At 38.7% G+C, this 288,358-nt stretch overlaps 2 long non-coding RNA genes across 6 annotated transcripts; both read right to left on the reverse strand.

Annotated features, from left to right (window-relative positions):
• Positions 1-10,274: 10,274 nt before the first annotated feature.
• On the reverse strand, positions 10,275-20,395 carry LOC113898176. Its single transcript, XR_003512554.1, has 3 exons — positions 18,551-20,395; positions 15,759-15,790; positions 10,275-11,660 (listed from the first exon to the last, which is right to left on the reverse strand). It is a non-coding gene; the product is annotated as an uncharacterized LOC113898176 (long non-coding RNA).
• Positions 20,396-48,776: 28,381 nt separating this feature from the next.
• On the reverse strand, positions 48,777-211,089 carry LOC113898177. Of its 5 annotated transcripts, XR_003512558.1 has the most exons (4): positions 210,645-211,089; positions 163,093-163,129; positions 53,444-53,619; positions 48,777-49,085 (listed from the first exon to the last, which is right to left on the reverse strand). It is a non-coding gene; the product is annotated as an uncharacterized LOC113898177 (long non-coding RNA). The 5 variants fall into 5 exon arrangements; XR_003512555.1 differs by lacking the exon at positions 163,093-163,129 and having other exon boundaries at positions 210,645-211,083; XR_003512557.1 differs by lacking the exon at positions 163,093-163,129 and having other exon boundaries at positions 53,556-53,619; positions 210,645-211,074.
• Between the last annotated feature and the right edge of the window lie 77,269 nt (positions 211,090-288,358).

Genomic DNA, 288,358 nt, shown 5'->3' on the forward strand with positions numbered 1-288,358 from the left:
AGTCTTCTCCAACACCACAGTTCAAAAGCATCAATTCTTTGGCATTCAGCTTTCTTTATAGTCCAACTCTCACATCCATACATGACTACTGGAAAAACCATAGCTTTGACTAGACGGACCTTTGTTGGCAAAGTAATGTCTCTGATTTTGAATATGCTGTCTAGGTTGGTCATAACTTTCCTTCCAAGGAGTAAACATTTTAAAATTTCGTGGCTGCAGTCACCATCTGAAGTGATTTTGGAGCCCCTCAAAATAAAGTCAGCTACTGTTTCCACTGTTTCCCCATCTATTGCCATGAAGTAAGGGAACCGGATGCCATGATCTTCATTTTCTGAATGTTGAGCTTTAAGCCAACTTTTTCACTCTCTTCTTTCACTTTCATCAAGAGGCTCTTTAGTTCTTCTCGCAATCTGCCAGGAGGGTGGTGTCATCTGCATATCTGAGGTGACTGATATTTCTTTCGGCAATCTTGATTCTAGCTTGTGCTTCCTCCAGCCCAGCGTTTCTCATGATGTACTCTGCATATAAGTTAAATAAGCAGGCTGACAATATACAGCCTTGACGTACTCCTTTTCCTATTTGGAACCACTCTGTTGTTCCATGTCCAGTTCTAACTGTTGCTTCTTGACCTGCATACAAATTTCTCAAGAGGCAGGTCAGGTGGTCTGGTATGCCCATCTCTTTCAGAATTTTCCACAGTTTATTGTGATCCACACAGTCAAAGATTTTGCCATAGTCAATAAAGCAGAAATAGATGTTTTTCTGGAACTCTCTTGCTTTTTCCATGATCCAGTGGAGGTTGGCAATTTGATCTCTGGTTCCTCTGCCTTTTCTAAAACCAGCTTGAACATCTGGAAGTTCACCGTTCACGTATTGCTGAAACCTGACTTGGAGAATTTTGAGCATTACTTTACTAGCGTGTGAGATGAGTGCAATTGTGCGGTAGTTTGAGCATTCTTTGGCATTGCCTTTCTTTGGGATTGGAATGAAAACTGACCTTTTCCAGTCCTGTGGCCACTGCTGAGTTTTCAAAACTTGCTGGCGTATTGAGTGAAGCACGTTCATAGCATCATCTTTCAGGATTTGAAATAGATCAACTGGAATTCCATCACCTCCACTAGCTTTGTTCATAGTGATGCTTCCTAAGGCCTACTTGACTTCACATTCCAGGATGTCTGGCTCTAGGTGAGTAATGACAGCATTGTGATTATCTTGGTTGTGAAGCTCTTTTTTGTACAGTTCTTATGTGTATTCTTGCCCCCTCTTCTTAATATATTTTGCTTCTGTTAGGTTCATACCATTTCTGTCCTTTATTGTGCCCATCTTTGCATGAAATGTTCCCTTGATATCTCTAATTTTCTTGAAGAGATCATTAGTCTTTCCCGTTCTATTGTTTTCCTCTATTTCTTTGCATTGATTGCTGAAGAAGGCTTTCTTATCTGTCCTTGCTATTCTTTGGAACTGAGCACTCAAATGGGTATATCTTTCCTTTTCTCCTTTGCTTTTGCTTCACTTCTTTTCACAGTTATTTGTATTGAACATTAGTAGATACCTAAAAGGGCTTCCTAGGTGGCACTAGTGGTAAAGGATCTGCTTGCCAGTGCAGGAGATATAAGAGATGTGAGTCCAGTCCCTGGGTCAGGACGATCCCCTAGAGGAGGGCATGGCAACCCACTCCAGTATTCTTGTCTGGAGAATCCCATGGACAGAAGAGCCTAGCAGGCTATAGGGTCACAAAGAATCTGGCACGACTGAAGCAACTTAGCATGAAACCACTTAAAAAATCTTCAGTGGTGGAATCATTGATTTTGGTATAACCCAGGCTTATATAGGTTGAACTCATGTGAGTTGGTTCTTCCCCTAAAACCCTAAAGAGCTGACAATGAAGTTATAGATGTTTAAAACTAAGGCTCAGAGGGGTAAGAGGCTTAGCAAATGTGTTAAGCCTAAAGTGAATCCACAAAAATGCACGTGCCAGATAACACTAAATTAAATGACAAATCATGAGCCACCCCTACTTTCTTAACCTTTGACTCTTGTTCCTTCAATTCTAAATCTTCCACTTAGAGCTTTTGTGACCTAGAAGAGACCTGGGTGCGGCATTTTTTGGACTGGTGCTTTCCATGGCAATTCTAGTTAGCAAAAGGTGCACCTCGACATGGTCTTCTCCTGCTTCTCCTCCTTCCCTCTGCTCTCCACGATTGTTCTGTTACTGGTAGTTTCTCTCCAGGCAGCCGCTCCTGTGACAGCTGTTTCCTGGGACAAACCTCTATACATCTAATGCTACATCTTACGCCCTCTAAAATCTTTAGTTTGGTACTGAGTCCCTTAGAGGCTAGATGCTAGTGTGATCATCCCTATAGGGCGATTTAGTACATGTATTTCCTTCTTTAACATTCATCAAGCACCTGAAATGTTGTAAACATTGCAGATTCAGTAGTGAATATTCCAGATGGGATTTCTATGACAGGAACATACAGCGGGGTAAGGAGAGGCACTTGCTCTGCAAAGTTCTATAGACAATCGTGTTCAGCACTCCCCTGAGTAGCATCAGGAAGTTGACCTGTGCATCATATTCTTTTCAGATTACACTGCCCTGGACTCTACATTCTCTTAGAGTGGCTCCTCCCACTAGTAACAATGCCAGGATGCTCAGTCCTCAGGAGTTTCAGTGTAAAGTCACTCACTCTCTCCTTGTAGTTGTTTAGTCACTAAATCTTGTCAGACTCCTTGCAGCCCCATGGACTTTAGCCTGCCAGTCCCCTCTGTCCTTGGAATTTCCCAGGCAAGAATACTGGAGTGCTTTGCCATTTCTTTCCCCAGGGGATCTTACCAAGCCAGGGAACACATCTCCTGCATTGGTAGGTGGGTTCTTTACTACTGAGCCACCAGAGAAGCCCTGAACAAAGAGAAGGTAGGTCTTCACAAATGAGATGCAGCCATAAATCTGCCGCTTCGCTGAACCACTGGGCACAAGTAGCCACAGTAACTGCACCTGGTTTCTGTTCATCCTTATATTAATCATCCAATAAAGCAGCAGATTTCTCAGGGTTTCTTTCTTGCAACTTTATTATAAAAGTGATAATTGCATGTAGTAAAATGCAATTTAAAAATATTAACATGAAAGTTTTAAAGGATATATAAATTGAAAAGTAAAATTTTCCCTTCTCACTAGTATCTCATCCTCCACTCTTCCTCTTGGTAAGCTCAGTGGAAATTCTGGCCTTTTTCTTCTTGAATTTGTTTTTTTCTTTAAAACTTTAAATGTCAGCCTAAGAGAGAAATTACTGTAATAGGGGATGTCAGGATTTTACAAGATAATGGAGGCAACAATAATATTTCAAAAAGATAAGCCAGGTCCAAACTCAGGTCACCAGAGGATGCATGGCATATGCAGAAAAGAAATGTTGATGTACCTTTGACTTTCCTGTAGTTTCCCAAAATATGCAAAATGAACTAATGGCTTTTCAAAAATGATGAGCACTTAACCTGTGTTTCAATCTTCTTCATGAGACTCTTCTTCATGATCTGTACCCAATGTAATCAAAAATAAAAAACTATAAAAGAGGAAACTCAATAATGTTTCTCTCTGTTACTTGACAATTTACATTTTGAGTAGAGAGAGGCAAGACGGAAAAGGAATGTATGAAATCCATTTGACTCAATTACATCTCAATGGGTTTCATGTAGATTCTAGGGTTTAACCCTGAGTTACTTAGGTCAAAGTAATGCTATTGTCGACTGTTTCCATATAAACAAAATCAGCACATTAATTGTGTTGTCATATTCCTTGTCTTCTTCTAAAATTTTAATAGTTTATAAAAACATAATGTGTGCATTCAAGAGCAAGCACATAAATTCAAATAAATTATATATTAGAACAATTCTTCATGGGATACCAAAAGGATTTCCTTTGTGTTACATTACACATCACTGCTTATCATTCTAGATTTGTTTGCAATACATAGCTCTATTGTTTCATATGCATTGCTTATTTCACAGAAGATGATAGATAGGTAGAACTGTGGGCACACACATCAGGCTACATTCTGCAGAACATTTTATATGTATCATTTTCTAAAGAATAATCCCAACTAAGACATCCAGACTAAGTACGAAAGCCTACATTATGCTAACACAAAAAAGCAATAAAGTAAAAATTGCCAAAGCTTTTAGTTTTGGAACTCTTAATGTGGTCAACTAAAAATGATTTCCTGTTTCCAAAAAGTTTTTTTTCCCCCCTACAAGAAAATCCTCTCTCTGGAAATATCAGATGTCTTCATAGTTATTTGATATTTCTGCCCAGAAGAATCTGGGGAGAGAAAGAAAAGAAAGAAAGTGGGAAAGGCCAAGAGAGCACAGGAAACCCCTCTTGGAATTTCAAAGGCAAAGAAATGTGGAATAAGTTAGCTATGCCAAGGCAGTTAATATAGAAAGCCTGAAGAACTGAGTAAAGAAAAGAAATATTCATATGAAGAACCATGTATCCATTATACATGCAGGTTCATATAAAATAAATGAAGCTGAAAGAAAACAATTAAAAACCGCTTATAAGAGACATTTAGGAAATATTTAGTACATATAATTAGAAGACATAAAAATTAGAAGGCTGGGATCAATGAAGTAGCCACTCAAATATGCTCCTGAAATAGGCTCTTGCTATTGCTGCTTTTCTTAGTTTTTTATAGGTTAGTGTAAACTAATTGCAATTTTGCATTGTTGAAACTTGAAATTTGATATTGGAATACATTCTTAAATAAATGTGGTTATGTTATTTTGTTGTTGTTGTTGTTCAGTCACTAAGTCGTGTCTGACTCTGCAACTCTGTGGCTACAGCATGCCAGCCTTCCCGGTCCTTCACTATCTCCTGGAGTTTGCTCAGACTCATGTCCCCTGAGTTGGTGATGATATCCAACCATCTCATCCTCTGCCACCCCCTTCTCCTTTTGCCTTCGATCTTTCCCAGCATCAGGGTCTTTTCCATTGAGTCAGCCCTTCACATCAGGTGGCCAAAGTATTGGAGCTTCAGCTTCAGCATCAGTCCTTCAAATAAATATTCAGGGTTGATTTCCTTTAGGATTGACTGGTTTGATCTTGCCACACAAGGGACTCTCTAGTTCTTCTCTAGCACCACAATTCAAAATAATTAATTCTCTGGTGCTCAGACTTCTTTATGGCTCAACTCTCACATCCATACAGGACTACTGGAAAAATCATAGCTTTGACTATATGGATTTCTGTTGGCACAGTGACGTCTCTGCTTTTTAATATGCTGTCTAGGTTTTTCCTTCCAAGAAGAAAGCGTCTTTTAATTTCCTGGCTGCAGTCACCATCTGCAGTGATTTTAGGGCCCCCAAAAGAAAATCTGTCACTGCTTCTACTTTTATCCCTTCTATTTGCCATGAAGTGATGAGATCAGATGTCATTATCTTCACTTTTTGAATGTTGAGTTTTAAAAGCCAGTGTTTTTTTTTTTTCCACTATCTTCTTTCACCCTCATCAGGAGGCTTTTTAGTTCCTCATCACTTTCTGCCATTAGAGTGGTAATATCAGCATATCTGAAGTTGCTGATATTTCTCCCAGCAATCTTTATTCCAGCTTGTGATTCATCCAGTCTGGCATTTTGCATGATTTATTCTGCATATAAGTTGAATAAGCAGGGTGACAATATACAGATTTATAGTACTCTTTCCCCAATTTTGAACCAGTCCATTGTTCCATGTTCAGTTCTAACTGTTGCTTCTTGTCCTGCATATAGTTTTCTCAGGAGACAGGAAAGGTGGTCTGGCATTCCCATCTCTTCAAGAATTTTCCAGTTTGTTATGATTTATACAGTCAAAAGCTTTACATAGTCAATGAAGCAGAAGTAGATGTTTTCTGAAATTCCCTCACTTTCTCTATTATCCCGTGAATGTTGTCAATTTGATTGCTGGTTCCTCTGCCATTTCTCAACCCAGCTTGTCTGTCTAGAAATTCTCAGTTCACATACTGCTGAAGTGTAGCTTGAAGGATTTTGAGCATAACCTTACTAGCATGTGAAATGAGCTCAATTGTGTGGTAATTTGAACTTTCTTTGGCATTGCCTTCTTTGGGATTGGAATAAAAACTGACCTTTTCCAGATCTGTGGTTATGTTTCACATCATTTTAATGCACATTTCTCTTTTTATGTTATTTTGCTAATAACTTATCACTTGCGGTTTATTTTATATTTATTTTAGACTAAGGAATTGATGTTAGACAAAAAGCACATTCAAGCGATTCTCTTATTCAAATTCAAAATGGGCAGTAAAGCAGTGAAGACAACTCATAACATTAACAGCACATTTAGCCCAGGAACTGCTAATGAACATACAGTGCGGTGGTGGTTCAAGAAGTTTTGCAAAGGAGATAAGAACCTTGAAGATGAGGAGAACAGTGGCTGGCCATCAGAAGTTGACAACGGCCAGTTGAGAGGATCATCAAAGCTGATCCTCTTACAACTACCAGAGAAGTTGCAGACTAATTCAATGTTGACCATTCTATGGTTATCTTGCATTTGAAGCAAATTGGAACGGTGAAAAAGCTCGATAAGTGGGTGCCTTGTGAGCTGACAGCAAATGAAAAAAGACATCATTTTGAAGTGTCATCTTCTCTTATTCTACACAACAAGGAACCATTTATCAATTGAATTGTTACGTGTGATGAAAAGTGGCATTTCTACAAGCAAACAGTGATGACCAGCTGAGTGGTTGGGCTGAGAAGAAGCTCAAAGCACTTCCTAAAGTCAAACTTGCACCAAAAAAAATCATTGTCACTATTTGGTGGTCTGTTGCCTGTCAGATCTACTACAGCTTTATGAATCCCGGCAAAACCATTACATCTGAGAAATGTGCTCAGCAAATCAATGAGATGCACCAAAAACTACAATTCCTGAAGCCAGCATTGGTCAACAGAAAGAGCCCAATTCTTCTCCATGACAATTCCTGACTCCACATCTCACTACTAATGCTTCAAAAGTTGAATGAATTGGTCTACAAAGTTTTGCCTCATCCACCATATTCACCTGACATCTTGCCAAATGATTGCCACTGCTTCAAGCATCCTGACAACTTTATGCAGGAAAAATGCTTCCACAACCAGCAGGAGGGAGAAAATGTTTTCCAAGAATTCACTGAATCCTAAAGCACAGATTTTTACTCAACAGAAACAAATAAACATTTATCATTGGCAAAAATGTGTTGATTGTAATGGTCCTTATTTTGATTAATAAAGATGTATTTGAGCCTAATTAAAATGATTTAAAATTCAAGGTCAGAAACCACAATTACTTTTTCACCAACCTAATATTTAAGGTAGTTGTAGTAGAGTTCTCTTGCAGCCATCAAATTAAAAGACGCTTACTCCTTGGAAGAAAAGTTATGAGCAATCTAGATAGCATATTGAAAAGCAGAGACATTACTTTGGCAACAAAGGTCTGTCTAGTCAAGGCTACGGTTTTTCCTGTGGTCATGTATGGATGTGAGAGTTGGACTGTGAAGAAAGCTGAGCACCAAAGAATTGATGCTTTTGAACTGTGGTGTGGGAGAAAACTCTTCAGAGTCCCTTGGACTGTGAGGAGATCCAACCAGTCCATTTTAAAGGAGACCAGCCCTGGGTGTTCTTTGGAAGGAATGATGCTAGAGCTGAAACTCCAGTACTTTGGCCACCTCATGTGAAGAGTTGACTCATTGGAAAAGACTCTGATGCTGGGAGGGATTGGGGGCAGGAGGAAAAGGGGACGACAGAGGATGAGATAGCTCGATGGCATCAGCGACTCGATGGACATGAGTTTGAGTGAACTCCAGGAGTTGGTGATGGACAGGGAGGCCTGGCGTGCTGCAATTCATGGGGTTGCAAAGAGTCAGACATGACTGAAGAACTTAACTGAACTGAACTGAACTGAGAGGAGACCTGGGTTGGATTCCTAGGTTGGGAAGATCCCGTGGAAAAGGAAATGGCAACCCACTCCAGTGTTCTTACCTGGGAAATATCCTGGACAAAGAAGCCTGGAATGTTACAGTCCATGGCGTCACAGCTGAGTGACTAAGCCACCAACATCAGAGAAACAGAACCAATATTGTAAAGTTTAAAAAAAAAAAAAAAAATAATAATAATAATAATAAAAAAAGAAAATATATGTTTATATATATAACACATTTTAATAATTTAAAATTAGCATATTATATTTAAATTTTAATAATTTAAAAATTCTATAACATACTAGAAAGAAAGAAATAATATAATAATCAGAAGATCAAGAAACAATCATGTATATATTAAAATTTAATATATGACAGAGGTACCATATCAAATGATTAATAAAGAAATTTTTATTTAATAAAAAAGCTAGACAACTACTTGAGGAAAAAATCCCTAACCCATACCACATAGCAAAATAAATTACAAATTTACTAAAATTAAATATTAAAAGTTGAAATTTTGAGATGCAAGAAGAAATGTGACAGCTATTCAATTTTGAGGTGAGAGATAGTATTTTAAATCATAAGTAGTATATTTATAAAAATTTGTCATGCTTTCCAAAACACACTCAAATTAGTGAGAAAAGTAGCATTGTTTCACATTTTTGCAAATCCCTTTAATGTCTGGCTTAACAGAAGACATCTGGATTCTCATATCTGCTTCTGCATTCATCTGTAGTGATATCATATGTCATGTAGCTTCTGGAAATCTCCACTGTAAACTTGTGAAAGAATAAAAGTGGAAAAGGCAGATATATTTTAGTATTATAATGAAAATAGCTTTGACCTTTTAGGACTCCAGAAAAGGTCTCGGAGACTCTGAGGGGACTCTGAATCATACTTTGGAAACTCCTGTTATAGATTGATGTGAATCTTTAAATTAATAACACATCTCTGAGGGACAATTTCATCTGCATCGCTCTGGAAAAGATTTATCTGCATTACCTGTAGTTTCCTATAAATTATCAGTTTCCTTCCCCTCTGGAGTTGCAAAATAGCCCTAAGCGATCAAAGATCAAAGATGTACACTCTTAAGGAATTGGATAATCTCTTAAAAGGTACAGAAGGGCAACCGTAGACCTATAATCCCTTCTGCCCATTTCTCAATCTATCCTTCCCCTGCCACCTTGCATCACTAGCTTCTACCATATTAAACACACTGATACGTTAAAATTAGTTGAGGACCTTGTTGGATGGTAATAAAATCAGAAGAAAGGAAAATTGGAATTCCTCCCAATGTAGTTAATGCAGTCGCTTCTTTATACTTCTACACATAGATTCTCATAGAATTCCTTCCTTTCCAATTCTCTTCAAAAAAAAATTAATTTTCCTAAAGCAATACTTCTTTACCTTCCTATTTCAGTCCTTTGTTCATGTTTGGGGAATCTTACCACTTTCTTCCGTGGTAGAAATTTCTCTTTTTGATCTCTTTTATATTTGGCAACTTGAATGGCACCTCAAACTTTGGTCAAATGTTTATAGGAATCTCTGGTTCAAGAAGTTGGGATGTATTCCTGTTACATGATTAAATACGACTGTTTCAGTTCTAGTTCAGCAAGTACGCAAGAGGAAAATGTGTTTTCTTTTCCCACTAGATCATCTAGTAGATAATGCTTATCATGGTGGGCACCAAGATTATAAAACCAAATCTCAAATCCAAAATATATTCATGCACACCTGCATACATGCATGTATGTATGTCTGTGTCTGTGTGAAGAATAAAAGGCTACTGTTAAAACTTTTATCTTTACCTTTACTTCCTCAGAAAAATGGGCTCCGCCATTATTATTCTAAGAAGTATTTGACACTTTCATGCCCCAGCTTACTGTTATATTATTACAGAAGACATAACACTAAGTATTAAAAAGTGGCTTAGCCTTTGTTCCCTTTCCTGAGAAGTGCTTGCCTGCGTATGTGCTCAGTTGCTCAGTCATGTCTGACTCTTTTTGACCCCACAGACTGTAGTCTTCCAGGCTCCTCTGTCCATTGAGTTTTCCAGCTTCAATTAAAATTTTTATGATTTACCCTTCTAAAAAAGTGTGTGTTTGAAAAGGGAGTAATTTCAGGTAGGGAGTACTCCATTTTGTATATAAGGTCTGTTGGTGTTTAGTTGCTAAGTTGTGTCCGACTCTTGTGACCCCGTGGACTATAGCCCTCCAGGCTCCTCTGTCCTTGGAGTTTTCCAGGCAAGAATACTGGAGTGGGTTGCCATTTCCTTCTCCAGGGGATCTTCCTAAACCAGGGATTGAACTCGCATCATGTATTGGCAGGTGGATTGTTTACTGCTGAGCCACCAGGGAAGCCCCTTGTATATAATACATGAACGAAACAATACATGTGAACATGAGTAAGATGGAGAGGACATTTGGAAATGTACCAACATTGCACTGTCTTACCTTGTGATTTACACTAAGGCAGGGAGGACAAATCAATGCTTACTCTCATTATCAACAATCCTAAAAGCTCATTAATAATAAATCTGACCTTAGGACGATGGGAGCTACTTCTTCCTTTCCATTGTCAGTACAAAACAAGAGTAACGAGAAGGTCTAGTGTCATTCTAGAGATTGAAAATTGGCTAACTTTGACCACAAAGAGCAGACTTCAGTGAATTATGCTATAAAAATCCCTTCTCCTTTCCCCCCTCTCTCTCCTTCTCCTTCTTCTTCAGGAACAGAGGCAGAAGTTGCAGCAATATGAAGCTTTTAGTTTGAATGAGGATTGGCAAAGTCTGATCCATGGATCAAATCTGACCCTCTGCCTATTTTGGTATAGTCTGTGACCTAAGAATGTTTTTGATGTTTTTAAATAGTTGTGATTAATCCAAAAGAATAATGACATTTCATGATACATAAAATTCAAATTTCAATATTTATGAATATAATATTGGAACAGCACACTCGTTTGTTTATATATCATTGCTTTCATGCTATATTGGCAAAGTTAAATAGCTGCAACAGAGACCTTATGTGATACTCTCATCACTTCACATTTTTATTTTTGTACATTACAAATCACAGTGATGTAATTATAACTCAACAGCACTTCAAATGGCATGCATATTGCTGTACCATGACATGATTTTTAAAAATTGCCAGTGTGTATCTATCATGTCAACACAAGAAAAATGGAGAAAACTGGACTTTGAAAGTTATACTTTTAAGGCACAGTGTAGTATGGATTATTTTATCATTGAATTAGATGCTGAAAGATGGTATTTACTGTTATGTGACACTATAGCTGTACTAAAATAATACAACATGCATCAACATTACCAAGCCAAGCATTCTATATAGAAAGAGTGTGTAGCTGGACAAATTTACCAAGCCTGTTAAAGTTTCTTGAACAAGAAGAATTGCCTCGATCAGTATTATTGAATACTGAATAGCTTTGCAAGGTTGTTTTTGCTGTAGCCCTGATAATGTCTCTTAATGAATTAAATCTAAAGCCATGAGACAATACAGACTTTATATGTGAAACGTACACAGCAGCGATGACATTTGGACAACTGTTTTTGTGAGTGACAAATAATTTTAAGCTGCTTTATACACATCACATGCTGGCAAAAGTTAAAACAAGAATCAAGGTTTTTATCCCCATCCAAACTTACAGTGAGTATATTTTTGGAGCTTCAACTCTAGTTCCAGCAGCATTTTTCAGACCTTGAGGCAAGTGGAAAAGAAGTTTCATTATTTCAAATCCATTTAATTATACAATTGAGAAACTTTCACCTAACCTTAATTGGAAGTGATTAATCTGAAGTATAAGGACATGCTAAAAGGCAAATATCAAAAGAGGAATCTAACAGAATCTTGTTAATGTATTTCAGTCTTTAAATATGATTAAAATCATATGCTGATGGATTGATAACAGTAGTTGGCAATATTGTATCTATGAAAAGACATTTTGAAAGATGAAATACTCTATAAAATCTCATTAGAGATAACATTAACAGATTATTATTTATAATTGATTTTGATGTTAGGGGACACAACTTTGAACTCCAGTGAAGCAAAATGTTACACCCCTTTCTCAAAAAAAGCTAACTCCATTTTTTCTATTTGCAATCCTGTATGATAAAACATTATTTTGTAATTCTCAAAATAATGTGACTACGGAGTACTCAATGATCATTATTAGATTTAAAAGCAAATAGAAATGTGTTTTCTCTGTTATTATATAGGTACCTACATACTTAAATCCTTAATGTTTTCACTTAGTTCACATACTTTAAAATATTTATTATCTGGGCCCTTACAGAAAAAAATTTTCTGATCTCTGATCTAAATGAAGTAAATTTGAGTTCTGGTTTCATCATCATAACACAGAAGAAACTGATGGCAGGAAGAAGATGCTGAAGGCCACAGACCACTGGGCTTGGGATGGGTTCTGTCTTGAGGACTGCAGGGAAAGAGATTGGCTGCAAAGGTCGTATCTGAGGCTTTTTTCTCTTAAAGAGAGCAGAGGTTAGCATGGGATTAATTCTTCTATTGTCATAATTAACCAGGGGTCTTTGGAAATCTTTGATCTCAAGACCTTTAAGAAAGACTAGACCGAAGGGTTGTTTGTTTTTTTTTTTTAATTTGCACAAATAAATAAAGCATTATTATTTCCCAATATTGTTAAAACCAGAAATTACTTATACATACACTAAAATAAATTCTGAAAGGTGCCCACCAACTTGTTAATATGGATTCTCTTTGGGTCACAGACTTATACATTATTTTACTATATTCTTTTCTTTAACCTAAGAAAGCCTTCCTCAGCAATCAATGCAAAAAAATAGAGGAAAATAACATAATGGAAAGACTAGAGATCTCTTCAAAAAAATTGGGAACATTTCATGCAAAGATGGGCTCGATAAAGGATAGAAACGGTATGGACCTAACAGAAGAAGAAGATATTAAGAAGAGGTGGCATGAATACACAGAAGAATTGTACAAAAAAGAGCTTCACGACCCAGATAATCACAGTGTGATCACTCACCTAGAGCCAGACATCCTGGAATGTGAAGTTAAGTGGGCCTTAGAAAGCATCACTATGAACAAAGCTAGGGGAGGTGATGGAATTCCAGTTGAGCTATTTCAAATCCTGAAAGATGATGCTGTGAAAGTGCTGCACTCAATATGCCAGCAAGTTTGGAAAACTCAGCAGTGGCCACAGGACTGGAAAATGTCAGTTTTCATTGCAATGCCAAAGAATGCTCAAACTACCACACAATTGCACTCATCTCACACGCTAGTAAAGTAATGCTCAAAATTCTCCAAGCCAGGCTTCAGCAATATGTCAACTGTGAACTTCCAGATGTTCAAGCTGGTTTTAGAAAAGGCAAAGGAATCAGAGATCAACTTGCCAACATCCGCTGGATCATCAAAAGAGCAAGAGAGTTCCAAAAAAACATCTATTTCTGCTTTATTGACTATGCCAAAGCCTTTGACTGTGTGGATCACAATAAACTGTGGAACATTCTGAAAGAGATGGGAATACCAGACCACCTGACCTGCCTCTTGAGAAACCTGTATGCAGGTCAGGAAGCAACAGTTAAAACTGGACATGGAACAACAGAGTGGTTCCAAATAGGAAAAGGAGTACATCAAGGCTGTAGATTGTCACCCTGCTTATTGAACTTATATGCAGAGTACATCATGAGAAACGCTGGGCTGGAAAAAGCTGGAATCAAGATTGCTGGAAGAAATATCAATAACCTCAGATATGCAGATGACACCACCCTTATGGCAGAAAGTGAAGAGGAACTAAAAACCCTCTTGATGAAAGTAAAAGAGGAGAGTGAAAAAGTTGGCTTAAAGCTCAACATTCAGAAAACTAAGATCATGGCATTTGGTCCCATCACTTCATGGGAAATAGATGGGGAAACAGTGGAAACAGTGTCAGACTTTATTTTTTGGGGGGCTCCAAAACCACTGCAGATGCTGATTGCAGCCATGAAATTAAAAGACGCTTACTCCTTGGGAGAAAAGTCATGACCAACCTAGATAGCATATTCAAAAATAGAGACGTTACTTTGCCAACAAAGGTCCATCTAGTCAAGGCTATGGTTTCTCCAGTGGTCATGTATGGATGTGACAGTTGGACTGTGAAGAAAGCTGAGCACCGAAGAATTGATGCTTTTGAAATGTGGTGTTGGAGAAGACTCTTGAGAGTCCCTTGGACTACCAGGAAGCCCAGCCAGTCCATCCTAAAGGAGATCAGTCCTGGGTGTTCATTGGAAGGACTGATGCTGAAGCTGAAACTCCAATACTTTGGCCACCTCATGCGAAGAGTTGACTCCTTGGAAAAGACCCCAATGCTGGGAGGGATTGGGGGCAGGAGGAGAAGGGGACGACAGAGGATGAGATGGCTGGATGGCATCATCGACTCAATGGACATGAGTCTGAGTGAAGTCCGGGAGTTGGTGATGGACAGGGAGGCCTGGCGTGCTGCGATTCATGGGGTCGCAAAGAGGACACGACTGAGCGAATGAACTGAACCTTTTTCCCTCTGATCTTTCTACAGCGGGTATTTGTTATTTTACTCTTTCTCTTTGTCTTGAATCTTTTTTCCTTGATGTTTCCACAGTGATTATATTTCATTTTAAAATTTATACTTAAAAAAATTATCCTGACAAATTTTTACAATTTCTTTTCAGAAACCTTATAAGGATCTTTCTTTCTTATAATTGAAAGAAAGATCAGTAAGCTAGCTATCTTGTGTCCCCTGTAAACTCTTTCAATTTATTTAAGAAAACCAAATTTTAAAAAAATTAAAGGAATGCCCACACACAGAGTAGAAAATAATGTTCTTAAGTAACTGAATATACTCATATCATTAACAAACACAGAAGGCACCATTGTTGCTAAAGGAAATATGAGCATTTTTTCCCTTAAAAAATAAAAGATATGTAAGAGAGTCTAAAGAAAAGGAATTAATAGGTTTCTTGTCATGACATTTTTAATAAAAAAAAAACAAACTTTTTTTTCTTCTTTTTTTTTTTTTTAGTTTATTTGGCCACATGGGGGTCTTGGTTGTGTCAGGCTGCATCTAGGTCCCTAACCAGGGATCAAACCTGGGCTCCTTACGTTGGGTGCACAGAGTCTTAGCCACTGGACTACCAGGCAAGTTCCCCCAAGAACAACTTTTTTAATAGAATGAAAAATTACTTTTATGTGCATCAGTAAGCATTGTCTATTTTAAAAATATTTTCATTATCTTTTTAAATATCTTCAAATTATATTTTAAAAAATCGAATCCATTTATATTATTTAAAGTTATACACAGTCCTGACCATGATACATTCTTCTCATATTATGGCTTATAATATGTCATTATTATGACATAATATGTGCTAAATGTCTATCACATGCTAACACAGTCATGTGTACATAACTGTGAATCTGAGAAAGCATCAGGTTTTATAAGTTATTTGTCTGAGATGCACAGCAGCAGGGCCAGGTTAATTACATCGTCACATCCCAGAATACTGAGATACTATCACTGTTCCTGCCGATGATGTTTTCTTTGTTTCCATAGAGTTATATATTTACAGCAAAACTGTATATTTTTCTAAACAGATGTTTGTGTTTGTTTACTCCATTGATGTAGAGAACACTTAACATTTTTTGATAATTTTAATGCTAAGAGATGGCATTGACTAATGTGAGTATCTTTAAAGCTCACCACAGCTGTCTAATAAATTGCATGTATAAAATCACAAGTTTACTTTTTCTGAAACTAAGGTCAATTCTTCATGTCTTCTTACTAACCTTCAATATTTTCAGGAACAAATATGGAAGATCTAGAAAAAATCAGAACAGGGACTATTAAAATAGTTTTTCACTTCATTTCCCAACATCTTAGGGAAAAAATAAAAATCAGACTTTGTACAGACCAGCATGAAAAGATTATGTCTTGTCTGAACATAATCAGGCCAGGAAAATAACCACTTTTCATGTAGCTCTTGTTTGCAAGTTTATAATCAAAAAGATGATATTTACCATTCCTAAGTTCTTCAAAGACTTAGAGGATAAAGGAGGACTTTTTATAATAATGTCTTTAGAACAGATTTTCATGTGAAGGCAGAATAGAATCGCCAGTATTCTTTTTGTCAACATACCTCTGGGAGGTACATTAGGATTAAGTCTACTCTAATTACCATTTGTTAGCTGACAAAGGTGGGTTTTAAACTAATGAGTTCGAACATGAAGTTTGCATGTGTATGAAAAAAAGAAAGAAACAAGATCAAGTCAAGCTAGTCTTTATCACTTGTCTGGCAATCAATCACATGCCTTCCATAGAAAGCTGTTAGTTTTCTATCTGAAGTATTCGCTTTGATATACTTAGAGAAAAACAAGATGTGCATTGAAAATAATCTGTCTTCCTTCATCTTCTTGGCTTTGTAACTTTTAAAAGTAGCTCACGTTTTTAAAGATAGTAATTTCTTTATTACATTTATGTCATTATTCTACAAGTTAAGTCTTACTTTTCTAAGATTCAATAACAAAATAGTAATAGTCATAAGAAAGGAGGTTCCCTTGAGGATAAGATATATATACCATATTCGATTTGCTTATTAAATATTTTACTATGCTTATCCAATTATTACTTCTTTTAAAGGGTACCTTTTGGAATATGGAGTTTAAATAGTCATTTACTCTAAGTAGTAAAAAGAAGTCTGCACATCTTAAGTGGGTTTAGTTGATAATTTAAAACAATCACTCTTTAAAGAACTGGCCAAATTTTCCATCATGGAAGCAGCATCCCCAGGCAACATGAAAAGCAAGGCTGTAAAAGAATTGAGAGGGAAGGACAGAGGACAGTAGGCCCAAGACAGAGGATTCCCTTACTTGGGGCACGTTTTGTTCAGTGGCGTCAAAGGGGAGAGGGCTACAAAGTTAATGATCTGGCTCTCTGGTAGTAAAGATTTGCTTGGCAAAATTTTTACTAAAATCAGAACTGGTAAAGAGTTCCACTTTACTTTTCCCAATGTCCGATCAGTTACTAAACCCTGGAGTTCTTATCTAAAAATTTATGTTGGACACATTAACAGAATGTATAAATGTATTATTTAATACCTGGATAAATGAATAAGCAAACAGATGAATGAATGAGGCACAGTGATGAAGGCTCTTTTCACTTACTATCTCTCAGGTAAGACGCTGCATCCTGATTCTAAGAACACCTTTCCAAACACAACAAAGTTAGTGGATGAGCCCAAAAATCAGCTTGCAATTCTATGAACGGGAGATGAAATCAAGTTCAGTATCAAGACCTTCATTAAAGGACAGAAAAGCATTTTGAAAAATCAGAATAGAAGAGAATGTTGAAACTAAAAACCTAGTTAGTAAATACAGCTTATCTCTGGTACACAAGGCATCATGTCTTGCTGGTGACGTGACTCCGTTGTAAGGGCCACCCCCTGGGGGTGCTGAGATTCCTAAAAAAACTTCCTAGTCATCCAAGAAAAACTTCCTAGGCAACCAGGATTATGTCTTTGGATCACATGCGGCCAACAGGTGGGTAGAGTGGCAGGAGGCTGGAGGAAAAAAGGCAGGAGATACAAGGCAGAAACCAACCAAATTCATTTAACTTCAACTACTCTTCTCATTTTTTAGTGTAGCTCAGGCTATATTTTAAAATTATTATACCTAGGCTTCTGTGGCGGCTCAGTGGTAAAGAATCTGCCTGCCAATGCAGGAGACACGGGTTTGATCCCTGATCCTGGAGGATCCCTCATGCCTCAGAGTAACTAAGCCCAGGTGCACACCTACTGAGCCCCTGTGCCGCAGCTACTAAAGCCCTCAAGCTCTAGAGCCCAAGGTCTGCAACAGGAGACACCTCTGCAATGAGAAGCCCTTGCAATGCAACCGGAGTAGCCTCCACTTGTTGCAACTAGAGCAAAGCCCACACAGCAATGGAGATCCAGCACAAACAAAAGTAAATAAATAATTATTTTAAAAATTACTATGCCATTATTTTACTATATTTTATCATTTAAATGCCTACAGAATTTATGTTGGCGTGTAAGTTTTGTTTTTCCTTTGAAACACAACTAATTTGTTGACCATTTGACCACACACGAACTGTAAAGTCGCAATCTGTTTTCAAAGATCTTGAGCTATCTTCTACTAAGCTGAAAGCAAGAAATAAGAGAATCTTGCAAAAACTTCACAGTACTTTGACATGAGTGGAGACCTAAGGGGTTTAGATAATTCAGATAAATGCACAAACATGTAAGTGCTTGTCAAATTCAAGCCTTTTCCATTTTTCTCTTTAGTTTTTATGGTATCAGTTGCAGAAGACTGTTTAGCCTCCAGGCAAGACTTGGATATTTCATATTTCTTTTAGCTGGAAATTAGAAAAAGGAACACATTCCATATGAAAGACATTTTTGAAAGACAAGTATGCAGAAATATTTGCTCTAATAGTATCTATCTTACATAGAAAATAACCCTAAGAAAAGAAAAACAAGTTTTGTTGGGATGCCTCGTATGACATGCATGATAATGTTCTTTCTGGTTTATGTCACAATGCTGTACTTTGCTAAAACAATGTTTACCTTGATTTGGGGTTCCTCATCTTGTCTTCCTCTTCCTGGCTTGGCTTTAGCTTTTAAACTAAACATAAAAATAAATGAAGGCAGAGAAAAATTTTTACAAGCAAGTGTCTTATAAGAAATAACAGCAGACTCATTAAGTTTTATCTTTTTTGATTTATTCCAACTTGAGATGTACTAAAAACTGTAAGGCAAGTTTTAACATCATGTCCTTTAATCTAAATGCAGTACTTTCTTACCTACTTTCATTAGTGAAATTTACAAATTTTAAAGTTTAAGTACATGAAAAATATTTAAATCTTAGTACTGCCAGTCTCTGCTAGGATTCCCCTTATAAATTTTTCAGGGAGACAGAGACGACTTGTAGGAAACTTGGCATCACTTCTAATGTTACCAAGTTAGATTGTGTGTGACAGAATGTCCAATTTTCAATAAATACCATTTCAACAAGTAGTAAACTTGAAGATAATCTCACTGAGATCTGAAGTACAATATTCCATATCAGATTGGAAGTTGTACACAGATTTTTGATATTCAGAAAAAGGTAACATTTCAGTTGCAGATATATTTTACAGGCTAAGACTTAAGCATACTCCGAATACTTAATATCAAGTTATGGAAAACAGTATGCAAAGTTTTCATTTTTCCTAGCAAACAGGCACTCTGGAAACTCTAAACAAGAATAAGATTCTTTGAAATGTATTATGCTTTTAAATCAAAGACTTGTTTGAAAAAAAAAATGATGCTCTTCTCTTCACAGTAGAGTTGGAGAATGTTTACTAGTCACTCTTGTGGGCAATATTAGACAAAAATATTAGAAATCTTTTAACATGCCAAGCTAACATTGAATAGTCTTCTGAAAGGTCTGTAAAGCATCTACAAACATTTCTGTAAACAGACTAATTTTTAAATTGAAAAAAAAATTCTTGCTTCTATATTAGTGAAAAGTTAAATGGTCTATGAAACTTGTTATGTCTTTGGAAATAAGCTGTTTCTTGGCCAAAAAAAAAAAAAAAAAAAGACACTAGGCCACTCGAGGTCATTCCTTCTGAGTCACTAACTCAAGGGCAAAGCATGGTGTTTTAAATGCCAGTAAAGACATAGCCCTCTTGACTGTGCTCCTCGTTTTCATGATACAGTCTCATGTTTTGGATATTTCTGGTTTAATGAAATTCAAATCATGTTGACAGGACATTCTGGGAGCTTGTGTGCAAGCAGCTAAGTCTCATTTCATCCTGGTATCTCCCTAAGAATGGCCATATAGCAGAGGCTAATCCAATCTTTATCGAGCTGAATTCATCTCAGATGGGCTTTCTTCTTTCCTAATAATTTCACACTGTGACTTCTACCTGTTTTCTTTGTTGTGTGTCTACATTGGAGCACATCTTACTGATTTCTGCACCATGTAACAGGAACAAGATGTACATGATCGCCTACTCGATTCTGAGCCTGAAGTGAATAAACAGTAAAATTTTGGGAGTTCCAGGAAGGAGTAGTAGGCAGAAGGAATGTGCTGCCAGACATTTTCCTGTCTACTGGGGAATTTGGTGCGGTAGAAGTAAACACAGGTTTAGAAGTAAAATGGGCACATTTTCAAACCGCCACCCTTCCCTCAAAGTGTAACTGTTCACTGAACTTTGGTTATTCATCAGTAAAATGGGAAGAGCAAGAGTTACCTGTTGGGATGTTAGGAAGATAAAATGTTACACGTAAGGCATTCAAAATAATGCCAAACACACAAACAGTAGCTATTACAATTTGAACTATAAAGATTGCATGCATGAGTGCTCATCATCTCAGTTGTGTCTGACTCTTTGAGGCCCCATGGACTATAGTCCGCCAGGCTTCTCTGTCCATGGAATTTTCCAGGCAAGAATACTGGAGTGGGTTGCCATGCCCTCCTCCAGGGGATCTTCCCAACCTAAGGGAGAACCTGTGTCTCCTGCATTGCAGGTGGGTTCTTTACTGTTGAGCCCCTGGGGAAAGATTATGGTGTTACAAGATAAGAAATTTTCTTTTTTTAGGTCACATTTTTAACGAGAAATGCCTCAGCCTGTCAAAAGAGGTCTCAAATTGCTCCCTCTCATTTCGTCAATATGTTCTTAAGGCTGACCTCATCCGAGAATTCAGTTGCCATTGAGAAGACAGCTGAGAGCTCAGTCACTACATATAGCATCTTCCCTCCCAGGGTTGGTGAGCCATTCAGACGCTGCATTTATGCTTAAAATGTTAGAAACAAGCAACATCCCCTAGAATCAATCAATAAAGTCCTTCATCTCTCTGACAAAAGACAAAGAGTCACACATTGGCTTATAAGATAAAGTCCAATAATAAAAGCTAGTGTACTTCCTTGGGTACAACTCCTTGAATATAGTTCCTTTCAACTGAAGATCTAGGAAGTAAGGACACAAATTATATCCCCTCTGCATTAGTCAGGGTTCTCCTGAGAAACAGAACCCATAGGATTTTATGTATATATAGGTATTAGGTTGGTACAAATGTAATTGCAGTTTCAGATCATGGATTTTAAATCATTGTAACTAGGCTCAAACAAATCAAAATAGGAGCCATTACAATCAACACATTTTTCCAATCAGAGATAAGTTTGTTTATTCCTATAGCATACATATCCATGCTTTGGATTTCAATGAACTCTTGGAAAGCATTTTCTGCCTCCTGCTGGTTATGGAAGCATTTTCTCTGCTAAAAGTTGTCAAGATGCTTGAAGAAGTGATGGTTGAATGGTGAGAGATCAGGTAAATACTCTGGATGAGGCAAAACTTCGTAGACCGATTCATTCAACTTTTGAAGTGTTGGTTGTGCGACTTGCGGTCAGGTGTTGTCATGGAGAAGAACTGGGCCCACTCTGTTGAACAATGCTGGCTGCAGGTGTTGCAGTTTTTGGTGCATCACATTGATTTGCTGAGCACGCTTCTCAGATATAAGGGTTTTGCCTGGATTCAGAAAGCTGCAGTGGATCAGACTGGCAGCAGACCACCAAACAGTGGCCATGAACTTTTTTGGTGCAGGTTTGGGTTTGGGAAACAGTTCGGAGTTTTTCAGTCCAGCCACTGAGCTAGTCATCACCAGTAGTCATATGCATAAATTCTACTTTCAATCGCATGTAATAATCAGATTGAGAAATGGTTTACTGTTGTTGTATACAATGAGAAGATGAAACTTCAAAAATGATATTTTTGATTTTAGGTCAGCTCATGAGGCACCCACTTATAGAGCTTTATCACCTTTCCAATTTTCTTCAGATGCCAAATGACCATAGAACGGTTGCATTGCCAAATTCTTGTGCAGTTGTAACAGGATCAGTTTCAATGATGGCTCCCATTGGTTGTTGTCAACTTCCAATGGATGGCCACTGTGTTGCACATCTTCAAGGCTCTCGTTTCAGTTGCAAAACTTCTTGAATCACCACTGCACTGTACGTTTGTTAGCAGTTCCTGGGCCAAATGTGTGGTTGAATTGTCTCTGCTTATTTAAGACTCATTTTGAACTCAAATAAGAAAATCGCTTGAATTTGCTTTTTGTCTAACACTATGTCCATGGTCTAAAATATATGTAAATTATGCAGTAAGATACTGGAGTGGGTAGCCTATCCCTTCTCCAGGCAATCTTCCCAACCCAGGAATCAAACTGGGGTCTTCTGCATTGCAGGCAGATTCTTCACCAGCTGAGCTATCAGGGAAGACAATAAGTTATTAGCAAAGAAACATAAAGTGAGAAAAGCACATCAAAATGATGTATAACATAACTGCATTTAAGAATGTATTCCAATGTCAAATGGCAAATTTCAACAATGCAATAGCCCTAATTACTCTTGCACCAACCTAATATATGCTCTGGAGTTCCAGAGGCCTGTCTTAATTTTGTGCTGTCTTTATCTTTCAGTTCAAGCTGATATAATGACTTCTAAAACCTATGGGCTTCCTTCTGATTAATTTACTTTCCACTCTGTTAGATAAAAGTCAAACCAATAGATTTCTCTGAGCCAGTCCCTCTCAATCTTGGGCTCCCTGGGCTGGAGATGTAAGCTTGTGAATCATTAACGTAATATATAATAATTGAAGCTATGGATGTGAATGAAACTTCTTGGAGTGACAGAATAAGCAGAGACTAGAAGAATTCTTATGATCAAACTTAGGCTGTTTAAAAAAAGAGAAAAGTTTAGCAAAAGTAAAAGAGAAAGAGAAACTAGGTTTTTATTTTTTTCCTGGTAGCACAGCCTATGGGATCTTTATTCCCTGACCAGGGATTGAACCCAGCTCTCAACAGTGAAAGTACAGAGACTTAACCACTAGATCAACAGGATATTCCTGAGATCATTTGTTTTTGCAAAGACTATGATAGGCTAAGATCTGATAATTTTAATACATAAAATGTTTTTATAAATAAAATTAAGGTTATTTGAACTTTGCCAGGGGAAGGAGATAGTTAGGGACTTTGGGAAGGTCATAGACACACTGTTTTATTTAAAATGGATAACCAACAAAGACTTATTGTATAGCACATGGAACTCTACTCAGTGTTATGTGCCAGGCTGGATGGGAGGGAGGTTTAGGGGACAATATTTTCATCTGAACCTACTACAGCATTGTTAATCAGCTATACCTCAATACAAAATGTTTTTGGTGTTAAAAAAGTAAAAATTTAAAAATAAATAAATAAAACTAAAGTTATTAACGTATCAGAAGAAAAATGGTCAAAAGGAAACATAGATTAGACAATGAAGTACAAGTCCCTTAACAAGCTGTCAATGACCTGCAAATAATTTTTTAAAACCTTTAAAAATATCAAATTGAAAAGATTCTTTTGAAGTATTGAACTCAAACTCAGGAAGGGTGAGAATAGATTAGCACTTACATATACTACTGGTGGGGCTTCCCTGATAGCTCAGTTGGTAAAGAATCTGCCTGCAATACAGGATACTCCAGTTTGATTACTGGGTTGGGAAGATCTGCTGGAGAAGGGATAGGCTACCCATTACAGAATTCTTGGGCTTCCCTTGTGGCTCAACTGGTAAAGAATCCACCTGCGGGAGAGACCTGGGTTCTACCCCTGAAGATCCCTTGGAGAAGGGAAAGGCTACCCACTTTGGTATTCTGGCCTGGAGAATTCCATGGACTGTATGGTCAGTGGGGTGGCAGAGTTGGACATGAATGGGTGACTTCCACTTTCATACTGGTGGGGCTGTAGCTTGATACAAGAGGGCAATATTTAAGCAACATGAAAGAAGACATTTAGAAAGTTTATTTAGTAATTTCTAGAAAATGAATTTTAAAAAGTAGTTAAATGTTTATGTGTGAGAATGTTCATTGAAAACACCATTTTTTACAAGAATGATAATTGAAGCATCAATTTTAACAAAAAAAAATCTGGAACTATCAATATTTTCAATAGAAGAATGATGAACTATATTATGAGGCACACATAGAATTAAGAATTTCAAAACTAATAACAATTATGCTTTAATGAAATAGAAGTATGATCATAATATGATGTTAACTGAGGAAAGCAAGACATAAAACTGTGTAAAATATGATTCCAATTTAGTTTAAAATATATACGTATTATAATCCAGAAAAAATATATCAAAATGTTAATACCATTTACCTTTGTGTGATGCAATTATGAGAGATTTATATTTTCTTCTTTATTCTATCTAGCTTTCTCTTTCATTTTCCCACACTAAGCATGAATTACTTTAAAAAAAATAAAAAATGAGCCTAAAATATGTGGTACTTAAAGGCTTTTCTTTGCACAATTGCACCAGTGAAAACTAAGTGCTCAGTCGTAAAGACCCTGTGGGAAAAGTGGCCATCCCAGGGCAGATGGCAGGATAAAAATGCTGTATGGGGAGCGCAGAGAAATTCAGACTGAATCAAAACAGAGACAATTCCCTTAGGTGGGGTGTTTTCTGAAAATCTGGCACAGAAACCACTTATCCGTACTAGATCTTGCCCAGAAACCTTAAAAGAAAAACAAACAGAGCTGCTCTGGCTGAAGGCTGTACCCCTGATCCTTACTCTCTGCCTTCCTCACTCAAGGGACACTGCAGCAGGCTCTGCTGACACATGAGGTCTAAGAAACACTTTGAAAATCAAGAAAATCATCTTATGCTGAAGTTTCTCATCAACCACTCCCTAATCAAGATGACCTGGAAACTATCAGACTCTTTTGTGTAATTGTCATGTTCGACTATGTATTACAGCCTAAGAACACTTAAACAATTCTCATGTCAGGATAGATTGGTTCCCTAATTCTTCATCAATTCATTAGCCCTCTCTATTTAAGTCTTCCTTAAAAAATATTATACTAGGCATTATAGGGCTTCCTATGTAGTGCAGTGGTAAAGAATCTGCCTGCCAATGCAGGAGACACGAGAGATGTGAGCTCAGTCCCTTCATCGGGAAGATCCCCTGGAGGAGGAAATGGCAAACCACTCCAGTATTGTTGCCTGGAAAATTCCATGGACAGAGGACCCTGGAGGGCCACAGTCCACGGGGTCACAAAGCATCTGAGGCGACTGAGGGACTGAGCACACACACACATAAATTGCATAAGTACTTGGCCCAGAAGGATTCTACATGATCTTCAGAGTTAAAAATGTGAGCGCATCTGCAAATGCCTGTGGCACTGAGACACTGGGTCAGTTCTGGCTTGATCATCCTTGGCTGTGCTTAACACCAAAGGAGAAAGAATCCTCCCTGTTCCCAGGCAGGGCTGCAGCCTGGACAGGGACAGAATGCTGGCTTGCACAAGAATGGCTTCAGTTGGGCGATGCTGGAGCAAAGCTGCACTTAAACTATCAACTCCAATTGTGGTGAGCAGGACCTGCTGACCCCTGAAGCATTATGACAGGTCTTATTTACTGAATCTACTTAAAACTTTTCAGAGGTTTCAACAGGTAACTTTTCCTCACTTGGATGCCAGTGGCTGCAGTGAAAATGAATGGGATGTCTCTTCTGGCTGTGTGGAAAACTATGGCACAAAAGCACATTCTAGAACTATATCAACCAGCATGTCACCATCAGCCACACATGGCTTTAAGCTCTTAAAATATGGCTAGTCTGAACTGACACATACGGTAATTGTAAAGGACACACCATATTTCAAAGTAGGAAAAAGAATGTAAAATATCTCATTAATAAATTTTCCTATTTATTACATGTTAAAATGATATATTTTTGGTATGTTAAGTAAAATAAAATACATTACTAAAATTATTTGCACCTTACTTTTAAATTTAAATACTAGAAAATTTTAAATTACTTCTGTGGCTCACATTTATGATGGGTATTAAATTTCCGCTGGACAGCACTGTTGCAAAACAAACAGAATTGGGGCTGAAGTTGTTAGTCCCCCTGGTCTTATTTGGGATTTTTTTGTGTGGAGAGGAGAAGATTCTTTGTTCTACAGATGAAGAGAGAGAAAACAGCCGTGTCCTTTTGAGTCACTGATGCATCAATTGGGGTTTGAGTTTCTTTGTGGAAGCAGGAAATACCAGTGACATTCCATAATAAATGAAGGAGATGTGGACTAACCCAAAAATGCACTCAGAATGAGCCTTCTGTTGGCTTGGACCATGGTTAAGAACTGTGTTGAGTCCTTTGGTGACTCTGATTCTGCTTTGTTGCCAACATGAAAAGGAGAATATTATCTAAACATATTTTTTAAAAGGAGTGTGGGTACTAACCATCAAAATGAGCTCAGAAGTGCCATACACGATGAGGACTTGTCTTAACTTTTACTCAGGGATATATCTTCTCATACGGGCTTCCCAAGTGGCACAGTGGTAAAGAATTAATCTATCAATCCAGGAGACAGAGGGGAATTGGGTTCCATTCCTGAGTTGGGAAGATCCTCTGGAGGAGGCAAGGGCAATCCACTCCAGTATTCTTGCCTAGAAAATTCCATGGACAGAGTCTGATTGGCTGCAGTCCATGTGGTCACAGAGAGTCAGACATGACTGAAGATGCACACACAAGGTTTCTTATATTTAGATCTAAACCTTTATGCAGAGTACTTTCCTCTAAAACTGAACACGAATCTTAGGGCTGAAGTCCATGAATTCAGACATGACATGGAGTTATTTATCCCTCCAAGCATCTTCATTCATCATTCAATATATTTTGAGAGTCTGAGTAACATAATGAAAGCGAAAGTGAAAGTCACTCAGTTGTGTTATGAGTAATATTGTGGTAGATTCTAAGATGGAGTTTACACTACACAGTCTCATACTTTCAATGGCCTTAGTTTCTTCATTTGTTTACTCAATATTTATTGAGCACTTACTATGTGCCAGGCAGTCAGCCAGGCATCGGATGCAATGGGTATAAAAAATAGAATAAGATCACTGATCTCCTAGAAATCACAATCCAGTGTGGGAAGTAGACACTTATTAAATAATTATGTGTGAGAGTTCTGAGGAGCAGAAAGCAGAAAGAATTCAAAGCCCGAGTGGAAGGATAGATAGAAAGGGTACAGCTCCTCCAAATATAATGCAGCGGGTGGGTGGGGGGAGAGATGCCCTAAATCCAAATAGCTACCCAAAAAAAGCCAGTGTATTTGATATAAACTCTATGAGGAGAACAAATGTAGCTGGGATGCCTAACACATCTCCATCTATATTGTCTAGACATAAAAACCATTCTTTGGCCACCTGATACGAAGAGTCAACTCATTGGAAAAGACTGATGCTAGGAGAAGTTGAAGGCAAAAGGAAAAGAGAGCAGCAGAGGATGAGATGGCTAGATGGCATCACTGACTCAATGGACGTGAATTTGATCAAACTGGGCATGTAGCATGGAGGAGAAGGGTTGGGAATGGGGTGTTGAAGGGGAGAGAGATGATGAGACCTGAAAACCCAGCCACAGGAGCTTTGCTACCGGAAATATTCAGTAACAGTTTTGACTTGGAGAAGATTGTAGAAGCCCAGTGGCAAGTACCAGCAGTGACCTTGATTGTATTAGTGAATGTTAGCAATGCTAGAACACCATGACCAAGGTCAGTCTGTCAAGGAATATTGCTCAGTGCCAAGGTCCCCAGTTTAGAAGAGCGGGTAAGGACAGGCGGTTCCTAGTTTTTTTCTGCTTTAGGTCAGTGTTGCCCCAAGTGATTCTGATACACTTCCAGAAAAATTTCTCATTAGATTCAGATATCTGCTAGACAGAGATATTTTGTGTGTGTGCAGCTGGGTGAGGGTCTGGATTAGGAACAAACACTTCAGAGGAGACTTTGCAGTGATTCTGATATGGACCCATCCCTAGAAAAGTACGACTGCTTTAGGAACGGAGGGGGAGAATTTTAGTGATCTTACCACCACAAAATTAGAAAGACAACAACAGGGGGCAGGCAATGACAGACAGAAGAGATACATGTCATGATCATGACCAAGTTTGCAAAAAGAAGACAATGCTTTAAACAGACCTTGAAAGAAAATCACATTTTAGAAAGTTGGAGGAAACAAGAATACAATATGTAAAAACTGCTTAGTCATTTAAATTTATAAACAATTTTAATATCTGATATATGAATATATTTGTATTATAAAATATACAATACAGAAGTTTATATTTTAATATATAGATCAAGGCTGTAAGGTCTCCAAATAAACACAGTTGACCTTTGAAACACCACAGGAGTTAGGGGTGCCAACTTCAAAAGTCCACATATAACTTATAGTAGGCCTTCTGTATCCTTGGTTCCTCTGCATTCATGCTTCCTCATTATTCCATGTTCCCAGATTCAATCAACCATGGATCTTGTAGTACTATGGAATATACCATTGAAAAAATGTACATTTAAGTGGACCCACATAATCCAAAACTGTACTGTTCAAGAGCCAATTGTATTCTCTATACTTTGTATATCTTGCTTACCAAATATTCAAATACATAATAAAATTCATTCGTCAAGTCATTCTAATGGTTTTAAAATCAGTGGTGTGATTTTTGGTGATAGAGTTAAATGATTCCCCTTTCTTAGCCGAGATTTTCATATAAAGTTCTTACAAAGACTTCTCCATTAAAGTGAATCTCTTTCCAACAACCATCCAATAGCAAAAGACAGTGGCCCTTTGTCATAACCTTATTGATAGAGGTTGGAAAGCCAGAGGAAGAGAAAAAAAAAAGATAAGAGAAAGAGAGAATGTGTCTATCACATTTCTAGTTTCTGTAAACTTGATGGTTTAAAATCTGCCCTACGTGCTTGTACTAGAGACACCTGATCCAAACAACCTGATAATTTTGCTGAGTCACCTTACTTTGGCCTCCTTTGCTTTCCTCCCCGTCAGGAGGAATCATCCTCCCAGGGCCACTCTTTTCAAAACAAACCAACCAATTCAGCGTCCACACCTCTCTCCACCTCCCACATCAGACTTTCACACTCCTGGCCATCATCCAGTAGCCCTAGTCACTGCAGGGCCAGATGTGAGACAGCTGGGGACAGCCCCAGTGCTCCAAAGTCCCGGAATGATTCAGCTTAGTCAATCCCAAACCTGTCTTCCCTGCCTCACCTATTTCTTCTCACGGAAAACATGAGAAAGGCCCTTGCCCACAGGTTTTTCCCCTCTGACTCCTGACTTCCCGCAGCTCCCCTGTGGCCCTCAGTGGCATGCTGTATATTCTCCCACTTGGAACCTGCCTGTATAATAAATTATTTTTCCAGCATCCATTGTCTCCTTACCTGTAGGCCTTATCATCCTGCTGCTGCTGCTGCTAAGTCGCTTCAGTCATGTCCGACTCTGTGCAACCCCATAGACGGCAGCCCACCAGGCTCCGCCGTCCCTGGGATTCTCCAGGCAAGAACACTGGAGTGGGTTGCCATTTCCTTCTCCAATGCATGAAAGTGAAAAGTGAAAGTGAAGTTGCTCAGTCGTGTCCGACTCCTAGCGACCCCATGGACTGCAGCCCACCAGGCCCCTCCATCCATGGGATTTTCCAGGGAAGAGTACTGGAGTGGGTTGCCATTGCCTTCTCCTTATTATCCTAAATAATAATAAATCTTATTAAAACAAAAGTGGGGTAGGAAGAGGGGTCAAGGGAAGTGGTTATCAGCCAATTCTAGTTACCTGAGCTAAGCATGTGCACGGTTTGTCTGCTTTGTTCCATGAAAAAAGAGCAAGATGGTTGCCTCTTTGATGTCCAGTCAGGGAATAACTGGTGCTGGGATGGAAACGACTGGTTGAAGCCTAGCTAATAAGCAGAACAAATGAAGAAAGGGAAAGAAGAGGGAAAGAGAAACAAGGGTAATTGCTACCAGGCTCAACCAGTGCCAGTGCCTGGAAGAGGTGCAGGACCAGACAGCGGCAGAGATGGGAGGGCCCGGGAATCTTGAGGTTCCTCTATGGGGAGAACTGGCCAGAGGCCGTGGGAAGGAGACAGAGAGGAGGTTCCCACAGTCCCTTCTTGCATCTCACTTTCTTTGATCTTTGAAAAGAATCACAAGAAGATCTCCTCCTCATAAACCTTTACACATGGTTCAGGAGTGGTCAGTCAGGTCAGTCCCTTCAGGGAAAAGCTTTCCAGTAAAGCAATTGTCCTGATGCTACCTGAGTGGTTTAAGCCTCATTTGTGCTCTCTGTGCCCCAGGATTCTCCCAGATTCTTTAGCTGTCGCCAAGTTCCTCCATAATGTGATGTGTGATCTCCCTTCTCCCAGCCAAGGACATTTGAACCCCAAAGAAATCCCTCAACACCTGAAACAAATAATAGGATCTCTTCAGCAGGCCTTCCAGTTCTGGGCCTTAGCGCCCACACCTAAACAGTTTTTCAAAAATCTTGGAATCAAAGCAGTGTGTGGTTTCTGAGGAAAAACCACATGTGCTGAAATTCATTAACTAATTTTAGTACTTATCACATGTATTATTATACTATTTCCCAACTCGTGGAAAAATATTTCAATACTTAATAAGTAGTGTGCCTGTATTGACATGTGCCTCCTGAGTATAAGCCCTGGTTTATTCTATTTAAGAGCAATAAATTCAGCACTCTAAAGAAAGAAAACTTTCATAAACCTAACTGAAGAGATTTTAAGCAAAAGATTTGTATATATAGAGACAAATTGTGTGTCTATACACACATACACATGTACACGTATGTACACACACACACACACACTAAACTGACACCACTTTAAAAGTATCCGGTTTTCCTGAATATAGAAATCCCTTTCTTTTCACAGATTCTCAGTTTCACAGTCCCAGTGGTAGAGGTTCTCCATGCCAACAGAAGTACTCTTCCTTGTGGCATGAAAGGCTCTTTGTTGTTATGTTCTTGCGCTGGTTTCCCATTCAGTATTTTGCAGAATCCCACAGTTATTCTCCACTCTATCATAAACAAAAGGAAAGCAAGTGGTACTTCAGAAAACTGGTACAATTGGTAGAAAAGGAGAGGGGAATCTGTAATAATTTTACATTATAACATTATAAATTCTCTTATTTAAAGAGAATTCAAGGTCATGTCTTTCAAAATAATGAAAGTTTCTATGAAAGTTAACAGTGCTCTCTGAGACCCTCTACCTATAACTGAATGTGTTCCATGATTCCTTGGGGACCTCCAGATCACTCTAGAAAGGCTCAGGATGCATGAGTATCCGGGCCTGCAGAAGGGTAGAAGGCATCATTTTCCCACTCCCTGTCACCGTTAGTTTGGTAACAGTACCACCATGTACCTTTAGGGAATCTCCTCACTCTTGCTCTCCTGTCTGTTGGTATAGTTGTGGCTCACAGCCCCTGGGGCTGGAAGTGAGTTCCTGACCCCAAGCCAAACTCATAACATTCAATCTCAGGATATTAACTAGAACTTTTGTAAAAGAAATTCTTTCTCTAAAGCTGCCCAGCTGGTAAAATGTAAGTCTGAAGCTTTGGTGAACACTTTCACCATACCTCTGAGAAAGCTTCTGAGTGAAGCCAGTATATAGGAAAGAAAGCAGAGCCAAAGATGGTGAGGTAGACACGGAGATGTACCTCTTAGGTTTCTCGTCAGGGAATGACAAAATACCCAGTTACAGGGAGCGTGGTCAGCAGATGGTCCAAAGTTGTCAGCTTCTTCAGAGTCTGCCTCAGCTCTGGAGACCTGCCTCACCTGGGGTCATGCCCTTATGGCTCTCAGTCCACGTTAGTGACAGAGCAAGGTCGCATACAAAGCCTGACTATTGTGACTAATCTTCAGAAAGACTTCATAGTCAACTCTGGGTTCTTCAAGGTTTTGCAGAACCTGTCTCATGGTTTCACTTCTCCCCCTGCCTTTCCCTCATGGGTAACAGCTTTCACTCTGAGCTCCATCTCAGCATCTGCTTCTAGAATACTCTATCTGGGGTAGGTAGAAGAAAGCAGATGATTGATTAATTACTTGGAAAATCAGTTATGGCTGAAATAAATTTTCCCTCCATATAGATTGAATCAATAAAGTAGCAACTGAAAGGTTCTTAACAAAACGAGCTCTATAGATCATAGCACAGAATTTTCATGGGAAATTCTGATAGCTGGTTGTACCTGAATATATCCTATTTTTAGAATTTCTAGCCACCAGCTCTCTCACTTTCCTCAAACTAATCTGATAATCCATCTTAATCTTCTCAGGTTTCTGAGGAATGAAATCTTGACACCCAAATTACTGAAGACTACATAAATCATTAATGAAAAAGGAGGACTTGAGTCCAGAAATGTCTTATTTCAAAGCCTGTTGCAGGCATCAAGGGAAAGAAGGCCTGTGAGTTTGTTTCTAAGGTAAGGAACCACTGAGTCCAGGTATAGGGAGCTTAGAAAGGCAGAGACAGAGAAATGAGATTATGACCTCATATTCAGCCCAAATTTATATTTACTTCCATCCATAGCTTTTGTCTATCTCTTTCGACTCTGTTCTATAAAGCTGACTATAATTTGACTGTACCCTTGCTACTAACTGGAACACTTACAGCACTCCTGTCTCCTAATGGAGCTCAACAGAATGACTGTTGAGTACCACCTACATTACTGACATAAAGAATTCAAATGATTAGGATGTAGTTTCTGCTCCTGAGGGGTTCTATCTAGCGTGTGTAACATGGGTTTATAATGTAGTGTTTGTATATGTGTGACAGTGTCTGCAAAACAATGGTTATAATAAAATGTAACTATGAATGACTGATGATTAATTAACCATAATTTATAATAATTTGGGAATGGTAGGTAGGGAGGCAGAATGGGCCTTGGATGGTTTCAGAGCAAAGGTAGCAGTGTTTAAAGCAACATGCTATGCTCAAAGAATACCAAATAGCTCTATTTCACTAGGTTGTCAAATTCAAGGGGTTGAGAAAGGCATGACAAGAACTATCCAGAAAAGGCAGGAGTCAAGTCATGGAGGATCTTGGATGCCCTTGTCTAATAAGGCATTAAATGTTTACCCTTTAGATACAGTCTATATCTAAAGATATAGACTTGAAGAATTTTATACAGAAGAGGGACATGATCATAGTTAAACTTTAGAAAGATTATTTTAGGGCAGAGGTGGATTCAGGGCAAGACTGATTCACAATCCTGAGTGAATCACAAGTGACCACATCATGGTTGCCAAACGGGCACACTTTGAAACTGAAAAAGGAGCACTGTAATCCTTCCACTCAGAAAATCAGCATAAACTGGGATCCTTTCTGGAAAACTAGATGTATGTTTATACCATCTGAAGGGATTTAAGGACACTGGGATCATTTACAAAGTTTCTGAAATGATCTAATTTGGAGACAAACACCATGGAAGCAGTAGCAGTGGGGATAAAAAGGAAAGATGGATTTAGAGATAGAAGATAAAATTGGGGATCTTTGATTAATGATTGTAAAGGATGAAGAAGAAGAGAGACCCTCTGCTTTTGGCTGTGACATGTTTCAGGTTTGGAAGATGTCCCATCTGTCCATACAAGAAAAAAGTAAACAAACCGAAAATCCGTGACTTTCCTTGGACCTGTCAGAGAACTAAAGTCACAAGGCAAACCTACACTCCCCAATTCTAGCAAGACAGAAGAATCCGGAGTCATAGCTGAGATATATTTACTGGGGTGGAAGCCTCTACAACTATAAACTAGTAGGAACACAAACTGTAATTTTGTGAATTACTGGAGACTGTGTGGGCTAGCATGTGAGTGAGAAATTCCTTAAGGGCACTGGCTTAGGGGGACCACCCACTCATTCATGGGTTCTGCTTCCAGAAATCCTACCAGGTTCTTTTTGTGGAAAAACCAAGAAAATCCCCTTATGGCTTTGGCAGGGGGAGGGAAAAGCTTCAATTTGCAAAAGGTGCAGAAATCCACTGTGTTTTCTATAATAAAGCTCTATGTTCAGAGGAGGAAAAAAAAACCAAAAAACTGCCCATGAAGGTCACAGCCCAAGAACTCAAACCTACTATAAGACAGATTTGTTCATAGGATTAGAGAATGTTTTCCCTTCCCATATCTTACCACCAAACCAACAAGGATCTAGAGTAATAACAATGGATTATTGGTTAAAAGACTGAAAGGTGCTTCTACTCAAGGAAGAGTTCTTATGGAAGCCCAAAATGAATGAAAGACAAAATCAAGGGCACTAGAGGAAGTTGAAGCCTACAGCCAAAACAAACAACACATCCCAATCCAGCTCCTAGCAGATGAACATAAAACTTCACATAAAAGCCTATTTACTTCAATTCTTAATATACACTATATCATAGCTTTCAAAACTAAACTACAAAAATGCATGCAAAAAGGCAAGAAAAAAATAGTTTGAAGAGACAAGACTCAGAATGACACTCAGATGTGGCATAAACTTGGAATTATCAGTCAAGAAATTAAAAATAACTGTGGTTAATACATTAAAAAGCTCTAATGGAAAAAGTAGAGAGTGCCCAAGAACAGTTTGATGATGTGAACAGAGGAGAAAAAAAAAAAAGGAAAGTATATTGTACCCATGTATATACTGGATATGATCAAGGAAACAATCAATGAACTTAAAGGTAAAACAGGAAAAACAATCAGTGTGATTACTCAGGAACAGATAAGCCTCCCCATGTTCCTTCTAAATAGCAACATTGCATAAGACAAAAAGAAGGAAAAAAATTATTTTATTTTGAAGTAAGCATCAAAAGAACTTGCTTTCATGGGATTACAAAAAGTCCAATTTGGGCTGAGAGTTACTTACGCTGAAAGCACCACTGCAAGGGAGGGAACAGAAAAGAAGGCAGTCCTTTTATGCCTTTCTCAAGATTTGGAGGGCAGTGCTGTGAGCGTCAGAGGCTACAGTCAGCTCCTTGGCTGGGACACAGGCAGGGTCAGATCCACAATCTCAAGTGGCTCCAGAAGGAATAAAGAAAATGCCTGGTATTCAAGAGCCAACTCTCAACTGGACTTCAGCATTGCCTTTTCTGTTTTTCAGGGGTAGAGAAATCCAACTATGTTTGAGAAAATATGTATATTTCTGTTGTGAGGGGAATGTGGCTTGATTCATCTTTGTTTATAAGGTCTCCATTTTCCATTTTTCCAAGTGGAAAGGAGGAAAAGCAGATAGAGAAAGATTACTGTGAGGCAAGTTTTTTTTTTCCTCTCTCTCTCTCTTTTTTAAAAAACTGAATTGTAGTAGAGGCCAAAGCTGACCTTGGACATTAAAAAAGTATTGGGATGACAGAAAAAGTCTCTGTTGAAGAAGTCGTGATAGATATGCTTCTGATTTCATTCACTCTGTTGCCCACAGACAATCTCTGGTTCAAAGTCCTCCCCAAATTTAGCTCTGCTATAAGTCTTCTCCATACAATCTCAGCCCAAAGTCACCTTCTAGATTCACAGTGCTTATCACTGACAATGCTTATTTCTCATTAAATACTTATGACCTTGAGTTATCAACTTGGGTATGTTGGTTTGAAGTGACTTTGAAACTTTCTTATGGAGAATTTCAGCAGAAAAGTTAAAGAAAGTATGAACCTGTCACTCAAAGAGAAGTTCCGAGCAGAGATATAAAGATGAAACTCTTGAGGAAACAGGTGGTTATTAGAACCAAAATAATGAATGGGAGTATATAAATAAAGGAATGTAAAGCAAGAAAAGAAGAGAATTTGAAGAGAGTTCTGAAGAACACCATTACTTAAGAAGTTACTAGGAGAAAAATTAGTGAAAAATGTCAGGAAAGGAGAAAGAATGTTGCCTTTTTTTTTTTTTTTTTGGTTTCCAGCAGTTTTATACCTTGTCAGAATGTCGCTTTTTTATATGCGTTTAGTTTTCCGAGAGGAAGGAAATATGTTATTGGTGATTTCACTATTTTCCAGAACATCTATGACAATTCTTTGCGTATAGTATATGCTCTAAATATTTATTTGGTGCAGAGGGAATTAGGAATAAATTCACATAAACATTTCTCTTATTTTCCGTTTGATTGTTACGTTCTTAGCAATCATCCCAGTGCCAATCCTCTTCCAGTGTGTTTATCCCATCTTTTCTCAGAAGACAGTTTGAGTGGCCACAGTGGTTGTTAGTGGCAGACTCTCACCTCTAGGGGGAGCTCAAGGAGAAGAGCACTGAGTAAGGGTCACATGTAAGTCCATATAACAGTGAGAGACTTTATTTTCTTGGGCTCCAAAATCACTGCAGATGGTGACTGCAGCCATGAAATTAAAAGACACTTACTCCTTGGAAGAAAAGCTATGACCAACCTAGACAGCATATTAAAAAAAAGAGACATTACTTGGCTGACAAAGGTCCGTCTAGTCAAGGCTATGATTTTTCCAGTTGTCATGTATGGATGTGAGAGCTGGACTATAAAGAAGGCTAAGCGCCGAAGAATTGCTGCTTTTGAACTGTGGTGTTGGAGAAGACTCTTGAGATGCCCTCGGACTGCAAGGAGATCCAACTAGTCAATCCGAACGAAATCAGTCCTGAACGTTCATTGGAAGGATTGTGCTGAATCTGAAACTCCAATCCTTTGGCCACCTGATGCGAAGAACTGACTCCTTGGAAAAGACCCTGATGCTGGGAAAGATTGAAGGCGGGAGGAGAAGGGGACGACAGAGGATGAGATGGTTCGATGGCATCACTGATGCAATGGACATGCGTTTGAGGAAGCTCTGGGAGTTGGTGATGGACAGGGAAGCCTGGAGTGCTGCAGTCTGTGGGGTCACAAACAGTTGGACAGGACTGAGCACCTAAACTGAACTAAGTCCATATTGGGTCAAGGTAGTAGGTAGTAGTGGACGGAGTTTTTGGTAAATTAGAAAGGGATTAGATGGAATTAACCTCCATGGGGCTGAATCTTTAGAACTTTTGAAATCACACCTTCTTAAAAATTTCACATGACAGGGAGCAGATCCACGCTTGACTCTCACTTGGAAAAATCCCTCTAACCTAGAAAAACTAAACAAAACATCAGGGTAGAATTCAGAGGTTAGAAATAATGGCCCAAAGGAGACGTATGTTGACTGATACATTTCACTCGATACATTTCACTCGAGGCATCTGACTCTGAGTGTGTGTGTCTTCAAGAATTTGAACAACTTTGAAACACACACAAACTTAACCACTTCCCCCACATTCTCTACTACCCCATTCATCTGATATCTAGCCCATGTCACAGTCACAGATTTTTATCTTTTTGAAGGCTATAGGCAATTAAGTTTTCAAATATTGTTTAAATTTGTAAAAGTACATTTTTACAGTTTACCTTCTCAAAGCCTTCATGGTTGAGATTTAAGTGTTCAATATCTCATGAATTCTTGCATTTATGAGATGAAAAAAAAACAGCCTTCTTTTTTTTTTTTAATCAGGAAAAAAACAGTTCATTTCTTTGGAGATGTTTTGCTCCATGGAGTGAAGCTTAGCAGGATAGGCAGATAATCCTGTGCGCAGGCCACAGAATGTGCCACAGTCTGTTTTTACTCTTTTGCTTTGAGTTCAGTGTCTCCACTTACCATGTCCACCTAATCTTAGTTGAAATCATGGGAGCATCGCTCTTGAAGGGAATATGTGTGGATCCTTCTCATGGGTTGTGAGTCATTGTTTTATTATCACAGCTGATTCCCAGGTGGCTCAGTGGTAAAGAACCCACCTGCCCATGCAGAAGATGTGAGTTTGATCCCTGGGTTGGGAAGATTCCTCTGGAGAAGGAAATGGTGACCCACGCCAACATTTTTGCCTGGAAAGTCACCAAAAAATGTATTAGAAAAGGCAAGTAAAATCTGAAAACAAAGTATTCAGTGCAACATGTCAGTCAAACCTTGTTACTTTTTTTTTAATACTTGAAAAGAAAGGGTGCTGAAGTGAAAGCCTTCTCTGTAGTTCTGAGATCCCTGCCAAGGCAGGAGACTTCACATCCCAACACAAATGAGCATTCCAAAGCAGGAGGGATTAGGCAACCTCCACAAAGTAGGCACCCTGCCATTGGTTTGGATTTCCCAGTGTAAAAAGCTCTTCTTCTCTTCTAAAAGGACAAATATTTCAGGTCTCACCATGGGTAACTGGGAAAACAGAGTAGAGAAGGGTCTTCCAAATGGGAAACCGCCTATTTGTTTGATGATTGTTTTGCTAGCTCAGTAAACAAATCTGTTTTGTTCACCGATCCAGGCAGAAAAACATTCACGAGGTGTCTGCTACCTGCGGGGCTCTGCACCTGCAAAGAGGTGTAAGACAAGGCCTCCACCCTAAAAAGCTGATATGCTAGCACTGCTGGCAAATGCGAATGGATTTCCTCTTGTCATCATGGCCCACAGCAGTGTTTTGTTTTGAATCCATCTACTTGAGAGCTTCCTGAACTCATCAGTAATAATCTCTATGATAAGTATATGTACCTAATACTAGTTCCCAGGTATGAGGCATTCCAGACATATTTTTAAATGGTGATTTTCAGAGTCCCATGGCAAAGATTTTAAATGGATTTGATCAAAAGTCAAAAGGAGCCCTTTCACATGCTCTTGCTGAGAAACTTGGCATGGAGACTGTACCTAATTGAGAGACTTTGTTGGCTGCAGTGTGCTGGCTTCAAGCCCAATCACAGGACCCCTTGGAACAATGAGTAAGGCCATTAGTTTGCATGCCTAATCCCAAGTGACCTTGCAAGAGTTTCCCTCTTTCTTGGGATTTGCAGGTCCCATGGTTCCGTAGCATGGGAGAGTGACATGTTAATCCTGCTTTTTTCTCTCTCATCCTTATAGATTGCTACAAGCCACGGACTGGCCTATAAATGGAGACTGAATCATTTCTTTTTTTTTTTAACAACCTGACAGTGAAGCTTACATCAGAGTATGTTAAAGTTACTTGTGCTATTAACTGAACATCAATCTGACTGTAATATTTTCTTTTGGCCTTGGCAATAACTCCCCTCTTTTTTTAAACATAGCTTTATTAAAAATGTACCCCAACTATAACTGATTTAAATGCTATCAATTAATTAAAATTTTTCCTTTATTATTACTTATTATCCTTATAGTCTTATTACATATTGGATGTGTACTTTTTATTTTTCAGTATCTGAGTGACTAACCAAATGTAGTAACTAGCTGTCTTAAATACACCCAGAATATTACTAACCCTTCAGAAATTTCCTCTATAGTTTTGTCTTTAAAACAACAAAACAAAACAAAGAAACAAATAAATTCCATACAATAAAACCTTTAAAAGCAATAACATATATATTTTTTTCTTTAGGTAGAAGTAAAACCTAGGCAAGTATAAATTAACAGAACTCCATTCTCCATTACCATGGATTGACTTTGACAATGCACTCTTGCCAAATTCTTCCTGGTTGTATGGAAGATATTTCTACAAAATAACTTGGAAGAAGCATGGGAAATAGTTCTCTAAATAAAATAAATATATATGGTTGTCTAAGATCATTAGCAGCTGGGTTATAGTAGGTTTATAGGTTCAAAGTGGTGGAAGCAGACTTTAAAGGGGGGTTATCTCAAGGGTTTTGTTTTATTTTGTTTTATGAGAAAGTCCTCTCCCTGAAGCCTGGAGAAGTTTGACTAACTCTTCCTACTGAAGACTGATTCCCAGTGAGCTGAATGCCATTGGAGGGTGAACACTGGCACAGAGATCCATCAGAAACTTAAAGATCTTGCCTTGAACTGTTATGAATTATACCTGCAGTCCATGAGGTCACAAAGAGTCAGACACAGCTTAGCGACTGAACAACAGCAACAACAAAACACTTGTTTAAAACTTAAGGAAGAAGCCCCAATCTAGGATTGAGAATCATGGGTTTGTCTAAGAAGAAAACAAAGTGAACATTATCTTGAGGGTCTTTTTTTTTTCCAACTAGAATTAACATTACTGGTTTCAATGAACAATTATGTCTTTTAAAATACATATTTTAAAATTATTTAACCTGAAACAAAAGTAGACATGGCAAGTGTTTTCTCATTCTGCAGCAAATAACCAGTTTTGCCTGTAACATCAAAAGCCAATATTTCTGCAAAAGCTATAGACTTACTTTATCCACATGCCCAGTAGTCCTCCCCCAAACAAATCACATCCTGATTTGTTCCTCCAGCCACTGCCACACCTTCCTCCAGCAGTAGAGGGTTAATCTTGAACCAAAAATAAGTCTCAACACAAGTACAGCCTTAGAAAGATTTCATATAACTAGATTCAAAAGTCCAGTTCTATAGTCAAATTTCTATGGTCTATATAAATCAGCCTTCTGCTGTTTGTGATAAAAAATGAAATTCTCCTCCTTTTTCAGTGCCAAATTTTTAAAAAATGTACAAGTTTTATTAAAAATTGAATAAAAAAATCAGTAAAGAAAACTGAGTTTCTTCATTGAAAGGTACATCAAAGAAATTCATTAGATGCTGTTGAAGTTTAAAACCAAAAAGTTAAATAACAATATAAATGTTTTATCTTTTGAGGTACTTAGGTAAATAACCAGGAAGAACTGAGTAAGGAAATACTATTTAAAAGTGAAATATTTACTGATGGCTCTTGTATGTTAATTCATCAAATGCTGACAGATATGGTAAAAACTAGGCATTGTTCAAAGATCCAATTGATTTAATATTTGAAAGAACTGGGTGCTTTCAGTGTAATCTCCATTTGTTTTTTTCTTTTCTAAGAATTTTTGTAAACTACCCTTCCAGGAGTTAAAATAGTCCACCAGAAAAAACAGCAAAATAAAGGACTATTACTTATTTATAAATAGAGAATCTAACTACAAGAAATTCCTTTACAAAGATTGTGTATCAAGTCTCTTCACATCGTTAGTGACAGATGTGTACTCTCTGTGGACAAAAACCAGGCAGCCTGTTTCTGCGCACCTTTTATCAGTCTGGACACGTCGTTGTTCTTGTTTCTTCAGAAATATGTAAATGAGTAACGCTCCACCTCACTATAATTAGTGTCCTTATCTAATAAAGGTGCCAGGGTTCAGCTCTGTGCCCCAGCTGAACTCACAGCTATTTATTGGAGGGGAAGTCTGGGTACTGTCATCAAGTCCTGCTTAGCGATTGCTGCCACCCTGTACTAATTCAGAGATTTTTGACTGTCTCATAATTCAAGGTGGCAAAAATGGAATCCACTACTTTGGATTTTGACTTATGACAAATGAAAAGTGCTGTTAAATAGATATTAAATTATGAGAATTTCTAAAATGGTCACTTTTTCTTTTTTTTTTCCAACTGAGGCCAAGAAAATTAAACCAGAAGACAGCCTTTGGCAAAATCTAAATACCTAAGCCTTATGATCACCCACTCAGTGGGCATGAGTTTGAGCAAGTTCTGGAAGTTGGTGATGGACAGGGAAGCCTGACGTGCTGCAGTCCATGGGGTTGCACAGAGTTAGAGGTGACTGAGCAACTGAACTGAACTGAAGCTTTTTGATCACCTATCTGAAGTAGCTAGGTCTCGTTTTCCTGCACCATAGTAACACAGCTTTTAGTTTTGAACTTTCTGTTTCTGCATCATAGTTATTACTATTCCTCTTTGATTTAAATTTTATTCCTAACTTTTTACTCTCAATTTCTAACTCCTCTTACTCATTTTCAGTTCCACCTATAGGCACTGAAACGTAACATTCCTAAATCCTTCAAGTTGAACTTCTGGATGCACCTTGCCTTCTCCCAGTGATAACAACACAGTGTTACAGCAGATTTTCCCCTCCTCCTCCATAGATGTTAGACCACTGCTATCCACTACAATAGTTGCCAACCGCATGTGACTACTGAGCCCCGGAGATATGACTGCTCAATGTTAAATGTGCTCTAAGCATAAAATGCACACTGGATTCCAAGTAGTTGGTATGAAAAAAAATAATGTACAGTATCTTAATCATTTTAATATCGATTAGGGCTTCCCAGGTGGTGCAGTGGTAAAGAATCTGCCTGCAATGCAGGAAACACAGGTTCAATCTCTGGGTCGGGAAGATCCCTTGAAGGAGGACGTGGCAATCCACTGCAGTCTTCTTGCCTGGAGAATCCCACGGTCAGCTGAGCCTGGTGAGCTACAGTGCACAGGGTCGCAGAGATTTGGATACGACTGAGCAAGCGCACATGCCACATGCATTGAAATGGAAATTTGGTGACTATATTGGCTTAAATGGATCTTAGTAAAATTATTTTTACCTGATTCTTTTTATTATTTTTAATATGGCTACCAGAAAGCTTTAAATGATCTACCATTGGACAGCGTGGCTTAGAATATGAATGCCTGGATACTGTCTCCCTATGATCTCATATATTCCTTCCTTATTCTGAACCCTTTTGATACAGCTCCTTTTCCACTTGAATTTCTCATCTCTACAGTCTGCTGTTTCACATCTATACTGTAGGCTCTGGGAACTCTCTTACATTCTTGTATTAAATAAGCATGCATTGAAGGCCTATTTGGTATCAGGCATTCTATCAGGAACTGTAGGCAAACTTGAAACTGCAGCATATTTTGGAAACCACAGGTGCATTCCTGTGACTTGAGATGAGGATGCAAGGAGTCAAATACGGAAATACAGGGCACTCAAAGTGCAGCAGCCCCATCTTGGTACTCCTTGTGTACCACACAATGGAGTTCAGCTTTTACACAGCTGGCGGTGGGTATCTACTGTGGAGTCTGAAATGATGGAGTCGTAATAATCAGACATATTTTTTTGAGAAAGTTTGGTTTAGAGCAGGATAAGAAAAGAATTGGCTGTCATAACAGTAAAAAAAAAACAATATTCTTGAACTATAGGCTAGAACTGAAGTGGTGGTAATGAGGATAGTTGAATTCAGGTTTGAGAGTCACAGAAAATACAGAATTTGTAGAACATACTGACAATTTAGATATGGATAGCAACGGGATGAGACAGGTCAAGGATGAGAAATTACCTAAAAATTTTGGTTTGGAATATAACAGTGCCCTTTACCAATATTTGGAATGTGGAGATTGTAGCACCTGACAAATTTCAAGTTTAATTCTTTGATTCTGGACTTCTTAGGGGATCCCCAAGTGAAATGATGTGATAACAAGGGATGGAGGAGGATGGTTGTTGTGGTTTAGTCATTCAGTCATGCCTGACTTTTGTGACACCAAGGACTGTAGCCCACCAGTCTCCTCTGTCCATGGGATTTCCCAGGCAAGAATACTGGAGTATGTTGCCATTTCCTTCTCGAGGGGAACTTCCCAACTCAGGGATCAACTCACATCTTCTGTTGGCAGTCAGATTTTTTACCAGAGAGCCACCTGGGAAGCCAGGAGGAGGATGGTACATAGAATTTAAATCTAGATTAGCAATATTTGTGGTATCAAAACATGGGAGTTGAAAAAAATAATCATTGGATAGAATGGAAATTAATAGCACAGACTCTATGAATCATTTTGTGCATGTGTGTGTGTGTGTGTGTTTGTGAAAAGCTAAAAGGAAAATATATAAGATCCTATATAAATATATTTACACACAAAAAAGTCCATATCCTGAATTGTAAAATGATCGCTTCTGAGATATGGGGTATGAATGATTTTTCTTTTATTATTTTGGCTTGGTATAGTTTTCTAAATTGTCTATATTGGACAAGTATTACTTTTTACGCTCTTCAAGCATTTTGTTTTAATTACAAAAGAAATAACATTAGTAAATATGTTCAAGTCAGGCATCTTTGGACAATACTGAAATGATTGCAGTTTAAAGAAAGCATTTTACTTCAACTACTTCCAATATCATCAGTTCAGTTCAGTTCAGTTGCTCAGTCATGTATGACTCTTTGCAACCCCATGGACTGCAGCACACCAGCCTTCCCTGTCCATCACCAAGTCCCAGAGCTTACTCAAACTCATGTCCATGGAGTCGATGATGCCATCTAACCGTCTCATCCTCTGTTGTCCCCTTCTTCTCCCACCTTCAATCTTTCCCAGCATCAGGGTCCTTTCAAATGAGTCAGTTCTTCACATCAGGTGGCCAAAGTATTGGAGTTTCAGCTTCAGCATCAGTTCTTCCAATGAATATTCAAGACTGATTTCCTTTAGGATGGACTAGTTGGATTTCGTTGTAGTCCAAGGGACTCTCAAGAGTCTTCTCCAACACCACAGTTCAAAAGCATCAATTCTTCGGCGCTCAGCCTTCTTTATTGTCCAGCTCTCACAACCGTACATGACTACTGGAAAAACCATAACCTTGACTAGACAGACCTTTGTTGGCAAAGTAATGACTCTGCTTGTTAATATGCTGTCTAGGTTGGTCATAGCTTTTCTTCCATCCTTGGAAGCGTCTTTTATTGCAGTCACCATCTACAGTGATTTTGGAGCCCAAGAAAATAAAGCCTCTCACTGTTTCCATTGTTTCCCCATCTATTTGCCATGAAGTGATGGGACTGGATGCCATGATCTTAGTTTTCTGAAAGTTGAGTTTTAAGCCAACTTTTTCAATTTCCTCTTTCACTTTCATCAAGAGGTTCTTTAGTTCTTCGCTTTCTGCCATAAGGTTGGTGTCATCTGCATATCTGAGGTTATTGATATTTCTCCCAGCAATCTTGATTCCAGCTTGTGCTTCACCTAGCCTGGCATTTCCCGTGATGTACTCTGCATATAAGTTAAATTAGCAGGGTGACAATATACAGTCTTGACGTATTCCTTTCCTGATTTGGAACCAGTCTGTTGTTCTATGTCCAATTCTAATTGTTGCTTCTTAACCTGCATACAGATTTCTCAGGAGGCAGGTCAGATGGTCTGGTATTTCCATCTTTTTTAAGAATTTTCCACAGTTTGTTGTGATCCACACAGTCAAAAGCTTTGACATAGCCAATAAATCAGAAGTAGATATTTTTCTGGAATTCTCTTGCTTTTTCAATGATCCAATAAATTTTGGCAATTAGATCTCTGGTTCCTCTGCCTTTTCTAAATCCAGCTTGAACATCTGGAAGTTCACAGTTCACGTACTGTTGAACACTGGGTTGGAGAATTTTGAGCATTACTTTGGCCACCTGATGCAAAGAACTGACTCATTTGAAAAGACCCTGATGCTGGGAATGACTGAAGGAGGGAGGAGAAGGGGATGACAGAGGATGAGATGGTTGGATGGCATCACTGACTCAATGGACATGAGTTTGAGTAAGCTCTGGGAGTTCATGATGGACAGGCAAACCTGGCATACTGCAGTCCATGGGGTCACAAAGAGTCGGACACGGCTGAGTGACTTAACTGAACTGAACTGACTTTGCTAGTGCGTGAGATGAGTGCAATTATGCCGTAGTTTGAGCATTCTTTGGCATTGCCTTTCTTTGGGATTGGAATGAAAACTGACCTTTTTCAGTCTTGTGGCCACTGCTGAGTTTTCCAAATTTGTTGATGTATTGAGTACAGCACTTTCACAGCATCATCTTAATTCCATCACCTCCACTAGCTTTGTTCATAGTGATGCTTCCTAAGGCCCACTTGACTTCACACTCCGGGATGTCTGGCTCTAGGTAGTGATCACACCATCATGATTATCTGTGTTGTGAAGATCTTTTTTGTATATTTCTTCTGTGTATTCTTGTCACCTCTTCTTGATATCTTCTGTTTCTGTTAGGTCCATGCCATTTCTTTCATTTATTATGCCCATCTTTGCATGAAATGTTCCTTTGGTATCTCTAATTTTCCAATATCATACACATCACCAAATTGGTGTTACAAGTTTAGCTTGTATTCTTCAGGTACTTTACCAGCTCATTTACAAGAGAAAGCTAGAGAAATGTTTTTTGTTCACTTGCTATGTTTTGGTTTTGATATTGATTCATCATAAATAGATCCTAAGCCTGCTCCTCTCTTTTATAAGTATTCTTTACTTAGATGATTGCTCCTTGTCCATTGGTTTTAAATGCTGGTCTATATGGCCAGTGACACCTAACTGTATGTGTCCAAGCCATGACCTTTACCCAGAGCTCCAGACTCTCTCATAGTACTTGCTCATTTGATATTGACACTTGGCTATGTACCAAGCCCTTTGAACTGAATATGTCCATAATAGAATTCTTGGTGTCTGTTTTTTCCTGTACCCACAACCTCAAACTGCTCTTCTTGACCTCAGTAAAGAGTATTTGCTTTCATTCATCCAGACTAGAGCCAAAAACTCAAGAAATTGTCCTCAATTTCTCAACTTCACATTTAACGCATCAGCAGAACCTGTTGGCTCTACTTCTAAAATATATTCCATATCCATTGACTTTTTTCCATCTCCACCACCATCAGCCTTGTCTAAACTATCAGTCTACTTCTCTTCCAGCCATGTCTTAGAAAAAAAATGATTTCCATGCAAAGAAGTGATTTGTAAAAATGTGCATCTGATCATCTTACTCCTTAACTTAAAACATCCAGTGGTTTATCATTTCTTTTCAAATAAACCTCAGACTCCTTACCATGACCTATGTATCCCTCCATGGCACATGCCTTGGTCTCCATCATTCTGGCCACACTGCTTTCCCTTCATTCCTAAAACAATAGCAATTCATCTGGGCATAGAATCTCTGCATTTCTGTTCCTTCCCTCTGAAAACTCTTCTTTCAAATATAAGTGAGCCTGATTCCTTCTCAACTTCAAGTCTAAACCGTAGTGTCACTTTCTCAGGGAGTTCTTTTCTTACTCTGTGCTCCCTTATTATATATAATTTTATACATGTAAAATATAAATTTTAAGTTAAGGAATACATATAATTAAGTAAGAAGAATGCTGGGACTATCATTATACAATCATTACACATGACTTTACCCACTTGGGGTTTTGTCAACAAATCATTACTACCAGAGAATGCTCATTTATTTGCTTAGGGGTCAGGACCAGATATGTACCCACACTAAAATTTATGAAGGAAAAAAAAAGAGGATCTTTTCTTAGCCTATTAGCTAATCTGATCTTGCTCATGAGCCTGCCCCCAATTTTTTCAGCTAGTAGCAAGAAAAAATAAAAAAGAAATTATATGAATTATATTTCCACTTTGAAACTTAATTCAATCGAACTGCTTAAATAGTCTTTTTCGATGTGGCTTGTTATAATTATTCTCTCTTTTACTTGTATCTCCTCAGCTCTCTTTAATTTCCTCAAGTAGGAGAAGGATTTATATCTCTTCAAAATGGTGTGGAAAAGGGACTCTCTGGCTTCATGCTAGTTTTTGGGTAACTCAACCATGTTTAGTGAATGACTATTATAATCTCAGCATTGCTTTTAATTGATTACATGCACTGTTTAATATAATCCTTGCAATAACACTATATATGTTATAAGGTAAATACTTTCATTATCTTGGTTTTATAGTTGAAGGAACTGAGACAGAGAGAGACAATGTTGTTTGTGTAATTTTACTGCACAGTAGGGTTTCCCAGATGGCACTAGCAGTAAAGAACCCTCTGCCAATGCAGGAAACAAAATGAGACCTAGGTTTAATCCCTGGGTCGGGAAGATGCCCTGGAGGAGGGTATGGCAACCCACTCCAGTGTTCTTGCCTGGAGAATCCCATGGACAGAGGGGCCTGGCGGGCTGCAGTCCATAGGGAATTAAAGAGTTGGACATGATTGAAGACTTAGCACACACTACACTGTAAATGGCAGAGCCAGGACTTGTAGCCAGTCTATAACCCATGCCTTTTGCCACTGTCCTGTGCTGCTTTGGTAATGTACTGGCTGGATCCCGGTGAGCTACGTTGGCTCTGTCCCATCCTTGTGCTTTCTGCTGGTGTCTGTTACTGACATGTATACCTAATGAACCTGGGGTTGAGTCTGCTTGGCTTGACCAGGCACTGGGCTGCCAACTCAGCATTCACATCGCACAGGACCTGAGGGAGGTTTCCGAGGAAAAACAAAACCCTGTTCCAGCCTGTCTGTGCCTTTCTACCCACTCACCCAGTGTGGGCCAGTCTACACTTTCATGTGGCCAATTCTAGTCAGTGGGTTCCTCTTCGACTCCTAATGGGGAATGAGGTCAGAGCCCTTATGTTCTCCTCCATTAAATGCTCATGTCTGACTGTCTCACTCCCCTATTTCAGTCCCATCTTTTCCTTCTCTTTTACTACCCCTAAGCCAAGGGGGATGGGCTAGCACCTACTTTGTAACATTGACTTTCTCTGGCTGTCTTCTGTCTTCCTAAAGTAGCACTTGTCATCACCTCTTTTCCATAGGCTAGACCAACAGAATCACTGTGATAGAACATGGTTCATGGGGTAGAGGGGTAAAAATGCCTTGCTTTAATACTTGTCCAATATTTTCCACACCTCTCTTGCGTGTCTCCCCCAGAGAAACACAGGCTAATGGCAGCAGAAGCTTCAGCTCCTTGTCTGTGTAGACCAGCTGGCTGATTTCTAAATCTCAGTTGTTTACTCCCTTAAAACACATGGTCTGTTTGTCAGGGATATGACCCTAATAAAGACCTGTGCAATACTTAGAAGAATAAAATACATTGTAAAACCTTTCATCCATCAAATGTCTGTCATGCTGCCAGGCCAGGTGGAGTAATAATTGTGCTTGCATGTATCAGCAAATAACAGTGTAATAGATGAAACTACTTCAAGTAATTAACTTACTCATAGCTTTTTTTTTTTTTTTTTGGACAGAAAGGAGCCAGAGAGGCTGAAGTCATGAAGCGTAGGAAAGAATGAGGCAAGTAGAGAAGGTCATCATAGCATCATGCTGTCTGTTTAAACACTGAAAAGACAAAGTCAGCATGATTACACACACACACACACACACACACACACGCATGCATGCAATCACCAGAAAAGAACGATAGTTACTGGGTGAATATAGGAATGCATGAATGAATAAGTAATCTTGATATATATACCTATATTGTAAAAAAGACAAACCAATGTATATTAAACAGTTTTAATTTACCCATTGTGTAAATTTCTTGTGGCTACTACTAAAAATTATTAAAATCTTGGTGACTTAAAATAACACAAATTTACTCTTTCACAGTTCTAGAGTCTAGAGGTCCAAAATCAAGGTGTGGGAAGGATTATTTCTTTCCAGAGGTTTGGGGAGAATCCATTTTTTGTGTCTTCTGGCTTCTGGTGGCTGTCAGCATTCGTTAGCATTTTTTGGCTTATGGCTACATCCTTCCAATCTCTGCTTCTCTCTTCACATCACCTTCTCTGTGTGTCAAATCTCCCTCTCTCCTATAAGGATACATGTGATGGCATTTAGAGATTATCCAGAAAATCTAAAATAATTTCCTAGCCCAGGGAAGGAGAGGACACAGATAAAGAGAAGAGAAACATCTGATTTTCTGGCAATATATCAAGCAGGCTCAAATGAAATGGCCTTTAGAAATTTTTAGATGTCTATGACCAAGGAAATCCTGGCCTTCAATGTTCTAGCTCTATCATAAAGGTGCTTACCACTATTCTTGACCTTGATTTCTCAAGTTCACCTTTCATCATTTTTGTGCCCACTTGAAATTAATCTCTTGGGGGTTTTGACCATTGTAAATATTTACCAAAATATGCAATGATATAAGTACCTATCACAATGCAAATGAGGAATAATTAATATATAATCAAGAAGGATGGAAAAGGAAATGGCAACCCACTCCAGTATTCTTGCCTGGAGAATCCCATGAACAGAGGAGCCTGGCTAGCTGCAGTCCATGGGGTCACAAGAGTTGGACATGACTTAGTGACTAAACCACCACCACCACCAATCAAGAAGGAGCATGGAAACTGATCATTTATTTTCATGTATCCTCCAATTGTGTCCCACCACCACCCCACATTCCACCCAAACTCCAAATAAAATGTAGATGGGTAAAGGAAAAAAAATTGACTATGCATGTATGACTTCAGTATTGCAGATTCCAGGAAATGTTTAGAACTCCTTCAGAAAAAATGAAAAACAACAAAGTTTTCCTAATATAGACATGGTTTAATAATAAAATTTAATTAGTTGTGTTAACTCCCTGGGTACTTTTTGTAAAATTTCTTTTATATAATTTTTATTAGTTATCATATCAAAACAAAGGCTCCTTCTATTTCAGTGTTATAACCTTCAGGACACATGGCTTTCATCTTGTGTTCAATGGATGGCCCACCCCCACCTCCCATCACTGGAAAAGGCAAAGGGAGTAAGGGGAGGACATCTCTTCAAGGAAAAACCCAGGAAGCACATTGTCTTTCTGCTCTAAAAGCCAGAATCAAATCACATAACCACAACTAGTCTCAAGGAAAGCTAGAAAAATGTACTCTTCATTTTGAATGGCCTTGTAAGAGTTAAGATTCCATTGCCATGGATGAGGAGAATGTGTACTGGGGATCAACCCACTCTCTCACAGTCCACCCTTTTGCCTGGGCATACATCTGTGGTACTCTTCTCACACATAGGGCACATTCACGCCCTCTCCAGATCTCATTCAAGCATCTGACAACCTGCTAAAATAAGAGACAAGTTATGTGCCCCTCTATACTAAATTTACAGTGGTGGAATAGGACTAGGATAACTGTCTTAAAATCTCTAATTTTAAATGAGGAAAGATAGGAAATCCTGAACAGTTATCTATCCATAGAGATTACCAAGGACTGTTGGTAAGAATCATGAAAATTACATGCCTTAGATTAAGCTCCTTACATAGACAGTCTCCTGCCCTAATTTGCCTCTCTGTGAGGAGCCCATGACTTTGCCCACTGGGAAGTTAATTTCTAGTCTAGTGTCCTCTGTGGTCATTTCTGAAGTATGTTTGAGGGCTCCCCTCCTTTTTTCAGTTTGATTTCTTCTGGTTCAGAATGATCTGATTTTAGTTTGACTCATAATATCTTTGTAAACTTAATTTGTACATTCTTTGAAAATATAAAGTCCTCAAAAGGTTAGTAGGTTTCCAATGTTTTTGATCCTCCTCAATTTCATTTGGGAGTAACCACAACCAAAGTTCTGGACGTAATTTTAAAATCTGAAATCACTGCTGTTTTTTTGACTTACTGGTGTCTGTATTCTACTATCTTACCCCACTTTCTCAACACAATGGATACTCCTAGAGGATTTTGGAACATTTACCTTGGCTAAAAAAGCAAAGCACTTAATCTGACCTTTACTACTTGTCTGTTCTCAATATCTAGCTGATACTGTGAGGCCCCAAATCACCAGCAGACATATTTCCCACCCATGAGGTTGACAGTCTTGAGGACATATTGAGGAAGGCATTGTATAGAAAGTGATACTTTGAAAGGTAAACAGAATTTAGATGAAGATACAAACGAAAAGTGATTCAGTCAGAGGAAACTACAGGAAAGGCTGTGAAGGCAAGATAAATGTGGTGAAAGAAAAGAAACATTGGCAAACAGACTAAGATTGGGACTTTCTGCTACTGAAAATGTAGCAGAAGCCAGATGATGGAAAATTTATATACTACATTAATAAGGGCCATTTCATACTTTGAATAGTGAGTGGTGTGGCAGTTTAGTTGCTAAGTCATGTCCGAATCTTGCAACCCTAGGGGCTGAAGCCCTCCAGGCTCTTCCATCCATGGGATTTCCCAGGCAAGAATACTGGAGTGGGTTGCCATTTCCTTCTCCAGGAGACCTTCCCGACTCAGGGATTGAACCTGTGTCTCCTGCATTGCAGGAGAGTTCTTTACTGCTAAGCCACCAGAGAAGCCCATGCTTTGAAAAGGGTGGTAGCTAAATAGATTTTTGACAGTCCCTTCTAATCACAGTGTGCAGGATGGATTTAAAAAAAAAAAAAAAAGCTTGAGACAGCACCACCATTTAGAAGGTTATTATAGTAATCCAGAGAAGAGGTGCTGAGAGAATGATAAAAGGCCAAGAAATTTTTAATAAATAAAGTCTGTAAGACTTGGTGGTTGTTTGGCTGTAACAATGTGAGAGAAAGGCAGAAGGCAAAGTCCAGGAACAGCAAAGGGAGACTGATTCTTTCAGAGGCATTAAGATGGAAGAGCCATGAATTCCAGGTGTAAATATTCAGAGGAGGTAAATACAAGACACTTTTTTCTCAGGAGATAATCATATTAGAGAAATTTATTGAGGAGGTTTCAGTAAACAGACAACAGTTAAAATTTTGCAGCCAGAAAGATATCTCTAGGATAGAGTATATGCTGTAAGAAGGAAATCTGAAGATCATCAAAATCTTAGAGGAAAGCAGAAAAAGAGAAGCCTTTCAAGAAACCAGGAAGGAAAGTCAGAGAAGTAATAAGAGGAGAATCAAAGGAGTGGTGTAAAGGAATTGCTCCTGGGAGTGGGGAAAAAGGCCAGATTGCAGTAGGTTGAAGAGTAAACGGGGAAAAAGATGAAAGAGTAGGAAAATGCTGCTATGACATTTACAGTGGGAGAATAGAGTGGGAAACAGGCTCAAGCTAGAACTTCTTTTAAGGATAGGAGAGGTTTATCTCTAATATAAACCAAAGACAATGAGGGTGGGGGAGAAGTGGGGGAAATGGATGGATGAGGTCCCATTCCAAGAAGGGAGGAAATCATGAGCATGGTGGAGAGATTAGCCGTGATCCTGAGGGAGGGCTCGTCCTGGATTGGAAGATGTGCATGTACATCAGTGTATCAGAATTGGGGAAGAGAAAGTTGACAGATGCTACACTTAGGGGTTCCAGCCAGTCCATCCTAAAGGAAATCAGTTCTGAATATTCACTGGAAGGACTGATGTTGAAGCCGAAACTCCAATACTTTGGCCACCTGATGTAAAGCACTGACTCATTTGAAAAGACCCTGATGCTGGGAAAGATTGAAGGCAGGAGGAGAAGGGGACGGCAGACAATGAGATGGTTGGATGGCATCACCGATTAAATGGACATGAGTTTGAGTAAACTCTGGGAGTTAGTGATAGACAGGGAAGCCTGGCATGCTGCAGTCCATGGGGTCGCAAAGAGTCGGACATGACTGAGCGACTGAACTGAACTGATACTTAGTTAACTTGATTTTGCAGATAAGTGTAAAGGAGTTGTGAGTGAGCGCGCTTTGGAATCTACTACTCTCTTCACATTCTCTGCACTTAATACAAGATTTAGATCAAGCCCAGAGAAATGGGGATTAGATGTCCTGGGAGAAGGCAGGAATACAAAAGAGTAAACAAAACAAAATCTTAGAAGTTGATCTCAGCAGTCCCTGCTGTGGGGGTTAGAGTGTGGTCACATCCTTAGGAGGTGCTGCCTGTTCCCTTGGGGTCTGCCTTTACCTCCTTGTCTTACAGAGTGGAGGTTTTGGAATTCCCATTCAATCCACTATCGGTTCAGAATATTCAGCTGGAGCAACCCGGACATAATTATTTTTGAAAATTGGGCTTTAAGGATCAATAGGATTTGACTAAATTTGTGCTAATTTTTAAATGTATAATACTTCTTTGATAGTTGATCAAACATCCTGCACATTTGAACTGTTACTCCTAACCATTTTTCATACTACATTTATCTGAGCTTAGTCAAATATAAGGTGCCATTTGAAAACCAAAAAGAAAAAAAAGAGAGAGAGAGAATGAGAAAGAAAGAGAAGAGACCGAAAATTACCATATGAGCTGAACTTACAGAATCAAAAATAACGTCATCTGGTAAAGAAACGCTTTCTGAGTAACTCTCCACAATTGCTGGTGTGGGTTAGAGTTTCAGAGTTTATGCCAAGGCTTTTTGGAACCCATACCTAAATAGTCTCTTCTTCCTCATTCTTCTTTTAAAGCTACTTCATAACCTGAGTCTTCTGAGATCTATAATGAGAGGGAGAAAATATCAAATTTTAGGAGATTCTGCCACACAGGCACTTTGTGAAAATAAATGCTGCAGAATTGCACTTCTTGTTATAATCACCTACAGCTATTTCTGTGGCCTGGATTTTGACTAAGGCTACAGTGCTGTGTGACTGTCATACAGACACCTAAAGAAAGTACAGCAATTACACCTTAAATATAGTGGCTTGCTTGCTTATTTGTTGCCCATTTAAATGATATTCATTCTTGATTTTATTCCTCCCTTCAGGAAAATTACACAAAATACTATCAACAAATGCAGTCTTTAGAAAATTTATAAAGTATGTTACTGTTCTCTTTTATCAGTGTCTTCATTTTAATCTTTTCTAACTCTGATCAGAATATAATATCAACTCAAACTTCAGATCAACACCAATCTAGTTTCTTCATTCTCACATTTAATCTTTGTTCTCTTCGCTGAGGGATAATTTCTGCTCTACATAAGGCAGGTTGAGTACATTGCCACATATATAAGTACTCTCCCTCCTCACACATGCACACTCCCCTGCACACACACACACACACACACACACACACACAGGATTTCTACAGGAGGAAGAGAAAAACTGAAACAAACAAACTGTGACAAATTTCCCAAACTGGGCCAAAAATAGCCCTTCTGCACGAAAACCATCAATTCAATGCAAAAAAAAAAAAAAAAAAAAAAACCTTACCATCTGGTTACTGTCAGGTCAACAAGGGCATGAAAGAAGACTCTGTTTTTATACTTGGATTTATTTTTCTTTCACCAAACATGCTGGGTTTCTTCCACTGCATGTATTGTGTCTAGAAAGGGCATATTTGGTCTTCCACATTGAGATAGTCTTAGCAGAACTCTGTCGAAGCGCTAGCATTATTTTGTACTTGTCTCTCTCAAATGCAATAAGCTACACTCACTCTTTTAATGACAGAGTCTCAGATTCTGATGAAATAGCCTTTCTTACTGTTTTATGCAGACTTAGGCCATAATAACTCTACCTCACTTTAGCACAGGTTCCTGCACAGAACTCTGGTACCAGGAAAACAGCGAAACCAGAAAGGAGCAAGGCCCTGAATAGCACCCGGGAATTGTCCCCAGTGGCCTTGTTTGAAGATGCTCATGATGTGAGCCCTGGTCTGCACTGCCGGGTTTCCCAGCGTCCAGAGTGTGAAGGCTGCACTGAGAGCTTTCCTCACACACAGGCCCCGCACAGCTGCTCTTATTTCTCTAATAATGAAAAGAGCAGAAACACATCTGTTTTCATGCTCTGCTGTTGACAGTTCACCAAAAAATGTGCATTCAACAGTTTTTATCCAAATAGAGACGTGTTGGGTCCAAAACACAGAGAGGTTATACGACGTTTTGGTTTTAAGTTTGTGCAAGAAATTCAAGTTTTACATTTTTATGTCACGCCTAGAACAAATTTCTCTCCAAATTCTGACAATATTCTTAGTGAGGCTCCAGGCCGTTTGCTGGAGTGTCACTGCAGTCTGTTGAAGCTCGATTCTACTTTTTATAAAGTATATTTTGAGATAGTTATTTGACTAAACTGAATTGTGCAAAACATTTTAGTCTTCAAAGCAAGGAATGGTAAAGAGTACAAACGCATGTATAATGGGCTTATGATGTAATAGAAATATGTGAGCATAGACCATTGCTTCTTTTTGTGATCTGATCATTCTTTAGATTCTCTTCCCCTAAAAAACCCAGCCTGGAAAAAAAAAAAAAAAAGTCATTTCTCTTTGATAAAAACTTGTGTATAAAAAATGTTCAGTTTAACAGATTAATATTCTTCACCGTTTGGGATGACAAAACATGTAGAGTGATTTTACCACTCATGAAGCAGAGAAGGGGAGAGGGGGGATAAGATATATAGCATGTGAAATTGCATATCTCTCAAAGGGAAAACGTTTTCCAACATGTCTTTTCAGGATGCCCTGTGTAAATGAGTGGCGAGTGAGTAGTTGTGATCAATGGAGAAGGATTTGGGAGGAGAACAAAGAAAGGGAAGATTGTTGGCTTTCATCTTAGAGTTCATTTCAACCACATCAAATAGATATTTAAAATATATTACTATATGCTATTAAATAATAATAATAATTATGTCATTATTTTTAATATTTTAGATTATTAGAAACCAAAATATTTTAAACACACACCTAGGTTTTCTACCTATGCTATTAAAATTCAGTTTCAGAACCAAGTCTTCTGAGTAACCTCTTTTTGTTATTAAGAGTGTTCCAATAGCAACAGTTAATTGACTATCAGGATGAAGAAGAAATACAGCCTTTTGTTTCAGAAGGAAAAACTGAAGAACTTAAGAGGAATCTCACAATTATCCATACTTGTCTCAAAAGTTTATACTGAGGAAGAACCTGTGTGTACCTAAATGAATAATTGAAAAGAGTCAAGTTGCTTTTCTAACACATGAACAAATAACATATTTTCAAGGCATTACTTTGAAGTAAAGGTCTCGAACCTTAGCTGCCAGAAGAGCCAATTAGTACAGAAACACCTAGTACTCTTATGGCTGAAGTATGCAGAATTATTCAACCAAGTTTCAGGTTAGTAATTTTTAGAAGATTTGTTTCACAAGAAGTAGAAAAAGTTTCACCTGTTGGCAGAGGCTTTAGTCTATGTCTATACTCCTTTTATCAACTCAGCCACAACCTGTGATCATCGTGAATTTCCAAACCCACATGTACTGTCTTGAACACATTGAGACTCAGCTTCAGATCTGGTGCCTATTCTTTGGATGGGCATTTATTAGCTAATGAACCAACACTGAGTAGTCATGGTCCCTTTATAATTGCTTGTTTGAAAAAAAAATTAAAAAAGCTAAATCATTGTGAAAATGCTTGCTGCATATTTACATAATGTGCTCTACACTGTATAGAATGCACCCTGTTCTCCAAGTGTTTGCAATCTAAATTAAAAAGAAAAAAGTCAATCCACAAAGTTAAAATGTAAAAAGTAGGGAAAGAAGTAATAAGGACCAAATTCTCCAGCTCTAAAGTAGGTGTGAGTGAGAGACCAACAGTTAAAATTTTTTTGTTCTTGATCTTAGAAAAATAGGCATTTTCCAGGAAAGGGAAAAACTAGAAATGGGGGAAGAAAATGGTAAGCAATAGTCCCTTTCGGTTTTTAAATTTCCTGGCTTGCTTCTTCCTGACCTATTTATTTTTAAGTATTCTTCATTGGACAGAATGCTGTTCTCTGTTGCTTCTTTCTGTAGTTTTGCTCAGACCAAGGCTCCAAAACTGTGTTCTGCTAAACATTGTTATCTATGATGATTCATCATTTTCAGAGAGAAAAGGTTCTGTTAGAAAGGATTCTGCACTAAGAAACAAGGGACCTGATTGCTAATCCTAACTCCTGCTTCAGTGGGGAATTCATTTAGCCAAGTTCACTAAACTGCTCCATGACTCAACTCAACTCATTGATAAAATGAGCAAAATAAGATTTGTGTCATCTTACAGAAATGCTGAAAATTGAGAGCATTTTGTACATTACATGTGTTCTATATTATTATTGTTAGTAAACCTGCCAAAAGTTAATTCTAAATTTAAAACTAAAAAGCACAAATGAATTTTTCATTTACTCAGTCATAGGGAATCTTGAAGCACAATTAAAAGATGTCAAAGTGGCTCTAGGGACTAAGTGGTAAAACAAACCAGCTTTGCCAAATACTGGGAGTTACAAAAACTTTACCCTGCCCCCAGGCATACTGGTCTTCTTCCAGTTCTCACGCAGAGCTTTTTGTCTAATCAATGAATTGGCTGATTTATGTACAGGTCTAGGGGAAAGAGTTGTGAGTAGCTATTTTATGGTTCTTACTTCTGTGTCCAGCCATATCTCATGGCGTTTCCCCTCCCTCACTGTGCTCCAGCCATCATAGGTTCCTGTTGATATCAAGCCTTTGCTGTGGTGTCAGTAGCCCTTTGGACTAATCACTCTGGCCCTGGATCTTCATCTGGCCAATCATTGTTATGCCTCAGATCTCTGCTCAAACATTACCTTAACAAGAAGCCTTTCACAACCATGCTATCTACATATAAATATGCTCACCCTTTATTCCCTATCACATCACTCTCATGGCATGACCACCTTTATCTCATCATTTGTCTAGTATATGATCAAAGGAAAAAGAATGATCCTTTGGTCCTCTTTCCCTCACTCCTGTGCCTAATCATCAACTAGTCACTAGTAAACTAGTCTGCAAAATCCACTCAGTAAATATTCATTCATCTCCATCTCTAAGGTTTTTTCTCTTTATTTACTAACATCATTGCTTTAGACTACACCAATACCCTCTATTTGGAGGACCTGCTTCCACATCGATCCCCACATATTCAATTTTTTATAGTAATCAGAATTACTATATATACTATTACTATATTATATATATATAATATATTATATATATTACTATATATACTATTATATATAAGATTACTATCAGTAATCTTTTTTTAAAAAAAAGACTTAAATCAGGAACCTCCCTGGTGGTCCAGTGGCTATGACTCGGTGCTCCCACTGCAGGGGCCCTGAGTTTGACCCCTGCTCAGGGAACCAGGTCTCACATGCCATGATTAAGAGTGCACACGTGCAGCTAAACATCTCTTGTACCAAATGAAAATCAAAGATCCCATGTTCCGCAACAAAGACCAGGCACAGTCAAATAAATCAATATTCATAAATATTAAAACACAAAAAACTAAAGTCAGACTCTTCATGCACCTGTTTGAAAGCCTCTGATACTTTCTCTATCACTTGGAGATCCTAACTCCTTACCATGGCCTGCAAGTCCTGCCTGCTTCTCTAACCTCACCATCTACCGTCCCTCCTCAGCCATACTTCTGGCCTCCTTCCTGTTTCATCAGGGCATGCACTTGTTGCCTGTGCTTTAGCACATGTCTCTCTGACCTTCACATGACTGGTTTGTTCTCACTACTCAAGTTTTATCTCAAATACCACCTTCTAGATAGACCCCTCCTTGACTGTCCTCCACTCTTCATCACATTTCATCACATTACTGTGTGTTATTTTCTCCATAGCATCTGTCACTATCTGAAATAATACCACTCTTTCATTTGCTCATTTACAAGTTTTCCATCTCTCCTACTCACATGTTAGATCTTTGACAGCAGGGACATTTTTTTGTTTTACCGTGATTTCCTTAGTATTTGAAATAAGATATATCCAAATAGTAGATGCCTAATTCAAATATTAATTCAATAAATTAATAAGTGGTTTATTGCTTGTCTTACAAATAAATGTAACTTCCTTGACAGAAGGAACTTGCTTATCACATATATTGCTATAGGCTTATTATCCAACTCAGTGCTTGATGAGTACTCATTAGTATTTTGGAGGGCTATTTGTTGAATGAAAGATAAATAAATGACTGAATCTGAAGAAGATAATAAATGTAAGCATTTCTAGTCTATAGTTCACAATCTATTTGTAATGGACATGTGGCAGCAGAAGTTAGAAATGCTAATATCTTTTAGTAGCCTATACAAAGGGCAGGTAGCCAAGGATTTCCTTTGAAAGATGTGATTGGGTCAATAAGTATAAATTCTCATTTAAGACCAAAGCACCCAATCTCTTAACTGCTATGACCATTGCCTATTGATGACTCACAAATAAGTCCCTCCCTAGGAATTGCCTCCCCCAACCTCAAAGAGCTATCTCACCCAGAGTGATGATGTTCATATCCAGTGATGCTAGATACTGGAGTGTGTGCATGCATGTGCTTAGTCATGTCCGACCCTTTGAGGACCCACCAGGCTCCTCAGTCCATGGAATTTTCCAGACAAGAATACTGGAGTGGGTTGCCATTTCCTTCTCCAGGGGATCTTCTGGACTCAGGGATCGAACCCGTGTCTCTTGCGTCTCCTGTGCATAAGGGCACAAATACCTTTCCTTTGTCTGAGAACCTCTGTAGAAACTGCCTCACATATTAAGTATCCCTCTTCCTAGTCTTTCTCCCCTCTTTCCTTTAGAGGTATTGTTTCTGCCCTTAAATTTTACCAGAGCCTATTCCCTAGGATACTCATCTAAGAGAGCTAGCTTTAGGAATTAGTTCTAAAATAGGATTTTGGAGTTGAATCAACCTTTATCCTGCAGCCATGAGGACCTATTACTGATACTAGGTGGAGTTCAGAGAGCCTCTGGCATACTGCCACTGTGCAGTTGGAATGGGATACAAGTGGAAGGAAATATGCTGATAATAGAAATACCCCCAGGTGTTTGAGAGGGTCAGGAGGAGTCGCAATTATAAAAATATAGAATCAGAGAGTTATAGCCAGAAGCTACTGAGACATTAGAGAAAGAAAATAAAATGTCTTGGGCAATTAATTACCAAGTCAAATGAAATATGAAAGCCAGAGACCTTGGCAGCATACACAGCATACATATTTCTGTAGCCAAAAGCACAAAAAGCTGAGGACCAGACCCAGGTTTGCCCTACACTAGGGTGTTGCAGTGAAGGATGAGTTTTCAATCCTCTCCTGCAGGCAGGGACCTGGCTGGGAAGAAGTGGGACTCTGAAAGCTTACAATGGAAATATCAGGCTCAATGTACCTGAAGGAGAACACTGCAGTGAATGCATTGGTGCACTGCCCATGCCCCATTAAGGGCCCATGCTCTCATTACCACAGTTGCCGGCGGTGTAGCCCATTGCCAGCTCTCAACAGAGTCCTCTCAGAGACCTCTCCTTGTTGGAAGAAGCAGCCTCTGCAAGGTTATGCCTGTTTCCAAGAAAAACCTGTGTCTAATGACTAGTCGACATAGGGTTACAAAGACCTAGCCCTCTTGTCTCAATTTGGAACATCTCTGAAGTGCAATGCCACTTCCAAGACTCTTTGAGGGGATTTACTGAGGCCACTGCTGCTATTGCACTGCTGTTCTTCAGCTTTTCTCTGCCCAGTCCTACCTCTCTTACCTTTCAAAGTGCTGTTACAAAGAGGACTCATCAATTAGACTGCCCTAGTGGCCCAGTGGCTAAGATTTTGCACTCCCAATGGAGAGGGGCTCAGTTCAATCCCTGGTCAAGGAATTACATCCCACATGCCACAACTAAAGATCCCACATGCCACAATGAAGATTGAAGATCTTGAGTGCCACAGCTGACCTACCACAGCCAAATAGATAATAAATAAAAATAAATATTAAAAAAAGAAGACTCAACCAATAGACCACCTCACATCAATTTTCATCTTAGATTCTGTTTTTTTAAATAACTTGCCCTCTGCAGTTATTAAACTAGGATTAATTTCTGACAGAAGGCTTCCTTGGTGGCTCAGTGGTAAAGAATCCACCTGCTAATGCTCTGGGAGTTGGTGATGGACAGGGAAGCCTGGTGTGTTTCAGTCCATGGGGTTGCAAAGAGTCTAATATGACTGAGTGTCTGAACTGAACTGCTAATGCAAGAGACACGAGTTTGACCCCTGGGTTGGGAACATCTCCTGGAGAAGGAAATGGCAGCTCATTCCAGTATGCTTGCCTGGAAAATCCCATGGACAGAGATGCCTTGTGGGCTACAGTCCTTGAGATCGTAAAGTGTTGGACATGACTTAGCAACTAAACAACAATAATATGCATTGTCACAGTTTGTTAAGAGTAACAGAAGAATGGATGAGACAAAATTATTTGGGGAAAAGACAGAACCATAAAGGTTTTGGGCAAATCAGTGTTCAGTAAGATGGGCTCTGAATAGGAAAATATGGGTTCAAACTGTGGCTCTTCTACTTTTGTGTGTGTGTGTGTGCAAATCATTTCACTTGGTCTCCTTTTATTTAAAAAAAAAATCTGAATAATTTTGTTGGCAGAATAATTCTAAACAGATAGGTGAGGAGTTCTCTACAGAAAGAGAACCAGGAATGACTTTCTTGACTTAAGTTATTTTGGCCTAAGCTGTTTTGTAACCTAAGCCTGGTCACAATGGTTGCCTTTGAACAGGTCCCGGTAATAATGATCTTGTGGGGAACAAAAGAGCAAACTGTTATCAGCAAGTAAAGTAACAACAGTAGAGATAATAAACCAACTGTAAAGACTCCCAGTTCTGTTTCAATGGTAAGTGAAAGTCTCTCAGTCGTGCCCAACTCTTTAAGACTCCATGGACTACACAGTCCTTGGAATTCTCTAGGTCAGAATACTGGAGTGGGTAGCCTTTCCCTCCTCCAGGGGATCTTCCCAACCCAGGGATAGAACCCAGGTCTCCCACATTGTGGGCAGATTCTTTAACAGCTAAGCCGCAAGGGAAGCCCAAGAATACTGGAGTGGGTAGCCGATCCCTTCTCCAGCAGATCTTCCCAACCCAGGAATCAAACTGGGGTCTCCTGCATCGCAGGTGGATTCTTCACCAACTGAGCTATCAGGGAAGCCCTTGTTTCAGTGGTAAAGATAATCCCAAATCATTTTCTTGAGCTGTTTTGCAGAATGAAAGCCCTCTTGGGCACTCAACCACTCAATCAACTGGAACCTAGGGAATGATGATGTTGCCCTTTTCGAACTATCAGTGATTTCAATCAACTAAAGCTTAGACTCTGTCGACCTTTGCCCCAATCCCATGCTGAATTCTCCTCTACTCAAGCCGCTTCATGAATTGCATGTACCCTTAACTTAAAACTTCCCCAGTTTTGCAGTTCCAGGAGACATTACTTTGGAAAAGACCTTCAGTGTTCCCTTTACTTGAAGCAAATAATAAATCCTTTCTTTTCCCAATCTTTGACTTGACTGTGTCTTTTGACTCCACATCTACAAAGAGGTGAACCAGTTTTCAGGTAACATTTTCACTAGTGATTCCAAAACTACTGGAGGGCATATGCTGAGCTTTTGTGATTCTCTCTCTCTCTCTTTTTTTTTTTTACAGATCTATGGATAAATGAGTAAATGAAAATAGTGTAGTCATTTTTTTTCTTTAATTGAAGTTTATTCCATTTTAAAAAGGTGGATACTATTCTAAGATGATGATGTTTCTATTTCTTAGTATTCTGATACTTCTGAATAAAATGATGAAGATGGTAGATTGTAGAAGCTGGTATTTTAAAAATGCTCTTATTTAGCAAAAAAAAAAAAAAAAAAAGTCAGCAGTCCAACATCAAATTCTTAGAACATTAAAAAAAAAATAGAGTATTAAATAAGTTCCAATGTTTTTTTGGCTTATCAAAACTGAATAGTGCATATCTAAATTTATTCACATTTGAGCAGAGAATCTAATAGAAAAATATTGCCTTTCCATTTGTGTTTACTTTAGAATTGATTCACCCTTTTGGAAATATCTAGCCCATCAGGCAATTCTGTCCTAATAAATGATAGAAGCAGGTGACAACACATCAGCCCAGCAGGGGACAAACATTCCTATCCCAGGAGAGTAAGTACTTCAAATTCTCAGCTGAATTTAAGTGGCTTTGGAAATGTTTGCAAAAGTTAGAGACTCTTTCTAGTATCTTTTGGCAGCCTATTGGAAGGGCAGGTAGCCAAGAATTTTACTTTGAAAGATGTCATTGGGTCAGTAATTATGGGTGATTTTTGTTGTTAATGTTGCTTACAGTAAATATAAGCAACATTTGTTTGGAAGCAGTGAAAAACACCTCTGCCCTGTGATAAGCAATTTGCATATCTGGAGATATGACAAAGGCAGCCTCTCCAGGGACCTGACACTGGCTTTTCTAGGTTTTGAGAAGTGACAGAACTGTTTTCTTAGCTGCTAGGAAGCATTATACTAGGTAGATTCTTAAATAAAACACAAGGATGTAATTTGAATCCCTAGGCATGCTACACTTAGATTGGTTTACTGTTGTTGTCTGAAAATGAAAGTTTTTATAATTGTGTACATAATGTCTTTGAACTCTGAGCATCTGCTTGAAACAGCTGTTTCTGATTAAAATTAAACTGAAAAATTTCACCAGTGGAGAATCTGCTGCAGATAAAAAGGAAAAATTGTGGGTGTAATGGGAGCCGTGCAAGCTCCAACTACTCACTGCAGATTAAGTTCCAGAAGTCCTTGCTCATTTTATTTGGAGAAAGAGAAGGAGTTTAATGTTAAAAGTTGGAAATCTTTGAAGATTAAGGACCTTTTAGCAGGTACAGTACTAAGACTTCAACCAGTTCAATAACAGAAAAACATTTTTTAATCTTCCCCAGCAACAAAGATCAATATGTAGTTGACTTTAAATGTTCTTAGAAGCATTTTTTAATAGTGACAATTGTGTCTACGGAATTTATATTTCCTACTATAAATGGGAACTGTATGGTTAATTTCAAATTCATATTTTCTAGAATGGCTGGTTTTATCAATATGTGTCAACTAGGCTAGGCAACAGTACCCAGCTATTCAATCAAGGACTAATCAAGGTATTGCTGTGAAGGTATTTTGTAGATGTGGTTAGCATTGTACAGTCAACTGCCTTCAAGTGAAGGAAATTGTTTTCCGTAATGTAGATGAGCCTGTCCAATTAGACGAAAGACTTTAAAAACAAATACTGAGATTTCTGTGAAGAGGAAATTGAAGCTAAAGACTCCAGACTCAACTCCTGGTGTTTACAGTCTGCAGGCCTATCTTACAAATTTGAATTTGCTAGCCTCTACAATAGGATTCCCAGGTGACTCAGCAATAAAGTACCTGCCTACAATGCCAGAGACCTGGGGTTCAATTCCTGGGTCAGGAAGATTCTCTGGAGAAGGAAATGGCAACCCACTCTAATATTCTTGCCTGGGAAATCCCACAGACTGCGGAGCCTGGCAGGCTCTATAGTCCATGGAGTTGCCAAGAGTCAGACAGGACTTAGAGACGAAACAACAAACCTCCATAACAAAAGACAATACCTTGGAGCTTCTCTTGGTGACTCAGTGGTAAAGAATCTGCCTGGCAATGCAAGAGACACAGGTTTGATCCTGATTCAAGAAGATCCCACTTGCCACTAAGCAACTAAGCCTGTGTACCACAACTACCGAGCCAGCACTCTAGAGCCTGTGAGCTGCAACCACTGAGCCCAGTCCACAACCACTGAAGCCCATGCACCCTAGAACCCGTGCTCTGCAGCAAGAGAAGCCGCCACGATGAGAAGCCCACACACTGCAACTGGAGAGCAGCCCCTGCTCGCCACAACCAGAGAAAAGCCTGAGCAGCAGTGAAGACCCAGCACAGTCAAAACAAATAAATAAAGTTATGTTTTAACAAGGCAATACCTTGAAATAAATATCTTTATATGCATACATGTATATATTGTCTACTTGTTCTGATGTTTTGGAGAACATTGATTGTTACATCTTCTGAATAGTAACAACTTTTTATATGGATGAAAGCACCCTTAATATTTGCAAAATGATTTTCACTGCTCATCATAAACCAACAGTTACTATAAATCAAAACCCTCTCACTTATTTTCCCATCAACATGATTTTTATTTCTACATCTCAGTTCCTCATTGGCAATCACACCTTCAGAAATCTTATTGCATGATTAGTTATAATGAGATGTCAAATATCAAAAACAGAGGCAATTCTCTTAAATTTTCTTTCCAAAAAAAAATGATTATGCCTACCTGAAGTAGGGGGAAAGGGGGTCATCTATTAACCTCTTAAAACTATTACTTATCAATAATAAAGATATTTTTAAAACCTTCCTTCACTATCATCCTCAGCCAGTTATTTGATAATAGAAAAAAGAGGATAGAAAGGAAAGAGGGAGAGAGAGCTAGAGAGATTGAAAAAACACTTTTACACTGTTTACTAGAACAGCAATAGACTATCATCTAATTTGGGGACCTCAAACAAAGAGAAAAGTGGACATTTTACTAGCTGCCAGGGAGTAATTCTACCATCAAGAACTTACAGAAAAAAAGTAAAAGATTAAATTACAGTACCTGCTCATCTAGTTCATATCCCTGAAGTTAACGATGAGTTAACTGTGATTCCTATCATCAACTTTTTTTTTTCTTTTGGCTTCATGGTGTGGCTTGAGGGATCTTAGTTCCCTGACCAGGGATTGAACTCATGCCATCGGCAGTGAAAACACAGAGTCCTAACCACTGAACCACCAGGGAATGCCCTATCGTCATTTTATTTACAGAGCAAAATGCTATGGCACCAAACCACAAGGTCACAAGGTCACCATTTCTCTACCATATTTATCTTTAGCCTTGTATATCAATTCTGGTATTTCTCTTATACCTAAAGGAGGAGAAAGGGGCGACAGAGGATGAGTTGGTGGATGGCATCATTGACTGAATGGGCATGAGTTTAAGCAAACTCTGGGAGATGGTGAAGGATGGGGAAGCTTGGCATGCTGCAGTCCATGGGGTTGCAAAGAGTCAGACATGACTGAGCGACTGAACAACAAAAGGATTGTGCAAAAAAAAAAAAAAAAACAAAGAAATGGAAAGAAAAATGTTATGACTAAATAGCTTAAATGTTAGAAGACAAGTGACCATTATGCTAGGGTTATTATTATGCATGGCTCAATACTGGAAAACTTAGTAGCTTAAAATAATATAAATTGTATTATCTTAACAGTTGCTGCAGGAAAATGAGACCAGCTTAACTGGCTTGGTTACAGCTCAAGGTCTCTCATGGGTTGTGGTCAAGGTATCATCCTGGGCTACAGTTAACTGCAAGTTTGACTGGACTGGAAGATCCTTTTCCAGAATGGTTTTCTCACATGAATATTGGCAGAAAGCCTTAATTCCTCATCGCAGGAACCTCTCTGTTGGGCTTCTTGAGTGTCTTTACAATGTCTGAGCTGTTTTCTCCCACAGTGCATGATTCAGAAGAGCAAGGAGAAAGTTTCTCTCTCTTTTTTTCTTTTTTCGGCCAGGTAGGAGAGGGGCATGCAGGATCTTGCTTCCCAAATTAGTGATGGAACCTGTGCCTCCTACAGTGGAAGCTTGGAGTATTAACGACTAGACCATGGGGAAGTCTCAAGGGGAAAATTTGAATGTCTTTTGTGACCTGGCCTCAAAAGTCGAGATCTGCTACTTCCACAACATCCAGTTAGTTATCTGATCTGATTGGGCCCTATTCACTACGGAAGGGTACAGCTAAGATCATGAATATCAAAACAGGAAAATACGTGGGTCTATCCTTGACACTGGCTACTACAATCATTCTTGGTGGCTTCCCTGGTGGCTCAGAGGCTAAAGCGTCTGCCTGCAATGCGGGAGACCTGGATTTGATCCCTGGGTCGGGAAGATTCCCCTTGAGTAGGAAATGGCAACCCACTCCAGTATTCTTGCCTGGAGAATCCCATGGATGGAGGAACCTGGTGGGCTACAGTCCACGGGGACACGACTGAGCACTTTCACCACAATCATTAAATAAGAGGTACAGAAAGCACATTTTAGATCAATAAATGCATATTCATAGAGTTAAAATCTACTTATAAATTCTGAAATGATAGCATAATCAGGATCGGGCAGAATTCGTCATGGAGGGTTTTCTGAAAGTGGCAAGGAGTTTTTAGGTGGATTTTGAACTGATTTTTGGTGGGCAGAGAACATAAAGTGAGGGCAGAATCCAGTTAAATATACATGCCTATTTTAGTAGACTACTAATGGGGTTGCAAAGAATCGGACACGACTGAGCGACTGAACTGAACTGAAAGGGTAAGAGTTATTCCCTAAGAGTTTACAGCAACTTTCTAACTTTGGATAAAAAACATCTCAGGAATTACTGCCTCACATCTGAGGTATTACTACCACAAATATCTAAATGTTTCTTTAAAATACATGTTTTCTTTACATAGATATAAAAAATAAAAAGCCACTGTAATGAGTAACAAATTTAAGGAAATGTGCTTAGCTAAATGCATGTTTTCTTTTTGTGCATGTAAATGTATATTAACTACTAATATCACAAACATGCAAAATACATTTTTAAATGTTCCACTGTGCCTTTGTTTCATGTCAACTAAAATTGGTGAATAAGCTTGAGTTTAAAATCAGGTTAGCAATAGACTGCTGATGTTATCAATCTAAATTATCTACTTTGCCAGATGCTCATTAAATCGTTCTGAGAAAATCATCCTGGATTGTAATTTGGCATCTCTTCTATTTGCTGTTTGTTATTGTTATTGTTCTGTCACTTAGTCCTACTCTTCATAACCCCATGAACTGGAGCACGCCAAGCTCCCCACCCTTTGCTATCTCCTGGAGTTTGCTCAAGTTCATTGCCATTGAGTTGGTGATGAACCCCTTGGATTCAGAGCACGAATATGAGCTCAGACATTTAGTAACTGTATGATCTTGGTCAAGTAACTTTTCAAAGCCTCAGTTTCTTCATTTGTTAAAAAAAAGAAAGAAAGAAAAAAGTTCCTTTTCCTGTGTAATTGCACCTATCCTATATGGTTTAGTTACAAGTAAGTGGACTGTTGTGTGTGAATCACTAAGAATGGTCGTTGGCATTCAATAAATGGCAGATATAATGCACATTAAGTTATTTGGACAGGCAGCATTTGTCACTTTCTTGCTTTGCATTATGTGGGAAAAATAAGACGCGTACAGTGCCTCCCCTCTGGCCTGCTCAAAAACTACCCCAGGCTATTGCCACACAAAGGTGCCTGCTTTGTGACATCATAGAAACATCCCACGGTTACTGTTAACAATCCCATTGGAGGTTTCAAGCTGGAAGCCTCTGCCCACAGCCTTCTTGTGAGAGCTGGCCACAGGAGAAGCCTCTGCTGACAGCTCCTTCTTGTGAGAGCTGCCACAGCAGTCTCCCTGGAGGTGTGGATGCACTGCCTCCCCAAATAACGTCCTCTCACGATCTTAAATTTCAGGGTGTGCAAGCCGTAAAATCCGACCAGAAGGTCCTTTAGTCAGACAACTTTGTAACCTTTTATTCCCTTTGAGCCAGCAGGTGGAATGAAAATTATTCATAAGTAAATGAGGTGTTGTTGTTCAGTCACTAAGTCGTGTCCAACTCTTTGCGACATCACGGACTGCAGCAGGCCAGACTTCCATGTTCTTCACTTACTTCCAGAGTTTGCTCAAACTCATGTCCATTGATTTGGTGATGTTGTCCAATCATTTCATCCTCTGTTGCCCTCTTCTCTCCTGCCCTCAATCTTTCCCAGCATCAAGGTCTTTTCCAATGAATCATCTCTTTGCATCAGGTGGCCAAAGTATTGGAGTTTCAGCTTCAGCATCAGTCTTTCCAATGAATATTTAGGACTGATTTCCTTTAGGATTGACTGGTTGGATCTCCTTGCATTCCAAGAGACTGTCAAGAGTCTCCTTCAGCACCACAATTCAAAAGCATTAATTCTTCAGCTCTCAGCCTTCTTTATGGTCAAACTCTCACATCCACACATGACTACTGGAAAAACCATAGCTTTGACTATCCAGATGTTTGTTGGCAAAGTGATGTCTCTGTTTTTCAATATGCTGTCTAGATTTGTCATAACTTTCTTCCAAGAAGCAATTGTTCAGTAAACTATTTGCAAGTCAGCAAACATAAATATTCTGTTTGTTAGTTTTAGCTTTCGTTACAAATTAGTCACTGGAGTTTCTTTATAAATCAGTTTCCAGTAAGTTTGTTATATGTCAATTCACAAGATTTAATTCATTGTCTCAAAGTATACTGGCAAAAATTTCCTAGGATTTGGAAAGTTGAACAACCGATCTCTGGAATGTAATCCTCACTTTGAAGCTTCTTTGGCTAAAGCACTGTCTGAGAGACCAGTGGACCTCTCAAGATAAATGATAACAAACTGGGACAAAATTTTCCCAACTAATTTTCCCTTATACTTTGAATAAATCAAAACTATATCTAGTAAAAATCAAAATTTTAGGAGGAAGAAAACAGAAACTTCTATTTGAGAATGGAAAGAACATAAAATCCTTTACTCTTTGCACAGAAAAGGCATGATGTCATATTTTCTTTTAAATATAATTAACATATCTGAATGTTTCTATTTTTCATGGCTCATCAGGAAGAATACCACGAAAGATGATCACACAGGGTTCAATTCTTTGTTCTCTCTCTGCTTATCATGTGGCAGAACACCATCACCTCCATTTTTTACATTTATTTCAGTTTCTTCAACTTAAAGAACTGGTGCTTTGGTTAGATTATCTCTAAAATTCCTTTCGGTGGAAAACTTGTTTTCCTACTGACTCCAATTGCAAATCCTTCAGAAAAATAGGATAGTGTAAATAGTTCCAGTAAAACAAAAAGGGCCAAAACAACAATAAGGTATTATTTCCAAAAGAAAAAAAACACAAAACAAACTTCTCCCATTATTGCAGAATTTAATTAGTGTGCTTAAAAACATTCCATAATTATTATTAACTCCCCTAATTTATTCCATCCACATAGAGATTACAGAAGAACAGAACAGAGCTGAATCCAGAATTCCAGTAGCTGAGATACTATAGATCAAGAGACTAAAATGTTGCTAGATTGTGAGAGACACATTGAGGCAAATAGGCCAGATAGCCTTAGTTTTTAAGGTACATTTTGCTCATCTCTATTAACAGATTTGAAACTCCAGAGTGGGTCCTAGATATTTGTACAGGGAAAAAAAAAAGAAAAGCTTCTACAAAACCAGGGTCACCCTAACCCTAAAAAAAAAAAAAAAAAAAAAAAGCATTATGTGCTTCTTCCTTATCTGAAAAATCTTAACTATGCTTTTAAAATCACTTTCTGGTAGGTTTTATGAGAAACTGCCTCCCTTATCCCACTGCTTATTGCATGAGCCTATGTACGTGATAAACATCAAGCATTTTGAAGTGCCCTGACGTCTTTATAAACAAACTTGCCTGACCTCAGCCGCAGATAACAGCATGTATTTTTCATTTGGGAACCATCACGAAATGACTGTTAGAAATTCGGAGATTTGCAGAGAGATCTACAGGAATAATTCCTTCGGTTTTTTAATATTCCTCTTTTAGGAAAAATCATCCTTCTGCTGTGTAATTCTTTTGATTTTTGTAATTACATTTTTCTTTCACAAATATTTCTGCCCTCTTGGAATAGAACTTAAACTGCTGTGTTTTATGGAAAACACATGATGCCTGATTTTTTTCCCCTGAAAAAGAAGTATTTCTCAAGTTATCCCAAAATATACTTCATTTCCTTAAAAGGCAGTTTGGGGGACAAATGGGAAGGATAATGCTCTTTATAATCACTTAAAATATTGACTTCTTATAATACACATTTTTCCTGTCGTGTTCCTATCAGAAATTTTATCAAAGACCTGAGCTTCTAGGCTCTGATGGAGACCTTCCCAAATACATTGTTTTGCATGGTATGGTAACAGAAGTAGGTAAAATAATGTGTAGAGTAAAAGCCAAAATGAGAAATTTTCTACAAGAGGCAATATAATGACATAATGTAAAGTTACTATTTTAATTATTGCCAGTGGAGAGAAAATAGGAAAACAAAATATATTGTAAATTTTAGTAGAAAGAGCACTGGGCTCAGATTTGGGCTGCCATGGTTTCACTTCCTGGCTTACCTTGGAAAGACCTTTGTTTCCTCAGCTATAAAATGAGAAAGTGGACTCTGATTTCCCTTCAGGCTTAAAAAGCTGAGACTATATTTTTAACTCATCCTGTATGTTATGAACTCAATTATATACCCCTGCAAATTCAAATATTGAAGCCCCAACCTCCAGTGCCTCAAAATGTAACTATTTTGAGATGGGGCCTTTAAAAAGGTGATTAAGTTAAAAAGAGATCATTAGGATAAGCCTATCCAATCTGACTTCCTACTTTTGCACTCCAGTCCCCTATAATGAAAAGGACATCTTTTTTGGGTGTTAGTTCTAAAAGGTCTTGTAGGTCTTCATAGAACCGTTTAACTTCAGCTTCTTCAGCGTTACTGGTTGGGGCATAGACTTGGATTACTGTGATATTGAATGGTTTGCCTTGGAAACGAACAGAGATCATTCTGTCGTTTTTGAGATTGCATCCAAGTACTGCATTTTAGACTCTATACAGTCAGCAAAAACAAGACCAGGAGCTGACTGTGGCTCAGACCATGAACTCCTTATTGCCAAATTCAGACTGAAATTGAAGAAAGTAGGGAAAACCACTAGACCATTCAGGTATGACCTAAATCAAATCCCTTATGATTATACAGTGGAAGTGAGAAATAGATTTAAGGGCCTAGATCTGATAGATAGAGTACCTGATGAACTAGGGAATGAGGTTCGTGACATTGTACAGGAGACAGGGATCAAGACCATTCCCATAGAAAAGAAGTGCAAAAAAGCAAAATGACTGTCTGGGGAGGCCTTACAAATAGCTGTGAAAAGAAGAGAAGCGAAAAGCAAAGGAGAAAAGGAAAAATATAAACATCTGAATGCAGAGTTCCAAAGAATAGCAAGAAGAGATAAGAAAGCCTTCCTCAGCAATCAATGCAAAGAAAGAGAGGAAAACAACAGAATGGGAAAGACTAGGGATCTCTTCAAGAAAATCAGAGATACCAAAGGAACATTTCATGCAAAGATGGACTCAATAAAGGACATAAATGGTATGGACCTAACAGAAGTAGAAGATATTAAGAAGAGGTGGCAAGAATACACAGAAGAACTGTACAAAAAAGATCTTCATGACCCAGATAATCACGATGGTGTGATCACGGACCTAGAGCCAGACATCCTGGAATGTGAAGTCAAGTGGGCCTTAGAAAGCATCACTCTGAACAAAGCTAGTGGAGGTGATGGAATTCCAGTTGAGCTATTCCAAATCCTGAAAGATGATGGTGTGAAAGTGCTGTACTCAATATGCCAGCAAATTTGGAATACTCAACAGTGGCACAGGACTGGAAAAGGTCAGTTTTCATTCCAATCCCAAAGAAAGGCAATGCCAAAGAATGTTCAAACTACTGCACAATTGCACTCATCTCACACGCTAGTAAAGTAATGCTCAAAATTCTCCAAGCCAGGCTTCAGCAATATGTGAACCGTGAACTTCCTGATGTTCAAGCTGGTTTTAGAAAAGGAAGAGAAACCAGAGATCAAATTGCCAACATCCGCTGGATCATGGAAAAAACAACAGAGTTCCAGAAAAACATCTATTTCTGATATATAGACTAAGCCAAAGCCTTTGACTGTGTGGATCACAATAAACTGTGGAAAATTCTGAAAGAGATGGGAATACCAGACTACCTGATCTGCCTCTTGAGAAATTTGTATGCAGGTCAGGAAGCAACAGTTAGAACTAGACATGGAACAACAGAGTGGTTCAAAATAGGAAAAGTAGTTCGTCAAGGCTGTATATTGTCACCCTGTTTATTTAACTTATATGCAGACTACATCATGAGAAACGCTGGACTGGAAGAAACACAAGCTGGAATCAAGATTGCCGGGAGAAATATTAATCACCTCAGATATGCAGATGACACCACCCTTATGGCAGAAAGTGAAGAGGAACTCAAAAGCCTCTTGATGAAAGTGTAAAAGTTGGCTTAAAGCTCAACATTCAGAAAACGAAGATCATGGCATCTGGTCCCACCACTTCATGGGAAATAGATGGGGAAACAGTGGAAACAGTGTCACACTTTATTTTTCTGGGCTCCAAAATCACTACAGATGGTGACTGCAGCCATGAAATTAAAAGATGCTTACTCCTGGGAAGGAAAGTTATGACCAATCTAGATAGCATATTCAAAAGCAGAGACATTACTTTGCCAACAAAGGCGGACCTAGTCAAGGCTATGGTTTTTCCTGTGGTCATGTATGGATGTGAGAGTTGGACTGTGAAGAAGGCTGAGCACCAAAGAATTGATGCTTTTGAACTGTGGTGTTGGAGAAGACTCTTGAGAGTCCCTTGGACTGCAAGGAGATCCAACCAGTCCATTCTGAAGGAAATCAGCCCTGGGATTTCTTTGGAAGGAATGATGCTAGAGCTGAAACTCCAGTACTTTGGCCACCTCATGGGAAGAGTTGACTCATTGGAAAAGACTCTGATGCTGGGAGGGATTGGGGGCAGGAGGAGAAGGGGACGACAGAGGATGAGATGGCTGGATGGCATCACTGACTCGATGGACGTGGGTCTGGGTGAACTCCGGGAATTGGTGATGGACAGGAAGGCCTGGCGTGCTGCGATTCATGGGGTCGCAAAGAGTCGGACATGACTGAGCGACTGATCTGATCTCTGATCCAATCTGACTCGGGTCCTTATAGGAAGAAGAGATTTGAACATGCAGGGAGTCACCAGGGTTTCATGTGCACAGAAGGAATAATATAATAAAGTAAACCAGCTTTTATTTCTTCTTCTTTACATCTCTGTGATCACTGTTTATTTTAAATATACATCTAGATGAAAAAATATGTGGTACCATAGGGGTTTGAAATGAACTAGGCAGAAACAAGCTCAAATGATTCCTTATTGTTAAGAATTTACTCTAGAAATAAGTGATGTGGCTGAGTCTGCATGTGTCAGCCCCTCTGTATAACTGGAAGTTCTTTGAATTAACTTACGTATAGAATCCAATGTTTACCAAAAGATAAGTAATAAAAATATGCTTCTTTAAAGGTTACGTGTATTATTACAAATCATCAGTAAGAACAACAATTATTTAGAATTTAGACCACAAACTGTAGCCCCAGCCAAATCTTGCCTGCTGCCTATTTTTATAAATAAAGTTTTATTGGAACACAGACACTTCCAGCCATTTGTGTTTTCTCTGTGACTTCTTTCTTTCTACAGCATCAAGACTGAGTAATTGAAACAGGTTTCTTTTATCCCCCAAAGTCCCAAACAGTTACTATTTGGCCCTTTACAGAAAAAGTTGCTTGCTGATGCTCAACTTAGACCAGCAAAAGACTTTTTCTGGGGAAGAGTATTTTAACACTGATACTGTTTTAGAATTGCTGGTGTTTGGTGATGATACAGGACAAAACACACTAGACAATGTCCATACTGACTGCCTGAACCCAGGTAGACCGTTCCCACCGCTCTGATCTTGGTGCCACTGGTATACAGTAAGCTTTTGACTAAGTAGCCTCCCAGGGCTCAGATTCAGTAAATATTTGGGGTCCTGCAAATTCTCACACAACATGTTGATTAGGCCTTAGATTCCACCTGGCTGATCCCAAAGAACTATTTGAAAACACAAATATAGATGAGGTAGAAAAACCTAGAAGAAAAGAGTTTGAAAGGTACCATACCTTCTCTTTGATGTTTAAATGATTAAAACAAATGGTAGACTATTTCTATTGCTTGAACTGTGCCTTGGATGTAGGAAACACTCATACATATATACAGTGAGACAAAGAAAGAACTGGCCAAGAAGAAATGGTCAAGAAAGGATGATGGAGATGAAAATGTGAAATGGATAATGTTGGTTCTGGCCAACTTGGAGATGGGTAGTAATTCCCCAACCACATCAGCCTGCCTGAAATCTCAAGTGTTCTCAGGGAGTGGGGGAACCAGGCTGGGTGGGTGAATTTGAGGACTCACACCATTAGATCTGTAAACCTTGGGGTCCAAGTTGAGTGTTTGTGTGTGTGTGTGTGCTTTCCTGACTGAAGAAAGTAGTGTCATTCATTTTGTCTTTTTTAAGCAACCTCAGTTGATGGATGCTGGTGACTGAGTCATGGCTTTATTTTAGCAGATTGAAAGAGCAAGATTTGATGGCAGTGAGCCTGATGATAGACATGGAGATGACAGGAGCTAAGCCTATGAGGTTGTTAGGACTTGGCTGTTAGACTGTCACCCCAGGGACACAATAGCCATGGAAGTTCAGGAGCCATTGGTGGCTCCAGAAGACACTGGAGTAAGGACCTCTCGAAGACAGTGATGAGCAGTTGGCTCTGGGAAGAATTGACAGAGTAGGTTCTATGAATTCCTGCTCAGCAGGAAAAAGAGATAGAGAAGAATTGATTCATGAGCACTGAGGAATATTAAGATAATTTGGGCAAGGGAGTGCTGAAGAAGATTGTAAATTCTATAATGGAGCAGGCAGATGCTCCAAAGTATGACAGTTGAGATTCTGATGTAACATGAGATGAATTTTTAGTCTCTGAATATTAAAATCAAAATGTTTAGATTATAGATTTAGGACATATTCAGCCAAAACACTTAAGTAATTATTAGCTGTTGTTTAATAACATCTAAATCCATCCCTCCTCTCTTCAGATATTTTGAAACTTGATTTAGAAGAAAAGCTATAGTCTGGTACATTTTGTTCTTGGAGGTTAATGTGAATCTTTACTGGCAGCAAATGACAAAGACAAATAATATAAGCTCAATGCTGTAAGTAAAGAGAGTCTTACTAATATGTTACCTGAAATGACTATGTGTGGCTTTCTTTTGTATTTTTTGCCACAACACATGACATACAGGATATTATTTCTCTTATCAGGGGTCAAGCCCATGCTCCCTGCAATGGAAGCACAGAATCTTAACCACTGATCACTGAGGAAGCCCATGTTTTTTGTTTTGATGTTATTGATAAAATACACATATTATCCATCTACCATAATTTTACTTTTGGTTATATTCTTGTCTGGTAATAGGGTTGCTCTGTAAATTTACCACAATAGGACTAAAGAGTCAAAGCTTTTATTTTCATTTATTTATTTTTTTGCTTTGCTTACTTTGCAGTTTTCATTCCTAACATTGTTTTGGTGGGACTGAAATGGCAATAATCACTGAGCTCTGTTAACATCCTTTGGCAGAGATGGTTATTTTTTATTTTAGATTTAGTGTATTCATTTCATAAATTTTCTTTCTGGGTAGGATTTCCAATCATCACTAAATCCTGCCAGGGAGGGAAGGCCAAAGAGAGAGAGAGACAGGAAGGGAGGGAGGGAGGAACAAAGAAAAGAGGAAAATCAGGCCAACTGAGGTACAAATTCTGTTGCCCACATTTCCAAAGCTCTCCTGGGCTTTGATTTCCACACTTATAAGAAGATGATGCAGTATGGTGGTTAAAGTATCAGATTAAAATGCTCAATATCTGGTAAGAGTCCACTTTTTGGTTCTGATACAGCTCTCTTTTTTTTTGGAACCTCACATAGTGAAAGGCACAAAGGAGTCTCTTTTCTGGGGTCTCTTTTATAAGGACACTAATCTCATTCCTGGAGAATCTGCCCTCATGAATTAATAGCCTCCTGAAGTCCCCATCTCCAAATACCCTCACTTGGGGGGATTAGGTTTCAACATATGAATTTGGGGGACATAAATATTCAATCTGTAGCCATTTGTTTGTTACAAATTAATTTTTTGAAATCTGAAAAAAAAAAAAAAGAGAGAGAGAGAGAAGAAAGAAGAGAAGAGGTATTGGAAAAATTTGAGAAATCTTTTAGAATCGAAAGGAAATACAAGCCACCTCAAAAGTCACCAGAATTAGAACAAGTCAGCCACCTAGAAACAAAGCAACCTGTCATTTTGACTTTTCTCTCTGGGGCTCTTGACTTTCACTTGCCTAGCTGAGTCCAGCTCATTTCCCCCTTGGTCTGCAGCCTGGCTGCTTTTCCAGCTTCCCGTTGCACACTGCCCACCCTCACGTGCCCCTCAGGGTCTACCATTTAAATTGCCCATGGGCACCTTCCGGGCTGTGTCACAACATCAAATGCCTGCGGAAGAAAACAGAGGTAGGAGGAAGAGGAAGGCCAGGGGAAAAGATTAGAGAAGGAAGTGCTGATTTGAACAATTAGCAAAATAAAAGAAAAGATTTGAGCAATTAGCAAAAAGTAGATTGGGGAATAAAATGGAAAACAAAGATTTTCAACAGTGAAGATGTTACAAGAGCATCTCTCATTAAATATCAGAGAAAAAAGTTACTGAATTTTAAAATTAAAGCATAATTGAACTTAGAGCTGTCTGCTATTTGCTTTTACTTTCTATAAAAATAGCTCAAATTCTGCTTATATATATTGATACAGGATATTTTTACAATCTCTCTCCTTCTTTTCTTCCTTCTTTTTGACTTCTCTTGCCTGATTGAGTTGGAAAATTCTAGACAGGTATTTCTTCTAACAAGAATAAACATTTCCAAGCTAACTTGTAAACTAGAGTGTAAAATTATGTAGAGTTTTATGGACTATCATTTTTATTGGCTTTACCTTTTCATTTCTGAGGTAAAAATAACAAGCAAGACAACTCCTAATTTTTGTAATAAAAATGTGATACATCCATGTCCATATAATTATTAAACTTCACAGTAAACTAAGAAAGAGTTTCTACCATGTAGGAGCTTGAAATGTGCTGCTATATTTTAGTTCTTCTCTGTCTCAGGAACTATTAAGTTTGTTTTTGCTGTTGTTTTGATGTTACTTGCTTTGTTTTTTGGAACAAACCTATGTTAAGTAAAAAACAAAACTGTGTGTTTGTGATATTCATCCTCTTTTTTCACCTAATGTTTCAACTACTTAAGAAAATCAGTGTTCCGTGAGCACAAATGAAGTGGGTGGTACAATGAAAATAAGCCTTGGGTTATGCTGTAAGAAACTGATTTTTAAAAAACAAGGATGAACTCAAGCCCTCAATAGCTTGGATTTAATTTCCTGTAGAGTAAAGCCATTCTCAGGCACCCGTGGATAAGTTTGTTATTTAGCACTTCACTGAGTCTCTTTTTGAACTTTACAAAGAAACAGACTTAGGGTCACGGGGTCCAAGAGCTTTGCCGTGTTCTCAGTGGGAGTGTGGACCATCCCCTGACACATAGCTCTGACCCTTTAATACATGGTCATTGCTTTTCACCCTTGATCACTGGCTAGGAATTATCCATGCACGGAGAACTGCTTTTGTTAACTTTGGTCATGCCATACATTCTTGGTTAAAAACTAAAAAGGGTTACTGGAGAGAAAAGATGGAAGAGAAGCTGAATTAGCAGTTTCTTTCTTTGTTTTTTTGTTTTTGTTTTTTTTAAATGCATTTTCTAAGGGGGGCATAAATTTTGTTTCAGGAATCACACAAAATCATTTTTTTTTTCAGGTTTTGAATTTTTCAACCAGAGATGGTGATTGCAGCCATGAAATTAAAAGATGCTTACTCCTTGGAAGGAAAGTTATGACCAATCTAGATAGCATATTAAAAAGCAGAGAAAATACTTTGCCAACAAAGGGCCGTCTAGTCAAGGCTATGGTTTTTCCAGTAGTCATGTATGGATGTGAGAGTTGGGCTATGAAGAAAGCTGAGCGCCGAAGAATTGATGCTTTTAAACTGTGGTGTTGGAGAAGACTCTTGAGAGTCCCTTGGACTGCAAGGAGATCCAACCAGTCCATTCTAAAGGGGATCAGTCCTGGGTGTTCTTTGGAAGGAATGATGCTAAAGCTGAAACTCCAGTACTTTGGCCACCTCATGGGAAGAGTTGACTCATTGGAAAAGACTCTGATGCTGGGAGGGATTGGGGGCAGGAGGAGAAGCGGACGACAGAAGATGAGATGGCTGGATGATATCACCAACTCGATGGACATGAGTTTGAGTGAACTCCGGGAGTTGGTGATGGACAGGGAGGCCTGGCGTGCTGCAATTCATGGGGTCACAAAGAGTCGGACACGACTGAGCGACTGAACTGAACTGAATGGTTAGTTTTTATTTATTTGCTTTTATATACACAATAGGAAAAAAAAGACCTTTTCTTAAATAATTACAACTGGAATGTAATATGTTTAACTGGAGAAATTTCCTGAGTCATCTGATCCAGTCTCTTTATCTCCTGGATGATAAGTGGGAGGAAACCCAAGGAGGCTGGAGCCTTCCCCATAATCATGCAGTAAGTAAGTTAACAGCATCGCTGGGACTTGAAGTCCTTGGACTCAAGGCAAACCTTCTCACAGGATAACCTCTTGCCTCTAGGTAGAATGAATGATTGGTCCTTTTCTGTAGGGATTTTTCTGATGTTTTACATATCTCAAGCTTTTACAGTTAAGGATGATTTCATAGTCAGTACATCCTTTCTGGTATATTCTGAACTACTGAGAACTGATTCACAACAGAACTCTGGAAAGCTCCTCTCAGGTTGTCATGGCAAATTTGCTGAGTGGCCTCTAAGAGCTGCACAACAGGATTAACACACTGGCTAAATATACGTTTCTAAATTCAGAAGCTTTTGAATTTTTTTCTTATGAAGTGAATCCTCACTTCAGAACTAGTCTTTTTTGCAGAAAAATTTGCTAGAGAATAGTAGTAAGGAATGGGCTTCCCAAGTGGTTGTCATTGTTGTCGTGTCCCACTCTTTGGGCCCGTGTGGACTGCAGCACGCCAGGCCTCCCTGTCCCTCACCATCTCCCGAAGTTTGCCCAAGTTCAAGTCCATTGCTTTGGTGATGCTATCTAGCCATCTCATCCTCTAACACCCTCTTCTCCTTCTGCCCTCAATATTTCCCAGGATCAGGGACTCTTCCAACGAGTCAGCTTTTCACATCAGGTGACCAAAATACTGGAGCTTCAGCTACAGCACCAGTCCTTCCAATGAGTATTCAGGGTTGATTTCTGTTAAGATTGACTGGTTTGAACTCCTTGGCATCCAAGGGACTTTCAGGAGTCTTCTCCAGCACCACAATTTGAAGGCAACAATTCGAGTAGGAAATTGCAACCCACTCCCGTATACTTGCCTGGAATTTCCATGAACAGAGGACCCTTGCGGGCTACAGTCCATGGGATTGCAAAGACTCTGACATAACTGAGCATGCAGCCATAGAAGTGAGATTTCACTCTTTAGAGACTCTTTCATTTTTATATGGTATCAGTTCAGTTCAATTGCTCAGTCATGACCGACTTTTTGTGACCCCATGAACCACAGCACACCAGGCCTCCCTGTCCATCACCAATTCCTGGAGTCCACCCAAACCCATGTCCATTGAGTTGGTGATGCCATCCAACCATTTCATCCACTGTCATCCCCCTCTCCTCCTGCCCTCAATTTTTCCCAGCATCAGGGTCTTTTCAAAAGAGTCAGCTCTTCGCATCAGGTGGCCAAAGTATTGGAGTTTCGGCTTCAACATCAGTCCTTCCAATGAACACCCAGGACTGATCTCCTTTAGGATGGACTGGTTGGATCTCCTTGTAGTCCAAGGGACTCTCAAGAGTCTTCTCCAACACCACAGTTCAAAAGTATCAATTCTCTGGTGCTCAGCTTTCTTTATAGTCCAACTCTCATATCCATACATGACCACTGGAAAAACCATAGCTTTGACTAGATGGACCTTTGTTGACAAAGTAATGTCTCTGCTTTTCCATATGCTATCTAGGTTGGTCATATCTTTCCTTCTAAGGAGTAAGCATCTTTTTATTTTTTATTTTTTTTAATTTCATGGCTGCAATCACCATCTGCAGTGATTTTGGAGCCCCTAAAAATAAAGTCAGTCACTGTTTCCACTGTTTCCCCATCTATTGCCATAAAGTGACAGGACCAGATGCCACGATCTTAGTTTTCTGAATGTTGAGCTTTAAGCAAACTTCTTCACTCTCCTCTTTCACTTTCAGCAAGAGGCACTTCAGTTTTTCTTCACTTTCTGCCATAAGGGTGGTGTCATCTGCATATCTGAGGTTATTGATATTTCTCCCAGCAATCTTGATCCCAGTTTGTTCATTTAGCCCAGCATTTCTCATGATGTACTCTGCATAGAAGTTAAATAAGCAGGGTGACAATATACAGCCTTGACGTACTCCTTTTCCTATTTGGAACCAGTCTGTTATTCCATATCCAGTTCTAACTGTTGCTTCCTGACCTGCATACAGGTTTCTCAAGAGACAGGTCAGGTCGTCCAGTATTTCCATCTCTTTCAGAATTTTCCACAGTTTATTGTGATCCACACAGTCAAAGGCTTTGGCATAGTCAATAAAGCAGAAATAGATGTTTTTCTGGAACTCTCTTTCTTTTCCAAAGATCCAGCAGATGTTCACAATTTTATCTCTGGTTCCTCTGCCTGAGAGTGTCTAAAACAATTAAATGTTTTCATTCTGACTTGCTAAAAATAAAAGCACATAATAGATATGCCCTCCAATAATAAACTAATATCCCAGAATTGTGTCTAAAAATTCTGGAAAATTTAGTAGATCTTAAAATTTGCAGAATATTGATTACTTTTTACTAAATGTTCTATATCTTTGAAATTATGGAAAAAATGTTTAATCTAAAATTTTATTTTTTGTATTCAGTTATATTCAGAGAAGAGACTTTCTATAAATTTAGATACAATATGATTTTATTTCACTTTAGTTCTCAAATTAAGTTTAGTAATATCTAAGAGAAGGAACCAACCAATCTAAAATGTCTGATTGTGTTTAATTGCCTCTTGGGAAAGTTATGAGAATAATTAAATTCCCAAAAGATAAAATTGTTTAAAATTTTATAATTCCAAAAGTATTATTATCAAAATATCTTTTATTTCTATCAACATTACAAAAGAACAATATTTCAATATGCTGCTGCTGCTGCTAAGTCATTTCAGTCGTGTCCGACTCTGTGCGACCCCATAGACGGTAGCCCATCAGGCTCCCCCATCCCATGGATTCTCCAGGCAAGAACACTGGAGTGGGTTGCCATTTCCTTCTCCAATGCATGAAAGTGAAAAGTGAAAGTGAAGTCGCTCAGTTGTGTCCGACTCTTAGCGACCCCATGGACTGCAGCCTACCAGGCTCCTCCATCCACGGAATTTTCCAGGCAAGAGTACTGGAGTGGGGTGCCATTGCCTTCTCTGATATTTCAATATAAGAAAACTTAAATGAAGATATACTTTGATTTTATATGTCAGTCAATTATAGCCAATTTACAGTGAGTTATTGCAAATTGGCTGCATTATATAAACCAATCAAAAATATTTCAAAGTTAGTAGTTAAAGCTAAATACTTTGATCTTTTAAATATTCTCAATGGTGTTTTTTCCTCAACCCTGAGTTCTCTGTAACAATACAAGATGTAGTTAGTAAAATTCTCTTTAGTAATCTTTAGACTACATTACACTGCCAAAGTGTAACAAATACACCTGCTTCCAAACGTCTATATTTGTAGCATTTTTCATTTGATGGTAATAATAATTATACATATATATATAATCTCTCCATAGGAATTTAGGATTGTGTTAGGAAAAGGAGACTCGTGAGAAAATTTTTATCCACTGAACTTTCCCTTTATTCTTATACTTATTACTATTAAAAATGCATTGTTCCAGGGTATTATAGGTTCAAGTAATAGGAGAGATTCTGTCATTCCTTAGTAAGTTTCAGCACTGCCCTTGGCTACGTCTTGGCCAGAACACCTATACCAGCACATACACATCCTGAAAGAGCCTGTTTCCAGCAGCACGGAAGGGACTAATAGGCCATAAAACACACTGACTCCTGGCCTCTATGGAGCTTTCTGATTTCCTGAGTCAGTGAGTGAAGACAAAGACCAAAATGTTCGAACCAAGGATAGGCCAATAGACCATAGGCAGAGGTGCGTAGGAAGAACAATTGGACTCTTTCAATGTCGCAGTCAGCTTCCACGTACTTCCTTCCCTTCTTCCTGCACAACACCCTCTTTGTGATAACCATCCTGTTACCTTCCCCTTTAGCAGCTAACTAATTCCTCTAAAAATCAGCTGATGTCAATGTACAGTGTTAAATCAATGCCTCATGGTATTTGTTTCTTGAAGCATAATTCAATTAAATGTCTCTTTCTGGATTTACTCCATCCAATACACACACACACATATATACAAGTGCCCAAACATATAAGAGAGATATTTTAAGATTGGAGGACTGCTCTACAGATTGAACTATATGCGTGGCTTTTATCCAATCGTGTGGCCTGCATAGGAAGTCCTTTCTCTTCTATTGCCAGAAATTCATGCCTGATTCATCTGGTTCCTTCCTTCTCCTGAATGAAATCATAGAAAAAATGTACGTACAAATGGAAATATAACTTCATTTTCCTAAGGTTGAAGTTTTCATAGATGAATTTTGCATTATAAACCATGCTTTATGATTTTAAAAATAAAGGTCAAGCCAGTGTTTCTTATTTTTGTAGGCCCTAACATATTTTGGAAGCTGGAAGATTTAACAAAAATATGAATTTATTTTTAATGTCAAAGGCAAAAGAACAACAACAAAAATCTATGAACAAATGAGGAATAATTTGGCTTTATTTAGCCATAATTACAATAGGGAAAATATTGTAGGTCTGAAGATCAGAGTATCTTTGCAGGTGGTTTTGCCTAAACTTTTATGGAAAGGAATAGACTTTTATAGACAAGTTATAGTGGTTGGTGGTTTAACCATTTAAGTTGTGTCTGATTCTTTGTTATCCCATAAACAGTAGCCCACCAGGCCTTTGTCCATGGAGTTTCCCAAGCAAGAATACTGCAGTGGGTTGCCATTTTCTCTTCCAGGGGATCTTCCTGACCTGGGGATTGAACCCTGGTCTCCTGCATGGCAGGCCATCTCTTGTATTGCAGGTAGATTCTTTATTTACGGAACCACCTGGAAGCCCAGAGACAAGTTATATATAGGAGTGGGATTGATTTTGTCATCAGACGGATCTCAGTCAGTCAATTAATAAGAAATGTTTATCTCCCTATCTAACTAGTTTCGTCTCTCTTTTTTTTTAATCATGAAAAGGAACCTCAGTTAATTAGGTAGAAGACAAAAAAATGGAAATTTAAAGGGTCTGTTTCTGGGATGGCCACAAGGAAACAAGGGAATCATCTCAAGTGTTAGGGAAGTTGTTAGAAAATGTTGCAGTGAGTCTTACCCAGGTCATATAAGAAAGATGGGTCATTTTAGTAAAAACTGAGATGTTTTGAAAATATTTTCTCATTGGACTTCCCTGGTAGTCCAGTGGTTAAGAATCTGCCTGCCAATGCAGGGGACACAGGTTTGATCACTGGTCTGGGAAACTCCCACATTCCACCAGCCAACTAAGCCTGAGAGCCACAAATACGAAAGGCCTCAAGTCCTAGGGCCCATGCTTCTCAACAAGAGAAGCCACTGAAATGAAAAGCCCATGCACCACAATGAAAGGTAGCTCTGCTCTCACCGCAACTAGAGAAAGCCCATATGCAGCAATGAAGATCCAGCACAGACAATAAATAAATAAATAATTTAAAGTGTTTACTCATTAATACATTGAAAATAACAATAACTCTATTACCTGGGTGACTTTACACCTAATATATAATTTGTAGTTAATATAAATAACATTTTAATGAAAAATAACTATTTTCAAAGAAAAATTACTAGAAAGATTGCCTTTGACATTATTTTAAATTTTAAAACAACTTGTAAACTTTGGCTTACTATAAGGGACCTGGATTATTATATTGGTTTCTGCATTCTTTCTATTGGAATATACTGTTTTGGTTACAGTAAATGCAGAATATCCAGCTTCACACAGATGTAGTTGGAAACAGGAGAAGAGATAATTGTAAATATTCTTCTTTGATACTACATCAAAACTCAATAAGCTATAATTTCTCCAGATTATTACAATAGGGATCCTGAAACCATATCATGAACTTTCCACATTCTGTTACTTTATTTTATACTGATCCATCTTGCATCATTTAAAAACTCTTAACTTTCAAATACAACATACAGTAGTGTCAATTACATTTATCATGTTGTGCATTCAGTTCAGTTCAGTCCAGTCGCTCAGTCAAGTCCAACTCTTTGCCACCCCCATGAATCGCAGCACGCCAGGGCTCCCTGTCTATCACCAACTCCTGGAGTTTACCCAAACTCATGTCCATTGAGTCGGTGATGCCATCCAACCACCTCATCTTCTGTTGTCCCATTCTCCTCCTGCCTTCAATCTTTCCTAACATCAGGGTCTTTTTTTTTTTTTAATTTTAATATTTTATTTAACCAATATTTCCAAAATATCATTGTGTTGACATGTAATCAAAATATAAAAAATTATTGGTAAGATATACTCCTTTTTAAACGTTTTGTTTCATTGAAGTATAGTTAATTTACAATGTTGTGTTAGGTTTCTGATATGAAACAAATCAACTCTTCGCATCAGGTGGCCAAAATATTGGAGTTTCAGCTTCAACATCAGTCTTTCTAATGAACATCCAGGACTTATCTCCTTTAGGATGGACTAGTTGGATCTCCTTGCAGTCCAAGGGACTCTCAAGAGTCTTCTCCAACACCACAGTTCAAAAGCATCAATTCTTCGGCACTCATCTTTCTTTATAGTTCAACTCTCACATCCTTGACTAGACAGACATTTGTTGACAAAGTAATGTTTCTGTTTTTTAATATGCTGTCTAGGTTGGTCATATCTTTCCTTCCAAGGAGTAAGCATTTTTTAATTTCATGGCTGCAGTCACCATCTGCAGTGATTTTGGAGCCCCAAAAAACAAAGTTAGTCACTGTTTCCATTGTGTCCCCATCTATTTGCCATGAAGTGACAGGACTGGATGCCATGATCTTAGTTTTTTGAATGTTGAGCTTTAAGCCAACTTTTTCACTCTCCTCTTTCACTTTCACCAAGAGGCTCTTCAGTTCTTCACTTTCTGCCTTAAGGGTGGTATCATCTGCGTATCTGAGGTTATTGATATTTCTCCCAGAAATCTTGATTTCAGCTTGTTCTTGCTCCAGCCCAGTGTTTCTGATGATGTTAATATTTAATTTATCCCACAACTGGAGTTTGTACCTTTTTACCACATCCATCCAATTCTCTTTTCCCCCATCCTCTATCTTTGGTAACAAAAAATCTGATATCTTCTATGAATTTGTTTTTTTGTTTGAAGTATAATTGGCCTATAACTCTATGTTAATTTCTCTTACATGACTTAATAATTTGATATTTTTATACATTTCAATATAATCATGATGATAAATGTAGTTTCAATACATCACCAAAGATATTACATAATTGTACACTATATTTCCCATGTTGTACAAAAGAATGTATATGTATGTGTGTTTAAGTTTCTCTTAAGTTAAAATGCATTTTAATAATCCTGCATTTTTACTCCCCCTGAAAAGACCCTGAAGCTGGAAAGACTGAAGGTGGGAGGAGAAGGGCACAATAGAGGATGAGATGGTTGAATGGCATCAATGGGCCAATGGCATCAATTGGCTCATTGATGCCCATTGAGCCCACTGACTCAATGGGCATGAGTATGAGTAAACTCCGGGAGTTGATAATGGACAGGGAGGCCTGGCGTGCTGCAGTCCATGTGGGGCAGCAAAGAGTTGGACACGACTGAGTGACTGAACTGAATTGAACTGAACCAGGTTCAGTTTTTGACAACACATTTTATATCTTTTTTGTGTGTGTATCCCTTAACTACTTATTACAGATGTAGATGATTTTACTGCTTTTGTCTTTTAACTTTCCTACTAGCTTTATACATGGCTGACTTACTATCTTTACTATATATTTGCCTTTATCAATGAGATTTTTTCTTTTGCAATTTTAAAAAAAATTTTACTGAAGTATAGTTGATTTACAATATTACATTATTTTCAGGTATATAACAAAATGATTCAATATTTTTATAGATTATACTCCATTTAAAGTTACGGTAAAAATTGACTATGTTCCTTGGGTGGTACAATGTATCTTTGCAGCTTATTTATTTTATATACAGTAATTTGTGCCTCCTAATTCCCTACTCCTTTCCTACCCCTCTCCTCTTTCTTCTTCACACTAGTAATTCCTAGTTTGTTCTCTACATCAGTGAGTTTGTTTCTGTTTTGTTATACTCATTCATTTGTGTAGATTCCATATAGAAGTGATATAATACTATATTTGTCTTTTCTCTGTTTGACTTATTCAGTAAGCATAACACCCAAAGAGATGACTCATTGGAAAAGACCCTGATAGTGGGAAAGATTGAGAGCAAAAGGAGAAGAGGGCAGCAGAGGATGAGATGGTTAGATAGCATCACCGACTCAATGGACATGAATTTGAGAAAACTCTGGGAGATAGTGAAGGACAGGAAAGTCTGGCATGCTGCAATCCATGGGGTCGCAAAGAGCTGGGCATGACTTAGCAACTGGACAACAAAAGCAACAGTACACTCTGTCTATCCATGTTGTTGCAAATTGCAGAAAATCATTGTTTTTATGGCTAATATTCCATTATATACATACATATATATAGATGCTTTATCCTTATATAGGATATATCCTTTATCCTATATATAAAGATGTTTATATATAAACATTTTTATCCTTTCATCTGTTGATGGATACTTAATTTGGCTGTTCTAAATGATGCTGCTGTGAACATTTGGGTGCATCCTTTCTTAATTTTCACGTTTCTAGTTGTGGGCTTTTTTGTTTAGAAAAGTCCCTTCAACATTTCATGTAAAGCCAGTTTGGTGATGCTGAACCTGATTGGCTTTTCCTTCTTTGTAAAACTTTTGTTCTCTCCATCAAATCTGAATGAAAGCCTTGACTAGTATCCTTGGTTGCAGGTTTTCCTTTCTAAGCACTTTGAACATATTGCACCACTCCCTTCTGGCCTACAGTTTCTGTTGAAAAGTCAACTGATAGCTTTTTGGGAGTCTATTTTGCATTTTGAATTAACCTTTAATCCGCACATGGTTTTATAACATGGTGCATCACTCTTATGGAAAATATTGGGTCACTGAGTAATACAGATCTTTTCTAAATGTTGACATATTTTATAACACAATATGAAAAAGCAACATTAATTAATATCACTGCTGCTCACATCAGAAAAGGGTTTTAGTACTGGGAAGCTTCCAGCATTGGTAAGGTGTTTTCCAAAATTTCAAATTTTGTTTGGAAGCCTGGATTTTATCATTGACAGCAAATACTGTCAGTTGTTTCCCCTGAAAATTTTTAAGAACATTTTCCCAAATATCCGAGTCCCCAAATCAGTCAATTAATTAGCTGTTATTTCAAGTAAAGTGATATTCCATGAAAAAATGAGCTAGTTTATTCAGCTCAGAAATCAATTTGCATAAGTGCTTTTCTTCAAAACAACCATTGGTCTTCTTTAGTAGGTAACAGAAATGCTCTGTGCATATTTCTGTTCCTCACACAAAATACTAAGAGGTGTACTCAAGAGTTTAGATCTAGTAAAGTCTATTTATTTATTTATTTTTGGCTGTTTTGGGTTTTCCTTGCCGCACAGGTATTTTTCTAGTTGCGGTGAGCAGAGACTACTCTTTAGTTACACCGCACTGGCTTCTCATTGAGTGGCTTCTCTTGCTTCGGAGCACATGGGCTCTAGGGCATGAAGGCTCGGTAGTTCCAGCTCCTGGGCTCTAGAGCACAGGGTCAATAGCTGTAGCACACAAGCTTAGCTGCTCTGAGGCATGTGGGATCCTCCCGGATCGGGGATCAAACCAATGTCTCCTGCATTGGCAGTCGGATTCTCCACTACTGAGCCACCAGGGAAGCCCTTAATAAAATCTAGAAATCATCAAGAATATTTTTAAGAAGGTTCTTAAGTAAAACTCGCTTCCTCCCTGCCCCCCACTGTGAGCACATAGCAATGAAAAATGCAATGACTCCTAGGACAGTTTCAAGCCACTGTCTTGATTTGTACCAAGGAGCCAACAGTTTTCCTCACCAGTGCTTTTGCACTGCCAATGTAAATGTCAGCACAGCAAAACAATAAATAGTGTCTCAGTATTATTATAAATATACTTTGACCTTGAAAGAGTGTTGAGAATATCCAGGAGCCACCAGAACACCCTTTGAGAACTGCTAATATAGTGTGATCACCAGGTAAATAAGGAGCCAAAAAAATGGCATTCTTGGACCAAACATATTGGTTCCTTCAGTATATTTTTAATGCCTTTAGACAAGGAATGCATTCCCCAGTTTACTGCACTTCTGATATTTTAAAATAAAACTTGACAAGAAAATTCTAAACTTTACATTGAAAAGAAAAATCTCTAATAGCAAAAAACATTTTTAATGAATTGAAGAGAACTCGCCTTACTATATTCCAAAAGAATCTATAACATTAACTGTCATTTTATTTGGTGCAAATCTAGAGAAAGAGATGAATAGAATGGAATAGAGTACAGAAATTTGCTTATATATGCACATGGTTACAACAATGATAGAAAAACGTGGTCTATTTGATTGCTTATAAAAATGCTTTTTTTTTCCTTTAGAAAACCATTAAGTTAGACCTCTACATATCATACAGTATGCAAAAATAAACTCCAAATGAATAAAAAAACTAAACATAAAAAGTAAGCCATAAAATAAATACAGAAGAATGTTTTATAATTTGAGGTATTAAAAGCCTTCCTAATAAGAGTTTAAACACGCCAGAAAACATATGGAATAAGCTAACAGATGTTGCCACATTAAAAAAAATATATTTTAAACAAAATACTTCTAGAGATGAAAAACACCATACAAAGGATAAAACTCAAGTAATAGTTTGGAAAAATGCATATGACTTATTTAAAAGCTAAACATTAATGTCAAACTATTTGAGATTTTATAAATAGATATGAAATCAGCAAGCAATCTAAGTTTTAAAAAATGAGCCCAAAAGATGAAAGATAATTCCAAAAGTAATACAACTACTCAATTGACTTGATTACATTCACTCTCAGTAGTTATCAGGAAAATAAGTTTTTAATGACATGATATTTTCTATCAGAAAAGCAGGCACATTTCAAGTATTGAAAACATGAATTATTGCTTAGAATTTGTTGAAAAAAAACATTCTCAAACTGTTGAAAACAGTCTAAGTTGGGTGAAACCTCTTTGGAAAGCAAATTGTCAGTATCTACTTGTATTTTAAGTGTATGTCTCCTTTACTGAAGAAATTCCGTTTCTGGTAATCTGTTTTCAAAAGAAACAGGCACATGTGTTCAAAGATGTAGATACAAAGATAATCATGTGTCTTTAGCTGTGATAGCAAAATCAACCAAGCAAATAAATAAACAAAAATTACGTAAGAACTTAAATGACTATGAATGAGTGCTTGGTTATTTAAATTAGGCAAATTCAAGTTATGGCATGGACTTCCCTGGTGACTTTAGATGGTAAAGAATCTGCCTGCAATGTGGGAGACCTGGGTTCAATCCCTGGGTCAGGAAGATCCCCTGGAGAAGGAACTGGAAACCTACTCCAGTATTCTTGCCTGGAGAATCCCATAGACAGAGGAGCCTGGTGGGGTATAGTCCACCTGGTCACAAAGAGTCAGACATGACTGAGTGACTAATACACACACACACACACACACACACACACAAGTGATGGAATACTGTGTGTAGCTATTTCCAGTAAACATGAGTTACTGACATGAAAATATCTTCTCATAAACTCTTAAGTGAGAAAAGAACATTATAGCTTCAGTAGGTTTACTGACCAATGACCCCCCCACACTATTTGCTCACTATTGTTCTGCATTATTTGAATTTTTCCAGTAAGAATATATTGGCACTTATGTAACAAATGTACATATTTGTTACATTTGAAATCTAAATTCTTTTCCAAACTTCTGTTGAGTGTCTATAGTATGGCAGACATAGAGGAAGCCACTGAGTCCTCACCTTCCCAGTGTCTCTGATCTGCAATACAATCATGACACACCGTATATGCTCAGTCGCTTAGATGTGTCCGACTCTTTGAGACCCCACAGACTGTAGCCCACCAGGCTCCGCTGTTGGATTCTCCAGGCAAGAATACTGGGGTGGGCTTCCATTTCTTCTAACAGGGTATCTTCCTGACGCAGGGATCAAACACACATCTCCTGCACTGGCAGGCAGGTGGTTTAACTGCTGAGTCATTGGGGAAGCCCCTGCATGACATATTATGCTAAGGAGCATAATCAAAGTGTGTGCAGTGTTGTGTTAACACACTGCAGTGTTAACACTGCAGTTCTTTCTCCAGGGGATCTTCCTGACCCAGGGATTGAACTCAGGTCTCCCACATTGCAGGCAGATTCTTTACCATCAAAAGTCACCAGGGAAGTCCATGCCATAACTTGAGTTTGCCTAATTTAAATAACCAAGCACTCATTCATAGTCATTTAAGTTCTTACCTATTTTTTGTTAATTTATTTGCTTGGTTGATTTTGCTATCACAGCTAAAGACACAATGATTAAAAAGACGGAGGATAAGGTTTGGAGAATGACCAATCCATTCGGAGACTTATAAAACAGTGTAACAGTGATCTGGCTCTTGAAATGAGAAATTTTCTAGGAAGTAAAGAACAGGACATTCCTGGTATGTAGAAGAAACAGCATGTGCAAATGGAGACCAAATGACGAGGCAGTTGGAACTGATGGGGAGGAGGACTATCTTTGTCTTCTGTAAATTATAGTTATAGCAAATCTTCTCTGGTGGTCCAATGGTTAAGACTCCACTTCCACTGCAGGGGGTTGAGGGTTGATCTCTGTTCAGACCTCATGGCCCCCCAGTAAACAGTAACAATAAAATAAAGTATAGTTATAGCCAGAGTACGTATTATTGCTGCTGCTAAGTCACTTCAGTTGTGTCCGACTCTGTGCGACCCTATAGATGGCAGCCCACAAGGCTCCCCCATCCCAGGGATTCTCCAGGCAAGAACACGAGTGGGTTGCCATTTCCTTCTCCAACGTATTATTAGGCTTGCCAAATATTAGACAAGAAATGAGTAATTAAGAGTTTCTACAATACCTTCAATGTCTTCTTTAGTAACCTATTGTGTGTGTGTTTTCCTGCAGCTACTCTAGAGACTTTTCCACTGGCCGCTGCCTTTCCACATTCTAAATAAACAATCTTAGCTTTCACAATTTAAGTTGTTTGGTGCCTCTTCTCCCTGCACCCATCACTAGTTTGTTTGTTTCATCAAGGGTCATTGTTTTAACATTGTGGCTGCCTGGTTTTGTATTGCATCCTGAGAAAGCTTGTGTCTAGGGACTTTTATGAAAACATCCAATTTTTTATAAATATATAATGCTCTGAAAATTTCTAATGTGAGTAGAAGTTAGAGTACATTTTTTCTTAAAAGCGAATAAACTTTTTCAACGAAGACTTAATATAAGGTCATAGAGCTGCAGGAGACTCCATGCACTGCCATTTGTTCATCAGTAAAAATATTTATCCATTTTTCCTTAGTAAGACATTGTATGCTTGGTTTCACTTGTGTATTTTCTAAACCACTGGCATACGCAAAAATGGAGCACACAAAGATTCACTTTAACAATACAATCTTCTGGGCAAAAGAAAAGCAAGACTTGGAGTTCTTGTGTGAAGTTTAAACAGTGAATGCCTGGAACTCTATGCCCTGGATATGACACTGGCGGCAAAGCTGAATCAGCCACAGGGACTGCCTGGAAAGCTGGCACCTTGCCTCCTGTCTAAAGGGATGCCATATAAGCACCTGGTACGTAGAGAAATCCCTTGTGATAGTTTCCTAGGGTTTCTATAACAAATATTACACGCTGGATGGCTTGAAGAACAGAAATGTATTTTCTCATGGTTCTGGAGGCTAGAAGTCTAAAACCTAAGTTCAGATGCAATGGTGGCTTCCAATTGGTCACCTCCTCTCTGCGTCCTCACAAGGTCTTTATTCTATGGGCATGCACTCCTCTGGTGCCCCATTTGTGTGTTCACATTTCCTCTTCTTATAAAGACACCAGCCGGAGTGAGTTAGGGATCACTCTTGGGCTTTTCCAGTGGCTCAGAGGTAAAGAATCTGCCTGCAATGCAGAAGATGCAGGACACGTGGGTTTGATCCCTGGGTAAGAAAGATCCTCTGGAGGAGGGCATGGCAACCCAATCTAGTGTTTTTGCCTGGAAAATTCCATGGTCAGGGGAGCCTGGAGGGCTACAGTTCATAGCGTCGCAAAGAGTCAGACCCAACTAAAGCGACTGAGCATGTACACATGCCCAAACATGTGACCTCATTTAATTTAATTATCTTCTCCAAATACAGCCTTCTGAAGCACTGCAGGTTAGGATTTCAATGTATGAATTTGGGGGGCAGGGCACAATTCAGCCCATAACACCCCTGTCTTTTTTATTTTGCAAGAGCAAGTGATTCTCTTCACACATAAATAAAACAGTCAACATGAAACTTAATGAGTTCCCTTCATTGAGGCAGAACTGCTTACATGTGTTCAAGTGTCTTATCAAGGAGGAAGAAAGAATCCCAACATACTGTAGGCACTGAGGAGGGTAGGTCATATACATTTGTTTTTACTTGATGCTCACAATAATTTAAGAGAGTAAGGTATGATTATTAGTCCCATTTTATGGGTGAAAACTTGGGAGTCAGAGACATAAAGTAACTTGTGCAAGGGCTAATCGCCTCACTATTCACTGAGTCATTTCTCAGACCTTGCTCCCTCCAGCATCCTCAAAGCTCATATTCTTTCCACTGCTCCAGACTCCACACAGCATGCCAACCACCTACACAGCTGCTTTTAACCCTAGTCTAACAGAGGACAAGCATGATATAAATGTTAGGTATCCTCACCACCATCAACAATTGTCATCTCATCACCAGCAGCATCGTTTTCAACAGCAGCTATCATCATAATCTCTCCTCTAAGGCTCAGCATTACTATTCCTACCTTCATGGTGAGAAACTAAAACCTAAAGAGAAAAAACATGTGGGCTTGAGATTTTTAACACTTTTTTATAACTGCCAAACTCTTTCCATGTTCCCTCTCACAGAATTGTTTTCTTGCGATTTGAAGACTTCATCCCTCCCGGTTTTTATTCCTGGGTTATTTCCTCACAATAGGAGTCAGGGAAATGTGAAGTAAGGTCATGATTAAAAGCTAGGAACTGTGAGTCAGGGTTTCTGACTTCTGTTTTTCCCACGTATGTGTATTTCCACATGCAATATCTTTATACAATATCTATTAGTCACAGAAATTTTGCTTGCCATGGAATCCTAAGTAGGGCATTTCAGTATATTGTATTTTGTTTGGGAATATTTAGTCTTTTTTTTAAAATTCATTAGCATATTTGAGATTTGCTTTCAAAATCAATTTCAAATATTGAATTGTACTTTTGTCATGAAAATTTACACATATCATACTTTTATCATGAAGATATACACATATTTTCTCAACTATAGCAGAATTACAATTCCCAAATTGGAAGTTATGAATCCTTTTTAATTGTACTTAAAGTCACTTGTATAGGAGCGTGAGTAAATTGGATTCTGAGTATCTGTTGTTGTTCAGTCGCTCATTCATGTCTGACTCTTTGTGACCCCATGGACTACATCATTCCGGGCTTCCCCGTCCTTTACCATCTACAAGCACTTGCTCAAACTCATGTCCATTGAGCCAATGATGCCATCCAACCATCTCATCCTCTGTCACCCCCTTCTCCTTCCGGCCTTAATCTTTCCTAGCATCAGGGCCTTATCCAATGAGTCAGCTCTTTGCATTAAGTGGTCAAAGTATTGGAGCTTCAGCATTAGTCTTCCAATGAATATTCAGGGTTGATTTCCTTTAGGATTGACTGGTTTGATCTCCTTGCTGTTTAAGGGACTCTCAAGAGTTTTCTCCATCTATTACAGTATTTAACAGTATACTAGAGCCATCGTGAAAATAATTACCTGAATATTTCAGCCCAGATCAGTTGTGTTGTGGCCGTATACACAGTCTGATTTTCAAAACATGCATAATATCCACATCCTTATGAATGTATCATAACTTACCACTTCTGACCAATAACAAACCACATATTTTATTATCCACAATCATAGCTCTTCAGTATATATAACAAGCAGTTCATATGTTTTTAAATAATTTTTGCTACTTTTGAAATTCAGCACTAATAAATATCTTCACATATTGTATATTTTATAGAAAAAGTTTTAGTAATATTAGTATTATTTTTCATTAGATGGGAGTGAAAGTGAAAGTCGCTTATTTGTGTCCAACTCTTTGTGGGCCCATGAAGTATCCATTGGAGAAGGCAATGGCACCCCACTCCAGTACTCTTGCCTGGAAAATCCCATGGATGGAGGAGCCTGGTAGGCTGCAGTCCATGGGGTCGCTAAGAGTCAGACACGACTGAGCGACTTCACTTTCACTTTTCACTTTCATACATTGGAGAAGGAAATGGCAACCCACTCCAGTGTTCTTGCCTGGAGAATCCCAGGGACGGGGAAGCCTGGTGGGCAGCCTTCTATGGGGTCGCACAGAGTTGGACACGACTGAAGTGACTTAGCAGCAGCAGAAGTATCCATACAGTCCATGGAATTCTCCAGACCAGAATACAGGAGTGGTTCTGCAGGGGATCTTCCCAACCCAGGGATCGAACCCAAGTCTCCCTCATTGCAGGAGGATTCTTTACCAGCTGAGCCAACAAGGAAGCCCAAGAATACTGGAGTGAGTAGCCTATCCCTTCTCCAGTGGATCTTCCTCACACAGGGATCGAACTGGGGTCTCCTGCATTGCAGGGAGATTCTTTACCAGCTGAGATCGTTTAATAGGAAAAAAAAAAAAAGATCTAAAGTTTCATACTTATTTCAGGGGCAAGCATGGTTTAATCTGTTTATGAAAATAGAAGGTAAGCTCTGAGAGCAAGGATTGTGTCTGCCACCTAACATGTTGCCTAATACACTAAATAAATGTATATTGAATGAATAACTGGTCGAATGAATAAAAACAACTGACTTTGCTTTACAAAAACATAAGCCATTTCAATAACTCACTCACTTGATTTGTAATTTTTAAGTAGAAAAATGTTGATGTTTCTTGTTAGCAGGGAAGAACTGAGAATTTTGTTTTTGGTAAAATATGGCTCATGCATTTTAGAGGGCTTTGAGGTTTTTTATACAGTCTGTATAATGTAAATGAAAACTTTTAAGATTATTTCTCTTTCCAATGTTTTAGTACACTTCAAGTGGTTTATTTATAATCTTTTCTTCCAAGAAAAATAGAAACACCACAGAACACTTGTCAATATCTATAGAATTCCATTATCCATGATTGAAGACCGTTGTGCTTCCTTTGCACCAGGAGCTGACCTCAGACTGACTGAGCCAGCGCGGCAGTTGAGGACTGTGGCTGAGCACTCACCACCTGGAATGCTGTTGAGTCAGCTATCTGGGTTTTCATTCCAAGCAAAGTCACTGACTCATGGTGTGACTTCAAACAGTCCTTTTGTGACTCAGTTTCTCCAAGAAAAATAGTTCTCACATAATATAACAAAGCCTCAGATGTTAATAGGTATTTAAAAATTTTTAAAGGCAAAACATAATTTATTCAAAATTTTTTATTTCTCTTTCTCTTCCAGGTGAATCATTTAAAGTCATATCATATTTATATTCATTTTTACTTTTTTCTTAAAGATCGTATATCTATATTATATATATATGAGTATGTGTGAGTATATATATAATATATATATACATATGCTGCTGCTGCTGTGTCGCTTCAGTCGTGTCCAACTCTGCGACCCCATAGACCGCAGCCCACCAGGCTCCCCCGTCCCTGGGATTCTCCAGGCAAGAACACTGGAGTGGGTTGCCATTTCCTTCTCCAATGCATGAAAGTGAAAAGTGAAAGTGAAGTTGCTCAGTCATGTCCGACTCTTAGCGGCCCCAGGGACTGCAGCCCACCAGGCTCCTCGGTCCATGGGATTTTCCAGGCAAGAGTACTGGAGTGGGATGCCATTGCCTTCTCCGATATACACATATATGTGTATGTATATCTATGTATGTGTGTGTGTGTGTGTGTGTGTGTGTATATATATATATATATATATATATATATATATGAACTTCCCTGGTGGCTCAGGAGTAAAGAATCCATCTGACAGTGCAGGAGATGCCAATTCAATCCCTGAGTCAGGAAGAATCCCCTGAAGAAGGAAATGGCAACACACTCCAGTATTCTTGCCTGGGAAATCCCACGGACAGAGGAACCTGGTGGGCTACAGTCCACTGGGTCGCAAAAGGGTTGAACATGACTTAGCAACTAAACAACAAACAACTACAAATATATATATATATGTGTATATATATATATATTCTCTTTAGGTAAAAATTTAAAAAAAGAGTGGCTTGTATGGGATGTACCAAGAACTGAAAATACTAGGTCTGCAACCCTTACATAGCTGCAATTATATAATAGAAAGACTACTGATATTCTGGATATAGTGTAGATATTGAACAACAATCCATATATTTTTAATAATTGAATAAATATTGTACTCTATGTAAACTATTCCTAAGCCTTGTGGATGAAATGTGTTTTAAAATATAGCAAGGCAGAAAACAATTTTGCAAAAATTCCCTCATATCTGTTTATCCCTTTTAAAAACATCCTTTAATTTTGATTCTAAGAGAATAGTTTCCTAAAGCCAAGGGCCTTGTGAACTTTTGTGCCTAAAGTTTCTTCATTCCTTTATTCACCCTACAAATGTTGTGCTGGAGGCTGCAGACATAACAATGAAAAAATAGAGACACCACTTTCCTTAATGGAGCTCACCTGCTAGCAGGGACTAAATGGTGTGTGAACAAGCAAATGAGACAAGTGCAAATAGTTATAAGCGTGAACAAAAGTCAGAGTTGAGGCTGTGATAGAGAATAAGAAAGGAGGACATTTTTGAAAGCATGGACAGGGATCACAAGAGTGTGAGGTATGAAAGCATGTTGTGTGTCCCGGGCACTAAGGTAGGGTCAATACGGTTAAAATATAATGAAATAGTGAAATCAGGTCACACAGGGACCATGCAGACCTAGGGAAGCTACTGGGAAATTCATTTTAAACAAAATAAAAGTTTTCATAAAATCTTACAATAATTTTTTTCATTTATTAATTATATTTTCCTTCTTTTGGTGGAATTCAAAGGTCATTCTCTTCATTTCACAGCAAATCAGTCCGGGCAGAGCCCCTTCTCATTTTATTTTTTCCTTTAATTTTTCCTTTCCTTCCCTTTTTCACTCCCCACTCCCACTCATCACTTGTTGCTCACCTTGCAAGCAGCTCTTCTCATGTACCTGCTTAACATACTTGAATATATAGCATTAGTTCTTGTGCTTATGTGGTTTTGCATAAATTGAGCTAAAACCTCATTTTTTCTTCTCCTGTCATTCAACACCATACTTATTCATGTTGTTGATTTTATACCTGGTCCACTATTGTTCAGTCACTCAGTTGTGTCTGATTCTTTGCGACCCCATGGACTGCAGGACGTCAGGGTTCCCCGTCCATCACCAACTCTCAGAGCTTCCTCAAATGCATGTCCATCCAGTCAGTGATGCCATCCAACCATCTCATCCTCTGTCAGCCCTTTCTCCTCCCGCCTTCAATCTTTCCCAGCATCAGAGCCTTTTCCAAGGAGTCAGTTCTTGGCATCAGGTGGCCAAAAGATTAGAGTTTCAGACTCAGCATCCATCCTTCCAATGAACGTTCAGGAGTGATTTTGTTAGGATTGACTGGTTGGATCTGCTTGCAGTCCAAGGGATTCTCAAGAGTCTTCTCCAACACCACAGTTCAAAAGCATCAACTCTTCGGCATTCAGCTTTTTATAGTCCAACTCTCACCTCCATACATGACTACTGGAAAAACCATAGCTTTGACTAGATGGACCTTTGTCGGCAAAGTAATGCCTCTGCTTTTTAGTATGCTGTCTAGGTTTGTCATAGCTTTTCTTCCACGGAGCAAGCGTCTTTTAATTTCATGGCTGCAATCACCATCTGCAGTGATTTTGGAGCCCAGAAAAATAAAGTCTGACACTGTTTCCACTGTTTCCCCATCTATTTGCCATGAAGTGATGGGACCAGATGCCATGGTCTTCATTTTTTGAATGTTGCGTTTTAAGCCAGCTTTTTAACTCTCCTCTTTCACTTTCATCAAGAGGCTCCTTCTTCATTTTCTACCATATGGGTATCATCTACATATGTGAGATTGTTGATATTTCTCCCAGAAATCTTGATTTCAGCTTGTGCTTCATCCAGCCCCGCATTTTGCATGATGTACTCTGCATAGAAGTTAAATAAGCAGGGTGACAATATATAGCCTTGACATACTCCTGTCTCAATTTGGAACCAGTCTGTTGTTCCATGTCCAGTTCTAACTGTTGCTTCTTGACCTGAATACAGATTTCTCAGGAGGCAGGGTAGGTGGTCTTGGTTAGCCCTGCACAGAATTCCACACCGGGCATCCACATTTCATGCATATATTATCTGAGCAAGTGAAGGATTCCAATTCCCTAATAACACACAAAAAACTGCTGTGCTGAACCTTCCTCTGAATGGCTGTTTGTGCTTCTGAGTTAGAAATGACTTGGAAAGTATACTCAGGGGTGGCATTGCCCTTAGGCACACATATACCTAGCTCTCTATGCTTTCATGTTTTTCATGCTTTTTAGATTGGCTGTCTTACTTGGCACTCTCATCAATAGCACATCAAAAAGTTCTTTTCTCTCTTTTCCTGGTGGCTCAGATGGTAAAGAATCTGCCTGAAATGCAGAAGACCAGGGTTCAGTCCCTGGGTCCAGAAGATCCCCTGAAGAAGGGAATGGCATCCCACTCCAGTTTGCCATGGACAAAGGAGACTGGCAGGATTCGTTCCATGGGGTTGCAAAGAGTTGGACACAACTGAGCAACTAACACACTGTTTAGTCTGAGACGAGACTAAGAGAAGACTCAGAAAAATTTCAATAGCTATCAAACAGAAAAGGGAAATTGTAATTTGCTTAACTATTGATTAGTTACTGGGTGCACACATCTTCACCAGCACTTTGTTTTCTGAAATTTATAACTGTAATATTCTGATAAATAGTGGTGTCTGATATTTTGAGTCTTTTTTTTTCTTTCTGCTTATGAGTGAGTTTGATCATCTCTTTATATATTTATTTAGGCTTTCCCTTTGGGGGGTTGTTTGTTCATCATCTTGTTCCTATTTTTCCATCAGCTTTTTTTTTTTTTTCCTTCTTATTTAAAAAAAAACTACTCTATTTTCTAGGTAATAATCCTTTATTATTATTTAATAATCTAGTTATCTTTGTTCTGTTTGTTTATTGGCTTTTTTCTTATTTGAGGACATAAATCTTTACTTTCAATATAGCAACCTCTCAACGTCTTACTTTTGAGTTTGAACTTTTAGAGACTCTGTGAAGAAATCTTTTTTCAATCCTACGTTATAAAAAGATCCTCTTAAATTTCTTTTTTTTTTCTTTTTTTAAATTCAATTTTATTTTATTATTTTTTTAATTGGCCATACCATGTAGTGGGATTTTATTTTTTATTTTTTTTAATTTTATTTTATTTTTAAACTTTACAATATTGTATTAGTTTTGCCAAATATCGAAATGAATCCGCCACAGGTATACCTGTGTTCCCCATCCTGAACCCTCCTCCCTCCTCCCTCCCCATACCCTCCCTCTGAGTCGTCCCAGTGCACCAGCCCCAAGCATCCAGTATCGTGCATCGAACTTGGACTGGCGACTCGTTTCATACATGATATTATACATGTTTCAATACCATTCTCCCAAATCTCCCCACCCTCTCCCTCTCCCACAGAGTCCATAAGACTGATCTATACATCAGTGTCTCTTTTGCTGTCTCGTACACAGGGTTATTGTTACCATCTTTCTTAATTCCATATATATGCATTAGCATACTGTATTGGTGTTTTTCTTTCTGGCTTACTTCACTCTGTATAATAGGTTCCAGTCTCATCCATCTCATTCAATCCATCCATTAGAACTGATTCAAATGTATTCTTTTTAATGGCTGAGTAATACTCTATTGTGTATATGTACCACAGCTTTCTTATCCATTCATCTGCTGATGGGCATCTAGGTTGCTTCCATGTCCTGGCTATTATAAACAGTGCTGCGATGAACACTGGGGTACACGTGGCTCTTTCCCTTCTGGTTTCCTCAGTGTGTATGCCCAGCAGTGGGATTGCTGGATCATAAGGCAGTTCTATTTCCAGTTTTTTAAGGAATCTCCACACTGTTCTCCATAGTGGCTGTATTAGTTTGCATTCCCACCAACAATGTAAGAGAGTTCCCTTTTCTCCACACCCTCTCCAGCATTTATTGCTTGTAGACTTTTGGATCGCAGCCATTCTGACTGGCGTGAAATGGTACCTCATAGTGGTTTTGATTTGCATTTCTCTGATAATGAGTGATGTTGAGCATCTTTTCATGTGTTTGTTAGCCATCTGCATGTCTTCTTTGGAGAAATGTCTATTTAGTTCTTTGGCCCATTTTTTGATTGGGTCATTTATTTTTCTGGAGTTGAGCTGTAGAAGTTGCTTGTATATTTTTGAGATTAGTTGTTTGTCCGTTGCTTCATTTGCTATTATTTTCTCCCATTCTGAAGGCTGCCACCATCACCCTAATACCAAAACCTGACAAAGATCCCACAAAAAAAGAAAACTACAGGCCATTATCACTGATGAACATAGATGCAAAAATCCTTAACAAAATTCTAGCAATCAGAATCCAACAACACATTAAAAAGATCATACACCATGACCAAGTGGGCTTTATCCCAGGGATGCAAGGATTCTTCAATATCCGCAAATCAATCAATGTTATACACCACATTAACAAATTGAAAAATAAAAACCATATGATTATCTCAATAGATGCAGAGAAAGCCTTTGACAAAATTCAACATCCATTTATGATAAGAACTCTCCAGAAAGCAGGAATAGAAGGAACATACCTCAACATAATAAAAGCTATATATGACAAACACACAGCAAACATTATCCTCAATGGTGAAAAATTGAAAGCATTTCCTCTAAAGTCAGGAACAAGACAAGGGTGCCCACTTTCACCATTACTATTCAACATAGTTTTGGAAGTTTTGGCCACAGCAATCAGAGCAGAAAAAGAAATAAAAGGAATCCAAATTGGAAAAGAAGAAGTGAAACTCTCACTGTTTGCAGATGACATGATCCTCTACATAGAAAACCCTAAAGACTCCACCAGAAAATTACTAGAACTAATCAATGATTATAGTAAAGTTGCAGGATATAAAATCAACACACAGAAATCCCTTGCATTCCTATACACTAATAATGAGAAAACTGAAAGAGAAATTAAGGAAACAATTCCATTCACCATTGCAACGGAAAGAATAAAATACTTAGGAATATATCTACCTAAAGAAACTAAAGACCTATATATAGAAAACTATAAAACACTGGTGAAATAAATCAAAGAGGACACTAATAGATGGAGAAATATACCATGTTCATGGATTGCAAGAATCAATATAGTGAAAATGAGTATACTACCCAAAGCAATTTATAGATTCAGTGCAATCCCTATCAAGCTACCAACGGTATTTTTCACAGAGCTAGAACAAATAATTTCACAATTTGTATGGAAATACAAAAAACCTCGAATAGCCAAAGCAATCTTGAGAAAGAAGAATGGAACTGGAGGAATCAACCTGCCTGACTTCAGGCTCTATTACAAAGCCACAGTTATCAAGACGGTATGGTACTGGCACAAAGACAGAAATATTGATCAATGGAATAAAATAGAAAGCCCAGAGATAAATCCATGCACATATGGACACCTTATCTTTGACAAAGGAGGCAAGAATATACAATGGATTAAAGACAATCTCTTTAACAAATGGTGCTGGGAAAACTGGTCAACCACTTGTAAAAGAATGAAACTAGAACACTTTCTAACACCATACACAAAAATAAACTCAAAATGGATTAAAGATCTCAACGTAAGACCAGAAACTATAAAACTCCTAGAGGAGAACATAGGCAAAACACTCTCCGACATACATCACAGCAGGATCCTCTATGACCCACCTCCCAGAATATTGGAAATAAAAGCAAAAATAAACAAATGGGACCTAATTAAACTTAAAAGCTTCTGCACAACAAAGGAAACTATTAAATTTCTTCTATCAGAGTTTTACCTTTCACATTTAGGCATATAATCCTGGACTCTTTTTATATGTGGTATAGGGTAGGGACAGTTTAGTTTTTCCAAGGAGTCAAATTTTTCAGTGTCATCCACCAGAAGTAAGTTTCCCTTTTCATGTTACCTTTTATTGCAGTTATATCACAAGTTATGTCCTCTATGTATCCTTCTGAGCTCTATTACAATGCATTAGTTAATTTCTCTCTTGCTACCAAAACCATACCTTGTTTTTTTTTTATTATTATGTCTTTGTACTACCTCCTTATACATGGAAAAGCAAAATTTTCCTCTTGGTTCTTCTTTAACAACATTAAGAGAATATTTAAACCCATTAGACCTACTCATCTCTCCTAGGGAGAGAAAAAAAGATAGGAAGCCTCAGGAAATCTTCAATAACTGTCAAACAGAAAGGAAAATTGTAGTTGGCTTAACCATTGATTACTTACTGGGCAATCTTTGTAATAACTCAAATGAGGTGCATATGTATAGAATGTGGATACCTATACTTATATATTCATATTCATGTACATATGGATTCATATACATATATGTATATAATCAAATCTGCAAGATGTTAAGGAATTTGAATTAAAAACTCAAGAGTGTCTTACCACCATTCTTTTCATGATTCTTAAAATTCAGTTTTTAAACATTCATTCTTCTAGGTAAAGCTGTTAAGACAAATGCCCTATGGAAGAAGCAATATCAATAACAAAGGTGATATCCAAATTAATCCATTATTTTCAATTGGTTAGTTGCACACATTTAACTTGACTACTATTTAACAGTATTTTTAATAGTATAGAGAAGATAATAAGGCCCATCAAAACCTAATACTCAATTTATCTGTACTCTAAATAGGAAAAGGAGTATGTCAAGGCTGTATATTGTCACCCTGCTTATTTAACTTATATGCAGAGTACATCATGAGAAATGCTGGGCTGGAAGAAGCACAAGCTGGAATCAAGATTGACGGGAGAAATATCAGTAACCTCAGATATGCAGATGACACCACCCTTATGGCAGAAAGTGAAGAAGAACTGAAGAGCCTCTTGATGAAAGTGAAAGAGGAGAGTGAAAAAGTTGGCTTAAAGCTCAACATTCAGAAAACTAAGATCATGGCATCCAGTCCTATCACTTCATGGCAAATAAATGGGAAAACAGCAGAAACAGTGGTTGACTTTATTTTGAGGGGGGCTTGAAAATCACTGCAGATGGTGCTTGCAGACATGAAATTAAAAGACGCTTACTACTTGGAAGGAAAGTTATGACCAATCTGGACAGCATATTAAAGAGCAGAGACATTACTTTGCCAACAAAGGTCCATCTAGTCAAGGCTATGGTTTTTTCAGTAGTCATGTATGGATGTGAGAGTTGGATTATAAAGAAAGCTGAGTGCCGAAGAATTGATGCTTTTGAACTGTGGTGCTGGAGAAGAATCTTGAGAGTCCCTTGGACTGCAAGGAGATCCAACCAGTCCATCCTAAAGGAGATCAGTCCTGGGTGTTCATTGGAAGGACTGATGTTGAAGCTGAAACCAATACTTTGGCCACCTCATGCGAAGAGTTGACTCATTGGAAAAGACCCTGATGCTGGGAAAGATTTAGGGCAGGAGGAGAAAGGGACAACAGGATGAGATGGTTGGATGGCATCACTGACCCAATGGACATGAGTTTGAGTGGACTCCAGGAGTTGGTAATGGACAGGGAGGCCTGGTGTGCTGCAAAGAGTCGGACACAACTGAGCGACTGAACTGAACTGATTTTTTAAAAATGGAAAATTTTGCTAGTAGTGAGAGTAATAAAAATGAAACCTTGATCTAGAGAACATATTTTCCTCATAGAGTATAAAGTATTTTCCTAGTTAATTTTTGTGTTTATTCTCCAAATGCTCCTTCCTTCAGGTCCGTTGCCCACAGTTATATCGTGATGCTCAACCCAGTGTCTGTTGGCATACATATTCATAAACTAATTGCTGAATAATTTAGGACAGAGACACTTGCTGTAAATTATGATTCAACATATTCCTCAAAGAACAGAATGAAATATCACCAGACCCCCACCTCTGAGCCCTGAGACTTACTACTCACATTGGTTACTTCTCTCTGGTGCCAGTTTCTTAGCTGAAACTTAAAGTATAGGTGCCACTGTCCAGTTTTCCTCCTGTGTAAATGACAAGGGCTAATTTATCCTTCTCCCGACACTTGAGATTGGGAAATAACCTTCTGTACATGTAAGAGGACTGGCTTCCTAGGTCCACTTGGTATTGGCCCCCCTGAACACCCAGTTTATTCTGCTCTCCCACTACACTGTCCTGTAACCGTAACTAGTCTTGTGGATTCAGTACTCAGGTTTTGGTTTAACCACAGTGCAGCTTGGTGATAATGCATTTCAGTTTCATTGATCTGAAAACTGGTTTCCAGAGACTCCACGTAAGTGAAATCTCTGCTTTTGGTTTCTTAATATGAGATATCAGCAAACTAAAGTGTTTATGAATATCTGTTAATAAGTATATTAAATGCACATGCATAACTATGCAAAAACATAATCTACTGACGGACTTTAAAGAGACTGAATGCCTTTTAAGTAAGTATTTTCTCTAAGTTTTAATGATGGTACTGATGGTGCCATTCAGTTTTTCCATATTCTTGCTGATTTTTCTATAAATTAATTCTGTTAAAGTTTTTAATAAAAGAGTATAGTGAAGAGGAAAGAGAGTAGAGGATGAAAGAGGGGCTTTCCCCTCCATTCCTCTGACCCCTACTCTTCCAGACTGTCTCTAAATAGTCACTACTGCAACGTTAGTGTCCTCAAGCCTGGTGCTATACTCCTTTAGAAGGAAATAGCAACTTTTGCTGTTTAGGATGCTGGAAGCATCGCTTTCTTATTTGAGGTCAAAATTGAATTATTGCTATTTGATAGCATCTTTTTTACTACATTGCTTGCCCAATATCTTTGTTAAAACAAAACTAAACTAATTCCCGGTTTTCCTGACATGATGGTTGCCCAAGAATCTCCCAACTGGGATTCAATCTAGATATTCTATGGTCCTTATGGAAAAGTCTGATATAATTAAATGTTTAAGATGTCAACCCTGTGGTATATATGCAACTACTGTCATTTCTTTTGCACCACTGCTCTTCTCATCTTGCAGGGTCACATGGTTCCATGAAGGATTGATTATTTTCTTTATGTAAAAATAACAAGTAGGAAGAGAGAAAAAAATGGCACATAGAGAGGGAGAAGGAAGGAAGTATGCAAAGAATATAGAAGAGAATTGGGACACGCTGCTTCTATTATTCTTTAGGAGAAGTATGTTTCATAAAGCTGTGTGTCCTGCATCTATTTCATATGGTTAAGGAAAGTTGGCTGAAGATAACTTTACCTTCGTTATTCTTGTTTTGTCTCCTAATTTCCTCATTTGAAAAACAAATAGAATCTATTATCCATACCCACATGGAAGGCATTTGGAGAATAAACACAACAATTAACTAGGAGAATACTTTATGAAGAAAATATATTCTCTAGATCAAGGTTTCATTTTTATTACTCTCACTACTTGGAAAAATTTCCATTTTTTTAAAAATAGAGCACAAATAAATCAAGTATTAGGTTTTGGGGGGCCTTATTAACCACTTTATTTTTCCTTTCTAAACTGCAGATTACTGTATCCTGAAGAAACTACTTATTTGAAGTTGCTGTTATTTTTTGAGATGATTCAGTTCTAAGCTATTTGGAATACTCATGTGCTAAATTTTCTTCTATTTTCTTTTTGCTTTAGTTTGGTTTTCTTAACTATAACATTTTGCAGACTTAGGAAGACTAGAAAATAAACCACCTTTTCGTTTTTGGAGAAAAATTTTACTATACAGAATGTCCATACCTAGACTGCCCATTCTCTCTAGGGTCACGCTTCAAATAAAATCCATGAATCAGCAATGGCTTTTAATTTAAAGTTGCTGGATTAGTGGACTTCCCTGGTGGTCTAATGGCTAAGATTCCATGCTCTCAATACAGGAGGCCTGGGTTTGATCCTTGGTCAGGGACCTAGATCTCACATGCCACAGTTAAAATCCTGGATGCTGAAACGTAGATCAAAGATCCTGTGTGCCTCAACTAAAACCCTGCACAGCCAAATTAAACATTTTAATGAATAAATAAAAGTTGTTGTATTAGTCTCCATACAAATCAACCAGGCAATGAGTGCTTTGTTCTTTCTACCACTTTCAAAAGTTTAAAATGTTCCAATACATACAGACGTATCTTTGGGTATTGGAGAAGGAAAGAAATGGTGACCCACTCCAGTATTCTTGCCTGGGAAATCCTATGGACAGAGGAGCCTGGCAGGCTACAGTCCATGGGGTTGTAGAGTCGGACGCAACTGAGCCACTAACATACACACACATCTTTGGGTATATTCAATAGGTTTAAAGTCTTTTAATGCCTCATCTCATCATCTAGATATTAGCTTTGCAGACTGAGCGATTCCCAGTGAAAAACTGGAGAAAACTACCAGCATTTTGTGAAGATTATAGATTCTTTACAACCACTATTTTCTTCTTACCTTATTCCTGAGAGGACCTAGATGACCATATTATTGGATGAGGTTAGTCTTGTTCTGGCTTCACTGACCATGAATGGTATCCCTATATTTGCTGAGGGGTGGTGAATGATGTGATAATCACAAAAACTAATGTCTCTTTGAGGCTTTAGTATTCTCATGTGATACAGTGCTGATGTAAGAGATGAAAACTCCATAGGATTAAGGACCACAGAATTTTACACTCTGATGAGACTTTTGGCTTCCTTGGTATTCCATCTATCAAAAATCTTTCCCAAACAATTGTTGACTGAATGATCTATTTAAAATTTCCTAAAGTAGCAATATCAATAAGAATGGTAATATCTGTCCTTGTGACAGGATTTTAATAGATTTATTTTCAGTAAATGCCTTCTCCAAACTATGTCATAGAAGCAACTACATATTCTGCCCAATTCTAAAGTCAGGTCTAATGTGTTTTGCAATTTCTTTAAAAGAAAGCAGTGCCTTTACAATATTATCCTAATTATTTAATGGTGTAATTAATTATTGGTATATAAACATACTGGTAAAAGAATTGCTTGGTGCGATTCATTCTGATGATCTTATTTTGGATCCATCCATCATTTTTAGTGTTTTTAATTTATGGCTCAAATGCATGACTCCCTTTTTCTTTTGGCAAATTGTTATTATATCTGTTCATTCCTTATACCTATCTCTATGAATTTTCACAATCTGACTCATTACCAAGAGTGTTAAAAAATTCAGTCTGTGATTTATTTCATTATCTTGGAATGAAACTCAGCTGGAGACCCAATTCATATAAAATAATTACAAGTTTTCTTTCTCTGAAACACAGAAACATGATGGTTAATTCATTAGGCACTAAAGCCAGATTGCCTGGGATTAAATATTTGATCTTAAGAGAGCTATTTAACTCGTCTAAACACCTGATTCCATCTGGAAATTTTAAGGGTAAAGTAAATATAAAACAAAAGCATCACTACCTTGTATAATGTGACGATTCCGTAAAACACTTAAAGCAGCCCATATTCAGTGATTAAGCAAGTCAGGGACTGACCTGGCACACACAGGCTGACAATACCTATCCCAGAGACCCCGCAGGGTGGCCAAGATCTTGGTGGGTTTTTATCACACAGTTCGATTTCTTCCTCTGTCTAATTCTTTTCCTCCTTCCTTTTACAATTGTTGATACCTAATAAACAGTTTGAACCCAAACAACCTCAGCATCAGAATAGGATCAAATGTTTCCAGAGAACCCAGGATACAATATCAGTTCATCAGAAAATTCCCAGAAGTTTCCTGTAGAAATTTCCTTTCATATTTCTTCAATTCCCTTCATATTTCCCTTCATATTTCACACCCCCTTTCTAAACTGGCCCACCCAGCACTTCAGTGCTCACATTTATCATGTTTTCATATACTTACATGATATAGAATGAAAGCGTTAAAGGAAATATTATCTAATCAATAATACCTAGGAATTTTCAACCCGTAAACTGGATGCTGGGACTTCCCTGGCACAGTGATTAAGACTCTGTACTTCCACTGCTGCAGGCACAGTTTCAATCCCTGGTCGTGGTACCAAGAGCCCGCAAGCTGCAGTGGCACAGCCAAATCCCCTTCTCTCAAAAACAACCCTGATGTTCACGATTGAAATGAGAGTTTAATTTTTATACTCTCCCAACATAATTTTAAGTCAAATTTATACTTTGGGTCTAAATTCATCTCCTACTTCAAATTTGTACTTCTACACATCCTAAATTTCTTAAGAACCATATCTAATATCTCATTATAAACTAATATATGTAGGGAACTATGAAAAAGTTTTTAAAAGTACAAGAAAAATGAAAGAATCAGTAATCATTGTTACAACATTGGAATCAAGCTATAGCTCTTATTTGCAAGTCATTGTCCTTCAGTTTCACATAAAGGGAACACAGTCCTGTGCTGTGCATTCATGTAAGTAGTATATCAATATATTTTTATGACTAATGATAATTGCGAACATACACCAAAAGTTTATGTGCCAGGTGCCATTCTAAGCTTTTATGGGTATGTCTCATTTGTATACCAAATAAGTTTATGAGGTAGTAAGTATTATTACTTCATTTTGATGATGAGGAAAGTGATGCTCTCAGAACTTAAACCATATACTTACTAGAAGTCACAGAGGGAGTAAGTGGCAGAGCTGGGATGAAATCAAGCCACATAACTCAGTCCATATTCTTCCAAAGGTTGAAAGCTACAGCCTTTTTTCCCGCTCTGAGTACTTGACATTTGACACTGTCAGGTGAGAGAGAAGTCTAAAATCTTGGGCCTCTTGAATATTTTTTCTTTCATATTTTCTGTCATACTCTAAAGCTCTGCGTTCCAGCACCAAAGCTTACAGAGTCATAAAACAGAGCCTCCATCTTACAAGTGATCTGATGGGAAAGGAAGATGAGGAAAACCGACCTGAATGGACAAGAGTGAAACAAGTGCCTCTGTGTGGTAGAGCAAGCGTGCTTATTACAAAACGGGGTAAAAATATCTAAATGGGGCTTCTGGGAAGAGGGTTAAATTTCAGAGACTGTTATACTGTGAAGGCAGAGCTTTCTAGACTGAGGTAATCACGACAAAAGATGTGTGAATGTAAAAGAGGGAGCATAAAAGACAGCGAAGGAAACTACTAAGATACTATAGATGTATTTTATTTTACTGAAATTGATTTTTTTCTTGAAAAGGCACATGAAATTTGAATTTTTATAACCAAAACCCCCTTTGAAACTTCTGGGGCACTATCTAAATGAAATCCTCAACCTTAAGTAAAGCTTAGGAATCCTTTGTAGAGTCTAAAATCACACCTTTTCTTTTAAGGAAATCTACTTAGTGACTTTATCTTTTCTTATGTTTGGATTTTAACTCAATAGAATCTGTCCTTTATGGCTTTGTGGAATATTCTTTGTGATTCATGGTTCTGCTTTTCTTTGGGCAGTGCTTTTTGTTTTTATTTTTTTTGAAAAAAAAAATACACAACAGTATTTTTTCGTATTTCCTTTTTCTAAGTCCTGTAAATACAGCATACCAACAAAATACACAAAAAAGGAAACAGTCCCAAAACGATTTCAAAATCAAATTTATTTTTCTGTAATTTGATTTATAGGTAACACTGAAGAAAGAATCAGGGAACATTTTAAAATAACTTCCTAATTACTAACAGATGAAAATATATATTAGCTAAGTTTAGGCATGGAATTTAGGCAGCTGATTATACTGGAAGTGCAATTGCCTGCTTACATAGGTGGAAACGCCCCCTTTTTAAACTGGGCCACCCAGCAATTAGGTGCTCACATTTGATATTGGCTGAAGGTATCAAAAGAAATAATATTATCCAGTCAAAAGTACCTAAGAATTGTCAACCCTTAAAACTGGATGCTGGGAATTCCCTGGCAGTCCAGTGGTTAAGATTTTGTACTTTCACTGCTACAGGCACAATTTCGATCTCTGGTCAGGAAATTAAGAAGATCCTGCAAACTGCATCGGCGCAGCCAAATCCCCTGCTGCTCCTAAGCCGCTTCAGTCGTGTCCGACTCTGTGCGACCCCATAGACAGCCCCCCAACAGGCTCCCCGTCCCTGGGATTCTCCAGGCAAGAACACTGGAGTGGGTTGCCATTTCTTTCTCCAATGCATGAAAGTGAAAAATGAAAGGGAAGTCGCTCAGTCGAGTCTGACTCTGTGCGACCCTATGGACTGCAGCCTACCAGGCTCCTCCGTCCATGGGATTTTCCAGGCAAGAGTACTGGAGTGGGGTGCCATTGCCTTCTCCAGCCAAATCCCCTTCTCTCCCCACAAAAAACCCTGATGTTTTAAAAGATATAATTGACAGAGTATCTTTGACAAGTATTACTCTGCCTGGATGTGTGCTCAGTCATCTCCAGCTCCTATGGCTCCATGGATTGTAGCCTGCCAGGTTCCTCTGGCCATGGAGTTTTCCAGGCAAGAATACTGGAGCAGGTTGCCTTTTCCTTCTCCAGGGGATCTTCCTGACCAGGGATCAAACCTGTGTCTTTTACATCTCCTGCATTAACAGGGAGGTTCTTTATCAGTTGAGTTGCTAAATCTTTGAGAAGTATTAATCCACTTTGTAAAAATCTTTTCTTTCTTCAAAGGTAAGAAACCTTTATCAGTTTCAAAGGTAAAAGGTGATTCTGATCCTGAAGAGCAGTGTCCAAAGAAGATAGGTCTTCTCACTCTCTACAATGTATTAATCTTTAACTTTGAGTTTGCTTCACCCTTGATTGTCTGTGGATAGGCCTGAGACTATCAGTGGTAGGAAATTAGACATAATCTGAAGCTACAAAACTAAAATATTTTGGCATATTGATATCAAGGGTGTAGCTGTGTGTGATCTGGATTTGCTGAAGAAATCTGGGTTTGATACTGGCTGATTCTAAGTAGTAAAAGTGTTTAAATTAGCCAAGGTTATAAAGAGACAGAAAAAAAAAATGCTCCAAAAAATCAAACAAAAAATATACCAATAGGAATCTCATTCCAGGGAAAGCTTTTCTGAAATGTGAAGAAAGAAAGGCAAAACTAGAAGCATGCAAATTGAACATTTTCCATGCACCCAAGATTGGTCATCAATTAGATGATTGTCCATATGACCATCCAGCCTCTTGGTTCCTCTATGTCTTTACCTCCTCACACCAGAAACTTTGAATTCTTTTCCATGTTTATGATCACAGGTTAAATCTTCTTATCACCTATAGATTTTCTATCTCTGAAGTCCATATATTAAACGTCCAACACTGTAAACACAACTTTATTTATTAACTATGTTAACATATTGATTTCACATTTACTATATGCCAGGCAGTGTTATGTATATCACACACACACACACACACACACATAATATAAATGAAGAACAAGAAGCATGCTATATAGAAAAACAAACCAAGAGTTAACAAGATAATTTCTGATAGCTGTAAGTGCTAGAAAGGATGTGGGGAAGAGTGAGGTGACACACAATAATGACGTTGGGGGAGGGAGGCTACTTTACCTAAGGTGGTTTGGGCTTAGCCCCTCTGGGAGGTCTCATCAGCTAAGATACAAGGAATAGAAAGAACCATATAAAGAGAAAAAGAAACTACAAAGAGCAGAGTGAATAACATGTGCAGAGGCTCTGAAATGGAGAAATCTTGACTGTTTCAAGAAAAAAAAAGAATAGAGTAAGAAAAGAAAGTGAGAGAATTGTACAAGATGAGGGTGGAGAATTAAGCAGAGACTTGTAAAATTAAAAAAACATTTATTCTAAATACAATGGAAAGCTTTTGGTGGAGAACAGTTTGATGTGCTTTTTATTTTTGCATGATTACTCTGCTGTGTAAAAGTGCGTGGCTTCTCTAGTGGCTCAGTTGGTAAAGAATCTGCCTGCAATTTAGGAGACAGGGGTTTGATCCCTGGGTCAGGGAGATCCTCTGGAGAAGGAAATGGCAACCGACTCCAGTATTCTTGCTTGGAGAATTCCATGGCAAGAATTCTCGCCGTGAAAAGGTGCATGAAAGAGGTCTAAGAGTAGAAGCAGGAAACAAATAAGAAGGTCTTTGTAAGTATGCAGGCTGATACAAAGGTGTCTGGAATTGTGGTTCAGGTGGTAAAGATGCAGGGTGATAACAGGATGGGTTTGAGAGATATTTTGAAGTGTAACTAGAGGCATGCCAGGATTTGTTCATGGTTTGCATGCTGGATATAAAAGAAAAGATGCAATAGTAAATGGTTTTTAAATTTTTCCTCAACCGCTGGATAAATAGAGACTTAAAAAAAAATTGACATAGAAAAGATTAGAAGTGAGACAATTAGGGAGTAAATCAAGGGTACCACTTTTGGATATGCTAAATTTGAGTTGCTCCTCTAAAATGGAAATGAATGTCAAGTAGTCAGTTGGCTCTATGAGACTGGGGCTCAGTTAATAGATGTTGAGCAATCACTACATGTCCAATACTGAGCAAAAATGACTGAGGAAACAAGGATTTTTAACATGGGAGAGGAAAGCATGATATTTGAATGATCACCCATAATAGAAATGGTAGACTTACTATGTCTCTTTAGAAGACAGACTCTAAAAGAGTGATGGAACAGTATAGAAAGACAGATTATGGTTTAATGTAGAGCTTTCCAATAATTAAAATTTTTCATCTGTGGAAAGGATTTGGTCTTATAATTTAAAGTCAATCACAGAATAGTACATTTTCTTTCATTAAAGTTAAGGTAAAGATGTGTGTTCAGTCAGGTCTGACTCTTTGTGACCACATGGACTATAGTCCACCTGGCTCCTCTGTCCTTGGGATTTTCCAGGCAAGAATACTGGAGTGGGTTGCCATTTCCCACTCCAGGGGACCTTCCCACCCCAGGGATCGAACCCTTGTCTCTAGGGTTGTACAAACTCAGAACTCTGAGACAGGATCATTGCATTAGTAGAGAGCCTGAAGAAGACTGACACCTCTTTGGAAAGCTCTGTTCTAAAATTCTGAGTGCTTTGTAGAGCAGAATGTGGAGGAGAGATGAACTATCTTATACCCTTCACCAACTTGTGCCAAGTGCTAGCACCCAGAAGGGATAAAGGATAAAATTCTCTCCTATGGATGTCTGGGTGGGACTCAAGCTTCACCAAACATGTGCCAAGCATAGTGAGGCAGAATTAATGTTTAATACCAAGTATTTCTTCAAGGTAAAATTGTTCCTGTCTTACACATAGTGAATATACATGAAATAATTGACAAATACAGAAAACAGGTAAAATTCAAAATGTCTAGAAGCTTCTGTGCTGCTAACTCTGGATCAGAGCATGTAAACTGGTCCTAGGGCGAGAGATGTTTCTCATTATTTCCATCAGGGTCTTGCCTCAGCGTAACCCACGCAAAGGAGATTCTAATTCTGCAAGCTTGAGTCCTACACAGACATCCCTAAGAGGAATTTTATCCTTTGTGCCCCTGGGCTCCGGAACTGGGGACAAACAGAGGTAAATTCCCCCATCTGCCTCTAGAACTTGTGCTTGCTTCACAGAAGCAGGAACAGCGCTGAACAAAGCCTGAGCAACAATGTCAACTCTACCAAATGCTCTGTCTGCTCATGATCAGATAAAACAATTCTCTTATAGGAAAGAGTGAGCAAGGAGGGAGAGAGGCCACAGTGTTAGTTTTGTGGCAACCCCCTAATGGAAACAAAGGAGTGATTGTCTCAATATCAGGATTTTTAGATTTCTTTACTTTCTTCTACAGATATTGCTTGACTGTATTAAAATGAACATGTGTTTTCAATAAAACTGCAATGTACATTATCTTCTTTGACTTTGTCTTTCAAAAATTTCCCATGTGTTCTTCCAACAGAATGTGTGTTCTGTGCCTATCCCACTCAGCTGCTACAAAACACCCATGTTTATCATTCAAAGCTTAACTGAACTATCACATATTCTTAAATTATCTCCTGCCCCTATCAAATAATAACTACACCTATCACATTTTAATTACCTGTTTACTTGTTTTTCTACCAATCAGAGAAACTATTAGCTCCTTGGGGACTCAGCCCCCATTTTGCATCCACAGGACCACAAACATTACCAGTACATAATAGCTGCACAATATATTTTCACTGAATTGAAGTAACTATTATTCCCTAGCTGGTTGCTGCTACTGCTGCTGCTAAGTCACTTCAGTCGTGTCCGACTCTGTGCAACCCCGTAGATGGCAGCCCAACAGGCTCCTCTGTCCCTGGGATTCTCCAGGCAAGAACACTGGAGTGGGTTGCCATTTCCTTCTCCAATCATGAAAGTGAAAAATGAAAGTGAAGTTGCTCAGTCGTGTCCAACTCTTAGTGACCCCATGGACTGCAGCCTACCAGGCTCCTACCAGGCTCCTCCGTCCATGGGATTTTCCAGGCGAGAGTACTGGAGTGGGGTGCCATTGCCTAATAACAAAGAAACCAGCCACATTAAGGTCTCAGAACTATCATCCTAATTCCACACTGTTTTGGCCCCAGTGGCATAGTTATTAATACCTATTCAGATGGCTTCCCCTTATCTTGAATTTGCAGCAAGGCAGCATCCCCAACATTTCTGAGAATTAGTAGTATATGGCCATTGGCCCAGAAAGCAAGGGTTGCCTCTTGATGAAACTTTACCATATTTTTCCTTCCTAGTATTTGTCTTTCAAACAAAGCTGCTTTTAAGATAGAACTCTGTGCTCTTTGAAAGTACACAGGCAATTCTCATTCCCTCATGTGTTGGTGTATTTTTAATTAGAGCAGCACAGTTTGCTTTTTTTTTTTTCCTACACTAAAAAAAAAAAATCATCCATGGGGCTGAGAGTTTCACATTCTCTTCTTAGCTGAGAGGTGCACTTTTTAAAATATGTCAGTAAATTTTTATTTGGCCACTTAAAAAAAAAAACTTGTTGAAAAGCAGTTGCAGTTTGCTTGCCTTTTCTGGTAAGACAGCATGTTTTCAAGGCAGCAGTTCGCTTAGTAATTAAGAGCCCAGACTCCAGGCCAAATTGCTTAGCAGCCTGGCTCTACCAACCACCTCCTGGTCTGACTCTAAGCAAGTTATTTGTTTTCTCTGAGCCTCAGTTTCCTCCTTTGTAGGATAAACCCATCTCACAGGATCATAATGGGATTAAGTGTTGAGTTAGTTTAAAAGTGATTGGAAATAGATCAAGACTCCCTAGAAAGCAGGCACTGAGGGTTACCTATTATTAATAGTCTCATCTAGAAAATATGATTAACTTAATTTAGTACAGTTTTAAAGGATAGGCTTAAAAATTAAAGTTAAGTATGTCCATAAGATCCATTTGGAACAGTTTATTTCTTCTCTGCTTTAAACAGAAAAGAAATTTAACAGAAATCAAAAACTTTAAAAAGTGCTCACACGCATTAGGCTCTTGTTTCTGCTCTTTATTGGAGAAGGCAATGGCACCCCACTCCAGTACTCTTGCCTGGAAAATCCCATGGACAGAGGAGCCTGGTAGGCTGCAGTCCATGGGGTCTCTAAGAGTAGGACACCACTGAGCGATTTGGGAATGTGCCCTGCTGTTAATGATATCCTGCCTGGTTTTCAGTCTATTTGCTGCAAGATGCCAGCTTTCAATGTCAGTGTCACGTAAGAAGTGTCTCCTGCTATCACTATCAGGATTTAAGAACTACTTTACAGGAAATCTTAGTCATCAATGTGCAGCCATACCTCCGTGTTAAAACTGAAGAGGATTTGACCATCAAATGTTCATTGAGGGGGAAAAGTACAGCAATGTGCCCTGAAGAGTTGTTTTCAACCACAGCCCAGGGTCAACACTCCACTTGAATGGTTTCCCATATGGTCTCTTACAGTTCACCCTCCCATCCTCATCATCTGTTTCCTGATCCCCTAGGGCCTTGTATGGTGCTGAATGTGTAAAAGAAGGCTGAAAACGAGCCTTTGCTTTCTGGTTTGTCAATTTTCTCTTTGAATCCCTCTCATAAAGTTTGGGTTGTCCCCATATAATTGAAAACACTCTTGTAAAAGTTCTCAAAAAACTCCATTCGCTTCCTATCCTCATCTTACTCTACCTATCTGAACCATCAACAGTACTGACAGTCTAATCCATTTCATGAGACACTTTTTATCTCTTGGCTCTCAGCACACAATGTTCTCCTGGTTTTTCCTCTAACCTCAATGGCTTCTCCTTCTCAGTCTCCTTTTCTGGCTCCTCCTCCTCTGAGAGACTCTAAATATTGGTGTCCTCCAGGGCTTAGTCTCTGGCCTTCTTTCTCTTCTAACTTCAATCTCTCCCTAAGCTATGCCGTCCCCTCTAATGGGTATAAATGTCATCAACATGCCAATGACTCACAAATTTATTTCTTTAGTTGTGATGGTTTGAAAACATGTCCACAAATATTTTGCTGCACCTCTTACCAAACATGGAATACAATTCCCCTCCCTTTGAACATGAGCCAACCTTAGTGACTCAGTATTAACAAACAGAGGCAACTGTGAAGCTGTGGGATTTCTGAGACTAGGTTAGGAAAGGTGATACAGCTTCATATCGATTCTACCTCTCTTGAGACGTGCACTTTTGGAACCCAGCCCCCAGGCTGCACAGAAGTCCAACAGCCAGGGGGATAAGGCATGTGTAGGAGTTCTGGCCCAGCCCCCGCAGATGGCTGATGACCATAATCATCCACCACTACACATGTGAATAAGTGAGGCTTTACACCATCCCAGCATGCAGCCTTCCGGTTGCCCTGGTTAATGCCAAATGAAGCAGAAACAAGTCCCCTACTCAAGTTGAAAGTTTGAAACAGAATACATGTTGCTGTTGTTTTAAGCCATTAAGCTTTGAGGATGTTGTTACTCTGTAAGAGATAACCAGAGAAGGATTTAAACCCTTCCTCTTTTCCAGCACCTGTCCACTCAATATCCTCATTTCAATGTGTTTTAGAAAAATCAACTTGTCGTAAAAAATACTTTGGCTACCTGATGTGAAGAACCAACTCATTGGAAAAGATCCTGATTCTGGGAAAGATTGAAGGCAGGAGGAGAAGGGGACGACAGAGGATGAGATGCTTGGATGGCATCACTGACTCTATGGGCATGAGTTTGAGTAAGCTCTGGGAGTTGGTGATGGACAGGGAAGCCTGGAGTTGCTGCAATCCATGGGGTCACAGAGAGTCAGACAAGACTGAGTGACTGAACTGAACTGTTGCAAAAAAAAAAAAGGACTCTTGATTTCCTCTGCCAAACTGACTCCTCTCCTGTCCCTTCCTGTCTTAGTCTAAGGCACCACCACTCAGGAAAATACCTGGGAATCATCCTTGAATAAGGCCTCCTCCTAATACCACTCATCTAAACTATTGGCAAATCTTGTAAAAATTACCTTCAAAATATACCAAGATGGCCATTCCTAACTGCCTGCTTCAGTACCTCTTGTCGTCAGCACCACCATCTTCTCTTACAATGTCTACAGCAGTACAATAGCCTTCCAAAGTGCTTCCCAAGTTTACCTTGATACAGCCTGTTCACTGGACAAGCATCTTCTGTCAACATGCTGGGATGGCTTTCCATCACACTTACCATAATGATGTTGGGGCCTTACTGTGGCCTATAAGGTCACACGTGAATGGGATCCTACCTTTGGTTCCAGTTTTTGTCCCCTACCATTCACTCACTTGGCTCATTTCCTTTTGTCACACTGCCTTTTTGCTTTTCCTGGAACAATCTACACTTACTACTGTTTCCGACCTGCTGGTTTTATCTGTCTGGAAAGCTCTTCTCCCCAGATCGTATGACTAATTATTTCAGGAAATGAATGTCTTGGCTCATATATCATCTTTTCAAAAAGGCTTTTCTTTAAATGTTAAGTCCATCATTGGCCTCTATTACTTCAGTTCCCTTGTCTTTTTTTTTTTTCCTCTTTAATGCATTTTTCCTTGCCTGAAATCACATTTATTTGTTTGATGTTGATATTCTCTCAGATGTAAATTTAGGTTTCCTGAGCTCAGGGGCTTTCTTTATGATACTATAATCGTCAGCCCCAAGAGAAGTGCCTTCCACAATTGTGCATAGTCTATACATCTCTGATAAATAAGCTTTATTCAATAAAACAAATAGTTGAATCTGTTAATACATAATGCTTGATTAGTTTGGATTAAAAGTTTACAATGTGTTTTATTGATATCCAAGCTATTTCCATCAAGGAGAACTTGTTCTCTCTGTGTTGAAGCCTTCCTGGATGAACTGGTTTGACTCTGGATTATTTTCAATTAATTTACAGAGATGATGTTACACTAGATCCTCAGATATAAAATAATTACTGGAACATTAAAATATGTAATGCAGCATCAATATTGAACATTTCTTTGTCTTGTTTCTCTCTCTCTCTTTTTTTGGGGGAGTCACAGCTGTGTGGCTTGCAGAATCTTAGCTTGACCAAGGACCAAACCTGCACCCTTGGCAGTGAAAGCATGGAGTCTTAGCCATTGGACTGATAGGGAATTCCCCTGAACTTCACTTTAGCCTGGGGTTACTTACATATTAATGTGTAAGTTTTTCTTGCCTTATGACAGTATGCTTGGGTTTCTCTTACCTTGGGCGTGGGGTATCTCTTCACTGCTGCTCCAGCAGAGCGCAGCCATTGCTCCTTACCTTGGACAAGGGGTATCGCCTCATCTCAGCCCTTCCTGACCTTCAACGTGGGATAGCTCCTCTAGGGCCTCCTGCCCAAGGTAAGAGAAACCCAAGCAAGACGGTAGGTGTTGCAAGAGAGCATCAGAGGGCAGACACACTGAAACCATACTCACAGAAAACTAGTCAATCTAATCACACTAGGACCACAGCCTTGTCTAACTCAATGAAACTAAGCCAGCCCATGGGGCAACCCATGATGGGTGGGTCACGGAGGAGAGATCTGACAGAATGTGGTCCACTGGAGAAGGGAATGGCAAACCACTTCAGTATTCTTGCCTTGAGAACCCCATGAACAGTATGAAAAGGCAAAATGATAGGATACTGAAAGAGGAACTCCCCAGGTCAGTAGGTGCCCAATATGCTACTGGAGATCAGTGGAGAAATAACACCAGAAAGAATGAAGGGATGGAGCCAAAGCAAAAAGAATACCCAGCTGTGGATGTGACTGGTGATAGAAGCAAGGTCCGAAGTGGAAAGAGCAATATTGCATAGGAACCTGGAATGTCAGGTCCATGAATCAAGGCAAATTGGAAGTGGTCAAACAAGAGATGGCAAGAGTGAATGTCGACATTCTAGGAATCAGCGAACTGAAATGGACTGGAATGGGTGAATTTAACTCAGATGACCATTATATCTACTACTGCGAGCAGGAATCTCTCAGAAGAAATGGAGTAGCCATCAGGGTCAACAAAAGAGTCTGAAATGCAGTATTTGGATGCAATCTCAAAAACGGCAGAATGATCTCTGTTCGTTTCCAAGGCAAACCATTCAATATCACAGTAATCCAAGTCTATGCCCCAACCAGTAATGTTGAAGAAGCTGAAGTTGAATGGTTCCATGAAGACCTACAAGACCTTTTAGAACTAAGACCCAAAAAAGATGTCCTTTTCATTATAGGGGACTGGAATGCAAAAGTAGGAAGTCAAGAAACACCTGGAGTAACAGGCAAATTTGGCCTTGGAATATGGAATGAAGCAGGGCAAAGACTAATAAATAGAGTTTTGCCAAGAATGCACTGGTCATAACAAACACCCTCTTCCAACAACACAAGAGAAGACTCTATCCATGGACATCACCAGATGGTCAACACCAAAATCAGATTGATTATATTCTCTACAGCCAAAGATGGAGAAGCTCTATACAGTCAGCAAAAACAAGACCAGGAGCTGACTGTGGCTCAGATCATGAACCCGTTATTGCCAAATTCAGACTGAAATTGAAGAAAGTAGGGAAAACCACTAGACCATTCAGGTATGACCTGAATCAAATCCCTTATGATTATACAGTGGAAGTGAGAAATAGATTTAAGGGCCTAGATCTGATAGATAGAGTGCCTGATGAACTAGGGAATGAGGTTCGTGACATTGTACAGGAGACAGGGATCAAGACCATTCCCACGGAAAAGAAATGCAGAAAAGCAAAATGGCTGTCTGGGGAGGCCTTACATTTGTAAGCTGTGAAAAGAAGAGAAGCAAAAAGCAAAGGAGAAAAGGAAAGATATAAGCATCTGAATGCAGAGTTCCAAAGAATAGCAAGAAGAGATAAGAAAGCCTTCCTCAGCGATCAATGCAAAGAAATAGAGGAAAACAACAGAATGGGAAAGACTAGAGATCTCTTCAAGAAAATCAGAGATACCAAAGGAACATTTCATGCAAAGATGGACTCAATAAAGGACAGAAATGGTATGGACCTAACAGAAGCAGCAGATATTAAGAACAGATGGCAAGAATACATAGAAGAATTGTACAAAAAAGATCTTCATGACCCAGATAATCAGGATGGTGTGATCACTGATCTAGAGCCAGACATCCTGGAATGTGAAGTCAAGTGGGCCTTAGAAAGCATCACTACGAAAAAAGCTAGTGGAGGTGAGTGATAGAACTCCAGTTGAGCTATTTCAAATCCTGAAAGATGATGCTGTGAAAGTGCTGCACTCAATATGCCAGCAAATTTGGAAAACTCAGCAGTGGCCACAGGACTGGAAAAGGTCAGTTTTCATCCCAATCCCAAAGAAGGGCAATGCCAAAGAATACTCAAACTACCACACAATTGCACTCATCTCACACGCTAGTAAAGTAATGCTCAAAATTCTCCAAGCCAGGCTTCAGCAATACGTGAACTGTGAACTTCCTGATGTTTAAGCTGGTTTTAGAAAAGGCAGAGGAACCAGAGATCAAATTGCCAACATCCACTGGATCATCGATAAAGCAAGAGAGTTCCAGAAAAACATCTATTTCTGCTTTATTGACTATGCCAAAGCCTTTGACTGTGTGGATCACAATAAACTGTGGAACATTCTGAAAGAGATGGGAATACCAGACCACCTGATCTGCCTCTTGAGAAATTTGTTTGCAGGTCAGGAAGCAACAGTTAGAACTGGACATGGAACAACAGACTGGTTCCAAATAGGAAAAGGAGTACGTCAAGGCTGTATATTGTCACCCTGTTTATTTAATTTATATGCAGAGTACATCATGAGAAACGCTGGACTAGAAGAAACAACAAGCTGGAATCAAGATTGCCGGGAGAAATATCAATCACCTCAGATATGCAGATGACACCACCCTTATGGCAGAAAGTGAAGAGGAACTCAAAAGCCTCTTGATGAAAGTGAAAGTGGAGAGTGAAAAAGTTGGCTTAAAGCTCAAGATTCAGAAAACGCAGATCATGGCATCCGGTCCCATCACTTCATGGGAAATAGATGGGGAAACAGTGGAAACAGTGTCAGACTCTATTTTTCTGGGCTCCAAAATCACTACAGATGGTCATTGCAGCCATGAAATTAAAAGACGCTTACTCCTTGGAAGGAAAGTTATGACCAACCTAGATAGCATATTCAAAAACAGAGACATTACTTTGCCAACAAAGGTTCGTCTAGTCAAGGCTATGGTTCTTCCTGTGGTCATGTATGGATGTGAGAGTTGGACTGTGAAGAAGGCTGAGCGCCAAAGAATTGATGCTTTTGAACTGTGGTGTTGGAGAAGACTCTTGAGAGTCCCTTGGACTGCAAGGAGATCCAACCAGTCCATTCTGAAGGAAATCAGCCCTGGAATTTCTTTGGAAGGACTGATGCTGAGGCTGAAACTCCAGTACTTTGGCCACCTCATGCAAAGAGTTGACTCATTGGAAAAGACCCTGATGCTGGGAGGGATTGGGGGCAGGAGGAGAAGGGGAAGATAGAGGATGAGATAGCTGGATGGCATCACTGACTCAATGGACGTGAGTCTGAGTGAACTCCGGGAGTTGGTGATGGACAGGGAGGCCTGGCGTGCTGCAATTCATGGGGTCTCAAAGAGTTGGACATGACTGATTGACTGATCTGATCTGATGACAGTATGCTTTTTTTGTTTAGATTCTGTCAAGAACTGTGAGGGATCTAAGATTTCACCCTACTTGCCAACTACAAACTAGCTTGAAACAGATTTACAAATGCAGGTTAGCCTGGGCAGAAACTACAACACCTTTGTGAAAAGTTAGGTAGTTTATTGCTCACAGAAATATTAGTAACCAGGACATCAGCATTTTTCTTGCCCTGGTTCCTTGAGTCCAATTCCCAGAGGGAAGCATGACAAAGGTCAGGTGACACCTAGGTGTGTTTCTCTTATAGGAGAGAAATCTGACTGCAAGAAAATCTGCCCAATCTTGCCTCAGAGAGAGGTATTTTCTTTATTAAACTGCATAACAAAAGAAACTACCTTCTCTTTCAGAGGTAGACACTGTCTCTGTCTTTCAAAGCTGTTTGCTTGGTAACAATTTTGAAAGGACAGTCCAGAAAAGTGCTGTCATTGCCTCTGCTTGCAAAACATGCAGAAATGCAAAATTCATACAAAATTGTCTCTTGTTATGGACTGAATATTTGTATCCCCCTGGAATTCATAAGTTGAACCCTAACCCCCAATGGGTTGGCATTTGTGGAGGTGATTAGGTGATTTTGAAAGGTGATTAGGATTAAATGAGGTCATAAGGGTGGAGCCCTCTATATGGGATTTGTGCCCTTAGAAGAAACAGCAGAGAGCTTGTTCTTTTTCTGAGTGAGAACAAAGAAGAGGTCATGTGAATCCACAGGATGGTGGCAATCACCTACAAGCCAAGAGAAGCAGACTTAGAATGAAACCTACCTTGCCAGCACCTTGATCTTAGACTTTCCAGCCTCTGGAATTGTGAAAAAATAAATGTCTATTGTTTAAGCCAAAGGGTATGGTATTCTGTTATGTCAGCACAAGCTAAGATATCCCCCAAAAGATATTTCACTTGTACTGGATTTTTTTAAATTGAAATATTTTTCTTAACACAATTAGCTAGATCAAAATATTTTGGCAGAAAGCTATCAGAAAAAAGTACCATTACTGTAAAATATCATTACATCAAATGAAGATTTCAGTTTAAATTGAGTATGGATCACTTTATATTTTGTTCAGTCATTTTTAAAGAAATGAGTTTTCATGACATAACAAGAAATTTAGAAACAGAATAAAACTGATTCAACAACTCATTGATGCATCAGAGACCTACATGCATGTCATTTTTCTGCTCTTCCCACCTTAGTGTGTTGGTAAGACATGGTGCAGAACATTGGTCTAGCCATTGAGTAAGTACCAGGGGAAGGAACCAGATCAGGAGTTAATGTGTTGGTGCTGCCATTCATTGCCAATATCAGTTTCACCAATTCAACTTATCTCGCCAAGCCTCTCTGTGCTGAAATGTAAAATGGCAATAAAGGTAATATTCATCTTCTCTACTTCAAAGGTTATCATGAGGACCACAAATGCAAACATGAAAGTTGCAAAGGGCTGATTTGAGTCTTGACAAGAACTGATTTTATCATGGCATATTTACCATCTAAATTATAAAGAAACACTCGTTTTTAAAACACTGCAAAGTAATGATTGTCAAGTGACCAAGGAAAAATCACAAATCTACTGTATGTCTAGCTGTCACTTGATTATTCTAAACCTCCAGGTTCATGTACTGAAATCACAGCAAAGTTATTTGCTACTCCAGAGAAGTATTATGAAATTTTAAACCTCTGGGACTTTACACAAACTGCTCCTTCTATTGATAATGCCCTGTCCCTTCAATCTGTACTTATTAGTAAATCTTTGAGGCCAGGTTAAGTATTGTCTCTAAAGTCTCTTTTTCAGATTTCTTGGGCCATTTGGGCTCATCCATTGTGCTCCATTTGGTGGCTATTAGGGTAGCTCACCTTTACTTGCATGTGTATCCATTTATCTCACTGACTCATGAATACCTTGATGATTAGAGATTCCATTTGATTGACCTTAGAATTTTCAGTACCTACGACCAACCTCAGAGAAGGCAATGGCAACCCACTCTAGTACTCTTGCCTGGAAAATCCCATGGACAGAGGAGCCTGGTGGGCTGCAGTCTGTGGGGTCGCTAAGAGTCGGATATGACTGAGCGACTTCACTTTCACTTTTCACTTTCATGCATTGGAGAAGGAAATGCCAACCCACTCCAGTGTTCTTGCCTGGAGAATCCCAGGGACGGGGAAGCCTGGTGGGCTGCCGTCTATGGGGTAACACAGAGTTGGACACAACTGAAGCAGCAGCAGCAGCAGCAGCAAGACCAACCTAGACAGCATATTAAAAAGCAGAGACATTACTTTGTCAACAAAGGTCCATGTAGTCAAGGCTATGGTTTTTCCAGTGGTCATGTATAGATGTGAGAGCTGGACTGTGAAGAAAGCTGAGCACCAAAGAATTGATGCTTTTGAGTCGTGGTGTTGGAGAAGACTCTTGAGAGTCCCTTGGACTGCAAGGAGATTCAACCAGACCATCCTAAAGGAGATCAGCCCTGGGTGTCCACTGGAAGGACTGATGCTGAAGCTGAAACTCCAATACTTTGGCCACCTAATGCTAAGAGTTGACTCATTGGAAAAGACTCTGATGCTGGGAGGGATTGGGGGCAGGAAGAGAAGGGGACGACAGTGGATGAGATGGCTGGATGGTATCACTGATTCAAGGGACATGAGTTTGGGTAAACTTTGGGAGTTGGAGATGGACAGGGAGGCCTGGTGTGCTATGATTCATGGGGTCGCAAAGAGTTGGACATGACTGAGTGACCGAACTGAACTGACACTTGAACAACATGAGTTTGAACTGTGTTGGGTCCACTGAAACATGGATTTTTTTTCAATAGTAAATATTAAAATACTCTAATTTCTCTGGCTGGTTGCACCTGAGGATGTGGAACTGCAGTTAAGGAGGAATTGCACACATGGAGCACAAACTGTAAGCTATATGGGGATTTTTTTGACTGAGCTGAGGGTTGGCACCACTGATCTCCTGCCCCTCTGTTATTCACAGGTCAACTGTATATATTTTGGGAAAACTACCCCATGTCCGAGGTCAGGGGCGGCGGCCAGGAGGAGCTACCCCATGCCCCCGAGCCCGAGGCCAGGAGCTGAGGCCGGGAGGACCAACCCCACGCCTAAGGAGCTGTGGCTGCGTGGGCACAGGAAGGCCTAGAGGAGCTATCCCACGTTGAAGGTCAGGAAGGGCAGTGGTGAGGAGATACCTTTCGTCCAAGGTAAGGAGTAGCAGCTGTGCTTTGCTGGAGCAGCCGTGAAGAGATACCCCACGCCCAAGGTAAGAGAAACCCAAGTAAGATGGTAGGTGTTGCAAGAGGGCATCAGAGGGCAGACACACTGAAACCATACTCACAGAAAACTAGTCAATCTAATCACACTAGGACCACAGCCTTGTCTAACTCAATGAAACTAAGCCATGCCCATGGGGCAACCCAGATGGGAGGGTCATGGTGGAGAGATCTGACAGAATGTGGTCCACTGGAGAAGGAAATGGCAAACCACTTCAGTATTCTTGCCTTGAGAACCCCATGAACAGTATGAAAAGGCAAAATGATAGGATACTGAAAGAGGAACTCCCCAGGTCAGTAGGTGCCCAATATGCTACTGGAGATCAGTGGAGAAATAACACCAGAAAGAATGAAGGGATGGAGCCAGCACAAAAAGAATACCCAGCTGTGGATGTGACTGGTGATAGAAGCAAGGTCCGAAGTGGAAAGAGCAATATTGCATAGGTACCTGGAATGTCAGGTCCATGAATCAAGGCAAATTGGAAGTGGTCAAACAAGAGATGGCAAGAGTGAATGTCGACATTCTAGGAATCAGCGAACTGAAATGGACTGGAATGGGTGAATTTAACTCAGATGACCATTATATCTACTACTGTGGGCAGGATCCCTCAGAAGAAACGGAGTAGCCATCATGGTCAACAAAAGAGTCTGAAATGCAGTATTTGGATGCAATCTCAAAAACGACAGAATGATCTCTGTTCGTTTCCAAGGCAAACCATTCAATATCACAGTAATCCAAGTCTATGCCCCAACCAGTAACGTTGAAGAAGCTGAAGTTGAATGGTTCCATGAAGACCTACAAGACCTTTTAGAACTAACACCCAAAAAAGATGTTCTTTTCATTATAGGGGACTGGAATGCAAAAGTAGGAAGTCAAGAAACACCTGGAGTAACAGGCAAATTTGGCCTTGGAATATGGAATGAAGCAGGGCAAAGACTAACAGAGTTTTGCCAAGAAAATGCACTGGTCATAACAAACACTCTCTTCCAACAACACAAGAGAAGACTCTATACATGGACATCACCAGATGGTCAACACCAAAATCAGATTGATTATATTCTCTACAGCCAAAGATGGAGAAGCTCTATACAGTCAGCAAACACAAGATCAGGAGCTGACTGTGGCTCAGACCATGAACTCCTTATTGCCAAATTCAGACTGAAATTGAAGAAAGTAGGGAAAACCACTAGACCATTCAGGTATGACCTAAATCAAATCCCTTATGATTATACAGTGGAAGTGAGAAATAGATTTAAGGGCCTAAATCTGATAGATAGAGTGCCTAATGAACTAGGGAATGAGGTTCGTGACATTGTACAGGAGACAGGGATCAAGACCATTCCCCCCCCCCCCCCAAAAAAAAAAAAAACATTCCCATGGAAAAGAAATGCAAAAAAGCAAAATGGCTGTCTGGGGAGGCCTTACAAATAGCTGTGAAAAGAAGAGAAGTGAAAAGCAAAGGAGAAAAGGAAAGATATAAGCATCTGAATGCAGAGTTCCAAAGAATAGCAAGAGATAAGAAAGCCTTCCTCAGCGATCAATGCAAAGAAATAGAGGAAAACAACAGAATGGGAAAGACTAGAGATCTCTTCAAGAAAATTAGAGATACCAAGGGAACATTTCATGCAAAGATGGACTCAATAAAGGACAGAAATGGTATGGACCTAACAGAAGCAGAAGATATTAAGAAGAGATGGCAAGAATACACAGAAGAACTATACAAAAAAGATCTTCACGACCCAGATAAACGCAATGGTGTGATCACTGACCTAGAGCCAGACATCCTGGAATGTGAAGTCAAGCGGGCCTTAGAAAGCATCACTACGAAAAAAGCTAGTGGAGGTGATGGAATTCCAATTGAGCTATTTCAAACCCTGAAAGATGATGCTGTGAAAGTGCTGCACTCAATATGCCAGCAAATTTGGAAAACTGAGCAGTGGCCACAGGACTGGAAAAGGTCCGTTTTCATTCCAATCCCAAAGAAAGGCAATGCCAAAGAATGCTCAAACTACCACACAATTGCACTCATCTCACACGCTAGTAAAGTAATGCTCAAAATTCTCCAAGCCAGGCTTCAGCAATACGTGAACCGTGAACTTCCTGATGTTCAAGCTGGTTTTAGAAAAGGCAGAGGAACCAGAGATCAAATTGCCAACTTCCCCTGGATCAGGGAAAAAGCAAGAGATTTCCAGAAAAACATCTATTTCTGCTTTATTGACTATGCCAAAGCCTTTGACTGTGTGGATCACAACAAACTGTGGAAAATTCTGAAAGAGATGGGAATACCAGACCACCTGATCTGCCTCTTGAGAAATTTGTTTGCAGGTCAGGAAGCAACAGTTAGAACTGGACATGAAACAACAGACTGGTTCCAAATAGGAAAAGGAGTTTGTCAAGGCTGTATATTGTCACCCTGTTTATTTAATTTATATGCAGACTACATCATGAGAAACGCTAGGCTGGAAGAAACACAAGCTGGAATCAAGATTGCCGGGAGAAATATCAATCACCTCAGATATGCAGATGACACCACCCTTATGGCAGAAAGTGTAGAGGAACTAAAGAGCCTCTTGATGAAAGTGAAAGTGGAGAGTGAAAAAGTTGGCTTAAAGCTCAACATTCAGAAAACCAAGATCATGGCATCTGTCCCATCACTTCATGGGAAATAGATGGGGAAACAGTGGAAACAGTGTCAGACTTTATTTTTTGGGGGCTCCAAAGTCACTGCAGATGGTGATTGCAGCCATGAAATTAAAAGACGCTTACTTCTTAGAAGGAAAGTTATGACCAACCTAGATAGCATATTGAAAAGCAGAGACATTACTTTGCCAACAAAGGTTCGTCTAGTCAAGGCTATGGTTTTTCCTGTGGTCATGTATGGATGTGAGAGTTGGACTGTGAAGAAGGCTGAGCGCCAAAGAATTGATGCTTTTGAACTGTGGTTCTGGAGAAGACTCTTGAGAGTCCCTTGGACTGCAAGGAGATCCAGCCAGTCCATTCTGAAGGAGATCAGCCCTGGGATTTCTTTGGAAGGAATGATGCTAAAGTTGAAGCTCCAGTACTTTGGCCACCTCATGCGAAGAGTTGACTCATTGGAAAAGACTCTGACGCTGGGATGGATTGGGGGCAGGAGGAGAAGGGGACGACAGAGGATGAAATGGCTGGATGGCATCACTGACTCGATGGACGTGGGTCTGGGTGAACTCCTGGAGTTGGTGATGGACAGGGAGGCCTGGCGTGCTGCGATTCATGGGGTCGCAGAGTCAGATACGACTGAGCGACTGAACTGAACTGACCTGACCCTTTGTAAGGTTAACTGTGCCCATTGTTACACTGGGGTAAGTGTGTTTTCATTTTTGCTGTATGTTACACACTCTTTCTGGAAAATATACCCTGTTGGGTTTGATGGGAAAGCTATAAGTCCCCATCCTTTTCTGGAGATCACTGTAACTTAAATGCTAATGCAACACTCTTGGTCAAACTTTGAGTTTGACCCAGTCTGTCTCATAGGCAACAGACAAGACATGATAAAATTTCCAGGGCTTTAACAAATCCACAAAATAGATTTTAGTATTGCCCAGTTATCCTCTGCACTACAGAGGCAGAAGCCCTGTGCAGAGACACAAAGTCTAAGACCACCCATCACTTAGCAATGCCACTTCTAGAATACAGGTTCCCAGATTCCCAGGTGGTCTCAGGATCACAGCACCAAACAAAAATGTTCAACTATAGATGCTACGTTTTCTCCATCCTCTCATCAGACTATTATCATTTTATTATTAAACATTTTTCTCTTTCTGCTTCAGGAAAAAAAATATATATAACATAGTATACACTAAAATAAAGCAAAAACTTCCAGTGTTATAAGAAATATGAGCATGGTAAGAAATTTAAAAATTCAACGTTACAACAAATAATGGATTTTATTATATTGACTTTTGTCTAATTTTTTTCTAGGCATAAATAATTGGAAAATACATACATGCTTTGAAGTGGATTGTTTTAGGGGATATACTAAAGCTTTGGAGTACTTGAGTTTGCTTTGAGCAATAACACTACTCACCACCGTAGCTTTGATTTCATGCCAGGAAGCTATGTCATTTTATTTTAAACAGCCACCAGTGTTCATCTTCCAACTTGTCTGGCATTGACCCTGATGTTGCCATAAGTCTGTCATCCCCTAATGACTATCCCAGGCTGCACACATTCCACACAGGGACCCTATGTGGAAGGTAAAACGTGCCACATGACACTGTGACATTGTTCGGAGAAGGATGTTCATTCTTTACGAATATTCCCACGGAGAATCTGACCTGTGTTCATCACAAACAGGAACTTTTTTTTCAAACCGGAAGGTAGAGTGAGAGAGGAAACAATGTTGATTTCTGGGAGAAGAGGTTTTCGAAGTCCCCTTTGCTGGCTCTCGGAACAATTATGGGAAGCCCCACAGAGCATGTCCTTTTTTTACTCAAAATAATGGAAAGCACTTCTACTCCTCTGCGGAAACAGCAGTTCAAAGACAGGACACAGAGTCCCTAAGTTCTGGCAGCCTTTAAACAGTATTTTTTTCCCCTTCCCTGGTAAACTGGTAAAGGACTCACCATTTAGGTACATTGATATATATGGGTCTCATTTATAGCCCGCCATGCTATTTGCCTTTGGGAATGAACAGACTGGCCTATACAGTCCCACTCATGTACTCGGTGAATATTCAGTAATCACTTCCTCTACACTGAGCTAGGCAGTGAGGAAACAAAAGTGAGTAAGACACTCTGTGCCCTCAAGAAATATATAATCTAGGCAGACATGTGAATTGAAAAGCATACCGTTCTGGAGAGCAGTTAGGTAATCTGTAATCAAATTGTCACTAGTGAGCAATTTTTCTCCTGTTACCTCTTCTAGAGAAAAAGGTTCATCTAACCTCTTAATAATTTAGCAATGAATTAGAGGCAACATGTGCTTCCCTCTTGGCTCAGTGGTAAAGAATCCACCTGCAATGCAGGAGACGCAGGAGATGCAGGTTCAATCTCTGGGTAGGGAAGATCCCCTGGATGAGGGCATGGCAACCCACTCCTGCATTCTTGCCTTGAGAATCTTCTGGACAGAGGAGGCTAGCGGGCTACAGCCCATAGGGTTGCAAAGAGACACGATTGATGGTGACTGAGCATGCGCACATTGAGGCAATATAGGTTCCATGGAAACTTCCATGAAAGTACTATGGAATGTTTTGCCACAGTTAGAAGCAAGGAACTAGTTTGAATAAAATAACACAAATGCACCTTAAAAACACACAATGCTGAGTAATTTAAAAAGAAGAAACTAAAAAATACATAACAACAACATACATGTACATTAAGATACAAACACACAAAGCAACAATGCCCATTTACCATACAAATGAAATGGGTATATGGAAACACATATAAATGATCGCCTTTAGTGGGGAAAGGCATGGGTTTGGAGACTGTTAAAAGAAATTAGATAAGTGTATAAGTAAGATAAGACCAGCTTCTGTAGTTTATTGATGATTCAGTTCAGTTCAGTCCCTCAGTCACATCCGACTCTTTGCGACCCCATGAATTGCAGCACGCCAGGCCTCCCTGTCCATCACCAACTCCCGGAGTTCACTCAGACTCACGTCCATCGAGTCAGTGATGCCATCCAGCCATCTCATCCTCTGTCTTCCCCTTCTCCTCCTGCCCCAATCCCTCCCAGCATCAGAGTCTTTTTTAATGAGTCAACTCTGCATGAGGTGGCCACAGTACTGGAGTTTCAGCTTTAGCATCTTTCCTTCCAAACACCCAGGGCTGATCTCCTTTAGAATGGACTGGTTGGATCTCCTTGCAGTCCAAGGGACTCTCAAGAGTCTTCTCCAACACCACAGTTCAAAAGCATCAATTCTACGGCGCTCAGCTTTCTTCACAGTCCAACTCTCAAACCCATACATGACCACAGGAAAAACCATAGCCTTGACTAGACAGACCTTTGCTGGTAAAGTAGTCTCTGCTTTTGAATATGCTATCTAGGTTGGTCATAAGTTTTCTTCCAAGGAGTAAGTGTCTTTTGATTTCATGGCTTCAGTCACCATCTGCAGTGATTTTGGAGCCCCAAAAAATAAAGTCTGACAGCATTTCCACTGTTTCCCCATCTATTTCCCATGAAGTGTTGGGACCAGATGATCTTGATTTTCTGAATGTTGAGCTTTAAGCCAAATTTTTCACTCTCCACTTTCACTTTCATCAAGAGGCTTTTGAGTTCCTCTTCACTTTCTGCCATAAGGGTGGTGTCATCTGCATATCTGAGGTGATTGATCTTTCTCCCGGCAAACTTGATTCCAGCTTGTGCTTCTTCCAGCCCAGTGCTTCTCATGATGTACTCTGCATAGAAGTTAAATAAGCAGGGTGACAATATACAGACTTGACGTACTCCTTTTCCTATTTGGAACCAATCTGTTGTTCCATGTCCAGTTCTAACTGTTGCTTCCTGACCTGCATGTAAGTTTCTCAAGTGGCAGGTCAGGTGGTCTGGTATTCCCATCTCTTTCAGAATTTTCCACAGTTTATTGTGATCCATAGAGTCAAAGGCTTTGGCATAGTCAATAAAGCAGAAATAGATGTTTTTCTGGAACTGTCTTGCTTTTTCGATGATCCAGCAGATGTTGGCAATTTGATCTCTAGTTCCTCTGCCTTTTCTAAAACCAGCTTGAACATCTGGAAGTTCACGGTTCACGTATTGCTGAAGCCTGGCTTGGAGAATTTTGAGCATTACTTTACTAGTGTGTGAGATGAGTGCAATTGTGTGGTAGTTTGGTGACAATAAATTGAGGGGTGTGAATAGCTCAATCCTCTACCACACTTCTAAAATGGAGACGAAAAGAAAAAAGCTAATTACACAGTACAAATCAGTAAGAGTGCCTGGACTGCAAAGTTATTACAAAGAGAATTAATAAAATCAGCTTTGGACCTGGACTGGCATCTCGTTTCATACATGATATTTTACATGTTTCAATGCCATTCTCCCAAATCTTCCCAGTCCAGGTTCAATGCATGATACTGGATGCTTGGGGCTAGTGCACTGGGACGACCCAGAGGGATGGTATGGGGAGGGAGGAGGGAGGAGGGTTCAGGATGGGGAGCACATGTATACCTGTGATGGATTCATTTTGATATTTGGCAAAACTAATACAATTATGTAAAAGTTAAAAATAAAATAAAATTTAAAAAAAAATCAGCTTTGGAGATGTAAGAAAATGTTTGAAAGGAGATGACATCTAAGCTGAGCTTCAGACACCTAACCTTGCAGCTATAGCCTTTTCCTTCATCACCTGTTGGCTCATCTTTGCCCTGGAATCTGAATTTAACTTCACAGGTGAAGAAGCCTATTTCCCCAGTAATACCGAAGATATTTCATCTTATTCATTCCAAAGTGATTGAGGAGTTCAAAGATTAGCTGCCCTTAGGTTCGCCCCTGGATCTACATTTCTGAGGTAGAATACCCCATGTCTAGAGCCCATTCTCCTTGCCTTGTAGTGGTCTCCACCCAAGGGCTCTGACACACAAATCCACACAGTCTTCCTGTTCCAATTTCATGCCCGAGGCTCTATACTGTTTTGTTTGCTTTTGTGTTTTTCTTATTATCAGACACAACCTCGCAAGAATCCCTTCGTAGGTCCCTGGTTTACTCTTCCACGATCTAGCCAGGTGAGACCCATCCTTTGATTCCTCTTTCTCAGATGCTAGCTAGTGCTACGGAGTTCTGCCCAGAGTCCTTAGGAACCGGACTCCTGCCACGTGGTAGCTGCACTACTAGGCCCACTGTTTGAGGCTCACCATCTATCATGGACAGGTCCACCTATTCTTCCTTGCTAGACTTCCCCTTTTGTCTTTCAACATTGTGCAATCCTGTCTTTCAACACTGATCAGTGTATACCTTTTCTCCTTTTACTTTAGTATCCTAAAGTTTAGGGCAACTGCTCTGCCTGTCTGTCTGCCCTTTCCCCTATACTGTGATGCTGGGAATACCCTTGGGTGTATCTGACCCAGGCTGGTAGGAGAGTCATAATGTAAATATTATGCAATGGGCCTTGAAGCCAGGCCTCTAAGGTGTGAATTCAGATGTTCAGCTAATTCGCTGTGCAAGCATAAACAGACTATTTAATCTCAGTGTATCTGGATAGGGAGAGGAATGCTGTATCTCAAGATTGTATCCACTGAAAGAATTTATACTTGCAAAGTCCTTATAACAATGTCTGATATAAAGCAACTACTCTGGTCATGTTATCCATGGTGCTATTATCTCCAGCTTTTGTCCTCCCTGAGATGCTTGTCTCATTCCTAACAGCTTCAGTACTGTCTCTGGGAATCATCAGGGAGAAAAAAAAAGTAGATGATTTGTTTTTAACCTAAAAGAATTGTTTTGGGGAGAACGAAATGCAGTATAGTGGGAACAGACCAGAATCTGATTTCAGATGACGTAGGTCAAAGTAACAGCTGTCTCTTTCTCACTGTGTGATTCTGAGGAAGTTTATCTCTTTTGGCCCGTTTCCCTGTTTATGGAATGGAAATAATAATAACCTCTACTTCCCAGGATAGTTATGAGGATTCAGCAAGGTAAGGCCTGCGAAAGCTCTTTTGGAAATGGTGTTATGCTAATATTTGTTGCTTTTGTCATTGTTACCTATCGTTTGTTTCATGCCACTAGGAACTACGTCTTAATGCTTCCTGTAGAGTCGATGAGTGATAACTCAAGTCCATAAAAGATGTTTAATTCTCCTATTTTGAATTAACTGGCTCAATTCATTGTGACCCTAGAGGGGGGAAAAAAATCTGTGTGTGAAGCTAAGGCCTTTACTAATATATTATCTTTTAAATGTGAAAAACAAGTACCCGGTGCACACATACACACAACTTTAATCTTCCCCGCTGTTTCTCACTTACACTGTACTCCTTATCAGTTAGGAGAATCAAGAAAACAGCACCTCAGAAAAAAGCAAGACTTTCCTAGCATATGCATTGGCTATGTCATTTAATGACTACAACAGTCCTAGGAAGAAGATACAGTTTTATACCTTTGTGCAGATGAGACCAGGGAAGGTGGGAATGTTCATCAATATACCGTCTAGCTTATTGCTGTGGAAGGGAGGGCCAGAAGCCAGGTGGCTAGAGTTGTATCCCACATCAAGAGAAAACAAAGAGCTCTTTTTCCACATAAATCAAGAAGAATTTATATTTATCAGCCCCAGCCCTTTGCAAAGCAATGGACAGAATATAGTAAGAAGATATGTGTGTATTATTTTGGGAGGAGATGCAGATGTAGAGGAGGTGACATTTTATAGAAATAACTGATCAGATGTAGTTTTATAGTCCTCCTTCACTAGAATACATAGCAATACATTTAAGCATTTCCCGATGCTCACTAAAATATATTCCCCTTAAAATCCTTGCCTGGAACTTTCATCCTCCTTGAGCCATTTTATCTGATAAACTTATAAAAACTAACCAACATGGGCTTATACCAGTTGCTCTTTAACATGAACCATTCATGACTGTGAGTCATGGGCACCGGGCTATTAATATGTTCAACACTCTTTTAGTGTGATTCCATGTACATCTTTGGATGCTCCTTTTGGGTCTAATGAGAAGGAGGCTTTCGACCAGGAAGACTGTTTACAACAGTCAAATAAAGCAATCTGGATAAAATGAGGCTGGATAGGAACTCTAAATAATAAATGGTTAACTCAAGAATGGCCATGGTAGCTAAAGGGAAAGAGAATAGTTATCATTATGGCTCCTTTCATTTCTTAATATAGGACTTCCCTACAGTTCAGATGGTAAAGAATCTACCTGCAAGGCAGGAGACCTGGGTTCAATCCCTGGGTCAGGAAGATTCCCTGGAGAAGGAAATGGCAATTCACTGCAGTATTCTTGCCTGAATAATCCCATGGACAGAGGAGTCTGGCAGGCTACAGTCTACGGGGTCACAAAGAGTCAGACACAACTAAGTGACTAACACAACATTTCTTAGTACAACTCACTGAAGCTACACACCTTTAACTTTCCTCCTATTATTGACTCCTCAAAGTCTATGTGGGTTGCTTTCTGGAAGAAAAATTAATTGCATAATTATTTATAGATTGGTTATTTTTTAGAATCAAAATGTTACTAATTTTATATCTTTCTGAAGGCAATGGCACCCCACTCTGGTGCTTTTGCCTGGAGAATCCCATGGGCGGAGGGGCCTGGTGGGCTGCAGTCCATGGGGTCGCTAGAGTCCGACGCGACTGAGCGACTTCACTTTCACTTTTCACTTTCATGCATTGGAGAAGGAGATGGCAACCCACTCCAGTGTTCTTGCCTGGAGAATCCCAGGGAAGGGGAAGCCTGGTCGGCTGCCATCTATGGGGTTGCACAGAGTCGGACATGACTGAAGCGACTTAGCATAGCATAGCATAGCATAATGTGTTTATGCACATGGTAAACTTTAAATTTCCAGCCACTAAATAATGCCCTGGATGGCATTACTGACTCAATGGACATGAGTCTAAGTAAACTCCAGGAATTGGTGATGGACAGGGAGGCCTGGCGTGCTGCAGTCCATGGGGTTGTAAAGAGTCAGACAGGACTGAGCAACTGAACTGAACTGAAATAATGCCTTTACATTTTGTGCCTGCTCTGATTTTTCTTATACAAAGAAAACAAAAATTATACATACAGATAAATATTCATTTGTCTGAGTCTATGAATATTGAGTCAAAGATTCAGTGAATAACCCACACTCATTTTACCTATTTACTGAATATTCACCCAACACATTCCTATTCAAAGTTTTGTCTAACCATTACATTATTTTTTCTTTCACACAGAGTTTTCAAGCAACTAAAGTATTAAAGGCTAAATTGCGTTTTACTTGAAAATTGGGAACACTGGCAAATGATTATTTCTTGCATTCTTAACAAATAAAATGCAACAAGGACTCTATAGTCAGATTGAACAAAGTCAGGCTATGCCACTTACTGGCTTTGTGATTTTGGTTAAGCTTCTTAAACAGTCTGGGCCTCAGATCCCATAGTTACAAACTAGGAATAATAATAGTATCTACCTTATAAGAATATTATGTAGAATGAATATCAACATTTATAAGTCATTTAGAACAACTCTTACACAAAACTAATAATTAACAAATAATTTGTTGTGTGTGTGTGTGTGTATATATATATATATATATATATATGGTGTGCTCATATATATGTGTCTATATATTACGTATGTAAATAAAGAGACTATGACATCAAATTTATTGATGTCTCACTAAAGTTCAAGTCACTTGCCTCCCCTTCATGCATCAACATGTAACTAGATGAAATCAGTCACCATTGTTTGAACAGGTATTAATGTCTTCATAATTTTTACTCATGTATGCTCTGCTTCCAACGCTTTTGCTTTTTTACACTCAATTTGTAAGAATGTTGGGTGAACTTTAAAATTCACTTTATTTTTTTTTTGAACAGTACAAGGAATTTATTATAAAAGAAAAAGTCCAAAGGTATAGCAGTAAGTAACTGATTCTCTAAGCACTTCCTCTAAATCTCTTCTGAACTTCCATATCACTTTGCATTTGTATTTCATTTAATAAGGTGTACTATAATTGATTGCTTCATCTATTTGTCTTCCCTAACCCATGTAAATTCAAAGAACCAGGCATGTCATAGACATCCTGTGAGCCCTGAGTCCATACTGACCTGAGACATAGCAGAAATGTAATCAACATGTGTGTAAATGTATGTGTGTCTTTGCGTGTTTTAGTAAACAAAGGGCCAATTTCAATGCCGAAGCTGTTTGCATCTTTTTAGATGAGTCTCTTAGTTTCTCTTAATTCTTTAAAATGAGGTACATAATAGGCCCTTTCTGACTCTAAAATTTTATGATGTATAAAAGCAAAATAGAAAATAATTGCAAGCATACTAAGAAGAAAAATACTCCATCAAGTTAATAAGTACCTATGCATTCATTTATAAATAAGCCAATATTAACATATTTCAATAATGACCTAATGAGGCCAATACTAAATGGAAATTTCTTCATTATACTTTTAAAAATTTGAAACCCTTCTATGAACCTATTAAATAAATGTGATAAAAGGAAAGAGATGAGGAAGGAAAATGGAGGGTATTTGGGGTAGTAGAGACACTGAAAACACAGAGATCAAATAGATGTGCTATTTTAAATACTCATCTGTAGGATGATTAGAGTTTTATTAGGGTGAAAGCTGCATTTGAAAGGGGAGGTCTGGGGACAGTGGGCTTCTACATTCTACAGCATGCTTTCCTTAATTAAAGGAGTTATCCTGGAAAGTGATCCTTAAAACCTATGATTGACAAGCATCTTCTTTCCAAAGAGGCTACAAATATAAAACAAAAGGTACTTTTTTGTTTGACTTGAACTGAAAGATAGAAAATAAATTATAAGAAGCTATAAATGTCTCCAGATAAGACTCAGTGAAGTTTCCATTAAATTTTCCAATTAAGATAGGGTTCATAACGAAAAAAAAAAAAAAAGATTTTGCCAAACCACAGTGAAATTTTAGATGTAAAAATTTTTAAAAATCTTATTTTATAATCAGATCCAAAATATTATAAATGATGATTCAATTTGATTCACTATTGTTAGTTATTACTGTGACCTTCAAGCCAAAGATAACCTAGTCCAGAGAAACAAAACAGAGTTCAAGGGTGTTTGTTTGTATTCTCCTCTTTTCAAAGCAGTATGCTAATTGCATTCAAGAATACTAAAAAAGTGAAGACAAATTCATGGACCCCCAAGGAAGACAAAGATAATACACAGACAACAAGTAGACACCGTAAGTAAAGCCAAAATAACATACCTACAGATACACCGCCAAGGAACACAAAGCCGGGAGCGGATCTCAAAGGAAGGAAGTTAGTCTGGGAAGGCACCTAGGAGAACTGCAGCCTTTAGCAAGGTCTCAGAGGAAGCAGAACCAGGGTCATGCAGCTGAGGAATGAGGGCCTTCCGGGCAGAGCGGGGACCTTAACAAAACACATCCAGAGGTACCACTAGACCAGATGTGCAAGTTGTGAATAGCTTGTTGAAAGTGAAGAGATTGTGAGATGTGACTTGGAAGACAGGTATGGCAAGGATTTATTTGGAAGATCCTTGGGTAATATTAGCATTTAATCAAAGTAGTGAAGGAAAGCCAGGGTTTATACAATACACTTTTCATCATGGAAAATGTATTCTAAGTTCTTTAGTGACTATTTTTTATTGTAGATTTCAAGTCCTCAACTTATCCTTCAAAGTTCTCCTGAAAAATCTAACTCCTATCCTAGCATTCAGGGCTCTTTGCACTGTGATCCCACCTTACTGTTCTAGTCCGGTGCCCTGTTTTTCTCCCATGTAAACCTCCCACATGGCCACAATGAAACAGAGTATAGCTGAGGACATTTTTTAAATATTCTTTTGTACAAGAGTAAGCTTTACAGCACTTCTGCCATTGCTTCCTATTTTCAATTCTGCTTGAAATGCCTTCCTCACTCCTATCCTTCTGGGTCCTCTTCATCCTTCACAGTCTGGCAGCATTCTACGTCTGCCGTAAAGCCTTCTCAGCCTTTCCATTCCACTGTGATTTCTTCCCTATACACTTTTGTTTTGTGCCTATTGGTTAAAATATCTACTTAGCACTGAAATTTGACTTATTACATGTATACACTTTATATGTATTGTTGTATGTGCTGTGCTGTGTGCTTAGTTGCTCAGTCGTGTTCAAATCTTTGTGACCCTATGAACTGTAACCTGCCAGGCTCCTCTGTCCATGGGGGTTCTTCAGGCAAGAATACTAGAGTAGGTTGCCATGCCCTCCTCCAAGGGATCTTCCCAACCCAGGGATCAAACCCAGGTCTCCCACATTGTAGGTATATTCTTTACTGTCCGAGCCACCAAGGAAGCCCAAGAATACTGGAGTGGATAGCCTATCCCTTCTCCAGGGGAACTTCCCAACACAGGAATCAAATTGGGGTCCTTTGCATTGCAGGTGGATTCCTTACCAGCTGAGCTACCAGGGAATCCTATGTAGTTGTATATATACTTATAAATGGAGCAACTGGAGGGCAGAGATTTCATGTATATTTCATTTCTCATAATGCCATGTACATTTTAGGCATTCAATGAAAATACATGGACTTTTTAGGCCATATGAAAACAGGATTATTTTTGTCTTTTTGTGTTTTAGCTCAGCACCTTGTTCAGCTCCTAATATATTGTATATTTTTCTTCTCCATAAATAGATTGAATGTACAAATGATAATACAGTGAAGTGGAAGAAGCATATGCTCTGTAATCAGACAGATCTGGGTTCAAATTTGGCCCTCTACTACAAGCCTTGTGACAACCGAGGGCAATTTCTCAACCTTCCTAAGCTGTATTTTCCTCTATTGCCACTGAGGGTAATAAATCTAACTTGAAACATAGAAGATATTGCAGATAATACTAAGCATTCAATAAATGCTATCTATTACTAAAGTTTTCCACCTGAATTTTCCCCATAAATCATTGAATTCTTATACTTTATGATGTAGAAATCATTACATTATATACCTGATACAATATAAATATAATATGACATGTAACATCATGTCTAACATTGTTGTTCAGTTGTAAAGTCGTGCCTGACTCTTTGTGACCCCATAGACTGCAGCATGCCAGGCTGTAGGTTCCCCTGTCTTTCACTATCTCCTGGAGTTTGCTCAAATTCATATGTCTTTTGAGTTGGTGATGCTATCTATCCATCTCATCCTCTGCCGTCTTCTCTTTTGGCCTTCAATCATTCCCAGCATCAGGGTCTTTTCCAATGAGTCGGCTATTTGCATGAGAGGGCTAAAGTATTGGAGCTTCAGCATCAGTCCTTCCAGTGAATATTCAGGGTTGGTTTCCTTAAGCATTGACTGGCTTCATCTCCTTAATGTTTAAGGCAGTGTCAAAAGTCTTCTCCAGCAACACCATTAGAAGGTATCAATATGTTGGCACTTAACCTTCTTATTGTCCAATTCTCACATTTGTATATGACTACTGGAAAAACTATAAATTTGACTATATGGACCTTTGTCAACAAAATGATGTCTACTTTTTAATATGTTATCTAGGTTAGTCATAACTTTTCTTCCAAAGAACAAACATCTTTTAATTTCATGTTTTCAGTCACCATCTGCATAGATTTTGGAGGCCAAGAAAAGAAAATTTGTCACTGCTTCCACTTTTTCCCCTTCTATTTGCCATGAAGTGAGGAGACCAGACACCAGGATCTTAGATTTTTTAATATTGAGTTTTAAGCCAGCTTCTTCTCTCTCATCTTTCACCCTCATCAAGAAGCTCTTTAGTTCCTCTTCAGTGTCTGTCATTAGAGTGGTATCATTTGTGTATCTGAGGTTATTGATATTTCTCCTGGCGATCTTAATTCCATACAGCCCACCATTTCACATAATGTACCCTGCATAAAGGGCTTTCCCAGTGGCTCAGCAGTAAAGAATTAGCCTGCAATGCAAGAGCCACACATTTATTCCCTGAGTTGTGAATATTCCTTGGACAAGGGCATGGCAACCACTCCAATATTCTGCCCAGGGAATCTCCTGGACAGAGGAGCCTGGTAGGTTGCAGTTCATGGGATCGAGAAGAGTCAGACACGACTGAAGCAACCTAGCGCACATACACACTCTACATGAAAGTTAAATAAGCAAGGTAACAGTATAAATTTTGTCACACTCCTTTCCCAATTTGGAACCATTCTGTTGTTCCATTTCTAACTGTTGCTTCTTGACCCACATACAAGTTTCTCAAGAGGCAGGTAAGGTGGTCTGGTATTCCCTTTCTTTAAGAATTTTCCACAGTTTGTTGTGATCTACATAGTCAAAGGCTTTAAGCACAGTCAAGGAAGCAGAAGTAGATGTTCTTCTGAAATTCTCTTGCTTTCTCTATGATTCAGTGTTGGTAATTTGATCTCTGGTTCCTCTGCCTTTTCTAAACTCAGCTTGTACATCTGGAAGTTCTTTGTTCACATATTGCTGAAGCCTAGCTTGAAAGATTTTGAGTATAACCTTACTAGCATGTGAAATAAGCACAATTTTAAGGTAGTTTGAACATTCTTTAGCATTGCCCTTCTTTGAGATTGGAGTAAAACTGACCTTTTCCAGTTCTGTGGCCACTGCTAAGTCTTCCATATTTGCTAGCATATTGAGTGCAACACTATAACAGCATCATCTTTTAGGATTGGAAATAGCTCAATCACCTCCACTAGCTTTGTTTGCAGTAATGCTTCCTAAGGTCCACTTGACTTCCCACTCCAGGATTTCTAGCTCTAGGTGAGTGACCATGCTATGGTGGTTATCATTAAGACCTTTTGTGAATAGTTCTGTGGATTTTTGCCACTTTTGCTTCTGCTAAGTCCTCACTTTTTCTGGCTTTTATCATGCCTATCCTTGCATGAAATGTTCCCTTGATATTTCCATTTTTCTTGAAGAGATCTCTATTCTTTCCAATTTAGTTGTTTTCCTCTACTTTTTGCATTATTCATTTAAGAAGGCCTTCTTATCCCTCCTTTGTATTCTCTGGAACTCTGCATTCAGTTGGGTATACCTTTCGCTTTCTCCCTTGCCTTTTGCTTCTCTTTTTTTCCTTAGCTATTTATAAAGCCTCCTAAGGAAACCACTTTGCTTGCACTTCTTTCTCTTTGGGATGGTTTTGGTCACTGCCTCCTGCACAGTGTTATGAACCATCATTCTTCAGGCACTCTTTCTACCAGATCTAATCACTTGAATGTATTTGTCACCTCCACTGTATAATCATAAGGGATTTGATTTAGGTCATTCTGAATTTCCTAGTGGTTTTCCCTACTTCAATTTAAATCTGAATTTTGCAATAAGGATCTCATGATCCAAGCCACTGTCAGCTCCCAGTCTTGTTTGGCTGACTGTGTAGAGCTTCTCCATCTTTGTCTTCAAAGAATATAATCAATCTGATTTCAGTATTGGCCATCTGGTGATGTCCATGTGTAGAATTTTTCTTGAGTTGTTGGAAAAGGGTGTTTGCTGTGACCAGTGTGTTCTCTTGGAAAACTCTGTTAGCCTTTGCCCTGCTTCATTTTGTACTCCAAGGCCAAACTTGCCTGTTACTCCAGGTATCTCTTGACTTCCTACTTTTGCATTCCAATCCCCTATGATGAAAAGAACATCTCTTTTTTTGGTGTTAATTCTAGAAGGTCTTGTGGGCCTTCATAGAACTGGTCAACTTCAGCTTCTTTGGCATTAGTAGTTAGGGCACAGACTTGGATTACTGTGACATTGAATGGTTTGCCTTGGAAATGAACAGAGATCATTCTGTTGCTTTTGAGATTGCACCCAAGTACTGCATTTCAGATTCTTTTGTTGACTTTGAGGGCTACTCCACTTCTTCTAAGGGATTCTTGCCCACAGTAGTAGATATAATGGTCATCTGAATTACATTTTCCTATTCCTGTCATTTAGTGCACTGATTGTTAAAATGTCAGTGCTCATTCTTGCCATCTCCTGTTTGACCAATCCAGTTTACCTTGATTCATGGACCTAACATTCCAGGTACCTATGCAATATTTTTCTTTACTGCATCAGACTTTACTTTCACCACCAGACACATCCACAAGAGCATTGTTTCTGCTTGCACCCAGCCAGTTCATTCTTTCTGGAGCTATTAGTAATTGCCCTCCACTCTTCCCTAGGAGCATTGGACACCTTCTGACCTGGGAGGCTCATCTTCCAGTGTCATATCTTTGTGCCTTTTCATACTGCTCATGGGGTTCTCATAGCAAAAATACTGGAGTGATTTTTCATTCCCTCCTCCAATGGACCACGTTTTGTCAGAACTCTTCATTATGACCTGTCTGTCTTGGGTGGCCCTGCACAGCATGGCTGATAGCTTCATTGATTTACACAAGTTCCTTCACCGTGACAAGTCTGCAATCCATAATGGGGATGTCTATTGTACATGATAAAATAATAGTCTTTATATCCAAATTAAATTTTACCATTTTCAAAGAGATTTTTATTGCATTATTTAACTTTCTTGAACATTTCATCTGCCAACACAAAAATCTTTAGAGGTTCTCTGCAACCTAAAAGTATTTCACATGACATTCAAAACTTTTAAAAATAAATCCCCAACTGACACTTGAGATTTAGTTTGGATGCTATCCACCTTAGAACAAAAGTAATATCATCTCTCTCTTTTCTGAGCTTCATAAGTACATTGTGTTCACACAGTCATATGGTGCCATCACATATTACATTATATTGGTTGTATATTTTCCTCTGCTGCTAAATTGCAATTTCCTAGAGGAATTTTTTATGCATAGTTGAATCATTTATAGTAGTTAGCAAAATTATATATTTGTACCAGTGATCAGTATATATCTAACCCATACTTTTTCTTCACATTTTTATTATCAAATTTAAAATATTTATATTAGAATCCATGACCTAAAATTTTGTAAAAATATCTCTGTTTGGTTTATGTGTATCACATGATCAAGATAAAAAGCTTGGGAACCAAACTCCCTAGGTTCAAAATGTTAGCTCTACAACTTATTGGCTTTGCGACCCTGGGCAATATGATTAAAATCTTTTTTATATCTCTCTCATATTTAATAAGGGGAGGATAATTAGTAGGTACTTCATAGGCTGTGAAGTGGATTACTTGAGTGAAGTTATGTGAAGCTCTTCAAACGGGGGCTGGCACAGGAAAGAACTCAGTAAATGTGAGTTATAATTCGTCTTCCAATTTCTATACATAAATATGACACCTCCTACAAAGCTGCCTAGGGGAAACCACTGCCTGGTGTTTTTATTGGGATGACAGAGTTCATGTTCAGGGGACAGATAAATGTTCTCTATCATGCATAAACCTACAGAATCCTTCATTCATAACATAGATTTGCATCTCAAGCTCTTATTTTTGAGTCAAAGCCTGGGGACTTGTGTTATTACATGAATGGTACTTGATAGTAAAAGAATAGACATAAAAGATTAGCCAGCTCCTGATCACTTTACAGCCAACAATTTTGAAAAGGCACAATTATGTATTCACAGTAGCCATAGTTCAAATTAAACTCCTTAAAATTAAATTTATTCCCTTGAGAATGCTCATTCCTAAGAAATAACAGCTTTTTGGTTTTGTTTTTTAATGTTAGCATTTGTTAATGGAATCAGTCCATGGGGTCACAAAGAGTTGGACACGACTGAGTAACTGAACTGAACTGAATGGAATTAGAGATTTGACACAAACATTGTCTTCGTCCCCAGGGAACAGGTTAATAGATAAACCTATGAAAGTTAAAAGAAATTAACATCAAAAGATAAATGGCAATAAAATGATCACACTAATCCGTCAGGATTATAAGTGGTTTTAGAAAATCTTGTCAAGATTCTCCTGGCAAAGACCAGTACTTCAGGGTTTGTCATTAGAAAACCATATTCTTTTTTATTTGGTAGCTGTTATGGAAGAGAAATTTAAAAAAAAAGTTTTTTTGCATTATAAATCAAATAAACAAAACTCACATAATTGAATGCTTTACAGTAAATGTTCCCAGTTTAGATTTTTAGCTTGACTTTATGGAATAAATACCAATAAGTTATATGGGTGTGCTTCTTTCACAGAACTGTTGTTTGGAAAACTGATAAAATTCACTTTGCTTTTCCTTTTTGAGACCAGACTACTACGAAATGATCTGTTTTCATTAATATGTCCTTCAGCCAACCAGAAGGGGCACGATTTCAGCCGCCTACACTGAGGTTACACAGCCTCTAACTAAGGAGGGGTATGGTTAGACTGACCTCAAACTAAACAGAGCTATAACCAGGTTTTAAGAGAAAAAGGAAGTGGAATATGTTGTGCACCATTTCAGGCTAGAGCAAAATAAAGAAAGAAAGAAATGGGATGGCCCAGCAAAGGGATTCCCAGGCATTTTTGGCAATGCAACACCTTTTGATATTTGATTATGTGATAAGCTTTCTGCTGTCTCCACCAGTTACTTTCTTATGTCTTAGAAAAAATATGTTAAATTATACCTTTAAAATGATTTTGTTTTAAGAAATTATATGAATTTCTAATAGTTGTTATGCTGATTGAAAACTTTTCTGGTCATTGTAAAGCCACGGCCAGTAATCAATATTCAATAATCAGAGACATATTGCGAATATATGTTGTAGAGTTGAGGGTTTGACTTCACTGAGAAGTGAAATTGTATCACACTGTCTTTCTCTCTTTTCTCTCCTCTCCTCCCAATTCTAAATGTAAATACCAACTCTTTTCTTAATTGAAAAATCAGGTCACACAGTCATTAGAAACTACTCACGCAAGCACATGCAGGCATCCAGTGGTCTGCTGTGCTAAGCTGCTTCAGTCATGTCTGACTCTTTGGGATCCTATGGGCTGCAGCCCGCCAGACTCCTCTGTCCATAGGATTCTCTAGGCAGGAATACTGGAGTGGGTTGCCATGCCCTCTTCTAGGGCATCTTCCCAACCCAGGGATCGAACCCATGTCTCTTATGTCTCCTGTACTGGCAGGTGGATTCTTTAGCATTAGCGCCACCTGGGAAGCCCCAGTGAAGTCTGGTTGAAGCCGTAGCCTTTTTAAGAGCTCAGGGTAATGCAGCATAGTGATTACAGTTAGTGGCTCAAAGTGTGTATCATCCCTTAAAAAAGAGAGATATGTCTGTGACACATCCTTATTTCTTTTTAAAGATGAAACGACACCATCCCATACCTTCACACTATTGCCAAAAGAAATAAAATTAATCTGTTTTGATTCATACTGATACATATTTTTTGGCTACAAATACACTTTGGCCACCAGATGCAAAGACCTGACTCACTGGTAAAGTCCCTGATGCTGGGAAAGATTGAAGGTAAAATGAGAAAGGGGCAGTAGAAGATAGATAACTGGTTGGATGGCATCACCGACCCAACATAGCAACACAAAGTGAGGTAGGATAAATGCTGACTCAGCTAGCAGTATGTGATGCAGTGGTTGAGATGAGCAGCAACAGATATGGATATGAATTTAAGCAAACTCCAGGAGATAGTGAAGGACAAGGAAGCCTGGTGTGCTGCAGTCCACGGGGTTCCAAAGAGCTGGACACAGCTTAATGACTGAACAACAGCAATAACAACATATGATGCCTAAAATCTCATATTTGTGTGTAAGATTATTTTCAAAGCTACTATACTTGGGAAGGGAGAAAATAAATATAAGAAAAGAAGTAACACAAAGTGACATAGGATAAATGCTGACTCTGCTGGCAGCATGTGATGCAAGGGTTGAGGTGAGCAGCAACAGCTGGGTTGTAATATATACACGGATGTTAATGTACCTGTGTGTGTGCACGTGTGTGTGCAAACAGTCGGCCCTTTGCATGCACACAACCAGGTATTCAACCAGCTGCCGACAGAAAACATTAAAAAAGAATTCCAGAAAGTTCCAGAAGGAAAAACTTGAATTTGCTGTGTGCCAGCAAGTATTTACACAGCATTTACAACTATGTGGTATTTATAACTACCTGAAAATCATTTACATATTATTAATGTCAGTTTTTAGAGATGATTTAAAGTGTATGGGAGAATGAGCATAGTTCATATGTAAATATTGCTCCATTTTATGTAAAGGACTTGAACATCCATCCACAGATTTTGCTATCAGCAGGGGTGTTGGGGTATGTCCAGGAACCAATCCTCTGCAGACACCTCGGGATGACTATAAGTAATATAATGCATACATTTTACATAAATACATCAAATATACAGTGTATTTTATGTCAATTCCAATTAACACAGTTTTATTAAATAGCTAAGTTGAATTTTGTATGTGCTTTAGAGGCACCAAGGGAAGGCATGGTGGGTTTGGGCTGTCATTAAACTCTATGTGCCAGATTCACTCCAAATCAGCACACCACCGGAGTTAAAACAAACGTGCTTTGTTATTGCTTGTAAGATGAATATAAGGTCACTTTGAGACAGGGCTAATAAACAAGGGCTAAGTCCCTTGTTTAAAAATTCTGTAGCCTTGCCTGGACATTTTACCCACTTTAACCTAAAATGCATGAAGATGAATAAGACACAATGTCTCTTCAATGAATTTGTTTCCAATTTCCCTGTCTGTACCAACATGGAAATTTATTCATTACTTAAAAAGAAAACACCATATTAGGAAACAATTTCTAAAGTAGACACTACTGTGGACATGTATGCAACTTCTGAGATGACAAGACATTTTGGGGGAAAAAGTAGCAGGAAAATTCTTTTGAACGTGTGTATATTATCTCAGAATTTCATTTGTGCATAACTATATCATATTTTCATTCTCAGAACCAACATGACCTTGAACTTAAGGTTACTTTAGAATAATTGCACTTTAGAAAGTGAAAAGTGAAAGTTAATTACTCAGTTGTGTCCGACTCTGCAATCCCATGGACTATACATACCCAGCTCCTTTGTCCATGGAATTCTCCAGGCAAGAATACTGGAGTGGATTGCCATCCTCCTTCAGAGGATCCTCCCTACCCAGGGATTGAATCTGGCTCTCCTGCATTACAGGCCGATTCTTTACCACCTGAGCCACTGGGGAAGCCAATCACCTATAATTAGGTGAGACTAGCTCAACCGCTTGCATCCAATAAGGTACTGAAGTTGTCTGAATCAGTCTTTGACACTTCAATGTTCCTATATAAATCCACTCAGTAAAATGCTGTTTGCTTTTATCAATAATCAAATTGCCTATGTCATCTCAGTTCAGTTCAGTTGCTCAGTCGCGTCAGACTCTTTGCGACCCCATGAATCGCAGCACGCCAGGCCTCCCTGTCCATCACCAACTCACAGAGTTCACTCAAACTCACATCCATCAAGTCGGTGATGCCATCCAGACATCTCATCCTCTGTCGTCCCCTTTTCCACCCGCCCCCAATCCCTCCCAGAATCAGAGTCTTTTCCAATGAGTCAACTCTTCGCATGAGGTGGCCAAAGTACTGGACTTTCAGCTTTAGCATCAGTCCTTCCAAAGAAATCCCAGGGCTGATCTCCTTCAGAATGGACTGGTTGGATCTCCTTGCAGTCCAAGGGACTCTCAAGAGTCTTCTCCAACACCACAGTTCAAAAGCATCAATTCTTTGGTGCTCAGCCTTCTTCACAGTCCAACTCTCACATCCATACATGACCACAGGAAAAACCATAGCCTTGACTAGATGGACCCTTGTTGGCAAAGTAATGTCTCTGCTTTTGAATATGCTATCTAGGTTGGTCATAACTTTCCTTCCAAGGAGTAAGCGTCTTTTAATTTCATGGCTGCAGTCACCATCTGCAGTGATTTCAGAGCCCCCCAAAATAAAGTCTGACACTGTTTCCTCTGTTTCCCCATCTATTTGCCATGAAGTGACGGGATCAGATGCCATGATCTTCGTTTTCGGAATGTTGAGCTTTAAGCCAACTTTTTCACTCTCCACTTTCACTTTCATCAAGAGGCTTTTGAGTTCCTCTTCACTTTCTGCCATAAGGGTGGTGTCATCTGCATATCTGAGGTTATTGATATTTCTCCCAGCAATCTTGATTCCAGCTTGTGCTTCATCCAGCCCAGCATTTCTCATGATATACTCTGTATATAAGTTAAATAAGCAGGGTGACAGTATACAGCATTGACATACTCCTTTTCCTATTTGGAACTAGTCTGTTGTTCCATGTCCAGTTCTAACTGTTGCTTCCTGACCTGCATACAGGTTTCTCAAGAGGCAGGTCAGGTGGTCTGGTATTCCCATCTCTTTCAGAATTTTCCACAATTTATTGTGATCCACACAGCCAAAGGCTTTGGCATAGTTAATAAAGCAGAAATAGATGTTTTTCTGGAACTCTCTTGCTTTTTCCATGAGCCAGCAGATGTTGGCAATTTGATCTCTGGTTCCTCTGCCTTTTCTAAAACCAGCTTGAACATCTGGAAGTTCACGGTTCATATATTGCTGCAGGAGACCACCAATTATTAATAGTAATGAACCTTCAGGCCTCGTGAGCTCTTAACTGTGTGCATATTCTATTCTATAGTAAATATGCTTTCAAAAATAGCACTGCTGGTCTGCCAAGAGTCAACTCAAAATGATCACTTGGGCCCTCATTCTGGTGTTCCTCAAAACCCATTTTAATTTAACCCAGGGCAGGCAGAGCTGTCCCTCATTAACTCTTGCTCACTCCATCCCTAGAAAAACTGCTTAATTTGTATATTTAAGATAAACACTTGCACAATTAGGGATCCCAGATGGAGTCTGTTATCTGACTTCAAAGACAGATTATTACATTTTTATTAATCCAAAATTCTTTGTACACCTGCTTAGCCTTCTATCTTAAATAATCTCTTTTGAAGGCAATTGGGCTGAATTCTTCCCTCAGATCTAAATAAAGGAAGCATAAACTACAATTCCCACTGAGAAGGATTTATATGGAGATGGCTCTTCACTCAGTCTTTTTTGGGGGATTATACCACAGAAATCTTCCAGGGTCAAATTTAAAACACATTTGTTTTAGAGTTTGCCAAGTCTGGTATTATTTTGCAATTTTAGTGCTATTTGATTTCTATATAAAAGTGTTTTTCTGTCTTCACTTTGCTCCTCAAAGCCCATTTACTTCTTTCTGTCTCTGATCTCTCTTTTCAGTAAAGAGTGTGGAAAAGGATGGGAAATTTGAAGTGGCTCTGCTTTTGTTTGAATCAAGTTATGGTTCTTTCTGTAAAAATCATTCAAAAGCTTCCTGCATCACTACCCATTTTATCCCATTGTAATGAGCATAGGCGTATATTGATGGAGCTACTAGAAGCATCCTGAGAAATGATTCGAAAAATACTTGGTGGTTGGGATCACGTTTCACTATCACTCTATATGGACCGAATGCAGTAGCTGAGCTTGCTGACCAAATTACACTCCTTTGGACTTAGATCATTTCTTCTCCTCAGAGGACTGATAGCACTTTCATATTTTTTGTTTAATTTGGTTTATAGCATCTTTCTCTTAAGAGAACAGCAAATTGCTCTTAAGTGTAGAGAACACTTCCTATAGCTTTCCCTGACCTATATTGAAGTAGAACTATGTGATTTGTGCTCCTAAACACGTTCTGATCATAGCTGTGGGCTCCAGTACACCAGCTAGTCCAAACTGTCAGCAGGGTATGTTTTGTTTCATATCAAACCTCAGAAATCCTTAGTCTTGGTCCAGGAGAATTTGCCTGGTGGAAGTCTATGAGAAAGCACTTTGCATAAAAGATGACTAATGACCTGGAATAAAGGCCACCCGATGGCTTTGTTTATTTGTAAAGTCTTCAGGAACTCACTTACACACCTGAACATTGTCATCAGAGTATGCTAAAAATTTTCTGAAGAACGTCATTCCCCAGTCATATTTGAAATTAAAAACTTTAGGGAATTGACAGTAATTTTTGTTTTCATGATCACGATTGATACTGAGTGCTTGCAGAGGCCTTGCACTACAATGGAAATGCCGTGGACATTGTTACATTTGATAACTCTGTAAGGTGACTGTTATTGATCCTATCTGAACAGGTTTTCGCGGGAGCCTGGTGGGCTGCAGTCTATGGGGTCGCACACGACTGAAGCAACTTAGCAGCAGCAGGAGCAGCAGAACAGGTTTTAGAAACCTTATAGGAAGGTTTAGTAACTTGTTTGTTTTCACATGTTCCATCAAATTTACAAATATTCACAAAGAGTTCGAAAATTCTTAAAACTTTTCTTGCCTATAAGATGGAGAAAATAATACCTCATACATTTTAAAGTCTTGTTCTTGTCAGTCAGGAAACAAGAACATAAAAACTGATACACAAAGGACTAGAGGCAACTATAAAAAGAAATAATTTTCTCCAATGGATTTACAGAAATTTACTTCAGCCTGCTGCTGCTGCTGCTAAGTAGCTTCAGTCATGTCTGACTCTGTGCGACCCCATAGACGGCAGCCCACCAGGCTCCCCCGTCCCTGGGATTCTCCAGGCAAGAACACTGGAGTGGGTTGCCATTTCCTTCTCCAGTGCACGAAAGTGAAAAGTGAAAAGTGAAAATGAAGTCGCTCAGTTGTGTCTGACTCTTAGCGACCCCATGGACTGCAGCCTACCAGGCTCCTCCATCCATGGGATTCTCCAGGCAAGAGTACTGGAGTGGGGTTCCATTGCCTTCTGTTACTTCAGTGTATCAGCCTCCAATTAAGCTACAGGTTTTTTAAAAAGATTATTGTTGTTGCAGGTACTCCAGTTTGTATATAATGTTTGCTGTTTATTCGCTAAGTCATGTATGACTCTTTGCAACCCCATGGACTGTAGCCCACCAGGGTCCTCTCTCTATGGGATTTCCTTTGTAGACAAAAGCAAGTTCCTCAACCCACATGGGTCTCAACGATATGAGAAAGTGACTGACTAGAGAATATGATTTAAAGTTTCTTCAGGTTTTCTAATTCTAAGTAATTATAGATGTTGATGTGGTCCATCAACAGCTAGATCATAATGGTGGGCAGCAGTCAGCATCGGGGTGAATCTGTTCAGCATAAAAGTAGCATAGGCATACCAAAAGGCAAGTCCACAGGGGCCTGAAGACTCGTGGTACCTCTAAGGGATGGGGAAGAATGTATTTCAGTTTTACAGATCTATTTATTCGTATAAGTAATAACATCTTTGAGAGAACACTTTAGAATTCTTATGAAGAATAAGTAAAGGACTGTTTGTGATCTTGAAGGCAATATTCAAGGAAAAATGTATATTGTTTTCAGATTTTAAGCAAAATCAATGTTTAACTATACCGTTGGCAAAGAGCAAATTGTGAACAACATGGTATGCAGCTGTGTGTGGAAAAACTAAAAATGGAATTGTAATTTGGTCTTAAATTAGAAACACATCTGAGTTTTGTTCACAATTTGAGTGATATTAATTTGTGTCTTTCACTTCTTAATTGTGTGTATATGTGTCAGAGAGAAGAGAAAAGGAGACGGGGGGCAGAAAGGAGGGGCAGAAAAAGAAAAAAGAACAGAGGAAAGGGATTAAAGACAGGAGAAGGAGAGAGAGAAATACATGACAACTGAACATAGATGTCCCATTCATACATGAACTTCATTTTGCTTACAGTCAGGTTCTCTAAGATGCCAGGACCACTTTACTGAGAAAGAGCAAATCACTGAATGCCTTTCAAAATCCAATAAAAAGGGAGCATCTTTAAGAGAAACCTGACTTCTTGGTGGTGGTTGTGGCATTTTTAGTCTGGGCTGGGTCTTTGTGGTATGGCACATGGGCTTCTCCCATGACTTTTCCTGGCTGACTCTGAGGAAGCAAGTGGCCATTTAGGAAAAGTCCACATGACAAGAAATTGAGAGCAGCCCCCAGGGGACAATCAACAAGAAACATAGGTCCTCCGTTCAACAACCCATAAGGAACTGAATGCTGCCAATAACCATGTGAGGTTGATAGTGGATCCTTTCCCAGTTAAACCTCAGATGAGACCCCAACTCCAAGAGATACCTTGACTGCAACCTTATGAGACCCTAAAGAGAAGACTCAGTTAAGCCACTCACAGACTCCCGACTCACAGAAGCCATGAAATAATAAATCCATGATGTTATAAGCAACTAAATTTGTGGTAATATGGTTATGCAGCAATAAGTAACTAATGTACATAATAAATGGGATTATAGCAGGCACATTCAAACATAACCATCTCCTGAGACTTCTCCAGTGGCCCAGTGGTTAGGACTCCATGCTTCCACTGCAGGGGACATGGGTTCAATCCCTGATCAGGGAACTAAGATCTTGCATGCCATCTGGTGCAGCAAAACAAAACAAAACAAAACAAAAAAGTAACCATCTCAGTTTTTCCTGCAGTCTGACTACTTGACAATCTAGGCAGGATGTGCAAAGTAAAGGACTGAAAACTACATTTCAGACCATTTCCCAAACGTCTGTTTAGAATATAAAAGATTGTGGTTGAGGAGGAAAGACTTGGAGCCTGAAGAGAGGAATTCACTTGAGAGAGCTATTAACCTGCTCAGAGTGACAATTCCTGCTCCCCTGGAATACTGGACATCAGGGCTCACACTCACCTCAAGCCTACTGACAGGAACTGCAAAGAAACCATTTGGAGAACTTGATACTAGTGCTGACAGAGCTAACAGGTGAGAGAATTGAAGGGAACTGGGTGAAGTGTGCAGAGCCATTACTGGGAATTAACTGTGGTCCATCATCAGAAAGGACTTCCTAGGTGGCTCAGTGGTAAAGAATCTACCTGCCAATGCAGAAGACACAGATTTGGTCCTTGGTGTGAGAAGATCCCCTGGAGGAGGAAATGGCAACCCATTCCACTATTCTTGCCTCAGAGATCCCATGGACAGAGGAGTGGGCTATGGTCCATGGGGTCACGAAGAGTTGGACTTAATGTCTCAATGACAATAATCAACAAAAAACCAAAAGTGTGTCTTTCCTGTGAACAAGATGTGGGCCACACAAGAGAGAGTTGGTAAAGAGCTGTTATAAATCCTGCTTAAAAGGACTATCTGGGGTGGTGAAGAGACTTCAACAGAGGGAGACTGAAGTGCACCAGCAGATGCCCAGGGAACTAGGCAGAAGCTGGAAACTAGCAGACAAAGATCTGCATCAGGCTAAGCCAAGTGAATTGCAGGAAGACAGGTCCAGCTATGGGAACCTCTCCAAAGAACCCACAAACTCTCCATTAGAAGTAGTCAGCTTTAAACATTTGCCAAGCCCAGAGAGTGCCAACTAGGAGAACTTAGTCACGTAAAGTCTTCCCTGATCCTTTATGTAATTTTTGTTTCTTTTTTTCTTCCTTTACCACCACCCCTTTGATGCTGGAGGAGTCAGAAGCCATGGTTTACCAACTGTGGGAGCAAGGATAGAAACACAGGCAGGCAAATAGCCTTCCTTTTAGCATCAAACCTGAGCTACAGAGAGGAGATGCTTTAACTTTGAAATCTTTAATTATTACACTGACTGGATGTATTCAATACTGAACTGGGTCTTTTTAAAGCCAAAATGGTTGAAAGATGTTTTACTATCTAACAGCAGTAAACTACAAGTTTGCCCTAGATTTTATCCAAAAGCACAAATTCTAGCACTATAATGAACAGTTTCGTAAGAGCAGTTGTGGGTAAGAAATGCTGCTAATGAGTGCATCCTATAGTTCTGCTCTTTCAATGTTTTTCTGCACTTTTCTCACTCAACTAAGCCTCATGGAGGTTCTTACAGGTCATTTCATATAACTCTAATGCATGCATTCATGATGGTATGAATGAATCATAAATCTATTTGACCTTTTAAGGGGCACATTCTTTTCCCTCATCTGGAATTATTGCTTGTTTTGCTCCTTTGAGCAGTAATTTTGATATTAAACATGCAAGAATTAACATATATAAATGTTTTAAGATAATTTTTGATGCAAAAGAATTTATATTAAATGATTGTATCAATAACACAGGAAAGTTTAGCATTTCCTGGAGTAACAAAAAGTGCACAAGTAAGAGGCAAACTGTCTTTAAAATGCTTTTAGAAGAATTACATTTGCTCGGTACATAAACCACTCCTTGGAAAGATGTTAGACATTAGATAAACTCAAGGAATCAGTAAGGTTATATAAGTCCTTAGTGAATTACTGCTTCATGATAACAAGCAGTATGCCAATTGTCAAAAAAATTATCAACACAGCAAAATCTGATTTGTTCGTTTGAGTGGGGATAAATCTATATAAGAAAATTCCATACCTACACTTTTTGAGAATTGTTAATAATCTAAAATGGTATACATATCAAAATGAATAAGATATAGTATTGAATAGAATAGAATACAGATAGTTTTTTATTACTCCAGTTCAAAATCTCCTTAAATATTGTATGGAATTAAAAAAAAATGCTTCAAAACAGTGAAAGAAAAGAAACAAAAAGAAATACATGGAAAAGTAAAGATTGAGAAGTCTATAAGATTTTGAAAGGAAGCATGGAATGAGGCTGCAGTTGAATGGAACTGTATGAAATACAAAAAGCTCTGTTTCAACAGAAGATGGTCAACATAAGGAATTTTCATCCCTCAGAGACAGTTTTGAAAATAATCTCAGAAACTTGTGTGAATTCAGACATAAAAAATATATAATTTAATTTCAAATCCATAGATGTTGTTATGCACAAATTATGTGCCAAAGATTTTGATATATTTTATTAATAGATAGTCAAGCTTATGAAACCTGGACTTTACTTTCATATGACAAAATTTTTAAGATAACTAAAATGTTTGAGTACATTGTCTGTTAACAGTAACACTTGCTGTTAAAACACTATTGTCACCGTCAGAATATATACTGAGATAGATGTGAGTCTTTCAATGATATAGTTATCATGTTATTTTATTAAACTAAGCAATGTTAATGTTCTTCTCATTATGATATGTTTTAAATGAAGCTTCATTTTTAAGGGAAAACCTTCCTTACTTTCTTCCTCCTCTAAACTTGAAAAGCAGTTTTTAATCTATACTACTTACTTAGCATTTCTTTCATTCATTCAACAGATACGTGGAACAATATTCCAAACACCTTTTAACGTTGCTGGTTATATTTTATGGCTATAAATCTACAGTAGTATCCAACCCTTAACTATTAATAAGTTGTGAGGTCTATCATTTCAAAGAAATATACACATATATTTATTATGCACATGTATTACAATTTAATGTATCTAATATCTACCTACATAGACTCTCTTTAAATATAGCATAGCATCTGGAATCAAACTATTGTTCAAATTCTGAATCCACGATTGACCAGCTATGTGATTTTGGCCAAGTTATTTGATACGAGCCTAACTTTCAAGTCCTCCAAATTAGGATAATAAAGTACATAGTTCAGAGGTTATAATGAATAGTAACAGAGACAATGTGTGTCATGCTGTTTGGTACATAATTGACATATAAAATACATGCCATTTACTCATATTTAACTAGGAAGGTGGTAAAAGCATTTTGAATAATATAGTCCCTTCAGAATATGGAAATCAAGGCAGCCTCAAAAAATCCAGCAGTAGAAATTTTAGGAAAACAAGGGCTTTTGACAACTTACTGTCTCATTTGTGAAACTTTTAGAAATAAATTTTCTTTAGAGTCCATTCAAATCCTACCAGTTTGATTCTTTCACTAAAAGAGTACCCCAGTTTCTAATCATGAGAGGTAGCATCTGTCTGACATACAAAGTATGCAAGTCCTGTGATGATAAATTCATAATCCTTTAAATAGCTGCTTCCTTTGTGCACTCATGGCCTCTCTAAGGTGACAGAACACGGTTACATGAAGCGTAGAATGAAAGAATGAAATAGTGCCCCCAAAATAAGGCCTTATTTATTACTGAAGGCAAAATATTGAATTACGGGAAAAGAAATAGGTAACCATCTCACCATCTCACAAACAAGCCAATGTTATTCATTTGGAATACATTTGCTCAGCAATGCTTTTATCATAGTGATTCAGGAAAAAGTCCCTGCCAAACATTTTCTCAAACACTTGCAAAGGGGAAAAAAAAACTCTGTGGAAGGCAGATGTTGGCTAGCGGCTATTCTCCTTTTTCTCTTCACATCCAGCCATAAATCATATATATCACCTTTAACATTACAGTGTTTAAACCTGAAGAAAGGATTGTAATTTCTTAAATTTATTGGCTGTAGGAAGGTGTTTCTTTTTTCATAATAAAATGCATTTGAATTATTTGTGTAAAATAAATCCCGATCTCCTCACAGATAGTAAAGGACAATAACAGTGTTATCTGAATTTTGTTTCAACTACTATGCTCAGCTTAATTGCAATAAATTCCATCATCCTTTCCAATTTGATTGTGTTTCTATCAAATATTTTTGAATCCCAATCTGTGCCTTGGAGGAAAACCTTGCTTATTGGCCTCGATATAATTATCAGCATCCATCCATGAAGCACAGCATGTATTGTACAAATATTTGGACTGATCATCTACTGTACCAGAAACTTTAAAATTTGTCTTGCTTCACACCTGATTTGTCTTCTAAAAATATCAACAGACACTGTTAACTTGACAACAGAAGAAAAGAAATAAATAATTAGATGAGGGTGAGTGAAAGGTAGTGGTACTTGGTGTTCAGAAGGTAATTTTGGATCATCATTATTTACAAGAAAAAAGAAAGGGTCAGAGGCAATGGAAATGTCATGATTAGACTTTCAAAGAAATAAAGAACCAGAAATAAATAAGCAGAAAGACCCTATAAGGATTTAATCATTTCTCTCATCTGGACCTTTCTTAGATTCCTTTCTTGAAAGCTTATTAAAGGTAAAAGAAGTAATTTCAATGAGAATCAAAGAAATGATTCTTGTTAGTTTAACCTTTCAATTGGCGGCCTATGAAAAGAGACCCAGATTAGAAGACCTTGAAGGAGTTATTTCACCTTTTATGCTTTCCGCTTTCTCAACTAGTGTTTTGACTAGAAAGTTGCCACTGTCTAGATCATTTCCAATTTCTAGGATTTACATATGCATGGTTGATTTGGCTATCAAGTGAATTTAGTCATCCAAACAAGAGGTTAAATTAGCTATAGTAATTTCTAAATCAGTAAAGCAACTATTTGGGTTTGGCTTTTTTTTTTTTTAACTAACTGAGCTTGTCTATTAGTTGAAGAAAGCACACATATAAAGAAGTAGAAAATGATGCAGCCTTAGAGACTTGAGTTTAAAAAAATTCCCAAAAGAACCAAGCTAAAATAAATAATAGGGGTGCATGATTATGGAGTGATGCTTAGAATGTGAAATTCAACATTGAAGATATCAGTGTTTATGAGAAAGAGAATCTATTAAAAAAGCAAGAGAATATAAATGACCACAAAACCTCATTTTTTCTTTTTAACAAAATAAATTTCAAATAGTGTTAGCCAAAAATATATCTCTGGGAGTAAGAGGGGATAAACTAGGAGAATTCAGTACAAAGAATTAGAACATGGTTATAAGCTCAAAAAGTATTTGTTGAATGGATAAATAATAAATTTACCTGCTATTAAGATGACAAAATAGGGCTTTTGTTCTTTCAGAATACCCCCATCCAAGTCAGAGTCTTTGAGGCTATCATGAATGCTTCCTTATCCTGAACTGTTGATACTCTCATGACCTAACAGCAAACAGCTAATCTATTAATTTAAAAATGCATCCACCCACTGCTTTTTCTCTTACAGTGAAGAATGCTCTGATGAGGCTTTACAACTTTGCTCTCAGCCTCAGGTTGCCTATCTTGTATGCCATGAGGATGTGTTTATGTACCTTCAATCCCAAAACCCACCTAGAAAAACTGAACAAGTAGAAATGGTTGACTTAAAATTGTGTTACTGATTTTTCTCTAATTCATAATAGAATGAGGTTAGATTGAATTGTGGCTTATCCATCAACACACATTTATTACCCACCCACTTAACATATATGACAGGCACTTGCCAATTGCCTGGTGGTTCAGAGGGTAAAGAATTCACCTGAAATGCAGGAGACCCATAGTCGATCCCCTGGAGGAAGGAATGAATACCCACTCGACTATTCTTGCCTGGGAAGTCCTATGGGCAGAGGAGCCTGACAGGCTACAGTCTATGGGGTCACAAAGACATGGAACACAACACACACACACACACATTATTCTCTGAGATGAGAGGAAGATAAGACCTCTGTGGGCTAGAAAGAGCTGCTAATGTTTCTTGGAAAACAGTCCTGATTTAGACTTTGAAGAATTATCAGACTAGCTCTCAGGGAATGATTTACATAAACAGATTTTATATAAATTTGAATTTATATAAAGAGATTGACATTATTAAATATTTTAGAGTAGAACCAACCTAGATAGCATATTGAAAAGCAGAGACATTACTTTGCCAACAAAGGTCCGTCTAGTCAAGGCTGTGGTTTTTCCAGTGGTCATGTATGGATGTGAGAGTTGGACTGTGAAGAAAGCTGAGCGCTGAAGAATTGATGACTTTTGAACTGTGGTGTTGGAGAAGACTCCTGAGAGCCCCTTGGACTGCAAGGAGATCCAACCAGTCCATTCTAAAGGAGATTAGTCCTGGGTGTTCTTTGGAGGGAATGATGCTAAAGCTGAAGCTCCAGTACTTTGGCCACCTCATGCAAAGAGTTGACTCATTGGAAAAGACTCTGATGCTGGGAGGGATTGGGGGCAGGAGGAAAAGGGGACCACAGAGGATGAGACGGCTGGATGGCATCACTGACTCGATGGATGTGAGTTTGAGTGAACTCCGGGAGTTGGTGATGGACAGGGAGGCCTGGCGTGCTGCGATTCATGGGGTCGCAAAGAGTCAGACACGACTGAGCAACTGAACTCAACTAAATATTGATTATAAGATCAGAATAGTGGCATACTGTGGAGGAGGTATGTAGAATTTGAGAGGATTGTTGTGAAAAACCAACTAGAGTTAGAATCAAATAGAGTGATTCCATCCTTAATAATCCTATTATTAAATTTTCAATCTGATTCATTTTTAAAGCACATGAAAGAAGAAAAATCGGGAATGGAAAAATTGGCAGATAAATAACGTAGAATTACTTTAGCAGGAAAAAAGTGTTTAAAAAATGATCATGTTAAAAATTCTCAGATTGTCTTTGGTCTTTGAAAAATACTCTTAAAGTAAAACTTGACTTAAATTTAGACTACAAAATTATCTATGACACATCCCAATCCAGGATGGGTGGCAACATGTGACTTCCTGACTCAACTTATTCTAAGCTGCACTTCACAAAGTTGTAACTTTACTAGTAAATGAAAAATTTATTATGCTCAGGCCTTAAAATTAACTTAAATACTAAGTGAAAATGCACTATTTCTCAATAATGTGAGTTAATTATTTTAAGAATAAATTGTTCTATGGATTTTACATCATGATTATAACATGTCTTCTTAGAGCTCCTTTAATATATTTTAAGTAATCTTTAAGCTCCTATATATTTTAAGTAATCTTTTTTTCTTAGTCTTAAAAGGTTGTTTTAGCCTTTGTCTCTGATTTACTTTTTGCCTTTTCCTTCCTGAAATATTGGTCTTTTTTGGTTGTTGTTGTTTATCTTTTTTAAACTACACGAAAGCAACTAATGGGTGGAGACACTTGGAAACATCTTTTTGCCATCAGTCTTAATATAATGTAAAGACTGGTGATAAAATATTTAAATTCATTTCTCCATAATAAAGGGACATCAGATAGTCAGGTACATATAAATGATTATCATTTATTTTGTATTCTCATAGTTCCTTTAAAAAATAAACGTGTAGTTTTAAGAAAAGATAGCACTGTATTATAGAATTTTGTTACACATATGGATGTAAAATATTTGACAATAGAATAAAAGAAGAGGCTAATGATTGGAATTTTATTTGAATACATACAGAATGAACTTTCATCAGACAAGACAAATAAGTATGCATACTAAAATTTCTAAACCAACTACTAAATAATAGCAAGTGATTAACTAAAACAAAAAGGCAGAAAAGGAGAAATATAAATTTAAAACAAACAAAAAAAACACTTGGGACAACTAGAAAACAGACAGCAAGATGGTAGACTTAATCCAACCAAATCAATAACAACATTAAATATCAATGATATAAACTATTTAATTAAAGATTATCAACCAGAATAAGAAAGTAAAACACATCTCTAAGGTATAAGCAAGAAACCCATTTCAACATAACACAGACATATTTGTTAGGGGAAGCACACTGATTGAAACCGCCCACCCTGGCCGGGCACCATAGTAACTATTTGCATGAGTTGTTTTACGATAGGAGGTCCTAGTAAGGAACAGGGAACTAATAAGCTTCCGCCAACCAGAAGAGTTTGGGAAAGGTCAAAAGGAGACACCCATCTGTCCGACCACCTCCCAGAATCCTTCTCGCTGGCATCCATCTTAGTTGAACAAGCTGTGCACCACCAGGATGGGCTCTGAGTCAGAATGATTGGCTAAGGACAACCTGGAAACTAATCCCATCACCATAAAACCCGAGACTGCAGGCCATGTGACAGAGCAGTTCTCCTGGGTTCCCTTACCCTACTGCTCTCCACCCGGGTGCCCTTTCCCAATAAAATCTCTTGCTTTGTCAGTACATGTGTCTCCTTGGACAATTCATTTCCAAATGTTAGACAAGAGCCCAGTTTCGGGCCCTGGAAGGGGTCCCCCTTCCTGCAACATATTGAGAGTAAAAGAATAAGAAAAAGATATATACAAACTGTTACAAAAATTAGAGGAGGAAACATTATTCTTTACCTTGTTTCATGATGCCAGCATAACCTTGATACTAAACCTAAAAAAGATATTATGCCAAAAACAAAGAAAATTAAGTGTCAATATCTGTCATTAATATAGTCACAAAAATGACACAAAATGTTAGCACACTGAATTTAGCACTGTACAGAAAGGATACTACACATGGTCATGTTGAATTGCTCCCAGTAATACAAAATTTGTTTAACATTTAAAATTCAAGCAATATAAAAATTCACCACATTAATAGAATATGATCAACTCAACAGATAAAGGGAAAATATTAGGGGGAGAGTTTGAAATGTTTGCTGTCAAATATTGACTTCATTATTTTCAATATCAGAAATATTGCTATTTATATTCTCCTGAACATGGGGTAGATACACGATCAAAGCTGATGTCTGAGCAAGATGTAATTATAATATAGACCAGCTTTTAAAATTAAAGATTTAAAATAGGAATGTTCCTTTCACAATTATTACCAAAAGTTTTTATCACTAGACATCTTTCTAATATTTTACAAATAGTAATATGCTTGAAAGGGAGCTGAATATTTGGCCAAAGTAGGCACTCAATGAGTGTATGTTGACTAATAAGTGTTTAAGTAAATGAATTCAATAAACTAACAATAGTGAAAGAGCCAGAAGACTCAGTTCTATTCAAAATCACATCATTTCTTTGAGATTTTATATTTTCATATATGAAGTAAGAATGATAACACTTGCCTTACCTATCTCACAAGGTTACTATAAATATCAGAAGAACTAGATGGAAAAGCAATTTAAAACATGTGTAAATGTAAACTACTCCTTTTGAAGTGATAGGAAAAAGCCACATTTCTGACTACTTACAATGAGTCAACAGTAACTTCATTTAGTTGAAACCTTAAGGGGTTTAGAGGAAACTGGTGCTCGTAAAAAGCACTCACTTTGTAGAACTGAATGACTACACCTCAGGAATGTGAGCTTCACACAGACTTTTGTTATCAGCCAGACAAAGAGGTGACAATAGTTCCCTTATTTCTTAGATTTATTGCACTAACTTAAGCACAGCTGTTTTTTGCACCCAGAGACGGAAAGGATTCTTCAAGAAATGTGTTTTAATGGTGGAATGATCTTTAGGGTTTTCAACCAACCAAGCAAAAAACCCAAAGCATTTGTGAAAGAAAACCAAAGAAAATAACTCCTCTTTATCCTTACTTTGGGTTGAGCTCTTTGGAAGCAAGTCACCACATTTTGTCTCAAGTCTGATCATGTCACACACTTAGCTTCCCAGAATGGGAAAAGCTAAGGTTTGCATTCTAAATGTCCACATTTGCTTTCCTTTATACGACCATTGATCCCTGACCTAGACCATAATCTGGTAGTACAGGGGCTAGAAATTAGCCTTGTTCATAATATAGGTTGATACTAGAGTAGTAACTGATACAAGTATATTTATTTCAACTTTTCTGAATATTGAAGCTTCCTAAAGAAAAACTTTTTGATACGTTACTTTAATTTACTAAATTATCCTAGAACAAACATAATGTTAATGTTACTAAACTATCTAGAAAAAGTATCTGCAAATAAAAAAGACTCAGATTTTCCACAGAGGTGTTTGTATTTCTTCATTTGGTAGAAGAAACTCATTTCAAAGCCTGCCTAGACAGTTCTGTATTAACCAGGATTACTATAAACCTCTGTGTTCCCCACTGATTCAACACTGAGCAGATTGGTGTGTACTTATTTATTAAATGAATGGATGAATGAGTATTTTTTAAATTGAAAGCAAATATTTTAAAGTGTTTTGTTTTTTTTTTTTCTTCCTTTCAGGTTGCATTTAGTCTGGAGTAAGTCTAACACTGATTGCTAATTTTGTTGACAAAATTCAACACACATTCATGGCAAACTCACAGAGAAATAGGAATAGAGGAGGACTTCTTCAGCTTGACAAAGGTCTTCTACAAAAACCTAGAGCCAATATTATACTTAATGGTGAGAGAGTGAATGCTTTCACCCAAAGACTGGGGGGAAAGCAAGGCTTCTGTTCTCATCACCCTGAATCAACATACGATACTAACAGCTGTAGCCAGTGCAGGGCACAAAGAAGAAATAAAAGGCACAAAGATTAAGAAGGAAGAAGTTTTAAATAAATAGGGAAAGATACTGTGTTCTTGGATTAGAAGACTCAACATAATAAAGATGCCAATTATTCTTAAATTGATATTTAAGTTTAATAAAATTTTTATAAAATTCCCAGCAGGATATTTTTGTAGCTATACTGTTTAGAATAGGCAAGATTATGCCAAAATTTATTTGGAAAGCAAAGGAACTAGGATTGTTAACTGGATAAATTTCCAGAAAATTATACTGAGAAAAACATTAAATCAAATATAAAATACCTGAAATATATTTGAAAAAAAAACGGAAATCTTCATTGTAAAATATAAAAGATATATCTAAGTAAAGAGGTATGTTTTGTTCCTGGAATGCAAAATTTAATGTAGTTAATATGTACTTCTTCAACAAATTGATCTAAATATACTAAATAATTCCAGTAGGAATTTTAATATTTTTTTAGAAATTTGACCAAATATTTCTAAAAGAATCTTCTGCTCATTATTAGAACTCAGTTATTCATTTATTAATTAACTAAAATATTTATTGGGTTTCCCAGATGGCTCACACAGTGAAGAATCCACTTCCCTATACAGGAGACATGGACCCAGCCCTGCGTTGGAAGGATCCCCTGGAGGAGGAAATGGCAACTTACTCCAGTAATCTTGCCTGAAAACTCCCATGGACAGTGGAGCCTGGCAGGCTACAGTCCATGGGGTCACAACTGAATGACTGAGCACACAAAATATTTATTAAGCCTCTACCATATGCCAAGAATGAAGCTAAGCAAAGAGATTACTAGTAAAAACTACAAAATGTCTATTTTGATCCCATTTTTGTAAAATGTGTATTCATATACAATGGAAGTAGGTGTACTTAATTGTTAGGAGTAATAATCTCAGGGTGCTAGGAATTTTGGTGGTAATTTCCTCAGTTTCACTTATCTTTATTTTCATTTTATAAACTGAAAAATTACCTGTGTAATTTTTCTTAGGGAAAATAATTGCTTAGGAAAGTAAAGATTCACTATTTTTTATGTGACTGAGATAATTTATTTCAGGAATGCTAGAGATAAGAAGGATACAGAAAACAAACTGGTAAAATTTCATTTATATATTTGCATTGTCCTTGAGTTTTAATACAAAACATTTGTATCTTAATTTTTTTTTATCTCTTGCTATAAAGATATTCTTGAAAAAGGAAACAGATACTCATGCTCACAAACATAACAAATATTTGGATTAAGCATTAGTTTTCTTCATTCCCAGACTTGTAATTCACATATATTATAAGCTTAATACATTTTTTAAATGTAATTAACTATACTAATTTGTTTTCAAATGTAATTAATAGCTCCCTATCACAATAATATATTTTTCTGTCTGAGCTTTTCTCTCTGCTACTTTGTTTCTTTTAGGCTAAATGTTAGTATTGTTTCTTTTTTCCAGATAAGAAAATAAAAGCTCAGAAAAATCATTCAACTTTCCTAAAACCACGCAACTAGTAAGTTTTATAGGTAAGACTTGAACCCAAGCGTTCTGATTCCAGAATCCATTTGTCTAATCACCACTTAATATTTGTAAGTCTCTGATTATTAAGCACTATGATATATATGTATTGTGTTATCCAGTAACTGATTACTATTTGCTAGCTGCGTTACACAAAAGGGAAAACTGTTTCCCATATGGTCTATAGTCATATTCAGGACGACCCACAAACTTAAATAAGCAATTCAAGTCAGGAAAAAAAGCGGGAAGGAAGAAAGGCATGAAGTGAGAAGGTCAATCAGATTTATGCTGGAAAGCTTATTCATAGGAGGGTAAAGAACATAGTTTGGAGATATAATGACTCATAATGTCCATGATGTGGATAGGAAATAGACCAGGAGACAAACTACAGTTCTGAAATAAGTCTTTAAGAGTACTCAAAGTCTTCTCAAGTTAAGTCTCATGTTTTCTATGAAGTACTTGTATTTATAAACTGAAACTTAATATTTTTGTGGACTAAAGCCAGTCCTTTGAAAATGAAAGTCATTGACTATTTAGTAATAAAAGGAAATAATGGCAGACTCAAAACCTCAAGGATAGTTTCCATTACTCCTTCTTATTTTGATTCAATTGTGATGCTGCTCTTATCATTGAGTTTATGTTGCTCCTGTTACTTCTTCTTAATTTAATGAGACCCATTCCCTCTAATTGTACATATTTACTTCGTACAGTTTTTGTTTAAGTAATTTTGGTCACTTAGCTGTCTGAATATTAAATTCAACTCCGTTTAAATACAATTAAATATAATCTGGGATACTTTTGCTAATTGGTTAGCTTTGTAAACAGTTTAGGTGGATAAAACTACAAACTAATTATATTCTGAAATAGAATTGACTATGAAAATGCTTTGGTGGTTCATTGAAAAATTAAGACTTGATTGTTCAGAATTAAAAGAGAGAAGTAATATACAAAATAGCATTTGGGGGCAATAGAAATTGAAACTATTTTACTCAGTCTATTGTACATGTCCACAAATACTACAAACATAATTTATTAATCCTAACAGCTTTTTTTTTTAAGTTGGCCAGTGATTATCAAGATGAAAAGCCTGGTTACAAAAACCTTGAAAATATTTTTAAAAGATGTTTTCTTTACCATAAGTCAATACTAGAGTCTGATAGTAATACTATAGTTTTCTTACTAAGCTTAATTGGGTCTTGTCTATGGATCTCCTTTGAAGAAACTTCATTCTATCTGCTCATATTCATAAAAGAGGTACAGTGTCACTAGGATCTGAACATATTTTTTTCGTTGAATATAAGAGCAGAAGATGGTTTCTTAATCCTTAAACCAAACAGTGTTTGGTTCTCAGTGAGAAGTAAACTGTCTGACTCTTATCACTAAAAGAAGCTGAATTTAAAATAGAATATATATGTGCTACTCACTAACAGTTATAAAGTTTGTATGAGAGTGACAGTTTGCCCTACAAAATACTTGGTAATTGTATCACATCACGTGTTTTGAGGTGCCAAGCAACTGTTCCTGGTTTTATTATAGATTCACTCCCTGCCAGTTTATTGTGTTTCAAACAATAGGTGATGCAGGCCATGGGAACCTCAGCTAAGAAGTATTCCCTGACAGCATCCGGACGTGGCACATACATTTCTTGTGGGAAAACAAGGTAGATAATGTTGTGTCATTGAATAAGAAACGAATAATATTGAAAGCCACTTAATTAGTGTGAGGAAATATATGCTAAATTAGGAAGTGTATTTATTTAGGATAGGAAATGCTATATATGTTGAACATGCAAAGGAAAAGAAATAATTTCTTCTGACTGAAGATTTAATAAACAAAATGCTTAGGTTTTCCAGGTGCTTATCAGAGTTAAATTGGTTTGCCACTCAACTTCCATCCTTCTATCCTAATAGTGTTCATTTACTTTGTCTTATCCTAAAGGGATGACTATCAGAGGAGGCGATGGCACCCCACTCCAGTACTCTTACGCAGAAAATCCCATGGACGGAGGAGCCTGGTAGGCTGCAATCCACAGGGTCTCGAAGAGTCGGACGCGACTGAACGACTGCACTTTCGCTTTTCACTTTCATGCATCGGAGAAGGAAATGGCAACCCACTCCAGTGTTCTTGCCTGGAGAATCCCAGGGACAGGGAGCCTGCTGGGCTGCCGTCTATGGGGTCGCACAGAGTCAGACATGACTGAAGCGACTTAGCAGTAGCAGCAGCAACAAGGAATGACTATAATTTTTTTTTTTTTAATGTCCAGGTGCTTTTTGTGTTACAAGAGGTGCTAGTTAAACTTACTTGTATTTTTTTTAACTTACTTGCATTTTTATTCCAGAATATTTTTTAAAGAAACATCAAAATAAATTTTATTCTAGTCCTCAGTTCAGTCACTCAGTCGTGTCCGACTCTTTGAGACCCCATGAATTGCAGCATGCCAGGCCTCCCTGTCCATCACCAACTCCTGGAGTTCACCCAAACTCGTGTGTATCAAATCAGTGATGCCATCCAGCCATCTCATCCTCTGTCGTCCCCTTCTCCTCCTGCTCCCAATCCCTCCCAGCATCAGAGTCTTTTCCAATGAGTCAACTCTTCATATGAGGTGGCCAAAGTACTGGAGTTTCAGCTTTAGCATCAGTCCTTCCAAAGAACACCCAGGACTGATCTCCTTTAGAATGGACTGATTGGATATCCTTGCAGTCCAAGGGACTCTCAAGAGTCTTCTCCAACACCACAGTTCAAAAGCATCAGTTCTATGGCACTCAGCTTTCTTCATAGTCCAACTCTCACATCCATACATGACTACTGGAAAAACCATAGCCTTGACTAAACAGACCTTTGTTGGCAAAACAATATCTCTGCTTTTTAATGTGCTATCTAGGTTGGTGATAACTTTCCTTCCAAGGAGTAGCATCTTTTAATTTCATGGCTGCAATCACCATCTGCCATGATTTTGGAGCCCGAAAAAATAAAGTCTGACACTGTTTCCTCTGTTTCCCCATCTATTTCCCATGAAGTGATGGGACCTGATTCCATGATCTTCGTTTTCTGAATGTTGAGCTTAAAGCCAACTTTTTCACTCTCCTCTTTCACTTGCATCAAGAGGCTCTTTAGTTCGTCTTCATTTTCTGCCATAAGGGTGGTGTCATCTGCATATCTGAGGTTATTGATATTTCTCCCAGCAATCTTGATTCCAGCTTGTGCTTCTTCCAGCCCAGTGCTTCTCATGATGTACTCTGCATATAAGTTAAATAAGCAGGGTGACAATATACAGCCTTGACATACTCCTTTTCCTATTTGGAACCAGTCTGTCGTTCCATGTCCAGTTCTAACTGTTGCTTCCTGACCTGCATATAGGTTTCTCAAGTGGCAGGTCAGGTGGTCTGGTATTCCCATCTCTTTCAGAATTTTCCACAGTTTATTGTGATCCACACAGTCAAAGGCTTTGGCATAGTCAGTAAATGCATCTATTTTTAAAAATTCATTGTTACAGAAAGAGCACTGAGCAGATATACCTGGCTGACGTGATGCTGTGAATTAAAATTCTCATTTAGATCTGAGAAAAAAGTTAGGAATTTCTTGTCAGACTAAATCAAGGCTTCCCTGGTGGCTCAGAGGTTAAAGTGTCTGCCTCCGAAGTGGGAGACCCATGTTCGATCCCTGGGTTGGGAAGATCCCCTATAGAACGAAATGGTAACCCACTCCAGTATTCTTGCCTGGAGAATCCCATGGACGGAGAAGCCTGGTAGGCTACAGTCCATGGGGTCACAAAGAGTCAGACACGACTGAGCGACTTCACTTTCACTTTTCTACATAAAAGGTAATTAATGTAAATATGTTCAGAATTTATTCACACAGGGAAAACTTTAATAAGGCAACATTTAGCTTCCAAGAGTATTTGTGCATGTGTATGTTAAGTTGCTTCAGTTGTGTCTGACTCTTTGTGACTCTATGGACTGTAGCCTACCAGGCTCCTCTGTCCATGGGACTCTCCAGGTGAGAATACTGGAGTGGGTTGCCACACCCTCTTCCAGGGAATCTTCCTGACTGGGGATGGAACCCCCATCTCTCATGTCTCCTTCACTGGCAGGCAGGTCCTTTACCACTAGCACCACCTGAGAAGTATTTAGTGCTTCTTAATTTTAAATTACTTACTTATATGTTGCAATGAATTATATCAATTAATTATTATATTGATAACAATATTAAGTGCTTTTTATGACTCGATGGACATGAGTCTCAGTGAACTCCAGGAGTTGGTGATGGACAGGGAGGCCTGGGGAGCTGCGATTCATGGGGTCGCAAAGAGTTGGACACGGCTGAGCGACTGATCTGATCTGATCTGATCTGATTGTTTATATTGCTTGTTGCCTCAATTTCTTAAAAAAAAAGAATAAAACCATATCAACTTTACATCAGTCACTTTACATTGGTATGCTCTGTATAGTCAACATAAGAGCGTGCCAGCTTGGCTCATTCACATAGTCACATCATTGAATGTCAGGAAAGCAGCTGCCTAAGCCACTTTGCGGAGAAGGCAATGGCACCCCACTCCAGTACTCTTGCCTGGAAAATCCCATGGAAGGAGGAGCCTGGTGGGCTGCAGTCCATGGGGTCAATGGGAGTCGGACACGACTGGGCGACTTCACTTTCACTTTTCACTTTCATGCATTGGAGAAGGAAATGGCAACCCACTGCAGTGTTCTTGTCTGGAGAATCCCAGGGATGGGGAAGCCTGGTGGGGTGCCGTCCATGGGGTCACACAGAGTCGGACACGACTGAAGCAACTTAGCAGCAGCAGCAGCAAGCCACTTTGGGCACACCAAGTGAAAGTTCTCTCAGTTATCATTAGGTCACATGATTTAAAAAATTTTTTTGTACATTCTTCATTAGTTTAGTCTGGGCTTGATTTTATGATGGAGGAAGAAGTACCAAGAGATTATGTGAAACTATGTAAAGCAAGTGACGTCTCTGCTGAAATCTATTTATAAAAGCAAGTCACAGGCCAGCTGAGGAGAGGCTATTAAGGCACATTGCAGAGGGCATGAACATAGGAAGAGTTGGAGAATCATGGCCATTTTTGTAATTAAATATACTACATGCTTAATATTGAAGTGGAGGAGGGCAAATACTATTCCTAATATTACTAGCATGCATTGAAATATTTATCATGTACTAGGTATATGTGACTATGCTTCACAAAAATTGTATAAGGTTTTATTGTTACCATTTTTCCTAATAGAAAACAGAAGCAATACAAGATGATGGTTGAGTTAGAATGAAACTATTGATAAGGATTTTTGATGTTCAAGATTAAATAACATGTTATTCTGAACCCTAAAAATCAATTGTTAAAAAAAAGTTACAAGAAAAAACAAAACAAAACTGTTGTTAGGAAGAAAAAAAATAAAAAACCACACCAGAATCATCTTTACAAATGGGTATGGCTCAGAAGGTAAAGAATCTGCATACAATTCAGGAGACTTGAGTTCAATCCCTGGGTTGTGAAGATCCCCTGGAGAAGGAAATGGCAACCCACTCCAGTATTCTTACCTGGAGAATTCCATGGACAGAGGAGCCTGCCAGGTTACAGTTCATGAGGTTGCAAAGAGTTTATCACATGACTGAGTGATAAACAGTTTCTGTTTCATGATATCTAAAACAGAAATGCTATCACCTATTTCTGTTAACTAGATAATGCTGTCTTTCTGGACAAATAACTCTGTCTTTAATGGACTTTTATAATATTGAGCAGTGATAGCCATACTTAAATGTCTTCCTGCTGCTGCTGCTAAGTTGCTTCAGTCGTGTCCGACTCTGTGCGACCCCATAGACGGCAGCCCACCAGGCTCCCCCATCCCTGGGATTCTCCAGGCAAGAACTCTGGAGTGGGTTGCCATTTCCTTCTCCAATGCATGAAAGTGAAAAGTGAAAGCGGAGTCGCTCAGTCGTGTCTGACTCTCAGCGACCCCACGGAACGCAGCCTTCCAGGCTCCTCCCTCCATGGGATTTTCCAGGCAAGAGTACTGGAGTGGGGTGCCATTGCCTTCTCTGAATGTCTTCCTACCTACGTAATTATTATAAGAAATTCTTATCTATGTCCTCGCTGTATTCCATAAATATTACTAGTGTTTTTTGAATTAGGGTCAACAATGGTCCTTTCATCAGCACCTGTTTTTCATTTGCTTTGTGAAAAGTACATACACATAAAATATATATGTGATTTTTTCATTTGCTTTGTGAAAAGTACATACACATAAAATATACATGTGATATATATATATATATATATATATTCCCTTATTTCCTGATTCACTTAGTTGTAACTAGCTTACATGCCAAAGAAGTGAGAGAAGGAAAGAGAAGGCACAAACTTACTGAAAGTCAGAGGAGTTTAATATTGAGATAGGAGTGCAGTGAACTCACACTTAACCATAAAATATGGATGATAACATGGAAAGAATTCCTTTAGCAAGAACAAGATTCCTAAATGTTTGGAAGGATAGATACCTAGTTTGTCTTAAAATTCTGCTATCTGGAAAACATGATTAATTTTACCATATGGTTCATGGACATTAAAAACTAGGGAGATTAGGTGAAAATGTCTTTGATGAAAAGTCAAGAGACTGTTCTGAATGATGTTCTCCATTATAAACCACCTGACTTCATTTTTGCAAGCCTCAGTTTTCCCATTTATGATATTGAAATGATAATACCTGCACTGCCTTCCTAAACTGTATTTTGCAAGGTTCAAAGTTGATGATGTTGTGATGGTGTTTTGTAAGCTGTGCAATACTAGATAGATATCAGGGATGCCTGATAATGGCAATGGGACGTGTGTGTTGGTACCTCTGCTGCACTGACCATGGGATATGGAAGTTCATGGAGATTCCCTCTTCAAAATGTGCACTCAACTTGTTTCTAACTTAGACCATGTTCTATCATTTATATGGTAATAAGATAGAGGAATAGGCCAAAACTTTATGTTCTGAGAAGTTAATAAAAAATAAAACTCCTACCTGGGTGGAACTGTGCTACACAAATGGAACAGTTGAAGCAAACAGTAAGTAAAAAATAACTGCCAACTTTTCTATGCTTTTGCAACAATTTACTAAGGAGACATAATGGTAAATATGATCTTCTAAGCCAGGTAGAATATCAGAAATTTGGAAAAAAAGTGGGAAATGCAATGAGTGATAAAACTGGGAAAAGCAACCATGGCCAGGGAGCCATCTAATGTTTCAGAGATCTTGCCTAATAGATGGGTGTGTAAATCTTAGCTAAGGAAAAGCAGTCCATTATGGATGATAATGTCAGTAGTAGCTATTGTGTATTGAACATGGTCTCTGTATTGCTTCTTTACATGTACTGTCCTGTTTATGCTTAACAATGTCGGTATAGAGTACTAGTCGCCCTTTACAAACTAGAATACAAGTTTAAAAAGATGATGTAATTTGGCCATTCAATGCCACCCAAACTGCTCAGTAGCAGGCTGACTTGAATTCAGCTCTAGCTATCACACAAGGGCAAAGGATAGTAAGTAAATATCCGAGGTTTCAGTCACGTGGTTTCCTTGGAGCCATCTTATAATTTTTTCACTAGTCCAGTCTGATTTTATGTAGAGTTTTATTATATATAGTTCAGTAAGAAGAAAATTATTTCTCCCACCTAAAGAAGTTAATTGCTTGTGAAAAATACTGAAAGTTTAAAGTGTTGAGAGCTGTTTCATAACCTCATTAAGTTTGCCCAGAATTGGTAATAAATTCAAAATGTTACTTGAGTACTTATTTAACTCCTTCACTAGGCTCTATAGAGAACAGAAAAAATGAAAAACGTGAATTATCATTTCTTGGAGGAACTTTTGGCTTTCTTGGCAAGAAGACACCACAAGTAATACGATCCAAAATTTAAATAATACGTTTTAAAAATCACCAAATTAAAAGTAATAGGCTTAAAAATAATAAACATAACACAACTTTGTAACTTAGAGGAGTCCGAAAGAGAAAGGACACTACCAGTGAGAGGTCAGAGAAAAGAGGCAAGAAGGGAAAGAAGGGACTCTGTTCTATACATCAGTCTTTTGGACTCTGTGGGAGAGGGAGAGGGTGGGATGATTTGGGAGAATGGCATTGAAACATGTATAATATCATATATGAAACGAGTCACCAGTCCAGGTTCGATGCACGATACTGGATGCTTGGGGCTGCTGCACTGGGACGACCCAGAGGGAGGGTATGGGGAGGGAGGAGGGAGGAGGGTTCAGGATGGGGAACACAGGTATACCTGTGGCGGATTCATTTTGATATATGGCAAAACCAATACAATATTGTAAAGTTAAAAAATAAAATTAAATTAAATTAAAAAAAAAAAAAAAAAGAAGGGACTCTGAAGGCTTGGATGCTTCCATAGCATTATAGTTGAGTTCTCACGGATAGAGACAGGGACATCATTTCAGGTATAAAGATTTTCATGGGACTGGAGAGGCCATGAGTGGTAAAGCAGCATTACTCTTGGGTGTGGAGCAACAGCAAGAAGTACAGCTGAAAAGATGGCAGACGTGGTTAAAGGCCTTGTTAGGAAATTGTGATTATGTTCATTTACAATGATAGAGTTTGAAAGAAGATCCAAAGAGAATGGAGCTACACTTTAGAGAGATTCACTTGTTGGTGTACGTGAAAAAAAGAGAGACAGACTGGATATGAGGGGCCTTTGGAGCAAATTGTTTCAAGGGATCAGTCAAGAGGTAATTAGGATCTGTTCCAGAATTGTAAGAGGGAAATAGAAAAGGCAGAAGATGTAATATGGAGAATTTGCTGATTGAATAGATGTTGACTTCAAAAAAAGAAAAATGGGAAGTCTAAGTAAACACTAACTCTTCGTTGTTCAGTCTGAGGAGAAAGTTCTTATTTAGGGGGAAATATAATGGAATCAGTTGAATTTGAAATAATGTAGAGGCTTTAGGTGTTTCCCTGATGGCTAAGCAATAAAGAATCTGCCTGCAATGCAGGAGACACAGGAGATGCAGGTTCAGTCTCTGGGTCAGGAAGATCCCTTGGAGGAGGAAATGGCAACCTTCTCCAGTATTCTTGCCTGAAAAACCCCATGGACAGAAGAGCCTGAAGGGCTACAGTCCATGGGGTTGCAAACAGTTGGACATGACTGAGCATCAGCCTGCAGAAGCCTCAAATGGAGATGTTAAGCAGATATCGAACATTTGAAATTTAGGCACTCTGCACAGTAATTTGATCCAATGAACACAGGTTTTTGAAGTTACACAGAGTTGACTTTTGAGGTCTTGGAAGTGGATGAACAAAAGAAAAGGGAACAGAGATAAAGATTAAAGAGGGAACTGTTTGAAATGCCTGCATTTAGGACGTGAGAAGGAAAAGCAAATCCTAAGATTCTACAGTCTAGAGGTTAACGCAAAAGAACTTACTGAAAAAGGCAATAGTTATTGTAAAGTGCAATAGAGGTACCATGAAAAATAAGATTAGAGATTGGATTCCATGTTTAAGATTGGGAACATTTGAGGGAACATCTACAGTGGAGTATCAGAGTCAAATCCATAATTTAGGTACTAATGAGTGAGGAGAGAGAAGAAAAGTGGAACTTGATAAAGAGAGAGCCAATCCAGGTAATTCCACCCATTAATCATACATAGTTGGAAGTCTTGAACTTCTAGGCCAGACTTTCACTTTGATGAAATCAAATGAATGATTTCCAAGACTTTTTTCCCTTTAAACTGTCTATGTACAGCCCAAGACTTCAGGTCCAGGCTATCAGATTTGAAATGATAAAAATGCTTATTCTTTGAAAAATTGGAGGCAAACTCATGGTCTTTAAAAATAGGAACAAAAAAAATGCTTAGCTGAAAGAGTTCCTAAAATTGACTTTTTTTTTTTTTTTTTAATAGTATCTCACAGGGAAGGAACAAAACAAGGAGCCAGTTTTCCAAAGTGCAGATAAAGGTGGAACTTGCCTGGTAATTCCTGGTCACAGGAATTCCAACATAGGTAATGGTAAAATTTATTGGTGAAAAGATAGATTATAACTCAATGTCTATTATGAAACATAAGTATAGCATTTATCTAAAAAAAAGAAAAATTAAAGAATTCCTCCTCGCTCATTTGAAGTGCAAAAGCCAGAGGAAATCATAGTAATTTGAAGAAATTGTATGCAGCTGCCATTGTTGACCCTCTATTCAGGAGGGTCCCAATGTGAACAAAGAGAAGCAGGATGAGAATACTTCTTGTCCTTTTAAGGACACTGAGGGAGTTTGTGAGCCCCATAACTTGAGCCTCTAAAATAGACTTGCATAGGAGCCAAGAAATTCACAGTGCAAAACACTTAAGCGCAGCATCAAAAAGCACCGGATTCCAAAATGGTATTTTCTCTATGCTTTAAAGATTGGAACCAAGCATCTGTTTGTTACAAGGGTCACACCCCACCCAAGTGAGACTCTTCACCTGTTTGGGCTTCACAATCACAAGAATCATACCACTGATTGAAAACAAACACACATACACAACACACACAACACACACACAACTATATACGTGATAAGTTTACCTGATGGTCAAATACATTATGTGTATTAATAAATAAAAAATGTTGTTGATGAATGAGCTTTCACTTCATCCATTGAGTAACATTTCTTCAGCTGTATCATCAACAAGTGACAGAGAATCTAAATTAAACTAACTTAAATATGAATGAAATCCATTCATTAACAATTTAAAAGTCTAGATATATATCCATATATTTAATTCCAGATGAAATATGGTCCCATGACTTAAATGGTATGACCAAAGCCCCTTTCTTCTCCACCTCTGTTCAGCACTCTACAATAACATTATCTCAAGGCTTCAAAATTGGTCCCTTTAGCGGTTTTACTTTCTCCCATTAGGGTAGGGAGCATAGCTTCAGCAAGTCTTGGCTTCAACTCTTCATACCATGATCTACAGGGAGATGAAAAAGCCATTTTCTTCCCACTAGTCTCAGCAAATGTTCTCTGGCATGTCGTAAACTGTTGGATGGATAATAGTCCAATCACTGTGACTGAAGGTTGAGATAAACCAGTGGCTTAACCAAGTTCTTTGTTGTTGTGTTAGTCTCTAAGTCCTTTCTGACTCTTTTGTGACCCCATGAACTGTAGCCCATCAGGCAACTCTATCCATGGATTTCCCAGGCAAGAATACTGATGTGGGTTGTCATTTCCATATAAAAAGGAGTGAAGAGTGGAGCCAATCTCACCACCATCACTTATCAAGAGAATTAGAAAAAAATGACTTCCCAGAGGAACATTTTAGTGTTGTTTTACTCATCTCTCCTTCAAACAAAAACAAAAATAAAAGAAAGGGCATGAAATAATGCTGTGACAAAAACTCCAGGTATTCACTACAATCTCTCCTGGACTCATTAGTTGAGGGAAAGTCTAAATAAAACATTATCCCTGACCAGAGACTATTAATAGATTCATCATATTAATGCAAAGTAAAGATTAGAGCAAATAGCAGGCTCATTTAATATACCAACCAAATACAAATATTGGATCAGATGAAAAGGAGATAATTTGGAAAACAGAGGATCTTAATTCCCAACTTGGGGAGAGTCTCAACCACTGGACCCCAAGAAAGTCCCTAAATCTCCATTTCTGAGGTAAATATCCCTAATAGAAGAAAATTTGCTTTTCAGTGTTCAGGTCAGTTCAGCTGCTCATATCCGACTCTTTACAACCCCATGGACTGCAGCACACCATTTTTCAGTGTAGGTTATTATATTTTTCCCCTGTTACTACATTTTTCAGTGTAGGTTCTTAAATTAATTCCCCAGAATAAGGCAGTCTCTGGAAAGGCTGACTGACATGGGTGTTCACAGGATCTTATCAACCCTTGATAATCAATAAAAAAGAAAAAGCAAGAGGTATCACTGAATGCCTGCTATGGCAAGTTGCCTATCAGATTTTGAGATCTGTATAGATCTGTGGGACTCAGATGGAAATGAAACATAAGACATTTTCTGACTTTTTCATTGGCATGCAGCACTACAGCAAGAACTATTCCACCTCTATGACAAAAATATGCTAGGAATTTCAGGAAACTGGAGAACTTGTATTTCTAAGCCAAGTTCCTCATCCACTTGTGACTTTAGCAAATACTTATGAGAAGAAGTGACTTCCCAAGTGGCTCAGTGGTAAAGAATCTACCTGCCAACACAGGAGACTCAAGGGACATGGTTCCATCCCTGGGTTGGGAAGATCCCCTGGAGCAGCAAATGGCAACCCACTCGAGTATTCCTGCCTGGAGAATCCCACGGACAGAGGAGCCTGGCAGGCTAAAATCCAGAATCAGACACGACTACCGATTGAGCACACACATATGAAGAGAAGTAAAGGATATTAGATAAGTAATGGAACACCATTCTGAAGTAAAAATGAATCTTTAAATATTGATTTTAATTTTAAATATTGCTGGATGAGGATCAGGGAGGAGAAAAAAATTCCATTTGAAGTTCTTAGATGTGTAGACTAATATTTTCCATCAAATCAGAGAATTTCTCAGCCATTATTTCTTTATCTCATCATTTCATCTATTATTTCTGTCCTTTTTTCCCTCTTTTTGATACTCCCGTTATGTGTCTGCTGGTACACTTAATTGTAGTCCACATTTTTCTAAGGATGTGTTCATTTTCCTTTATTATTTTTTTCTTTTTGCATTCATATTCCATAATCTCTACTGACTTATTTTCAAATGTGCCAATTCTTTCTTATGTCAGTTCAAATCTATTGTTGAGCTCCTCCTGTGGATTTTTATTTTTGTCACTTGATTTTTTAATTACAGAATTTCCATTTGGTCTTTTAGAAATACTTTATATCTCTTTATTCATATTTTCTATTTGATGAAGCAAGGTCCTCACACCTTCCTTTAATTTTTTATACATAGTATCCTTCTGTTCTTTGCATGCACTTAACAATGTCTGCTTTGAAATCTTTGCCTGCTAAATTTCACATCTGAATCCCTTCAAAACCACTTAGAATTGCATAAAAGTGAAGTGAAAGTGCTAGTCACTCAGTCGTGTCTGACTCTTTGTGATCCTATGGACTATACCCCACCAGGCTCCTCTGTCCATGGAATTCTCCAGGCAAGATTACTGGAGTGGGTTGCCATTTCCTTCTCCAGGGGATTTTCCCTACCCAGGGATCGAACCTGGGTCTCCCTCATTGCAGACAGACTCCTTATCAGCTGAGCCACCAGGAAAACCAAAGAATATGGGTCACCTTTTCCTATTTCTTTGCCTGTCTCATAAATTTTGGCTGAAAATTAGCAACTTTAAATATCTTGTAGAGGGTTCTGGGGGCTTCCCTGGTAGCTCATCTGGTAAAGAATCCGCTTACAAAGTGCAGGAGATCCTGGTTCGATTCCTGGGTCAGGAAGATCTCCTGGAAAAGGGATAGGCTACCCATCCCAGTATTCTTGGGCTTCCCTGGTGGCTTAGACAGTAAAGAATCTGCCTGCAATATGGGAAACCTGGGTTTGATCGCTGGGTTGGGAAGATGCCCTGGAGGAGGGCATGGTAACCTACTCCAGTATTCTTGCCTGGGGAATCCCCATGGACAGAGGAGCCTGGGGGCTACATGTTCATGGGGTCACAAAGAGTCAGACACGACTGAATGACTAAGCAAAGCACAGAGAGTTCTGGAAACTAATACCCTCCCCCACGGGTTAATGTTGCCACTTGTTTATTTAGCCATTTATTTGTTTAGTGAATTGACTGATTTGACTCTCTGATGTCTACTTCCCCTCAATGCACAGTCTCTGATGTCCCTATCAGATTCTCTTTCTTACTTTTATCTTGAAGGCAGTCCACATCTACTCCTGCTTTATTGACTATGCCAAAGCCTTTGACTGTGTGGATCACAACAAACTATGGAAAATTCTTAAAGAGATGGGAATGCCAGACCACCTGACCTGCCCCTGAAATCTGTATACAGGTCAAGAAGCAACAGTTAGAACTGTACATGGGACAAGAGACTGGTTCCAAATCCAGAAAGGAGTACATCAAAGCTGTATATTGTCACCCTGCTTATTTAACTTATATGCAGAGTACATCATGCAAAATGCCAGGCTGGATGATGCACAAGCTGGAATCAAGATTGCTGGGAGAAATATCAATAACCTCTGTTATGCAGATGACACCACCCTTATGGCAGAAAATGAAGAGGAACTAAAGAGCCTCTTGATGAAAGTGAAAGAGGAGAGTGAAAAAGTTGGCTTAAAACTCAACATTCAGAAAACTAAGATCATGGCATCCAGTCCCATCATTTCATGGGAAATAGATGGAGAAATAGTGAGAGACTTTATTTTTGGGGGCTCCAAAATCACTGCAGATGGTGACTGCAGCCATGAAATTAAAAGACACTTGCTCCTTGGAAGAAAAGCTATGGCCAACCTAGACAGCATATTAAAAAGCAGAGACATTACTTTGCCAACAAAGGTCTGTTTAGTCAAGGCTATGGTTTTTCCAGTAGTCATGTATGGATGTGAGAGTTGGAATATAAAGAAAGCTGAGTGCGGAAGAATTGATGCTTTTGAACTGTGGTGTTGGAGAAGACTTGTGAGAGTCTTTTGAACTGCAAGAGATCCAACCAGTCAATTCTAAAGGAAATCAGTCCTGAATATTCATTGGAAGGACTGATGCTGAAGCTGAAACTCCAATACTTTGGCCACCTGATGCGAAGAGCTGACTCATTTGAAAAGACCCTGATGCTGGGAACGATTGAAAGCAGGAGGAGAAGGGGTTGACAGAGGATGAGATGGTTGGATGACATCACTGACTCAATGGACATGAGTTTGAGTAAGTTTGGGGAGTTGGTGATGAACAGGGAAGCCTGCTGTGCTACAGTCCATGAGATCACAAAGAGTCAGACCCAACTGAGGGACTGATCTGAACTGAGCCAGTCCACCCAGGGATTGCCTCAGGGATAACATAAGCCTCTCTTTGTTCAAAGGTTGTACTTAAACTGTCTTTGGCCAGTTAGATTATTGCACTTCACTCCTGCACGTACATGTGGCTTGGAGACTGTTATAACAATTCAAGGAATTTATGTTTTTTGCCCCATGCTCTACTGGAATTTAGTAACTTCTATTTTGCCTCTCCGATAACTTCTGAAAAGACAGTCTCAATAATGCACAGTCTTCCACATTACTAAGGTGTCTGTGATTTTATTTTTAATACTGGCATCCTAGGATGTTGCCTTAGTGAAAGTGAAAGTCGCTCAGTTGTGTCCGACTCTTTGCAACCCCATGGACTATACAGTCCATGAAATTATCTAGGCCAGAATACTGGAGTAGGTAGCCTTTCCCTTCTCCAGTGGATCTTCCCAAACCAGGGATCGAACCCAGATCTCCCACATTGCAGGCAGATTCTTTACCAGCTGAGCCACAAGGAAGCCCAACAATACTGATATGGGTAGCCTATTCCTTCTCCAGCGGATCTTCCCAACCCAAGAATCAAATGGGGGTCTCCTGCATTGCAAGCGGATTTTTTTTACCACCCAATCTATCAGGGAAGCCTAGCTTACTCAGTCAGTGAGAGTAGCTTAATACACAATTAGTGGTTGGTCAGACGTTGTATGAAAGGTCCAAGGACCAGTGAGACTTCTATCCTTTGTTGATATGTATGCTGTTTGGGTAACATTTTCAAATTTGCCCCACTCTGTGTTCTGACTGCTCCTGAATGAGTGATGCACAGAGCTAGCACATAGCACTTGTTACCAGCAGGGTTGACTGTGATCTTGGGTGTCTCTGTTCTTGGCTGTATTAAACTTCTGATCACTTATTTCTACTTATATGAAGGGCTTCCCAGGTGGCTCAGTGGTAAAGAATCTGCCTGCCAATGCAAGAGATGCAGGACATGCAGGTTCAATCCCTGGGTCGAGAAGATCCCCTGGACTAGGAAATAGCAACCCCACTGCAATATTCTTCCCTGGAAAATGCTATGGACAGAGAAGCTTGGTGGGCTACAGTCCATGGGGTTCAAAGAGCGGGTCAGGACTTAGCCACTGAGCATGCATACATGCACTTGTATCAGGGACTTTTGAGAGTCCTTTTAATTACTTTCACCAAGATCTCTGTTCTTTTCAACAATGCCCTTAGGCATAGAATTCTTCACAATCTGTTGCACACGAAGTCAGTTTCCCCAGGGAGAACTATAAAGCTCTTTGTCTTTAAGGCCTGCCTCTCCCTAGGGCAAAACCTCTGTGATGCTGCAAAGGAGTTGGAGGCAGAGACAGTGTCCTGTTTCTCATAGAGTGACAGCTCTACTTGACAAGTAAGTCCCGGGTGATGCCTGGGACCATGGAACAGTGGTGATTAGTCTCCTGGGTTTGCCCTTCCCAGGGTGAAATCTCTGCTCTATAAATAAGCTGGGCAGAAACGATTGGGTCACTGCCTTTAGATCAGTCTGCCCTACCTGGGGAGTTTCTGTTTTATAAATGGGGCTTGTGAAGCAGGAGAGACTTGATCCTCTCAGCTGGTCTTTCTTGCCTGGAATACAGCTTCTACAACACGAGCACAGGGAGATGAGAAAACCTGGCAACCTGCTCCTCACAAGTTGAAAATGTAGCCCTAGTCTAGAATCATGGGGAAGAGGGAACCCCTACTTCTTTAAGGCAATCACCAGAGTCAAAGCTCTTGGAATAGTTTTCATGAGAAGGAGACTGTGGGGAGACGGAGGGGAAGGAAGTAGGCTGTGACTCAAACGCCACAGACTCTCGCTGTTCTTACAAAGATTTAGTAGATTTTCTTGAATGAATGTTTCTCCATTTTCTGTATGCCCTTAGGACAATTTCCAGATTCTTTAAATGATTGTTTCAATAATTTTTTCCATTTAAATGGCTGCTTGTTGGGAAGAGAGTCTGCCTTGCTACTTACTCTTCTATTCTTAACAGGGCTCACAAAACACTTTGAACTCTGAAAGTCAAGATCATAAATACTCTAGTAAAAATGTTTAAAAAGAACACATTGATGAGCTTTTTTGGAATAATGATTTATCACAGGTTGTAAACCAGGGTTTTCTCTAGCTGTTCAGGCAGAGTGGTACCCTGTTTTGAGCAGCATATGGAATGTTCTACAGTGTGCTTTTGGTCACTGAGAGTCAGAGGGAAGGGGAGTTGGGTATACTTTATCTTCCCCAACATTACTGCTCTGTTTTGCACAGTGATGCTAGAGGCAAGGGAGCAATCATAGATTCCATTTCATCCCTCAGGAAGGGTGTCATCTAGGCTTGGTAAGGCTAAACATAGACAGTCACAAAACAGGGGTTACTCTATGGGAAACCACTCAAACAGGCACTCCTGAGGCAGCTCTGCCCAGATTCTGTGCACTTCCATTACCAAAACAGTACCCAAATGGCATCCAATCATCTAGAAAATTGACTGCTCTTTCTTTTTACCATTATTGTATTTTTAATTGGAGGATCATTGCTTTACCATGTTGTGGTGGTCTCTGCCATACAGCAATGTGGCTCAGCCATAATTATATATATACCCCCTCTCTGTAGAGCCTCCTCCCCACATTTCACCCCTCGAGGTTGCCAACAGAGCACCAGGCTGGGCTCCCTGTTATACCACAGCTCCCTGCTAGGTAACTGTTTTACACATGATAGAGTATATATGTCAATGCTACTTTCTCAATTTATCCTACCCTCTCTGGCTGCTCTTTCAATGGTGCACATGTGTGTGCTCAGTCACTCAGTCATGTCCGACTCTTTGTGACCCCATAGACTGTAGCCTGGCGTCCAGGCTTCTCTGTCCATGGGATTTTCCAGACAAGAATACTGGAATGGGTTACAATTCCCTTCTCCAGATCTTCTTGACTCAGGGATTAAACCCACATCTCTTGCATCTCCTACATTGGCAGGCAGATTCTTTACCACTTCACCACTGGTATCAGAAATCAAACTATTCAGGTGATACTCTTTGGCTGAGGACTGGTTGGAAAGAACAATGGTTATCATGTACATTTAATGGTTCAAAGAAAGGTGGAATTTCTGTGGGACACTAAGAGAATGCCATCAGTACTGACAAGCTTCAGGCTCACTTATATTCCTGGGAATTGCCTCATTTGTTTGTAACAAGTCAGGCTTAAGATGACATTATCTCCTCAATTTGTAGGATAGTAAAACTGAAATGACTTTAAAGGATGTGGTAGACAGAATAATGACCCCCCCCCCCCAAAGATATCCATGTCCTAATCCTAAGAATTTATAAATAGGTTATGGTACTGACAAAGAGGAATGAAGATTGCAAGTGGAATGAATGTGATAATCACTTGACCTTAAAATAATAAAATTATATATAGAGATTACCTAGGTATTTCCAATGTAATCATAATAGTCCTTAAATGGGAAAAAGAAGCAGAAGAGTGAGTGTCAGAGTGATGCAACAAGAAAAAGATTTGACTCAACATTACTGGCCTTGAAGATGGAAAGGAGTCATGAGTCAAGGAATGTGGGTAGCTCTAAAAGCTGGAAAAGGCTAAAAGTGATTCTTCCCTGAGCCTCCAGAAGAAATCCAGCCCTGCTGACACCTTGATTTTAGTCCACTGAGGCTCATTTCAGACTTCTGTAAGATACAAAATTTATGTTATATTAAGTCACTAAGTTCATGATAATGTATTAGAGCAGCAATAGAAAATAAAAGCAATGTGGCTGAACTCTACACTCTCATTTTACAGATGAGACGCTGAGGCTCCCAGATGTGAGGTGACTAACTACACATCCCACAGGCAGTAGAGATGAAGTTAACTAATTGCAATCCTCCACATGACTCAGACAGTAACCCACATGTTCGTCTGTGGCACAGATGAAATAAGTGGGCATGTTAACACATGGCTTCCAGGGTAAACTGTGGGTCAAATTATCTAGTTCCACGACTAGCAAAGACCTCATTATAGTCCAGTGTTAGTGGGGGTGTCCACTGCCAAAGCTGTCCTTTTTCTACCACTACTTTTCTAGCAAAACACTTCCTTACATCAAACCAGAGTTTGTCTCCCATAGCATATGCCCATTGTTCTTAATTCTACTCTTCTTGTCATGAACAAAATCTATATACCTGCAAGTGTTTGATGTTGATAATAATCTTCCTCGACCTGTTTCTTCAAGCCACAAATCCTAAATTTTATTCTTAATCTGGTATGGATTAGATTCTTTGCTTCCTTCAGTTTCACAGAATGAGCATTAATTTGCTCAAAGCATCCTTCCTGAAAGTGACATCTAGACTCATATGCAATATCCAGGTATCTTCTGGCAAAGGCAGAGCTGAACAGGACAATTTTTGAATAGTCGTATTAATGGTTCCTAGATCTAACACCGGGCTGGCTCGGCTCCCATTGCATAACCATGTAGTCAGCTTGGGGTCCTCAATTCTTCAATGCATAATGCAGCATTTGTTCATGTTAAAAATTCATCCTGTAAAGTGTGGTCCGCTTTCCAAACTACCAAGGCTTTTATAGATTCTCATTCTGTCATTCCATATAATTTGAACCTTTATCCACTTACCAACCTGGTGTCATATTAACTGTAACACAATCACAAATAAACATGTGGAATGAGAAAGAGATGAGTATTAGGGTCTCTAGAGAGCTCCTAATACAGTGGTTACAGTGGTTCCCATAGTTTCAGATTTTTTTTTAATCTTTTGGCTGTGCATCATGTGGGATCTTAGTTTCCCAACCAGGGATAGAACCCACACCCTCTACACTGGAAGTGCAGTCTTAATCACTGGACCACAAGGGAAATCCCTGGGTTTCTTGAATCAAGAAAAATTTTAAGTAAAATTTTGGGGAATGACCAGAGTTAATGGTCTTTTATTTTGACAAAAGAGATATTCAACAAAACGGACAAGCATTAATATATACTATTACCATAATGTATTAATTTTATTATTCAAAAAGTAGAAAGAACAAATATCTCAAAAAATTAGTCCCTTAAAAAAATAGGTGAAATTTGTGCATGCATATACACCCAGACACAAATAAATAAATAAATTCCATATACTATAATTGTCTATATTTTTTCATTTATCCACAGGTCAGTAAAAATATCTACAAGCTGGCACATGTCCTTGGAATCATTTTGTAACCACTTTTGTAATGTGTCTAAATATATTCAGCAGCCTAGATATATTTATTTCATTCATTCATTAAAAATATTTGTTAAGTAGTTTAATAATTTTTTAAAATGTTTTCTTTATACTCTGAGATGTGATGAATACAGGTAGAAAAGCTTAAAACTCTGTAGGATCAAATGTTTCCATAAATTTCGCATCAGTTTTCTCTTTGCAATACCTATTTTATCCTATTTAACACAAAGGTCTTTTTCATTCATATAGAACATATGAGCAAAGTATTACCATATGGCCACCTCATATATATATATATGTGTGTGTGTGTGTGTGTGTGTGTGTGTATCACATGCATGTCTATAAAATACACAGGCCCTAGTTCACTTTAATTTAGTAAAACAGTATGAAAGAGGGGAAGACCTATTGATCTACTGTGTAAGGGCACTACTTGGAACTGAAAGATAAAACATATGGTTTCTGCCTTTGAAGAGCATACAGATTGCATTGACATATAAGCGAGTCCACATTCAGCTTTTCTTGAGAATGTAGAGGATATGTTATCACCAGGACCCAGATCCTGTGTGGCAACACTCAAGTAGGGCTGAGTGACTGCCACTCCCCTGGGTGGGATAAGCTCTCTTCATTTTGTTCCAGTCCTTGCTATTGCCAAGGTGTGGCCAAGTGTTAATTGCATCATGTATCATGCCTCTACAAGAAGTGGAGACAAGTAATATTGACTAACTTTTCTTAAACCTGACCTCACTTCATTCACTTATATTATGGGTCTAGAGGGTAGAGAGACAAGCCAAGGGGAGCTTGCAATATTAGGACAACATGTGCAGTAATCAAAGTAAGCATAATGCCATGTACATAAGACGCACCAATCAAACGGAACCATATATATGATCTAGTTCAGCATAGCTGTGTTTAAGGGTCAATGCAATGCTATGAATTCCAAGTGCATGTCAAACTGCTTTCTGGCCATGGCTGCAGTGCCAGCTCAACTGTAGCCTTTTCCTGGCACAATCTCAATGAAACAGCTTTCTCTCTTTTTTTGGTCCCACCCAGGGACTGGATATTTTAATGGTCATGGTTTGCTTCTCACAGGTGCTAGTTTCAGTCCCAGTGGTGTATGTCATATTCTGGCAGGAGGCACTGCGTGAAAGTCTTCAAGGCTGAAAATCCAGCTTAGAAAAACACGCAAACAATGTGCTGTTGTGGATTTGGATTTCTTCTTTTGGAAAGAATTCTAACATTTCTATCATACTCCCAGCAGAAAAGACTTTTTTTTTTTCTTTCAATCCCCCTTTCTACTTATTGATGTGGAATGTCAAGCATTCAAGGGAACATCAGTCTGCCAGTTTCAGAACCATGATAACTTGTAGTTTCCCTGGTTGGTAAAATGGGATTGACTAGTATGGAAGAGAGAAAATAATTCTCTCTGGAGTCTTCAGTTTTCCAATGTGCTTTTAGGAAGCACAAGTTCAAAGATTTTGTAGTCAAGAAAAACAACAATAAAATTTATATGTACTTAAAGCCAAGACTCCCTTCTCATGAAATAAAATTATCTTACCTCAAGTACGAACTAATTTATATGTTGATAGAACAAAAGCCAACAAAGGTCCATCTGGCCAAAGCTATGGTTTTTCCAGTAGTCATGTATGGATGTGAGAATTGGACTATAAAGAAAGCTGAGTGCTGAAGAACTGATGCTTTTGAATTGTGGTGTTAGAGAAGACTCTTAAGAGTTCCTTGGATTGCAAAGAGATCAAACCAGGTAATCCTAAAGGAAATCAGTCCTGAATATTCATTGGAAGGACTGATGCTGAAGCTGAAACTCTAACACTTTGGCCACCTGATGCAAAGAACTGACTCACTGAAAAAGACCCTGATGCTGGGAAAGATTGAAGGCAGGAGGCGAAGGGGACGACAGAGGATAAGATGGTTGGATGGCATCACCAACTCAATGGACATGAGTTTGACCAAGCTGCAGGAGTTGATGATGGACAGGAAAGCCTGGTGTGCTGCAGTCCATGGGGTCACAAAGAGTTGGACTTGACTGAGCGACTGAACTGAACTGAGAACAAAAGCTGAGATCCTTGTAATATTTGTGAATAATAACAGTCAGAGGTTATACCTTGGTCCCAACCCTCCCCTAAGCAGTGTGCATATAACTAAAATATTAGCTGCCTAGAGTACATTTATTAAATGTATGCCCACCAAGTAAGCAGGCAAGAGGGTCTTTACTTCCTCTGCAGCTCCCTGTTTAGATCTTTTATTCAAATAAAACTGACAATTTAGTAAGATAAACCAGGCATATGGAAAGACTGAGTTTGATCAGTCCTAGACTTTATTCCTAATCTCCATTTCACTACTGTACACTCTGTCTCTTCCCAAAGCTGAAGTAATTAAAACAGTGTGGTATGGGCATAAAGACAGATATATAGTCCAATTAAACAGAATAGAGAGACCAGAAATAAACTCATCCATATACAATAAACTAGTCTTTAACTAGATTACCAAGAATATACAATGGGAAAACTGGAAATTCATATGCAAAAGAATTAAATTGGACCTTTATTTCACACCATACAGAAAAATCAACTCCAAATGAGTTAAGGACTTAAACATGAAACTCTAAAACTCCTAGAAGAGAACAGAGTAAAATCTTGATATTTTTCTTGGCAATGACACCAAAAGCATACACAACACAAGCAAAAACAGACAAGTAGAGCTACCTCAAGCCGAAACCCTTCCACACAGCGAAGGGAACAATCAGTAGAGTGAGGAGACCACCTAAGGAATGGGAGAATATATATTCAAACCATATATCTCATCAGAGGTTTATATTCAAAACATATAAGGAAAACACATATAGCAAAAAACAAAAACCAAAATGTACACACTAACACCAACAACAACAAATGACTCTAATTTAAAAATGAACAAAGGATCTGAATACATATTTCTCCAAAGAAAATGTGCAAATAGCCAACAGATACATGAAAAGATTCTCATTGTTAAGGAAGACGATAACTGTTAAGGAAATGTAAAGTCAAAAGCACAATGAGATACAGCCTCACAACTGTTAGGGAATCAGTTCTAATGAGGTGGATGAAACTGGAGCCTATTACACAGAGTGAAGTAAGCCAGAAAGAAAAACACCAATACAGTATACTAATGCATATATAGGGAATTTAGAAAGATGGTAACGACAACCCTGTATGCGAGACAGCTAAAGAGACACCGATGTATAGAACAGTCTTTTGGACTCTGTGGGAGAGAGGGGGGGGAATGATTTGGGAGAATGGCATTAAAACATGTATAATATCATATAAGAAACGAATCGCCAGTCTAGGTTCGATGCAGGATACGGGAAGCTTGGGGCTGGTGCACTGGGATGACCCAGAGGGATGGTATGGGAAGGGGGGTGCGGCCGGGGGGGGTGTGGTTTCAGGATGGGGAACACGTGTACACCCGTGCTGGATGCATGTTGATGTATGGCAAAACCAATACAATATTGTAAAGTAAAAAATAATAATAATAATAAAAATTTTTTTTTAAAATTACATAACAAGTGTTGACTAGGATGTGAAGAAATTGGAACCACTGTATACTTTTGGTGAGAATGTAAAATAGTACATTTGCTATGGAAAACAGTAAGGAGCTTCCTAATATAATTAAAACTAAAACTATTATATGATTCAGCAATCCCACTTCCGGGTATTTATCTAAAAGAATTGAAATCAGGTTTCCAAAGAAATGTTTGTACTCCTGTGTTCACTGCAGCTCTATTCACAACAGCCAAGAGGTGAAAACAACCCAAATGTCCATTAACAGATGATTGGATAAAGACAATGTGGTATATACATGCAACGGGATATTATACAGATTGAAAAGAAGAAGGGAATTCTTCCATACATGACAGCATGGATGAACCTTGAAAAGACTGTGTCAAGCTAAATAAGCCAGTCACAGAAGGACAAATACTGCATGATTCCACTTATATGAAGTAGCTAGTCAAATATAAGCAGAGTTGCATGGTAATTGCCAGGGGCAAGGGAGAGAGGAAAATATGGCGTTGTTCAACAGGTATAAAGTTTCAGTCTTACAAGATGAATAATTTCAGAGATCTAGTCTATGATATAGAAGAAGGCAATGGCACCCCACTCCAGTACTCTTGCCTGGAAAGAGGACGGAGGAGCCTGGTAGGCTGTAGTCCATGGGGTCGCTAAGAGTCGGACATGACTGAGTGACTTCACTTTCACTTTTCACTTTCATGCACTGGAGAAGGAAATGGCAACCCACTTTTCACTTTCATGCATTGGGGAAGGAAATGGCAACCACTCCAGTGTTCTTGCCTGGAGAATCCCAGGGACGGGGGAGCCTGGTGGGCTGCCGTCTATGGGGTCGCACAGAGTCGGACACAACTGAAGCGACTTAGCAGCAGCAGCAGCAGCAGCAGTCTATGATATCATACCTATACTTAACAACAATGTATGAAACACTTAAAAATGTCATGTTAAGTTTTCTAACCACAGTTAGAAAAAAAGAAATAATTGAGGTATCTGGAACTCAATTTTGAACTAAAATGTTGGTTATCATAAGCTTGCAAGGTAACATAATGTAAGTTCTTTTCATGTAAATTATGTGTGTGTGTATATAGATAGAGAGAGAGAGTTTTGGAATATTCTTCCCAAGAGAATAATTTGTGGACCTACTAAACAAAAGTGTAACCATCTCTTTTGCACAATAGGTATTATAGTAATTTGTACATACACAGTGATAGAATATAGGGATATAAACTAAAGAAGAAAAATTTCTGAAGAAACAGTTAGAAGATGATGCAGGATGCCAAGAAGTATGGAAATAAAATGCACCTCATATTTTTTTTTCCTGCCAAGGGACTATCTCAGTTAAGTGACCCCTGCAATGAAGGCAAAGAGTTCAATAGAAAATATTTGTCAAATGAGACTAGAAAGAATAGATTTCATGACTCTTTGTGATTTTGAAGAACCAAAGTAAAGGTTTATGGACACAAAACATAAGAACTACTTTTTAAACGAGGAAACAAGCAACTAAAACGAGCAGTTTGTTCCTCTCTCCACCCTTTCTTTCTTATCCACAAAGTCCCTCCACGTACACACATACTCGTATCTATTTGGGGAATGATTATTTGTACCTCTTTGCCTCAAAATATTATGCAATGTCAAGTTTGGGTAAAAATATCAAAAGTTGTTTTCTTTTTCTTTATCCTAGACTTGCATTTGATTCTTTGTAGTGTATCTTAAGAATTCAAAGACCTTGGTACAATTTAAAATAAAGAATGATGGTTGCCTAGGAAATGTCCATGAACTAGCCAGGTATCTCATTTCAGCTAATTTGATAACAGAGTAAATGATATGGAATGTAGACGTATGATTTAGTCAGTTTTCTTTCTCTTTCCTTTTTGATAATGGCTATCAGTTATGAATGTATGAGAAGCAGCATTTGGTCTTTTTTTACCTTTAATAGGCAATGAGATACTAAAGTAATTCTGAAGATGTACAATCCATGTGAGTTTTGAAGTTCTCTAGATACATAACCAAAATTTGATCTTTCTTTATCTGGCATAAGGAATAATACTAGGTCACATTTGTCAATATTTGAAGGCAAGTGTAGTAACAAAACACTTTACTTTGCCTTCTCAGATGACTACAACTACAATTTAGAATAAAATCCTTGAAGAATATATTAACTTTCTTGTGCAGGGTCATTCTCACTCAAATTATTAACCTTCAGTAACAACATTGCAAATATCTCTTTTATGCTACAGAATGTAATATCTGCTTGTTTACTGCTTTGAGTATTCTAATCTGAATTTGAGATCATCCTTCCTGGACCATATTAATGCAGCTCTTAGTGTCTGGAAAAGCATAAACATCAAGTCCAGTGGTTTATTATGACAGTGATAATGTTTCTGAAGCTGTATATACCTTTCTTTCTTTACTTTCTGGTCACGACTCAGATATCCAGAATCCTTTGCTCAAACTATTCACACTTAAGTGAGAATGGCATATGAATTGTGAAACCATGTTCTACTCAAATCTGAAACTTCTTCACCTTAATCTATCAAGAGTTGAGTCTTGGGAGGGGGATGGGCGGGAGGTTCAAGAGGGAGGAGACAAATGTATACCTATGGCTGATTATGTTGATGTTTGACAGAAGACAACAAAATTCTGTAAAGCAATTATCTTTCAATTTAAAAATAAATAAACTTTTAAAAAAGGACGACAAAAGAAAAAACAGTTCCGTCTTTAATTTGACCCTGAGACTCTGAGTATTTTTCACCTTCAAGAGATAATGCCAACATTTGGCTGATTCACTTTAATTTGCCAAGCAGAGGTTTCTTATCAGCCTCAGACTGCACCACTCTGGCATCATAACCCTACTCAGATAACCACTGATCCCCTCTGAAAGCCCTTGATGGAAAAGCCCTTCATTCTTCCTGATTCCTGTTTTCCTGAGAGTCAACTACTTAGGGGCACTAGAGCCAGTTTCTATCCATTGTTCAGGGTTCCAATCAATCTTTACAAAATAATTTTGAATTTAAGTCAATGTTGTATGAGTTATTTAAACTATCCTAAGTTAACTTACAGGAAAACAAGTATTATGTAATTTCTTAATTTGCCCCTATCAACAGAAGGCTTATAATTATCAACCACATTATATTGATACTTTCCACTATTAGAGAATAGAGAACACTGGTACACATAAAGTCACCATGGAAACTCAAGATCTAGTTTGGTACGAAAAGCACCTAAGGATTTTTGTGTCTGTACTATATAGGATACTAATATATTAACAATAATGTGACATGCTAAAAGATTGGCATTAAAGTGTACATCCAAGATTCAGAGAATAGAAGGAAGGAGTAAAGTGAAAGGAGACAAAATCTGGGATGGGCCAGTGACATTTCACGGGATTCAAGCATAGCTGTGAAAAACAGGTTGGGCTTAGAAGTGTAAGGTCAAAGATAAGCTCTCAGGAGCACACACCTTCAATATAATAATGTAAGTTAACTGGGCCTGTGGAAAAGTAGACTATTTTCAGTATATTTTTCAGGCTGGTATGGACTGTGATGGTAACTATAGGCAATACACATCTGTACATGTGAATTAAGTGGTTTACTAAGGGCACAGTGTGAATAAAATAGTGTACTAAGTGCTGAAAGAGAAAAAAGTGCACAATGTATTTATTCAAGATACTTATATTTCTGTGAACTTTCAGCCCATCAGTGTTCAAAAAAAAGGGTGGGGGCGGGTACTGGGAAAGATTGAGGGCAAGAGAAGAAGGGGATGACAGAGGGTGAGAGATGACTGGATGGCATCACTGACTCTATGGACATGAGTTTGAGCAAATTCAGGGAAATAGTAAAGGACAGGAAGCCTGGCTCGCAGCAGTTCCTGGGGTCAAAAAGAGTCAGACACAACTAGTGAGGGACTGAACAGCAAACGAACCAATAATGTTATCCTGCAGAAAACAAAAATTCAAAACTATATTGGATAATATGAGGTATCTTTAGTACTTCCGTTGTCAGAGAAGAAAAAATACAGAGAGAGCAAAAGTAAATGGAAAATCACTTTTCTGTTCTGTACTGCAGCCAGCCTTCTGAGCATGTGTGCAGAAAAGGAAGAAGGAAGGTGGGGAAGGGAAAGGAAGGAGAGCTGAGGAAAGAACAAGAGGAAAGGGCCCTGGTGGCCATGGTGTTACAGTAGCAGTAGACCTCACCCTAAGCTTGGGATAAATTAGATCTGCCACTATTTGAGTTTTCTTTACACATTATACCCAATGGTGACTGACTTCCAATGAATCTCTCTATAATTTTAGTTGTTTTTTTTTTAAAAATGTTTCTCAGCCGTACTGATACTGAACCAAAGGAAAACATAACTACCAATATCTAGGTTCAGAAATTGTTCAACAATTTGCCCCAAAAGAGAATAAATTAAAGATATAACAAGAATATACTTTTTTAGGAACAAATAAAATGTTATGGGACTTAAGTACCTGTTTTTACATCTTCTAGGTAAAAATAAGAAGCATTTCCAGAAGAAAAATAAGTCCAGTAGGAATGGGTCAAATGTTTTCATCAATAGTCTGAATCAATGGAGAAATAATGCTCTCTTCTTAGAGAAATTTTGAACTCCCACACAGATTTTTTTAAACATAATTTCATTTTCTCCAACACATTGCAAATCATGTGGATGTTCATTGGCTGAATTAAAATACAAACCAAAACCAAAAAAAAAAAAAGTGTGCCTTGAAAAAGTAGAATCAGAGTGAAGGGAAAAAAGCCTTCTCTTCCTGTTTGATCACCTCCCCCACATGTTTTCATCTGCCATGCTGAAATAAATAAGAGAACCAAGACTTTCTTTCTCCCTCAGTGCTGTTTGTGGTTAAGGAAACAATAAAGGATATTGCTACAAATAGGTAGTCAATATAATGAGAAAAAGAAGTCATACTTGTGGTCATACTTGCAGCTGTGCAGGCAAGACATAAAGTTTTCAAGGGTGTCAGAAAGCAGCTAGAAATACCCATTAAAGAATAAAGAGGTTTTTGACTGCTGTGTACAATAAGATTATTTGGAACATGTTAGCAACCTTTAAGCTTAAACTTCTGGTCATAGACGTTATAGTTTCTGAGTGATTTTCTTTTTACCTTTTCTGGAATGCTCTTGCTTTTTAGTATGTTTTCCTTCTCTGAATATTATTTCAGTTCTTTGCAGCAGCTCTGTGTATTATATTAATAGTTTGACAGAAGAACCATGGAAGTTGTACATGTAGCACTTGTACAGACTTGACCTCCATGGAAGGTGGTGGAATATGTTCCAGTATAGGGAACTATGATAGTGGCACTCCTCACAAACCCAAGTGACCACAGAGTTCAGCATCTCAGCCTGGGATACGTGAATTTCAGGCACGACCATGAGAACCCATTAAAATGAACCTGATTCGGAATTTGTAAATCACGGCAGTGGATAATCAGTGATGGTACAGTATTTTGAAATCAGAAAATCAACAGTACACAGCCCAAGCTTCTTAAAGAGTATCATTGTAACACAAAACAGACGCAGACACACGTCCCCCCCCCCAACACACACACACAGTACACCAGAGCCTTGGAAGACAGAATTATCAACTGAATTGTGGTTACATCTACTACCTGACTTCATGATCATTTGAATCAAGAGATAAAGGAATGTGTACTGGTTAAGAGTATTCAACCTAGAGTGAGATGCTTCTATTATTTCAAGATTCTGCTTGTAAAATCAGATTAACAATGATACTTGTATCATAGTCTTGCTTTGGTTAAACAAATGAATACATGTATTAATAAACTTTTTATTTTTTAATAATTTTAGATATACAAGCAAAGTTGCAAAGAGTATACAGAAAGTTCCTGTATAATCCTTATCCAGTTTCCTCTAATACTATCCTTTTACATTCCACGGTATATTTGTCAAAATCTGAGAAACCAACATTGGTATGTTGCAATTAACCAAATTCCAGACATTATTCATATTTCACCAGTTTTTCCACTAATGTCTTTTTTCCATTCCAAGATTCAATCCATGATATCATGTTACACATAGGAAAATGCATATTTTATTGTTTAAAACATTTAGATTTAGAACAGTGTCTGGCACATAGTAAGCACCTGCTAAATATTATTTAATCTTATTAGATGATTTTCAAGTAGGTGACATGGAATGTTTCTAACACTGTTATATATTAACAAGATTTTACACCCAATTTCTTATACTGAGGGTTCACATAAAAATAAATAGAAATATTTCACTAGGCCATTGCAAAGAAGCTATTAATACAGAATAAGGGGTAATTTATATTTGTAATAAAAGCTGTAGCTTAATTGCCCTCAAGAGAAGGAGTTCATGTATAGGATATCTGCTAAAGGTCAGAAAAAAAAATCATCTTAGTCATTTAACTACATTCATTCAAGAATTTGAGCACCTACCTACAATACACAAGGCAGCATGTCATGGCTGAGGTACAGTGATAAATCAGACTCAGTCCCTTCTTCTTATGAAGCTTACATTTTATGAAACTAACACACTATAGTATTAAATAAGCAATCAATATAGAATCTGATTCACTACAACATAAAACAGAAAGGCATGAGACTTCCCCATCTAGACATAGATGGTCACGTTTTCTCAGAGTGGTGATGGATGTATTAGGTGAAAGAGGAAACAGGCACAGTTCACTTTAGTTCCAATTACCCAGATATGTAGCATCCAAGGGGGAGTTAGACAAAGATATGTGTGCAGGGAAAGTCTGTACCTGCTCCAGATGCATCCATTCCAGCTGCTCTGGGAGTGCTTCCTGTGAAAGCAGCAGCCTTGCTTGTAACTGATCATAATATGAGCTAAATGCTATCAGGTGTTTCCTCTATGCCAGACTGTTCTCAGTGCTTTACATGCATTAATTCAAGCAATTCTCACAACTACCATGTGAAGCTGGTAATGTGCGTGCGAGCTCAGTCGCTTCAGTCGTGTCTGAACCTTTGTGATCCTAGGGACTGTAGCCTGCCAGGCTCCTCTGTCCATGGGATTCTCCAGGAAAGAGTACTGGAGTGGGTTGCCATTTCCTCCTCCAGGGGATCTTCCTGACCCAGGGATCAAACCTGCATCTCCTGCATTGCAGGCGGATTCTTTACTGCTAAACCACGAGGGAAGTCCTGAAGTTGATATTATTCCCTAATTTGTAGATAAGAAAATGAGGCCAAGTGAAATTAAAAGATGCCTACTCCTTGGAAGGAAAGTTATGACCAACCTACATAGCATATTCAAAAGCAGAGATATTACTTTGCCAACAAAGATCCATCTAGTCAAGGCTATGGCTTTTCCTGTGGTCATGTATGGATGTGAGAGTTGGACTGTGAAGAAGGCTGAGTGCCGAAGAATTGATGCTTTTGAACTGTGGTGTTGGAGAAGACTCTTGAGACTCCCTTGGACTGCAAGGAGATCCAACCAGTCCATTCTGAAGGAGATCAGCCCTAGGATTTCTTTGGAAGGACTGATGCTAAAGCTGAAACTCCAGTACTTTGGCCACCTCATGCAAAGAGTTGACTCATTGGAAAAGACTCTGATGCTGGGAGGGATTGGGGGCAGGAGGAGAAGGGGACGACAGAGGATGAGATGGCTGGATGGCATCACTGACTCGATGGACGTGAGTCTGAGTGAACTCCGGGAGTTGGTGATGGACAGGGAGGCCTGGCGTGCTGCAGTTCATGGGGTCGCAAAGAGTTGGACACGACTGAGCGACTGAGCTGAACTGAACTGAACTGATCTAATCTAAGACAAATATAAAGAGCAAAATAATAATAATAATAATCTCTTTTGTATTTTCACAAGTCTCTGCATATAGAGGCATAAATTATTCCTGGATATAAATAGCAAGATCAGTTTTATTTCCATTTTACTGAACAAAAAAGAAAGAAAATGAACCATCTTGACTTACTAGATTCTGAAAGACAATATTCCTAAGAACTTACATTTTGGAATATTTTCTAAAATATCTCAACTGCTGAGCAAATGTATGTATAAATGTGGATGTACTAAATGTTATTGGTGTCTTCTTTTCACAGCTCAGAAAAGCCAGTGGTAATTAAGACGTCTACTACTGCCTAGGCACCTGCCATGTGCTATATAACACTGGGACCACCCAGAGGGATGGTATGGGGAGGGAGGAGGGAGGAGGGTTCAGGATGGGGAACACATATATACCTGTGGCGGATTCATTTTGATATTTGGCAAAACTAATACAATTATGTAAAATTTAAAAATAAAATAAAATTAAAAAAAAAGACAAATATGAATAAGGCAGTCCCTTTCCTCAGAGACCTTCCCCTGTAATGGGCACGTTTCATTGTATTTCACATGTGAGTAATCAAAAATGTGTTAAACTCAAATAAACAGATCTTCAAATAGCTGAAGTACAAAGTGGAATAAGGCGGGACCTACTGAGAATGAGATGGTTGGATGGTATCACTGGCTCAATGGACATGAACTTGGGCAAACTCTGGGAGACGGTGACAGGGAGGCCGGGCATGCTGCAGTCCATGGGTCACAAAGAGTCGGACACTACCTGGTAACTGAACAACAACAAAAAGGACCCCCTGAGAACAGACACATACAGCGTGATGCGAGGCAAAAAGATACAAGAAACAGAAGGAATGTCACCTGGTTAGGGTGCGTGACTCGCATTTGAAGTCTAGGTGGTAAGTTAATAAGTTGGGACTGATGACAGGGTAGGATATTCTCCATGAAAGGAAGAGCGCTCATGAAGGCACAAACAGAGGAAGTCCCAGGTTGTCCCAGGAATGCCAACCACAACTGCGGTGTAGATGCCTGTGAGAGGAAGCATGAGTGTCAGGACCACTTCTGGATAGACTTGAGTGGCCGGAAGAGAACATTGCACTTAATAAACAGAAAATGGTAAGCTCTTAAGGATCTGGGGTAAGAATCAACAGAATTAAAGCTACAATTTAGAAAGATTTATTTGTAAGTGTGTAGGATGTATTTCAGAGTGGGGACAGACAGGAAGTAGAGTCATTTAATTGTTTAATATGTAACAATTAAATTTTGTTACATATCCAGTTTATAATGACTGCTGAAATAAGGGAAGGGCAGAAGAAATGGAAGGGAGAGAATGGATGTGGCAATTGGGTGACTGATTTAGGAACTAGAAAAAAATAAGAGACATCTGAAACACTTGAGGAGTCTGGATGACTGAGGAAATGGTATTATTATTAGTAGAAATGGCAAAACTATGAGGAAAAGTCTGGATTGCTTTTAAAGAAAATTATATGAGTTTGTACTGAATATGTTAGGTTTATGGTGCTTGTGAAAGAGTTAAGTGAAGAGTTTAAGCAGACAGGAAGAAATGTAGAAGAGAGAAGACTAGACGCATAAGCTCCAAAATCATCTCAGCAGAGGTAATTGAACTGTTGGCGTAAAAAAGGAGAGATTGAAAACAGAGAAGAGGGAAGGCTGAGGGAACAAAAGAAGTGAGAATAAAAGAGACCAAACAAAAACAAACAAAAGTGAAGTCTAGAGAGGTAGCAGGAGAACCGAGGAAAGGTTGTATTGTATTGCACTGGGAAAATCAAGGAAGCCAGAATTTCAAGCAAGTGAAAATAATCCATAGTATAAGTAGCTTTATGAATATAAAAGCAAGTTTCTTTATTTAAAATATCAATTCATTTTATTCTACTATGCTTCATGGAATACTGGTTCTTTTAAGCAATTCTCAAGCAAAAATTTCAGAAAAAAATCATCTTTAAAAATCAAAAAATAAATTCATTTAAAGACTTTTAGCAAATCTGTAAGTTTTATTAAGCAGTAATTAGATAAAGACACAGAGGTCTCACATGAATTTGAAAGCTTGTGCTTATGACTAAATATTTAGTTGGAAAACCATCTTAGCCACTTAACGGTTTTAGAGGAAATATGTTTGCAATTATTCCACTGCAATGTCTAACTGCAATTTGTCCTCATCCTGGGGGCTGGAAAGAATAATTTTTGCATTAGAACTTACTTCAACTTCAGAATGCTTCTTTGTTTGGTAGCTTTCTATCCATTTCCCCCATTCTAAACTTTCAAAATGCAAGAGGTTGGCAAATTCATTTTAGACCTTCCTGCAACCAAAACTGTAAGGGCTAGAAGAAAGTTGAAATCACTTTGAGAGATGAAATTCTTTCATATACTGAACAACAGGCATTTTTTGAAAGATTCACAATCTAAGCACAAACAACATAAAGTTCAAAAAAGGCATTAATTATATGGATAAATGGTGGATGGATAGCAAGAGCTTGGAACAGATCAACTTAAAATTTCCTATATTGTGGTTCAATTTGCTTCCAAATATCAGTCCATTCCAATATAGAAAATTAAGGAGGAACTTGTCTGGAAATATGGCAGACAGACACATAGGAAATTATTCAGCTTCAGTGTTTGCCCCCTCCCACCTCACCCAACCTTTTGAACTGTTGATACCATCAGGAGTAAGAGAATACACAAAAACAGGTTCCTGAATCTTAAGTTGTAACTAGAAATGCATTTTTGATAAAGCACCTGTAGGTCAGAGGACATTATTAATACTCCTTTCCATGGGCACTTTGGATTAAATAGGATTTGATGTTCTGATTTTCAAGAGTTAAACAGCACTAAAATTTTGTCTATGAAAAAATCATCCAAAACTCAAAATTATAAAACTTCAAGGAAAATTCTAAAATACAGTATGGTCATTCATAAACTATAAATTGAACATTTGTAGACATATATAGGTATACACATAGGAATATATGTAAAATTGATCATTTTTATAATGTTAAAAACTAGCATATTTGTATCTTTATTATAAAGTATTGAAATTAGCATTTGTTAAAGAAATATAGGGAGAAGGAAATGGCAACCCACTCCAGTATTCTTGCCTGGGAAATCACATGGACAGAGGAGCCTGACAGACTGCAGTCCATGGGGTTGCAAAAGAGTAAGATGGGACTTAACAACTAAACAGCAATGTACATATGTACATACTACAACTTCAGGAATATGTGCATTCCTGAAGTTGTAGTAAACAAGCCATCTCAAAAAAGACATGCATTTTATGGAACTGACATAGTATAATAAATTTTCTGGAAACCAATATATAGTGTCCACACCTCTGGAAAAATTAAGAATACTGCATTTTAGAAGACTCTCAGTCTTGAAAAACAATATAGCAACCAAGGCAAATCCAGAATATGCCCTTTTGTTTTATTGTTATTGAAACCAAGGAACAGAGGACTAATTTAGTTTTATTTTGTATATATAGTAACTTTAAAAAGACAAAAAGAAACTTTCAACAGTCTGAAGCTTGCTATTTTCTGATACTTGTACCTCAGTGTCATTCCATTTTATTTGACCCATGCTTTTGTTTAATAACCACTGATCTTTTGGGGGAGCTTTATATCTACTCTTTTTCACTAAGACATTTCCCTGAATATGTATAGCACTGATAAGTTTTGTAAGAGAAAGTTCAGAGAAATGAGAAATGAAGAACTAGGTTCTTTTACTAACTTTTCTTGACAATCCAGGCTGTTCTGTGAGCTGAGACTTTTCCTCCTAGAACAAAAGGCTACATTCAGTACAGCAGGTCTCACAAAAGCTCTGGTCATATTCAAAGTGTACCACAGAAACAATTATTTCCACACAGCAACCAAAACCTCTCTTGGGTGACCAACAAAGATTTAACTATAAACATTTATTTTAATGGTTTCCTGTTATTATTTACTACGCTAGGATGTCAGACAAGCAACACAGAGATACAGATCAGAGACTAGTAATAGAATAAAGCTTAAGCAGGTAGCTGCCACAATCAGGATATTTCCTTGATAAAGAGGGACGGAATTCATATGTAAGGATTTTCCCAGATCACATAAATCATACTTCCTCAAACCACATGCTCCTTAGACACACTCATACACACACACAGGATTTTACTTAATAACAGTGGTCTGTTTAAAATGACTACAATTTAAAGCTGCATTATGTAATCTCTGTATTTATTTCACATGTTTAAACCATGCCCCCCTGGTCTGGGATCCAAAGCAGGAGAGTGGTTGATGACTATGGAATCCATTAACCTTTCTGATTTCATGTGCTTACATAGCCAATTAGCTACGGTTCTAACTTCCAGTTTTAATGGAAACCACTGGATTGCTTGGTTGAGCAGTGCATTTGTGTGTATGTATGGTACTTAAGAGAAAATTTCACCAATTCTTATAAATTGGCTAAAAACAACAGTACTTTTTTATTTTGCTCTCTGTCCTTTATTTTTCCCATCCTTCCTCACCACTATGGACCATCACTGTTCACCATGACCCCTTTTACCAAGACCTCCAAATTCATTTACCCTTGGAAATTCAAGAAAGTATTTAACTTGGATAAAAAATAAATAAATAAAAGGAGATTCAATTAGGGCAATAAATCTGTCCTTTGGAGTGGCTTCTCTTTTTCTTACAAGCAAATTTTAATAAAATAGGAAGTTTGTGACCAATAACCAATAAACAGAGCTTCTAGAATTCACCTTTATTTCCCTAAATTATATGCCTTCCATAATTAAAAGGAGAGCATATTGGCCCACGGTACCTATTTTCATAGGCACTGATCCAAAAAAGTTCTAAAGTTAATTCAAGGTACTTTGAAGGGTAAGAGTGTAGTAAATTTATAGGCAATCTCTTACAATTTGTCTTATCTTCCTTGAAGCTCTCATCTTCACAGTGATTTGTGAGAGAGCTTAATAGTACACATTTCAGGACAGATTTCCCCTGATATGATGTTCTGATCACCAAAGATTTAAGCTCCATTTTATACTAAGTGATCTGTCACCTTTTGTAGTGAATCTGTAATAAGTGTAGTAAATCTGTTTTGAAACCTATCGATGCTCCTTTCCCAAGATGAAACATATTCACCTTTACTTTAAAAAAGAGTAATCAAGAAATATCTTATTTTTTAACATCTGTTGGTCATCCTCAAAATGTAAGTTTCTGTATATCACTTGTGCATATCACTGGGGGCCTGGACTTCCACATGGGGAGTAAAATGCCCTACCTGTCCCTCCATCACAGCCAAATGGGTTGGTCAGACATAATCTGGGGTTAGATCTCGAGTGGGAGGACAGGTTGAACATGAACGTAACTGGTAAAATGTCAGCGCTCTTACTTTAAAGGGAACCATAAACTACAGAAACAAGCTAATGAAAAATCAGAACATAGTTTCAAAAATGCAAACCATGGCATTTCACTTTGCAGTTTCATCCATTTGCCACATAATCTCAAAGTAGAGGTGGAATTTTATTATTTATTTATTGAAGAGGAAACTAGAATAAATGAGACATGGGAATGGGGGGTGGGGAGAAAGGAGCTGAATTTCCCTGGAGGGGAAAAACTGTCAATAATATTCTAAAACTGAAATATAGATGTGTGAAATCATGGAGACACATTGAGAAACACGGTTTTATCTCTTCTGCAATAAACTTCATAAATTTTTCTAGTGAGTTTTCAAACAATTTAAACTATGAAACTTTTTTCTCAGGGAAAAATAATACTCAGAAAAAAAAATTGAACCACTCACAAATAAGACTACCTTAGCACACCCATATCATGCCCCTGTCTTGTGTCAGCCCCCACAGGCTTCCTCAGACTTGTAATTTTCTAGGAACATGGTGTCCATTCTGCTGAGATTCAAAACAAAATTAGAGCAAACCCTAGCTCTGAAATGTAGTAAGACTTCTGAGAAGCGTGACACACCCTAATGGTACCCTCACAACTAACCCCCATCTTAGCCACACTAAGATATGGGAACAAATATTCAGGGATGCAGGTAGTCATCAAATTTGCAGAATATTAGTTGACTATTTTAAAAACATTTAAATTTTATTTAGAGAAGAGGCTCTGAGCTACATGGGGCAGGATGGGGAAGGTTAGAGTCAGGCAGGGAGGGGAGATGGCTCAAGTTCTGCATAACCTACAGAACAAAGTAAAGCTCCCTTTTAAATTGAACCCACCCTCCCAGGGACTCAGTTTAACGACCATCTGTTTTTATTCAAAATACTCCTTGAGGGTAGGAGGCATCTCACCTCACACTCCACTGCAGCTTATCAAAGTATTTTCTTCCAACCACAGGCAAGCATGTTCTCTGAGAAGAGAGCTGGTAATTTTTTTTTTTTTTTTTTCCTTCATCTAGTTAAAAGTCCTGGGATGGTTTAGCAGCCTAATAATACTTAGTCATTCCTTACAGACATGTCCCTCAGACTCTCGCATTGATCAGGATCTAGGGGAAGATCTGCTGTGTCCAGAGCACTCTGATTAATATCTCTGCAAAATCTACATTATTTAATCTTGATGCTATTCTGTAAAATAGAAATCATTAACCCTTATAGCTGAGAAAACTGGACTCTGGAAGTTAAGATACAAAAGCTGAGGCCATATATTTCAAAACTATGACTTCAAAAAGTATGACTTGACCATGGGTTTTCCCCAGTATTCTGTGGGTGATTCTGTAGTGGATTTTGATACGTAAGAAACAAAGCCAGTGGCAGCATGCAGGTCAAAGGGGTATAGATTGCAAGGCCAGAAAGACTTATTTTGCTTTACTTTGTTTGTTCTTCCCTAAAGCGGAATGTGTTTCATGAAGAGAGTAAAGAAAGAGGCAAATGAGAGACAGAAATTAAAATGAGAGAATTTACGTTGGTTTTTGGAGACCTTTGGAGAAGGCAGTGGCACCCCACTCCAGTGCTCTTGCCTGGAAAATCCCAGGGACGGGGGAGCCTTGGTAGGCTGCAGTCCACGGGGTTGCGAAGAGTCGGACATGACTGAGCGACTTCACTTTCACTTTTCACTTTCATGCATTGGAGAAGGAAATGGCAACCCACTCCAGTGTTCTTGCCTGGAGAATCCCAGGGACGGGGGAGCCTGGTGGGCTGCCGTCTATGGGGTCGCACAGAGGTGGACACGACTGAAGTGACTTAGCAGCAGCAGCAGTTGGAGACCTGAAATAATAAGCACTTATTTTCTTAATTCTCTTATCTAATATATCAATCGAACCCAGGTCTCCTGCCTTGCAGGCAGATTCTGTACCTGCTGAGCCATCAGGTAAGCCCACTAAGCACAACATATACTATGGGCTGGTACTATTTTAATCACCATTGCCAAGGCAAATGAAATTTTACATCCAAGCGTCCACTTGGATCCCTGGACATGGCAGGAGGAGCTTTCAGAAGCCCTTGATCCAGGCATTGTATGCAAAGTTTTAACCTGTGAATGCATTTCTCTGAAAAAAGGATCAATTGTTTGTATAGATTATGAAGAGGTTAGAATTAATAGTTAAGGAAAACAAAACATCTACAGTTTCACATTGTACCCTGGAGGAAGTTTATCCATTCTTCTGGTTTTAATAACCATATGTACTACTTGACTTTAAGCCTGGCTTTTCTTTAGGACTTAAATGTGAATATTCAATCTAGAAATGAACAGCAACGTCCTCTTGGTGGTCCTGTAGCAACTCAAACTCGACCTGCCTGAACACACGTACACGCTGTCCTCCTACGGATCATAACTCATTTGGTAACAGTGCCGCCCTCTCCTCGCCCATTCTAGAAAGCTGGTAGTCATCCTATTATTCTCTGCCTGCTTCTTTCAAGCAAGTGCCAAACCCTGGTAATTATACCTCTTAAGGTGCTATTGAGTCTATTGTCTCTTGTGTAACTCTACCATGTCTTACTTTTTATAACAGTGTTTTCTCTGGCCTCTTTATAAAATATCGACTCCATATTTAAGTGGCTCATCAAAGATGCCAAAGAGTTTGTATTAGGTGCACAAGGCTCACAGCAAGTTGACCTACAACTTTCTGTCTTTCCCTCCATGTCTGTGCTTTATATGCGATTTTCAGAACATCTTTTATGGAACAATTCCCATCATACTTTTTCTTAAATTGCTTGCATTTTTAAGAACACTCTTTCCAAGTTTCTCCCCCTGCTGTATTTCTGTCCCAATTAATGACTGTCCACTCCAGAAGCCATTCCTGACTACCCACAATGAATTAAATATCCCTGCTCTGTGCTTCAGAGTCCAGAGCAGTGGTTCTCAAATTTAGCATGCGTCAGAATCACCTAGAGTGCTTGTTAAGACAGATTGCTGATTCAGTGTCTGATTCAGCAAGTCGGGAGTGCAGGCTGAAGGGTTGACCGGGTCAGACAGTCACTGGCCAAGATATAACCCCACATTTACTGAACCAGCTCAACTTCTGGGTCACCTCCAGCTTGGATAAAGTACCTACCAAGGTGGTGGGTAATCACATTACCAAATAGCCGTATGGGCATAAGATTCATTCTGTATTTGGCACTTTTCTCAGAAGGGGTTCTCGAACTGGCAGGCGCACCGCCTGCCTAGCACACTGGCCCCAGAGTACTGGTGGTCTACCCTGCATTTCATCTCCTGCACCTAAAGTCACTGGTCACCTAAATTGTTTTAGTCATTTGATCTACAAATTTCCAACTTATCCCTAAACTTTTTAACCAATTTCAATTTTAGGAAAAAATTATCAAGGCTCTTAGAGTTGTAACATCTTAGAACACGAATGACTTGCAACTTTTGTTTCCTAGATCTAGAAGCAGTATCAAACTGGGTAATTATTTGACTCTGCAAATTATTATGAGTGCCAGCAATGAAAAAGCAGCTTTACAATTATTTAAAAAACTGACATTTTACAAAGAAAAAGCAGACCTTTCTAAATGTTAAAAAGTATGCCTGTATAAGAAAACGATTCACGATTTTCTTTTTCTATCATGGAATACATGTATTCAAGAACAGTCAGGCATTTTATCTATGTTTTAACAAGAGCCTCTTCTGTCGTGCTCTCTTTACTAGGGTTGTAACTGTCATTACATAGTTCGGTACAAGTAGCAATAGAAACTCATTTTTATCTTAGTACTTGAGTCTCTATTATGAGACTCCTCAGAAGTAATTGTACCATCTTAGTGTAAGAAGTCATATAAAAAGCTATGATGTATTCCTTTAAAAGACAACTTTTCTGTGACCCTGGAGAAACATGGGAACACAAAGAAAAAAAACATTGTTCTACCTCTCCCCTACTTAAAGGTGCTCCTTTTTTGTTAGAATTTATCAAATCAAACATTCTTTCAAAAACTGTCTTCAACATGTTTCAAATTATATAGCATCTTTTAAGAGGTTACCTTGTTTGTTTGCATGGATAAATACGCATCTCTTAAACTGTCTGTTCAGTGCCTAAGGAACGTTACACATCCTAGACTCTGCTTTCCCATAGAGGAGCAGGAGGTACTTGTCACCTGCCCTCTGAAACATGGATTAGAAAAGAGCCTCAGCAGCCTCTTTCTCAGCAGTTGTTTCTTCCGGATTTCTTTTGATCAGTATCCGAGTCTCTAACTGGCAGTCTCTCTGGATGCCTGGACATGCTTCTAACTTTACAGGGTGGTGTCACTTACTCCCTGAGTCCCCTCCTACACCAGGCACACCTGAACAAGCAGAACTCTGGCTTCCTGGACTTAACAGTGCTGTCATCAAAAATAGCCTAGAATTGTACACGTGTAGCTAGATATCTCTGTTTAGTGTTCCCTGTAGAGTGCCACACACAGAAGTGCACCCAATGTTTTCTAGTGATCAGAACCAACCTGGTGATTTGCGTCTTTTCAAATGTTATTAATGCCATCATGGACAGTTTTAATGCTTTTTTACCTTATTCAGATACTGACCCAGGATTTCCAACAGGACTTTTTCTTGTGTGTGTGAGAGAGACTATTTGAAAAGATTATTGCAGTGGTGGGCGATGAATATAACTGGGGAAGGGAGACTATTTGCAAGGGAGGAAGGCTCCACGCATGACATCTATAAGCATCTCAAAGGTCACACAGAAAATGGTGTTTCACAGAGAAGAATCAACAAAGCTAGAAAGAAGTGAGTATAGGGAAGTGGGCTGAGCTGCTGAAGGTGTGATCAGATAGCTGATCAGGAAATGATTTGTTTTTGTTTTTTCAATTGTGATATAAATGACATCTAACATTATATTGTTTCAGGTATACAACATAATGATTAGAAATATGTAAACATTGTGAAATGATCACCACAAAGCCTAGTTAACACCTGTCACCTTACAAGCTGCAAACACTTTTTTTCCTTATGATGAGAACATTGAAGATCCACTCTTGGCACGGTTGATTCCTGGTCAGGAAGACACCTTGGAGGAGGGCATGGCAACCCACTCCAGTATTCTTGCCTGGAGAATCCCATGGCGTGAAGAGCCTGGTGGGCTATGGCCCATAGGGTCATAAAGAATCAGACATGGCTGAGTGAATGAGCATGTATGCATTCATCCTTTAAGACTTCACCAAAAATGTGTGGAATTAACTATCCAGTTATTCTCCAGGACTCAATAAACTGTTAAATATTGTTAAAAAAAAAAGTCTATTCGGAATTTCCTGGTGGTTCAGTGGTTAAGAATCTGCCTGCTAATGCAGGAAATGCAGATTTGATCCCTGCTCCAGGAAGACCTCACATGCCTTGCAGCAACTACGTCCAGTCGTCCAGTACACCACAACTACTGAGCCTGTGCCCTAAAGCCTGGCAACTGCCACAGCTGAGCCCATGAGCCACAACGACTGAAGCCCGCACGCCCTAGAACCTGTGTTCCCCAGCAAGAGAAGTCACTGCAATGAGAAGCCCACGTACTGCAACTGGAGAGTAACCCCTGCTCACACGACTAGAGAAAGCCCGCACGGCAATGAGGAGCCAGCACAGTCAAAAACAAATAAATATTTTTAAAGAGATCTACTCTCTCAGCAACTTTCAAGTATGCAATACTGTATTATTAGCTACAGTCACCATGCTGCACATTACATCCCCAAGGCTTATTTATTTTATAACTGGAAGTTTGTAACTTTGACCCCCCTCACCCATTTTTCCCACCTCCCTCTGAAACCACCAGTCTGCTCTCTGTATCTACAAGTTTGGTTTTGGTTTTGTTTTGTTTTTCAAGATTCCTCTTATGAGATCATAGCCTTTCTCTGTCTGAATTATTTCATTTAGCATAATGCCCTCAGGGTCTATTCATGTTGTTGCAAATAGCTCATCTTTTTAAATAAATTTTTTCTCCTTTCTCTCATCTCCCAACCTCCTTCACATGGCAAGCTGAAACTCATCACCTCATTGTAACAGTTCAGCGAAAGGAGAGATGAAAATAAAGCATAATTCCTAGAGTAGAATATTCTTTAGTTTGGCTTTGTACTATGATTCTAGTCATGAGAAGACTGTTGGAACAGCCTTGATATTTCTTATGTGATGGAAAAGAAACTCTGTCCTTTATATACTTTCGATGTACTTCTCACCTACAAACACTCATCATATGTCTACAAATCAGGGTCTAAAATGATCTATATTTATTCCTGCTTGCTTTATAATTAAGATATATTTTATTTATTTTCTTTTTCATGTTGATTTCTCTTTAATAATGACTTCCCTGCAAAATTATCTCACTATTTTGAACTCTAAGGACTCCTACATCAATGACTTGATCTAGGTAATTTCCCAAAAAGTAAGGAAGACAGTTTATGGAAAGCTATTAGAGACATTTGATTATTTGACTTTACTCTCATGGAGATAAAATATTAAATTATATTTTTGACAATCTACTGAATTAGAAGAAATTAGAAGCAAGACAAGTCAGCAGTGATAAAGAATCCACCTGCCAATATAGGAGATGCGCGTTCCACCCCTTGTCTGGAAGATCCCCTGGAGAAGAAATGACAAACCACTCCACTACTCTTGTCTGGGAAGTTCCATGAACAGAGGAGCCTGGTGGGCTACAGTCCATAGGGTCACAAAGAGTCAGATATGACTGAGAAACTAACCACAAGCCAACAGGACATTAGGTTTCTAAGTCTCGTTTTCTAACGCTATGAACACTGCCTACTACATTTCAAACAATATGCTTAATATTTTGACAATCATTTTATTTAATATCCACAATAACACTGTGAAATAGATATTATTATTCCCAAGGTTCATACTGGTGCTTAGAGATATTAAGTGATTATTCAGTATTTCACAATACTATTCAAACAGGACCAACAGATCACATAGGAGTCAATTCCGCAAAAGTGGTATTGTTAGCATGAGAAATTCTAGAAAGTAACATGTTGTGTATTATGCTAAGGCATGTAGAAACTAAAAATAGATTATTTCTATACTTACAGTTTTCAGTTATCTTCCTCTGCCTGTGGTGAATTTAAGGTCATCCTCTGAGCACTCGTTTACTGGAGTGAAAAGTTTGACTCTTGGTCTCACAAAGGAGCCTGTTTTTCGACGTATGAATTTCCCATTGATATGTGTGCATAAGAAAAGAAGAGCACTGTAAGTATTTAAGAGACGCTTCGGAAAGGAAAAAAAAATTATTCTTCACAGACCAGAGCATAGTGTTTGAGGCCACCTTATCAAGAAAGCACTTGTTCCTGTTCTTTCTGTGCTCTTTTATTTATTTATTTTTCTAAGTAAAACAGTAAATTCAAGGCCTGCTGAGTCATTTCATGGTGTTCTCTCATATCTTGGTATTGACCATCTTGAAATTAATAATTACTCCCAAGCAGCCTTAGCTGAGTATATTCTGTGAGCCAGGATTTTGTTTGCTTTAAGCTGCTCTGCTCCCCATACAAGTCTCATGAGGTGAACAGCTAATAAGGTAACTATAACGTGGAGAGATTTCCATCCAGTAGGGGAGAAAGCGGAGAGGGCAATGGCACCCCACTCTAGTACTCTTGCCTGGAAAATCCCATGGGTGGAGGAGCCTGGTAGGCTGCAGTCCATGGGGTCGCTAGAAGTCTGACACGACTGAGCGACTTCACTTTCACTTTTCACGTTCATGCATTGGAGAAGGAAATGGCAACCCACCCCCAGTGTTCTTGCCTGGAGAATCCCAGGGATGGGAGAGCCTGGTGGGCTGCCATCTCTGGGGTCGCACAGAGTTGGACACAACTGAAGTGACTTAGCAGCAGGGGAGAAAGCTAGGATTTGAGCCCAGGATTCAAACGTTGTGATTTCCAATCTGCAATGAGTCATCTCACGCAGCCTCCAATAACTGACAGAATGGAAGATTTCAGTGTCACTACTTCACATACTGGGAATTTAAAACAACAACAAAACCCAACAAAAACTCTTGAAAGTTGTAGCAAGGGTAGGTGGGTTGGAAGTTACAGCCATCCACCTGAAAATCTTCCCTGAAGCAGTCAGTGACTGGGTATAGATTGTGTGGCTGACACCAGCCAGATTTCACGCATTCATCCTTCCTATCCATTGAACTTTCTCATCCTATTCCTCATTCCCTCAGTAGTCTACATTTTCAGGTATCATCTCCTCATTTTCCTCTGAGTGTTAATTAACCCTTACCTTTATTTTTTCCTGTCAAAACATGGACTTCGGTATGCACCTGTTTTAATTCACGTATATTCACAAATGAGTGAATGTGAGTGTACACAGTATTCAAGAGGACGTGACAAAAATTATTTTTGCTTTGATTTGTTTTGTTTGTCTTCAAAAATAAACTTCTAGAATACGGTCTTGGCCAGCCAAGGCATGGCCAGGCCAGGGCTGTGACCTCGACAGTCCAGAGTCTCCAGTGGACCCTGCCCAGGTGGGCCGCGCTTTACTCTGGGACTGGCTGCCCAGGAAAGTTGCCATTTCCTTCAGTGCTTACTGCTGGTATTTTATTTAAGAAGCAGTCTTCTAACCAACTGTTGATGTTTACACATGCATTTTCTAGGGGAGAATCTTGCTGCTTCCATTGCTACTCCCTCTGGTCAGTTTAGTCACTCAGTCGTGTCTGACTCTTTGTGACTCCATGAACTGCAGCACACCAGGCCTCCCTGTCCATCACCAACTTCCAGAGTTTATCCAAACTCATGTCCGTTGAGTCGGTTATGCCGTCCAACCATCTCATCCTCTGTCATCCCCTTCTCCTCCTGCCTTCAATCTTTCCCAGCATCAGGGTCTTTTCAAATGAGTCAGCTCTTCACATCAGGTGGCCAAAGTATTGGACTTTCAGCTTCACCATCAGTCCTTCCAATGAACACCCAGGACTGATCTTCTTTAGGATGGACTGGTTGGATCTCCTTGCAGTCCAAGGGACTCTCAAGAGTCTTCTCCAACACCACAGTTCAAAAACACCAATTCTTCAGCACTCAGCTTTCTTTATAGTCCAACTCTCACATCCATCATGACCATTGGAAAAACCATAGCCTTGACTAGATGGACCTTTGTTGACAAAGTAATGTCTCTGCTTTGTAATATGCTGTCCGCTGCTGCTGCTGCTAAGTCGCTTCAGTAGTGTCCGACTCTGTGGGACCCCATAGAAGGCTGCCCACCAGGCTTCCCTGTCCCTGGGATTCTCCAGGCAAGAATACTGGAGTGGCTTGCCATTTCCTTCTCCAATGCATGAACGTGAAAAGTGAAAGTGAAGTCACTCAGTCATGTCCGACTCCTAGTGACCGCATGGACTTCAGCCTACCAGGCTCCTCGGCCATGGGATTTTCCAGGCAAGAGCACTGGAGTGGGTTGCCATTTGTCTAGGTTAGTCATAACTTTCCTTCCAAGGAATAAGCGTCTTTTAATTTCATGGCTGCAATCACCATCTGCAGTGATTTTGGAGAACAAAAATTAAGTCTGACACTGTTTCCCCATCTATTTGCCATGAAGTGATGGGACCAGATGCCATGATCTTAGTTTTCTGAATGTTGAGCTTTAAGCCAACTTTTTCACTCTCTTCTTTCACTTTCATCAAGAGGCTTTTTAGTTCCTCTTCACTTTCTGCCATAAGGATGGTGTCATCTGCATATCTGAGGTTATTGATATTTCTCCTGGGAATCTTGATTCCAGCTTGTGCTTCTTCCAGCCCAGCGTTTCTCATGATGTACTCTGCATGTAAGTTAAATAAGCAGGGTGACAATATACAGCCTTGACGTACTCCTTTGCCTATTTGGAACCAGTCTGTTGTTCCATGTCCAGTTCTAACTGTTGCTTCCTGACCTGCATATAGGTTTCTCAAGAGGTAGGTCAGGCGGTCTGGTATTACCATCTATTTTACCTCTAATTTAATCACAAAGAAATCTGCCAGGATTCCCCTGATAATATTAGGGCTGCAATCACTTTCTTCCCCAACAGAGCTGATACTCGATCCGATTGTCCCTTCTATTTTCAGAGTTCAGAACGCTTTTTATTCAAAAAGTAAACTGACAAATCTTATGGTAAACACTCTTAAGGGAAAAACTGTGTGGAATAATGAAAAGGGCATTAAGTTTGGGATCAACCAAGTGACCCTGGATTTGAATCCCACTAGGAAAACTAGGAAAAGCTGTTTAACTTTCCTGATCTCATTTTGTTCAATAATACAATGATATCACAACACCGCCCTTACCAGGTTGTGAGGATTCAAGAAGTGCCTAGCCACTCTACCAAGCACAGAGTGGCAGCTTAATAAATACAAACTAGTATTATTAAGTTATTTGAACCACATAGAGGTCATGTAAAGTGAAAAAAACCACAAATTTTTGTTTCAACATTTTCCCACCAGGTTCCTAACGCTTCTTATTGGACCTCAATGGAGTTAATCATTCTCACTCTTGCCCGTATATTACTAGATTTATCACCTTGCACTGAAATTTCATATTTACGTGCTTGACTGCCTTTTTTAGACTATTAGTTTTTCAAGAAAAGAGCGCACATCATTAGCATGGCATTTTCAGTGATTAAAGCTGTTCTAGAACTTACTTATGGTGGTCAAATTTATGTCTTGACTGGGCCACAGGGTGCCGAGACATTTTGCCAAACATTGTTCTGTATGTGTCTATGAGAGGATTTCTGGAGGACCTTAATATCTGAAACCATTGACTGAGTAAAGTAGATTGCCCTCTGTCATGTAGTTAGACCTCACCTCATCAGCTGAAGAGCTGACAAGAAGAAAAAGCCTGAATAAAAGGAAAGTCATCCCGCCTGACTGTTTGAGCTGGAAAATTGGTCTTTCTCAGCCTTCGGACATGGACTGAAACATCAGCCCTTCTTGGAACCTGAGCCTGCAGGCTTTCAGCCTGGACCTTACACCATCAGCTCACGTGGTTCTCAGGCTGTTGAACTCATTGGGGAATTACAAACACGGTCTCCATCTTGCAGACTGCCCATCTTGCAACTTCTCAGCCTCCATAGTCATGAGAGCCAGTTTCTTACCATAAATCTCTTTATATATAAACACATGTATCCTATTGGTTCTGTATCTCTGGAAAACCCTGACTAAAGCAACACTAAACTGCTTAACTGATATTTGGTGCACTGATCTGATCTCGCAGAATGGAAAAGCACAACACCACACTGGTTTTGCTTTGCCTTATTGCTTTGTGAAAAACAAAAGACTTTTGACATTTCAAATGTCCCCAAATAAAAATTGCCCCCAATCCTATGGTCAAACAGACTTAAAAGAGAAAAATCTCTCCCCAGTTTATGAGTTCTCTGAGAGGGACAGCTCTTTTGATGGATTTTAAACATTCACCTCAGAAGAAGAGGTTTAGAGTTTTGAACTGAATCTCAGCCTTTGATCCTCAAATCAATTTCTGATGGAGAAACTCAGCTCTGGTTTTGACTGGAGGAAGCTAAAACATCGAAATGAGGTTTTTTTTTTTTTTGACATTAAACAGCTGTTTTTAACGATTCCATGATTTCATTGTAAGTGAATAAAACACATGTGGATTACATTTTCTTAAAATGCACAGGTTTGAAAAATTAAGGAACCTGGTTTGGGTTTGATTGAAAAGTTTTTGCAACTCAATGCCTAGCTTCATCTTCCATGTCTCTACCTGAATGTTTTCTTCTTGCAAAATGTTTTGACCTCATGAACTCAACATATACAAGAGTGATCACTAGAATGTGCAAGATGTTGAAAATCAACCCTGGGAGAAGTTTTTTCCTGAAATTTAATGAACCCCAAGCAAATCAATAAGCACAACTCCTGAATTTCTCCGAGAACCCCATACCACCAAAAAATATCAAACTATTTCCAAATTTCTTTAAAATTGCCATTTTAAACACTATGTCATTGAAGTTTGGATCTTTAATCCTAAATCTAATAATATTTCTAGATTTATGAATTGTTTGATCCTTTATCTTGGGCTTCCTGGGGGACTCAGATGGTAAAGCATCCTCCTCAATCCAGAAGACCTGGGTTTGAAAGCTGGGTCGGGAAGATCCCCTGTAGAAGGGAATGGCTAGCCACTCCAGTGTTCTTGCCTGGAGAATTTCACAGACAGAGGAGCCTGGCAGGCTACAGTCCAAGGGGTTACAAGGAGTTGAACATGACTGAGCAACTAACACTTTCACTTTTCAGTTTCACTGATCCTTTATCTTTGAGGGTAGTTATTTCACTTTGTTAAAAACAAACAACAGTTTTCTTTCAAGTGTAGGATATTTTCAGGAGAGAGAGAAAAAAAAATACTGTTGCTACGTTCCAGAGAAGGTAGTGAATATGTGCATTCAAATGGCCTTCTCTTTACATTTCTATAAGAACTGTGAATTCTGATTTTGGAAAACAGAAAGTTCACTTGGTCTTGAGTTCAGAGGCAAGAGTCACACAATGAACATTTACTGCACACTTTTTTCATTATTTCCATTTTAAATTGAAGGTTTCTCTTTATGAAACTATAATTGTTAAATAGGAGGGATTTGAGAGGGATTTTAAGGGCTCAAAAATCAGTGAAAGCATAGATTCTGTGTTACTGCTGAGGTGGTGAAAGGTCACACGGGGTAACTGGAAGCTCTGGAGGGTCCCAGGGTGTACACGTCCATGCAAGCCTGCCACCAGACCACTGTGGTCTGCTTCTTGCACAGACATCCTGTGGTTTGCTGAGTCAATAATTGAAGCTCCCAAAGCTTCTTCCCCAACAAAAATATGAGCCTTAATAAAATTGTACTGACTTTGTGTGTAAAGAGTGCAACAGTGTGAAAGAAATCAGTGAAAGAAGAATGCATTATCAGGCTTATCACAGCACTGCCGTCAACAACAATTATTAAGCACCTCCTACGTGCAAGGCAGTATTCTATACCTGTTGAATATAGAGTATAAGATGTAACCTAATACCTGTATTCTCTCTCTGTCTCTCTCTCAGCTGTGTTCCCAGCACTTTGAGTACCTTTTAAAAATATGAGAGAATAGTTTGTGTTGTGTTAGTTGCTCAGTCGTGTCTGACTCTTTGCCATCGATCCGGTGGACTGTAGCCCACCAGACTCCTCTGTCCGTGGGATTCTCCAGGCAAGAATACTGGAGTTGGGTTACCATTTCCTTTTCCAGGGGATCTTCCCAACCCAGGGATTGAACCCAGGTCTCCTGCATTGCAGGCAGAGTCTTTACCATCTGAGCTACCAGAGAAGCTATGAGAGAATAAATGAATATTTATTGAATTAATTAATTATTAATTACTTTAAAGGCACAGACTCAATCACTAAAGGATGGCAATGGTGTGAGAGAAAGAGTTAAGGAAGAAAACTAATGTTTCTTGAGTCTTTATTGTGTTCCAAGCCTTATGTTATATATTTTACTTACTTTATGTCATTTCAACCTTATATTAAACCTGTGGAGAAGATGTTATTATTCTTGTTTTAAAGATGAGGGAATTGAGGTTCAGAGAGGTTAAGAAATTTCCACAGGGTCACATAGCTAGTAAATGATAGAGTTGGGATTTAAAGAATTTGGTTTCAATGCTGACAGTATTTGTTGAGTGATTACATGTGTGTAAGAGTCTGAATAAGGGGGTGACTGATCATGCACTACTACAAAGGAGTGGGAAACATGAAGAAGGAACGTCTGGGGATTGGGGAAGGAATAAATGTGAGTTCAGTTTGGGCAAGTTCAGTTTTTGTTGTAATCATTTGCTTATGAGCCTGGAATTGGGGTAAAAGTTCTGAGATAAAGACAAATACCTGAGATTAGATTTGCTATGGAGTTGCTATGACATTTATAATTGACTTTAAAATACTTCCACATATACAGCGTGATGTTCCATGTAGGATACTTAGGTTATGAGCCAGATTCTGCTCATCTCCAATCACGCCTGCATAGGCCAAGAGAAGCAGCTGACTGTCTACCCAAGAAACCTATTGGGTTAAGTGAAATATGCCAGACAGAGAAAGATAAATACTGTAAGATCTCATTTATATGTGAAATCTAAACAATCAAACTCATAGAACCAGAGTGTAGAATGGCGGTTGCTGGGGGATGGGAGAAATGTGGAGATGTTGATCAAACAGCATATAATTTCATATAAAACAGGTAATCAACAAGGGCCTACTGGGTAGCACAGGGAACTCTACTCAATGTTTTGTAACAACTTAAAAGGGAAAAGAATCTGAGAAAGAATATGTATTCAGATTATATATATATATAAACTGAAATCACTTTGCCATATACCTAACTCTACTTCAGTAAATAAAGTACAAACTTACCATTATAAGAGGACTATGTTCTGAAGATCTAATGTACAGCATGGTAACTATAATTAATAATGCTGCGTATGGGACTTAACTGGTGATCCAGTAGCTAAGACGTGAGGCTCCCAAGGCAGGGGGCCCAAGTTCAATTCTTGGTCCGGGAACTAGATCTGACAAGCTGCAACTAAAGATACTGTGTGCCGCAACTAAGACTTGGTAGAGCCAAATAAATAAATACATATTTTTAAAAATAATAATAACGTTTATTGTGTACCTGAAAGCTGCTAAGAGAATAGCTCTTAAGTGTTCTTACCACATACACAGACAAAAAGAGATAACTGTAAGATAATGGATGTATTCATTAACTTGATTATAGTAATCATTTTACAATGTACATGTATATCAAGTCATCTTGTGCACCTTAAATATATGCAATTTTGTCAATTATACCTCAATAAAGCTGAAGAAAAAACAAACCCATACCTCAGTGTCTTCTCAAATGAGAAGCATCTGAATGAGCAGCTAATGCATGAAGCAAGAACTGAAAGCAGAAAGATGGGTCAAGAGGAAAGGTGGGATAAGCAAACAAAACAGGAACAAAACAGGTAAGAATGGGCGTGGGTGAAGCGTGGGTTTTTTTCTGATTTCAGGTTCACTGCAAGGAGGCAGGGAGAGGTGTGTGTGAGGTGGCAAGGCTGAAGCAACTTTGCTATGGTAAAATGCCAAGAGGGAAAGAGAAAGCCTAAGAAAAGTAATAATAATTTGGGGAACTGGATATGACAAAGCACTTCTCCGGAAAGTTGGATTCTTTTCTATCTTCTTTTGATTCATCACGCTGATTCTGTCCTTTATAAGAACTGAAACTGAGATGTAGTTGATTACTGATTATTAGGAAGGATATTGACTGAGCACACACAGCAAAGGCGTATCGTAGAGACAACTCGTAGGGAATAAGTGTACTGTCTAAAAGGTCTCCCACTGGCTTTCCCGAGCAGCTATCCCCAACCAAAGAAAATTATTAATATGTTGCTTAGCTTGCATCTTTCCAAAAGTGATAGAAGGGCCAACAGTTATAAGCTCTATATTTACAATAATATAAATCCTACTAAATAGGGTTTATACCTTGACATAATGATAGAGCTTAACTCCTGAAAAATTAATATACAGAAAAACTTTACATTTACATCAATCAAAAAGGCATTTCTGTATACTTCACGGAATAATAAACTCATTATCTTTGATCTGAAGAGAATTCAGGAATAATCCAAATCAAATCTCTCTTTGTGCTTTATTTTTTATTTATCATAAAATGAAGTGCTTCCCTTAAAAGGAAAAAGGAACTTCTATGTGTGCTTTGCTTGAAATATTTGAGGAATATTCTATAATTTTATTAATGTCTATGACTTAAAATAGGATTTTGTGTTTGGGATATATATGTAGAAAATATAAAAAGATCTTTGGAAAAAGGATTTGAACATGTTTTTCATATTTACTCCAGTAGAATGTAGCCATTAAGACCTTCAAACCTTTGTCTCTAACAAGAGAGGCACTGTGTCCGTGGCTGTGACAAGCATCCTGTTTACAGCAGATCTCCTTATAAACCTGGAGGCATTGTGCTGCTCACATCACAGCGGCAGGCACGTGTGCAGGCACTAACATCCTGTGTGGATTTGAGTTTCCAACATGACAACACTGTGTTCTGTGAATAAGTGGGAGAATTCTCTCACAGGCGTTCAAACAATTGGCTATCACACCTTTTTGAAGTTCACAGAAATCATTTTGGTTTTCAAAGACTTTCCCAATAAAGGAACAATAGAGGCTAGAATTTTCACACAATCATTTGGCTGTTAGAAGTGACCAAACACAATAGCTGTGTTGTCATAAATTAATGTTTATGTCATTTAAGAGTCTTTGGTGGAGATTTGAAGAAAATGAAAAAAAAAACAAAAACAAAACTGGGGGCAATGATCTAACGTTATTGTCCTTCATTTTTCCCAAGCCAAATTTTAGAAATCCCTCTGTTCATTTAGGGGGAGAACAAGAGAAAAGGAGATGAATATCTCTTTGAAAATGTTTTTCTAATACAAATTTTAGAACTATCTCCAAATGCTTACTTAGAGGCGTAGACTCAGACTTCCCTCACTGACTTAAATGTTAGGATTGGTTATTTCCAAATCACGCTTTTGGCGTACAATAAAAGACAATTATCTCCTTCAGTAATATACAAACTAATTAGAAAAGAGTGTGGGCTTCATAAATAAGTAAGGCTGTGATGCCAGTTCTCATTAGAAGTGCTCTGAACATCATTCCCTAGCTCAAACAAAGCCAGGTTGTAGTGCCTTCCCGCTCAACATTGGTCATAGATAAAAGAAGCCACCGACCTGCAATGAGAGGAAATAAGTCACCATTACTCCATCTAAAATTAAAGGACCTATTCTTGCTTTACAGTTTATCAGATGTTTGGTCCGGAAGCTGATTGTTTTAAAAAGTCTGTCTAAACATAGTATATTTCCTAAAGGCATGTTAGCAAACTAAACACTTGCTTCTAGTTACAACATCCTAAATTTTATTAACATAGCTAAGATAAGTGAGTAAACAGATGTGATGCTAGTCAGTATGCATCTTTCCCAGGAACGCAAAACCCATGCCAGAAAATAATTTATGCTTTTTACTGTATATTGTTAATTATCCACTACAATAAAGATTGACCTAATTCTTGGAAGTGAAAAGCAACCTTCCATTTGTGCATGTAAAGTCATTAGTGAAGTGAAAGTCACTCAGTTGTGTCCGACTCTTTATGACCCCAGGGACTATACAGTCCAAGGAATTCTCCAAGCCAGAATACTGGAGTGGGTAGCCTTTCCCTTCTCCAGGGGATCTTCCCAACCCAGGGATCGAACCCAGGTCTCCCACACTGCAGGTGGATTCTTTACCAGCTGAGCCACAAGGGAAGCCCTTAACCGTCTTTTATTCTAGTTCCTGATAAAATTATTTATATAGTTGTGAACAAGACTGAATGAATTGATCAAACAAATAACTATCAGAATCCTGTCCCCTATCAATTCTTACATATACTTGTGGCTTGGTTTTCTAGTGAAGAACAACTTATAGAGGTGGAAACTTGTGTAAGCCACAGTATATATTTTTTCAAGATTGTTTTTATGCTATAAATTGAAAAAGAATCCACTTTTCCAAACTGAAGTTTTTGCCTTTGGAGATTACAACAGTTTTGCTCTAATTTTTTTTTTTTTTTTAAGTCCCCCATACCTTTTGCTCTACCCGAATAAAAACTATTTGGCTGAAATTTATTTTCAACACTTGCCTAAAACATCTCTTGAAGAACCTCAAAATAACAAAGGAAATACTGAAGGGTTAATGACTCTGACTTCTACAATTATTTAGACCTTTGAAGAAAATTAAAATGACCAATGTGTGTGGTAAAGGCTCTTAGAATATTTTTAATGAAATAGAGATTAGTTGATCTAGCAGGTAAACACACCATTCTGGTGTGTGTTTGGGTAAAGTGGAGAAGGATTTTAATCACAGAGGCCAGTAAAACAACATTTAGTAATTTTGGAGTTGTCTTAAGTAACTGGTTTTTACAAAGCATCAGTTGTGCAATGCCACTGAGTCATTTAGGAAATTATGAGCCTGAATCCTGCAAGATGCCACCATATGCAATAAATACTGTGCTTTTCTTCTTTGTCTCTTTCAACACATCTGCGTGTCTTCTTGGTTTGAAGGTCATCCAGCTGCCATATGAGTCAGCATTGTTAATCCTTCCTATAATTGATTTTAGTTTTCCTCCTTTCACTTAATAATCTGTGCAGATTTTTGGTTTTTGGTTTATTCTGGTTTACTGGATGATATAATGAGACAATGATCATACAGCTTACAATTTTTGAGTGTTGCCTTTCATTCAATTAGCCTGTTAAAAATAAGTTACATGTGGCTGTAAGAATCACTTAGCCAAAATACTATCATTTTCTTAGAAAGATATTAAATAGTTGATGGTTTGACTTTTGAAATATCATTAATACTTATCAAGAACCATGTAAATGGTATTGTATACATTTTTAAATGTTCAAAATGGTTAGGACTAATGTTTTATTGTGAGAAAAACAATCCCAAAATTTAGCAAAAAAGAGTAAAATATCTATAGAAATGTTAATGTATAATTTTTCATCTATTTTTTATTGAAGTAGAGTCGATTCACTAATACAATGCTGTGTTAGTTTTGTCAACATATGATTCTTAAACCACTTGGAAAATTCATGTGAGTAGTTTATGCCTAAAGTTTTTTTTTTTTTTCAATTAACTAGATTTTAGGTTGAGCTATAACACTGAAAAATAAACTGCTCAAGAAGATCAGTTTTGATATACTTCTTTTTTGATTCATCAATAATAACATTGGTATTTTATAGTAGGCTCTAAGTCCTTCATTTAGACTTCAGAAATATTGCTAATAGGCAAAAGATTGATTCTTACACATGTCAGAAGGTCATCAACACAGAAAACAAGTATTAAATGCCTGCTGTATGTTCTGTACTAATGCCTTGGAAATTAGGTACAAAGGAAGCAAAAGACACTGCTCTATCTTGGAAGAATTTCTAAACACCTTGGCATAAAAGAACGAGTGATTTTCATTACCTCTTCCCCCTCTGACCATTTCTTAAATGCAGCTCTTATTTTCTTCTCTTTCACTCAGCATCTTCCATGGATATCAGTACCTTTTCCCAGCAAGTCTAAGACCCAGGGCTCAAAAATACCACTCATAAGGTAATGGGTTCAAAATCTTTATTTTTCTTGTCCCCAAACTTTGCTTAAGCCTTCAAGGTTGTGTTTTCCTTTGTCTTCTGGATAAATCCATGTTTGTGTCCCTTGGGCTCTTGAAAAGCTGCAAGTTGATGCATCCTCTCTAACCACACCAACCTGTTTCTTCTACTCATTCTAAGTCTGTCTGCTGCTGCTAAGTCACTTCAGTCATGTCCATCTGTGTGCGACCCCATAGACGGCAGCCCATCAGGCTCCACTGTCCCTGGGATTCTCCAGGCAAGTCTGTCAGTGGCTCACAAAACCAGGAAATCTGGAGTCCTTCTCACTCATATCACAGGACTAAGCTCTATCTAGTCTCCCTCCAAATATCCCTCTATGGCAAGTTCCAGGGACCTATGGCAGATTTCACCAACTTTCATTTAAATTATGAGGGTAGCCTACCTGGTCTCCCTGCCTCTAGTATCTCCCTTCTTCCTCTTACCTAAACACATCATCTTAGTTATTTTCTTAAAATTCAGATATCATCATTCATGTAACTCCCATGATTAAAAGCCTTTAGGCTCCCATGTGCCTACATAACAAATTTCAAAATCTTGATCTTGTTATAAAGCCTCTTTCTTGCTTAGCAACAGGTTGTACTTCCAGCTACTTGCCTGTTTCCATGTGTGCGTGCTAAGTCACTTCAGTCGTATCCAATTCTTTGCAACCCCATGGACTGTAGCCCAGCAGGCTCCTCTGTCCATGGGATTCTCCAGGGAAGAATACTGGAGTGGGTTGCCATGTCCTCCTCCAGGGGATCTCCCAGACCCAGGGACTGAACCTGTGTATCTTATGTCTCCTGCGTTGGGAAGTGGATTCTTTACCACTAGTGCCACCTAGGAAATCCCCTCTTCCACAAGCAGTACCTGTTTCTGTTACAGGATTTCAGTTTTTAGAGCACACTGAAGTCATCTGTGGGGCTTTATAAAGTACAAATTGCAGGACTCCAGAACCAAAATCTTTTTAGTAGAGCTTGGGAATCATTCATTCTCACTATTAATCTGTCCTAGAATACTCTCCCAGGATTTAGCCCTCACCCTTCTTGTCCTTTAGCAAATTTCCACTTATCCTTTAAGATCTTGGTCCAGTATTTTCTACCCAAGATCTTTCCTACCCTCCCCACAGAAAAGAAGCCACTCCTTAGTCATTGTGCCCATGAGACTTTAAATATTATTCAAATACATAGATTGATAAATTATTTGTGTTAAAACTATATCCCTTATCCCCTTCCTATTTTATGATTCTGCACAGTATTTATCATTATCTGCCATATTATGTATTTTATTTATTTATTTATGTTTCCACCCTCTAGTGTGTATGCTCCAATCGGTAGGGTGTTTTTTTTTTTTTTTTTCCCAACTCTTTAATAAATAAAAAAGATCAAAGGAAAACTTGTGAGAGAAAAACTTCTGTCACCACTGTTGAAGAAAGCTACTCAAGACCATGCAACACAATGAAGAAATAACTATCATCTTCAAAAATGAGAGATGGCAACATTTTCAGAATATTTTGCCTCAGACCATGAAGGATAGCATGAAATTAAAACATACTATCAATTTTGGTTTTGTTTCCATAAATGATATCTTCATAATATTCAGTTACTTAAGTTTGCTTCTTTCTGCTATTACAGACTTTGCCCTGAACTGCTGAGCAAAAAATTCTAGGCTCTAACTCTGGTTGTGTCTGCAGAATACTGAGCAACCTCCTTTCACCATTGTTCTGGGTCTTGTTTTCTTCTTCTTTAAAATAAAGGAGCTAAATTCGAATGAGTAATTTATAAGCAGTTGGTAGTAGAATTCTTTTTACTACGTAGGTAAATAGGAAATAACATATAGATGGGGTGAAAAGTCTCACCCCATCTTGACCCTCAACAGTCCATTCACCACTCTGATGACCCTAGGGCTCCCAGTTCTGTGTATGTCTTTTTCAAAATGTTTGAGGTATAAATATGAAATGTATGTATGAAACAAGTATATGGATATATATTATATGATCTGCCATATTCACAAATATAATAAAATTAATTGGAGGAAGAAGCATGAACTAAAAATGACCATTTATCTCTTGTCTTCTGTTTTTTGATTATACCAAGAATTCAGACCAGTGATCTTATAATCTTCTACAGTATTAATTCCCCTCTCACTTTCTAGTGCCATCCTCTGTGTGGCCTTGTTATTACCTCACTCATTTAACACACTTCTGTTTAAAAAAAGAGAAAAAAAACCACTTCTCTTGTTTACTTCTATGTCCAATGATCGCATTCAACAGTTTTCAGATCTCTGAATCTACATGCTATCTCCCATTTACCTAGGATCGATGTCCTTCAGTTCATTTCCTCTCCCAGTTCAGATCCTATCTGTAAGATCTATCATAAATCCACTAGTGATTCTGGCTGAGAGGTTAACATGCCTCATATAGTCAGAAAATAGAAGAATTTTTGTGTGCCTGTATATGGTTGGGATGGAGGAAGTTGCAGACAAGCAACAAACCAAGCTGGAGATAAAACTCCAAAGTAAATCAGATTTTTAGTAACATCCCTAGCAGTGTTGGTAGAAAATGAATCCAAGGGTGGGAAAAAAGCAATACGGTCCATAGCATGACAAAGAGAGAGGGTGGAAGGAAAATAGACTTTTATGTCACAAAGCTGTTGGAACATGCAAAGTAGGGGAGGGAGGGAGTATGAAAATGATAAGACTTGGGCCAGTCAGCTGGCAGGGAAGGGAGTGAGAATGAGCTGACAAGCACGGATGACTGGTCTGTGAAGCACTTGCTTTTACTACTTCTCATGATCTTCCAGTGCCTTATTTGTTCTATTAAGTATTCCCCAAACTCCTCCTCATACCAGAAATATTCACAGCCATAGTGACAAGCTCAATACAAACAGAGCCTCTATTTTAGAATGTGCTCTGTTCTGTTTGGGTCACTGGAGACACTGATTCCTTCACAGGTGCTATGGACCTTTCTTGATATGTCAGTCCTACTGATACTATATATCTTTGCAACATGCTGGTCTCCTCATAATGGACTGATAGGTTTTTCAGCCTGCTTTTGCATACGCTGAACTCTTCTATGCATTTTGCTGGCCTTATCTCAGTGAAAGCCCATGAGTCATGTGCTGAGCTTTCTGAGTCATACTCTGTCCAGTTATGTGAATTACCCTTAATTTCTAGTTATGAGTAAAAGCCTTGCCTCCCCAAGAGCTTTGTTTTCATTTTCCTTCCTAGAACTTGGAACTCCATTAATTGGTAGTTGATAACTTCCATAAGTGTGCATTTTACACGAAGGAGTAAAAAGTTGGCTCAATGACAGACAAAAAGAATAAAGAAAGTTGGCACTGAATGGAAACTGTACTGTGAAAGTACTTAACATTGAGAGAGCAGAGATTTTGTAGATAACGTTTCTTGTTTGCTTCACTGTAAGCCAATTGGTTTCACCTTCTAATGGTGGATCACAAATGAAGATGACAACCCTGGAGAACGTGATAGATGTGGCAGGGAGAGATGGGAAGCAGATGTCTTCATCATTCATGTATCCAAGGTGAAGTTATTGTACTAGAAAGGGAGGACTGGATTAAAGAGAGTAGTAGGCAAGCACCACATGCTTCTACGATAGTCTGGTCCACCAGAAGGAAAACAGCCTGAGGTTGTAACCCCATTTTATATCTTGACATTGTTATTTAAAAAGCTTTGTGAGCTATTAGCATCCAAGAACCTGACAGACATACCTAGCACTGAACTACCTGGTCTAGGAAACGTGTAGACAAGAGTCTGAGAAATTCATTTGTATGCTAGAACAGACAAGGAGGACAACTTACTTAATTGTCAAAGTGTTTAAAAGGAGGGCCTTGAAAGTAGGCCTAACGTTTCCTTTTTTCCCCCTTTATTGTTCTACTATTTAATTTTCACTGGTTTACTATGGTTATTTCTTCAGTAAAGTTTAATTTTTTTTATTAAAATTTCACCTAGTTTTTCAGGCTTTTAAGTGAAGAATTCTTTATATCCTGGGAATTGAACAGACTCCTACTCAGAATAGTTTTATATGTAGTTAACACTTTACCAGTTATTCTCAATGTATAATTAAGAGTTCATTTTATTTTCTGTTATAATATATTTTGTTTCTTTCCCAGAAAACTCATCTACTTTTGGTCTATAACAAGATATTAATAAAATGAGAAGGCTGAGTGTTATTTAGCATTCAGGATAAAAGCAGTCTGTGGTTTCATTTTTATTGTGTGTCCGACTCTTTTGTGACCCCATGTACTATAGCCCACCAGGGCTCCTCTGTCCATGGGATTTCCCAGGCAAGAAAGAATACTGGAGTGGTTTCATACTTTTTATATATTACATATGTGACTAATTCAGAAGTAGATTGTTCTCGAATAGATATGCATTATGTTCCACTTTAATGAAAATGGATCTTTGTTCTTTCTCCCCTTTACTTTTCCTTTGAAGATTATTCATGGCATCTCAGCAATTGTACCAGAACTGTGATCGATGTCATAAATAAAAAAAGACATATTCCTTGCTTTCATGGACCTTAACATCTGGTCCTTTCCCTAGATGGAACAGTCCCAATTGTCAACATTATATAGAAAAGTATAAGGAAATATATATGTTAATCCGTGAGTCAGGCTTCCTTGAGGAAAGAAACTAAAGTATAAGAAGCATTAAGCTAGATGTAAGGGAGGTGATTGGACGACGGGTGGGGCAGGTACATTCCAAGCTGGAGTTTGGTATAGTGGTCAGGATCAGATCGTGAACAAGTATGATTGCTTCTTCCCCTAAATTCAAACCTGGAGATGCCACAAAGTTAAAAAAACAAACTACATCAAAGACTATGAAAGCCCTTGGAGAACCAGAAGAGTGGGTCAAACCACATAGTATCTAGAAGAAAGCTTTCTAGTTCTATACTTTCCTCTCTTCACATTTTACTGGCCAGCTCTGTGCCTCCTCTGCCATACATTGAGTGGACAGAAAATAGTTCTAGGTGAGTGCCCGCAACACATGCAGTCCATCTGAACCCCACTGGCCCCAGGTTAGAGAGGAAGAATTGAGTAGCTGCCTAGTGCAGAGGGACTCGGTAGTTTCCCATCACCATGCCCCTACTAGGTAACTGCAAGGAGAGGCGGTCCCGGGAAAACATCAGTGCTTGGTGCAGTTTGGGAGTGGGGAGGGCAGGTTACAAAATGCAGTACTAGAGGCTCTTCTTTTGTGGTCACCTTCCAACACACATCATCTTTACTAAGAGGAAGATCTGCTAGGATCTGGGGTGCCATCTCTCCTTTCAGGTACATATAACCGGCAGGAAAGATGACAGTTCCACAAACATGAACACAAAACAAAAACTAAACAGACACATGAGGAATGCAAGTGCAAGCTCTATGAAAGAGTCGACCTATCCATAAGAAAGCAAAATTAATGGACTAGGCAGGGTGAATTACACAAAATATCCCTATCAAGAATAAGGAGAGAATACTTTAGATATCAAACAGTTTAAAAGAACTCGAGAGCTATTAAGGAGGAAAAATATAATATTGAGAAAAAGGACTTAATTTCTTATGGAGATTAAGAAAAAGTATCAAAAATTATTTCAGAAAAGTTCACAAGGGAGTCATCTGATTAATATTGATATTCTCATGCAAAACAAAACATTATTTCTATCTAATCATTGAATATATATTAAAAGGTCCTCAAACCTTCCTTGAAAACTCATCCTTTGGAAGAAAGAAAACAGATAATTCTTGGCAAAAAAAAATTGTTTTTTCATAAATGACACAAATAATATACAAGTATATACTTACTGAATAAATGGAACACAGAAGTATGTAGAGGAAAAAGTGAAAGTCTGGCTTCAAAATCACTCTCAGCACAGTTTGCTTTCCTTTTCTAACATAAACAAGATAGTACCATGTTATTCTGTAACTTGTTTTTCATATAAATATATATTTCTATGTCAGTACTTATAACTCATCTCTTCTTTTTTAAATTATTTGTCTTGATTTTCTACTTTATTTTAAAAGTGATTGTATGTATTCACCATAAAAAATCAAATAACACCAATATATACAAAACAAAGTCAAAATCCTCTTTCATCTATCAACCCTTTATCCTTTAATCCATTTATTGAATACATACACACATGAAAAAAAATGTGTTTACGTTGTTATTGGTCAGTTGCTCAGTCGTGTAGGACTCTTTGAGACCCCATGCACTGCACACCCCAGGCCTTCCTGTCCTTCACTGTCACCCAAAGTTTGCTCAAACCCATGGTCATCGAGTCTGTGATGCCATCCAGGCATCTCATCCTCTGTTATCACCTTCTCCTCCTGCCTTTCCGAGCATCAAGGGCTTTTTCAATGAGTCAGCTCTTCACATAAGGTGGCCAAAATATTGGAGCTTCAGCATCAGTCCTTCCAATGAACATTCACGGTTGATTTCCTTTATGATTGAGTAATTTAATCTCCTTGCAGTCCAAGGAACTCTCAAGAGTCTTCTCCAGCACCACAGTTTGAAAGCATCGATTCTTTGGCACTCAGCCTTCTTTATGGTCCAGCTCTCACATCCATACATGACTACTGGAAAAACCACAGCTTTGACTACATGGACATTTGTTGGCAAAGTAACGTCTCTGTCTTTTAATACGTTGTTTTAAATTTCACAGCTACAATTACTGTCCACAGTGATTTTGGAGCCCAAGAAAATAAAGTCTGTCACTGTTTCCTCATCAATTTGCCATGAAGTGATGGGACCAGATTCCATGATCTTAGTTTTTTGAATGAGTTTTAAGCCAGCTTTTTCACTCTCCTCTTGCACCTTCATCAAGAGGTTCTTCAGTTCTTATTCTCTTTCTGCCACAAGGGTGGTGTCATTTGCATATCTGAGGTTATTGATATTTTTCCCAGCAATCTTGATTCTAACTTGTGCTTCTTCCAGTCTGGCATTTTGCATGATGTACTCTGCATAGAAGTTAAATAAGCAGAGTGACAATACACAGGCCTGACACACTCCTTCCCCAGTGTATTTATATATATTAATTAATTAATTTGTTTGTTTCTAGTGCTGTGAATTCAAACACTGAAAAAAGAAAAAGAGGCTTCTACTCAGTCAGGTAACGAGAAATGAATACCCTGGTTTGCATTCCAAAACCACTACATACATGTAAACTCTTCTGTCATGGTTCGACTATAAATGGAATCAGATTGTATATATGACCACCATGGTGTATTTTTTCACTTAATAATATTTCTTGGCACCATCTCAGGTTAGCATATGGAACTCACTTATCGTATTGATGAATTGGAATTCTCGGTTTTACCATTCCAGCCCAGATAGCATCTAGGTCTTTCATCAGAACTATTTGGAATGCTATTAGATTGAACCTAATTCTAAAGATAAAATCACATGTTTGCTATAAAGATTTTTCTGTGTAAACAGTGATAATATAGAAATATCTGTCTGGAACAAACAGTAGCAACTATATGCAGTACTGGAGTTTTTCTTTCATTAAAGCTTATGGAGTTTAGTAATATCACAGATACATTCCATCATCCAGACAGCTCTTGGCCTTTCCAAAACTGTACTTGAAAAACTGGAATGAATTATGATGAAATATTAAGTAAGTATTAGTCTAAATAATTTTCTACCAAAAGTTTGGAAAGGCATATTTAGGGGGTTTTCACAGACACAAAAGAAACAGATAGTTAGAATAACTTAAACTTTAGTAATCACTGCAATTCAGAAGTAGTCGTTTCCTTTCTTATTGTTTTCATTGAAATAACCCTTGTGGGCTATGTCTCTGGTTTAATTTAACTATATTAATAATAACTTATTGGTTGGTTGTTAAAAAAAATACTATTTTTCCAGAATGTATACTATTACACTCATGAAATTTTATAGAATCACTGGAAAAATCTAGAGATATAAAATTATTTCCATTTGGTTCTTCAAACACAGGTCTATATTTTTCTTTTTAACATTGAGCATTAAACAAGCTAACATTTTTATTAGACTTTAAACACATTTTAAAAAATCAAAAATTTTACAAGGATCTTTTTCAGTTACTATTTTTTTCAATTACTTTATATTTGAAGAAATGAGAACAAAGAGAAAAAAAAAGATGTAACAAAATGTAGAATATAAAGACAGAGCAGTAAGGAGTTTCATGTGCATTTCAGCGAGAATAGTATCCAGTAAAAGACAAGAAATCCTAGGCCTCCCTGGTGGTCCAGTGGTTAAGATCCGCCTTCAGTGTGGGAAGATCCCACATGCCAGGGAGCATCTAAGCCCATGCGTCACAACTACAGAGCCTGTGCTCTAGAGCCCAGGTCATAGCTACTGAAGCCCAGGAGCCCTAGCTGTGCTCCACAACAAGATAAGCCACAAGAGAAGCCCCCTCAATAAGAAGCCCGTGCACTGCAAGGAAGAATGACCCCTACTCTCAGCAACTAGAAAAAGCCCACATGCGGCAATGAAGACCTCCCCACCACAGCCAATAAATAAATAAATCTTTTTAAAAACAGACAAGAACTTGCTTCCAACTTACAAGTGATTAAATAAATACTAGTTAAATTAACCAAAGCTTCATGTTTTCATTACTCAAAACAAAATAATTCTCCCTCCCGCTTGGTTCCAACTGGTTGTTTTTATGTAATTTCTGCTGCTACACCTGCCTTCTTTTAGAGAAAGAATATCTTATTCCCCTTGGTCTCCTCACAGTGAGACACACAGTAACACCTTGTTAGTGCTCAGCACAGTACTTGTTGAATTAATAAAGTAGGACATTCACAGGTTTTTCTGAATATTAGCTCCAGGCTGGGGCAAGAAAAGGAACACAATACTATTTTGCAATGTTTCTCCCTGGAGTAGTAAAAATGTGCAGTCCCTCTCATCTTTGTCTGCGTATCACATTCCAACTGACAGAGAGTCATTTTCATCACGCTATTGGATGCCCCAATGTTTTTGTTTTAGGATCTTAGAAAAAGAGAAAGCTGACAGTCTAACTTGCTTGACTCTTTTATGTCAAGCTTGCCTTTGGAATATTGCACAATTACAGTAATAACTTACAAAAATATCATTTTGCATTTTGTAATACTTTATGGGATAAAGCACTTGCATGTATATTATTTAGTCTTCATAACAACATGGTATCATCATTGCTGTTAAGAAACAACATAAAAATCTTGTAAATGAGATAGAGGGGTGATAACATGTGCTTTTAGTGTCTCACTGGAGCATTGTTTAACAGATTCACTTAAGAATTCTTGAAATCTCTAGAGCAATGAACTTTCTTTAACATACTTTTTATACCAATCAGAGTCCAAACTCTCTAATGTTACATTTTACCTTGTGGATTTTGTCTTCTAGAGATACAAATAATTTCTCTCTGGTTGAAATTATAACCAACAGATAGGGTTTTATTGTCCTTTAGGATGTATCCAGGTTTGTATTTAACCTAAAAATTCAACATTTTTTATTCAATACATAGCAATGCTCAGTTCCGCAAATGCCATTTGTTAGCAGTTTACTAACCTTCTTCCCTTACTGATGAGATAAATAAATCTTCGACATGTATTTATTCTTTATTTGTATAATACCCATGTTCTTTAATGTTCTTGAAAAACTATTCTTTGATATTATCATGTTCATTCTCAATTAGCTTCCTTAAATCAATTATGAAAAAAGAAACACAGTGGAGCTATTATATACAAAAACAAAATAGAGACACATTAAAATACTATAGCCATGGACATCCTTGATGGTCCAGTGTTTAAGACTCTGTCTTCCAATGCAGGGGGCATGGGTTCAATCCCTGGTCAGCGAACTAAGATCCCACATGCTGTGCAGTGCAGCCAATAAATACATTTTAAAAATTAAAAAAATAAAATAGTCCAGTTATAATGATCACTTGAATCAGTGTTCAAATTATAAACTTTTGGAGGAAAGTTACGCATGGGATATAAAGTTCTATAAAAGCCAAAAATAAAACTACCCAGCATTTGTCTATGGGAAAACACAAAAACAGTACCAGACTCTAAGAGAAACTTTGAAGGTGGGGTCACAGAGATATGAATAATGCCAATCATACAGAGCCATCATTTCATTTTCCTTATGCAAATTTAAAATGAAACACGTGATATGTGGGCACTTCAAGATAAAGACAAAGAAATGACTAATCATTTATAAAAGAGATATCAACGATTTATTTAAATAGTCATCAAATTAAAAGCAAAAGCCAACTTTCATATGAACAAGGTCATTTCAAGAAATAACTTTATTCTGTTTTTAGCTATTGTTTTTTGCACTAACTAGGGATATTTTGTGGAGAAAGCAATGGCACCCCACTCCAGTACTCTTGCCTGGAAAATCCCATGGACGGAGGAGCCTGGTGGGCTGCAGTCCATGGGGTCGCAAAGAGTCGGACATGACTGGGAGACTTCACTTTCACTTTTCACTTTCATGCATTGGAGAAGGAAATGGCAACTCACTCCTGTGTTCTTACCTGGAGAATCCCAGGGACAGGGGAGCCAGGTGGGCTGCCATCTATGGGGTCGCACAGAGTCGGACATGACTGAAGCGACTTAGCAGCAGCAGCAGCAGAGATATTTTGTTTGTTTTTATGACCCCGTAAGTCTGTTTTTATCAGTTAGGAAAACCAATCTAAGAAACCACTCAGCAGGGTCCCCTTGCATCTCTTTGGCCAGAACTGGATTATATGTTCATTCCTAAAGTAGTGTTTGCGATAGATTTTCTTCTGTCAATTGTGATTCAATACCAGGAGCTGGAGCTTGGAATCACCAGTCCTCAAGGATAGAGCTGTGCAAAGGGAAGTAGACATCTGAACAAATTAGAGTTTGATTTGAAAGCAGAAAAAAGAAAGGCTGTTGAGTAAACATCCAATGACATCACCATAAGATAGCCCTTATTCTTTTTATTTCAGCTATCTGGCCATGGCTAAGTCACTCAGGGCTGGATCCTTCATCCCAACTTAGATAATATGAGCTCATCTCTAGGATCTTTGAACTCAGAATCAGAGAATGAAATTGTCTTATACTAAAGGGAACATCTCATGAAAAGATGGGCTCAATAAAGGACAGAAGTGGTATGGACCAAACAGAAGCAGAAGATATTAAGAAGAGGTGGCAAGAATACACAGAAGAACTGTACAAAAAAGATCTTCATGACCCAGATAATCACAATGGTGTGATCACTCACCTAGAGCCAGACACCCTGGAAAGTGAAGTCAAGTGGGTCTTAGGAAGTATCACTATGAATAATGCTAGTGAAGGTGATAGAATTTCAGTTGAGCTACTTCAAATCCTAAAAGATGATACTGTGAAAGTGCTGCACTCAATATGTCAGCAAATCTGGAAAACTCAGCAGTGGCCACAGGACCAGAAAAGGCCAGTTTTCATTCCAATCCCAAAAAAAGGCAATGTCAAGGAAACCTCAAACTACCACACAATTGCACTCATCTCACACGCTAGTAAAGTAATGCTCAAAATTCTCCAAGCCAGGCTTCAGCAATACGTGAACTGTGAACTTCCAGATGTGCAAGCTAGTTTTAGAAAAGGCAGAGGAACCAGAGATCAAATTGCCAATGTCTGCTGGATCATCAAAAAAGCAAGAAAGTTCCAGAAAAACATCTATTTCTGCTTTATTGACCATGCCAAAGCCTTTGACTGTGTGGCTCACAATAAACTATGGAAAATTCTGAAAGAGATAGGAATACCAGACCATCTGACCTGCCTCTTGAGAAATCTGTATGTAGGTCAGGAAGCAACAGTTAGAACTGGACATGGAACAACAGACTGGTTCCAAATAGGAAAAGGAGTACATCCAGGCTGTATATTGTCACCCTGCTCATTTAACTTCCATACAGAGTACATCATGAGAAATGCTGGGCTGGAAGAAGCACAAGCTGGAATCAAGACTGCCAGGAGAAATATCAATAACCTCAGAAATGCTGATGACACCACCCTTACGACAGAAAGTGAAGAAGAACTAAAGAGCCTCTTGCTGAAAGTGAAAGAGGAAAGTGAAAAAGTTTGCTTAAAACTCAACATTCAGAAAACGAAGATCATGGCATCTGGTCCCATCACCTCATGGGAAATAGATGGGGAAACAGTGGAAACAGTGGCTGACTTTATTTTGGGGGGCTCCAAAATCACTGCAGATGGTGATTGCAGCCATGAAATTAAAAGACGCTTACTCCTTGGAAGGAAAGTTATGACTAACCTAGACAGCATATTAAAAAGCAGAGGCATTACTTTGCCAAGAAAGGTCCATCTCATCAAGGCTATGGTTTTTCCAATAGTCATGTGTGGATGTGAGAGTTGGACCATACAGAAAGCTGAGCACTGAAGAATTGATGCTTTTGAACTGTGGTGCTGTAGAAAATTCTTGAGAGTCCCTTGGACTGCAAGGAGATCCAACCAGTCCATCCTAAAGGAGATCAGTCCTGGGTGTTCATTGGAAGGACTGATGTTGAAGCTGAAATTCCAATATATTGGCCACCTGATGTGAAGAGCTGACTCATTTGAAAAGACCCTGATGCTGGGAAAGATTGTAGGCAGGAGGAGAAGGGGACGACAGAGGATGAGATGGTTGAATGGCATCACTGACTCATGACAATGAGCCTGAGTAGACTCTGGGAGTTGGTGATGGACAGGGAGACCTGGCGTGCTGTGGTCCATGGGGTTGTGAAGAGTAGGACGTGACTGAGCAGCTGAACTGAACTGAAAGTCAGCGCCCAGGTTAAAAAAAATCCAAGTGGAAAGGTGAACAGGGGAAGTCTTGGCAACAACTCCTTGGTGGTTGTCCCTCAAATCTTCATGAAACTGTCCCCTTCCTATGGTTCAATAATATGATCCAATATATGCTAATGCCACTTGGACCCAAAGAGGTCTTTTTTTTTTAATTGGAGGCTAAAAATTTAATTGGCTTTGAGTGCTTTATTTCATGCATCGAACCTGGACTGATGGTCTATGTCACATACAGTAATATACATGTTTCAATGCTATTCTCTCAAATCATCCCACCCTCGCCTTCTCCCACAGAGTCTAAAAGTCTGTTCTTTTGGACACAGACATGAGTCTGTGTCTCTTTTGCTATTTCACATATAGGGTCATCATTAACGTCTTCCTAAATTCCATACATCGGAGAAGGCAATGGCACCCCACTCCAGTATTCTTGCCTGGAAAATCCCATGGACAGAGGAGCCTGGTGGGCTGCAGTCCATGGGGTCCCTAAGAGTCAGACACGACTGAGCGACTTCACTTTCACTCTTCACTTTCATGCATTGGAGAAGGAGATGGCAACCCACTCCAGTGTTCTTGCCTGGAGAATGCCAGGGACAGAGGAGCCCGTTGGGCTGCCATCTATGGGGTCGCACAGAGTCGGACATGACTGAAGCGACTTAGCAGCAGCAGCAGCAGCAAATTCCATACATATGTGTTAATATACTGTATTGGTGTTTGTCTTTCCAGCTTACTTCACTCTGTGTGATAGGCTCCAGTTTCATCCACCTCGTTAGAACTGACTCAAATGTATTCTTTTCAACAGCTGAGTAATATTCCATAGTGTATGTGTACCACAGCTTTCTTATCCATTCATCTGCCTATAGACACCAAAGAGCTCTTGAGTAATAAAACTGTGCCTTTGTTGATCTTCTCTGCTCCTTAGTAGTACCCATTTCCCAATCCCCCCTTTTCTTAAACAGTACCTGAGATGAGAGTTGATTTCCTCACTCCACTCTCAGCTCTTGGGATGGCCCCTGATTGTCCTTTGCTAATCAGTACATCTCATCCCCTTGGTCATAGGCCGAGTTCAGGTTGGACTCAGACAGGAGCCTATGATTCTTAGTTGATGTGAGTCAGACTTAGGACTTCTGCTCAACTTTGGGAGCAGAAAGATTTCCAGTGACATGACTTGACCTCTGATCAAGCCAGCTGTAACTACTCAGTCCTGCTACTTAACTTCACTGTGCTTCAGTTTCTGCATTTCTAAAATGGAGATATACTATAATCTTCAACATGTTTTAGTGAGTATTAATGAATTAATCCTTGTAAAATGATTAGACCAGGATCTGACACATACTTCGTGTTCAATAAATGCTGCTTGTTACTATCATTAATTCTTAGATGGTCAGTGATTGAGTGAATACATATTCTCTTTCATTTGAGCTAGCTTGTGTTGGGATTTCTGTTTTATGTAATAAAAAGTCCTACACTGCATAGTTCACTTAGGATAGGGGGGCTATTCTCTTGTCACCCTTCCAAGGCTGCATAATACATATGTTCTCCATGTCATGCCACCCAGAAGAAGGGCATGGCTCGTTAAGAAAGAGGCAGAATGCATCCATGTGTAATAAATCCATCATATATTTCTGCATGGACCTCCAATCCTTTCTCTAGTAACTGTGCCAGAGTTGTTTGCTGCATACTGGACATTGGCCCTCAGAAGTGTCTGGTGGCCCTGTTAAAATAGAAGTTACTGGGATCCACCCTCTGAGGCTTGGAATCAGCAAATCTGGGGTGACACCCATGAATTTATATTTCTAACAAGTTCCCAGATGATGATGTTGATCCTGCTGGTCCCTATCTACATTTAAGACCACTGTTTTAAACCATGGAATCTTACCTAGAGGGCATGATAGGGGCGTAAAGATGCCTGTCTCCTCTGGCATTCTGCGTAAATCATAAAGTAGCTGGTTGAAGATGAAAGTATTCGCCAAATTAGTAGCCCCACCTGATCATCATCTATCAGATTTGCTCTGTTAGCATTTGGTTAAACCATCTTTTCTGATTCTTCTTATCTCTTTATGTCTCCCCTTTGTTGGGGTTGTTCAGTCACTAAGTCATGTCCAACTCTTTGTGACCCCTAGACTGCAGCACACCAGGCTTCCCTGTCCTTCACTAGCTCCTGGAGTTTGCTCAAGTTCATTGAGTTGCTGATGATGCTACCTCTAAAGTAAATATAAAATCAATAAGACAAGTGCATCTGCTCTTATAGTCTATTGAGTGAGTAGAAGTGGTGAAAGCTATTGAGATAGAGTAGGAAAATGATTGGTTACAATAATTTATATACTTGGATGCAAATGTCCCATAACAAAGCCCCAAATCAATCTCTGTTATGTATACTAAAAGTAGAAGAAAGCTATTAACTATGCTGAATTAAGATTTATTTTCTGGCTTTTGTGAGTGATATTTATTTTCTTGCCAATTGCTGCATAAGTGTTATCTGCAAAAGTTATACAAATTATTGGGATATTTTAAGGGAGTGCTAGTAAGAGAAAGTCCTTTAAAACTCATAAAATGAGCAGCAGTTCATAAATCATAGAAAAATATATAGAGAGTGTCTCGAACAGATTAATTTGAGATACTTTTGTTACTGAAATATCCTTATATTTTCTAACATTGCCTATAGGACATGTCAGTTGAAAATCTTTGACCTGTTACAAAATTTTCAAAGCAGCCAAAGGTGCCATTCATATAAATTACATTGAATTAATAAACATCTTCTAATAATCTTCTCCCAATCACTTAAGTAGGAATTATTTTCAGTTTTACTTATTTAGTTTTGAATTGCTAGAACACAAAGAAACACTGAAACCAAAGCAATGTTTTTATTTTATTATCTTCTTTGTTTATTTGTTTTGGGTAATCTTAAGACTTAAGACGTCCAGACAAATTCTTTTTAGTTTTTAAAAACAGAAAGAAAAGAAATAAAATTTCCATGCAAAAACCTCATGAGCAATGCTTTATCCCCACAGAAAATGTTAATGGCTTAGTAAAGCTACCCCAAATTTATGGGTTCATTTAAATATGGAAAAAGGCTAAATGTAGTGGTACAAAACGTACCACTAGACAAATAACAGAAAATTTTATCTTGATGTTATGCCCAATATATATTCACTCAGGTTAAGAGCTGCGTAAAAGCAAAACAAAACCAAACCATACGGAGAGTTTTTGAATGAAGAGGAAAATGGAAAGCTAGATGTTGGCATTTCTCCATATTTCTCATTGCCATGCGCTGATTTTATTCCTGTGTAGCAGTGAAAATATCGCACTCTATAAAGCTTTGTTTTCCTTATTGAAATCAAAATAAAATTTCAAGCTATATGACAAAGGAATTCAAGGTTTGGAGGAGAGTTCATTTGTTTTTGTTCATCCCTTCTATATGTATATTGCAAAATAATTTAATCTAAATGATATTTTGAAATATTACTCTACTTATAAACTCTGAAATAGAAATCGATAACTTTTTCATATTACTGTAAAAACCTGCTAGAAAACTTAAATGAAATGAAAATAGATCTATTGACAATAATTTCAGAACAATGTCATGAAAACAAATGTAAAGGTGAGGTTGAAGGTGGAGAAGGATCAGAGTATGCAGGACTCTTTAGGCACGTGGAAGCTGTGATAGGTCATAAGTGGGGCAAAAAAACCCACCTTGGCTCTTGTATAGACAATTTACAGGCGCAAAATAGATGCGAAGTCAGCTGTAGTCCCAGATAGAGATGGAAAGTGGATGTATGTTGCTAAATGTGAAAATAAGAATGGTGGGGCGGATGGTAAAGAACCTACCTGCCAATGCAGGAGATGTAAGAGACATGGGTCACTCCCTGGGTTGAGAAGATGCCCTGGAGGAGGGTATGGCAGCCCACTCCAGTATTCTTGCCTGGAGAATCCCATGGACAGAGGAGCCTGGCAGGCTACAGTCCATGGGATCACACAGAACCGGACATGTCCAAAGCGACTTAGCACGCAAGCACATTGTTAAACATAAGTTGGATGTACGTTTGTAAGAGCTGGGCCATGAGACCAATGTCCATCAATAGGGAAGGTCTCTCTATCAATTTCAAACCTAGTGCGAGGGGCTTCAAGGAGACTTTTAAATGATTCACTATGGGTCACATACAATTACAGATGCATAGGAGACTGATGTCTTACCTGCTGTCTAGAAAACAGAAAGGGGGCTTCCCTGGTGGTAAAGAATCTGCCTGCCAATGCAAGGGACATGGGTTCAACCCCAGATCTGGGAACATTCCACATGCCCCAGGAATACAAAGCCCATGAGTCTCAGCTACTGAGCCCACATGCCGCAGCTGCTCACAGCACACCTAGAGCCTGCGCTCTGCGGCGAGAGAAGCCACTGCAGTGGGAGGCCCGTGTGCCACACCTAGAGAGTAGCCCCCACTTGCCGCAACTAGAGGAAAGCTAGCGCAGCAACGAAAACCCAGCACGGTCATAAATAAATGAATAAAAATAAATCTTTAAAAAAAGAAAATAGACTAGGAGATGGCCAATATGCTGAGAAAAAAGCAGAAGAAGAGGCTGCTTTGGAGGCAGTCTGTCCTCCTGGAGTCTACAGGGGCAAAGCCTAAAGTATTAAGAGCCTCAAGACCAACTGTAAAACATGCACAACAGAAAGCAGTTGTGGAGTTGTCGTAGGTCTTATCTTACAAGGTCATCCAGAGGCAGCAGTGGGATAGAAGGCCTCAGTGGGGAGAAGCTCAAGGAATCCTGATGTACTTAGGGTATGAGGAAGGTGTATGCAACCTGCAGGAGGAGAACATACCTCACACGAGGAAAGTACCAGTGAGAGGTCCTACAAAGACCACACAAAAGCATCCTCAACCAGGGCAGTTTCAGACCCAGAAACCAAGAAGTCAATCAGGTTAGGATAGTCCCAAATAAGAATGTTTCTGTTCCCCCTCTTTCACCTCCCTTCCTCCCAAGAGTCAGAAAGAACTAGTAAAAGGGCAAGGAGTCGAATAACAAAGAGAAAAGAAAGCAAAGACACTGCCCTCCCTGCAGATACCCTAACTAGGGGAAAGTAAAAGCGTTAGTTGCTCCATCGTGTCTGACTCTGTGTGACCCCATGGACTGTAGCCCACCAGGCTTCTCTGTCCGTGGGATTCTCCAGGCACGCATACTGGAGTGGGTTGCCATTCCCTTCTCCAGGGGATCTTCTCAACCCAAAAGGGAATACCTTTTACATTGGATGGACTTGGAAACATTATTATAAGGGACAAGCACTCTAATTTCTGATTTAGAAAGTGCTTTCAATTTAAAGTGACCATAAGAGAAAAATGACACTAACACTGTTTTCATAGCAACAGGAGATCCACTCCCACCACATTAAAGGGTAATGGGAGACAACGTAGAGGTACTGTCTGTACACAAATTTGTCTGGGTGTTCAGTGTGCCGATTACATTCTCAGAAACCTGACACTCAAGCTCAGCTTTGTGAATGTCATCACAGTTATAAGAATTTATTTGATGTCTACCTATCCTACGAGAGCTGTCTTGTAGCTTTAATCCTAAAGCCTTCATTCAGTGCATCATTCTTACGTTAGATTTTTCATTTCATACTATTTTCTAGACACGTCACATTTGATACGCTTCTTCAAATTTTGCTTTTGCTATTGTTCCCATTCTGATATATCTGCATCTTCAACTCACAAAGCTAAAAAATATAAATACTACCTAGCATTAAGTCCTTCTTAATCTTTCTTTCTCTAGGAATTGTTTCTTAAAGCTCCATGCCCTGCTGGTCACTGCCTTCTCTGAGTTACTTTATATTCTCATTTTCATATTTTCATGTGTTGGCTTATCTTCTCCAGCATATTGTAAGGTCTTTTTAAATATAGATCAACTATTATATTGTTTTCATAGTCTATTGCAATTAAAAATGTTATTTATTTCCTCAAAAATTATTTTTTAGAGTCTACTTTGGGTCAGGCTGTGTGGATTAATAAATATTTATAGATTTTTGAAATGATGTAGTCTGTATGACATTTTATACACAAAGTGGACTCAGTCAATTATGTTTCAAATGTGCATTTTATTTCGTCACCTTTATTTTTGCTTTATTTTATTCTGATGGAAAAGAAGCCCATATAACACTGTGCTGCATTTAAATTCTACAGACTTTATTATTGAGCAGTTTCTCAGCTTCTGGGTCTGTGCATTCATTGCACATTTTTCAGATTGTTATTAGAAAAACAATGTTCAGTATTTGAAAAGAACCCGAAGCAAATTTTTTCTCTTCCCTTTTTTTTTTTTTTTTTTTTAAATTTTTCTCAGTCCTGGAGACCAGGAGTCAGAGCAGCGCCCCTCTGCCTCCGGAACCCGCAGGGACTCCCTCCTTCCCCCTCTTAGCTTCTGCTTCTTGGGCCATGACCTTCGCCACTCCGGCTTGCAGCTGCATTCCTCCGGCTCCCTGTGCTGTCTCGGTATCTGCACATGGCTTAAGCAGGTTTCATTCCCAGTTTAAACCTAGCAAGTGAATCCGTGTGGGTTGACCCACATGCTGAAGCAGATCCTTGTGAGCCATTCATCAAATTGAAGGGAGAATCCTTTTGTTGTTCCCTGGAAGTGCTTGAATCAGTATGAGTCTTTTTCTGCTTCGTGTACTTGGACTGCGGTTACCCAGGTGTCTGAGAGTGCCAACCGTCTCTCTTCCCTTTCTTGACCCATTTCTTCATGATCTCTTCCTCTATTTTTCTTCTCTTGTTGCTTTTTTTTTAATTGTAGTTAAAAGACCATTATTTATAATCAACAACAGATGTCTAAAATAAATAACATCGACAATAAATGTATGCAAAATAACGGTTAAAGAAAATCTACTAAAATGTTAGCTAGTTGTGTGGCTGTAAATTGCAACTCTTGAGCATTTATTCCCTTTTATTTTTTTATTTTTGATAAAAATTCCACAATGAACATGTATTCATGAAAAATAAAGACAATCTTTAAGGGTTAATTTTGTGAAACGTATACTGTCCCCTTTCTTTTTATCAGATTCTATATCTAAATATATACCAGGCTTCCTTTTATTTTACAGTAATTGTATATGCACATAAATACAAAAGGGAACTGGGAAACATTACTTTAGGGACATGACTAACTATATTCTTATTATTTTAAAAGATTTTTTAATGAAACTCTCCTGTAATGATTTAGTCCTCTGATGAACAAAACACTGAGTTATGCCAAAACATTTTTTAGTCAAGCACGTTCAAGGGAAAACCTGCCCACAGTGCTGATAACATCAAAAATGAATATTTCAGTCATTTAAATGAATGCATTTAAAAATCCCTTTGGACATCTCAAAGGTATTTCTATAAGTGACAGTACAAAACTACTTTAACTGGGTCATTTCCATAATTGTTTATATTAAGTGGGGGGCACTGTTTTGTGTTTTCATCTCAATTTAAAAATACAAGTAAGCTTTTAATTCTATATACTGTTAAAGGAACATAAAACTAGCTGTGTTGCTTGAGAAAAATCACAAAGTGTTAACATAATATGAGTGATTATTATCTGATGCTCCTTTCCAATGTATTATTAAGTTATATTATTTTAATTAGCTTTCAAAGTCTTTCTTAGTAAAATTTCTAAAGTCTAGTTTTAGAATAACCACAATTTTAGTATGTCTCTTACCTCTGAGCCCTCTTTCTCTTTGTTTTGCTTTGTTTTGTTTTTTTTCTTTAAAAAAATTTTTTTTTTTTTTTGGTCTGTGTTAAATTTCTATGTCTTTGAAGTCACTACCTGCTTTGAAGTTTAGCCTGGGAAAGTATTTTGTTTTGTAAGCCAAGAATTAATCTGGGAGAGATAATCATGATTATATGTGATAGTCTGAAGGATTCTTCATTCTAACATAAGTATTTTATGCATGTAAGTATTACCACTCACAGTTTTTTGTTTTGTTTATTTTATCCCAGCATGAGTATATACTACAATGCCTGCCTGCTTTCTCTCAAAAAGTTCTTAATGCCGAGAAAAGCATTCAATACATTGAAATTCTGAACACACTAGAATTAAGAGCTGAAAAGCAAAGTTATAGAAGATGAAAACAAGTTGAGCTAACAAAACTGCAATGAAAACTATAAAAAAAAAGTATTAATGAAATTATTTAAAGGCATTCCTTAAAACATTTAAGAAGTCTCATTTTCACTAGAGTAAAAAGATAAAAGGATTATTAGTACTGACAGATGATCTTTAAAATTTTTATTTTTCACATTTTCTACAACTATCTAAATAGTAATAAGTCTAATGAACTAATATATTTCACTGTCTTACACTAATGAAAACTATGTATGTAACAACTCATTAATTCAACAAATGTCTCCCAGTTCAGTTCAGTTCAGTCGCTCAGTTGTGTCCGACTCTTTGCGACCCCATGAATTGCAGCACACCAGGCCTCCCTGTCCATCTCCAACTCTCGGAGTTCACTCAAACTCACGTCCATCGAGTCAGTGATGCCATCCAGCCATCTCATCCTCTGTTGTCCCCTTTTCCACCCGCCCCCAATCCCTCCCAGAATCAGAGTCTTTTCCAATGAGTCAACTCTTCCCATGAGGTGGCCAAAGTACTGGAGTTTCAGCTTTAGCATCATTCCTTCCAAAGAAATCCCAGGACTGATCTCCTTCAGAATGGACTGGTTGGATCTCCTTGCTGTCCAAGGGACTCTCAAGAGTCTTCTCCAACACCACAGTTCAAAAGCATCAATTCTTCGGCGCCCAGCCTTCTTCACAGTCCAACTCTCACATCCATACATGACCACGGGAAAAACCATAGCCTTGACTAGACGAACCTTTGTTGGCAAAGTAATGTCTCTGCTTTTCAATACGCTATCTAGGTTGGTCATAACTTTCCTTCCAAGGAGCAAGCGTCCTTTAATTTCATGGCTGCAGTCACCATCTGCAGTGATTTTGGAGCCCAAAAAAATAAAGTCTGACACTGTTTCCACTGTTTCCCCATCTATTTCCCATTAGGTGATGGGACCAGATGCCATGATCTTCGTTTTCTGAATGTTGAGTTTTAAGCCAACTTTTTCACTCTCCTCTTTCACTTTCATCAAGAGAGAGGCTTTTTAGTTCCTCTTCACTTTCTGCCATAAGGGTGGTGTCATCTGCATATCTGAGGTTATTGATATTTCTCCCAGCAATCTTGATTCCACTTGTGTTTCTTCCAGTCCAGCGTTTCTCATGATGTACTCTGCATATAAGTTAAATAAGCAGAGTGACAATATACAGCCTTGACGTACTCCTTTTCGTATTTGGAACCAGTCTGTTGTTCCATGTCCAGCTCTAACTGTTGCTTCCTGACCTGCATATAGGTTTCTCAAGACGCAGGTCAGGTGGTCTGGTATTTCCATCTCTTTCAGAATTTTCCACAGTTTATTGTGAGCCACACAGTCAAAGGCTTTGGCATAGTCAATAAAGCAGAAATATATGTTTTTCTGGAACTCTCTTGCTTTTTCCATGATCCAGCAGATGTTGGCAATTTGATCTCTGGTTCCTCTGCCTTTTCTAAAACCGGCTTGAACATCTGGAACTTCACAGTTCACGTATTGCTGAAGCCTGGCTTGGAGAATTTTGAGCATTACTTTGCTAGCGTGTGAGATGAGTGCAATTGTGCAGTAGTTTGAGCATTCTTTGGCATTGTCTTTCTTTGGGATTGGAATGAAAACTAGCCTTTTCTGGTCCTGTGGCAACTGCTGAGTTTTCCAAATTTGCTGGCATATTGAGTGCAGTACTTTCACAGTAAGAAAAAAGGGAAAATTAAGAAAAAGATGATATAAAATGAGAATTAAAAAGCAAAGATGAAAAGACTTCCCCTGATGGTCCAGTGATTAAGAATCTCCTTGCAATGAAGGGGAATGCTGTTTCAATCCCTGGTTGGGGAACTAAGATCCCACACATTGCAGAGCTACTAAACCCATAAACCATAACTAGAGAGTCCATGGGCCGCAATAAAAGATTTGAATGTTGCAACAAAGAGCTTGCATGTGGGAACTAAGACCCAACACAGCCAAATAAATTTAAAAACAAAAACAAAAATGAAGAGGAAATGAAATATTTAAAATTAGATGCTTAAGTAAAGAAAACTCTAAATCTTGTCTTTAAAATACCCTCCAAATATCAAAAAGAACAAGAAGCAGAAGCACAAATTCCCTATTTCATGTAAGTATTACTAGAAGTCAGGAGACATCTGTAACCCCTTCAACAATAGATTATAAACTTAGAAAGCATATAAAGAAATGGAATATGCTTTAGCAGAGGAGAAGAGCATTCAAAGTCAAGTGATTAACACAGAGAATCCTGATGCAAAATAAGTCAGTTTGCATCCAGATACCCCCAAAGCCTCAGTAATGGGAGATATCAGGTATTTCAGAAGGTAGGCATGTCAGGGATTTGAAGTCTACAGGAATATCTATGAATCTTTAAAAAAAAGTACAATAGGACTCCATCTGCCTCCTCTCAGTGCAATTAGGTAATTACCCCTCAGGCACATTGCAGAAACAAGAGAAACTGAACCTGATTTGTGTCTAGGTTGGAAAACAAAACCCAAGACAATTCTGGAGTAAGACAGAAGACAATTTCAGAGTGGTGATGGGGGAAGGTAAGATAGGATTTAGTAAAAATCTACATAGTCTATCGTGAGCTACACAGCTCCTAGACTACCCAGCCCCCGAATGCCAGCTGTCAAATTTACAGCCTCAGAGCAGGAATCTAGAGACTCTTTCCTGGAAGCAATTAAACCATCCAACAAAAATTCCATAGGTCCATAAGTCCAAAGGATGAATCTGTCCCAACACAAGAGCTTCTAAGCCCTTTATTGGTGCTTCACTCTTGAATGTATATTGATTATCAGAGAATGTTAAAAGATAATCTGAAACATGAGAGACAATAAACAAAACTAACTGGGAAGTTTACTTCACAGAAAGCTAAAATAATTTATGGGGGAAAAAAGAAGATTTTGAAGAAACTCTATAAATATTCTCAAAAGATGAGATGCATTTACTTTTATGAAAGGTTAGGATTCCATGCAAATAGAAATAATATGAAACAAAAAAGTGTCCTGGAAATGAAAAATGATACCCAAATAAATATCCAATGAAAGGGTTAGAACATAAAGTCAAGGAAATCTCTTGAAAAAAATAGAAAAATGAAACAAAAATAATGGTAAACAGAAAATCAAAAGAATAAAACTGGAATATTGATCCAAGATGCCCCACATTCAATAAGTACCTATTACCAAAAGAATTAATAAAGAAGAGAGTGGAGAGAAAATTGTTTCCTCCCTCAAAAAAAAAAAAAAAAAATTAAAAGAGAGAAATATTTCCCAGAATGTGGTAAAATGATCTGTGTATAGGAAGGGCCAACTGAATGCTCAATAAAATTAAAGATGTGCAGGGAGAATTTTTCCACTTTTTAAAAAAATAAAATTACATGAAAGTACTGGGAATGGGTTTCTCTGCTATAACACTAGATGCTAAAACACAAAGCTATGCATTCAGAATTCTTTAAAAATAAATTTTAATCCTAAATTCTATAGATAGCCAAAATATTAACCAAATGTAAGGTAAAAATACTTTTTCAAATATTAAAAACTCAAAAAGTGCATTACTCTTTTTCTTTTTTTCAGGAAGCTATTAGGAAAATTCTCTTGTAAAATGTGTGATTAAATAAAAAAAAGAAAACATGAGTCCTGAGAAACTGAAGTCAAACATGAGAGATATACAAAGGAAATTCCAAAGTCAAAGAGAAGCCTAGATGGATGGATGGTTTCAAGGGAAACGTCATTCAAAAAAGTAAACAAAAGATTATTTAACAAGTTTAAATTGTAGAAAATCTACTGAGACACATTTTGGAGAACTATTGCAAGGGATAGAAAATTTAACTCCTGATTCAAAGAAGTCAAATAAATGAAAAAATATGAAGCAATGATTAAGTCCAGGAAAAATTTTAAAGTGTAAGAAAAGAACTTATTTGTATCATTTAATGAAGCAATGAAAAATTTGCATAGTCATAACAATAATTCTATGTATTTTACAAACTGAGTTATAAATATACTGATCAGATGCAGGAATTATAACTAGAATGTAAAAGAACTAAAATCTCTACCTATTTTGAGAAAGCAAATATGAAGTATCTAAACTGAGTGAACCAAGAACTACCAATATGTTGACAGTATTTAGGAATATGTAAGTAAACACCACAAAACAGTTTAAAACTTGAAAACAGGTGTCTTTAATGAGTGGTAAAAGCCAAGGAAACTATGAATAAGAGGGGCCTCTGGTTTTATTTCTTTGTTAAGTCTTTTTAAAATTATGTGCATGTTTTACTTTGGTAGTTTAAAAAGTCAATAGAATTAGAATTTTAAAGGATATTTAATGTACTTTGACCACATAGTATACACAGAAAGTGGAAAACAGAATAGCCAAATCTTCTATTTTCTACCAGTTTTCTGACTGTGCTAGGCTTTTAACCAGCACATCAACTGTTACTGAATCACCAGCAATTTTGTTAACACATTTCCTCTTCAAGTCCCCAGTCCCAGGACAGGCACAAGTCCAAATTGTTTAGGAAGTTCAATCTGGTAAACGTCGACAGAGGTCTTAGAGATCTCTATAAGATATTCATGAGTAAAATGAGTTAAATTAAATGAACAATTTAATACACGTTTCTTTGGAGAGCTTTACACAACATGTGCCTTTCTGAGTATATTTATAAATGATGAACAGTCTATAAGAACATTCAGCTTTTTCCTCAGCTATTCCTACACTTCCTAAACTGCCAAGAGATCCCTGATTCCCTCTGCCAGACAAAATACTTAATATTTTACATTGATTTCCATTAAGCTATCTTTTAACAGTTAGTACACGCCAAAATCTGCAGCAGATCAGTTACACATACTATTTCCTTTCATCTCTATAATCCTGTGAGATAAGCACTAGAATAGAGACTCAAAGAACTTACAGGACCATGGTGGTTGCACAATGAGCATAGAACACAGACTAGACTTTTTGCCACTTGTTCAGAAAAAGGTAGAAATTTTTTTTTAACCAGTACTTAATGTCATAAGGTTTCAAAATAGTTGTTGAGTAATCTAGATCTGTAATTTAATGTCAACAGAGATTAAATGTTCCTTTTAGTCAGAAGATTTATTACATCCAATTTGATAGATTTAGTTTGTTTATGCCTCTGAATACTAACACAATCAAATCTAAAGAAGCAAAATGATGACTCAAGGGATTATTAATTTTTAATAGAGTTCCAAACTAAAGCTTCTACATGCTGAAGAATCTGGAGGAACATGTAGTGATGTCTACAGCATACTTTGAAATACATCAAAAAGTGACATGGATGGCTGGAGGAATAGAAAAAATTGATAGATGGCTAAAAACGTGACAAAACAAGTATAGTAAAATGTTGATGGTAGAGGATATTGATGTTCAGTTACAATTCTTTTAACTCTCTATTTATTTGAAAACTGTCCACAATAAAATATTAGAGGAAAAAAAAAAAAAAAAAAACTAAAGCATCTAGATCACACTGTTTGGTAGAAATGTGAGTACCACAGTTTTGAATCTATATAATTTGACTTTAAAATTATATACAATTTTAATTTTTTAGTAGCCACATACAAAAGAGAAAAAGAAACAACCAGAATTAATGCTAATATCCATGGTGTATTTTGGGGTGCACCCCAAGTTACTGAGGAACATGTGCTTTGCCAAGAAGCACAAGAAGAGCCTGAAGAAGATGCAGGCCAACAATGCCAAGGCCATGAGTGCACGTGCTGAGGCTGCCAAGGCTTTTGAGAAGCTCAAAGAGGTCAAGCCTAAGATCCCAACAGGCGGCAGCTGCAAGCTCAGCTGACTTGCCTACATGGCTCATCCCAAGTTCAAGAAGCGTGCTTGTGCTCACATCACCAAGGGTCTCGGACTCTTCTGGCCAAAGCCCCATGCCAAGGCTCAGACCAAGGCTAAGGCACCTGAGGCTCCAGCTTAGGCTGCTAAAGACGCCCAGACCCCCACCAAGGTTCCAGAGTAGAGACCTTCTTCATCTGCCAGTGTGAGAACAGAAGGAATCATGTGAGCCCTGGGCTGCTGTCTGCATGAGGTTGATGCCCTCCTGTGCTATTTGTACAAATAAATCTGAGATAGGAAAAAAAAAATAGTATATTTTATTTAACCCAATACATTCTTTTGTTTTTTTTGTTTTTTTTGACTGTACCCAGGTGGCATGTGGGATCTTAGTTCCTGAATCAGAGATGGAACCCCTGCTCCCTGCAGTGGAAATGCAAAGAGTCAAAGACTGGACCACCAGGGAAATCCCTAACCCAATACATTCATTTGTTATTTTCAATAGGTAATCAATAAAAAAATATTAATGAGATTTTTTTCATAAGAAAACTTTAAAATCTAGTGAGTATTTTCCATTTGCAGCACATCTCTACTCAAATTAACATTTTACTGTGCTAAAGAGCTACATGTGGTTATCTGTTAGCACTACTAGTAAACACACTTCTGTCATGTTCATAAACTCATTTTAAGCAGTTGCATAAAGCAAATATAGAGATAAAAATAATTTCATAGGAGAATTATAACGTAATAAATTATGACCACTTAACAGTAGGTCTTGACCAAAAAAAATTTACTTAAAAGTTGTATATATTTCAAAATAAATTTGAATATATATTTGCTTATTCTTGGGAATAATCCAATTGGTAGATGAGTACAGAATAAAAACCTATAAATCACACTTTAAAAAAAATACAACCCTTGCCTCTCCCTATTATTCCTTATCTTTCCATGTGTGTGTTAGTCACTTGGTAGTCTCTGACTCTGTGACCCATAGATTGTAGCCCTCCAGGCTTCTCTGTCCATGGAATTCTCCAGGCAAGAACACTGGAGTGGATTGCCATTTCCTTCTCCAGGGGATCTTTTGACACAGGGATCAAACCCCGGTCTCCTGCATTGCAGGCAGACTCTGTAACTGTCTGAGCCACCAGGGAAGCTCATGTAACCCCCTTTCCATAGTTACACACAAAACAGAGCATATAAAGAAAAAAACTGTTTTCCAAATTTTAAGAAATATTTTATCAGGTTGTGGCATTTTCCTCAGCATTTTCATAATTTTTCTCTTTTAAATCTCTGATAATATACTTCTGGTTGCTAATATCACAGCACACCTCATAAATAAAAGTGGAAATACAAATGCTGACACTGCATGTTCAGTTCAGTTCCGTTCAGTCACTCAGTCGTGTCCAACTCTTTGCAACCCCATGAATTGCAGCACGCCAGGCCTCCCTGTCCATCACCAATTCCTGGAGTTCACCCAAACTCATGTGCATCAAGCCGGTGATGCCATCCAGCCATCTCATCCTCTGTCGTCCCCTTCTCCTCCTGCTCCCAATCCCTCCCAGCATCAGAGTCTTTTCCAATGAGTCAACTCTTCGAATGAGGTGGCCAAAGTACTGGAGTTTCAGCCTCAGCATCAGTCCTTCCAATGAACACCCAGGGCTGATCTCCTTTAGGATGAACTGGTTGGATCTCTTGCAGTCTAAGGGACTCTCAAGAGTCTTCTCCAACACCACAGTTCAAAAGCATCAGTTCCTCAGTGCTCAGCTTTCTTCACAGTCCAACTCTCACATCCATACATGACCACTGGAAAAACCATAGCCTTGACTAGATGGACCTTTGTTGGCAAAGTAATGTCTCTGCTTTTCAATATGCTATCTAGGTTGGTCATAACTTTCCTTCCAAGGAGCAAGCGTCTTTTGATTTCATGGCTGCAATCACCATCTGCAGTGATTTTGGAGCCCCAAAAAATAAAGTCTGACACTGCTTCCACTGTTTCCCCATCTATTTGCAATGAAGTGATGGGACCAGATGCATGATCTTCGTTTTCTGAATGTTGAGCTTTAAGCCAACTTTTTCACTCTCCACTTTCACTTTCATCAAGAGGCTTTGAGTTCCTCTTCCCTTTCTGCCATAAGGGTGGTGTCATCTGCATATCTGAGGTTATTGATATTTCTCCCGGCAATCTTGATTCCAGCTTGTGCTTCTTCCAGCCCAGTGTTTCTCATGATGTACTCTGCATATACGTTAAATAAGCAGGGTGACAATGTACAGCCTTGACGTACTCCTTTTCCTATTTGGAACCAATCTGTTGTTTCATGTCCAGTTCTAACTGTTGCTTCCTGACCTGCATATAGGTTTCTCAAGAAGGAGGTCACTGCATGTAGATGAAACTATTTCTCTGTTGCTTGGAGACTAGTCATGTTCCTGGCATAGATGTAATTTCTAGGATTAGAGATACATAAACCATTGATCTTTTCCTACAGGATGAGCTTGTTAGCTTAAATCTTAATGATCACGAAATAAAAAGTCTCTTCTGCAACATACGTAACAGTAAAATTTTAGTGAAAAGTTTTCATCTGGTATTTCCTTAGTGACTTGAAGCAAATATAATTAGAATCCTCAAATTTCTCACTAAATGAGAAAAGCAATACCGATCTTTAAATAGAGTTGTTTAGTATGATATATTAAGGTTAATATGACTTAACCTATTCAATGAGATAATAATCAATCAGGGAACAAAATACATCCCTATTAAACTTGAAGCTAAAAACCATCTGCACCCAATGACTGAATGTTAGGGTACCAAGGCCTGACCACCTTGTTTTAATTCAGACAACTCTGAAGGGCCATCTGTACTCCTGCTGCTGCTAAGTCGCTTCAGTCGTGTCCGACTCTATGCGACCCCATAGATGGCAGTCCACGAGGCTCCCGTCCCTGGGATTCTCCAGGCAAGAACACTGGAGTGGGTTGCCATTTCCTTCTCCAATGCATGAAAGTGAAAAGTGAAAGTGAAGTCGCTCAGTCGTGTCCGACTCTTAGCGACCCCATGGACTGCAGCCTACCAGGCTCCTCCGCCAATGGGATTTTCCAGGCAAGAGTACTGGAGTGGGTCGTCAGTGCCTTCTCCAATCTCTACTCCAGAGTTCCCTAAAGCATCACCTCTGGTTTCTGCTGCAGCTCAGCAGAGTTCATACTCTTCTTTCCACACTCACTTCCTTCACTCTCTTACAGACATTTCTAAGAGTGCTTCCTGATAAACTTCATGCATAAAAATCTCTACTTCAAATAACACAAACGAATTTATTTATAAAACAGAAACAGACTCACAGACTTAGAAAACGAACTTATGGCTACCAGGTGGGAAGGATTGGGGATGGGGAGGGATAGTTAGGGAGTTTCGGATGGACATGTACACACTGCTGTATTTAAAATGGATAACCGACAAGGACCTACTGAATAGCACAGAGAAGTCAATGTTATGTGGCAGTCTAGATGGAAAGGGAATTTGGGGGAGAACAGATACATATATATGAATGGCTTAGTCCCTTTGCTGTCCACCTGAAACTATCACAACATTGTTAATTGGCTATACTCCAATATTAAAAAAAAAAAAATCTCCAGCTTAGAGTTTGTTTTCAGCGATGGAGGTATTTGACTGATTCTGGCCAATCAGGCTGTCATCCTAAAAGACAGAACATACCACCACCTATGAAGTACTATTTCCAAAATATTCATGCCAGTTTAAAGGAAATGCAGATGATAGAGGAGCAGGCTAAATTTTACCCTGAATAAGCAATCAGAAAATTTTCACTGTGAGAAATTCTACAAAATAATCAACCAGATTTTTTTCAACAGATAAGTAGTCAGGAGAAAGAGGTGAGTAGGATGTGGGAGAGTGAGGGGAGGGAGACCAGGAAAGAGAGGGAGAAGGAGTGGGAGAGAGAGACACAGATACTAAGATGTGCCACAAATGGTCAAGACTTAAATGATGTATCAATCCATTTCCTTGTGGAGACTTTATTTTAATCCATATTTAATATTTTAATCCATATTTTAACTGTATTTGTGAGACAACTGGAAACTTGGTGTTTGATGATATTAAATACTTATTGCTAGTGCTTGGGTGTGACTGTGTTATTAAAGCTATATGATTTATAAAAGGGTCCTCGTCTTCTATTGCTATCTGCTAAAATATTTACAGATAAAACGATAGGATGTCAGGAATTTTCTTTTAAATAACACAATGGAAGGAAGTGGGTGGGAGTATAAGATGAAACAAGATTAGACCTGAGTAATGACAGTTAAACCATGAAATAGGGTCATGGGGAATTCTTTAACTACCTATCTACTTTTCTATATGTTTGGAATGTTTTACAGTAAAAGCCTCTTAAAACTGAAAAAATAATTACAAATGGATTTAAGAAATATGTCAGTTTTGCCTTAATCCTATCACAATCCTAAAACAACAAAAATCAGTATGATGGTGAAAGACAACTGTCTCCCATCCACTGAGTCAGGGATGGTGGGGACTGGTGGAGACTGTGGCAGACATGAGAATGAGTGCCCATTGCAAGAGGCCTGAGTGTGACTCAGGCTAAAGCTATTTATAGCAGCAAGGTCAATGATAATGCATCTTCTGGTGCTTTCAGAAATGACGTAAATAGAGAAGAAAATGTCTTTACTGTTAAATGCCAGCAACTAATTCAATTTTTTTTTTAAGTCGCTCTGTGGGTAAGTATTACATGGATCAAACAAAATGTGATATTTTGCACCTCTCTTTTGGTTGATAATGAGCCGTCATAGCACCTAAGCAACTGGCTTCCTCATCACCTGTAGAGGAGTCACAGGTTATAAAACACCAAGCACTTAAGTCTCATGGAACATTGCCAGGAACTCCTTGTTTGGTTTACATGCTTTTGAGTCACTCCATTTGCCTCATGTCCAATTTCTCTTTCTGTTCCCAGTTTCTCCAGACTGATCCTTTGGCTAGAAAAACTGCTTGACTTTCAACTCCAGATATCCTCCTAAATACTATATTAATCAGATCTTCAGCGTCTCAGGGTCCAAGGTAGCTCCACTTTCAGCAAAAAAAAAAAAAAAAGGTAAAAATTCTTATCCCTGTCCAGAACCACAGGCACCCAGCTTGTTCAGGAGGATTGTTTGGTAAGAGGTTAATCTGTAGTTGCTGCACGCATGTGTGCTAAATCACTCAGTCGTGTCTGACTCTTCGCCACTCCATGGACTATAGCCCGCCAGGCTCCTCTGTCCATTGGATTTCCCAGGCAAGAATACTGGAGTGGGTTGCCATTTCTTCCTCCAGAGGATCTTCCCAACCCAGGGATTGAATCTGTATCTCCTGTGTCTCCTGCATTGCAGGAAGATTCTTTACCCCTGAGCCACCAGGGAAACCCCCCTGTAGTTATACTAAAAATTAACATAACTTTACTAACAAAAAATATTTTCTTCATTCTCATTCATGACTAGCTTCTCCTTGCCTTTACTAAATGCTGAAGCCCTTTAGATAATCACATGCCATTTGTTTATAATTCATATCCCACTGGAAAATCACTATCTGGCTGAGTATAAACACATCTAACATTTGACCATCAAACTGACCCAGCCACTTCCTCTGAGTCCACATGTATGAACAGTGACATAATAAGCTCTTGAATACCATCTCACTAGTACTTCCAATTTGTTTGCTATTCTTAAGCCTGGACATAGTCGTGTAAATGTTGACGTAAGTTAGGTTTAATTTATCTAAATGTTGCTCTTTGTAATAAAACTTTGTATACAGATATTAGGTGCTTAAAATGTCACTAATAAAAAGAGACATAAATTTATAGTAGTATTTTCTAGCAGGATTTTTAAAAATATTGCCAGGTTCATTAAAGAAAAGTTTAATAGAATTAATTCCCTATAGCTATTCCTCCACCATTCCACATCCCTCAACCTTGCCATGTGTAGGTCAAAGATGAACCAACATTTTTATGTATTGGACTAGTTGGGGCACAACAGAATGAGATTAATAAATCTGATCAACATCTATGGCATTTTAAATATTTCACTGTCTAAATATATATAAATAAAATGAGTTGGAACCTTCTGTAAAATATACTTTGCTTACGATAAAAGGGCATTTAGATTATCTATTTTGATAATTGTCTCAACAATAGAAAGAAAATATTTAAATTTTGCTTAGATTGTAAGTCATTTATTTATTGGTGGTCATTCATTTAATCTCCAGAGCCCAGCTATGAGGCCTTGGTGCTCTCCCATTGCCTGATGTTTAACAAGTATGGCAGCTTCCAGCAAACCCTAATCAAGTCTTAGTTCATGTCTCATTTAGAATTAGTGTTCATAGGTGTTTCTCCCCATTTACTATTTTTTTTAAAGTTATTTAAAAAAGCAATGTTTTGTATAAAAGAGTCTCAAAAAATAATTACAGAACAAGGTCAGTGGAAAACCCACTAACACAATTTTGCATGTGCAGTGGTGTGTATGTGTGTGTATGTGTGTTCTGATATAATTAGCTTGTAAATGTGTTAAGTTTATTTCTTATTTTCCTAAAAGAATTCAATTCTCTTCTTATTTTGTTGGATAAAGCTAGAAAAGTCTCTACTCAAATAAATCCTAGAACTGTAACAATTTAACTGTCCATACATTTAAACTAAACTGTTTATTGGATCATGTACTTAAAATTAGGCAAAAGAAAAAGAAACTATTATACAAAACAGGATGTGTCAGAAAAGAGACATCTTTAGACTTCATTAGGGCATCTGAGGGATTTAGTTATTTTCTGTGCACTAAGACTCAGAAAATGCATATCTACTTGCAGTGAGGTAGCTTGTTGTTCACTTGCTAAGCAATGTCCAATTCTTTGCGACCCCATGGACTGCAGCACACCAGGCTTCACTGTCCATCACTATCTCCCCGAATTTTTTCCAACTCATGTCCACTGAGCCAGTGATGCCATCCAACTATCTCATCCTCTGTCGTCCTCTTCTCCTCTTGTCAATTTTTCCCAGCATCTTTTCCAAAGACCTTTCCCAGGGTCTTTTCCAAAGAGTCAGCTCTTAGCATCAGGTGGTCAAAATACTGGAGCGTCAGCATCATTCCTTCCAATGAATATTCAGCGGTGATTTCCTTTTAGGATTGACTGGATTGATCACCTTGGTGTCCCTTGGACAAGAGCCCTCTCAAGAGTCCTCCAGCATCACAGTATGAAAGCATCAGTTCTTCGGTGCTCAGCCTTCTTTATGGTCCAGCTCTCATATCCATACATGACTACTGGTAAAACCACACCTTTGACTATAAGGACTTTTGGTGGCAAAGTAATGTCTGTTTTTTCATATGGTGTCTAGGTTTGCCTAAGCTACTCTGGTTTTTAATACACTGTCTAGATTTCTTGACATGAGGTAGCTTAGGCAAATAAAAGTGCACCTTTTGGCAAGAATCATATCATTTATTATGAAAGCATGATTTCTTTTATGCTGATTGAAAGTTATGAATGCTTTTCATTACTTTTAAAAGGGAAAATACATCATTAATAACTAGAATGTTCAATTAAATCAGTTGACAAAGCTTTTAGAGACTTTGGGTTTAGAAATCAAAGGACTGATATATATACACTACTAAGCATAAAATAGATAACTAATGAGAACCTACCGCATAACATAGGGAACACTGCTCAACACTGCCACTGCTTATGTGGCAGCCTGGATGGGAGGGGAGTTTGGGGGGAAATGAATGCGTGTGTATGCATGACTGAGTCGCTTGCTTTGCTGTGCATCAGAAATGATCACAACATTGTTAATAAGCTATACTATAATATAACATAAAAAGTTTTAAAAAATGTTCAGCATCATGGATATAGTCTAATACAGAATACAATTTCCCCTGGAGACTAGAAAACCGAAATTACAAACCAGAGTAAATTAACTCTGAACCAGTTCTTCTTTTCCACTGATATAGGGGACAAGTTGTTTTTTCCAATGATTCCTCCTGGTTAAAATTAGTCCTTTTGGATTTCAATGACGTAATTCACATTTTTAGTAAGTATTGTGATTGACTCCCTAACATCCATTGCAAATCAACTGCACAGAGTAGCAGTTGTTCAGCTGGGGAATTGTTAATTCAAGAGGTGGGTCTGCTCTAGCTGAGGATAATCCCATTTTCCTTGCAGGTAACTGGTTTAGAATGACCTGATTCTAGCCATTTGGATATTAAGAGGTTAATGGGCCTTTCTTGAAAAGATTCCTCTTTACTCAAGGGCAGTAATGGAAAACTATTCTGTCTTTCTCTCACAGAATGTGAATTTGAAGCAAGTGGCTCCACTGGCAATTGGCAGCCATCTTGAGAGCATGAGGCATGCATGAGACCCTGCAGACGAATCTGATGTTGACAATGCAAAGCTGAGAGGAAAGCAGAGAAATATTGCCAAAATCCTAATTAAATTGTGCTTAAATTTTACTTCTGGATTTACAGTTAGGTGAGCCAAAATAATCCTTTATTTAGTCAGATTAGATCGATACCCAGATACTTTCAACCAAAAACATCCTACCTGAGAAAGCATTAGTCCTTCTGTCCTTTATCCTCCCCACGCCACACCAAGAACTCAAGCTACAAGATTAGTGTTTGTTCTCTAAGAGCAGCGAACAAATGTCTTCTCTACTCTGGAGTTCTACAATGAAAACTCTTCTCTTTTTTAGTTAAAATATGTATGAGTCTACCTAAGTATACCAAAACACTGGGTAGCTTTTATATATTAGTTACCTGAATGAAAATTTTTAGTGAATGATAAGACGTATTCCACTAAAATACCAGAGCTTCCCTGGTGGCTCAGACAGTAAAGCGTCTGCCTGCATTGTGGGAGACCCGGGTTCGATTCCTGGGTCAGGAAGATCCCCTGGAGAAGGAAACGGCAATCCACTGCAGCACTCTTGCCTGGAAAATCCCACGGACGGAGGACCCTGATAGGTACAGTCCATGGGGTCGCAAAGAGTCGGACACGACTGAGAGACTTCACTTCACATTCCACTAAAAAGGAAGGACAAAGATAACCAAGTCCACTTCTTAAAGAATGCATTAAAAAAATGATCTCATCCTCAACAGATTACCCATAGTCTATTGTCTTACCAGTAAACATTTCCCCAAAATGGAATAGACATTTAGATGAGTCAAGAAGTTGAATAAACAGAAGCATGAGTTTTCAACATGAAGCTAAAATAACTTGGTTGGCATTGAAATCACTACACGAGTCTCTATTTCTCTTACTTTAACTTCTATGTCCTTCTCTCTTCAGAAAAGTATACCAAAACAGCAAGATAATATCATTTCTAAAATATCAGCTACAATTAATGTCACTCTTGGCCCTTTCTTGTTTGCATCTTTCCTGTCACATGTGCATGGCAAGGGTTAATGCCAATAAATTCCTGCTATGAATTTAACCTGACATTCAGAACTCCTCCCCAACCAATATCAATTTCTCATTCCTAGCTTGTATCTTTAAACTGTGTATCTGCAACTGTCTTGAGGGGGAGTGGGCAGAGCTGAGAGAACATAGTAATGGAGAAATTCAAGTCTTGACAAGTTGCAAATTTTCATGGATGTTCTAAGCCAGTGAAATAAGATTTCAATGTCAAGGGCTTGTCAAAATGCATCACCTATGCTAAAGACCAAAAATGGAATTAGAAAAATCATAAGCTAAGATTTCCAAAGTTTTTTGGATATCAGAAACACTCCAAAAAGTAATATAATAATATTTATGCATTAAGAACAAATATATGATGAAGTTTCTGCAAAAATATCAAATGTTGAAATTTAAGAGGAAAAAAAAACTCAGAAAAAAAAAATGCAGAGGATGCATCTGGCACCTCAGAGACATAAACGTTTTGTGTATTGGCCTGGGCTGCAAGGAAACCATTCTCAGAAAGGTATCTGAGGATTTCCAGAGGAATTGGTGATGGTAGCAGACGGCACTCAGACACACAGTAACTAGATGGGAGTATGAGGTGGACAATGGCTTCATGAAATGTGCTCCCAATGAAAGATAGCAACCTGTGGAGACTGTGCCACTGAACAGTTGTGTACCTAGGCACACAGGGTTCAGAATGAAACGTGGAAGGACTTCCCTGGTGGCCCAGTGGCCAAGACTCTGTGCTCCCAATGCAGGGGCCCTGGGCTCAATCCCTAGTAGGGAACTAGATCCCATGTACCACAACTAAAGATCCCGCATGCCACAACAAAGATTGAAGAGCTCATGTGCTGCAAAGCAACTAAGACCCAGAGCAGCCAAATAAATAAATGAAACTAAATATTAGAAAAAAGAGAGAAAAAGTGGAAATGATTTTTGAATGAGCATGATGGGGAAAAAGGAACCTCAGATGAGCATCTGGTATATCACAGTAGCATGCAGATTCCTATTCAAGTCTAAGTTTTCTCACATGCCATTAAAAAAGCAGGCAGTTGGATCAGGGATTGCTTCACCAAGCTAAATATAATGTCATAGTAAACCCCTTCATGGGAGATATTTCCCCATCAAATTTCAAGTCACAATTTGAAGATTTTGGGCAACTGGCACACACCAACCAGAATGCTGCTGAGAATGAAACCAAGATGATTTTCAGTTTCTGACAGACGGTCTCCACTTAGAACTAGTGTTTGTGTTCCCAGGGTGCTTGCGTGGTGATAATAACGCGAATCTTTATGTTAACATTTATTGGATACTAGGGATTTTCTGTGGAGAAGGCAATGGCACCCGACTCCAGTACTTTTGCCTGGAAAATCCCATGGACGGAGGAGCCTGGTGGGCTGCAGTCCATGGGGTCGCTAGAGTCAGACACAACTGAGCAACTTCACTTTCATTTTTCACTTTCATGTATTGGAGAAGGAAATGGCAACCCACTCCAGTGTTCTTGCCTGGAGAATCCCAGGGACGGGGAAGCCTGGTGGGCTGCCATCTATGGGGTCGCACAGAGTCAGACATGACTGAAGTGATGCAGCAGCAGCAGCAGCAGCAGCAGGGATTTGCTGATGTTTATGGATGAGGGACTGGGACTGTGATAGACTTACAGGTCCTATTAATTCTTAGATTCTTTACAAAGTAGGGATGTAGGAAGTGTGAGATTGGATTGATGCAGCTAATTTCAGCTAATGTACTGAAAGAACTACATGCCTACTAAAGGATGCTTGAGGTTTCAGTTTCAAAAGGTTTCGTTGCTTGAAGGTCAGCATAACTAACATTGTTCAAGGATCAATTATTAATATACACAAGAAAAGTGTTTTTTCAGAGTAGCCTCATGAAGATGGGAGTAGGATTGTCCTGAAATTTTCTAGTCTCCTCCACATGTGTAGTTAACACAGTGTGAGTAATAAGGCCAAGTCAAGGGAGCAAAATCATAAATCATTTTCTAATCTCTTTCTCCACATACACACAGACACACACATACAAATTTTAGCCCAGGCCCATAGAATAGAAACCAAGGAAGAATATGTGCCTTTTCTTGTTGGTGATGGGTTTCCCAGGTGGCACCACCAATAAGAATCCACCAGCCAATGCAGGAGACACAGAAGGCATGACTTCTATCCCTGGGTTAGGAAGAGATCCTGGAGAAGGAAATGGCAACCCACTCTGGTATTTTTGCCTGGAAAATTCCATGGACAGAGGAGCTGAGCAGACTAGAGTCCATGGGGCCCCAAGGAATACATAGTACCATTTCCTCCATCACCAGATTACATAAATCCAGGAATCCACAGATAGGTGGAAGGGATCCCTCCCACTATTATATCATCCTCTGAATTTTGTGTCTGTCCTTTGAAGCAAAGTTCTTGACCATAGTTTCATTCTTGATTATGACTACTACAGCTCCAACTGGACTTCCCTCAAGGCTCAGATGGTAAAGAGTCCACCTGCAATGCAGGAGACCTGGGTTCAATCCCTGGGTAGAGAAGATCCCCTGGAGAAAGGAATAACACCCACAATGTGGGTGTTAGTTATGCTACCTCCTCCAGTATTCTTGCCTGGAGAATTCTGTGGACAGAAGAGCTTGGTGGGCTGCAGTTCATGGGGTTGCAAAGAGTCAGACATGATTGAAGTGACTTAGGACACACACACACACACACACACACCTCCTACTAGGCAGCTCCTGCTCCAGTGATAATATTTTACTCCCTTTGTCTTTTCAATTTTAGCTTCCCACAATTGCTAGTCACTCCTGCTCTAAAGTCCTCACTCAGAGTAAAAGCCAAAGCTGTTGCAAAAAGCCACAAAAACCTACACAGCACATCTGTTCTGCAGGTTTTCCCTGTGGTGTCTCAGATCTCATCCCCCCACCCCACCTCTCCCTCACTCCCTCCATTCCACTTACATAGACCTCTTTGCCTGACACCCTCTGTCCTGGGGTGTATGTGCTTACTCTGCTCTCCATATGAAATGCTTTTTCCATGATGATTGGGCTGTGCATCTACACAGTCCAGTGGAGAAAGAGATGATGCAAGACATTGCTGCTGCTGCTGCTGCTGCTGCTGCTAAGTCACTTCAGTAGTGTCCAACTCCTAGCGACCCCATGAACTGCAGCCCACCAGGATCCTCTGTCCATGGGATTTTCCAGGCAAGAACACTGGAGTGGGTTGCCATTTCCTTCTCCAACGCATGAAAGTGAAAAGTGAAAGTGAAGTCACTCAGTCGTGTCTGATTCTTCACAACCCCACAGATTGCAGCCCACCAGGATCCTCCATCCATGGGATTTTCCAGGCAAGAGTACTGGAGTGGGGTGCCATCACCTTCTCCATGAGAGACATTAAGCAGATGGAATAGATGAACGAAGATGGGTTATGAAGTGGTCATTACTGAGTCTGGGTTGGGTGTGTGGGAGTTTAATATGTCATGCTCTCTACTTTTGGATGTTTGGAATTTTCCGTAATAAACAGTTAAAAGAACTTCTAAGGATCTGAAAAAAGCACACTTCGGCAGGCATCTCACATGATCTTAAGTTTCTGTCATTTGAAAAGCACCTTAGTCCTGGTACCTATGAGTCCTCCTTAAGGTTCTGAATGGTGGGAGTTTTCCATGTAGCCTCGATTGTGCATTTTCTCCTCATTCCTCATTATCATCCTTTGCCCATAAGCTCTCCTCACACATCCTTGCCACCTTCTTAGAATCCTTTCCTTTCTGACTTTCACCTTGGATTTCTGTTACATCTGACATGGGAGTTCTACATCCTCTTTAATAAGCCTGGTAGTTTTCCTCAAACCCTTTGGCCAGCACCATCCCCAAAGAGATCAGCTGATGTTGGGCTCTCCCATAATTACAGAGTGCTTTGGGCAACAAGATAAATATAGAATGGAGCCTTCAGGTCACTGGAAACACTCCCTTCGTGTTTACAGTTCTGGGTTTACAGTTATCTACAGCTTTTGAACCTCTTCCTGGATATGACTCTCCTAAACTGTCACAACAAAATGCTCTTTTGCCCTAAAATTTCTCTCTTGAACTTGCTGACACCTAGGAAATTAGAAACCCCTGGGAATCAAGAGAGCTCTCAGCTTGCTGCAAGTAGCAAACAGCTGTTAGTTGACTACAGTGCGGGTAATTGACAGTTTGTGTTGGCTCAGTGTCCGCCAGCACACCTCACAGGCACCATAAGCACACAAGGCTCTGGAGCCAAATTTTCCAAATATTGGCACCTTTCCTTGCCTGCTACTTTCTGATGGACTCCTCTATTTTTTTTTTTTAATTTTAATTTTTTTTTTTTTTTTTTTTGTACTAGGGCAATGCAGATGACACCACCCTTATGGCAGAAAGTGAAGAGGAACTAAAAAGCCTCTTGATGAAAGTGAAAGTGGAGAGTGAAAAAACTGGCTTAAAGCTCAACATTCAGAAAATGAAGATCATGGCATCTGGTCCCACCACTTCATGGGAAATAGATGGGGAAACAGTGGAAACAGTGTCAGACTTTATTTTTTGGGGCTCCAAAATCACTGCAGATGGTGACTGCAGCCATGAAATTAAAAGACGCTTACTCCTTGGAAGGAAAGTTATGACCAACCTAGACAGCATATTGAAAAGTAGAGACATTACTTTGCCAACAAAGGTCCATCTAGTCAAGGCTATGATTTTTCCAGTATTCATGTATGGATGTGAGAGTTGGACTGTGAAGAAGGCTGAGCGCTGAAGAATTGATGCTTTTGAACTGTGGTGTTGGAGACTTTTGATAGTCCCTTGGACTGCAAGGAGGTCCAACCAGTTCATTCTGAAGGAGATCAGCCCTGGGATTTCTTTGGAAGGAATGATGCTAAAGCTGAAACTCCAGGACTTTGGCCACCTCATCGGAAGAGTTGACTCATTGGAAAAGACTCTGATGCTGGGAGAGATTGGGGTCAGGAGGAGAAGGAGACGACAGAGGATGAGATGGCTGGATGGCATCACTGACTCGATGGACGTGAGTCTGAGTGAACTCCGGGAGTTGATGATGAACAGGGAGGCCTGGTGTGCCGCGATTCATGGGGTCGCAAATAGTCGGACAAGACTGAGCGACTGAACTGAACTGAACTGAACTGAATGTATGGTGAAAAAAGTAGAGGGTTGCTGGGAGTCGAAGGCAGCTCTGCAGTGTCTATAAGTCCTTTATCTATAATATAGAGATTTGAATGCATGGTGTCTCTAACCTTTGCTTCTCAAAGTGTGGTCCCCAGTCCAGCAGCACTGGCCTCACCTGGCATCTGGTTAGAAATGTAGACTTTTAGGCTTCACCCCAGACCTACTGAACCAGAAACAGGGCTTTAAATAGACCTCTGATGATTTCTGGGCTTCCCTGGTGGCTTAGTGGTAAAAAAAAAATCTGGCTGCCAATGCAGGAGACATAGGTTCAATCCCTGGGTCAGGAAGAGCCCCTGTGGAAGGAAATGGAAACCCACAACAGTGTTCTTGCCTGGGGAGTCCCATAGACAGAAGAGACTGGTGGGCTATAGTCCATGGGGTAGCAGAGAGTCAGACAGGACTTAGCAACTGAACATCAACAACCTGTGATTCCTATGCATAGTAACATAGTAACCCATGTCGTTTCTTTATTTCTGCTATGACATATTAACACAAACTTAAATTTATTGTATTACGGTTCTATAGGTCAGAAGGGTCACACAGGTATGTCGTTTCTTTATTTCTGCTATGACATATTAACACAAACTTAAATTTATTGTATTACGGTTCTATAGGTCAGAAGGGTCACACAGGTCTCAATGGGCTAAAATCAAGATGCTGACAAGGGTGAGTTCTGAGGCTCTAGGGGAGAATCTATTCCCTTGCCTTTTCTTGTTTCCAGAAGCTGCCTGCTTTCCTTGCCCCCTTCTTCCTGAAGCAGTGTTACATCTCCCTGACCCTACTCCTAGAATCACATATCTCTCTAACACTGAACTCGGTGGGGAAAATTTCTCCTTTTAAGCATCAATGTGATTAGACTGGCTTCACTTGGATTATCTAGGATAATTCTGCCATTTCAAACTCCTTAGCTAAATGACATCTGAAGATCCTTTTTCCCATATAAAGTTACATACCACCAGTTTCCAGGGATTAGGATATGGACATGTTTGGGGACCAATTTTCTGCTTGCCGCACACACCCTAAATGTTGAGCTCTATTCTCTACCACATTCATCCACAAGAAGATAAAGCAGTGGAATTTCTTTATTTGTCCGTGTGTGTGTGTGTGTGTTAGTTACTTAGTCATATCCAACTCTTTGCAACCCCATAGACCGTAGCCCACCAGGCCCCTCTGTCCATGGGATTCTCCAGGCAAGAACACTAGAATGGGTTGCCATTTCCTTCTCTGAAAGGAACTATAGAAATAAAGAAAGTGAAGTCTCTCGGTCATGTCCAGCTCTTTGCGACCCCATGGACTGTAGTCTACCAGGATCCTCCATCCATGGAATTTTCCAGGCAAGAGTATTGGAGTGGGTTGCCATTTCCTTCTCCATTATTTGTCCATGGTTGACTGCATTGCTCCTATTATGGGCTGAACTGTGTCCCTTTACCCCAACCCCTTGCCCCCCAAATTCATATGTTGAAGTCAATAACCTCTAGTATCTCAGAGTGTGATGTTATTTGGGGATGGGGCCTTTATAGGTAATATGTGGTTATACAGGGGTGGAGGCATTGGGGAGGGTTCTAATCCATATGACTGGTGTCCTTATAGGAAAAGTATACTAAGATACACACACGCACAAAGAGGGGGAAAATGTGAAGAGAGAGAGAGACAGCCATTTACAAGGCAAGGAAAGAGGCCTCCAAAGAGACCAACCCTGGCCATTCCTGAATCTCTCAGACTTCCAGCCTTCAAGGTGATGAGAGTGTAAATTTCTCCATCCTGCCTGTAGCACTGTGTTATGGCTACCCTAGCACAAACTAACACACACCCCTGTGCAATTTCAACATATCTTGAGACAACCATGACTACATTCTCATTGTTGCTGCTTCATTATGGAGCAACTGAAGTCCTCCCAAGCAGAGCTGAGTCATTTTTGTTCCTCTCCACCTGCGTGTGTGTGTGTGTGTGCGCGCGCGCACGTGCACATGCTCAGTCACGTCCGATTCTTTGTAACCTCATGGACTGTAGCCCACCAAGTTCCTCTGTCTATGGAATTTTCCAGGCAAGAATACAGGAATGGGTATGCATTTCCTACTCCAGAGGATCTTTCCAACCCAGGGATGAAACCCATGTCTCTTGTGTCTCTTGCATTGTTTTTTTCAGCAGGTGGATTCTTTACCATTAGCACCACCTGGGAAGCCAGCCTGAAAAGCTAATTCCTACCTCCGCTACACAGAATCATAGCTCAGCCTCCCCGCCATCCTGGGGTCTCAGTCTTTGGACAATGTGCTTATCCTTTTCAACAAAACTCACAAATTCAGCTCAGCTCTTTATCCAACCCAGGAAGTTTTTCCCAAGATTTCCACCTTTAATTATCCTCTCTCTCTATCTTTTGGCCCACAAGTTGTAACATGTGGAATCTTAGTTCCCTGAACAGCCCCCTGCTTTGGAAGCACAGAGTCTTAACCACTGGAATGCTTGGAAGTCTCTTCCCTCCTCTCTAGCATCATCAATGTCTCTTCTCTCTGCCAAGGCACCTTCCTTAACTACAAAAACCCTTGGTTCTACCTGCTCAATACAGCCACCAGCCTGTAGCTCTCTAAAAGCATGAAATCTCTGCAAACAGTCTCTGCGTCCTCATCTCGAATCCACCCCTTCACACCTCACAATCTGACTTCTGTCCCAAACATTTGGCTGTAACTGGGCCTCTGCTATCTCTAAGTGACCATTTTTACAACTGCCAAATCTAGAAGTCTCTTTTCACTTTTCTTTGATCTGTCTGCAGTTTTGACACCATCAAATGCCCTCTTTCTCAATGCTGCACTTTTTTCCCCCCATTGCTTTCTCATCTATCTTTCTTTGCCCCTTGCCCTGATTCTACTAAAAAATTTTTATCACCCCTACCATGTTTCAGAACAAGACTGATTCCTACCCTCAAATATTTTCAAGAATTTGCTTTTTGTCTTCCCTACCTGAAGTGGGCTTTTCCATGTTTAAAGGTTAATTGTTTTTTCAAAGATCAATCTTTGATTATCTCATTTGTATATGAGTCTTTCTCACAGCAATGTGTTCACACCTAATGATTTCAACTAGGACTTCAAGGCAAATAAAACTCCAGATTTTATTTCTCTAAATGATTTCTCTGCAATATTTCTGAAAAAGTTCTCACTAAGCTTTTCTACCACCCTATTGTTGTAATATTTTATATTCAATATACCTAAATTAAACTTTTATACAAGTTAACAAAAATTGTACATTGAAAAAGTTAGAATATACAATATTACATACCTTGATAGACTTGACCATTAGGTTGAAACTAATAACATGAATTTTAATGTGGATAAATTTGAAGTTCTGCAAATATTGATCCCACAGATACAAAGATGAGAGACCAGTTCTTGTAAAGAAATCTGTAAAAAGAGACATGAAACTACATTGTAAATCTAGTAAATCTTATACTTGAAACTAACACAATTTTGTAAATTACCATACTTAACTTTTTAAAAAAAGCAAGTAAATCTTAGATTGCATTAAGATAGCATGGAGTCTAGAACAAGAGGAAAAGACATTCCATTATTCTTTGAGTAGATAATACTAGAGTCCAACTTTTGAAACAGTTGCTGGAGCTTACTAAGGAGCAGTTAGCCAAAGAACATCAGTAAAAACAATCAAGAGGGAGGGAATCTTGAAATTGTTTCCTATGACAAAACATTTGTTAAAATTTAAAAAGGAAATATTTTGGATCAGGTGGCTAGCTTCAAGTATTTGAAGAGTTGACATGTGAAAATGTAGTCATAAAGGGCAAAACACATAAGATCTGATCAAAATATGAAAGGCTTTTCTAACAAATATATTTTTATATACAACAGTCATATAATTGGCTTTGCAAAACAAAATTCTACATCACCAAAAATGTCCAAGCATTTGGGAGACACATGGAAAAAAAGCCACTAAACCTAATAGAAAGACAATGGACTTTAGATTCAAATAGTATTCAATTCAAATATTCAGATACTGACTTAGTGACTGCCACTCAGGTCTTCATGAAGAAGTTATTTCTTTGAGCCTCATCTTCTCATATACAAAACTTATATTAACTTGGAGTATTGTGAATATTATACATAATACATAGGAATCATTTAATCCTTATTATTACAATTTTAACAATATATGGGTGAAATTTTTTACTAAATTAGCTCTAAGTTCTTTTCCAATTCTAAGATCTTATGATTCATATTTTCTTAGAGCTCAGTCAAAATATGCAACATTGTTTAAATACAGTTATTTCTCTACAACACAAAAGAATTCTTTCATCACTGAGTTAGTGTTATCCAGAGAAACAAAATGTGTGTGTGTGTGTGTAGATATAGATACAAGAGATGGAAACAGATTTATTTTAAGGAATTGGCTCGCATAGGCCAGCAAGTCCCAAATCTTCAGGGCAGGCTGGCAGGCAGGAGACCCAGGGAAGAGCTAATGTAGCAGTACTGACTCTGAAGGCAAATTAGAGTCAGAGCACTTCTTTCTCAGGGAATCTCAGTATTTTTCTCTTAAGGGCTTCAATGGATGAGGTCAGACCTATTACATTATGGAAGATAATTGTCTTTACTCAAAGTCTAGTGATTTAAATGTTAGTCACATCTAAAACCGATGTTTGTTCAAACATCTGGGTGCCAAAGTCAAGCCATGCTGACACCTAAAATTAACCACTAAAATTCTCATTATTACCTAAAGGGAGTGACGCTAGTGTCAGAGAGTGGTATTGGGTCACCTCCCTGTCTGTACTCTGAGACTTTAAAGATTTTCCTTTCTATGAATGTTGTCATTTTCATTGATAATGTAGGTCTACACATTTTCTCACGATGTAAACATATTCCATATTCTTTTCTGTTTTTCTAAAATGATCACTGAAATTGGTAATGTGGTTTGAAATGGTCAAGGCTTTTGTAAGAGTTTGCTGCCAAAGGTGACTTCCTTTCTCCATTGACCACAGTCCCCTTAGTTTCACTTTTCAGACCTGTGAGACATTTACCTGTCCCGAGAATTGTGAATGATCAATATGCATGATCTGAGAAAAGCCAAATAATGCACAAACACTTCCATTCTGACTCATCAGTTTCTGCACTCATATACGTGGAACGTTGTAAAAGACAGAAAACAAAGTGAGTATATTTCTGGGAGGACCAGCAATTTGTTTGTTTCTTTGGGCAACTTAGCTGAATTTCTGGAAAGAATTGAGAGAAAAAGATAATTTCAGGTTCATGTTTTTCTCTATATTTTAGATATAATTTCTCTGTGCCAAACGAGGTACCAAAAGTTAACAGACTTCATGAATTTCCACTTGAATTGAAATTTTCAGTGCAATAAGTGCTTTTTGTTATTTTTAAAAATCTTTATATTTTGGAGTTACAGATTAACATATTTACTAAAAAAAAAAACAGTACAATATCTGAGATAGTGGTTGAAGCTGAGGGGTGAGTACATGAGAACTCCTTATAATATTTTCTAATAGAAAATTTCATAATAGAAAGTTATAAAAAAATGTCTATGTGGCATGATGATATTTTGCTAGTATTTTTTTAAAAATGAAACACGCAATATGTTTTGCTGGTTACCTGCTCATTAAAGCTACCATTAGTGCAAGTTAGCTGATATTTTAAATTATATGACTATAATCTTTCCTCTTGCATTTGTCTTTAAACTTGTGGCTAACTCTATTAGTCCCCTTTGGGGAAGAGGGAGAAGTTTTCAATAGATACACAAATACTTTTTTTCTTTTTTTCTTTCTTTTTCTTTTTTATTTGTAGAAATACAAATTCTTAATCTTTGGTGCTCAACAAGTAGATGAAAGGAAAAATTCAATGGACCATCCCATATAAATAATTTTCAACAATACTTAAAGTTTTACTATGAGGAATACTGAAATGCTATCATTTGTTGGGAGATATTCTAGTATTTGCAAAGGATTGCTGGTTACTACAACCATCATTATTATTGTTATTATTATTTTTACCTACCATTATTTTAATACTCACCATGACTCTACTCATCACTGACCTAAGCCCAGTTCTTCACTGTGGCCTCAAGGAACCTTACAAAATATAAAAAAGAAAAAAAAAAAAATCCTTATCCCAAATTAAGTTTAAGGAAGAGTGAACTTCCTTTAGTGACTTCCTGTATGAACAATGACTTGAGACAAAAAAGTCATAGGTTGGTTTGTGTAGACTGCTATTTAAAGACCCTTAATTTCTCTGAAAGTTTTATCAACATAAAAGGTAATTTAAAGGGCTGCTTTCTTGGAGGTTGAACTGAGGTCTTCTAATTGCAGGGCATTCACATTTCCTTGTTCTACTTGATGTATGTAATGGATAACATACCTACTGGATCATTTTTAAAAACCCTCACATCTATACCATTAAATTTTTTCAAATAACATTTGTTTCAATAACAGTTTTCTTCTTACATAAACTAGATTTTTAATATCTGTTGTGTTTATGCAGCTTCAAATCTTCTCCCTTCTCTCCCAAATATGCAGCTCCTGCTGAGTTAATGGTTTTCTATCTTGCTATTTATAATATACTGATGTTTCTTACCAAGAATCTTTGGTTTAATCCGCAAAACTGAAATCGACCATCTGAGCCCACTGCCAGCGCTAAAGTAACACTGTTTTATTGCTATTATTCAGGCCCAGAAATATTTTCTGCACACACATTCATTTCAAAATTATGTAAAATAAAATCCTCCAAAGCTATCAGATTATAGCTCACAATTACTTTTGTACCTTAAAATTCTGTGGACATATTGCTGAAGGAGTGCAGGTACTATTTATGAAAATCATTCTTTGCTACAATTTTTCAGTGAGTTTAAATAGCATAATTTGGAAATTTATTACATTTGTTTTTCCTTCCCTTAATATGTCATCAACACTGGCTGCACATTCTTTGAATTGCAGTGAAGAATTTGGCTGTCTAGACACAACAATATAAAAACACAAGGCTTACTTCAAGTAAATCACCAACTCGTGTTAGCCAATAATGAGCAGGAAGATTTTCCTAAAGCTTTTGTTCTGTGTCATTGAAGGACTCGAAGATATAAAGACCACATGTATTTCATATTTCCTCTCTCATCTTTTCCATTCTATGAATAAAGACTTGCAAAAGAGAAACTCAAAAAAGTGCAGGGGTTGGCCCAAATTGTCTTACATTGATACATTCTCATCAGAGAGTACAATATGTGATGTCAACTTTGCCTAACAGATCTAGAAGCAAGAGATGTTACCTGTTTCCCTGACCTGCATTTGGGAAGCTTCTGTCCAGACTCTTATTTATTACGATAATATCACAGCCTACAGAAGGGAAAAAGAGCCTGGAATTTTGTGCATGGCCTCCTTCTTTTACGGACACAGAAACCACAAATAGATCAAAGGCATTTTTCAAAATCACTCAACAAATCCATGCTCTCTATTCCTCACATAACTTTCTTAAAAAAAAAAAAAGAATAGACCTAAAAACTTCTGCCCCTGACTTGAAAAAGTAGCTTAATTTATGGTAAGTTAATTTTACATAGAAAAAAAATTATTACTTTAATGCATGTGTGTCTAAATCATTTGCCTGGTAAAGACTCCTTAAAAAGCAGTTTTCAAAATTCAGATCTCCATCTGTTCCTTTTGGTAAAAATTAAGAAACACATGCCATCTTTGCTGTGGTTAGCCATGACAGAAAACACTGAAGCATGCCTTTTAGCTTCTCTAAAGGGATTTTTAAACCCTCATGAAAATTCCTTAAGCCGAAATACTAATGCTAATTTTGTGATGCTCTAATGGTTTTACTTGTTTGTTAATACAATAACATTCAAATCCTATTGTTAAATCTAGACATACCAAGAGACATTGCTAACTCTGTGTATGACAGATGACTCTCATATTCCCATTACAAGCAATTCAATAAGCAAAGCAATAAGGCATTTCACTGCATACTGTCTGCGGGGATGAACAATTTAAGGGACTTCTTCCTTTATTAAATTTGTTAGATTTTGGTGTTAAAAAGCTTTGGATTCAGATGTAAACTAGGCTATTCAGTAGTAGCCCTGCAATACTAAACTTAGAAGAGGTTTCAAGCTTTGTTTAAAGTGATTTTTTGGCATCAAAAATTCTTTCTGTAGCATCTTCATACACAAACCTTCCTCCAACACACACACACTTACATTTACACATCACATACCTACAATGCTCCTAACTTAACTTTTGAAGTTCAGTATCCCAAAAGAGAAGAGCGAAAGGCATATCCTCAGTATATGAGAATTTAAGAGAGACCGGCCTGCCCCATCACAAAATCTCTTTGAAGTTTCATGTCTTGAAATCTTACATTTTATTTTCTAAATTACTGAAAATTTTGCATCTGACTGCATAATTTGTTCCTGTCTTAATATAAATATTATGTCTCAAAGAACAAAGTGACCAAAACTGACATATCAAGAACTGGTATGCCTGTAGCTTCCCATAAACAGTGACAAAGGTCATGTGTGCCCTGTTTGAGAGTCTGGAAAGACAAAAGGTACCTGTAAACAAAATCAAATCTGTCTGAGGTTTAATATAATTGGCATAAATGTCAATTTCAGCTTCCTGGTTTGCATCCAAATAACCTAAGACAAGTCCAATTGGGGTCTAGAGATGAGGACAGAAGGCAGTCCAAGGTCTTCCAAAAGGCAAGCAGGAGATGCTGTTCAGGGGAGGCAGGTGGCTGAATATTGTTGTTCTTTAGTCACTATGTCCTACTCTTTTGAGACCCGGTGGACTGTAGCCCTCCAAGCTCCTCTTTTCATGGGATTTCTCAGGCAAGAATCCTGGAGTAGGTTGCTATTTCCTTCTCCAGGGGATCTTCCTGACACAGGGATAGAACCTGCATCTCCTGCATTGGCAGGCAGATTCTTTACTACTAAGTCACCAGGGAAGCCCGACTGAATATTAGAGGAATCAATTACTTGTTTGTTTATTCATTCTCTTCTGAACTTCAGGCACTGAAATAGAAAGCTAGCTATAAATACAAAAAATATGTAAATTACATTTTCTAACCAAAGGAGTTCACAAAGTAGTGGAAGAAAACAGACATCTACATTGGAAATTACAAATCAAGTGAGAAGGTAGAGAGACTTACTGCCTTTGGAACTGAGGAAGTGGCAGGAATGATAGCAGTGGCACAATAAGAAAATTCTGCCAATTTTGCCTCTTTTGTTGTCTTGAGAAGTTTAGGAATTGTTTTAAGTTTCATTGTACAACATGAGGATTATAGCCAATATTTTATAATAACTTTAAATGAAGTATAATCTATAAAAATTTTGAAACATTATATTGTACAGGTGAAACTAATATAATATTGTAAATCAACTATACTTCATTTTTTTTTAAAGAAGAATAGGTTTAAATTTCTGAAACAATGCTTAGTGTTCAGAGAGAAACATGAAGAATGCACGTTTGTTGCTTTCTTTGAACTAAGAACTCAATGTGAAGAGGTAATGTCTGACTTGTTTCAACACGATTGATTCTAAAGCCATCCTCATGAATGACTGATTATTTCAACAGGATGAGAACAGATTTCTTGATTTTAAAGATGCATCTTGATCTAATCAAGTTGCTTCTTCAGGAAGACAGGGTCAGATCCCAGAGGTCTTGCTCCAAGGAATAAGGTCCCAACTACCAAACTCGGTGATGAGACAAGACCTGAGTGGTCAAGCTAGATGTTCCCTCAAGATTAACATGATAGAGAATGAGGATACATAGAAGTAGTCAAGAAAGATATTCCATGTCACCATTTCGAGCAAGTCAGTGAGTAAGGTGATAGGAAACACAGCAGGAGAATTTTTGTGGACATTGGGAACACAACTTGATAAATTCACATTTGGACAAGTTGGTTTGCAATGCCTTACAAACCAGAAAAATGGGTGTGTAAAGTCTTTTATTAGGTTTATAAGTCCAGAAGTCAGGAGAGACATTATACTAGAAATCTGGGGAGGGGTATAGTGTTTAGAATATCAAAAATGACAGTAATTATGGGAGCTGTTTACTTAGGAACAATGGGTAGACTGGAATGAAGGAGACTAAAGCCATAGCCATGAGGGAAACCACACTGTCTGTGAATATAGAGGAGAGCCAACAAAGCGGAATGAAAAAAAAAAGTGCCCTGGGAAATTACAGAAGATCACAAGAGTGTATTTTCTTAGGAAACAATAAGAGAGGGTGTTTTTCTGAAAGGAGAAAGTGATCAAAGGTGTCAAATTCTTTTGAGGGATCAAGACAAGGGGGCAGATCTAAGGGCAGAAATGTCATCTGTGAGCTTAATGAAAGCAATTTCAGTCTGTGGAAGAGTAAGAAGCAATTTCCCCTTGAGAAACCAGCAGGAGGTTAGAAAGCAAAGACAAAACTACGGGTAATTTGTCTAAGCATTTGGGCTATAAAAAGCAGAGAGAGGTCAGTAGCTAAAGAGATGTGAGATCCAGGGAGAACTGTTCTGGTGCACTTGCCTTCTTCCTGTTCATCTTTTTGTTGGTTTAATATCATGCATTTGAGTCCAGTGAGTAAAACAGAACAAGAAAAATGGGAGAAATTGGAGACAGAAAAGAAGAGAGGATAATTTTCAGTTTCAGTTCAAGGATGGGGGAGTAGCCTGAGAGGAAGAATCAGATCCTTCCCATTAAAACTGTAGGAAAGGAACTTCTCTGGTGGTCCAGTGGTTAAAAATCTGCCTGCCAATGGAGGGGACAGAGGTTCAATCCCTGGTCCAGGAAGATCCCACATGCCTCAGAGCAACTAAGCCCCTGAGTTACAACTACTGAAGCTTGCCTGCTTACAGCCTGTGCTCCACTGCAATGAGAAGCCTGTACACTGCAGTAAGGAGTAGCCTCTGCTTGACGCAACTGGAGAAAGCCTGTATGCAGTTTAAAAAAAACAAAACAAAACTGTAGGAAAGGAAGAAAGAAAGGTGGGAGTAGTGTAGTGCTATGTAGACATAATTCTGGAACATTGAGAGAGTTTCTGTCTAAGGTCACCCAATTTTCTCTATTAGGATTCATTGCAGAAAATGAGGTGAGAAGTGAAGGGAAAAAATGGCTAGAGTCAGATGCTTGAGGGGAATTACTTAGGTTTGATATTACCATAATGAAAAGTAGAAGGACAAATTTGCTTAGGAAATAGAAAAAAAAAAAATGCCTATCAGTGTTCATGGGCCAGTAGAAGTGATTACTATGAATTTAATGCATATTGGTCACCCTTGCATTTTTGTTTTAATTTTCTGTAGCAGTGCTTAGATGCTCCGAAACTAATGTGAAGAATGTAGATTCATTACTGTCTCCAATGTAAGCCCTAGGTGTGAAGAGGTAAGATCGGGCTTATTCCAACAAGACTAATTCTAAACACATTGTCAAGCATTACTGATTTATTCCAACAGGATAAATTCACTTTGTTGCTTTGAAAGACCTCTCTTAATTTAATCCAGGTCAGGTCATGGAGGTCAAAAAGATAGTCTTAGCTACAAAATTGAGTGACCGGACAAGACTTGAATGACCAAACTAGATATCACTCCCATTTTTAGGGGAGTGGAGATCCAACAGAGTGTATACTGAGTTCAACACCAGTTGTTGTAGAATAAGAGGAACCAGTTCTTAGAACTAATTTGGTCACAAGAATGTTTAATTTGTTGTACAAAGTCAGAGAACAAAGGACTATGCTAACTTGATAAGATATTTTTGGCCAAATTTTTTAAAATTCCTACTACTTAAGAGAAATTGGCCTGAGAAGTTGAGTTGAATTTACAGATAGGAATTAAATGGCCTCCACCGTGTGGACTGAAGGGTTGCAGAATCAGGCAGATTACAAAACAAAGCTTTGTAATCTTAGAAGAACTCACTCCCCACCCTCAATTCCCTAATCATATACTCAGAGCATTTGTGTGGTATCACCAAAATGATGGGTGCTGTAGCAACTCCATGGGAATGAAGAGAATATGCTGTGATCATGAGTAAATGTATTATAATGAAAAGAAAGAGGAACACAGAAAAATGACAACAGAACCAAAGTGAAAGAGAGGTCAGAAGTTCAAAAATTCCTAAGGAAAATTGCACATGGGAATAAAAACAGAGTAAAAAGATATAGAAATGCTAGTAGCCCTTCTTAGTTTCCTTCAGATATAATATTGGTTTGTATGGTATAATGTAGGGATGTAGGAAAAAGGAGCAAATACTTGGGATAGATGAAGAAAAGAAAATAAGTGTAGATAATAGGAGTCAAGTGTACTATTCAACAAGAAGCAATTAGATAAGAACCAAGCAAGGATGCACTGAAACAGAGCAACATGACCACTGGGGAAGCCAGTAGGAAGCTTCCAGAGGAGTAGGAACACAATATGAGAAACTGGAATCTAGAGCTGTGCTGTGCTTAGTCGCTCAGTCGTGTCCAACTCCTTGCGACCCCAGGGACTGCAGCCCTCCAGGCTCCTCTGTCCACAGGGATTCTCCAGGCAAGAATACTGGAGTGGGTTGCCAAGCCCTCCTCCAGGGGATCTCCTCAACCCAGGGATCGAACCCAGGCCTCCTGCATTGCAGGCAGATTCTTTACCAGCTGAGCTACCAGGTAAGCCTGGAATCTAGAGTATTGGTTCTTAAATACTATATACTGCTATTGCTCTCAAAATTTTTTTAGGAAGTTGCTTTAACTAAGATTTGTCATAATTACCCTAAAGCATAAGAGCAAACCATATGCAATTTAAGAATAAGAATAATCACACAATTTTTAACACTGCTGTTGCAATGACTGTTTGGCTGTACCTTTTATTTAATAATGCTGTGAAACCCAAATCTTTGAATATATATGTCATCACATACACTTACATGCCTTTGAACTTTTGATGATGAAAGTGATGAAAACATTATCACACATGTAAATATGATTTCATCCCCCACATTGTCTTAGTTTTGGAAAACATGCTGCTTGAACAGTCCAAAATTTTTCAAACTTCATTGTCTCGAATTATAGTTGGATTAATCACCAGGGGTCAGCAAATATTTTCTGGAAAGGCCCAGACATTAAATTTCTTAGGCTTTGTGGTCCCAGGGTATCTTTTGTAAGACATATCAGTAGACAATAGGTAAACAAATGACCGTGGCTGTGTTTCAATAAAACTTTAATTATCCAAACAGGTAGAGGGTCAGATTTGCCCATGGGTATAATTTGCAAACCCCTCGATTAGTCTGTGAATTTATAAATTAATTAAATTCTTTAATCCAAATATCTTGTTTACATAATCTATTTATAATTTAACTAAAAGCTTATAGAACCTGATTCAAACCATAATTATTTTATTTATATGTCAACAATGAAGAAAATAATTTATGTCGTATAAACAAATTTTATTTAATACTTCATTAAGCAGACAGCTTTCTTTTAGAGAATTGAAAAGTAGGCAGGAAGGAAGGAAGTCACTAATAAAATTATTAACTTTGTTACCCAACAAAAGTGGTACTTCTTTCTCTTTATATTTCTTCTTTACTAATTTGAAACACACACACACAGAAGAATATTGTTCTATTCTCCGTGCATTCCTACTATAACACTTTTAATTCTTTTTGAAGCAACATAGATGATTCTGCCTATAGGAGAAAAGGTCAAAATAAAAAGGGAAATTTGTAATATTTTCACATTCATGAGATAGAATGTACATCCGGACATCTGTAAACCAACCACTCTGTCTCAGGCATGAGGTATCACCAGTCCAGCCTCTCATGAGCACCATGCCTGGACTCTTTCTCTCCAGATATCCAATGCCCAGACTTGACCCTATCTGTTCTTTTACAGAATTCTGAGAGAATCCAGGGCATAATCAGGAGCTATCTTACAGGTTCCTGCAGAGAAATACTCATGGCAGTAGAGGCAGGGGGACACTCAGCAAAGTCTCAGGGCACACAAGAGTGTCCTTCTGCTGGAAATTTCCCAAGGATTAGGCAGTCATCCAACACGTCCACAGACACTGGCTTTCATGTGTTCCTGAAAAATGGCCACCAAAATACTCAGTCTCTCTGCCCACTTCCTCTACTGCAAGCTTACACTTCTCCACCAGCACAAGCTTCCACCACTGCTCCCCTTCTTCCCCTGCCACACACCCTTCAAGGTTACAACCAACCACCCTTTCCTCCTTCCTAAACAACTTGTCTTCCTGAGGTGGGGCAGAGATAGAGACCTTAAGTCTCTTCTATTCCATTAACAACATAAAGTGTTGTACAGTCCTCAGGGACTTTCCTTTTAATATTCGAAAGCCTCTTTGAAAGTAAAATAAATAAATAAATAACTGAACATTAACTTTCTCCTTGCATTCTTGCTATATTGCTAACTTGGGAACATTACGCTCTCCAAAAATAAAAAATTAAAAAATACTGTCTTCTTCTGGCATTCCTACTGTAACAATTGGAACTCTTTCAGCTGTGACACGTATGATTCTGCTATCAGAGGAAATGTGCAAAAGAAAAGGAAAAATTTAATAGTTCACATGCATAGTAAAAAGCTGAAATCCCTTCTATGGCCTGCAGGCCTTCCACGATCTGTGTTTTCTTCAGTCCTTGACATCACCTCCTGTTACTCTGCCCTTTCACTTCCTACTGGAGAACCACATTGTCTTCTTCTTTATCTGAAAATTGTCAGTGCATTCTCATCACCGGGCCTTTGCATTTGCTGCAGCCTCACTTAGAATGGTTTCTTTCTCCAGATATATACTAGTTATTTCAGTCCCTCACATCTTTACTCAAAAGTCATTTTCTCAGTAAAAGCCTCACTTGCCATTTTATCCAAAATTACAAACATCTTTGCCCAATCATTTATATCCTTTTTCTTTCAATTTTCTTTATAGCTAGCTAGTTGGAAGAAGCACAAGCTGGAACCAAGATTGCCGGGAGAAATATCAATAACCTCAGATATGCAGATGACACCACCCTTATGGCAGAAAGTGAAGAGGAACTCAAAGTCTCTTGATGAAAGTGAAAGAGGAGAGTGAAAAAGTTGGCTTAAAGCTCAACATTCCGAAAACGAAGATCATGGCATCTGGTCCCATCACTTCATGGGAAATAGATGGGGAAACAATGGAAACAGTGTCAGACTTTATTTTTGGGGGCTCCAAAATCACTGCAGATGGTGACTGCAGCCATGAAATTAAAAGACGCTTACTCCTTGGAAGGGAAGTTATGACCAACCTAGATAGCATATTGAAAAGCAGAGACATTACTTTGCCAACAAAGGCTCATCTAGTCAAAGGCTATGGTTTTTCCAGTGGTCATGTATGGATGTGAGAGTTGGACTGTGAAGACAGCTGAGCATCGAAGAATTGATGCTTTTGAACTGTGGTGTTGGAGAAGACTCTCAAGAGTCCCGTGGACTACAAGGAGATCCAATCAGTCCATTCCAAAGGAGATCAGTCCTGGGTGTTCTTTGGAAGGAATGATGCTAAAGCTGAAACTCCAGTACTTTGGCCACCTCATGCAAAGAGTTGATTCATTGGAAAAGACTCTGATGCTGGGAGGGATTGGGGGCAGGAGAAGGGGACGACAGAGGATGAGATGGCTGGATGGCATCACCGACTCAATGGACGTGAGTTTGAGTGAACTCCTCGAGTTGGTGATGGACAGGGAGGCCTGGCGTGCTGCAACTCATGGGGTCGCAAAGAGTCGGACACGACTGACTGAACTGAACTGAACTCCTTTTTCATTTTATATTGTTTATTGTTTGCTTTCTTTATTCAGCAGTCCTAGGTGTTAGTTGTGGCACTCGGGATCTTTAGTTGCAGTGTGTGGGATCTAGTTCCCTGACCAGGGATTGAACCCAAGACACCTGCAGTAGGAGTTCAGAGTGTTAGCCACTGGACCACCAGGGAAGTCCTCTATATTGTTTATTGTTAATCTCCTCTTTGGAGAATGTAGTTTCCAGGAGGGCTAGATTTTTTCTCTATTCTTGTTGCATCTCCACTGCCTAGCATGCTGTAGCACTCAATACATATTTTTTGAATTAAATGAATACTTGATTTATTTTAAAGTGAAAGATGGACAGTATACTCATCATTGCTGTGTACTTATTCACTAGTCATGTCTAACCCTTTGCACCCACCACACTCCTCTGTCCATGGGATGTCCCAGGCAAGAAAACTGGAGCAGTTTGCCATTTCCTTCTCCAAGGGATCGTCCCAACCCAGGGATCAAACCCAAGACTCCTGCATTTCAGGCAGATTCTTTACCACTGAGCCACCTGGGAAGCCTCTACTGCTCAGCACAAGGAAGAGGCAATGGTAAAGCATAGTCTCTGACAAAGTTTACTGCACTCCCTGCAATAAACACCCTTCTGTTTTCTAGGCAGTTGCAGAGTGGCAGGTATATAATGCTGCAGCAAAAGTGGTCATGAAAATTCAAGCTATCTCTTTGTTATATAGCTGCAAAATCCTGATTTTTTTCCTAGTAAATAGGTGTCCCATCAGTATGAATGACTTCACAGCACATATGACAGGCATTATCTTACACTTTGAAATGGAACTGACAAGACTGAACACATCGTGAGCTATACAATGATTCACTAAACAAGAATTCTGCTGTAATTACATTCTTTTGTACCTCCTGCACAAACACTAAAATCTGACTACAGGCATCAGAGCAAATTTTTGTGTTTAAGCAGAATACGCTTGTTAAAAGATTAATACAATATCTTCCAAAATTTGTCATGAGATATGCTGATTCATCTCATGACTTCTACAATGGACCAAATATTGAGCAAAGACATTTCATAAAACTCTGATTGTGCATGATTTTTGCCATTCCGATGCAATATATATATATATATATATATATATATATATATATCTCACTAATCACTAGCAACTGTGTTAAGCTTTTAACACAGTCATATAAAATGTGGTAGAACACTTCATAATAACTTCAAGAGACGAAAGCCCAAATGTCCTTGGGTTTGCTGTGATCAAACTGTGCTCAAGTTATCAATGTCATGCCCATCTGTAGCATAGCTTCAAGGGCTTGAGATTAACATTTGGAAATAGTGTAAGCAGATAAGGCAGATGTTCACCAGAAAAAGAGAACCAGGAATGGCTATTTTGACGTAAGAGAAACAATTTTGACCTAAGTCAAGTTTTGTCATCTAAGCCTGGCTCCAATGCTTGCCCTTGAACAGTTCTGAATAATGTTCTGAAGGGAGGAATGTCATAAAACAATAGTGCAGCCTAGGGGCAGAGTCCTGTTCTTCACAGCCCTGTTCCTCAAGGATACAGGCAATAATTTATCTTTGAGTAAGAAAGTAGGAGGAACAAATTTAGAATCAAACACTTTGCCTGCCAGAGACTAGAAGGGTTCAAACAAACCTTGTGGGTTCCAGGACTCAGAGACCCCACAGACTGAGCCAGAACTGTATCTGAGTGTCTCCTGTGGAGGTACGGCTCATGGTGAAGAGTTCTGATAAAATGTGGTCCACTGGAGAAGGGAATGGAAAACCACTTCAGTATTCCTGCCTTGAGAACCCCATGAACAGTATGAAAAGGCAAAAAGATAGGACACTGAAAAATTAACTCCCCAGTGCAGTAGGTGCCCGATATGCTACTGGAGATCAGTGGAGAAATAACTCCAGAAAAATGAAGAGATGGAGCCAAAGCAAAAACAGCACCCAGTTGTGGATGTCACTGATGATGGAGTAAAGTTTGATGCTGTAAAGAGGTTATTGCGTAAGAACCTGGAATGTTAGGTCCATGAATCAAGGCAAATTCAGATCAGATCAGTCGCTCAGTCATGTCCAACTGTTTGCGACCCCATGAATCGCAGCACACCAGGTCTCCCTGTCCATCACCAACTCCTGGAGTTTACTCAGACTCACGTCCATCAAGTCAGTGATGCCATCCAGCCATCTCACCCTCTGTCGTCCCCTTCTCCTCCTGCCCCCAATCCCTCCCAGCATCAGAGTCTTTTCCAATGAATCAACTCTTCGCATGAGGTGGCCAAAGTACTGAAGTTTCAGCTTTAGCATCATTCCTTCCAAAGAAATCCCAGGGCTGATCTCCTTCAGAATGGACTGGTTGGATCTCCTTGCAGTCCAAGGGACTCTCAAGAGTCTTCTCCAACACCACGGTTCAAAAGCATCAATTCTTCAGCGCTCAGCCTTCTTCACAGTCCAACTCTCACATCCATACATGACCACAGGAAAAACCATAGCCTTGACTAGACGAACCTTTGTTGGCAAAGTAATGTCTCTGCTTTTGAATATGCTATCTAGGTTGGTCATAACTTACCTTCCAAGGAGTAAGCGTCTTTTAATTTCATGGCTGCAGTCACCATCTGTAGTGATTTTGGAGCCCAGAAAAATAAAGTCTGACACTGTTTCCACTGTTTCCCCATCTATTTCCCATGAAGTGATGGGACCAGCTGCCATGATCTTCATTTTCTGAATGTTGAGCTTTAAGCCAACTTTTTCACTCTCCACTTTCACTTTCATCTGGTCAAACAGGAGAAGGCAAAAGTGAACATCCACATTTTAGAAATTAGTGAACTAAAATAGACTAGAATGGGTGAATTTAACTCAGATAACAATTATATCTACTACTGTGGGCAAGAATCCCTTAGAAGAAATGGAGTAGCCACAATAGTCAACAAAAGAGTCCAAAATGCAGTACTTGGAGGCAGTCTCAAAAATGACAGAATGATCTCTGTTCATTTCCAAGGTAAGCCATTCAATATCACAGTAATGCAAGTCTATGCCCCAACCAGTAATGCTGAAGAAGCTCAAGTTGAATGGTTCTAGAAAGACCTACAAGACCTTCTAGAACTAACACCCAAAAAAGATGTCCTTTTCGTTATAAGGCACTGGAATGCAAAAGTAGGAAGTCAAGAAACACCTGGAGTAAAGGGCAAATTTGGCCTTGGAGTACAGAATGAAACAGGGCAAAGGCTAATAGAGTTTTGCCAAGAGAACACACTGGTCATAGCAAACACCCTCTTCCAACAACACAAGAGAAGACTCTACACATGAACATCACCAGATGGTCAATAGCAAAATCAGATTGATTATAGTCTTTGCAGCCAAAGATGGAGAAGCCGTATACAGTCAGCAAAAACAAGACTGGGAGCTGACTGTGGCTAAGATCATGAACTCTTTATTGCCAAATTCAGACTTAAATTGAAGAAAGTAGGGAAAACCACTAGACCATTCAGGTATGACCTAAATCAAATCCCTTATGATTATACAGTGGAAGTGACAAATAGATTCAAGGGATTAGATCTGATAGAGTGCCTGATGAACTATGGCCAAAGGTTCCTGACATTGTACAGGAGGAAGGGATCAAGACCATCCCCAAGAAAAAGAAATGCAAAAAGGCAAAATCGTTGTCTGAGGAGGCCTTACAAATAGCCTTGAAAAAAAGAGAAGCCAAAAGCAAAGGAGAAAAGGAAAGATATATCCATTTGAATGCAGAGTTCCAAAGAATAGCAAGGAGAGATAAGAAAGACTTCCTCAGTGATTAGTGCAAAGAAAGAGAGGAAAACAATAGAATGAGAAGACTAGAAATCTCTTCAAGAAAATTAGAGATATCAAGGGAACATTTCATGCAAAGATGGGCTCAATAAAGGACAGAAATTGTACGGACCTAACAGAAGCAGAAGATATTAAGAAGAGGTGGCAAGAATACACAGAAGAACTGTACAAAAAAGCTCTTCATGACCCAGATAGTCACTATGGTATGATCACCCACCTGCAGCCAGATATCCTGGAATGTGAAGTCAAGTGAGCCTTAGGAAGAATCACTACAAACAAAACTAATGGAGGTGATGGAATTCCAGTTGAGCTATTTCAAATCCTAAAAGATGGTGCTGTGAAAGTGCTGCACTTAATATGCCAGCAAACTTGGAAAATTCCACAGTGTCCATAGGACTGGAAAAGGTCAGTTTTCTTTCCAATCCCAAAGAAAGACAATGCCAAAGAATATTCAAGCTACTGCACAATGGCATTAACCTCATATGTTAGTAAAGTAATGCTCAAAATTCCAAGCCAGGCTTTAACAGTATGTAAACCATGATATTCCAGATGTTCAAACTGGTTTTAGAAAAGGTAGCGGAACCAGAGATCAAATTGCCAACATCTGTTGGATCATCCAAAAAGCAAGAGAGTTCCAGAAAAATATTTACTCTGCTTTGTTGACCAAGCCAAAGCCTTTGACTGTGTGGATCACAACAAACTGTGGAAAACTCTTAAAGCGATGGAAATACCAGACCACTTGACCTGCCTCCTGAGAAATCTGTATGCAGATTAGTTGGAACTGAACATGGAATAACATACTGGTTCCAAATCGGGAAAGGAGTATATCAAGGCTGTATATTGTCACTCTGTTTGTTTAACTTATATGCAGAGTACATCTTGAGAAACGTTGGGCTGGATGAAGCACAAGCTGGGATCAAGATTGCTGTGAGAGTTAGCAATAACCTCAGATACGCAGATGACACCACCCTTATGGCTGAAAGTGAGGAAGGCCTAAAGAGCCTCTTGATGAAAGTGAAACAGGAGAGTGAAAAAGTTGGCTTAAAGTTCAACATTCGAAAAACTAAGATCATGGCATCTGGTCCCATCACTTCATGGCAAATAGATGGGGAAACAATGGAAACAGTGAGAGACTTTATTTTTTTTGGTCTTCAAAATCACTGGAGGTGGTGACTTCAACCATGAAATTAAAAGACTTTTATTCCTTGGAAGAAAAGGTATGACCAACCTAGACAGCATATTAAAAAGCAGAGATATTACTTTGCCAACAAAAGTACATCTAGTCAAAGCTTTGATTTTTCCAGTAGTCATGTATGGATGTGAGCGTTGGAGTATAAAGAAAGCTGAGTGCCAAAGAATTGATCTTTTGAACTGTTGTGTTGAAGAAGACTCTTGAGAGTCCCTTGGACTGCAAGGAGATTAAACCAGTCCATCTTAAAGGAAATCTGTTCTGAATATTCATTGCAAGGACTGATAGTGAAGCTGAAACTCCAATACTTTGATCACCTGATTCGAAGAACTGATTCATTTGAAAAGACCCTGATTCTGGGAAAAATTGAAGGTGGAAGGAGAAGCGGACGACAGAGGATGAGATGGTTGGATGGTATCACCAACTCGATGGACATGAGTGTGAGTAAGCTCTGGGAGATGGTGATGGACTGGGAAGCCTGGCATACTGCAATCCATGGGATCACAAAGATTTGTACATGACTGAGCAACTGAACTAAACTGATATCTTTGAGAGCTGCTGGAACAAAGGTCCCTGTGAAGATGTGATGGACTGAAAGAACTAGCGTATGTCTGGAAAAAGAAACCATTCTAAGTGAGGCTGCAGCAAATGCAAAGGCCCTGTGATGAGAATGTGCTGACAGTTTTCAGATAAAGAAGAACACAGTGTGGCTCTGCACTTGGAATGATGTTGTTGACCCTCCTGACTTCAATCAACTAAAGGTTGAACTCTGTTGACCTTTGCCTCAATTCTATGCTGAATTCCCCTCTGCTCAAGCTCCCCCATGAATATGCATGTGTCTATCCTTAGCTTAATACTGTCCCAATTTTGCTGTTGGGGAGACATGGCTTTGCATCTGTGTATACATCAACAAATACATCCTCCCATCCAAATTGCAGATTGAAGTCCATACCCCATTGCTCAACTTGCTACCATATATAAGTTTTCAGGTATACACAACTCACCAAAGTGTATAACTTTCCCAATGGTCACTGAATTCTCTAATTAAACTAGCAAGCACATATTGCGCAATATGAGTTGACCAAGGGTAACTGGGGTACTTTGATGATTTCACCCTGATGAAGTTACTAAACCTATATATAATTTTCATAAATGACATTTTATTTAAAATGTTACTTTAAAATAGCATTATTATAGCTGTCTTTTGAGTTAGGCATTGTATACATATCTCTAATCCCCTCAACAACCCTGCAAACTAGGATTCTCATCCCCTTTCTTCTTAAATGAATAAATTCAAGCTCAGAGAAAGGAAGTGATATGTCCAAGTTTACACAGCTGTTCACTGGAAAAGACTCTGATGCTGGGAGGGATTGGGGGCAGGAGGAGAAGGGGACGACAGAGGATGAGATGGCTGGATGGCATCACTGACTCGATGGACGTGAGTCTGAGTAAACTCCAGGAGTTGGTGATGGACAGGGAGGCCTGGTGTGCTGCGATTCATGGGGTCGCAAAGAGTCGGACACGACTGAGAGACTGAACTGAACTGAACTGAACACAGCTGTTAACTACTAGAGAAGATTTATTGCAAATCTACCTGATTGTGACTCTCCTCAGGGAGACTGGTAGAGTCTGTGAAAAAAGTGATGGGCAAGATCATTTTGATTAAAATCTAGGGACCATACTCTCTATTCTCAAATACTATGAAAGGGTCACATAGTTTACTTTAGAATAACTCATGTTATGTTCTTTTCTGTTCCATTCATCACCCTTGAGTTTCTTCAGTGACCTTTCTTTTCCACAATTATATGAAAAAATTCTCACTGGTCCTAAGTCTTCACTGTACGGTTCTTCTGCCCTTCCTCCCACATCTGGATCACAAATGCAGTTCCATTAAACTTTGAATGAACAAAACTTTGAACAAAACCTTCTTTAGTTTGAAACAGTGTTTCTCAATTTTTTTTTTCCACAAATTTTTCCTGAAGAAATTTCTCAGTCATTTTCCTCCCAGTTATCCTTTCCATGAAATTTTAATATCAGAGATATACATGTCTGGTTTTGTATTGTTGCCCTCTGAAGGGCCATCAGTTCAGTTTGGTTCAGTCGCTCATTTGTGTCCAGTTCTTTGCAACCCCATGGACTGCAGCATGCCAGGCTTCCCCATCCATCTCCAGTTCCTGGAGCTTACTCAAACTCATGTCCATCGGGTTGGTGATGCCATCCAACATGGCAACTGAAGGGCCATAAACCATTGTAATAGCTGAGCCACTCTCCTCTCACCTAATCTTCAAAAACCAATTTTAACTGCTTTGGGTGAGAACGCATGGTTTAGAGCAGATTCTCAGCCTTAGCACTATTGACAGATAATTCTTTGCTGTAGGGTGTTGTCTTGTTATTTAGAATATTTAGTAGCTTCCCTGGTCCACTGTATAGCTGCCAGTAGCAATCCCAGTTGTGACAACCTAAAGTGTACCCAAAGTGTCTTCAGACATTGCCAAATGTCCCCTAGGAGGTAAAACTGCCTTGGTTAGAACCACTACTTTAGAGGGGAGAAGAGATGAATGTCCAAATGGCCAAGAGTAGAAAGAAAAAACTTTGAACATTTACATAATAAGAAAAAATGAAACCTGGAAAAGGACCCTCACTTAAACTTGACCGTGCCTGCACCTGATCTTGGACTTCCAGACTCCAAAAGTGTGAGCAATAAATTTCTGCTATTTCTACGTAACCCAGTCTGTGGTATTTTATTGCAGCTCAAATGGACTAAGACACATGGCAACCAGAAGAGAAGCCCAGAAAACTCCAGGTTAGAGGTCTCCAAAATGAAATAGATAAGCTACCGGATAAATCTGAAAACATTAGACAACTTGACAAGAGTCATGGCTCCGATTTTTCTGATAAAACATAGAAAACCAAGTAAACAAACAAATAAAACAACTATTAACTCTTGGAAGGAAGTTGTGGGTAGAATTTAAATTTTCATAATAATCTGGGCAGTATCTAACAAAGTATGTTTTCACTGAAGCAAAATTGTCACATAATTAAATAAGGGGGGATAAAGAACAGGAAAGGTGTAAATATCAGAGTTAGGATAACAAAGGCAGGGTAAATACAGCTGAATCTTTACCTTATATGGTAAAAAGTCAGGTGTAGTGCCCCAAACTGAAATAATCAGGAACAAGTAATATAAGAATCTCATTTAGAAATATGGAAGTCAATAAGTAAAAAATCAGCTAAAAGAACAAAAACAAAACAAAAGAAAGAAGTGGGTTTTTTGTTTTGTTTTGTTTTGTTTTGTTTTCCCCTGAAGTGGAGAAAATAAGGAAGAAGGAGAGAAGCAGACACCAATATTTAAACTGTAGTGTTCTTGCCTGGAGAGTCCCAGGGACGGAGAAGTCTGGTAGGCTGCCATCTGTAGTCGCACAGAATTGGACATGACTGAAGCAACTTAGCAACAGCAGCAGGGACTTCCCTGGTGGTCCAGTGGTTAAGATTTTACCTCCCAGAGCTGAGGGTGCAGGTTCAATCCCTGGTCAGGGATCTTACATGCCTCAAAGTCAAAAACTGAAACATAAAACTGCAGCAATATTATAACAAATTCAATACAAATTTTAAAAATAATCCATATCGAAAAATCTTTTAAAAAATAAAACAAAGAGCTTTATAAAA

This window comes from Bos indicus x Bos taurus, chromosome 9 (assembly GCF_003369695.1).
Source record: "Bos indicus x Bos taurus breed Angus x Brahman F1 hybrid chromosome 9, Bos_hybrid_MaternalHap_v2.0, whole genome shotgun sequence".
Taxonomy (NCBI): Eukaryota; Metazoa; Chordata; class Mammalia; order Artiodactyla; family Bovidae; genus Bos; species Bos indicus x Bos taurus.